At 43.5% G+C, this 288,358-nt stretch overlaps 3 protein-coding genes across 9 annotated transcripts; all 3 read left to right on the top strand.

The window, feature by feature from the left end:
- Positions 1-67,361: 67,361 nt before the first annotated feature.
- On the top strand, positions 67,362-68,155 carry LOC144503788 (regulator of G-protein signaling 9-binding protein-like). Its single transcript, XM_078228674.1, has one exon. It carries the CDS (start codon positions 67,362-67,364, stop codon positions 68,124-68,126), a length of 765 nt encoding a protein of 254 aa, XP_078084800.1. The 3' UTR covers positions 68,127-68,155.
- An 8,111-nt stretch (positions 68,156-76,266) lies between these two features.
- On the top strand, positions 76,267-166,035 carry mcur1 (mitochondrial calcium uniporter regulator 1). 5 transcript variants are annotated; one of them, XR_013500754.1, is made up of 11 exons: positions 76,281-76,592; positions 88,720-88,839; positions 92,831-92,934; positions 100,891-100,992; positions 103,601-103,642; positions 107,046-107,117; positions 117,417-117,470; positions 119,583-119,697; positions 156,524-156,691; positions 158,719-159,000; positions 164,764-166,035. XR_013500754.1 is itself a non-coding variant. In XM_078241204.1 (10 exons), the coding sequence occupies exons 1-10, from the start codon at positions 76,292-76,294 to the stop codon at positions 164,784-164,786; spliced, it is 1,098 nt and encodes a 365-aa protein (XP_078097330.1). In that variant the 5' UTR covers positions 76,281-76,291; the 3' UTR covers positions 164,787-166,035. The 5 variants fall into 5 exon arrangements, 4 of the variants coding, with proteins under 4 accessions (XP_078097340.1, XP_078097330.1, XP_078097321.1 ...); XM_078241204.1 differs by lacking the exon at positions 158,719-159,000 and having other exon boundaries at positions 156,527-156,691; XM_078241195.1 differs by lacking the exon at positions 158,719-159,000.
- A 14,379-nt stretch (positions 166,036-180,414) lies between these two features.
- On the top strand, positions 180,415-275,856 carry ranbp9 (RAN binding protein 9). Of its 3 annotated transcripts, XM_078241253.1 has the most exons (15): positions 180,840-180,926; positions 185,420-185,462; positions 193,410-193,521; positions 216,479-216,531; positions 218,301-218,468; positions 222,865-222,887; positions 233,729-233,913; positions 235,200-235,312; positions 237,888-237,996; positions 238,497-238,693; positions 245,272-245,422; positions 249,763-249,884; positions 252,783-252,934; positions 256,159-256,270; positions 273,695-275,856. In XM_078241253.1, exons 3-15 carry the CDS (start codon positions 193,451-193,453, stop codon positions 273,823-273,825), a joined length of 1,587 nt encoding a protein of 528 aa, XP_078097379.1. In that variant the 5' UTR covers positions 180,840-180,926; positions 185,420-185,462; positions 193,410-193,450; the 3' UTR covers positions 273,826-275,856. The 3 variants fall into 3 exon arrangements, with proteins under 3 accessions (XP_078097372.1, XP_078097364.1, XP_078097379.1); XM_078241246.1 differs by lacking the exon at positions 185,420-185,462 and having other exon boundaries at positions 180,415-180,926; positions 252,783-252,874; XM_078241238.1 differs by lacking the exon at positions 185,420-185,462 and having other exon boundaries at positions 180,415-180,926.
- Positions 275,857-288,358: the final 12,502 nt, after the last annotated feature.

Raw genomic sequence — 288,358 nt, 5'->3', positions numbered from 1 at the left:
CTGTTCCCATCTTATGCCCCCTAATTCTTGCCTAATCGCATCATAATTACCTCTCCCCCAATTGTAAGCCTTGCCCTGCCGTCCGGCCCTATCCCTCTCCATTGCAATAACAAAAGACACCGAACTGTGGTCACTATCTCTCTCAGGGCTGGGTAGTTGATCTTTCCAATCAGCGAATGGGAATGGTGCCTGACTCTTTTGTAATCCCTGTGCTGCATTGTGCCCTCTCTCTAACACAGGTGTGTAACAGAAAGCAAGATGCCAGAATTGCCAAAAGGCAAAGAATTTTCCACCTCACTGGTTGAATCTGCAAGATGTGCTTCAATATCTGTTTAAAAAAATAGTTTAATTTACATTGAAACCAGTTGGACGTCATGTCATATGTAATATATCACATAGTCCTTTTGTAAAACGTGCTAAATGCCAAATTGCAGGAAAAAGTTTTTAAAAATCACATATCTTTTTAACCATCCTGGAGAGTTACAGATAATTTAAACATCTAATCAAACGTAACAATCTCTTTAATAAACCCAGGGAGTTTTGCAATACAGCTACTACCAGCTGTGTTTCACTTTCACAATCGCAAACCTGCTCCTACACCTGCAATTAAATCATCTAGTCAGAAACGTACAATTTTCTGAGTATCTTTGGCTATCTACCCATGTCTCCATGGTTATAACCATTTCTATTAAAAACCTTCAACTATAGTATGGAATAACAGCAATTGGGCATCATAAAACCTACCAGAACATCAAACTTTCAAAGTATCTACCCTGCATGTCTGCGCACTGGGACATTCGCACGGTCCTGACGTCCATCAGTCTCCTATGCTGAGATGTTCCCTGTTGCAGCCATTGGAAGATCTGGTTCTTGTGGTGGAAGGCCTCTCACTTTAGGCCTGCTGTGTGTCAGTTCCTGGCCTGAGTCATGAGCCAGGTCTTGAGGGAAACAAACCTTGTCAGCAGCCTTTGACTTACCATGTTGTTTTAAGTACAAATGGCAAGAGGACTGCAGTATGCTTAGGAATGATGGGGTGGCACAGTGGTTAGTACTGCTGCCTCACAGCACCAGGGGCCTGGGTTCGATTCTAGCCTTGGGTGGCTGTCTATGTGGAGCTCACATATTCTCCCTGTGTCCGCATGGGTTTCCTCCGGGTTCCTCCCACAGTCCAAAGGTATGCATGTTAGGTGTATAGACCATGCTAAATTGCCTCTTAGTGTCCAAAGATGTGTAGGTTAGGGGGATTAACCATGGCATGAAATTACAAGGATAGGATGGAAATGGGCCTGGGTGGGATGCAGACTCAATGGGCTGAACAGCATCTTTTTCCACTATATGGATTCTATGGAGGAAGTCTGGAGAGGTGCTAGAATTTATGGAGTCCCTGAGAAGTATGTATGACCCCAAATAAAATGGAAGAAGTGGAAAGAAGAAATCATGATTGCTGCCAGCACAATGAACATTCAACTGCATGATAAGCTCCCTGTGATTAGACCTCAGCTGTGGATTGAAGGAGTGGAAAACCTTTCAGTTGATAACAATGGCTGAGTTCACATGAGGAGCTGCAATGATATTGTCTGCAATTAATCCAATCAAGTAAGTAAGTGTATTGATTTATTCTGCATTTGACATTTTATCTAAGTCTGTAGCAATGTATCTTTTCCTCCAGGGACTCTAATTCTGTGACTGCTCTGGGCCATGGGTGAATCCTCGTGGAGCTGGAAGTGTGGAATTACTGGCCTGGAATTTAAAAAACAGATCTCATCCTTGCAGATTGGGAGCTCTGCTTGTTGAAGCTGGACTGCCAAAGGAGATTCAATGCTTCCAGGCTCTTGGGTCTCTGGAGCTGTTTCTTTCTGCTGAATTTTGTCCGTGTCCATACCTTCAGTTGGGAGTTTATTTCAAGTTCCGAATCTGTTGAAGGTCTTCTTAATTAATTTCTCTGCATTCTTGTGAGGATAAAGGTTTTTGATGCAGATGCTGTAACATGAAGATTCCTGATTTAGATACTAGGAAGTAGGCTTTGTCATCTTGACTATATTAACAACACACCTTTATTAATAACTCACAACTGTGTGTGTATATGTATACATATATAAGCAATAGTGTATAAAACTGACTCCATCCTAAGTCTTTACTCATCTCTGGCCTTCGCTAGACTCAGTAAGAAGTCTCACAACATCAGGTTAAAGTCCAACAGGTTTATTTGGTAGCACAAACCACTAGCTTTCAGAGCGCTGCTCCTTCGTCAGGTGAGTGAGATTTCAGTTCACAAACAGGGCATATAAAGACACAAACTCAATTTACAAAACAATGGTTGGAATGTGACCATTCCAACCACTATTTTGTAAATTGAGTTTGTGTCTTTATATGCCCTGTTTGTGAACTGAAATCCCACTCACCTGATGAAGGAGCAGCGCTCTGAAAGCTAGTGGTTTGTGCTACCAAATAAACCTGTTGGACTTTAACCTGGTGTTGTGAGACTTCTTACTGTATTTACCCCAGTCCAACGCCGGCATTTCCACATCTTCTCTAGACTGACCTTGGTTCTAGGTCATGCACCTTCTTAAGTAACTGTGTGGCAGTACTGTTCTCAGTCCATAATAGCCCCATATACACCTGACCCTTCTATTACACAAAACCCACTGGCAGTTAAAATCTAAGCCATAAAATGAATGTGTATAACTATGCCATATCACTACAGAGAATGCTGAATCGATAGAGGCTGATTACCATAGTAAAAAATTCCAATGTTCTAGGACTAGCTCAGTCCAGAAAGTTCAGATTCTGTGATCCAATGCTTCAAGTAGGGAGTAGTGTTCATGCAGAATATATCTCAGGACACTACAGATGAACAGCGTAAGATTTTTCAGCTCTTAAAATGAATGGACAGAAAATAGTGGATCAGGAGCTTGTAACCCAGAAGTGCTCCCTGCTGGGACGGGGGCACTGGATAACAAAATCATCCCTTAATATTTTTGTATGAATATGAACTGCTTGATGGTGCTGGTTGGGGGGGTTGAGGGGTGCAGTGGTGTACTTGGGTCTCTCTGAGGAGAGTGACAAGAGAAACCACACACCAGCTCTTTTGATAAGTTTTAATAATCCAGTTTGCTTCATTTATATTGTGGAGCAGAGTTTCTTAAAAATTCAAAAAACAAATTATTTGACAAACAATAAAAAGATAACCTTTGAAGACAACAATCACCTTTATAACCCCATTTGTGCACCATGTATGGTGCTGTTTGTGAAATGCTGATAATTAAACAAAAGCTAGATTACTTCCATTTCATTAAGTTTAATATATAATTTCTCAATGTTTACTTTTTAAGCACGCAATAGTCAGGTAAACAACTGTTATAAAGTTCCACAGGAGGAACTTTGCAATTATCTGTCGACGTTGAAAAAAGGGTAGAAAACAAAGAGACCTCCCAGTGGATTAGACGAGCACTGTAAAACATTGGCAGTAGCAGGTGGTTGTGAAGTGTATACGTCTGTGAATTGTACTGTACTTGAGTTGATGAAAGTTGGGAGAACTCTTAAAAGGACCAGTGTCCCAACCAAGCATTTGTACAATAATTAATTGAGTAATACCATAAAGCAAGCGATGTGCTCATGCTACCTCATTCACCAGGCCTTTGAAATTCAACTACTTTGTTTTTGGATGTGTTCTTGCTTGTGGCAAGCTATGTGTAGTATCTATGGTATACATGTTCAGCTTCACCAATTGGCCATTGTAAAAACCATATGATCCTTTTCCACTGATCCCATCAGTTTACCACCCACGTGGTGCAGACTAAAAGTTATCCTGATGTCTCTTGCATTTTATTTTTATAGTTTATCTTAAAAATAATAAGAGCCGGAAATGTCAGATTGACCTCTCAGTGTGGGGTTATGTTCAACAGCAGCACAGGTTGAATAGTCGGTTGTGAAAACCAACCCAATTATTTGACCATTAATAATAGCTTCTGCATCCAATTCTTTTTGATCTGTTGAGAGCGGCTCAGAGGTAGAATTGGGCTGTTGCAATCTCAGAATTATGATCCAAATTCCTTATATTTGTGGCATACAAGTTAACATTTATTTTCATCACTTGAATCTAAAATCATACAAAATGACCTTTGAAGACAAATTTCCTAAGCATGGAAATGAGCTGTTGCTCAGTTGGAACCCCTTTGAAATTAATTATATAGACCTGTCATCCCTGCTCTTGGGTATTAGATCACAGGTTTTATGACAGCTGTGACTCACAAGAATGTTCTTGCTTCTTGCATACTGATTATAAACTATCATTCCTCATTACCTGCATTATAAAAGTACACAGCACTGCGTAATATGACTAATCATTAAAATTTAAATACACAGTAACTTATCTTGACAGTATTTTCTGATCAGTGAAACACAGCTGCGCTGTGAAGCAGATTTCATGGAGCGTGTACTCAAGAGACTATGCTGCTCTCATGGGCTTTGAAATGCTCTACGATGGTAACTTTTCCATCGTTGAGATGGTGTAATAGGGTAGCTCCCATTGCAGTTGACTATACTCCAAAAGAAAACTTCAGAAGTTGGGGAATTATATAAACAGTAAGAAGTCTCACAACACCAGGTTAAAGTCCAACAGGTTTATTTGGCAGCAGTAGCTTTCGGAGCCCCAAGCCCCTTCTTCAGGTGAGTGAGGACTCGTGTTCACAAACTCAATTTACAGGAGAATGGGTGGAATGCAATCCAGGCCTCACCAACTCGCCAGGTCCATGATGGACATCGAGGTAAACGGTCGCACTACAAACTGTTTATTTGACTGTGGGAGTACGGAGAGCTTTATTCACCCTAACAGTGAGTCGCTACGCCCTTTCAGTACTGCCAGTGAAGCAAACAATCTCCATGGCTTCAAAGTCCCACTCGGTGGATGTCCTCGGGTACTGCGTGGCGACCCTGACTGTACGGGGCACAGTGTACAAAAACTTCAGGCTCTTCGTGCTGCCACAACTCTGTGCTGCCGTACTCCTGGGGCCAGATTTCCTGTGCCACCTTAAGAGTGTCACCATGGAGTATAATGGGCCTTTTACCCTGCTCTCTGTTTGCAATCACCAGTTCTTAGATCGCCCACCGCGCACCACCTGCAGCCTCTCGACCCTTAAAGTTGCCCCTCCCTCACTGTTTGAAAATCTCACCCCTGACTGCAAGCCCATCGCCACCAAAAGCAGACGGTACAGTGCTGGAGACAGGGCTTTTATCAGGTCCGAAGTACAACGGCTCCTAGGGAAGGGGATCATCGAGGCCAGTACCAGCCCCTGGAGAGCCCAAGTAGTAGTTGTTAAGACTGGGGAGAAACATCGCATGGTCATTGACTACAGTCAGACCATTAACCGCTACACGCAGCTGGACGCGTACCCCCTTCCCTGCATATCTGACATGGTTAATCAGATTGCGCAATATCGGGTGTTCTCCACCATCGACTTAAAATCTGCATACCACCAGCTCCCTATCCGTCCGGAAGACCGCCAATATAGTGCCTTTGAGGCGGATGGCCGCCTCTATCACTTCCTTGGGGTCCCCTTCGGCGTCACCAACGGGGTCTCGGTTTTTCAGCGTGAGATGGACCGAATGGTAGACCAGAACGGGCTGCAGGCCACCTTCCCATACCTGGATAATGTCACCATCTGCGGCCATGATCAGCAGGACCACGACGCCAACCTCCACAAATTCCTCCACATCGCCACACTCCTAAATCTGACCTATAATAAGGAGAAGTGCGTATTCCACACACGCCGCCTCGCCATCATAGAATCATAGAAACCCTACAGTGCAGAAGGAGGCCATTCGGCCCATCGAGTCTGCACCAACCACAATCCCACCCAGGCCCTACCCCCACATATTTACCCGCTAATCCCTCTAACCTACGCATCTCAGGGGCAATTTTAACCTGGCCAATCAACCTAACCCGCACATCTTTGGACTGTGGGAGGAAACCGGAGCACCCGGAGGAAACCCACGCAGACATGAGGAGAATGTGCAAACTCCACACAGACAGTGACCCGAGCCAGGAATCGAACCCGGGACCCTGGAGCTGTGAAGCAGCAGTGCTAACCACTGTGCTACCGTGCCGCCCAGGTTGCCATCCTTGGTTGTGTTATGGAAAATGGGGTCATCGGTCCCAATCCCGAACGCATGCGTCCCCTCCTGGAACTCCCCCTCCCCACCAGCCTCAAAGCACTGATGAGATGCCTGGGCTTCTTCTCGTATTACGCCCAGTGGGTCCCCAATTATGCAGATAAAGCCCGTCCGCTCATCAAATCCACCTCTTTTCCCCTAACGGCAGAGGCCCGCCTGGCCTTCGACCGCATCAAAGCAGACATCGCGAAGGCCACGATGCACGCTGTAGATGAATCCATCCCGTTCCAGGTGGAGAGCGATACGTCTGACTTCGCCCTAGCCGCCACCCTTAACCAGGCGGGCAGACCCGTGGCCTTCTTCTCACGAATCCTCCAGGGCCCTGAAATTCGACACTCCTCTGTCAAGGAGGAGGCCCAAGCCATAGTGGAAGCTGTACGGCACTGGCGCCACTACTTAGCTGGTAAACGATTCACCCTACTCATGGACCAACGGTCTGTTGCATTCATGTTTAACAACACGTAGCGGGGCAAGATCAAAAATGATAAAATATTGAGGTGGAGAATCGAGCTTTCCACCTACAATTACGACATCTTATACCGGCCTGAGAAGCTCAATGAGCCCCCAGACGCCCTGTCCCGGGGAATATGTGCCTGCGCACAAATAGACCAATTGCAGACTCTCCACAACGACCTCTGCCACCCGGGGGTCACCAAGTTTTTTCACTTCATTAAAGCCCGTAACCTGCCCTACTCCATTGAGGAAGTCAGGTCTATAACCAGACACTGCCAGGTCTGTGCAGAGTGCAAACCGCACTTCTATCAGCCAGACAGAGCACACCTCATAAAGGCCACCCGCCCTTTCGAATGCCTAAGCGTCGACTTCAAAGGCCCCCTCCCCTCTTCTGACCGCAACATATACTTCCTCAACGTCATTGACGAATATTCACGTTTCCCTTTCGCTATTCCCTGCCCGGATAATGACCTTGGCCACGGTCGTCAGGGCCCTGCACAGCCCCTTCACCCTGTTCGGTTTCCCTAGCTATATCCATAGTGACCGGGGATCCTCCTTTATGAATGATGAGCTGCGACAGTACCTGCCAAAAGTTAGGAAATACTTCTTCACTCAAAGTGATCTGGAAGTGTGAAACTCCCTACCAAATAAAGTAATGGTCGCTAGCTCAATTGATATTTTCAAATCTGAGATCAATAGAAATTTTGGCCGGGATTTTACCATCGGGTGCGAAAATTTAGTAAAATGGGACATGAGGGGAGTAGTGTGATATGCGCCCATTTCCCCGCCAGTTCGCATTTTACCAAGACCCGAAAATCGGCATGATCGGGAACCCGCCCAAAATGGGCACAAAGTCAATTTAAATAATTCTGCATGTATTTTAATCCACTTAACGAGCTGCACGCCCCATTTTCCAGCACGTTTGCCTTTACCACCGCGTTTGCCCATCTGGAATCAGACTGGAACAGACATGCTTGATAAAAGTCCGATTCTGGCGCTCCATCAGTGAGGGTAAGTTAGAAGGTAAGTGCCTACCATCGGACGGCTCAGTGCTGTTCATAGGGGGTCCTTTCATGGCAGCCATGTTGCGTTTCGGGTCGGGAAGGCCTTGCGAGTGTGTGGGGGGGCTGGGGGGCTGTTGCTCAGCACGGTATCCAATGTCCGATTTGCAGCATGGACCTGAGTCTCAGCATTGACCACAGGTCCTAGGGATGCTGCTATGTCCCAGTGCACGCAGCTATCTTCCAGCTGAAGGATGTGCTGGAAGCTCTTTGAAATGGCAGTGCTGCAGCCTCAGAACTTTTCAAGCAGCAGTGTCTGTGCTCACTACTGCAAGAGTTCTGGGTTTATGTTACTGCGTGGAGGATTGGGGGGTGCTGTGTTGCTGGGGGATGGGGGCTGTGTTGCTGGGGGAGCTGTGTTGCTGGGGGATGGGGGGGGCTGTGTTGCTGGGGGGAGCTGTGTTGCTGGGGGATGGGGGCTGTGTTGCTGGGGGAGCTGTGTTGCTGGGGGATGGGGGGGGGCTGTGTTGCTGGGGGGAGCTGTGTTGCTGGGGGATGGGGGCTGTGTTGCTGGGGGAGCTGTGTTGCTAGGGGATGGGGGGGGCTGTGTTGCCGGGGGGAGCTGTGTTGCTAGAGGATGGGGGGGCTGTGTTGCTGGGGGATGGGGGAGCTCTGTTGCTGGGGAATGGAACACGCTGCCGGGGGAGGTAGTGGAAGCAGATATGATAGCGAGTTTTAAGGGGCGTCTGGACAAATACATAAATAGGATGGGAATAGAGGGATATAGTCCCCGGAAGGGTAGGGGGTTTTAGTTCAGTTGGGCAACATGGTTGGTGCAGGCTTGGAGGGCCGAAGGGCCTGTTCCTGTGCTATAATTTTCTCTGAATCGGGGGGCTGTGTTGATGGGGGAAGGGGTGCTGTGTTGCTGGGGGAAAGGGAGCTGTGTTGCTGGGGGATGGCGGTCTGTGTTGCTGGGGTATGGACGGGTTGTGTTGCTGGGGGATGGCGGTCTGTATTGCTGGGGTATGGACAGGTTGTGTTGCTGGGGGGCATGTGGGGGGAGTGGATGGGCGGTATGGACAGTGTGTGTTGCTGGGCTAGAGACAAGCAGTGTTCCTTAACCTCTCCATGTGTTTCTCCCCTTCTCAAATCCCCCCCTCAACCTTCAGATTGACGAGATGGCTTTTGCGATGCAACCGATTGATCTTGCTGTCCTTTTGGTGGAGCTGAAGAGGAGGAGCAGGAGGATGAATTGCGAGCAGAGGAGGCCCAGGCCTTACCACTTGCAGGAGTCGAGGGAGACGGCCGCCGGAGGTAGGAAGTGGCTGCCATTTGCCCCAGGGTGGGTGGGGGTGGGGGAGGTGTGGGTGGCGTAGGAGAAGGAGGGAGCGGAGACCACGGCAGTTCCACAGAAGAGTGTCGTTTGAACAAATGTTGGACATTGTGTGGCGCTGACGTCTCCGAAAGGAGACAGTGCAAAACTGGTGCCACTTGTTGCAGGACCCGGGGGGGGGGGGGTGTTGCAGGACCTGGGGGGGGGGGGGAGGTTGCAGGACCCGGGGGGGGGGGGGGTTGCAGGACCCGGGGGGGGAACCACTCTCAGTGGTTGTCAAATTGATGGCCGTTCTGAACTTTTATACCACTGGTTCCTTCCAGACCTCCAGCAGAGATGTATGTAGTATTTCACAATCAGCTGTCCACACCTATGTCAAGGAGGTCACAGAAATCCTACATGCCCACGCTGGACAGTATATCAAATTTGACCTGCACCAGACCCAGTAGAAAGCCCAGGCTGCAGGATACGTGGCCAGTGCAGGGATTCCTAATGTGCTGGGGGCTATAGACTACACCCACTTCGCCCTCAAGGCCCTGGTCAGGAATCCATGAAGATTCGTAAATAGAATCCCACTCCCTAGCAATTGGTTTGTGACCACAAGATGAACATCATGCACGTCTGCGCCAGACACCCTGGCAGCGTACATGACAGTTTTATTCTGAGGAGCTCAGACATACTGGAGGCCTTTGAGGAGGAGCCACTGTGCAGGGATGGCTCGTGAGTGACGTGGGGTACCCACTATGGACTTGGCTAATGACACCTGTGCAGAGGCCTGAGACTAAGGCGGAGACCTGGAATAATGAGGTCCACGTTGCCACCCGCTCTATAGTGGAGAGATGTATAGTGCTCCTGATAATGCGATTCAGGTGCCTGGACCGCTCTGGCTGGGCCCTACAATACAGTCCCCTGATTTCTTCCCACATTGTGGTGGTGTGCTGTGCCCTACACAACCTGGTGCAACAGAGAGGAGACCTTTCAGAGGAGGAGGAGGCCAACCAGCTGGGCATCGCTGGGAAGGAGGCCATCCAGCGGAGGAGCAGGAAGAGGAGGAAGACCACACAGAGCAACACCACCTAGGCGCTGGAGGGCTGGCAGCAAGAATCAGGCATGCAAGGGTGGAGAGGAAGGCCCTGGTCACCAGGTGCTTCGCTTACTAGGGGTCTGTGTTTCTGCACATGGGTTCCAAACCACGCACCCCCCCGCACCCCCCGCCCAAGTCCTACTACCTCCTGCAACATTGTGATTTGATTTGATTTGATTTATTATTGTCACATGTATTAACATACAGTGAAAAGTATTGTTTCTTGCGCGCTATACAGACAAAACATCCTGTTCACATAGTAGGAAACGAGAGAGTGCAGAACGTAGTGTTACAGTCATAGCTAGGGTGTAGAAAAAGATCAACTTAAAGGTAAGTCCATTCAAAAGTCTGACAGCAGCAGGGAAGAAGCTGTTCTTGAGTTGGTTGATATGTGACCTCAGACTTTTGTATCTTTTTCCAGAAGGAAGAAGGTGGAAGAGGGAATGTCCGGACTACGTGGGGTTATGCTGGCTGCTTTGCCGAGGCAGCAGGAAGTGTAGACAGAGTAAATGGATGAGAGGCTGGTGAGAGATGGATTGGGCTACATTCACGATCTTTTGTAGTTCCTTGCGGTCTTGGGCAGAGCAGGCACCATACCAAGCTGTGATACAACCAGAAAGAATGCTTTCTATGGTGTATCTGTAAAAGTCGGTGAGAATCGTAGCTGACATGCCAAATTTCCTTAGTCTTCTGAGAAAGTAGAGGCGTTGGTGGGCTTTCTTAACTATAGTGTCAACATGGGGGGACCAGGACAGGTTGTTGGTGATCTGGACACCTAAAAACTTGAAGCTCTCGACCCTTTCTACTTCTTCCCCATTGATGTAGACAGGGGCATGTTCTCCTTTACGCTTCCTGAAGCCGATGACAATCTCCTTCGTTTTGTTTGACATTGAGGAAGAGATTTTTGTTGCCGCACCAGTTCACCAGACCTGGACTTCAGCAAGCAGTGGATATCCCTGTTCATCCATGGTTTCCGGTTGGGGAACACACGGATTTGCTTCTTTGGCACACAGTCTTCTACACACTTACTAATGAAGTCAGTTACTGTAGTGGCGTACTCGTTCAGGCTGGTCACAGAATTTTTAAATACTGACCAGTCCACTGGCTCCAAGCAACCCCGTAGGCGATCATCCGATTCCTCAGACCAATATTGCACAACTCTCTTTGATGGATTCTCCCGCTTCAGTTTTTGCTTGTAAACTGGGAGCAGGAGCACAACCTTGTGGTCTGATTTGCCAAAGTGTGGGCAGGCGATAGAGCGGTAGGCATGTTTGATATTTGTGTAGCAGTGGTCTAGGATGTTTGGGCCTCTGGTGGAGCAGGAGACATGTTGGTGTCTCTTGAGCTTGGCCTGATTGAAGTCCCCGGCCACGATGAGCAAGGCCTTGGGATGTTTCGTCTCAAGGTTATTCGTAGTGGTGTATATTTCGTCCAGCACGATCTTCACATCTGCATGGGGTGGGATGTAAACTGCCATCAGGATAATGGAGGTGAGCTCCCACAGAAGGTAGTAGGGGCGGCATTTTAGCGTCAGGTATTCTAGGTCTGGGGAGCAGAAAGTTGCCACTGTTGCTACGTCTAGGCATCATGAGGTGTTGATTAGGAAGCAGACCCCACCTCCCCTAGCCTTGCCAGAGGCCACTGTACGGTCCATTCGATGGATTAAGAATCCCTCTGGTTGTAGGGCACCGTCCGGTGAAGCAGGAGTGAGCCACATCTCCGTGAAACAGAGTACGCATCAGTTTCTCAATTCTCTTTGGATAGTGAGTCTGGCTCTAACACCAGAGTGGTGAGTGGTGGGCCTCGGTACACTGTGTTAGCAAGTTTCTTTGGCAGGCAGGAGGGTGATGATGATGCCCTGGTGCAAACTAGTCTGACTCCTACCTGAGCTCCACATGCATGCTTGCACCCTGGGCCCACGTCTGTGTAGTTGGTAAGGGATCAGGGAACACCCATACAGGGCCAAGGGGTGAGTGGGGTGGGGGAGGGGAGGGAATCGCTCGTGGGTTATGGGGAACCAATGGCTTCATTTTCTCAGTGACATAGCATTGAGGGGCCTCCCCAACTGACATCAACATGAAGGATCCCTCCAGCGACCGTCAGGGTAACAGCATCCCTGTTCGAGGCAAATCTGGGACAAATTAATCACAGGTGAGTGGTGAAAAAACGTTTATTGTTTACAACAAAAGTGTCTAAATAATAAGTGCCAACATAAAAACGTGTGAACAGAAAACGTTAAGATACTTAAAAATCTATCTAACTAGTGCAGCCCTTCACCCGTGCCATCTTAGTGCAGCTACAACTTCCTAACCTTACGTGGCCTACCACTACGTCTCAATGACTCCCCAGAATGTACATCGAGGTGGAGGAGACTAGGTGTCTGGGACATATCCATAACACCCTCTTCATCCCGTTGCCCCTGAGATGCCCCAGTGTCAGGAAGGGGGGAGTCAGAAAGTGTAGTCACAGCCACAGTCTCCTGGCTGGAAGACCCTGGCATGGGCTCAAGTCCTTCCTCCTCCCTCAGGGTTCCTGTGGGCCCCTGAGTCACTCCTGCAGTGAGCACCAGAAGCTCCGGCGTCACGTGGCCCTGCCAGTCCTGGAGGACTGCCTGCATTCTACCCATGGTGGTCGAGCCCTCTGCGATGGCCACCTGAGTCTGGGGCCACCTATTAATGGTCGCAGCAAGTGCTCTTTGAGACTGGTCCATGCTCTGCAGCCCCTCAGCCATGATCCTCTGTGTCCCAGCACTGTCCCACTAGGTCTCACGCAAGCTCTCGAGCCTCTCAGCCATGGGCCGCAGAACCTCGAGAAGCCTGTTGAGTCCCTCAGCTGTGACCCACTGTGACTCAGCCGTGGCCCTCTGGGACTCCGCTGTGATCTGTTGTGACTCAGCCATCGCTTGGAGCCTGCCACTCATGGTGAGGATTCCCTGCCCAGGCTTTCCACCGCGGACACTACCCTTGCAGTGTTGAACCATGCAAGACAAGCAATAGCTGGTCTGATTGAAAGCTTTGGGACTCCTCCCAACAGTGTGGCCCTCAGCCCCTCCTACATTCCCTGCTCTGTTGCTGCATCTCCAGCAGCTGAGGGAGAAGTGATCTCAGAGGCCCAGCATATAGCCTGAAGCCAGCTGAGTCGTCACCTCCGGTAGGCCTCCAAGGCCTCAGATGTTCCCTCCTCCACTCGATGTACATTATCAGATGTGTCATGCTCACCAGAGAGTGATCCAGAAGCCTCACCACTAACTGGATCCACCGCTGTGAGTGTATCTGGGATAGTGAGTTGTGAGGTGGAAGCTGACGCCAAAAAGGTACCACCCTCAGAGGTCCCTTCACCTGCTTCTGCTGAGGAGTCTTCAGAGCTGTCAGTCTCAGGATGGGTGGGGGACTCAAGTCCAGATGGCCCAGGCGCGTTCGGATCTCTTCCTGCAACACAGGACACAAGATTAAATGCAAGGGAGGGAGAGGAATGTTGCTTGACATTTCTCTATTGAACATAAAACAAAAGACAAAGAAGATTACATCACAGGAACAGGCCCTTCAGCCCTCCAAGCCTGCAGCGATCATGCTGCCCATCTGAATTGTAACCCCCTACCCTTCAGGGGACCATATGCCTCTATTCCCTTCCCATTCATGTATCTGTCGAGACGTCCCTTAAAAGTTACTATCGTATCTGTGTCCACGACCTCCCGCAGCAGTGAGTTCCAGGCACTCACCACCCTCTGTGTAAATAAACATGCCTTGTACATCTCCTTTAAACCTTGCCCCTCACACCTTAAACCCATGTCCCCTAGTAATTGCCTCAAATTGAGTGGAGGATTGACTCCAGCCCGACCATGCTGCCACTGACAGCTCGGATATCCTCTTCTCTGGACAGCTCAAGTGCCCATTCCTCAAAGGGGGGAGGGCCCGGAGGTCAGGCTCACCACCCCCTGTCTTCACCATCTCGTCAATGTTATGGGAAGTCTTCTCCTGTGGGGACAGAAGGAACCATGAAAGAAATGATGGCGTGATTTCTGCAAAGTATTAGGAGGTAGCCCTCAGAGGGCAAGCGCAGTGATACTCTTGGGGGGGGGGATGAAGGAGGTGCTTGGGGGGCAGGGGCTGGAAGCATGCAGGGTGCTGGGGGTGAGGGGATCTAGGGGTGATTTGGGGGAAGATGCTAGATGGGGTTTAGCACTCACCCTTGTTGCCCAGATGAGGTGACTGACCTTTTGGCGGCACTGCTTGCCTGTTCTGGGGGTCAGTGCCATGGCACTAACCGAGGCGGCAACTGCCTCCCAGGCCGCTTTGCTGTCACCTCCCCTGGGCCTGCGTCCTGTTGGGCAGAAGAGGGTGCCCCCGCCTTGCCTCTGCAGCATCCAGCAACCTGCTGAGGTCACTCTCTGTGAACCTGGGCGCTGCCTTCTTTGACACTTTTTCCTGCACTGCCTGCCTGTCTGTCCATCCTTGGGGTTTTTATGGAGCTGCCCCTTGTTAGGGCAGATCAGCTGCAGGCCGTTTGGGAGAGTATTCCAGCAAGTTAAATGCAGTTTGCTTGTTAGCATTGAGGGGAAGACAAGTGAGCGCTTTCAGGTGTACTGATGGGGTGGGGGTGGGGGATCTGTGATAATTGGGGGTAGGGGTGAGAGCGGGAGGTGTCATAAAGTCATTGGAGTCAGGGGGAGATGGGGGCCATGTGCAGGTGGGTCCGGGGTGGGGGGGAGCGCTGCCACTCTGCCTGCGATCATAGTGGGGAGCAGGGCCAATGCCAATCTGCCTGTGATCTGTCTCGGTGGCGAGGGGAGGAGGATAAAGGGGTCAGTAATGTTGGGGGCGGGTTTCAACATCTGTGGGGGCCATGGGGAGGCATTATCCGGCCCAGGAGGGCTATGGCAGGGGAGCAGCATTATTATTGCGCACTTGCAGTTGGAGGCTCTGATCGGAGCTGCAGGGTTTCGGAAGCATTAAGCCCTGCCCCCAGGCTTCTGCAGCGAGAATTGGACTTGCTGAAAATTTTGTAGTCAGAGTGCGTATGGGAGGGCCTAAAAACAGGCCCAAATGACAGATCTGAAACTTTCCCAGTTTCAAGTCCGCCCAGCACTTAGACAAAAAATGGTAATATACCGCCCAGCACCAGGCAAGGTGTAAAAGGTTATGGAGCTGAGGCTGATGGATGAAGTTCAGGTACAGATATTGTCTACTCTTTTCATATGTCACATTGGTACAATTCATTTGGGTTGTTAACCTGCCTCCTAAAAACGAAACAAACAGGCTCTACTATTTTCTCCTGTATACATTCACTATCGATCTATTTCCATGCATAATCCATATTATAATAACTCAACAATCATTTTACTTTTATCAATTATTTTCCATGTTACCGCTTAATATGCTTCAGTTACTTTCTCTACAATTTCATCATCAGTCTTCATACTGTGTTCACTTATCTTGTCCTCAACAATCCCAAAGTCTGGTGTTTTGAACATGTTAAAGCTTTATATTTAAGATGCACTCCCCACCCCCACAAAAGGGTATACGTAGCTGGAGTACAAAGTTCCATTACTGGAATCTCTGGTCATGAGGCCAGTCTTCCAATCATCCTATTTGCTTTCAATTCAACCACAATCTCATTCCCCATTTTCAGTCAGAAATTAAATGTTTGGAGCCAGGCTGTTCCTGTTCAGAATGCAGATTTTATTTTGCAGTTGATTCTTTTCAAAATGTTATCTTCATGTAAAATTGCATAAACACTATGAACTTGTAATATTTTAGTCAAAACTGATTCCAATACTATTTCTCTTTAGACCATTTGTTCAATATTTCTAAAATGAGTTGATGACTTGACAACTGAGTGACAAAATGCTTTGGACAGTAAATTCAATCATAAAAAGCTTTTAATATATCATTTATGATGTAGTGAGACTTCAGAACTGAACAAATCAACACACGGGTTTTGTCCTATGTTAATTAAAGCTTGCTAATGTATTAGTGTGTCACAGCACCTGACAGGTAACACCTAAATAACACCTGAATAACTGTGACAGATGCCAACTTCCAGCTCAAACCATTTGCAACTTGTGTTGCAACTGATAATTTAGCAATGAACTGGAAAATTATATCTTTGCTGCCAGAAAGTCATCTAAATTCTCTGCTGACTCTCTTCAGAGTTTAGAATCTGTGGAGACCTGGGCCAAGATTTTCCATGAAAACCTGAGGCAGCCCAATCCCTATTGGAGCAGCATCTCGCCGCAGCCAGCAAATTAACTTCAGCAATCACGAATGCTGACAATTCCTGGGTTTGAATTTCACCCGCACTGTGTGCGCTCAGTGGGTGGAACCAGAAGCAGCTGTGTTTCCTGGTCCTATAGATACATAGAAAATAGAAGCAGGAGTAGGGCTGAAACTGCTCCGCCATTCATTTTGAACATGGCTGATCATCAAATTCAATATCCTGATCCCACCTTTCCCCCTTTCTCTTGATCCCTTTAGCCCCAAGAGCTATTTCTAATTTCTTCCTGAAATCACACAAAGTTTTGGCCTCAGCTACTTTTTGTGGTAGTGAATTCCACAGATTTACCCTCTCTGGGTAAACCTAAAAGGTTTACCCCTTATCCTCAAACTATGATCTCTCGTTCTGGACTACCTCACCATTGGAAACATTCTTTCTGAATCCACCCTATCTAATCCTGTTAGAATTTTATAAGTTTCTATAAGATTCTCTTTCACTCTGCGAAACTCCTATAATCCTAACTGACTTAGTCTCTCCTCATATGACAGACCTGCCATCCAGGAATCAGTCTGGTAAACTTTCGCTGTACTCCCTCTATAGCAAGAACATCCTTCCTCAGTTAAGGACACCAAAACTGCACACAATACTCTGGGTGTGGCCTCATCAATGCCCTATACAATTGCAGTAAAACATCTCTATTCTTATACTCAAATCCTCTCGCCAATCTTTAACATATCTCCTAAGTTTACTAGATACTCAGCCTCTGTCGATCCAATTATAAGGACATCATCAAGATATAATAGAACACATGGAAGCCCCTGTATCAGACTCACCATTGTCCTTTAGAATATTGCTCAGGCCGACGACACGCCAAAAGGGAGATGCATATACTGGAAGAGTGTGTTTATCATGACATTCCCTGGGAAGCATAATCTAATTTGAGTTTCTGGAATGTGTGACTCATATCCAGCTTTGTGCAAGATTGACCTCCTGCCAGCTTTACAGGTCTTCTCTTCAATTCTCAAGATTGGATATTTATCCAGTTTGGCAGCCTGATCAACTGTTAGCTTCTCATCATCGCAACTGAGGATGATCTTGTCCGGTTTCAATATGGGGACAATAGGTGCTGCCCATTCCGAGAACTGAATTGGCTGGATGATGTCCAGTTCTTCCAACCTGTTTAACTCAGTATCCACATTCTCTTGTAAGGCATATGGTACCGGTCTTGCTCTAAAGAATAAAGGAGTCACCTCTGGATCCACATAAATCTTAGCTTGAAACCCTTTGATTTCACCTAATTCATTGCAGAAAACACTCTGATATTTTCTTATTAGATCGGGCAGTCCCCCTTCCCACACTGGAAAAGTTTTGGCCCAATTTCTTTATGCCTATCGCGGCAGAGAAGTCTTGATCCTGCACTAGTCACTATTATCACTGGGAGCTGGGTAGACTGTTGTGCATATACTATTGTGGTGCCTTTTATTTCTATTGTTTCTCCTGTATAATTCTTTAACCTGGCAGGAGTGCTCTTCAAGTTCAATGGTTGGATTCCCTCTCTTAGATGTTGAAATGTATGCTCACCCATCACAGTGGCTGATGATCCTGTATCCACTTCCATATTAAGGGGCTTTCCATTTGCCCAGAGCATTACAGTAATGGTGTCTATCGTTTTAGATTAAACAGAGTGATTACCAGAATCATTGATGCTCAGCTCTTCCATACTGTATACTTGTAACATCTTGGTTGATCGATTACTCAGCGATCTTGATTTAGCTCTTCACTGCTTGATCAAATATCCTCTTTTGTGACGATAAAAACACTCAGCCTCCTTAAGCCTGGAACAGCATAGGAGCATACTGCTTGCACCATATTACTGATGAGATGTTAGTCCACATGGTGGGAGAACTATTCGTTCCCTCATCCTGCTTGTCTCCAAAGCGAGCCACGATGAAGCCACCCCTTGCTTGTCAATCCAGTCGGACTCTGTCCATTGCCCAGGGTGGTCACCCTCACCATCCTCCTTGATATCTTCCTCATCCCAGGAAATGTGTTGCTCCTCCATCTCCCCCAGGTCCAGTTGGTCTCCCCTCTTTAATGCCAAGTTGTGGAGAGCACAGCAGACCACAAAAACACGGGAGACTCTCTGGGGGTTGTATTGTGGGGCACCGCCTGACCGGTCCACAAACTGGAACCGCATCTTCAGCAGGCCAATTGCCTGTTCGACCAGCATGAGCCTCATTATAACGAGTTTCAGCAGGTGCTTGAGGCTTCCACACTGTTGTCTTCAGCCACCTCCTGAGTAGATACCTCTTGTCCCCAAGAAGCCATCCCTCCAGCCACTGTTCTCCATCGAAGACTGCTGGGATCTGAGGGTGTCCCTAAATGTGGCTGTCATGGATGCTGCCCGGGAAACAAGCACACACTTGCATGAAGTACATCGTGTGGTCACAGATGAATTGCACCTTGTGGAAGGAGTATCCTTTGTGGTTCATGAATGACGCCGCGTGAATTAGAAATTTAGAATAGCTGTGAGTTTAAGGGCCACAGGCAGATAGCATCCCCCATTCCATATAGTGCCAGACTTTGCGGGGTCTGACAGAGGTAGTCCACTATCCCCCAAGTCAGATGTAGCCTTCCACGGCATTGAATCTCTGATATTCGCAGGTACGATGACCAATGTTGGAATATCTTCAGCCAGTACTTATGAGGTGCACGACTCTCTGGTGCCGCTGCCGGTACAACAACTGGCCCAGCCTCTCCCTCCATTGCTGGGCGTTAGTCTTAGCCAGGTGCCGCAACACATCGGTGTCTCTGCTGTTGCTCAATGGCAATAATTAAGATAACCAACTCAACATGATCCTCCAGACCATGCACTGTAAAGAAGAGAACACTACAGTGAGCTATAAAGGTTAGTGACAGTCCTGACTCTCATCCCTCAATTCCTCTGGGACTACCACCCAATCGAGGCACATTCAGTAGGTGCCTCAACGCCATCCCTCTCATCCTCCACTCTGACACTATAGCCACATCTCCATGTTGGTTCCTGTCAACTCCAACAGGATTCAGCATGTGGAATCTCCAGACTCTCAGTTTAACTAAACGCCTGCATTTCCCCAGCCCCCCATGCTGCCCCAAAGAAACTTGGTGTTACATTAGCGCAGTAAGTCCAACGCCGGCATCTCCACATCATGGTTACATTAGCGGGCAGTCGAGTGGCTGTATGTGACCAGTTTGCATCCTGGCAGGGAACCTCGTCAATGAACCCTATCATGACCTCGAATGGTATATTTGATGATAGACATCAACATTAGTTAAAGAGGACGAGTGTGAAATGTTAGATACAATGAACATTATGAAAAAGGAAGTACAGGAGGAACTGACATCCTTTTAGGTGAATAAATCACCAGGGCTGGATGGATTGTATCGCAGACTGTTAAAGGAAAGGATAAATATTGGTCAGGATGCCAGAGATAACTCTTCTTCAAACTAGTGCAATGGATGTGACTTGAAAAACCATTATATAATAAATTGTTCGAAATGGAAGAACACATTACCCGCCACCATCTCAACGTAAAAAAGGTAGTGAAAAGCACTTTGGTCGCAGAAATACGGGCTCTATTAGAACTGTTAGATGTAGAATTTTAATTATCAAACCTTTTGAGGGAAGTCCTATACAACGGGCATACTGAGAAAAGTTTGCCCATTGAATGTTATGTGGATAACCATTCTCTATGAGATAATGAGTGTGACTGAGACAAGGTTAAGGATTGACCTTGCTAGAAGAAAACAAAGGTTAGAGAAAAAAAGAGAACTCCCAGATAAAATGGGTCGATGCAAATCTCTAATTATTGTACTGTTATGTAAAAAGGAATGTGTGCTTGGAGATCCTAGAACAAGGTTGTCTTGTATTATGATGGGTTATATAAAATGTGTAAAATCATATTTTCTCTTTTTTTTTTAACTGAGTGTGTTATAAAGTTAATATTTACTTAAATAAAAGGGAATCTGTTAATGGTCTGTTAATTATGTTGTTTCAATAGGGTCCATACCCAATGGCCACCATGAGGACAGAGGTGTTTTGTTGTCCCGTTTGATCTCATTTTGCTTTGACATTTTAAACATAGAAAATCTTTATGCAGTGCCAAGGGGGTAGGGCCTAATGGGGGCCAGGCCTACTGGGGGAGATCGATGGGGGTGGGGGGTCCCGCTGCCACTTTGCACTTGGCAGTGACAGAGGGAGGGAAGCCAGTGATCAGGGCTGGCCATCAGGGTGGTGGGAGGGTGGAGGCTGCAGGAGGAAGCGGGGGGACGGGGCTGCCGGCCTCTTAGTGGAAATAGGCCCCGTCCCCAGCTTTTTAATGATATTCACGCTAGTGCACTTTGCAGTGCAGAGTGTGGGAGATTCATTTTGAAAGTCCCGCTGAAAAAACCAGAGGGACTTACTCCAGTTATATGCAAATCCGACACTTAGAATGTTTTTGGGAGAATCCGACCCTCTATATGTTATGGTCGCTTATCCCCAAGGGGCCTCACATAATTAGATTGCCAATTATTCCTTTCTCATAACACAATACCCAATCTAGGATAGCCTGTTCTCTAGTTGTTTCCTCAATGTATTGGTCCAGAAAACCATCCCATATTAATTAATCATGTACAGTTTTGTGACTAATTTGATTTGTGCAATCGGTACGCAAATTTAAGTCACCCATAATTACAAATGTTCCTTTATCACATGCATCTATCTCTATGTGCTATTTAATGCCATCTCCAACATCACCACTATAGTTTGAGGGTACATAAATAATCACCACTAACGTTTTGTGCGTGTTGGTGCTTCTCAGCTCTACCCATACATTGTTGGAGCTAATATCCTTCCTCACTATTGCATTAATTTCCAGCAATGCAACCCCACCATCTTTTCTCTTTTGTCTGCCTTTCCTAAATGCTGAATACCCCTGGAAGTTCAGTTCCCATCCCTGGTCACCCTGTAGCCATGTTTCCGTAATCCTGACTATATCATACCCGTTTGCATCTATTTGCATGATTAATTCATCCACTTTATTACGAATGCTCCAAGCATTAAAGCACAAAGCCTTCAGATTTGACTTTTTAACATTCCTTATTCTCACTGTGGCCATTTGATTCTGGCCCTTGATTTCTCTGTCTATCACTTTTCTTATTCTCCTTTCTGTTTTTTGTTCTTATTCTTGTTCCACCACCGCCCCCCCCCCACCCCACTCCCCTTTCTCTGTGCATAGGTTCCTATCCTGTTGTCATTTTAGTTTAAACCCTCCCCAACCACTCTAGCAAATACTCCCTTCATTTTGTCCCTTATTTTGATAATTTAGTTCATTTGGTTAACAAGAGTATAAATAGGGGATAGCTCGTACACTGGGAGTGTGGGAGGAGAGACTGAGCAAAGTCAAGAAACTCTCTTGATAAAGAAAAGCTGGTTTTTGCTTCACCAGCTAACTTGGAAGAATTTTGTGGTGGTGTTCAAGCATGCAATCTTGAAGTGATTGACATGAACATGCTGTACGAAGAACTTAACATTGTGGAGAGCATTATATCCTTCCCTGAGATGAAATGTTGCCAGACCAATGGAGAGAGGTACCTGAAAATTTTCAGCAAAAACCAGGTAAAAACAAAATTAAGAACATGATAAAAACCATATATTCCCTACACTATACATACACAGCATGTTTTCTCCATGATGATCATCCCTTGGAGAATCAAGAGGAACAAGCTGGGAGTGAACATATTGAAAGTAGAACTCTAGCTCTACATCAGTTTCTCAGAAGAATGCAAATACATGTAGGGCAGAATTTTACAAGACTTTTTCTAAGTGTCCAGCTAGCGTGAAAAAGGGAAAGTTCCTGATCCATTTATCAGGTGAGTTTTCACGCCGAATCATATGCACTCAGTCTTTGAAATAGTGGGCTAGACTGTTTCTAGCCACTCGAGACAGTGGGTGGGGCTTAATTCGCCAGACAGCCAGCAGCTCAGATCGGAGCCACACACTGTGCATGTGCAGAAAAAGCACAGAAAAAGCAGCTCTCCTCACAGAACACCCCATTCCCAGGCCAGATACAGGCTCCCTCTCCCTGTCACAGACATTGGGAACCACCCCCAATGTTACTGACCCTCTTACCACCCTCCCAGCACCCCCCAAATCCCCTTGCGCATGGCCCCTCATCACCCCCCCTGGCCCCGATGGCTGACTGACATGACCCTCTCTCTCTCCCCTGCTCCCGATCATCACAGAGATGCAAATCCACCCCCCACCCCTCCCGCATCAGCATACCTGCAAGTGCTGTCTTGGCTTCCCCTCCATGGCAACAAGGCAAACTCCAGTAAACTCGTTGGAATGCTCTAATGGGCGTATGACTCACCCAAACTACCTCCAGCTGATCTGCCCTAACAAGGGAGAGCTCCATAAAAACCCCAAGGATAGACAGACAGGCAGGCAGCGCAAGAAGAAATGGCCTCAGGAAGACAACTCCCTGTGTTTCTGATGCTGATCTGACCAGGTTGTTGGAGGTGGTGGAGGCAAGGTGGGACACCCTCTTCCCCCCAGCAGGACACTGTCCCGGGGAAAGGATGGAAACGCAGCCTGAGAGGCGGTGACAGCATGCGTTAGTGCCAGAACCAGGAAGCAGTGCCGCAAAAAACTGAATAATCTAATCCAGACAGCAAGGATGAGTGTTCAACCTCACCTTTCATCTTCTCCCTAAATGACCTCAGATCCCCCACCCCCAGCACCCTGGATGCTTCCAGTCCCTGACCCCCAAGCACCTCCCTCCTTTCCCCCAAGTGTATCACAACCCTTGCCTTCTAAGGGCCACCCCCGATACCCTGCAGGACTCGTGCCATCAGATTTTACATGGCTCCTTCTGTTTCCACAGGGGAAGAATGCCCATAATCGTCAGGAGAGGGCGAAGACAGGGGTGGTGTGCCTGAGAACCGGGTTCTCACCCCCTTTGGGGAGCAGGCACTGGAGCTTGCAGGAATGGAGGGGATACAGACCATTAGTAACAGCATGGTCGGGCTGGAGCATAGAAGTGAGCACCTCCACTTGTTCGAGATATCTCCAATAAGTTGCATACAGCCCAGATTCCACTCCTTCCTTGCATTTAACCTTGTGTCCTGTCATAGAGGTCATAAAGGTTTACAGCATGGAAACAGGTTCTTCGGCCCAACTTGTCCAACTTTCTTTTTTAAAACCCCTAAGCTAATTCCAATTGCCCGCATTTGGCCCATATCCCTCTATACCCATTGTACCCATGTAACTATCAAAATGCTTTTTAAAAGACAAAATTGTACCCGCCTCTACTACTACCTCTGGCAGCTTGTTCCAGACACTCATCACCCTCTGTGTGAAAAAATTGCCCCTCTGGACACTTTTGTATCTCTCCCCTCTCACCTTAAACCTATGCCCTCTAGTTTTAGACTCCCCTACCTTTGGGAAAAGATATTGACTATCCAGCTGATCTGTGACCCTCATTATTTTATAGACCACTATAAGATCACCCCTCAGCCTCCTACGCTCCAGAGAAAAAAGTCCCAGTCAATCCAGCCTCTCCTTATAACTGAATCCATCAAGTCCCGGTAGCATCCTAGTAAATCTTTTCTGCACTCTTTCTAGTTTAATAATATCTTTTCTATAATAAGGTGACCAGAATTGCACACAGTATTCCAAGTATGGCCTTACTAATGTCTTGTACAACTTCAACAAGACATTCCAACTCCTGTATTCAATGTTCTGACCAATGAAACCAAGCATGCCGAATGCCTTCTTCACCACTCTGTCCACCTGTGACTCCACTTTCAAGGAGCTATGAACATGTACCCCTAGGTCTCTTCGTTCTGTAACTCTCCCCATCGCCCTACCATTAACTGAGTAAGTCCTTCCCTGGTTCAATCTACCAAAATGCATCACCTCACATTTGTCTAAATTAAACTCCATCTGCCATTCGTCAGCCCACTGGCCCAATTGATCAAGATCCCGTTGCAATTGGGGATAACTTTCTTCACTGTCCACTATGCCACCAATCTTAGTGTCATCTGCAAACTTACTAACCGTGCCTCCTATATTCTCATCCAAATCATTAATATAAATGACAAATAACAGTGGGCCCAGCACTGATCCCTGAGGCACAGTGCTGGTCACAGGCCTCCAGTTTGAAAAACAACCCTCTACAACCACCCTCTGGCTTCTGTCATCAAGCCAATTTTGTATCCATTTAGATACCTCACCCGAGATCCCGTGAGATTTAACCTTATGCAACAACCTACCATGCGGTACCTTGTCAAAGGCCTTGCTAAAATCCATGTAGACAACATCAACTGCACTACTCTCATCTACCTTCTTGGTTACCCCTTCAAAAAACTCAATCAAATTTGTGAGACATGATTTTCCACTCACAAAGCCATGCTGACTGTCCCTAATCAGTCCTTGCATCTCTAAATGCCTGTAGATCCTGTCTCTCAAAATACCTTCCAACAATTTACACACCACAGATGTGAGGCTCACTGGCCTGTAGTTCCCAGGCTTTTCCCTGCAGCCCTTTTTAAACAAAGGCACAACATTTGCCACTCTCCAATCTTCAGGCACCTCACCCGTGACTATCGATGATTCAAATATCTCAGCTGGGGAACCGCAATTTCCTCCCTAGCCTCCCACAATGTCCTGGGATACACTTCATCAGGTCCCAGGGATTATCTACTTTAATGCGCTTTAAGACTTAAGACGTGCCTGGGCCATCTGCATCACGGTCTCTATTGCTGCTCCCACCCATCCTACCTGTACAAAACTCTGGTGCGGCCGCATTTGGAGTATTGCGTACAGTTCTGGTCGCCGTATTATAGGAAAGATGTGGAAGTGTTGGAAAGGGTGCAGAGGAGATTTACCAGGATGTTGCCTGGTATGGTGGGAAAATTGTATGAGGAAAGGCTGAGGGGCTTGAGGTTGTTTTCGTTAGAGAGAAGAAGGTTAAGAGGTGACTTAATAGAGGCATACAAGATGATCAGAGGATTAGATAGGGTGGATAGTGAGAGCCTTTTTCCTCGGATGGTGTTGGCTAGCACGAGGGGACATAGCTTTAAATTGAGGGGTGAGAGATATAGGACAGATGTTAGAGGTCGGTTCTTTACTCAGAGAGTAGTAAGGGCGTGGAATGCCCTGCCTGCAGCAGTGGTGGACTCGTCAACGTTGAGAGCGTTCAAGTGGTTATTGGATAAACATATGGATGATATTGGAATAGTGTAGATTAGAGGGGCTTTAGATTGGTACCACTGGTCGGCGCAACATCGAGGGCCGATGGGCCTGTACTGCGCTGTAATGTTCTATGTTCTATGTTCTACCCGTGACAGCTCGGAAGACTTCTCGAGGGAAGCCAATGAGGGGACCTCTGAGGCCGGCATCAATTTTGCGTCAGCTTCCACCTCGCAATTCACCATCCCAGCGACTCTCATATCAGTGGGTCAAGTTAGTGGTGAGTCATCTGGATCACTCTCTGGTGTGCACGACACATCTGCTGATGCACATCAGGTGGAGGAGGGAACAGCCGAGGCCTCTGGCACGCGGGGGCCTGCCAGAGGTGCGGACTCAGCTGGCTCCAGGCTATGTGCTGGATCTCTGCGATCCCTTTTTTCTCAGCTGCTGGAGATGCAGCAACAGAGCCAGGGAATGCAGGAGGGGCTGACAGCAACACTGAACCGAATGTGAGGTTGTTGGGAAGAGACCCAAAGCTTTCACCCGCGCGGACCAGCTATTGTCTGTCTTGCATGGTTACCCAAACAAACTTTGCAAAGGTTAAAAATGCATTAAAATTATTAATAGGCTTTGTAAATGGTACCAATTTTTTATCCCCATAAGCAGTCACTTACATTTAAATAGCAACAAATTTTTAAAATTACCTATCATAGCTGATGGTAATCCTTTGTGAGCTGTTTGCCTGTGAATTCTGTCCTTCGCTGCCAAGCTTCACAATATGGGCTACACAATTTAAATAAAGCCAACTCCACAAATGTAATCAGTAAGTGGTAATAATATATGACACAATCAAAATGTCTCCAACCTGACCTTGAAATTATGCAAAACAGAAATCTACCTCCATTTTTATCTCCACTTTTATTTATGATTAGACTGGTGATTGGGATCTTGTTGAATCCTTTTAGGTTGAAAAAGTGACTTGTTTCAAACATCTCCATTTGAAAATAAATGGATTTTAGAGGATTTATCTGGGCTTCTTATTTTTAATGATGCTTCCCTTGTGATGTTAGGCAATGTCTGCACTGCTGCCAGATCACGTGCATATGGGTAGTCCTCTATTTTGAGTTCCAAAGTTAATATTTTTCTTCATAGTCAGTAAATTAGATGGAATTGAATTGGATGGATAATAACTTTGTACTTCATGGTGCATCGAAAGGTTGCCTAGTAACAGGTACTCTGCATGATTCTTGAATGTTATTTCATTTCTAAGAAGCAATGTACATTGGACATTTGCCTTCTGCAGAATCTAAACTGTATCATTTTCATTTTAACACTGTCCCTCCCAAGCTTGGAACTTACCCATTTGTCCACGTGTAGTTAAATCAATTAATTAGAATTTACCACAAGCAAAATATTGAAGATGCTGAAAATCTGAAATAAAAACAAATTGCTGGAAACTCTCATCTAGGGCAACATCTGTGGACAGTAAAGCAAAGGCAATATTTCAAGTTTCAATCTATTCATCATATGCAATGGGCAGAATCGCCATGGCAGAAAATAATCAGGTACCAGGACCATTTTCAGGTCCTGACCCTGCTGGTGCCTACCATCTGCATGTCGCAATCTTTTGACAGGCACACAATTAATAGGCTGCCTCCACATTCGCCATCCAAATAAGAATGGCAGAAGGGGCCAGGTCTCAGAAGACTGAATGAGAGGGGCCACTGCGGTGGACACCGCAGAGGCCAGAAGGTCAGTACAAGGGCACCTCAAAATTCAAACATTCCCAGATGGCTGCAAAATATTTTGAAAATAAGGAAGCCTAGGTATGTTAGGGCATTAGTGTGGAGGGAAACTCCTGCACATGAACGATTGTAGATATAACTGTGGACATTTCAATCTTGCACCCCCTACATGACCCTCCCACCAAACCTCCCACGCTTGTATGACCAGCCCCCCTTGTACAGCTCCCCCTTGCATGAGCATCCCCGCTACAGAGCTCCCCGCTTGCAGAACTCACCCTCGCATGAACTTTACAGCAATTTTCCCCTTTGCACAGCTTTCTCTCTTGCAGCGCTCTCCCCCTTGCACAGCCCCGCCCTCGCATATCCCCCCATCATTGTGCATAGTTGTCCCCGTCCTAGCCCCACTCCACTCAGGTCCCACCCCCACTTTGGCACACTTATGGTGACCAGCCAGGCATTGCCAAGGTGCAAACTGGGCACTGGCAAGGTGCCAACTGGACACTGCTAAGCCCCTTAGAGTCCTGGGATGCGTAGGTTAGAGGGATTAGTGGGTAAAATATGTGGGGGTAGGGCCTGGGTGGGATTGTGGTCGGTGCAGACTCGATGGGCCGAATGGCCTCCTTCTGCACTGTAGGGTTTCTATGATAATGGGCACTGCCCGGCCATGCCCCAACCACCCAAGGCCTTCAACGGCCTCCGATTCCCCTGGCATGCAATAGCGCCTGGTCTCCACTATAGTGATTCTCACCAGCGAGGGGGGAAGCATATGGGAGAACGGAAGCAGCTGAACCTTGTAAATGGATGTTAATACAGGTAATCCTATGTTAATAAGCTTCGCACACTTACTAGGCACGAAGCCATTCATAGAATCATAGAATCCCTACTTTACAGAAGGTGGTCATTTGACCCATCAAGCCTGCACTAACAAGAATCCCACCCAGGCCCTATCCTCATAACCTAAGGTATTTACCCTGCTAACCTCCCTGACACTAAGGGTCAATTTAGCATGGCCAATTCACTTAACCTGCAATTCTTTGGACTGTGGGAGGAAATCAGAGCAACTGGAGGAAGCCCATGCAGACGAGGGGAGAACATGCAAACTCCACACAGTTACCCGAGGCTAGAATTGAACCTGGGTCCCTGGCGCTGTGAGGCAGCAGTGTAAAATGGCTGCCGGCGTGCAGTTTCCCTCACTTTCATATCATTTGGCAGACTTTCATATTGATGGGACCATTGCCCATGAGCCTACTCAATCTACAGAGTCATCTGAAGTCTCAGAATTGCCATGAATTATAGCCCAATTAAATGGTCGAAACTCAGCATGCTTTGCCTACTCGGTCACTTGATCCAGTCTAAGGTCATCTTTGGTTTGCAGAAAGTTGGAGAGTTTTTCATCCCAAGCATCCAAGACTACGCAATTATGGATTCAGTGTCCTGAATCCATAAGAACTAGCCAGATGATATGAATTAGTTAGGAATAATTCAATCAATTCTCCAGGTCATTGCAAGCGCTAGTTAAAATATGCTCTTTCAATTACTAGATTTTGCTTTGGGCTAAAATAGATGTCAAAGGCTTCAATAATGGAATCAGAATCTGCGACGGATTCCTGCATACCCTGCTTTAGGAGAACATTGTCAGCTACTGGGCCTACTGCATAAAGAAAGGAGCCTAACTGGGGCTTTGGTTCTTTTTGGTGAAGACCTGATGCTGCTCAAACCAGAGAAAATGATGTTTCCATATCTCCCACTGCTGGCCTCTCTGCAGACCCGCGAGGCAATCAAACAGGTGGAGCAGGGGAGGGACTGCGCATTAGGTATAGTCATCATCACTTCTCCCCAATGTGTCTCCTTTTACTGCTAAAATTTCTTGAGCTACTTTCAAAGGTTTCTTCACTCTGGTTTCTTTGGTGTGTTTTATATATTGGTGTCTCCAACACTGCCAACATGTTGAGATTGGGTCCTTCTCTCTTGGACTCTAGACAAGGGACTTGATTTTTAGACAAGAGACATACTCTGGTATCTGAGTAACACTTGTTTATAAGTACTACTACTTCTAAATAGGTTACAGAGTATGCATGCTGCTCCTGGGCAAGAATCCAATCTCGCTCTCTCTCGCTCTCTGAGAGTCTAACACATGACTGACTGGTGTCAGTGGTACATCATCATCTACATCAAATATCAGCATATCCCATCTGATGGCCCTTTATATTGTACACTGGATAGGTGGAAGAATGGGGAGCAACAAAGACAACTGAATGGATGGTTTCAATTTGAGGGACAAAGGCGTGCATAAGTTCCTCACATTTCTTGTTGGAGGAAAACATTAGGGAATAGGGTTGACAGTGGTGGACATGATAGCAAGTGTAGTAAGGGCAGATTTTTTACACAGAGAGTAGTGGGTGCCTGGAGCTTATTGCCGGGGGAGGTAGTGGAAGCGGATACGGTAATGACTTTTAAGGGGTGTCTTGACAAGTACATGAATAGGGTGGGAATAGAGGGATATGGTCCCCAGAAGGGTAGGAGGTTTTAGTTAAGTCGGGCAGCATGGCCGGTGCAGGCTTGGAGGGCCGAAGGGCCTGTTCCTGTGCTGTAATTTTCTTTGTTCTTTGTCCTTTGTTCTTCTTTGATGCTTTAGTGAATCACTGCAGCTGAGTAGTTCCAGCAATTGTCTGCCCACCAATATTAGTTGTTCATTCAGCTGATATTCAGATAGAAAATCATGCTCTACACTCATGGTCTACAAGTGGCATTCTTGGCTGGCTATGCCGTGTCATCGAATCACCCCTAAATTGTAATTGAATAATGTTCTACATCTGCAACATTTTCTGATGTGGACTTACGGTTTCATCAACTGATCTCCAGATAATGGCCCATAACTTCTGATAAGAAGCAGGAAGCCATGAGCCGCCAAAAATAGTTGAATTTCTTGAGTACTTACCTACGTTGAAAAATCACGATCCAACTCCCAATGGGAGCAGCCTTCGGCCTTCAGCGAGACAATCACTGCAGGTCCCAGCACAGGAGGACAATATCCATGCCCCCTTATGGCGGGGCAGATTTGGAATGCCCATTAAGGTCTCGCTTTGAAAAACAGTTTTGTATTTAAGACAGGGAGAACAGAAGGATACCCTGCCATTATAAAGGTATGTTGAATTTTTTTTCGTTTTTTTGTTATTTCTTTTTAAGCAACTAATTCTATTGTTATTGGCTCATTTAAGTGTATTTTTTTATTTTATTTTTATGATTGAAATTGAATATTTAACATGCATAAATGAACATATGTTTGCTTAATTGTTTTAAATCTGTGAAACTACTATTTAAATCTGTGTTATATTATTATATAACTTAACTTATATAACTTTAACTAATACTTAAAAGTGTTCGGATGTTTTCATTTTGAATATGGAAACTGAAAACGTAATTGGGAAGAAGAGAGGTCAGAACTTCTCATACCATGATTTGGATATCTTCTTGCATGAGGTTGAGCAAAGGAGAGTTCATATTTTCGGTCATGGAAAATCTAAACCATATTCTTCTGCCTTGTTTACTTCATTTATAATTAATCATATTTCATTGAATCTCTACAGTGCAGAAGGAGGCCATCCAGCCCATTGAGTCTGCACCGACACCAGTCCCACCCAGGCCCTTTACCCGCTTAGTTACCCTGCTAATCCCTCTAACCTGTCACATCCCAGGACACTAAGGATTAATTTAGCATGTCCAATCAACCTAACCCACACATCTTTGGACAGTGGGAGGAAACCGGAGCACTCAGTGGAAACCTATGCAGATACAGGGAGAATGTGCAAACTCCACACAGACAGTGACCCAAGCGGGGAATCAAACCCGGGTCCCCGGAGCTGTGAGGCAGCAGTGCTAGCCACCGTGCCGCCCATTTAAATGTTGTGTTTTGATGTTTCAATGAAGCATTTGTATAATTTTGTAAAGTTTAATGGAAAACATTTATTAACAAAAATAATGGTATACCGTGTTAAAATTTAACTAAACATTTAACTTTAGCAGCTGCAGTATGTCATTTTGTTTAATTGCCTCATCTTTTCCAAAGTTCTTGCAATAAAATATATTTTTTCTCTTTAGCACAATGATCAATAAAATATGTTTTTACTTTAATACAATCGTTCTGTTGTCTTTCATGAACAAGGAGTTATGGGAAGGAGGGATTTAAAGAGGGGAAAGGAGGGGAAGGGAGGAGAAATGAGGGTAAAAGAGGGGAGTAGAGGGGAAGGAAGGGGAAAGGAGGAAAGGGAAGGGGAGGTTTCAGTGATTTTAAGCAGCAAAGCTAAAAGTGTGAGGTTCAAACGGTGGTGTAACATGACTCGAGATTTTCAATCTGCAATGGATTTTCAATGCCTATCAGGCAGATAGTTCACATCAGTTTACAGGAAGCTTACATACATCAACTAAGGTATTAAACTTTCCTAAAGCATTTGAAGTAATTACTGAGGCTTGTAAGGATCAACATTACATTTAAACAACAGAGCTTCAAATACATTGCAAAATCTTTAGCTGAAACTTATCACAAAACCTACTCTATCCATTATAGTTCCTGACAGCCACATGACAAACCAAAGTTTAAAAAAATAAAAACATCTTTCTTTCACTTTATGTGTTTTTTAAACATTATAAACACTACTACAAAAGATTAGCTCACCTAAACAAATTGTTTTAGATATGTCTCCTGCCTCTGCTTGCTGATTCTGGAGGAGAAAAGAAAAGTGTAAATAGATGTAAATATTTACTCAACATTGGGGCAAGCAGGTCAAGTTAGCGCTATCTTGTTCATTTGCATTCAGCGCAGCGCTTGCGGAAAAAGATGGGATCAGGGGTTTGTACACGGTGCGCTTTCAGGTGGGGTGGAAGGTGGGTGTGGGTGGGCTGACAAAGACAAGGAGGTATTGTGGAAGAAGGAGGGATTTGGAGGAAAGGCAAATGCGGGGGTGGGGGATAATGTGGAAGGAGGGTTGTGCAAGGGGTATGAAGAACTGTGGGAGGACGGGCTCTGGGGCTCTTTCTTGGGATGTATGCTCACTTGTTGATGTTGCGACAGTTGACAGGGTCCAGGTCAATTACACAGGACCTGGAGCCGTTGCCCAGGAAGCAAGAGCAAACCAGATCTCTAACTTCACACTTTTAAAGATATCAGCAAAACTCAATAGGCTCACATCAAATTTTGAAAAGCTAGAGTGGAATACAGGAATACAGCCTTGGAGAGTGAAGGCTATAGTGAAGGGGAACGGCTGCATCAATTCCACCATCTTATATGTGAGGAGGACTCATGGGTTAACAATTAATGCCATCCATCAGCAGCCTCACAGATTCCATTCATTCACCATGAGCAACCGAAAGCTCATAGTTACACTAAATCAAAGAGTTCAGAGCCACCTTGGTTCAATGATAAAATTCACAAGATCTCAGCTCCCACAGGGATCCAGATTTTATATCTGTGGAATGGAATACTGCTCACCTCTATATGTGTGCTAGAGTCCCAGGGGTAAGGTAACATGAGGAACAATGCAATCTAGGATGCCAAAGCTTAGCTGCCCAATTTCTCCAATAGCTCTTTCATTCACATCTTTCTTTTATGCACCCTTTAACCATTCTGATCTTCAAAGAAGAGGCAAACGTGAAAATGGATCACGTAAGATCCAGTGGTCCAAGGTGCTTTTCTACCAATCTTCATTTGATGTAGGAGTGGAAGAAGGGAAAGGCATCAGCATGTGCAGCTCCAGCAGGAGGTACTGCCTGGGGCACATGACCAGGGTAAGCATTAGCATAAACAGGAGGCTGAGGAGCAGAGACCAAGACAGTAGAGACAACTCACAACACAGAGGGTTTATCATCCATGAGCCCCCTTTCTACAGGAGTACGAGGCATTGACGAGAAAGGCTGCGAATGTCAAAAGATCTGGTCCACCATTTATGCCACATGGGATTGGAGGCTTCCCCCTGCCAGTGGCCCTGAAGGGGATAGCTGCATTCAATTTTCTTTGCCTCTGGGCCTTTCTTTGCCTCTGGGGGCGGCACGGTGGCACAGTGGTTAGCACTGCTGCTTCACAGCTCCAGGGACCTGGGTTCGATTCCCGGCTTGGGTCACTGTCTGTGTGGAGTTTGCACATTCTCCTCGTGTCTGCGTGGGTTTCCTCCGGTGCTCCAGTTTCCTCCCACAGTCCAAAGATGTGCGGGTTAGGTTGATTGGCCATGCTAAAATTGCCCCTTAGTGTCCTGAGATGCGTAGATTAGAGGGATTAGCGGCTAAAATATTTAGGGATATGGGGGTAGGGCCTGGGTGGGATTGTGGTCGGTGCAGACTCGATGGGCCGAATGGCCTCTTTCTGTACTGTAGGGTTTCTATGATTTCTATGATTTCTAGGACCTGTGAGGCATTTCTCAGTATGCAACACCTCCCTGCATGGATAGGTGACCAATGCCCTTCACAAGATGTTCTATCATTAAATAAACTTTTCTCTGGACGAGGATAGTCAGGCTGAGAGATTCATGGGCTTCTCAGCTATCTCAGGGTCCTAAGAGTGAAGGGAGTAATAGATTGCTTCCATGTGGCTATATGGGCTTCCTCTTAGCAGCCCTTGATGTTCATCAACCGCAAGGGCCTCCATTACGTCAATGTGCAGTTAAAAGCAAATCCTGCATATTTGTGCTTGGTTCTCTGGGAGTTGTCATGACTCCTACATCCTCAGTCTCTTCCAAGTGCCCGGGATCTTCGAGGGGCCAGCACATCTGCAGGTATGGTTGCTAGAATATACAGGCAACCCACTTAAACACTGGCTCTTGATTCTGGTGCGCAGCCCTCAGACTCCAGCCGAGCAAAGGTACAATGCTGCTCATGCCACCATACACTCTCTTGTAGAGCAGATCATTGGACTTCTGAAGATGCAATTCAGGTACCTGGAACACTCAGGTGACTCTCTGCAATATGTACATGTCTGTCGCATGATTGAAGTTTGCTGTGCCCTTCACAATCTGGCTACAGGCCAGTTAGTCTAACTTCAGTTACTAGAAAAGAGGATGTTTCCACTCACAAAGGAGTGTAGGACCCGTGGGCATAGTCGCAGAATAAGCGGGTACTCATTTAAGTTAGATTTGAGGAAGAATTTCTTCTCTCAAAGAGTGGTGAATCCTTGGAATTGTTTACCCCAGGAGGCTGTGGAGGCCGAGTTCTTGAACATTTTCAAAGTTGAAATTGATAGGTTTTTAATCGGTAGGGGAATTAAGGAGATAATGCAGGAAAGTGAATTTAGTGAGTGTTAGATCAGCCATGATCTTATTAAATGGCAGATCAGATGTGAAGGGCTGAATGGTCTACTCCTGTTCCTATTTCTTATGGTCTTATGATCTTCTGGTGACCAGTGGGAGGAGGTGCCCTCCTCAGAAGATGAAGATGAGCAGGTACAGAAAGCCCGGCAGGGTTGTTGAGTAACAACATGAACGCTCTGATGCCATGGATCGCGGGAGACGTGGGATGCATGGCCAGGATACCCTCAGGGCTGAATGGTTCTAAGAGGAGTAAAACCAACTCTGATCATCAAGGGGCATCTCCCTATGCCTCCAAACCATTTCATGACTTCTGAGGGAATAGCCAAAACATCACTGAGAGGATGGGTCTAGCATTCACACTTGGGTCTTCAGAGGTCACAACTCACTAGGATCAGATCTTAGCTGTGGTCAGCGCTGTCCTGCTAATGTGCTCACTCTGTCAATTTAAAGTCCAGCAAGGAAGAATAGCGATGTGAGTTGACACTAGACTCTTCCTACACCATATAAGGAGGCAAACACTGCCACAAATGACATGTGGGCCATCATAGGGCTCTCATCCTAAGGTGCATGTCATGATTTAGGACACAATCAGTTAGGAAACCCAGATACGCAGAGAGTCACATATCTGATGAGCTCTCAGCCGTTGCTATCCCTTAAGGACTAAGGGTTGAGTACTCCCCCATCATACACTGCTAATAATGAATTACACACATCACCCTGACAACTCACAAGGGGCCAGTATCAAGTCACACAAATGTTAATCTTAAAAGATTCATTTAGATTTCACTCAGTGTGAAAAAGGTTGAACCTCAGAATAAGAGGATTGCAAAGTGCTTTCGGCTGACCATTACATTCACATACCCATGGAATGGTTTTCAAAAAGTGCAATTTATTCACAGTGACAGAGCATCCATGACCCTGAGGTGACATCAAAAAATGTTATCATTCCTAATAGTTGCACTATGCTTTGGTGCAGCCCTGACATCCGCAGGCAGGGAGGAGGCAGCCTGCTTACTGCTATGTCCTGAGACTTGTGATGACCATGGTGGACATCCTCTGATGGCCCAAGCCCTGAAGGCCCCGGCCTCATAAGTGACGCTTGTTCAGGGGCAGAAGCACCCTTGGTGGCTTGAGCTGCTGAAGTTAGTGTGGGCACAAGCAGAGGGGACTCTGGGTGGCAGCACACTCTTGGGGTGTCCTGGACTCAGGGTCCCTGGGGAGTCCAACTCATGTGCATCCTCCCTATGGGTGCCAGAGTGCCCTGGCATGACTCCTGCAGAAGGTGGGGCACCTGTAGCAGATCAAGGTGTCTCATCCCCATGTTGGTTCCCACCAAAAGGTGTAACCATGGAGTGCATGGCTGAGCACAAATCTGGAAGGACCTGCTGGATCAAGATTCCATATTGGTTGCCAACCTTCCCATGTTGGAGCCACATTAGACAGAACATGGATGGGCTCCTCCATCGTGTGCTCTAGTCTGCTGAGAGACTCTCGAAGCTCTACTCAATGTTCTGCTGATTCTCTTTGCATCTCAACCGGTGAGCTGACAACTGCTTTCAGAGGCTCATCAGCTGACTGGGACTGAGTAGGTGGATGGTCTCCGGCAGCACTCAGAGTGCCGGAGACCTGGGCTGTCCCTGCCTCCGACTGTTGCAAGGATGTGTCTGTGAGGTGTCTTCCAGAAAGTAACCGAGTCTAACCTTGAACTATGTGTGACCGGGGTGTGTGTGTATCTGGGCTGTTGGAGGGTGCAAGCGAGCGCTGTAGCAGTTTTTCCTGTTGCCTCATCCTCAAATGTGTTCCAGGGGCTCAGAGAACTGCTGGGTCTGTTGGCTGGCCATAGTGCACTGGTATCTACAAAATACAAAAGGACAGTTTTGGTGTGAATTGCAGGATTCGGTGAAGTGATGGAGTTGAGATCATACTAGGTTGTTGGGACAGGTCAAGCTCTGCATCGCCACAAGAGAAATCTCTATTCTGACCAGTGAGCTCTGCTGTAGTCTCCTCGAATTTGATGAGGGCGATGACTAGTTTGTTGCATGTTGTGTGCAAGTTTGGCCTGTTTGGAGACAAAAGAAAGATGTGCTCAGAGGGGAAGGAGTAGAGGTTGGGTGAAATGCATGTGTGGTGCACACTACCCAGAAGGGACAGAGAATGCAATGTGAGCAACAAGACAGATGGGATGGTGGTATTCTGAAAGTTTTGTTGAGAGAATAAGTGTTAATATGTGTCCGCCGTGACTAGACTTGTGAGATCAATGAAGAGAGTACAAGATGCCATGCTGAGAGTTTGACAGTTGAGGGAGCCAAGAAAGGTCTTATCTTTGTGGAGCGTATGAGATCATTCATTCACTTCATGCACTGTCTGGTGCTTTGTGAGCGAGTGACAGCTGTGCTGACCTCTGGAGCAATGGCCTGCAAAGGGGAGAGGTGCAGTTTGTGTGCTTTCTCCAGTCATCCAGGGGTAGAATACATGCCTGTGGGCCCAGGCTCCTCGAATAAGGGCCTCAAGGGCCTTGGTGGTGATAGCTAGCACTGCCGTCTTCTTGAGGCTATTTGCCTTTTGCTTCTGGATACTGGACGTCCTACACAGTCTGGTGGAGATGGGTGGGCTGGAGAGAGTGATATGAGTTTGCTGGACTGATGTTTAGATATGCCGGCAGGACCTTCAAAACTGCCAGCTGATGACGGGAGAATGAATCAGCTGCCGGCTCACCAAGTGACTTGGAGGGGAATGCACCTGTGCATAATCAATGAGCTTCCAAGCACAGAATCTGGCACAGGATCTTGTCATTCTGGCCAGGGGAAAAGGCATCACCATAGCTGCCCACCACTACAATTAGTCTCAAAAATTGAGACTTCGGTCCCACATTTCACAATTTTCCAGTCTTTGGCTATCTGCTTTCTCCAGGACCTTTGTTTCAGCCCGTATAACATGACACTGCAAATCACAGTTTTATCTCTTGAGATTTCTACTCATTCCTATGTTGAGCAATTCTTTGGGCACAATCTTCCCAAAAAGATTCTAAGTCCGCGGTCTTATCGGCTTGTCAAGCTGGTCGAATCAGCGAGGCAAGCCGGTAAGATCGGGCAAGAAGCCAAAAGTTAAGATCGCGCCTGGTTTTTCACCTCTCATAAGCTCTGATTTACTGGCAAAATCGGCTTTGCTACACAGAAAGGGCGCATTGTCATTAGTGAGTCCTGGATGCTATTGTTTAGGCTCACTTGAACTTGTCTCCTCAATGGCCGTAGATCTTCACCGGCGAGGATCACGTATGGTCCCCCAGGGGTGGTTGAGGCCAGGTAGTACCCATTGGGCAATGCCAGCCTGGCAGTGCCTACCAGGCAGCCTGGCATTGTCCACTGGGCACCCTGGCTATGCCAGGGGGTGGAGCCTGAGGGGGCGAGGCCTGACAGGGCGGGTCATGAGGAGCGGGAGGCAGGAGAGCTCTGTAGGGATGGGGGAATTCTGCAGGAAGGTTGAACAGTGGGGGCGGCAATCAGAGTTGGGGGGTGGTGTTCAGGGTGGCGATTGGTGAGGTGGAGGGGCGATGCCCGAGGTGTCGATCAAGGGAGCAGGGGTAAAAATGCAGTGGTGGCGATTGACAGGAGGGGCAGGTCGGGGGGGTGGGCAGATTGGCACAGGGATCAATCTGTGATGGGTCCCGATGTCTGTTGCGGGGTTTGGGGGGGGGGGGGGGGAGTGGGGGATGACAGGAGATTTCCTAGTTTTGTGAGAGATCGGGGCACCTGTACAATGGCTCCCCTAGAGCTCAGCAGCCAGCTTCACCGACAAGATTGAGCTTCATCCCTCGCCCTACTGGCGAGAATTGCATCCTGGCACTTTGTTTTGACTAAGTGCTATAAGATTGCTTCTTTAAGCTCGTCCAAAAAACAAGTCTGAAACTATCCCGTTTTCTCACTCATTCAGCACTAAGAACTTTTTTTACATCAAATTCTGCCCTAAGTGTCATGGAAGTCTCAAAACCAGAGTTTCACTCAATTTATTTCAGCAACGTATCCCACGCAGTCTTCCCACACTCTCAATTTTGTTGGCAGTTGGGAGGTTTGCTCCGGTGGGGGGCAGAGCCTAAGTTCGCTGGGGAAGCCAGTTGCAGAGCGCTTGGGCACCATTGCGCAGGCATCCCGATCTTCCAATGCACTGGGAGATTCCCTGCCATCCCCCCCCACCCCAACAGACATTGCCCCCTGCCTCCATTATCTAAGCCTGCCATAACAACATGAGTCACCAGCACAGGGCATCGGTAGACTCCCGATGAGTCCCCCTTCTCAACACACTTAGTGGCCTACCCCCCTGCATGCCCCCCCTTTGCCAATCACTCCCGTCCACCTCCCCTTTGCCGATCAGCCGCCTCTGCATGCTCCTCCTTTTGCCCTAATCACCCCACTTTGCCAATCACACCTCTGCACACCCCCCTCTTTTGCCGATCAGCTGCCTCTGCATGTCCCTCCTTTTGCCGATTATCCCACTTTGCCAATCACCCCAGTCTACCAATCATGCCCCCTTGCGTAAACCTGTTGCATGCCCCCCCTTTTGCTAGTCTCCTTTGTTTGCCGATTACCCCACTTTGCCAATCACCTCCTGTCTACCAATCATCCCCCCCTTGCATAAATCTCCTGCCTGCCCCTCCCTTTGCTAGTCTCCCCTGTTTGGCAGTCACCCCCCTTTGCATGATCTCCCCCGTCTGCCGATCACCCCTACTTTGCACACCCACCCCATGCGAGCTCTCCCCATGGCCCCACCCCCACTCAGGCCCCAACCCTTGGCACTGCGTGGAACAGTTATGGTGCCTGGTGGGCACTGCCAGGGTGCCAGGTTTTCCAGGGTGCCTCATGGGCACTGCCAGGCTGGCAATGCCCAATGGGCACAGCCCAGCCATGCCTCCAACCATTCTGGGGCTTCAATGGCCTCTAATCCCCCCGGCATGGCCATGGCACCTGGTCCCCGTTGGTCGGATCATTAGTGATTCTCGTTGGCGAGACCTCTCACCGTCAAGGGGGGGAAGATTCCGGGAGGCCAGAAACAGCCGTGTCAGCCCCATTAATGTCATGCAATGTGTGACACTAATTTGCAAATTGGCTTCAAAACCAATCCCATCGGCAAAACAGAGCCGGAAAGATGGCATTTGGCGCCAAACCGGTTCACAGTTTCAGCCTCGCACGCAATCTTCCCCCGGCCCGCTGCACCAGTCGATCAGCGCAGCCAGTAAGATTGCATCCTTTATGTTCAGAGATATGGCTTCAGAAAAACTAGGACTTGGAATTAGAGAGTGCAGGCTATACCATATTTATAAATGATGAAGAGGTGATTATGGGAGCTGGAGCAGCCTTACTTATTAGGGATAATAAAATGAGAAAAAAAACCAATACAGATAAATGCAAGGTGGTACATTTTGATCGGAAGAACAGGAAGGTTGCTTATTACTTGGAAAGTGTAAGTCTAGATGAGACAGAGGAACAGAGGAATCTCGGAGTACAAATACAGCAGTCACTAAATGTTGCCCCATAGGTTAGTAATGCCATAAAAAAGCAATCCAAGCACTAGTTTATATTTGTAGTGGGATAGAACTGAAAAGTAGAGGAGTTAGGCTAAACCTGTATTGAACCTTGTTTAGACCACACTTAGCATACTGCATGCAATTCTGATTGCCACATTATAAAGAGGATGTAGGGACACTGGAAAGGCTGCAGAGGTCTACAAGTTACTAGAAATTTGTAGACGTATATATCAGGAAAGGATTGAGATGATAGATCTTGTTTCTCTTGAAAAAAACAGGCTGAGGGGTGACCTAATAGAGGTTTTTTAAATTATGAAAGATTTTAATGGAATGGGTACAGAGAGAATGTTTCTTCTTGTAGGGAAGAGCATAACCAGAGGTCATCAATGTAACATTGTCACCAAGAAATCTAGTAGAGAATTCAGAAGAAACTTCTTTATTCAGAGTAATTAGAATGTAGGACTAGCAACGCGAAGGAGTGGTGGAATTAAACAGTTCTGACGAAGGGTCATCCAGACTCAAAGGGTGGAATTTTACGAGATTTTTATTCGAAGTGTCGGGCAGGCGTGAAACTGGGAGAGTTCCAGATCTGTTTTTTGGGCATGGTTTCAAGTCCAATCTTATGCACTCTGCCTTAAAAAATTTGGATGAGTCTGTTTCTCGCTGCAGAAGGCTGTGAACGGGGCTTAATGTGCCCGATAGCATGTAGAGGGAGATATTGTGCATGTGCAGACCTCTGATGCTGCACATGCGCATTAACAGTAGCAGGGGTCTGACAAAGAGAGATGTCAGGCCCCTGCTACTGCAGGCAGCCTCAAGTAACCCCCCCACCTCCACTATCACAGGGGCCTGCAGCCCAAGATAATTTGACCAAATCAGCTGCATTTTCCCTGAAACTGGGATTGACTGATCACAGACCCCCATCGATCGTGGCCCTACTGCCCTCCCCCACCAATCGCATGCAGAGTGGCAGCGGGCGCCCATCCCCACAGACTCCGTCCCCCACTGGCTCCACCCCCTGGCACTGCCCATTGGGCATTCTCCAGGTGCCAGGCTCGCATTACCAAGGTATCAGGGTGGCACTGCCAGTCTGGCACTGCCCAAGCAGCACACCCATCTTGCTCTCGGCCTCCGCGGGAGGGCCTCATTGGCCTCCGGTTCCACCGGTGAGGCCAACACGACTGTTCCCCGTTCATGGGGAGCAGATGTTTTCCTTGCTGGAGGGAGCCTCTCCCAGCAAGGCCATAAAGGCAAGTGAGCCCGGACGACTGAGCGCCAGGTTCGCTAAACAGATGCAAAACACTATTTAAATAAATTTCAATAAATTAACCAGCCTCTCGCCCATTACTGGCGAGAGGCTGACCGTGCTGGAAATCCGGGTGTTGTAAAATTGCGCCAGTCACGAAAACTGGCACCATTCGCGCTAGCCACTTTACGCCTGATTTTATGGCATTTTCCCACTACAAAATGGGTGTAAAGCAGTGGTAAAGTCCCCCCCAAAACGTTGGCTCCATTCTCTCTCCACAGATGTTGTCAGACCTGCTGAGATTTTCCAGCATTTTTCTGTTTTTATTTCAGATTCCAGCAACAGCAGTATTTTGCTTTTATTCAAGTAAATAGTATAGATGCAGTTAAGGCAAAGTTAATCAAGCTTATGAAGCAGAAGGCAAAAGCGGGTGTTGATAATAGATTTAAAAATGGGGAAAGATGGTGAAAGCTCAAGTAGTATAAACATCACATGGAGCGATGGGGCCAAATGTCCAATTTCTGTGCCATTTATGTTCTATATACACATTAGTCAGGAACCTTTTCCAGAAATCAAACTACAGTACATGAGACAAATAGCAAATTCATGAAACTATTTCAGTTTGACAATAATGTGTACATTCTGAGTCAATCCCAGTTTCAGGGAAAATGCAGCTGATTTGGTCAAATTACTTCCCACATATCCTACTTGCATGTGGTTCTTAGTAATTACCTAAGTACATACTTACAAGGCACCAGCCCGCAATCCAACGTCCTCCACGCCTTAATCTGTCAGATACTATTTAGAGTAATCATGCTGGAATTGCATTTGACACAGGCTTCTGCTGATTTTCTCCACCAATCCACTCATTACTAATGGTTTAAGATGCCCGTCAAGGATTATAATAATAACCTGCTGACCTTAATCAGGCTTATCCCGTATCATGTACTGTTCCCAAATTGACGACCTGACACTTATTTAGATACTTTCAGATTCATTATCTAAATCTTCATTGCCATATTGTTTTGCAGTTGCTTCTATTACCAGGCTATCTCTCAAGTGTTAATCTCAAAATATGTTATACATACAACTATGTGCCCCTTTATTGCTGGGCATAGCATGAATGCATGTATCACAAATGTATCAAGTGCTATTTTCTTTGAGTGTAGATCAGTCTGCAAGAGTGTTCGATTATCTGTTAATTGTATATTATGATAAGAAGTCTCACAACACCAGGTTAAAGTCCAACAGGTTTATTTGGAATCACGAGCACGCCGGCATCTTCACATCATGTATATTATGATGTAATGCATGCCATTCAGAACACAATACTTCGAAAGGCTAGTCATTGCACAAATCAATTCCAGCCTCCCAGACTGCCTGGATCCACTACAGTTCATCTATCGCCGCAACAGGCCCACAGCAGATACCATCTCCCTGGCCCTACACCCCCTCGAACACATGGATAACAAAGACATCTATGTCAAACTCCTATTTATTGACTACAGCTCAGGCTTCAACACTATTATTCCTACAAAATTCATCTCCAAACTCTGTGGCCTAGGGCTCAGCTCCTCTCTCTGTGACTGGATCCTAGACTTCCTGACCCACACACTGCAATCAGTAAGGATAGACAACAACATTTCCTCCACGATCATCCTCAACACCAGTGCTCCACAAGGCTGTGCCCCTAGCCCCTTACTATACTCCTTATATGCATATGACTGTGTGGCCAAATTCCCCTCCAACTCGATTTTCAAGTTTGCTGATGACACCACCGTAGTGTGTCGGATCTCAAACAATGATGAGACGGACCACAGGAAAAAGAAAGAGAATCTGGTGAACTGGTGTGATGACAATAACCTCTCCCTCAATGTCAGCAAAACGAAGAAGGTCATCGCCTTCAGGAAACGTAGTGGAGGACATGCCCCTGTCTACATCAACAGGGATGAAGTGAAGTTAAGAAAGCCCACCAACGCCTCTACTACCTCAAGAGGCTAAGGAAATTTGGCATGTCGGCTATGATTCTCACCAACCTTTACAGATGCACCATAGAAAGTACCCTTTCTGGTTGTATCACAGCTTGATATGGCTCCTGCTCTGTCCAAGACTGAAAGAAACTACAAAGGGTCGTGAATGAAGCCCAATCCATCACACAAACCAAGCACCCATCCATTAACTCTGTCTACACTTCCCGTTGCCTCAGAAAAGCAGCCAGCATAATCAAGGACCCCACGCACGCACCCCAGACATATTCTCTTCCACCTTCTTCTGTCGGGAAAAAGATACAAAAGTCTGAGTCACGTACCAACCGACTCAAGAACAACTTCTTCCCTGTTGCCATCAGACTTTTGAATGGACCTACCTCATATTAAATTGATCTTTCTCTACACCCTAGCTATGACTATAACACTATATTCTGCACCCTCTCCTTTCCTTCTCTATTTATGGTATGCTCTGTCTGTATAGCACGCAAGAAACAATGCTTTTTACTGTATACTAATAAATGTGACAATAATAATCAAATCAAACCTTTAAGTTGATTTGGAAAATAACACAGATATTCTAGTTACTCTATTGTAACTCCATATCCCTACATTCTCAATGTGTTTACTCCTTGCTGGGACGCTGGTTCCACAGATGCAAACTATTCTTCAATGTCTCACTCAAGGGGCCATTATCCATTTGAGAATCTTGGCAGTGAGTTCTTGCAGGGTAGTTGACCATGAATCCATCACAGATGAGCACATTCTTGGTCTCATCTGACACCCTCACAAAACCTAGCTGTTTTTTTTCCCCTTTGCATTCTCAAGGGACACTGAAGCAGTGCAACATAAACACTGGCATGGACTATTTGGGCTGAATGGTCTGCTTCTGTGATGTATATTTAAGGTAAATCTACATACAGCATAGTTTATGCTAATGAATTTAATGAATTAACGGTGTTCAAACAAGTGATCTAAATTGTGTGGAGGTGGGACGTTGTTGGTGGCAGCTTCTAATCTATATGGCTCTGCTATTCACTAAATAAAGATTCTGGCCCATAGATGGGAGCATGTCAGGGATCTAATTACCGACCATTCATGTCCCATTGCCTCTAAATCAATTCCTGCATGCAAAAACTTCAGTATTGAATTTGCAATTTGCCAAAGCACTGAATTGAAATAAATTACCCGGAAAGCTGGAGGCTGGATTTACATAGAGGTCAGGTCTACGCTGACCTCTGATTATTCGTGTGCTAGGGTTTCGGCAATGCCCCTTCAAACAAAACATCAATTTCAGGAGGAAGAAGAATTTGTAATTATTTAGTATCTGTTCACAACTTCACAGGATCAAGAGTAGGCAATTCAGCCCTTCAAGCCTGTTCCACCACTTAATTAAATATGACTGACGTATATCGCAGCTCCAGCTGTCCACCTAAATTCATAATCCCAAATTTTACCGAACAAAAATCTATGAGGCAAAAGGTGAATAAGAGAGATATAGTGATGCACGATTAACCCACGCCTAATTATTGTGATGCAAGGTGCAAGCAGTACACAAACTTTGTACTGCCTGAAAATTTAAATAATAGCAGTGTGCTGCCAAGCATAAAATATGCTGCTGTGAGGCTGTACCCCTCAGCAGGTGGTTCTGCAAGGCTCGCACCACTTAAATTTAGCCTGCATTATTTAAAGCCAGTCCATATCTCTTAAAGGGGAGGTGCATTCTGTCTGCAGCTGGTGCTGGAAGCAGCTGGAGAAGAGTTTCTGAGTAGAGAATTATGCAACTGGTACAACAGGGCAAAGAGCATGCTCCAAGGTTGTCTGGTGAAGCAATGGAGGCCTCAGTGCATGAGGTAGACAGAAGAGATGTCATCTGTTCCCAAGGAGCCAGAAAACCTTTGAGGAGGCAGTGGGTGTAAATATCCATTGCTGTCAATGCAAACAGTGTAGTCCCATAAGCCTGGATGCAGTGTAGGAAGATGTTTAATGACCTCAACAAATGGCCTAGGTTATTGAATGCATCTTCACATGCTATATCCTTGCAAATGAACCACTGGTCTCACCCTCAGCAAGCACACTGCTACATTTACCACTTAAATTACCTACCAATAATCTCCATCAAGCACGACTCATACCTAATATTCATAAACTAACCCGCCCACACATACTTAACACTGGTGAAAGCCTCATAACCACATATCTCGGCTTGCGCACATGCCAGCTATTCAACAATGTCAGGCAAATCACGCAAACACATTTCACCAGTCACTGACATTCTTCCTTCTCTCTTGCAGAATAAGGTGGCACAAAGTTGCAGGCAGGTTGCACCTAACTGGCAGGGGATTGGCACAGTGGCAGGGCTAATGATCAAGAAAAGGAGGGTACGTTTCTGCCCAATCTACCTTCCCACATCCCATTTGCTCCTCATCAATGTCTTCTTATACACAAGCTGCGGATGGTGTCACTTGCATCTCTTTCGTTGTCTTCCTTCAATAATGCAAATGCACTCCCACCTTTCATCTTTAAAATACCCAAGAACTGCCACCTGGTCACACAGTGCAGTGGGTGCCGGAAATGCAAAGGAACAGGAAACTGATGATAAAAGACACTGGCAAGTACCAGGTCACTGAAGGTAACAGTGATGAGATATGCACATGGTTAGTCATCGGGCAAGACTGTTCAGCAGTCAGAGCAGGGCAAAAGGGTAGCACAAGTGCCTGTTTGCCAGAGAGTGAAGTCACACACCTGAATTTTTCCAGAGACACAGATGAGGACTTCTATGAGGTGGCGTACAGAGAAAGGCTGATGGGAATGAACAATACAATGTTTGGTGTTTTGTGCATTAGCAGGTCTGTCATTGACAAGGAGCATGGAGGAATCTGACACCAACTTGGAGCCCATTCTTTCTAACACAGAATTGGTAGCCAACTCCATGTGGAACTAACCCTCTGATGGCTAATGTTCAGCTTCCATTGCAGCAAAATCCACCCAATGTTTGAGTGATTTAGTGGATGTTTAGACAGTTGCCATCAAGGATGTGGATACCAGTGCTCATTGTGGCTAGCAAAGTCTCACAGCAGATTACTACAATTGCTGAGGCACACCTACCTTCCCCAACGCCGTCCCACGAAGTGGCAGGAGCCCCTTAAAGCACTAATCTACTGTCCTCTCTCAGGGAAACAGCATTTGTCCCTTCAGCACTGCCACTCCACTAGTGCACTTGCTGTTACCTGCCAATCAGCCAGGCCAGCCTGCTGCCACCCATGCTGAGGTAGGTGGTGCAGTTCAAAATTAGGCCTTTTGGGGCCAAAGATACTCGAAGGCACCATGCAAGACCATCTCCCCAGCTGAAAGTCAGCAGTACTATGCCAGGCAAAGGCAACTGAGCTGCTTACTGTGATGGCAAGGTTTGTGCTTTCATGATGGCTAGTTTATGCAAGACAGAACAGACCAAGCTGAATTGGGACACATGCTCCAGTGAGTACTGCAAGGGATCTTCCAGGGTGGTCCAAACTGCTTGAACACCCCCATTACCTGTTCTATGATCATAGAATGGTTATAGTACAGATGGAGATCATTCAACTCATTGTGTCCAAGAGTAACTCTGCTAGTCCCATTTCCCTTCCCTTACACTGCAGCCCTTTTTGAAAGCCTTAATTGAATCTGCCTCCATCACACTATCAAGCAGTACATGCCAGATCCCATTCACTTGCTGTAGAAACATTCTTCTTCATGTCACAATTGCTTCTTTTGCTAATCATGTTAAATCTGTCTCCCATGGTTCTTGATCCCATCAATGGGAACTCTTTCTCTCCACCTACGTTGTCCAGACCCATCATGATTTTGAACATCTCTATCAAATCTCTTCTCAACCTTCTCTTTTCTGAGAACAATACCTGCTTCTCCAATCGATCCACGTAACTAAAGTTTCTCATCCCTGGAACCATTCTCATAAACATTTTTTGCATCCTCTCTAAAGCTTTCACACCCATCCAAAAGAGCAGAATTGGCACAATACCCCAGTTGAGGCCAAACCTGTATTTTACAAATGTTCATCATAACTTTCTAGATTTTGTATTCTATGTCTGTATTTTTAAAGAACATAATCCCATATGTTTACCAATGCTCAATTTGGGTTCTGCCAAGGCTGCTCAGCTCCAGAGCTCATTACAGCTTCGGTCCAAACATAAGTAAAAGAGCTGAACTCCAGGGTTGAGGGGAGAATGACTAATCCTGGCATCAAGACAACATTTGACCAGGTTTGGCATCAAGGAACCCTCAGCAAAATTGAAGTCATTGGGAATCAGGGGAAATTCTTCCACTGGTTGGAATCATATATAGCACAACGAAAGATAATTGTGGTTGTTGGAAGCCAATCATCTCAATGCCCAGAACATTGCTGCAGGAATTGCTCAGGGTAGTGTTCCAGGTCCAACCATCTTCAGCTGCTTCATCAATGACCTTCCCTCCAATATATCAGAAGTAGTGATGTTCGCTGACGATTGCAATGTTCAGTACCATTCACAAATTCTCAGAAACTGAAGCAGTTGTGCCCATATGCAACAAATCTTGGACAATATTCAGGCTTGGCTGATAAATGGTAATAAACATGCTCACAAGTGTCATGCAATCGCCATCTCCAACAAGAGAGAATCTCACAATCTCACCTTGGCATTCAATGGCATGCATAATATGGCCACCATTTTGGAACCAAAATGGCACCAGTAGTGTCAAAACTATGTGCTCTGCACAGTCAAATTTTGTGATCTGTAAATCTCAGATTTTACATTTTCAATTGGAATCAGAATCTCTGGATGTCCCAAGGTACTTTACAGCCGATTAAGTAATTTTAAACTGCACGTTAGCACTATAAAGCAGGAAAATATAGCTCCCAAGTTTTGCAGAGCAAGATTCCAACAATTGGCAAGGTGATAATAACCAGAAAATCTGTTTAGTGATGTTGATTTAGGAGTTAAATCTTGGTCAGGAGCCAGGTAGAATGCCTCTCAGTTGAACAATGAGTAGATAAGCAAAAATTGAACTGAAATTGTAAAATGTCAACATATATTTCAGTACATTTACTGTACAATGCAATGTACAGTAATTGATTTGAATGTTTTCCATAAGGTAATGTTTATTAATACATCACATAATGTAGTGCAGAAAAGGTATGCCATTATTAATTTCTAATTCGGAAGTTTTAAGATCAAAATGCAAGTGCCTTTCTTTGGATTCCCTACATTTCTTTTCATGCTTTTATCTGACAGTTCACAAATCCTCTTCATTTCTTATTCATATTTAATTTGTATTTCCTAATGTAATACCCCACTTCCAACATCGCAGCTTCCATACAGTCAGCTAGAAGGACATTAAATTCTCCATCGCTCTAAGTCAATCAAAAGATGTTTTTAGTGACTAGGATAGATCTCACACAAGTTCCCTTCCAGTGGATTATTGCGGACTTGGATTTGAATTGCAGGCTTTACTGACATTCACATTAAATTATCCACCGGATAAATAATCAGCATTCCTCATTCTTGACTGGATCACGAGATGAAGCAGTTCATGTTGACAATGAAATTACCTCCGGTTGCTATGGAGATTACCATGATTGAATGGCCCTCCAGGCTGCAGGAAAACAAGGAAGTTTGAAAATGACATGAAATAAAAGGATCATTGAACATCCACAGAATTTTGTATGGGATTTTTAATTGAAAAGTTAAAACAATAATTATTATGCAAGGGTATCTTCATGACAATAATGTAGAGGCCCAGGATAAAATTGGTATCATACTTCTGTTTCCACCTAAATTATATTACCACAGATCCTTGTATTTTCTCAGCTTTGGATGAGTGAGGTTTAAAATTTGGTCCTCGTTTCAATTCAAGATATTTTTCTATTCCTATATCATAACCCACTACTCATGCAACCACCCCAAAGTTCACCCTCATTACTTCTCTTAAAGAGAAGGTTGAGAACTATCTAGAACTAACTAGGTGTTAAGGGACACAAGTTCCAACTCATCGATACCAACATCCATCCAAAACCCTCCACCTCCTCCCGTCCCCTGGATCCCATCACTCCTAACCCCAGCCCTTGCCGCTTATTCACCATCCCCACTGATCTTCCCCTCTCTGAGGCTGAGCATGCTGTACTCAGCAAAGGACTCGGCTTCATACCCTTATGTGCTCACCTAAACAAATTTTGGGCTCGACATGATGTGGAACTCTTCTTTGGCCGAGTTCGTCTCCAAGCTCACTTCTTCGGGTAGGAGTCCTCCCCCGGTTCAACAGAACCTTTTACCCACCTCCAGCATTCCCCCCTCCACCTGGACCCCTCCCTCTGGCCTCTTACCTGCTCTTGATCTTTTCATTGAGAATTATCGGCATGACATCGGCTGTCTCAATTTCTCCACTCCTCTTATACATTCTAACTTGTCTCCTTCGCACTTCGCTCTCTTGTCCCTTGTCATCAAACCCGCTGACAAGGTTGGTGCTGTTATTGTCTGGCGTACGGACCTCTACCTTGCAGAGGCTGAGCGCCAACTCTCAGACACCTGCGATCCATCCGCAAGCAGGACCCAGATCTTCCTGTCACTTGCCACTTCAACACACCACCCTGCTCTCCTGTCCACATGTCCATCCTTGGCCTTTTGCAATGTTCTAGTGAACTCCAACGCAAACTGGAGGAACCGCACCTCATCTTCCGACTGGGCACTTTACAGCCTTCTGGACTGAACATTGAGTTCAACAACTTCAGAGCATGAAATTTCCCCTCCATCTTCACCCCATTTCCATTTATTTTATTTCATTTTATGGGGTTATGAGGAAAGGTTGAGGGAGCTAGGGCTGTTCTCTCTGGAGTGGAAGAGGTTGAGGGGAGACTTAATAGAGGTTTATAAAATGATGAAGGGGATAGATAGAGTGAACGTTCAATGACTATTTCCTTGGGTGGATGGAGCTATTACAAGGGGGCATAACTATAGGGTTCATGGTGGGAGATATAGGAAGGATGTCCGAGGTAGGTTCTTTACTCAGAGAGTGGTTGGGGTGCGGAATGGACTGCCTGCAGTGATAGTGGAGTCAGACACTTTAGGAACATTTAAGCGGTTATCGGATAGGCACATGGAGCACACCAGGATGATAGGGAGTAGGATAGCTTGATCTTGGTTTCAGATAAAGCTCGGCACAACATCGTGGGCCGAAGGGCCTGTTCTGTGTTGTACTGTTCTATGTCTATGTTCTATTTTGTTTCAGCTCATCCATTTTATTATCCTTCTCTTTAAAAAAATACTTTTTATTTTTCAACACTTAAACATATTTGCAACAGTACCCACTCACGCAACACAGACACAGTCACAAACACAAACAGGTGATTGCAAAAGAGCATACACTGAGGTTTTTAAAAACTCAAAAAGTCCCTGCTATATTTGAGTATTGAGTCTTTTGAGATGGAAGCTTGAAATGTTGCAGGTTGATGGTTCAATGCAGAAATTCAGGTTGAGTGTTTCTGGCAACGAATTCAGAGTGGTTTATTCCTTACAACAGCAGGTTTCTGGCTTTGGTCCAGTTGAGGTGCTGTTGAGCTCCTGTACCGGAGATCTGGCTTGCTTCCCCTCTTCTCATTAGTAGATTCTAGGTAGAGTTCTTCCTTTGCTGGGCTGGTCTCCCTCGTTCCACTTGCCAAAGCATACCAGCGGATGAATTCCATTATAAATAAATGGATATCACTGCCTTTCAGAGAATAAAAGGCAATATGCACTTCAGTGCCCTTGTCAGGATAAAAGACAACATCACAAAATCAGGATTATAATCACAAGGGGAGTAGATCAGGATTAATGATGAACTGCAGGATATTATAGCTATCCACAGAGATTGAAAGGGCCAAAGCCTTGATGAAATTGTTGAGCAACATCAAGGAGCCATCCATAGTTTCACCGAGGCCTCTTAACCTCCGTTGTGTCGTCACCCAGAAGCCCTGGCAGAGAGGCCTAGGCCCTAGTAGGTGGTGAGCTCCCTAACGCATCCAGTCCTTCTCCACAAACACTGAAGTCATAACAATGTAAGACCAGCGATTTGGGTATATAACTGACTCCAGATCTCAAAGACTGGGAACAGTACGCCTCTTCGAACTTGAAACACCCAGCTTTCAAATTGAGATTACAAAAGCATGGCAGCAGTTCTCAAATTCAGCTGGGAATTTATCCTCAACTCTCCTCAGGAGATCGGGCAGACAGACATTCCTTCTCCAGCCCCATCTCTGCGAATATACCAGGATGTCCGACATTCCACATAACAGGATTTCCAAAGACTAAAGGTGAGCCTCCGCCGAGGAACCTGCCTTCTCTGACAGGATTCTTTCCTCCATTTCATCCATTATCTTTCAGATATCTTGCAGTTCATCCATGTGAACACCAATGATTTGTGCCAGAGAGCCAAGACCGTCATCCACACCTTTACTCACAATGGCACCCATCATTTCAATGGCTAGAACATCGCCAGAGTATGAGCCCATTCACCAGCTAAACTGCCACTGCAAACAAGGCCCAACCCCGGCTTTCTCCAGTCACCTTGATCAAACAAGGAATTTCTTGACTTTCCTTGGCTCCTCATCACCCAAACTTAACCAGGATCTTCCAGGAACATAGCACGGAGATCCCAGATATCGCAAGCCCTTCACGTTTTTTGAGGAAGCCATCTTTGTCTGTTAGACCATTAAGTAAACAGAGCTTAGGGGAAGATCTCCCTAGGGACATGACCATTTTACTGGCCATGTTTTATTGCACTACATGCACTTGGATATAAACAGCTGCACAATTATCATACATAATATGTTACAATGCAAGCTCTGTTTAAGGGAGGGTGTTTCTCACAACCAACATTATAACATACAGTATGTTGCTCTTTTGTTATGCAGAGCTGGAAAATGCATTAGTAACCCCAAGCAAAACAGAACCTCACAGCACTCTGCATCTCTCGCACCAAGGTGAATTTGAGGACAAGCACCAGGTGAGCCACAACACACTGATCAAGAAAAGCAATTACTGCTGCAAAAGCATGAAGCAGTTCGTTGATGGTTACATGGCAGCAATAAATAATGCCTTTACTTCAAAAATCCAGAAGTTCTGTTATATGTTAGTAAACGTAGTATTTCCTGTCATCTATATGGTATCTCAGCAGATATTTCCCATGCTAGCCTGAGCAGGAGTCATTAAGATTGGGATAGAGCTGACTTTAATGGTACCATCCCTAGAATAAGGCAGCACGGTGGCACAGTGGTTAGCACTGCTGCCCCACAGCGCCAGGGGCCTGGGTTCAATTCTGGTCTTGGGTGACTCTCTGGGCCCGATTTTACCAAACGGGCGCGAAATCACGGTGAAGTCGAGCGTCAGGCCTTTAACGCGATCTGCACCCGAATTTGAGCAGATCGCGGCTTTACCGACACCCGATTCGGGCGCAGGTCCAGTCCGCGTCCGAATCGGGCGGCCCGACGATTTAAATGCATTAGCATGCATTTAAATCGACTTAATGAACCATGCGCCAAACTCTACCGCCAAATCCCACTTCACCGTCTTCTGGTCCGTTCCGGATCCGCGCTGTAAGCGACCTGCAGAATAAAAATCCGAAGCGGATTTCTATTCTGCAGGGGAACCTCCGAAGCCCATCCTCCTCGACCATCCTTCGCAGACCCCCCCCGCTAACCACCCCGGCAGCCCCCCCCCCACGGATCAGACCCCCCTGGGAGGCAGGCACCCCCGGCAGACACCCACCCCGGGATCGGACCCCCCTGGGAGGCAGGCCCTCCCTGGCAGACCCCCTCCCCCCAGGATCAGATCCCCCTGGGAGGCAGGCCCCCCTCGGCAGAGCACACCCCCAACCTACTTCGATCGCTGGTCTCCCTCCACCACCCTTCTGACCTGCAGTTCTTCGAGAGCCTGCAGCACCTTCCTGGCCTTCTGCTGGCGTCCGCCGGAGGAGGGGGGTGGGCTCAGATGGATCTCTGGTTGGGGGGGAGGATGGGGGAGAGGATGGACTTGGGAGAATCTTGCAAACTGAAAATAACGTAGCATCTTCTTTGTGCTGCCAAATTATCTATGGGAAAGGTAATTAAACTACAGTGTCCTAGTGAGCAATTAGTGATCTGTATAATACATTTGTGATCTGTAACTGGATTGTTGATGTCCCTCTAGCCATGAGCCAGGTGCTCAAATGTTCAGAGTCATGTGGTAAACTTGGAAGAATTGTCCCCGTGGTGGAACTTGGTTGGAAATAAGATTCAAGGAGATTACTAAATCTGAGAAATCAACCATAGTGAAAAGAAGTTTGTATTGGCAACTCTTCTCTCACATTCCATGGCAGATGTGCCCCAATTTATGAATGTGATTTGCATGAGCAACATTGGGTGCAGCTACTCTGCCTCTGGAGCAGCCTTGGATCCTTTCTTTCATCTTGTTTTCATCTGGACATTGCACAGAATTAGAGGAATTCCCTTTGGAAGGTAATGTCAAAATTATAATCGCAGGAACTAAAAACCTGACAGTCAAAAATTTGGGAAAATATTTCAAAATATGTATGGGGGGATATATCTTCATTGATGAAGATGAACATCTCGCCAAGGCCATCCCCCACCCCAGTATCTTCTTACCTTCAAACAACCGCACAACCTCAAACAGACCATTGTCCACAGCAAACTACCCAGTCTTCAGGAGAACAGTGACCACGACACCACACAACCCTGCCACAGCAACCTCTGCAAGACATGCCGGATCATCGACACGGATGCCATCATCTCACGTGAGAACACCATCCAGCAGGTACACGGTACATACACTTGCAACTCGGCCAACGTTGTCTACCTGATACACTGCAGGAAAGGATGTCCCGAGGCATGGTACATTGGGGAGACCATGCAGACGTTACGACAACAGATGAATGAACACCGCTCGACAATCACCAGGCAAGAGTGTTCTCTTCCTGTTGGGCAACACTTCAGCGGTCACGGGCATTCGGCCTCTGATCTTCAGGTAAGCGTTCTCCAAGGCGGCCTTCATGACACATGACAGCGCAGAATCGCTGAGCAGAGACTGATAGCCATGTTCCGCACACATGAGGACGGCCTCAACCAGGATCTTGGGTTCATGTCACATCTGTAACCCCACGACTTGCCTGGGCTTGCAAAATCTCACTAACTGTCCTGGCTGGAGACAATACACATCTCTTTAACCTGTGCTTAACCCTCTCTCCACTCACATTGTCTGTACCTTTAAGACTTGATTACCTGTAAAGACTCGCATTCCAACCATTATTTTGTAAATTGAGTTTGTGTCTTTATATGCCCTGTTTGTGAACTGAAATCCCACTCACCTGATGAAGAAGCAGCGCTTCGAAAGCTAGTGGCTTTTGCTACCAAATAAACCTGTTGGACTTTAACCTGGTGTTGTGAGACTTCTTACTGTGTTCCTCCCACACTCCAAAGATGTGCAGGTTAGGTGGATTGGCCATGCTAAATTGCCCTTTAGTATCAGGGGGATTGGAAGGGTAAATATATGGGTTACAGGGATAGGGCCTGGGTGGGATTATTGTCAGTGCAGACTCGATGGGCCAAATGGCCTCCTTCTGCACTGTAGGGATTCTATGATTCTAAAAGAGATCACCTTACAGATTATTGCACAGCTCTACAGATGTCTCGAAGCTCAACATGCTCTTGTTTTGTCATTGTCTAGTAGCAGTTTCTGAAGATATAGTTGATGGTATAATGATAGTTTATGAAAAGCCTGGTTCAGTTGCCATCTGATCCCTCTGGCATCCATTTTTTTATTTTTTATGTACTCTTGCAAGATAGTGGGACATTGAAGGTAATCTCACTACCTTGTAATAAATATTGCAATATATAAATGGAGAGAAGGCAGGAGAATGGGGATGAGAATCATATCAGCCATGATTGAATGGCGGAGCAGACTCGATGAGCTGAATGGCCTAATTCTGCTTCTATATCTTATGGTCTAATATCAATTAAAACACAATAATAGTGTGCCCATGGTTTCAAACAGCAATATTCCTTCTGGTCTTTACAGCCCAGTTCAATAGACATCAGCACTGTACAGGGACATGGATGAAAGATAGGGCTGTTAATTACGTTATCACTTAAATAAAATTTTATTACTAATGAAATACTGACACATTCTGTTCAGGAGAGTGAGAGAAGGACAATCAAGCCAAAAATTTTATTCACAGTACATCAGACAGGGAGCCAATGAATTCTGTAACTTGTGACTTTCCACCACCCACTTGTTCAGTTCCCACTGACAAAATTCAGTTGCTGGAAGGAATTGTTTACCCTTATATTTCCAAGGACTGTACTGATCAAAGCAAATCAAAACTGATCACAATGATGTGAGTAACAGAAAGCAACAATAATGTTATTCATTCAATTCAGCAGCATTGTTATTATATTCTGAACAATATCTTTCACAGCAAGTAGATTTTGCCCTCTCAATTGAGATAACAAATGATTTCAAAGGGCTTCACGATGTTAATGTTTGTTGAAATGCAAGACATTTTGGGGTACATTGTATAGAATATATGGCTTTTGGCATTTTTCTACATTACTTAAGAAAAATCAATATTACAACATCACCTGACTAAAGCAATGGCAGCCTGAAGCTGAACACTTTTTTTAGTTGCTCTTTGCTTTTTTTGTATCATGACTTTCAAATATATGTTTCTCTGATTTTTTTTAGCTAAAAGCTTCTTTGGAGCTGTAAATTGTAAAATCTGTTTCCAAATCTGATTGTATAGATATATTTAAAATGATACCTTACATTGTACATATTTTTATAATTGTAAAATTAATAAATTAGAGAGCCGTAAGTGCCCCTCTGAATTATCTCCAGCACAAATGAATGCTAATAATGCTGAGAAAAGTTGGCTGCACAATCACTCTCAGTTCAATTGCTGAAATCCCCAACTACAAAGCAAAGGCTGTTTTTTTGTAAGCAGTGCACAGACTAATGATTATAATTTTAAAAAAACTAATGGTAGCATCTTCCAATCTGCCATTGTCTGGGCTGAGAACGTTCAAATCATTAAACTAACAAATTAGCATTTGAATGTTAATGACTGTTGTTTTAATGTTAATGGTCCCCTGTTGCAATAGTTTAATATTCAGTATGAATGTTATTGTGTAGATAATACAAGAAACAGGCTATAAGCTGAGCATAGTCTTATAGACAAAGATGTTTAGAATGGCTTCTTTGAAAAAAATCAAGTGCACTACAACTATTCCAATGGTGTGAAGCAGCTTGCTCTGGAATCAGAGTAAGAAGTTTCACAACACCAGGTTAAAGTCCAACAGGTTTATTTGGTAGCAAATAAACCTGTTGGACTTTAACCTGGTGTTGTTAAACTTCTTACTGGGTTTACCCCAGTCCAACGCCGGCATCTCCACATCTGGAATTAGAGCCAGGCCCAGCACTAGAGAAAAAAAACAGTGACAGTTGCTGGGGGAGATTCTCTCTTTGTGCTTCACTTTAGAGTCAATTCATGTCTCAGCAATTGGCTCTGGTGCAAAACTGGAATTCTATTGATGGTGTTGTTGTTAAACTTCTTACTCTGATTCCAGATGCAAGCTGCTTCACACCATTGGAATAGTTGTAGTGCACTTGATTTTTTCAAAGAAGCCATTCTAAACATCTTTGTCTATAAGACCATGCTCAGCTTATAGCCTGTTTCTTGTATTATCTACACAATAACATTCCACTGACACTATGTGACATGAAACATCACGGGTAGCCCAGGTCATCACCACAGGACTCCTCAGAGCAGTGTCCTAGTCCTAACCATTTTTAGTTGCTTCACCAATGAACTTCCTTCCATCATAAAGTTAGAAGTGCAGTTGTTTGCATATGATTGCATGGTGCTCAGTTTCATTTGTGATTTCTAACACCATCCAGGACGAAGCATGGTGCAACAATAATCTACCTTCTACCCCTCCCCTCAACACAACTTTCTCCTCGTGCCTTTCTCTTTTCAGACTCCCAAGAATGCATCCAACTAGGTATGGAGGAAAAGCAAGAAGACAGTAAAGATGAACACGCATCACCATCATATGATTTCACACTTACAGGCACCAGGTCAGATGCTGACACTGCATGCAATTTACATAATAGAGTTCAGTTCTGGGTGTGGTGAAATACCAGTCTTCAGCAAAGGTTGGGAGCAAGGGCAATAGATGCTAGCTTGTTGGAGGATAAGGACACACACAAGCCCTGCTACAGAGGACTCTGATAATCACTTTGATGGGACAACATAGGTTGTTGGTTGATTATCACGTACAATGAAATGTTTGATGCATTGGGAAAATTGGCAGAAAGTCTGAAATCAATGTTAAGCAACATGGAAAACAGGATTTTCCCTTCCATGGACTAAGTGTGGTGATGGGCAGGAAAAGTGGCTTTTTCTCTCCCAGATGTAATGGTGCATTTCAGTGCCCAATTGTACACTTCCCATCTCAATAAATATGCATCAGCTGAAAATATGCTATTTAGCAGCAGGCAGCCTGTGATTCACCTGCCCTGCCATGACCTCAGCGCATCCTCTCTCTGGGCGCCATATTTAAACCACATCCACACGTAGATCTTTCAATGTCTGCAGCCCAGAAGTGTTTCATGTGAGAGACGCCTCCAAACAGCAGGAAGAGTGCAACCCTCAAGTTTAGTGACACCTCTCTGGGTCACCTTCTGGAAGCTGCTGGAGCCCGCCGTGATCTTCTCTACCCTGGGGGTGGCCGGCGGAGGTCCAACATGGTCACCAAAGCGGCTTGTGAAGAGGTAAGTGCCACCTCAGCCCACATGACAAGAGTGATACAGTGTCACAGATGGATGAATGATCTCATCTGCACAGCCAGAGTAAGTCAATCTTCTCATCCCTCTCAGCTCACGCTCACGCTATCACAGGCCCCTCACATATTTGCAGGATTACGGTCCACAGGGACGTCACATACTACCAGCACTACTCACTCTCCCAAACACACCCTGACATCTCCATCTGGGCTCTCAAACTGTACAGTTCGTGCCCTCACCCGATATATGGCCCTACTCAGCACCCAACAAAGCAGGCATCCTTATAATCTGCCTGAGCGTGCTTCCTGCTTACACTCTCTCCATCTGTCTTCATGCAGGCCAATCTTTCCCACAATAAGAGGGAGAGAACCAAACCGGTGGCAGGCTGCCAGAGACCAGGGTCCACAACCATATGAGGAACATGGGGTATACCCAAAATGAGGACCATGTTTCAGCTGATCCTCTAGACAGTGAGACTGGGAGTGCAATGTTATGTCTTGAGTCTGTTGTCAAGCACTAACTTTCTCTACTCTCTTACATGGGCACCACAATCAAGCGCCCCAGGGACACTGGGTGCTAGCCCTTCAGCTCCGGCCCTGAAGACACCTTGAATGAGGATCCACTTGTGAAAGATCCATCACAGCGCTCACCCACAGCTATCACCAGCACAGAGATAGAATCCCTACAGTGGTGAAGGAGGCCAGTTGGCCCATCGAGCCTGTACCGACAACAATCCCACCCTATCCCTGTAACCCCACATATATACCCTGCTAATCCCCCAAAACTAGGGTAATTTAGCATGGCCAATCAACCTACCCTGCACATCTTTGGACTGTGGGCAGAAACCGGAGCACCGGAGGAAACCCACACAGACATAGGGAGAATGTGCAAATTCCACATAGACGGTGACCCAAGCTGGGAATCAAACCCGGGTTCATGGTGCTGTGAGACAGCGGAGCTAACCATGCCGCCCCAAGAGATACCATGGTGGCAGCTAGATCTTAAGCAGGCTCAATTTCACAATCTGATGAGCACATTACAGATTCTTGTCCATAGCAGGCGGAAGCAGGGACATCTAAGGTCGTTGATCTTAAGAGAGGTCAAGATTCTGCTGAGGTGATGAGCCTGTGGACTTGATCTTAACGCAGATGTTGGAGCAGCAGCAACTGACATGGAGGTATCAGACAGGGTTGTTAGCTGCATTCCACAGATTGCAACGTACAATGATGAAGTCAATCTACGCTCAGTCTAAGGTTATGGTACTGGCATGTCTGCGCATCAAGGTCAACACTGGTAGGATGGTGGCTGCTATGGAGACCTTGCTGCAGACATAATGTCTGTGCTGCTTCAGGAGCTGCACTCCATCGATATAGGCATAGGTGGCATCCACCAGTAGCTACACAAGAAAGGTCCAGGGGTCTAGATCTCACTACAGGTGCCTTTTCTCCTTAAGGAGTCAGCCAGGGGCCCTTGGAGAACCGTAGGGACAAGACGTAGCACTGGACACCCTGGGACTATCCACTCAGATGACTCTGGGAGTGTCCAGCCAATCCCAATTCCTTCTGCCTGTGACCCCATCACCTCCAGCACCAGAGGCCGAAGAGGGTGCAGCTACCCCACAGCAGGGTTGGTACGGTAGTACAGTGGTTAGCACTGCTGCTTCACAGTGCCAGGGACCTGGGTTCGATTCCCGGTTTATGTGGAGTTTGCACGTTCTCCCCGTTTCTGCGTGGGTTTCCTCTGGATGCTCCGGCTTCCTTCCACATTCTGAAAGACGTACAGTTAGGTGCATTGACCTGAACACGCGCTGGACTGTGGCGGCTAAGGGAATTTCACAGTAACTTCATTGCAGTGTTAATGTAAGCCTTACTTGCGACTAATAAATAAACTTTAAGAGGAGATCCAAAGCAGGCCAGGGCCCTCTAAGACTTCACCCTCCAGAGGACGCCTACCCAACATGGTATAATAATTAGCAGTTTGCCTCCACTTCCACTGTGGATGTCGCGGATGCATCAAGACATAGCAGTAGGGTTAGGAAGATCAAGAAATATAAGGAACACAATGGTGGCATGGGCGTTTATGTATATACTTGCCACCAATGTAAATAGAATTGCACCCATTTCACATCTCCTCTTGTGTTTACCTCCTCTGTATGCTGAGTTGTGTTGTACTTGATCATATGTCACACTATGTTCGCTCCCCCAATTAACTGCAGATTTTGCATAATGTGCCTCTGGTTGATGCTGTGCATTGCCATCTCATCAAGGGTGTGTCTCCGTTCAATACAAACATCAGTGATGCCCCTCAAGGTTAAGTGTTCTTAGGTGCAAAGTATCTTGTCGATATGCATTGTAGGTTCAAGTGATATTCTTTCTAAGCTGTGTCAGGTAGAGGCTCATGTAGTCCCTTGACTCACCTGCATAAGACCATAAGACATAGGGGCAGAATTAGACCACTCGGCCCATCGAGTCTGCTCCGCCATTCAATCATGTCTGATTTTTTTCTCATCCCCATTCTCTTGCCTTTTCCCCATAACCCCTGATCCCCTTATTAATCAAGAACCTATCTATCTCTGTCTTAAAGACACTCAATGACCTGGCCTCCACAGCCTTCTGCGGCAAACAGTTCCACAGATTCACCACTCTCTGGCTGAAGAAATTCCTCATCTCTGTTTTAAAGGATCATCCCTTTAGTCTGAGGTTGTGCCCTCTGGTTCTAGTTTTTTCTACTAGTGGAAACATCCTCTCTATGTCCACTCTATCCAGGCCTTGTAAGTATCCTGTAAGTTTCAGTAAGATCCCCCTCATTCTTTTAAACTCCATCAAGAACAGACCCAGAGTCCTCAACTGTTACTCATACGACAAGCTTTTCATTCCAGGGATCATTCCTGTGAACCTCCTCCAGACCCTTTCTAAGGTCAGCACATCCTTCCTTAGATATGGGGCCCAAAACTGCTCACAATACTCCAAATGGGGTCTGACCAGAGCCTTATACAGCCTCAGAAGTACATCCCTGCTCTTGTATTCTAGCCCTCTCGACATGAATGCTAACATTGCATTTGCCTTCCTAACTGCCGACTGAACCTGCACGTTAACCTTAAGGGAATCTTGAACAAGGACTCCCCAGTCCCTTTGTGCTTCTGATTTCCTAAGCATTTTCCCATTTAGAAAATAGTCTATGCCTCCATTCCTCCTTCCAAAGTGCATAACCTCACACTTTTCCACATTGTATTCCATCTGCCACTTCTTTGCCCACTCTCCTAGCCTGTCCAAGTCCTTCTGCAGCCCCCCTGCTTCCTCAATATTCATGATATGTTAATGTATTCAAATTGCATTCCGAACATGGCACAGCGGGAAAAGCACACTGCCATTGAGGGCAGGAGCGGATGATGGCAACCTGCTTTTATGCCGATGAGAAACAGACTTTTTCACTCCCGCCATATGCCCCCCCACCCACCATTACATTCCTCACGGGTAGGACTGGAAAATCCCAGCTGGAATGTCGAGCACCAACTTGGCACAGTACTTTGTACAGGGCTTGTAGCCCACTGTTTCCAGTATAAAAGTGGTGAGCAACTCCATCAGCACAATTATGGACCCAACCATGAGGGAATGTCTGACGGATGATGGCTCAGCTTGCATTACAATGCAAGAAGCTTACACTAATGTGTGAATGCTACGGTGGAAGCTAATGCTGAATTCATGCAAAGCCAGCTTGCTGCCATCATGGCTGTGGATTACTATGTTCAAAGGGACTTAACAAGATATCGCAGCACCCAGAAATCTGTCCTCCACACAATTACTTGGATTGCTGAGGCATCATCCCGGGAGCTGGCATTGTCTCCTTGGAACAAAACCCATTGTTCACTTGCCTTCAGAACAACATTTTTCCTCCCATTCCTGTCACTCTGCCAGTACCTTTGCTGCCTGCTAACTAGTCCAGATTGGTGCCAGCTGAATGGTGCAGTCCACATCCACCCAACATTGGTCCAAGGCAATCTGCAGTCTCCCCCAGTGAAAGTCAGCAATATTCCACCAGTCATACTGCAGTCAGTATAGTATTGGTTTAGCACATGAAAGACTGGCATTAAGAAAATTCACATGGGTGTTTTATTGACTTTTGTATACAAAAGGAAATGATTTGATTTCTCAGTTTGATTAGGAATATTTAATTTATGTGGCTTTTATTTTTGCCTTGTGACCAAAATAGTGAGTGATGGAAAGTAAGGCTCGAGACTGCTTATGAATGGGGAATTGGGCGTGGTGGCTGGTATCGCACTCAAATGAGTACCTCACAAACATCAGGAAAGAACTGGACTTTCTAGGGTGTCGTTTCACTTTCTCGTCCTCTACATCTTTCTTCAACTTCTTGTTCTTAAGTTCTCTTCCTCCTCATGCTCCTGCACCTCAGCTGCTCACTGGTGACAGGACTATCCATTCAAAATGGTGAGGTTGTGCAGCATGCAGCGGACCACAATGAATCTCGAAACCTGCTCTGCCATGTACTGTAGAGCATCCCAGAGCAGTCCAGGTAGCAGGAACAGTGTTTCAGTATGCCAACTGTCTGCTCCATCACATTTCCTGTAGTAGCATGGCTTTTCCAAATGGGTACTGCCCACATATGCATGGATTACACACCGGAATCATCAATGGTATGATTAGCAGAAAGCCACTGATGCCCCTTTGATTTGCCATGGTCAAAATCAAGCAGTTAGCACAAGGGACTGTCACAGAATGAAAGCATCATGACTGTGTCAGGAAACCAGGTTTTGACCTCTATGAATCTCTGAAGAGCTTCAGTGAATGCCCTTATACAAATGTGGAGGGAAAACTGGGAGATGTTGCAAACATTGTCTGCTCCAGTCTAGAAATCTGGCACATATAAGTTCATCGCCATGTTCATCTTCATAGCCACTGCCAGTGTAATCCTTGCCCTAATCTGAGGTTGCAGTTGTGGCTGCAGGAGGTGGAAGTTTTTAGAGAAGATGTCCTTACTTAAGTGCAGAGGCTCAAATATTTGTCCTTGGTGGGGTTCAGGTAGGAGAATGCTCCCTAAAGACCCTGGGTTACATGGCATCTGGATGAGGGAACTTCTCTCTCTAATATTCCTCCCTCTTCCAACAGCAAACCCTGGATTATGTGGCCTCTGTTCATTCTCCACACTGCATTCCAAGGCAATAGCTACTAGTGAATCCATATCTGTGAGCATCTGGTTTCTTCAGAATCCATGAAGTCAGCAAAAGCTCCTTGAGCATTTGTCATATCACTCCCTACAGACGTTGGCAACAATAACAATAGGAAGCACCAAACAGTTGCAGAATTGAAGCAACAGCCAGAAGAAATCAACCAGAAACTAACCTGTAAGTAGCTGATGATCTGTTTAAATAGCACTGATGGAGGAGGATCCTTTCTGGGCTGAATGCAAGGTCAGTTGCACAAGATTAAGCTCAAATATAGCAGCACTGACATCAAATCAGCATTGAATGCTAGCTGATGTCATGGTCTGCCTGCTGTGAAAACTTCTGTAAGAGTTTTAACAACACCAGGTTAAAGTCCAACAGGTTTATTTGGTAGCAAATACCATTAGCTTTCGGAGCGCTGCTCCTTCGTCAGATGGAGTGGAAATGTGCTCTCAAACAGGGCACAGAGACACAAAAATCAAGTTACAGAATACTGATTAGAATGCAAATCCCTACAACCAGTCAGATCTTAAAGATACAGACAATGTGGGTGGAGGGAGCATTAAGCACAGGTTAAAGAAATGTGTATTGTCTCCAGGCAGGACAGCCTGCAAGTCCAGGAGGCAAGCTGTGGGGGTTACTGATAATGTGACATAAATCCAACATCCCGGTTTAGGCCGTCCTCATGTGTGCGGAACTTGGCTATCAGTTTCTGCTCAGCGACTCTGCGCTGTCGTGTGTCATGAAGGCCGCCTTGCAGAATGCTTACCTGAAGATCAGTGGCTGAATGCCCGTGACTGCTGAAGTGCACCCCCACAGGAACAGAACAGTCTTGCCTGGTGACTTGCCTGAAAACTTCTGGCAGCCGTTTACTGCGCACACTATAATGCCAGCACCAATTTGGCCTCTGGTGCACCTCAAAAATGTGAATGTCCTCCACGGACAGCATTTTGACCACCAAACTGCACCAGTAGCTCCCAAATAACTGATGCTAACAATCTGAGTTTGGTCCCATGTGTTTCTCGTTAAGGATTAGTCAATCCGATTGGTTGAAGAGACATGTTGTTTGCCCTTTTCACACAGCTCTTAGATGTCCTCTCGAGGGCACTGTGCTAAAATTAATTTCTAATAACTACAGGTTGCCATGCAAAAGGTCACTAAAAATGCCTGGGTAACCATAATTGTAATGATCAATGAGCACCAGTCATTTGCTACTGACCACAATATCTATATCAAAATTGTCTTTGGTCACCTGCACAAAATCCACTCCCTAGCTATCAACTCAAATCACTTCCCTGGCCACTGTCTGAGGCTAAACCAAATTTGTGCAACCTCTGCACCCTATTTGATCCTGAGTTGAGCTTTCAACTCTATGTTCACTCCCTTACCAGAATCACCTACCTCTACCTCCATATTTACTGTCTGCTCTTCCCTCAGTGCATCAGTTGTTGAAACTCTCATCCATATGTCCCTTGCACCTGCTGTAACTTCAGTTGATCCAAAATTCTGCTGCCCATATCCTAACTTGCATTAAGTTCCATTCATCCATCACCCTATGCTCACTACCTACACTTTTGACTTACACTGGCGTCTAGTTGAGAAAAGACTCAAATTTAAAATTCTTATTTTTGTGTTCAAGAGACTCAATGTCTCATCCCTCCTTATCTGTGGAACTATCCTCCAGCCCTACAACCCCCAAGATCTATGCATTCCTCCAATTTTGGCCTCTTCCGCTCCCTGATTTCCATCTGCCCACCACTAATAGTCGTGCCTTCTACTGCCTAGCTCTGATTTTAATAATACACCTGTAAATTGTCTTGAAATGTTTTACAATATTAAGGGTGCTACATAAATGCAAGCTGTTATATTAGAAACAACCAAGATAATCGCAGGAATTCTCCCGCCCGCGCACCACGGGAATTGGAGCAGGTGAGGGGCGAACAATGGGAAGGTCTGTTGACCTCGGGTGTGATTTTCCGGTCTCGGGTCGAGCAAGGCCGTAAAATCATGCCCAATAAATGTAACAATGTGTAGCACATGAGAGGCAGACATAAATTTCCTGCAGTTGTTTGCCATAGTAGTTTGAAATGATTCTATATCTTGCCTAATTGACTTCGACAGAGGTTCTAATTCTGTCTTCCATGTGCTTGTGCCAATTCAGATCTAATCAAGCAAAATGAGAGAATGATTCACTGCTTCCTAATTAATACACCAAGAGTAGTTTTACAGTGCACTTATGCTGTTTTAACTGCTTTGACACCTGTGCCATTTATGGAATGGTACACTTAGCAGGGTGAACTTGTGAATATGTGTTCTCAGTGCAGTGCTTGCCCATCAGGAGCACAAACTGGGAATTGCAGTTTGCGCACTCACTGATTTTCCATTCATTAAATTTAATGAATGGAAATCATGGAGGGTGAACACCCCAATTCCCGATATAGTCTCCCAATGGACAAGGTTCCATGCTCCTGTACTGTCTACTTACATTACATTCCAACTGGGGAAAGCAGTTCCCACTTCATTTATACTTAAATATACATGCAAAACTCCAGCCTCGATCAGCAACACACTTTTTTAATATTAGGGATGAGTTTACCAACCCACTTACACTTTCCTTTGAGTAGCCACTTTAACATTTATAGCAGAGTACCAGACTGCTCTGAACACAGCTCAACACTGAGATAAAAGCCAAATATAATTTGTATTATATTAGCAATTTTACTTAGGGTTCATATTTCCTTTTCACAAATTGTGTCACGATTTTTGCCAAACATTTGTGTCATCAGCTTAACATTGTAAATTACTATGTCAACATATTTAGTTTAACAATATCAACTGCCCTGATGTAGTTCCATGGCCTGAACATAGGATGGTTTCAATAGGCAAATTAATCTCTCTCCCAAGTATATTGTCATCCTGTACATCAAATAACTTACATTCATTAACTGACCATGAGCAACCACACATAAATTTACTAGTATGGATTAAATATATATCTAAGTGATGATGTTTCCAGTAAAATTAGTGCAAATTTCACCATTATTCATATTGGATGATCTAGCACAAATGATGGTCCCCATCTGAGGTGTAATTTAATGCTTGTAGAAAGCAGTCTCCTGTCCCTATTGAGTGTCAATAAGGAGAAAAGTTTAAACAATAATTAATAATGTTAACTTTGCATATAAAGCTAAAGTTGCCATAGTCCCAGATGACCATAGGCTGGTGGTGATTTGAGGAGTCTAACAACACCAGGTTAAAGTCCAACGGGTTTATTTGGTAGCAAACGCCACTAGCTTTGGGAGCGCTGCTCCTTCGTCAGGTGAGTGGGAGATCTGCTCACAAACAGCAAACAGGGCAGGGCAAACAGTCGAACGCCGGCATCTCCACATGGTGATTTGAGGAGCAAGGTTGAGAAGGGAGATCTTCGTGAATACCCTCAGCAAGTATTGGAATTGAAGCCACGCTGTTGGCGTCACTCTGCATCAAGGACCAGCTGTCCAGCCAACTGAGCTTTCCATTCCAAATGTATTGAAATTGGAAGGTGATTTTTGGTTACATCGCGAAGATTTGTTCTGGGATATACGCTTGAGAGAACTCTGAAATTCTAAGTCCTTGAGGCAGTTGATAGCACAGCCTGCAGAGGGACAAGGCTTTACACACAAGCCACATGGACATATCCATGTGCAGCAAGGTTTGAACTCCATTCGTGCTTTCTGCGTCACCAGATACGCCGTAATCTCAGAGCTGGATTTGCAAAGTGAATAACACACACTCCAGCACACGCTTTAGAGGCGAGCAGCGTTTACTGGAGCTGCCAGAGCCGACAGCTTTCGATTTGATGGAAGACTCGGGGTGGAAAATAAGAGATGTGTGCAGCTGGAAAGAAATATGATCTGCAGTGAGAACTTTTTTCCGGATTTCTAAATTGTAACTCGGAGTCCGCACCCACTGCAAGCTGAAAGTGAGAATCTCTCTTGTAAACAGGGCTGAGATCAAAGGCTGCACTCAGAAGATCGATGTTTCTTTATTTGCAAGTACCTTTAACATTTCGGAGCAGTGAAGTTGGTGATAGAAGAGAGAGAGACCTATGCCGATCCAAAGCAGCAAGGTGGCAGATGAAGGGACTGTAAATTCGGCAAAGGCGAGGGATGACTGCAGAGCTCTGGTAGATTCTCTGAACAAGGTGACGGGATGCTACAAGCACCTGGCCATCGGTGTAGGGGGCTCCTCGGACTGCACCAACCTGAGGGATGAGCTCAGGAAAACTCGAGAGAAAACCCAGGACTTGGCGATGGTCATCAGGAACAAACTAACAGCGGTGCTTCGGGATAAGAACCTGAGCAAGGAGGAGCGAGCCGAGATGGAGCGCCTGTGGGTCATCTTCTCCTCTAACCTGGAGACCTTTCAGATGGACATGTACAAAGTGTTCGAGCTGGGCCAGGGTTTCCCTCTCTCGGGAACCGAGAAACCCTTGATCCAGACCGGGATGTCTGGAGGGACCTCGGAGGTGGCAGCCCGGGCTCTGAGCGTCCAGAACATAGTCCATGACAGCACCCTGAATGTGGAGAACCTGGAGCTGGATGAGCTGGAGGAGCAGATTGAAAAAGTGGACAGGATGATGGAGAACATGGAGATGAAGGTCAATGTCCTCAGGTGGACGGTGGAAGCCAAGGGAGACGCGTATCATTCCGTGATCAGCAACGACGCCTCTTCAGTGGCCCTATTGTCCGCCGAGGAGGAGATGCGGAGCAACCAATGTTGTGACCGCGAGAAGTGTCTTATGTCAGTGCTGTTTTGCACGGTGGCTCTGATTGCCGTCGTCTTATCGGTCTGTGTTGTGAACTTTGCATGATCGCTCGACCCCCACCGATCCGTGGAACTCAGGAGGCTGCGGGTCGGTCCCACTGAATTTGCAATTCATTGTATACACAGGAAGGAGAAACCAAGGTTCCAACTGTTAGATGCTCAGCCGTGAGTTGGTAAACACGGCTAAGTTTTTTTGTAAAAGTTTTCTTAATATGTATGCCAAAAAAAAAACTGTGAGCTGTGTAGGGCTATAAAAGCTGTGATTGGTTCTTCCCTTGTATAACGTTTGCTGCGATGTCTTATATTTCACTGACAGCTGAGCTCAATTAAAATGATAAAGGTAAAAATAACAATATTAAATGTTGCTTTTCTGGGTTTCACCAGGAGCAATGGAAAATAAAGTTTAAAAATAGAAAACAGTTTGGGAAAGGTGGATTTTAAAAAATGTTGATCAAGTGGTCTCATATGAAGAAAATAATAATCAAAATGAGTTTAAATGCTGAAGAAATGTTTGACATATGTCACTAAAATGGTATGACAGATTCATTTGGTTTGTGATGGTTTTTTGAGGACAAGCAGCTGTTGATAATTCATTCTTTTTGCAATATTATGAATTTAAAGTAAGCAACTTAAATAGCACAGCAAAGTGGAAATTTACACAGCCGACTTAGTAAATTTGGATTGAAAGCAAGGGTTTTAATTTTTAAAAAATCCATGAAATAGAATATGACTAAAATGATTCCACATGGAGCTTCCTTTGTAACTTTTCTACCATAAGTATTAAATCCTAAACTTTACCAGTTATATAGAAATAAAATGTTTTATAAAAAATGCAGCAAGTTGTCATGATCAGAAGTGTATGGCCTGAATGAGTGTGGAATCAGATTCAGTAAAAACTTTGAAAAGGCAATTGGATATATTATAGAAAAGCAAAAATTTGCAGGACACTGAGGGAAGAGTGGAAGATTGGAACTAATCAGATAGCTGTTTTGAAGAGATGGAACAGGCATGATTGCCCTCCTGTGCTGTAAGATTCTATGCTGAAGAGACAGATTTTTCAGACTATTTAACACCCCTATTAACTTAATGAGTAAAGACACCGTGTGGCATGATACCGCTGCAGAAACGATCCAGAAAGTAGCTTATATAATCAGCACTCAGCAGTGACAGTAAAGCATTTGGGAATCCAGGTGCCAAAATCAATGAACAGAAAATTGTGGATCGTGAACTGAGCAGTGTAAAATTGTCAGTGTATGGTCCTGTCACAAGAAACTGTGCACTAGGATCACAAAATATGTTCTTAAGTTGTGTTCCTGATCTCTGCTGCTGTGGAGGGCTCTGTGACTCTGGCAAGGAAATAGAAAATAAAATCCTGCTTCTGATCAATATAGAGCAATCCCTGCTGGAATTATAATTGTAGGAAGATCTAGTGACAAAAGGATCAACGTTACCTGTGATCTTCTTATGGTTGAATAGCCTACCAAAACTCTCTATCAGTGGTTACACATGAAAGATAGGTCACTTGAGCAAGGCAGCAGTTTGCTGTTGGTGGATGTTAGACTGGATTAAAGCATTAGTAAACACCTATAGAAGAAAAAGGCTTCCCTAAACCAAAGTGAAACTAAATTTAGAACCCAATCCTTAAGACTCTTCCTCTTTTTAAATTTGGGGATTGCCTATCAAGTTAAAATACCCCATTTACATGTCAATACGCACACAAATTGCTTTGCAGTAGCTGCAGCCAATAATGTCCAATCATTCAAATCCACCACTTCTTCGAGTAAGAATGAAACATTTTCTGTATGCTATAGAATATGATATTGTATACAAGTAGCATCAAAATTATAAAATATATTATAAATTAAAAATTATGGAAGCAGTATTATTTATTTTAGTTGAGACAATTCCTGATATTGAAAATGTGTTTTCTTTGACCAAAAATCAAAACTACTGACTGCAGAAGATTAAACAAGGGCATGGATTTTGTTATTAAACAAGAATTCCACTGCAAATGGTAATTTATTGTATGAAGTGTTCAGGATGTTTTGATGTGATAAGACAAAAAGTGAAAGTCAATCATTCCATGATTGCCAAGTTGTAATAAATAGTGACTTTAAATAAGTAGTGACAAGAAAAAGTGGAATGAAGCAAAAGGTTCTAACCAAGGAGCATTTAGCAGTGTGGTAAATGTGAAATGCACCTTTTTAAAAAAAAATAGTAAACATAGTAACAGCTACTGAAAAAGTGGCTTGAAAACATTGTTCATAATACTATCGTAAGATGTAAGCAGAAGTTGTAAAACAGTTGATTTACATAAATAAAGCCCTGTGTCCATATTCCTCAGATGTTTTCAAACTACATAAATTATTCTCATTGACACTGCCCTTCATTTTGCATCTCTACCCAGTTTCATTAAACTCACTCGTAACCTGTAGAAATGTTGAAAACAAAGACCAAGATGGTGATTTAAAGCCAACAAGGGCGTAATATTCATGGATCAAAATCCACACGCTGTTTGCTCTTGTTTTCAGTTCCTTCACAAGGCTTTCATGCAAGCTGAATTTTGTGCTATGGATTTGTAAACTTTGTTCACAAGAACTTAAAGAAAAGGTCAGATGTTGCAAACAGCAGAATTTCCACCTGGTATAAAAAGTCGAGGAGGATTAACCTTACCAGCAACAAGCTTTTCACTAAGAAGTAACTAGAATTTTTTTTTCAGAGAACTATTAAAAGAATCCTACTTATTGCATTTACATTTTATGGTAGTAAATTGCCTTTGCTCACAATGGGAAAATTAGTATGTTTTTTTTTAACATACATGATGGCAATTGGTTTCTGACAGAAATTCTAAAAACTAACTTAATTGTACCACTGTCCAGAGCCTACATTGTGACAGTTCAAAATTGTACGGGCAATGTTGACATAGCAACTTGCAATGGTAAATGCTGGTAAAAAGGAGTGATCAGAAAATTGTGTCAACAGGAAGTCAGAATGGTAGATCATGATTAGCATAGTTTTTGGAGTTAGTGGGCTTGTAATATAAAACCACTTGCCTAAGGTAAAGAGAGTAAAGTCCAGAAAGAGAACTGGAAGGAGACCATTCAGCCGCTTGAACTGCTCCGTCATTCGATACAATCATGGCTGATCAGTTTGTGTTTCAAATTTCACATTCCCACTCCGATGACCTTTGATTCCCTTGCGTAATAAGAATCTATCTACCTCTGCCTTAAAAATATTCAATGATGCGACTTCTACCACGTTCTGAAGCAGAGTTTGAAGTGTACAATCCTCAGAGAGAAAAAAATTCTCCTCATCTCTGTCCTAAAAGGGTGATCCCTAATTTTAAAATAGTGCCCCGAGAGAAAACGTCCTTTCCATGTCCATCTTGTTGAGACTATTGAGGATCTTATATACTTGAATCAAGTCATCCCTCATTCTTCTAAACTCCAGTCTCTCCAACCTTTCCTCATATGGCAACCTATTCATTCCAGATATCAATCTAGAAAATCTAGAAAGCAAGAATCAGAGATGAACCACATGGCTATGAAGAACTGGTGGAAATTTGAAGCAAATTATATTTGCCAGAGGTCAGATATGGAGAATTAGAATAAAAAGTGTTCCATATATTTTGCAAAATGACAGACAGGCAAAACTCGGACTTATGCAGCAGCCTTTTCACTGGAGAAAGTGAATGGAACAAAGAGAAATTGTTCAAAAACAGAACAAGATAAACAAAATATAGGAGGGTGGTAATGAACATGAATTGGTTGGGCCACTCACTGTACAAGAAGCAGACAAGCCAGAGAACATTCAGGAGTTGGAGGGTGGCAAAGAAATAATGGATGTCCTGGGTAAAAATGAGTTAAAATGGGCCAAAGAATCTGAAGTCATTAAAAATGTAGAATACATCAAAATTGTCACAGATGATGGATATGAACTAGAGAAGGGGACATAGGATAGATCTTAGATAGGAGGAAAATAGTTTTGTGGCATAGGAGCATGTTGACATAAGAGTCTAAAGTTGTGTTCATTAAATCTTTAATCAAGTTAAGAACAGTATTCTCCACTACAAGAATACACGCAGATAGCATAATCTAATACTCTATGGAAATAATATCCAAGAGCTGTTGGGGCTAAGGAATAGGTTTGATATTTGTGGTAGGCAACCAACCAGGTTTATGAATGGTAATTTAGGACATGCAACTGTACACGGAAAGATTTCAAAAAGCTATACAAAAAGCTTTCAAAAAGATATACAAAAAGCATAGCTGAATTGTTGAAATAAAAATAAAAATGCAAATGAAAGAGACAGATGTCAGGGTGTCTTAAAACCAATTAAGAATTTTGCTGGGTAGTCACTTTATAATGGAGGGAAATGGAGAAGCTATTACAGCAATAAGTGATCAGATAATTTGTTATGTTGTTGCAGGATAAATGTTAACCAAAACACCAGGAGAACCCGCTGATTCTTTTTTCAAATAGTGGCATTGAATCATTTCTGTTCATTTGTGAGAGCAGATGGGGCCTAAGTTTAATACCTTATTCCAAAATTGGCACATCCGATGGTGCAGCACTTCTCAGTGCTGCAGTGAAGTGCCAGCGGAAATAATATGCTGAAGTCTGTGGAGAGGGATTTGAATCCATGACTCAGAATAGAGTGTTAACAATGAACCCAGGGAAATAAGACAAATAACCACAACATACCAAAGGTATGTCCCTTTTAGCACAATAAGCATAGGATGTTAAAAGGTGGGTGAGTAAATTCAGCATTCAACACATTTAGCAATCATAAAAAGTATGTGGTGGGAATATTATATTTACAGAGTTGTATTCTTCAAAGATGACAAACTGGGAGTATGGGAGAGCTGCGAATTTGTAATAATTTACTTCTGTAACAGCTGATGAGCTAATGAAGAATAAAGTTATTTTTAAAATATGCTATTCTCCAGTAAAATCTTACTGGTTGTTGCTGATTTAGTTTTATTCTTTTATTATAATATATAATTAAAAATCTTAATGCCAAATAGGGATTGGAATCCTATATGTGTAAAGGGCCATCAAGGCTTGCTGCTCAGATGAGAGGGCAAAACTGCAACAGTTGAAGCTCAATGTGGGGAAGTGAAAGATGACCCACTTTAGACCCAAGAAAGATAAACCAGAAGATGTCTAAATGATGAAAAATCAGTAACTGTGGAGGAGCAATAAAAATTAGGGTCATGTAGAGAAATCATTAGACACCAGTGAGCAAGTTATGCTACAACTATATAAAGCTCTGGATAAAAGCAAATTACTGCGGATGCTCGAATCTGAAACCAAAAGAGAAAATGCTGAAAAATCTCAGCAGGTTTGGCAACATCTTTAAAGAGAGAAAAGAGCTGACATTTCGAGTCCAGATGACCTTTGTCAAAGCTTTGGTTATATAAAGCTCTGGTTAGACTTCATTCAGTTCTGGACATCCCACCTCAAGAATGATATATAGACCTTGGAGGAGGTACAGCAAATTTACCAGAATAATACATGGTATAAAGGTTTGCTATTCCTTTAAGAATAGAAAATTAAGGGGTAATCTTACCAAAAGAATTCTAAGTGCCAAATGGGCGTGAAAAGGGGAGAAATCTGTGCCTTTTGTTTGGGCGAATTAAAAATCGAATCTTATATGAGTCTATCAAGAAAATGAGGCCAAACCAGTTTTCCGCCAGCAGGGAGGGTGGGCAGGGCCTAGCTCACCCAAAAGCTGGCCGATCGTAGCAGAGTGCGTCATTGCGCATGTGCAGATTTCTGTACCCTTTGAGCACAGAAATCTGTCACTGCCTCCCCCATTATAGCTGGCCTTTAGCTATGAGGAGAGGTTGGAGAAACTTGGTTTGTTCTCACTGGAATGATGGAGGTTGAGGGGGCGACATGATAGAAGTCTACAAGATTATGAGGGGTATGGACAGAGTGGATAGTCAGAAGCTTTTTCCCAGGATGGAAGAGTCAATTACTAGGGGGCATAGGTTTAAGGTGTGAGTGGCAAGATTTAAAGGAGATGTACGAGGCAAGTTTTTTAACACAGAGGGTGGTGGGTGCCTGGAACTTTGCTGGGGGAGATAGTAGAAGTAGATACGATAGTGACTTTTAAGGGGTGTCTTGACAAATACATGGATAGGATGGAAATAGAGGGATATAGTCCCCGGAAGAGTAGGAGGTTTTAGTTCAGTCGGGCAGCATGGTTAGTGCAGACTTGCAGGGCCAAAGGGCCTGTTCCTGTGCTGTAATTTTCTTTGTTCATGGCCGATCACCTTATCCCCTCGCTACTGCGGGGCTTTACAGCCGATCACCCCCTCTCCCCAGAATGATCGCAGCCAAAATCCCGCTGTTGCAGAGTGCATCCTGGGCTCACTTGTAATATTAAATGCTATTTAAACTATTTCCTCTGGATACTTTTCCCTGGTGGAGGAATCCAGGAGGGGGAATAACCTTAAAATTATAACAAGACTATTTAGGTGATATTAGAAAGCGCTTCCTCACACAAAGAATTGGTCATGGAAATATGGAACTCTCTCCCTCTAAAAAGCAATTGAAACTAGGTTTATTGAAAATTTTAAAATTGAGATTGGCAAAAGTATTAAGGGAAATTAAAATTATTGCAGGAAAATGGAATTATGATAAACGTTCAGCCATGATATCAATGGCAGAGCAAGTTTGAGAGCCTAAATGTCATATGCTTGTTTCTACCATTCAGATCCATGAACAGTCCTTTACAGATTCCATAGGTTCTAATAACAATTGATGTTTCTAATCTCTTCTTTCAATTCATAATGCTCTTACCTCTTGTTAAAGATCCACATCACAACTGAGCATACAACCTAGGCTGACAGTTTTGTGCAGTACTCAGAGATGACAACGTCAAAATCGCCATTTTTTAGGATGAGATATTAAGATTCAGAATTGAACGTAAGAAATCCCTTGGTACACTTGAAGAAGATTGGGAAATTCAGTCTCCAGGCAAAGGTACTTTCCTCAAGCATCAGCATAAATAAGCTATGACATTTGCATAAGATAATTCATTGGTTGTGGAGCACTTTGGGATGGTTTTAGAAGGCATGATAAATAATATTTTCATCTTATTTTCAAATCCCTCCATGCCTTGACCCTCTCCAGTTCTGTAATATTTGCAGCCTTACAACAATCCATGTTCAGCAATCCTCTAATTCAGGCCTTTTGAGCATCCCCAATTTTAATTGCTTCACCATTGGTGGCTTACCTTCAGTTTCCTGGGCTAATTTGAAGTCCCTACACTTCTCTATTCCACTTTACTGGTACGTTGCACAGTGGTTGGCACAGCTGTCTCACAGCGCCAGGGATCTGGGTTCAATTCCCTGCTTGAGTCACTGTCTGTGCGGAGTCTGCATGTTCTCCCCGTGTCAGCATGGGTTTCCTCCGGGTGCTCCGGTTTCCTCCCACAGTCCAAAGATGTGCTGGTTAGGTGGATTGGCCATGCTAAATTGTCCCTCAGTGTACCCTTACAGCTGCTGGATTGTGGAGACTAGGGGATTTTCACAGTAACTTCATTGCCGTGTTAATGTAAGCCTACTTGTGACACTAACAAATAAATTTTAAAATTCCTTTAAAACACTCCTTCAAACCCACCTCCAAGGTTTTGATCATCTAATTTAAAATCTCCTCATGTGGCTCAGAGTCATACTTTGTTATATCATCAATGGTGGACCCTCAATTTGAGGATGAGTTCTACCTGCCATTTCTTCACGTGACTGAACAGATGAATTCTTGGCCAACAGATCTTTGGGCACATGGGACCAAAATGTCCCAGGACTGAAGTAGTGGGATCAAGTGCAGGATTTGCTTCCTTTTCTTTCACCCTCTGCTGTGCATCATTATTAAGATGTTGTGACTCAAAGGGAGATGCTTTCTGAGGGGCAAGTGGCTGCCATTTTGAACCATTAATGTCAAGCTGCTCCCAGTCGTTAATGTCAATGCTGCTGCGCTTCAAGGAAGCTTCTAAGTCTGTTTAAGAAGGGAGACACACTCTCGCTGTTTTGTAACGCACCATGACACATGCTATTGCGTTAAAGGTGCTATATAAATACAGAATTTCGTTGTTGTTTTGTTCCCCACCGCGCGCCTACAAATCAAATGTGCGTGATACGTCATCTGTTTGTGCCATGACGTTGTTGCGGACGCACGACGCGGTGACGTCAGTGGGAGGTGATGTCAGCGGTGGGGAGTCGTGAGCTGTGCGCGAGTCGGGGTCTTCTGGTCGGCTGGAGGAGAGTGTTTACCGCCAGGCTGCAGGCAGTCGCTCTCACCTTGGGCCTGGCTCTGTCACCATCCTGCCGACGGCTTGCTCATTCCAGGCTCTGCTTCGCTACCGCTCAAAGAGGCGATGGTGCTGCTCTTCCTGGCCTCGGTGGAGTGCGCTCGGTGGGAGAGCCGGAGCGGGGATGGATGCTGGTGCTCCGCCACAGGGTGAACTTAGAACCAGCCATTGGCCAGAGTCTGTTCAGGAGAGGTGAGCCGGTGTAAAGGGCCCTATCTGTCCGCCAATAGCTCTGTTATGTTGGCTGAATGTACAGCACACTCGGGACAGGGGATGCCCACTCCTGGATGATGACACCAAATTTCTGGGGGCTCCACTTCCACTTTCTTAGTTTGTTATATCTACAGATGAATTTGGAGACTCGGCAACAACTGTGGCATGTTCATTTTAATAGCTAGCCACATCAAATAGTGGAAAAGTGGGGAATAGTTAACAGCATCTGAAAATATATAAGACAGGTTAACGTTTTGGGTTTAGATAGATGATTGTAGTGATTGTCCCTTTAAGCAGTGGTTCCCAACCGTTTATATGTAATGGCACAACTCAATTTTTTTTGAGGCATACCTGCTATTTTCTCTGTCTTGCATAGAAATTAAAAGCAGTAGTAGGCATTCAGCCCTTCAAGCCTGCTCTGCCATTCATTTTGATCATGACTGATTGTCGAATTCAATATCCTGATTCTCCCCCCACCCTCCTTATTCCTTGATCACTTTAGCCCCTAGAGCTATACCTGATTTCAAGAAGAAATCAGACAATGTTTTGACCTCAATTACATTCGGTGGTAGTGAATTCCACACATTCACCACTCTGGGTGAAGAAATTTATCTTCAAACTATGACCCCTAGTTCTGGACTCTCCCACCATTGTCACCATTCTGTTTGAAACCACCCTGTCTAACCCTGTTAGAACTTTCCAAGTTTCTATTAGATCCCCCCTCACTCTTCTGAATTCCAGGGAATATAATCCTAACCGACTTAGTCTCTCCTCATATGACAGACCTGCCATCCCAAGAATCAGCCTGGTAAACTCCCTCTATAACAAAGACATCCTTCCTCAGATAAGGACACCAAAACGTGTCTCAATACTCCAGGTGTGGCCTCACCAATGCCCTATACAATTGCAGCAAAACATCCCTATCCCTATACTCAAATCCTCTCGCTAGAAGGCCAACATACCATTTGCCTTCTTTACTGCCTGCTGTAGCTGCGCACTTACTTTCAGCGACTGATGCATGAGGACACCAAGGTCTCGCTGAGTAGTCACTTCTTTGAACTTGTACCCATTTAAATAATCTGTCTTCCTATTATCGCTACCAAAATGGATAACCTCACATTTATTCACATAATACTGCATCTGCCATGCATATGCCCACCATGTGCTCAGCCTGTCCAAATCACACTGAAGCATCTCTGCATTCTCCTCACAGCTCACCCTCCACCCAACTTTGTATCATCTGCAAATTTGGAGATAATGCATTCAGTTCCCTCGTCAAAATTATTAATATATAATGTGAACAGTTGGGGTCCTAGCACAACTCCCTGTGGAACCCCACTAGTCACTGACTGCCAATCAGAAAAAGACCCATTTATGCCAACTCTTTGCTTGCTTTCTGCTAACCAACTTTCTATCCATCTCAAGACATTACCTGCTATCCCATGTGCTTTAACTTTACATAGTCTCTTGATGTCTTCTCTGTCATGATGGTTAGTATTTCTACCTCACAGTGCCAGGGAATGGGGTTCAATTCTGGCTTTGGGGTGACTATCTGTGTGGAGTTTGCACATTCTCCCTTTGTTGGTGTGGGTTTCCTCCCACAGTCCAAGGGTGTGCAGGTTAGCTTGATTGGCCCCTTAGTATCCCAGGATATGTAGGTTAAGGGGATTAGGGGGGGTAGATGCATGAGATTATAGGGTTAGGATCTGAGATGCTCTGTTGGAGGGTCATTGCAGACTTGATGGGCTGAATGACCTGTTTCTACACTGTAGGGATTCTTCCCTTACTCTTTTTTTAACTTCTTGCTGCTTCTCTTTTTAACCTCTCCCTATCTCTCTCGCTTCACCCAGCGTTTTTGTGCCCTTTTTGAGTTTTGCATTTTCTACAAACGCATGGGACCTTTGACTTCAGCTTCAAGTCCCATTAATCATGGGCCTGACCAACATAAAAAATCTAAATCGTGCATGTGCGGCTCTCTTCCAGCCAGCACAAGTGTGGGAAGCCCAAGATCCGTTGGGTCTTGGAGACTCCAACCACAGAGCTGAAGACGAAGGCTAGTTTTAGTTTAATTACATAAATTTTGAATTTTCTTTTTATTCATTCGTGGGACATGAGTTTTGCTGTTTGGCCAGCATTTATTGCCTATACCTAGTTGCCCTTGAGAAGGTGGTGATGAGCCACCGCCTTGAATCGCTGCAGTCCATGTGCTATGGGTTGACCCATAATGCTATTAGGGAGGGAATTCCAGGATTTTGATCCAGTGACTGTGAAGGAATGGTGATACATTTCCAAGTTAGGATGGTGAGTGGACTGGAGGGGAACTTGCAGGTGGTGGTGTTCCCATGTATTTGCTGCCCTTGTCCTTCTAGATGGAAGTGGGTTTGGAAGGTGCTGTCTCAGGATCTTTGGTGAATTGCTGCAGAGCATCTTGTAGATGGTACACACTGCTGCTACTGAGCGTCGGTGGTGGAGGGAGTGGATATTTGTAGATGTGGTGCCAATCAAGCGGACTGCTTTGTTCTGAATGGTTTCGAGTGTTGTTGGAGCTGCACCCATCCAGGCAAGTGTGGAGTATTCCATCACACTCCTGACTTGTGCCTTGTAGATGGTGGATAGGCTTCGGGGAGTCAGGAGGTGAGTTACTTGCCGCAGTATTCCTAGCCTCTGACCTGCTCTTGTAGCTACTCTGTTTATGTGACGAGTCCAGTTGAGTTTCTGGTCAATGGTAACCCCATTGGGGGATTCAGTGATGGTAACACCATTGAATGTCAAGGGGAGGTGTTTCGAGTGTCTCTTATTGGTGATGGTCATTGCCTGACATTTGTGTGGTGCGAATGTTACTTACCACTTGTCAGCCCAAGCCAGGATATTGTCCAGATATGATCCATAGAACCCTTACAGTGCAGAAGAAGGCCATTCGATCTTGTTGCATTTTAACATAGATTGTTTCTAAGGAGTCGCAAATGGTGCTGAACGTTGTGCAATCATCAGTGAATATCACCACTTCTGACCTGATGACAGAGAGAAGGCACAGTAAGAAGTCTCACAACACCAGGTTGATCTCATCTGATCAGGCCCACTCACCTAATGAAGGAGCAACGCTCCGAAACCAAATAAACCTGTTGGACTTTAGCCTTGTGTTGTGAGATTTCTTACTGTGCCCACCCCAGTCCCACGCCAGAATCTCCACATCACAGAGGGAAGGTCGTTGAAGCAGCTGAAGATGGTTGGGCTGAGGACACTACCCTGAGGGACTCCTGCAGAGATGTTCTTTAGCTGAGATGACTGACCCTCCATGACCACAACTATGTTTCTATGTACCAGGTATGACCCCAACCAGTAGAGAGTTTGCCCCTAATATCCATTGATTCCAGTTTTGCTAGGGCTCCTTGATGTCGCACTCAGTCGAATGCGGCTTTGATGTCAAGTGCTGTCACTCTCACCTCACCTCTGGAATTCAGCTCTTTTGTCCATGTTCGAACCAAGACTGTAATGAGCCGAATGACCCTGTTTCCATGACACACTTGGGGGCTCTTCACGGCGCACTGAATAGAACCACTACCTTTAATGATCAATGTGCAGAGTAACATAACCTGGGAAACCAATTGGGGAGCAGAGTGGGGGATTACTCTGAATTGAGGTTCCAGTTCCAGAATCTTCTCGGAGCTGACTGGCAGCCATGAAGCTGCTAACCTCTATTATAGTTGGATATCAATAAATGTTTATAGTTATTTACCTAACTGATGAACTGAAATGATTACATTGGTGAAGATTGTGAATATAAAGTTCAGGTTGAGAAACAGTAGATAGTTTGCAAATATGTCCTGTTTCAGGCGGATAGATCCTTTTGATTCCCCTGTGGAGGATTGGACACAAATTGAGCGCTTGGGCTACTTGGGCCAACAGAATTGATGAGGAGGGGAAGAGAAAGACAATCTTTGAGTGCATGTGCGACCCAGACCTACATGTAGCTTCACATCCCCAAGCGTGCCCGACTCCAAATCATTCACCTGAGAGAATTGAATTGGCGAAAACACACTGACACCCGAAGCCATCGGTCATATTGCAGCTATTTAAGTTTAACTCACCTGGGAGAGCCTCTGGGGAAACTGTTGCAACTTATATGACCAAATTAAGACAGATCTCCGAGCACTGCGACTTCAGAGCCACTCGCAACGACTGACTGCGGGACTGTTTAGTCTGCAGTGTAAATAATGAGCCCATCCAATGGAAGATACTTGCAGAGATAAATTTTAAGGTGTTGGAGATAGCGCTGGCAATGGAGAGCAGTGAGAAGGGTGCACTGGAGCTTTAGAATGCACAAAATGGTATGGCCCACCAGTTAGGGAGGGAAGTTACAATCAGCAGTGGCGCTAAAAGTGAAGATGTAATTTTAAATGGGAAGCAAATGCAGCCATGAATGGAGTGAGAAAATGTAAAAGGGCCAATCAATCACCGATGTGGGGGTAATCACTACCCTGAAGTCTGCAGATATAAAGAGGCTGAATGTTATTTTTGCCACAGGAAAGATCACTTAAGACGCCAATGTAAAAATACGTCTAGTCTATCTAGTAACACATCACAGTGTATTGAAGTGTCCAGTACCAAGGATTTAAACGTTCACTCGTTGTTCAACGTGAAAGTGAGCAAGGTAGCCTCCCATCTCTGTGATGCTTCTGGTAAATTATAGGCCCTTATAGATAGAAGTTGATACAGGAGCCTCTGCCCCAGTGATAGGAGAACAAGTAGGAGTCCAGCCATTGTGTTTAAGGGGTACCAAAAGAAATCTAACAACTTGCACAAGCGAAGCCATCAAGACGTCGTCCCAATATGCTATCGGCAACAGTCCACTCACTCCCAGTAATAATAGTGTCAGGCCAAGGGCCAAATCTTTTGGGCCATGATTGGTTCAAGATAATCAACTTAAACTGGAAAATATTTTTTGTGACGAGTTAGGTAAAGTAAAGCACCTTCAGGTGAAGGTCAATGTAGATCCAGAAGCAACCCCTCATTTATTTTTTAAGAGCAAGATCAGTACCAAATGCCTTGCGAGGAATGTTGGACACAGAATTGAAGCGATTGGAAGAACTGGGTATTATCCCAGCCAGTTCAGTTCACAGAGTGAGCAGCACCCATAGTCCACATGATAAAGCCTGACAACACCGCATCTGTGGGGATTACAAATTGACAACTATTCACGTTATCAAGTTAGGTAAGTATCCAATCCCAAAGGTTGAAGATCTGTATGAATCATCATCGAAATCATCATCGAAACCCTACAGTGCAGAAAGAGGCCATTTGGCCCATTGAGTCTGCACCGACCACAATCCCACCCAGGCCCTACCCCCCATATCCCTACACATTTACCCGCTAATCCCTCTAACCTACGCATCTCAGGACACTAAGGGGCAATTTTAGCACAGCCAATCAACCTAACCCGCACATCTTTCGACGGTGGGAGGAAACCGGAGCACCCGGAGGAAACCCACGCAGACACTGGGAGAACGTGCAAACTCCACACACACACAGTGACCCAAGCTGGGAATCGAACCCAGGTCCCTGGAGCTGTGAAGCAGCAGTCTGTGCTACCATGCCGCCCCACTGTGCTACCGTGCCGCCCTGTATGCAAAGTTGGCCAGAGGTCAAACCTATACAAACTGGATATGAGTCACACCTATCAGCAACTTTAATTAGATGATGCTTCTCGATATGTCATGATAAACACACGAGTTGACTCAGTCTAAGTGACTGCCTTTTGGTGTGTTGTCAGCATGTGTTATTTTGCAGAGAACAATGGAAGATCTATTGCAAGGACTACCATGAGTTGTACTATACCTGGATGATGTTTTGATAACTAGATTGACAGAAGCTGAGCACCTAGCTAACTTAGTGGAGGTACTAAAGAAATTTAATGGTTGGAATTCACCTCAAGAAAAAGAAATGTACTTTTCAAGCCATTAAGGTAGCCTGTCTGGTGTATCACGGAGATGCACAAGGATTATACCCCCTGAAAGACAAGGTGAGAGCAATAAACGAGGCACCGGTCCCAAAAACATATCTGAGCTCAAATTGTTCTGAGGAATGGTTGATTATTATGGGCGGTTTCTACCAAATTTGTTGAGAGGATTGGCCCCCTTGCATATGCTGCTAAAGAAGCACCAGTGTTAGTTTTGGAAGATACCCCAGAGAAGCTTTTAAAAGTGGAGCAGATATTATATTCATCTAATTCATTGGTGCATTGCAATCTGTCTAACAAATCAGTGTTAACCTCTGATCCTCTCCATCTGACGTCAGTGAGGTGTTGTTCAAAGAGATGGATGATGGATTGGAAAGGCCAATAGAGTATGTCTTGAGAATCCTCTCGGGAGCTAAAAAAGGCTACTCGCAAATCAAGAAGGACCACCAATAGTTTTTGGTGTCACAAAATTCCACCAGTACTTGTATGGTAAGCACTTTACCATTGTTTTTGATCACAAACCACTTTTGAGTCTTTTTAAAGAAGACAAAGTTATTTGTCAATTATATTGGCAAAAATTCAGCATTGGGCATTAATCCTCTACGCCTATGGATATACTTTCAAGCACTGGCCTGGAACACACACAATGAATGTGGATGCATTTATCAAAGCGTCCTTGCAGTGCAGGAGGAGGCCATTCAGCCTTTCGCATCTGCATCGACTTTCCGACAGAGCATCGTACCCAGGTCCTATCCCAGTATTTATTCCACTAATCCCCCTAGCCTGCGCATCTTGGAAAGCTAAGGGACAATTTATCATGGCCAGTCCAACTAACCTGTACATCTTTAGACATTTAGTTGCCTAGCTTTGCAAGAGACTGTTGCACTTCCTCCAATATCGCATGAAATTGTCATTGATGGTGAACTTCTTGGATATGTCGTTAGTCTGGGCCAGTCAGGATCCACTGTTGTCCAAAGTCAGACACAGGATACTAATGGGTTGTGCTAATGAGCCAGTTTCCGAAGAGATGAAACATATTTCATATGAAAACATGAGTTGAGTTGTCATGGTGGCATCATACTTCGGGGAGCAAGAGTAATTGTCCCTGCACCAGGAAGAGAGTTGCTCCTAGTTGAATTATACAGTGCCCATCCGGGTATGTCTAAGATGAAGATGCTCACCAGTAGTTATGTCCGGTGGCCCGGTATTGATGCTGATATTGAGAACCTAGTCAAGCACAGTGAACCCTGCTAATTGCAACAAAGGTTGCCTGCTGCAGCCCCACTGCACCCTTGAGTGTGGTCTGGCCAGCCATAGATGTGTCCATATTGATTATGTTGGGCCATTCGTGGGCACATTGTTTTTGCTCCTTGTCGATGCATGTTCAAAGTGGATGGAAATGTTTGAGGTGAAGTCTCTGACATCGCACGCTGCAGTTGAGAAATTGTACCGATGTTTTTCCACCCACGCAATACCTGAAGTCATGGTGTCTGTTAATAGGACAGCCTTCATGAGCGCTGAATTCCAGAACTTTACCACCCTCAATGGTATCAAGCACATTTGGACTGCACCTTACCACCCAGCGTTCAACGGACTAGTTGAATGAGCATCCAAACTGGCCTAATGAAGCAGTCAGGAAGTCCCTGGAGACCACAATCTCTCAATTCCTTCTGGGCTATAGGACAACTCCACATGCAACAATTGAAGTCCCGCCAGCAGAGTTGTTAATGAATCGTCGTCTCAGAATGAGACTGAGCCTCATGTTTCCAAATTTGTGTGGGGGGAGGGGACAAACCATGATTTATGTAAGTCAATGCAGTCATTTTCAGTGGATGATGTAGCACATGTGAGGAATTTTGGAAGTGGATCAAATTGGGTCCCTGGGATCATTGTATCCAAAACTGGACCCCTTCGTAGAAAGTGGATGTAGATGGAAGGATCGTCCAGAAAAGCATAGACCATTTGAGAGAGCAAGAATTGCCAGTGCTGTCATCAGGAGCAATATTGCCATCTGGAAATGCTGTCAACTATCCAAGCACTGAAGTACCTGGTCGTCCTGTGGCAGGCAAGACTGATGTCTCCATGGAAACAGAACTGAGCTGCCTGTGTTTGGAAAGATACCTGTCATTGTGGTTTTGGCTGACAGCAATCCTGTGGAAGCGCCCCAGACAGAAGAGTCACATCACTCCACAATGATTTAAAAACCCCCAAAAGACTACATTTATAACTAATTGAATTAATGTACTAAATGTTTAATTATCTTGGACTGTGTAAATTGATTATTGACCTTTGTATAAAATGACTTGGAGGGAGAGGGATGTGGTGATTGTCCCTTTTAAGGATCTATCTGCAGAGCAAGGGTCGTATGACCCAGGGAAATTATCGGGGAGCTGGGTGGGGGCTCATCATGATCAGCTTGGGCTCCTGGTCCAGAACCTTCTTGGGAGCTGACTGGCAGCCACAAGGCTGCAAGCCTCTATTATATGTAAATAAACATTTGCAGTTACTTACCTAACTGGTGAACAAGAATTACTATGAAAGGTAAAGACTTTTAGTAGTGTGAAATGCTGGATAATCTGGATTGTCATCTATTCAACTTCAGATTTGGTGAAGGGCAAACAAAAACTGTCAGTGTAAAATGCAGCAATAGCATATTTCAATGTTTTTCAAGAGTTGGGCATTTACTGGATGTTTAAGTACTGCCAAGGGATTTTTTTTTTGAATACAGCTTAAGCTACTACATAGCATTGTCGTAAGAAACTAATGGTAAAATTGTCAAAGTTTGCCTTGATCACAACAAGTTAGAACCATAGAACCATAGAAAATTACAGCTCAGAAACAGGCCTTTTGGCCCTTGTCTGTGCCGAACCATTTTTTGCCTAGTCCCACTGACCTGCACTTGGACCATATCCCTCCACACCCCTCTCATCCATGAACCCGTCCAAGTTTTTCTTAAATGTTAAAAGCATTTACCACTTTATCCGGCAGCTCATTCCACACTCCCACTACTCTCTGCGTGAAGAAGCCCCCCCTAATATTCCCTTTAAACTTTTCTCCTTTCACCCTTAACCCATGCCCTCTGGTTTTTTTTCTCCCCTAACCTCAGCGGAAAAAGCCTGCTTGCATTCACTCTATCTATAACCATCAAAATCTTATACACCTCTATCAAATCTCCCCTCAATCTTCTACGCTCCAGGGAATAAAGTCCCAACCTATTCAATCTCTATGACAAAATAAATGTTTTTTCCATGTGAAGGTCTTTTAGATAGCATTGAGTGATATCCCTTGCGTTATCTCACGATGTGGTCAGAAATGAGCTTGAATGTCCCCTATCACTCCTGACAAACTACTATTCAATTTATGAATCTTTGTTCAGTAGTGCATTTCCCTGAAGCAGAGGTACATGATTTGCTTGTCTTTGTGGACAGCATGATTGCTTAGTACAGAGCCTTTGGATCACATATGAAGATTATGTTTTCCCATTAATTTGTAAATTTACTGAACCACAGACCGTTGCAGGAAATCTTGTAAAGTCTGATTTTTAACCTAGAGAAGTTCTACTAGAAGATGCAGTTTCATCTCATTGTATCAGAGACAAACACGGTATCAATCTCATACCCATATTTAACCTTCTCTTGCTGGTTGAAATCTCTGCGGATTTCAGATAGAAATGTCTTTTTAAAGGAATGAATTTGTAATAGAATTTCTGAGCACAGGAATTTACTAAGTAATTCAAGTGAAATGTATAATCGCAAAATACTGGACATCTGAAATACAAAGGGAAAATGCCAGATAAACTCAGCAGGTCTGGCAGCATATGTGGAGAGAGGTCTGTACAGGGTTGTTTAGACCTGAAACAACTCTTTCTCTCCATAAATGCTGCCAAACCTTTTTTTATATTCATTCTTGGGACATGGGCTTCGCTGGCTGGCCAGCATTTGTTGCCCTTGGAGGGCAGTTGAGAGTCAACCACATTGCTGTGGCTCTGGAGTCACATGTAGGCCAGACCAGGTAAGGACAGCAGATTCCCTTCCCTAAAGGACATTAGTGAATCAGATGGGTTTTCTGACAATCGACAATGGTTTCATGGTCATAAGTAGATTCTTAATTCCAGATTTTTTTTTTGATTTGAATTCCATATCCACCATGGTGGGATTCAAAGCCACGTCCCCAGAACCTGAGCTGAGTTTCTGGATTAATAATCCAGTGGTAATACCACTGGGCCGTCGCCTCCCCTGCTGAGTTTTTATGCAGCATTTTCTGTTTTTACTTCAAGTGCAATGAAGTTGTGTGAGGCAGTTGTCTACAAGCGCCAGTGAATGCACACTGGGCAACGTGTGTTTCTTTGAGGTGAAATTTGGCTTCCCGCTTCACAAGGCGGACAAACATTAGAACTGTGCGTGCAGTAAACGCAGTCTCCCTGGCCACAGGCCCAATAAATTCACAAGAACAAACCATGAATAATGCAAATAGGATTGAGTTGACTGGGCTTTGTGGGTTGGATTTCTGGCCAAAGGCTATTTGACAAATATGTTCTGATCTGTCTGCTTAATGTCAAGTATTGTGCCCATCAACAAATCATCCTTTCAATAAAAAACAAGTTAGTTAATAACACTTTTGTGATATAATTTCCTATATCTCAACTAACGTAGGCCTGTTCCTGAAAAAGAAGCTCAAAGCTTCTCAATATTTGTAAGAAGCCAGTTTAGCTGTTCAGTGGTAATAAAATGATCATTCAGCACCTACGACTGGATCTGCAATGGATGTCTTAAAGTTTTGTGACAAGAGCACCATGGTAATCAATCTTCAACTTGAGATTTGGTTTTAGCTGAGCTTGGCCAGCATGGTGGCACAATGGTTAGCACTGCTGCCTCACAGCTCCAGGGACCTGTGTTCGACTCCTAGTTGGGTCACTGTCTATGTGGAGTTTGCACATTCTCCCTGTGTCTACGTAGGTTTCCTCCGGGTGCTTCGGTTACCTCCCACAGTCCAAAGATGTGCGGGTTAGGTTGATTGGTTATGCTAACTTGCCCCTTAGTGTCCCAGGATGCGTAGGTTAGAGGGATTAGTGGGGTAAATATGTGGAGTTACAGAGATAGGGCCTGGGTGGGATTGTCAGTACAGACTCGATGGGCCGAATAGCCACGTTCTGTGCTGTAGGGTTTCTATGATTTCTATGAAATGCTACCTGAAATAGATCTACTGATGACATAAGCATTAAGTAGTGTACATATTGAGAAAAATGGCAAATTTTGAAATAAAAATGTTGATGGATAATCTTGAACTTGAATTGATTGTAAACCATGAAAGAGAGAAGTGGGGAATCTTAAGGAGGGAATTCCAGAGTATGGTGCCTAGGCAGCTGACAGCATGACCATAAATGGTAGAGTGCTGAAAATGTAGCCCACCCTCAATGCTACGATGAAGTGTCACCGTAGATATTCCTGAAATGTGACTTTGCACTGATTGAATGCTGCCAATTTTAACCAAACTGATACTTAATGCTTAAGAGGGCAAATATGGGTGAGGGGGTACATTAATAAATTTAGTGCAAACATAGTAAAAACATTTTTTATGTTGTCCTCTCTCCCATTGCATGGCTGCATTATTTGTTGCATTTTGAAGAGGTCCATAGAAAAACAACGGGGACAAACTGGGGCCATGATACGAGTAAAAAGCACACCAAGAAGGCAGAATATTCAGCTTCTAACATGATTCCCTGAATCAACTTGAGATTGTCTGAAATTGCAAAGCTTTTGTGGCACTACCTGAAGTGCTGTCTGTTAGTGATGTTGACTAGTGTTAGACAAGGTCTTGTGTGCTTCTGAACAAGTAAAGAAAATAGATTTTTCATTTTTATAACAGTCAAACATGTTTGCCAGAGTAAGATATACAAAAGTACTTTTAACCCCTCGTGGCAAATGTTAGCTGTTGCCACCTGCTGTTGAGTATCACTTTATGATCCAGTTTAATGAACAGAATAATCAACTTGAGGGCAAAGATTTGGTGAAAATATTTGGTTTCACTGTGGTGACAGGTTTGAATCAAATAACATTTTCGAGGGTTACCCTTATTTCCTGTCCTCTACTTGCCTACTTCAGAAAGTCAATGGCAGCTTTTCTCCTCCTAAAGTTATCAATTCTCTTTTAGATATATGTGCGTCTGCAGCATTTTTGCAGTATAGCTCTAAGAAAGTGGATCTACCGCCATTGGAAGGTCGGAAGTTCTATTTCGATACTCATGCAGTGGTGCAACAACTGGAAAAATATGGTAAATATAACTTTGTGCATATTTTCTGATGGAAAGGTTGCCTTGATTTTATTTTCTATTTTACTAAAACATGGGTTTGCTCCAGGTGCTCTGGTTTCCTCCCACAAGCCCAAAAGACGTGCTGGTTAGGTACATTGGCCATGCTAAATTCTCCCTCAGTGTACCCGAGCAAACACCGGAGTGTGGCGACTGGGGGATTTTTACAATAACTTCAATGCAGTGTTAATGTAAGCCTACTTGTGACCAATAAATAAACTTTACTATTGCGTTTCTTAAATCAGTTGGTATTCTGGAGGAATGAAATGATCTGAGTAATCTAGATTCATTGCAAAGGTAGAAAACAAGCAAACTCTTAAACTCTAGGTACTCAGGAATAATTAGCAATCCTGGAATTTGAATTGATGAACATTTGGAGGGATGAAAGATCTGCTATTCCACTTAAAAATTGAGTTTTCAACCTAATATGAATAAATCGGGGCTTAAACTGAGAGATGTTTGAATGTAGTGCTGTGCCAGAGTTAATGGTCTGGATTTTTAAGGAGCTGTCAGCTATCAGTTTTAATCACCATTGATCCTATGAAACTGACAGTGGGAGGATTCCTGGGAACCCTCCCTGCTCCACGGCATAGTTCTCGGTGGCAGGAGGCTGCCTGTCATTGCCCAGTGGCGGGATCTTGTGGTACTGCCACTGCCAATAGGATTAAAACTGGAACACAACTCCTGTACCTAGTTCCTCTATCAATAAATACCTTTTGTTCCTAACAAAGCCTGAAATCTCTTGATTTATGCCCAAGTGCCACAGCATAACAGGTCCCCAGAGGATTACCTGGGCCTCTGGATTACTAATCCAGTTACACTACCACTGTGCCACTGTCTCCCCCTTATGGTAATTTTGGACTTTGTATTAACACCAACCCCAATAAGAACTTGTGATATTCTGCCATTTCAATATTTAAGTGGCTTTGTGTAGCAAAGGTCAAGTTATCCCTGGTGCAAGAAAGTCATATTTTTGCATCACTAACATTATCCATATTTGAATGTTTGTAATAACCAAAGATACATAATTGATCATTAAGATTTTCCTTGTGCCTCTGAGGTGATGTATAATATCTATACACATTTAGCATAGAGAAATTAGAACAACACAGATGCTAGTGTTGTATTTCATGAAATGTAAATGATTGTAAAGCGGTGCAGGACAATTGAATCTCTCATTTTCCAATAATGCATGTGTACAATTGTAAATGGTCATTTACAATTCATGTACTTCCAACTAAAAAGGAGAACCACTTGCTGGTGATTCTTGTACGTGTCCATATTGATAACTATTTAGAATCCAAACAATAACAGTGGAGATAACAGTCAAAATGCATTTCCAAAGTTGTTGTAGGATCTAATTGTGTGGAAAATAATTTTCAGTAGCATCCCGTTGATCGTGATTGTGCTTTAAAAGTAATTAATTTGACTTTCTCCCTTTGAGGGTTTAATGACATCTGCCATGAATATCCTAGCAACCACAAGTTATTATGGGGTAGGTTTCTCTAATGTGCCTAAGTCTCCATTATTCATTGTTTGCTTTTTTTACCTCTTTGGTAACATCTAATAGCTTGTTTCTGGAAGTACAATTGTTGATTTGAATACATTGGTCATGTTTTTTTTCATGTTGGCTGGTCTTGCGGATAGCGAAGAGCATTGTCGGGCAATACAGCAGGATATAGATAGGCTGGAAAATTGGGCGGAGAAGTCGCTTCGGATAAATGCGAAGTGATGCATTTTGGAAGAAATAATGTAGGGAGGAGTTATACAATAAATGGCAGAGTCATCAGGAGTATAGAAACACAGAGGGACCTAGGTGTGCAAGTCCACAAATCCTTGAAGGTGGCAACACAGGTGGAGAAGGTGGTGAAGAAGGCATATGGTATGCTTGCCTTTATAGGACGGGGTATAGAGTATAAAAGCTGGAGTCTGATGATGCAGCTGTATAGAACGCTGGTTAGGCCACATTTGGAGTACTGCGTCCAGTTCTGGTCGCCGCACTACCAGAAGGACGTGGAGGCGTTAGAGTGAGTGCAGAGAAGGTTTACCAGGATGTTGCCTGGTATGGAGGGTCTTAGCTATGAGGAGAGATTGGGTAGACTGGGGTTGTTCTCCTTGGAAAGACGGAGAATGAGGGGAGATCTAATAGACGTGTACAAGATTATGAAGGGTATAGATAGGGTGAACAGTGGGAAGCTTTTTCCCAGGTCGGAGGTGACGGTCACGAGGGGTCACGGGCTCAAGGTGAGAGGGGCGACGTATAACTCCGATACCAGAGGGACGTTTTTTACACAGAGGGTGGTGGGGGCCTGGAATGCGCTGCCAAGTAGGGTGGTGGAGGCAGGCACGCTGACATCGTTTAAGACTTACCTGGATAGTCACATGAGCAGCCTGGGAATGGAGGGATACAAACGATTGGTCTAGTTGGACCAAGGAGCGGCACAGGCTTGGAGGGCCGAAGGGCCTGTTTCCTGTGCTGTACTGTTCTTTTGTTCTTTGTTTTTGTTGATCAGCCTCCTTCATTTTCCAACCATACTGGGGATTTTTTTGAATGATTAAAATCCTACCACTAGTTCTAGTAGTTGAAGCTTGTTTTACTTTTTAAACGTTATTGTATTAGTGAAATTACAAAAATACATTAAAGTGGACTAAATACAGTAATCGGTTAAATAGCACTTTCTTGTTAACTGTGCAAGGTTGCATGCATTGGAGTCAGTTTTGGGATCGGGGGGTTGGGGGGGGGGGGGGGGGGTATGGAATAGTGTGGTGGAGCCACATAAAGGGAAGCAATGGCGGTTGGAAACAAAGTGTAACAAAAATGAAAGCAAGTCACCTACAAGCATGAAAAGGGTTGTGAAGAGTGAGTTAATGATGGAATACTTCACCCGTAGAGCTTTTCAACTATAAATAGTGCTGGTGCCGAGCAATGTCATCATTTAATTCCAGAGTTGACTTCCAGGTAGAAACAGAGAGAGACTCGGCAGATTTGCCATTGGTCTTTTGTCACTTCATGAAGTCCTACTCCTAAATTTGATTTTAAAGCTGTAGATAGTTCAACTGGCTAAATGAAAGTGAGGTTTATAATCAGTTGAGCAGAAACTGGGAAGGATAGTTGCCATTTAAATGTCACTGCAACACAAGATGTAGCATTAGCTGATAAAAATGATCTGGTTGAAATAAGAGAACAGAAAAAAGTATTTCTGGATATTAGCTATCATGTGAGAATCATAGAATCCTTACAGTGCAGAAGGAGGCCATTCGGCTCATCGAGTCTGCACTGACAACAATCCCACCTCAGGCCCTATCACCACAACCCCACACATTTACCCTGCTAATCCCTCTAACCTACACATCCCAGGATACTAAGGGGCAATTTAGTATGACCAATTAATCTAACCCGCACATCTTTGGACTGTGGAAGAAACCCACGCAGACATGGGGAGAATGTACCAACTCCACGCAGACAGTGACCCAAGCTGGGAATCGAACCCGCGTTCCTGGTGCTGTGAAGCAGTAGTGCTAACCACTGTGCCACCCAAGTTTCAGCACAAAGCAGGTTGTGGTAGCTACACTGCTGAGAGTTACAAACTCCAGTATGGAAGTTACATACAAGGACATGGCAAAATTCAACAACTAGGACAACCCTAGTGATACAAGAAGCAAAATATGGCAGTTGATGGAAATAAAGGAAAAACAGAAAATGCTGGAGAACTTTGGATAGAAACTAGTATTTGCCCGTATCTAATTTGAGGATTGATTTGGTGGATGTAATGAGTGGGATTATTTTGTGGAGACATATTTAAAATAGGGGTTCAATGGTAAATGTTATATTTCTGGTAGATTCTGTTATTTTACAGTCTACCAACATTTTCACTAATCTTGTTAAATTTCACACTAATACTTTGACTCTGTCAGGCTTTCCTGGTAACATGTTTTACTGCTGTTTTTCTTGCAGGTTTCAGCACAAAGCAATCAGAGGTTGTGGTAGCTGCACTGCTAAGAGTTACAAACTCCAGTATGGAAGTTACATACAAGGACATGGCAACCAAAATTCAACAAGTAAGACAACCCTAGTGATACAAAAAGCAAAATATCGCAGCTAATAGAAATAAAGCAAAAACAGAAAATGCTGGAGAGACTCGGCTGGTCAGTCAACATCTGAAGAGAAAACACATTTCAAGTGCAAACTGCCTCATATTTTGCTGATGGATGCTACCTGACCTGTGCCTCCAGTGTTTTTGTTTTTGTTTCTGCCCCAGTGGTATGGTATATTCTTGTTTGATGTTTGAAATGTGATGATGCATTTTGCAAGCAACAAGGGATACACAACATTTTACAGGCTTGTAATTTGATCAATGATCTTAAAGGACCTCAGATTAAAATTTGATACTGAAATTACATTCTTTCTTTAACATGGTTGTGTTTTTTTTTTTTGCTGAGCCTTGTCCCTGCCTTTTTCATCTACAAAATGTGAAAAAATCCAAAGTAAAAAGTCATGGACATTCCATGTCAGAATATTCTTGAAGAAATGCTTCATTAAAACCTTTTTCAGGCAATCATTAATGCTACAAATTGAGTTGGCCCTTTTATAGTCTTTCTTTGAAGAAGTTCAGATGTGACAAACTGACAGTGAAGTTAGTGCAGGCCAGACTGACTTGGCTATCCTGCCAACATGATTAATTTTCTTCAGTGATTTTCAAATTTATTGAGAGCATAAATGTTATTCGTTGCTGAGAATTTTCATTTGGACTTCAATGTTCCCATGGAAACAGCCAGAGTAAATAACCATTGGGATTAGATTATAGAAGGACACATCCCAACCTTGCTGCTGTTAGCAAAGCTATAAATCTCAACTCCTTCTGGTTTTAAATGTTTATCCCATTCCATTTTTCATAGAATCATAGAATCCCTACAGTGCAGAAGGAGGCCATTCAGCCCATCGAGTCTCCACTGACCACAATCCCACCCAGGCCCTATACCCATAACCCCATGCATTTACCTTAGCTCGTCGCCCTGAGAGGGGGAATTTAGCATGGCAAATCCACCTAACCCGCACATCTTTGGACTGTGGGAGGAAACCGGAGCATCCAGAGGAAACCCACGCAAACACGAGAAGAATTTGATTTATTTTGATTTATTGTCACATGTATTAACATAGTGAAAAGAATTGTTTCTTGCGTGCTATACAGACAAAGCATACCGTTCATTGAGAAGGAAATGAGTTTGTGCAGAATGTAGTGTTACAGTCATAGCTAGGGTGTAGGAAAAGATTAACTTAATGCAAGGTAAGTCTACTCACAAGTCTGACAGCAGCCGGGAAGAAGCTGTTCTTGAGTTGGTTGGTACGTGACATCAGACTTTTGTATCTTTTTCCTGACGGAAGAAGGTGGAAGAGAGAATGTCTGGAGTGCGTGGGGGCCTTAATTATGCTGGCTGCTTTGCCAAGGCAGCGGGAAGTGTAGACAGAGTCAGTGGATGAGAGACTGATTTGCGTGATGGATTGGACTACATTCACGACCTTTTGTAGTTCCTTGCGGTCTTGGGCAGAGCAGGAGCCATACCAAACCATGAAACAACCAGAAATAATGTTTATGGTGCATCTGTAAACGTTGGAGAGAGTTGTAGCTGACATTCCAAATTTCCTTAGTCTTCTGAGAAAGTAGAGGCGTTGATGGGCTTTCTTAACTATAGTGTTGGCATGGGGGGACCAGGACAGGTTGTTGGTGACCTGGACACTTAAAAATTTGAAGCTCTCGACCCTTTCTACTTCATCCCTGTTGATGTAGACAGGATGTGGAGATGCCGGCGTTGGACTGGGGTAAACACAGTAAGAAGTTTAACAACACCAGGTTAAAGTCCAACAGGTTTATTTGGTAGCAAAAGCCACACAAGCTTTCGAGGCTCTAAGCCCCTTCTTCAGGTGAGTGGGAATTCTGTTCACAAACAGAACTTATAAAGACACAGACTCAATTTACATGAATAATAGTTGGAATGCGAATACTTACAACTAATCCAGTCTTTAAGAAACAAAACAATGGGAGTGGAGAGAGCATCAAGACAGGCTAAAAAGATGTGTATTGTCTCCAGACAAGACAGCCAGTGAAACTCTGCAGGTCCACGCAACTGTGGAAGTTACAAATAGTGTGACATAAACCCAATATCCCGGTTGAGGCCGTCCTTGTGTGTGCGGAACTTGGCTATCAGTTTCTGCTCAGCGACTCTGCGCTGTCATGTGTCGCGAAGGCCGCCTTGGAGAACGCTTACCCGAATATCAGAGGCCGAATGCCCGTGACCGCTGAAGTGCTCCCCAACAGGAAGAGAACAGTCTTGCCTGGTGATTGTCGAGCGGTGTTCATTCATCCGTTGTCGCAGCGTCTGCATAGTTTCCCCAATGTACCATGCCTTGGGACATCCTTTCTTGCAGCGTATCAGGTAGACAACGTTGGCCGAGTTGCAAGAGTATGTACCGTGTACCTGGTGGATGGTGTTCTCACGTGAGATGATGGCATCTGTGTCGACGATCCGGCACGTCTTGCAGAGGTTGCTGTGGCAGGGTTGTGTGGTGTCTTGGTCACTGTTCTCCTGAAGGCTGGGTAGTTTGCTGCGGACAATGGTCTGTTTGAGGTTGTGCGGTTGCTCAGTGCTCAGCGCCAACAACTGCCAGTTTCCAGATGCAATTTTACATCTCATCCGCTTCATCCTGGACCACAATATCTTCACCTTCAACAACCAGTTCTTCATCCAGACACACGGAACAGCCATGGGGACAAAATTTGCACCTCAATGTGCCAACATCTTCATGCACAGGTTCGAACAAGACTTCTTCACCGCACGGGACCTTCAACCGATGCTATACACTAGATACATCGATGACATTTTCTTCCTTTGGACTCATGGTGAACAATCACTGAAACAACTCTATGATGACATCAACAAGTTCCATCCCACCATCAGGCTCACCATAGACTACTCTCCGGAATCGGTTGCATTCTTGGACACGCGCATCTCCATTAAGGATGGTCACCTCAGCACCTCACTGTACCGCAAGCCCACGGATAACCTCACGATGCTCCACTTCTCCAGCTTCCACCCTAAACACGTTAAAGAAGCCATCCCCTACGGACAAGCCCTCCGTATACACAGGATCTGCTCGGATGAGGAGGATCGCAACAGACACCTCCAGACGCTGAAAGATGCCCTCATAAGAACAGGATATGGCGCTAGACTCATTGATCAACAGTTCCAACGCGCCACAGCGAAAAACCGCACCGACCTCCTCAGAAGACAAACACGGGACTCAGTGGACAGAGTACCCTTCGTTGTCCAGTACTTCCCCGGAGCGGAGAAGCTACGGCATCTCCTCCGGAGCCTTCAACATGTCATTGATGAAGACGAACATCTCGCCAAGGCCATCCCCACACCCCCACTTCTTGCCTTCAAACAACCGCACAACCTCAAACAGACCATTGTCCGCAGCAAACTACCCAGCCTTCAGGAGAACAGTGACCAAGACACCACAGCAACCTCTGCAAGACGTGCCGGATCATCGACACAGATGCCATCATCTCACGTGAGAACACCATCCACCAGGTACACGGTACATACTCTTGCAACTCGGCCAACGTTGTCTACCTGATGCGCTGCAAGAAAGGATGTCCCGAGGCATGGTACATTGGGGAAACTATGCAGACGCTGCGACAACGGATGAATGAACACCGCTCGACAATCACCAGGCAAGACTGTTCTCTTCCTGTTGGGGAGCACTTCAGCGGTCACGGGCATTCGGCCTCTGATATTCGGGTAAGCGTTCTCCAAGGCGGCCTTCGCGACACACGACAGCGCAGAGTCGCTGAGCAGAAACTGATAGCCAAGTTCCGCACACACAAGGACGGCCTCAACCGGGATATTGGGTTTATGTCACACTATTTGTAACTTCCACAGTTGCGTGGACCTGCAGAGTTTCACTGGCTGTCTTGTCTGGAGACAATACACATCTTTTTAGCCTGTCTTGATGCTCTCTCCACTCCCATTGTTTTGTTTCTTAAAGACTGGATTAGTTGTAAGTATTCGCATTCCAACCATTATTCATGTAAATTGAGTCTGTGTCTTTATAAGTTCTGTTTGTGAACAGAATTCCCACTCACCTGAAGAAGGGGCTTAGAGCCTCGAAAGCTTGTGTGGCTTTTGCTACCAAATAAACCTGTTGGACTTTAACCTGGTGTTGTTAAACTTCTTACGATGTAGACAGGGGCATGTTCTCCTTTACGCTTCCTGAAGTCGATGACAATCTCCTTCGTTTTGTTGACATTGAGGCAGAGATTATTGTTGCCGCACCAGAACGTGCAAACTCCACAGAGACGGTGACCCAAGCTGGGAATCGAACCCGGGTCCGTGGTGCTGTAAAACAGCAGTGCTAACCACTGTGCCACCATGCCACCACTTCATTTTTAAATTATTTAGTTTCTGCTTCAATAGTCACTTGTTAGAACACCCTATCCTTTAGTACAACTGTATGAAAAATGACCCTCTTCATTTTATTATACATAATCTTTGTGTTAATGTTTTGCTAACCAGTGGAAACGATCTTTTACTTTTTAACCTTCTTAATACCTTTAACAATTTGGAAAATCTCTAGTAGATTCCCCTCTTTCCTTAACTGTGTTCCAGTTGGAGAGAAAGAAAGAGCTATTTTCAAGCCTTCGTTAATGAAACTTCTGCACCATTCTATTGAATCTCTTCATGCCGAATAATTCTTTCTATAATCGCTTTCTCAGAGCTACCTGCAATACTTGGTTATGGCCTGGCCAGTATCTTTTACGTTCACAGTCTTGATACCTAAAACTCAAAATGGTATTTGCTTTTTTAAAAGTCTTTTTATTTTTATAGTCTCGATGCCTGTGACAGCTCCTCTACCTTTATTTACAGTGTATGCCCTTTAACTGCCTAGATAAGATTATCCCAACTCTTACTAAACTGCTGTGTGGTTCAAGACTAAACACTGATGCTCAGAATATTCCACAATTATAACACTACAAAGGTACTATGGATAACTTAATTCATTGTAATAGTAGCTGTCAAATGTGAAACAAAACTGTCAGAACACCATGTCACATCATTAAAACATGTAAGCATTTTACCTACACATCTTTTGACCTTTCTTACTCCGCCCCATTATCTAGGTTGGCTTTTTATTTTTGATATTTACTCTTGTATGTTTCGCTTTTCTTTATAAATACCTGGAAATAAGAAATTAATGTTCTTATCTAGTAGTTGCATCTGTGTTGAGTGCCTTCCCTTGCCTTGTGCCTGAATTGATGTGTGCACTCAATCATATTGATTGCTGAACATAGTTCAGCAAACTACATTCAACCTGCCAACAAATAATGCCAGTACTAGCTGCTTTCTGGATTGTGTCTGCATTTTCTCCTGCCCTTCCAAAGTATTTTCTCTTCTTTGCTGCCTTTTTTCTTATTGCATCTCTTCCAAGACATGTCAGTTATGAAACCTGATAACTGCTGTTGGGAATTGTACAAAAGGTAGACATTATGTAGTGGGATATGTGTTTTTCTTTCCCCTTTCACATCTCTCTGTGGACAAATGCCCTTTTCTACTCCATAGCCTTCTGTAATAGCATAGTTATAATCTGACACAAAATGTGAAGGCTCGCAGATGTTACCTGAATAACTAACCATATTACCCCAACAAAACAAAATGAAAAACAGATTGTTCCTTTTCTTCTGTATTTTTTCCCATGTTCCCATACCAATGAACACTTAAGCATTGAAATATTTCCAAGGAGCTGTAAAGTTAAATCTGAGTCTTTTATAGTTTACAGCTTAATTTGCACTTCTGTGTTTCATATTTTGTCTGCTTTTAGTCATTTACAGAGTGTAACCACTTGCATGCTACATCAATAACTCAGATGCATAGTATTCAGCTGCAATTAAAGAAAACTGAACATGCAGAAAGTTTAGCAGAGGATTTCCAAAATTTTCAAATTTGATTTACTATTGTCACATGTATTAGTATACAGTGAAAATTATTGTTTCTTGCATGCTATACAGACAAAGCATACTATTCATAGAGAATGAAAGGAGAGGGTGCAGAATGGATTGGAAATAAATAGGGTTGGGAAGCATTTTCTGATCAGGGCCAGTGTGATCTCCTGGACTCGTTTCGATCGCCACAGGGGGTCGGAGAGGAATTTCCCAGATTTTTTTTTTTCCCCATATTGGCCCTGGGGTTTTCACTCTGGGTTTTCGCCTCTCCCTGGAGATCACATGGTCTGGAATGGGGGGGTGGGGGTGAGTTAATAGCTTGTGATGAACAAAGCATCGTAGCTGTGAGGGACAGCTCGGTGGATAGGATATTAGGATGTAAATAGGCTGGAAAATTGGGCGGGGATCCTGGATTCAGGATTCAATCCTGGACCGGTGAGCGGCGCGGGCTTGGAGGGCCGAAGGGCCTGTTCCTGTGCTGTATTGTTCTTTGTTCTTTGTAGTGTTACAGTGATTGTGTAGAGAAAGATCAACCTAGTGCAAGGTAGGCCCATTCAAAAGTCTGATGGCAGCAGGGAAGAAGCTGTTCTTGAGTCAGTTGGTACATGACCTCAGACTTTTGTATCTTTTTCCCGACGAAAGACAGTACATCCGGGATGCGTGGGGTCCTTAATTATGCTGGCTGCTTTTCCGAGGCAGCAGTAAGTGTAGACCGTTTCAATGGATGGGAGGGTGGTTTGCGTAATGGACTGGGCTTTATTCATGACCCTTTGTAGTTTCTTGCGGTCTTAGGCAGAGCAGGAGCCATACCAAGCTGTGATACAACCAAAAAGTATGCTTTCTATGATTAAAATGGATTAACTTGCAATCTTATAAAATATTACAGAATATAATTAGCTCCAAGTCTATGAATTCCAGACTAGTGCTCCTTAAAGGCATTAGTTCTTCAATGCACGTGCCTGACAGGGGAATCAGCCCTCAGTTTTTATTTGTGTATCAGATTTCACTTAGTTAAACTGTAGAGAGGAAAATAATTTGAATTGTAATAGTGATATTTCTTAGCTCTGGGAGTTTTTCATAGAATGATAGAATCCCTACAGCGCAGAAGGGGACCATGTTGGCAATCGAGCCACAACAGTCCTACCCAGGCCCTATCCCTGCTGGTCCCCATGACACTAAAGGGGCAATTTAGCACGGCCAATTAACTAACCAGCACATCTTTGGATTGTGGGAGGAAACTGAAGATCCCGAAGGAAACCCACGCAGACATGGGGAGAATGTGCAGACTCCGCACAGACAGTGACCCCAGACCGAAATTGAACCTGGGTCCCTGGCACTGAGGCAACAGTGCTAACCACTGTGCCACCATGCCATCTGAAATACTGACAACTATCAGTAATACTGACTATATCTGTAAAACTGAATATATGGATACCAGATTTCATAAGCTCTGGTCGTGTCATTTCACTTTAAAACCACAAATCGAGTCTGTTTTTGGATTCTGAACAGAAACTGAAATGGTATCTGGAAGCTGAAGCATTCGCCAAATTTTGGTATTGATATAATGGAGTAGTTTAGACAATAAGCTGTAGTCTCTGGTTGTGTTCTGGAAAGTTGAAAGCCCTCGCTCCCTCCAAAACTACGCATGAAAAATTGTGCACTGCAAACTACTTGTATTGAAAGTTTATTTTTAATAATTGCCTGTTAGTGGAATCTGAGTGGTTTTAATAAACAAGGTATTTTTACACTTTCATTTCAAGTTAATTCTAATTGTGTTCACTTCAGAATTCATAGTGACTTTTTAAAGTTTTATCAAAATCCCTTTGGTTACCATTCAGAGGATTAAGTGCAGCTATCTTTTTCTTAGATCCTTACTGAAGTTTAACCCCCCTGTTTCTATTTTGATGTCTGCTTATGGTACTAAATAATTTTTAACCTAGTCATGAGTCCCACTTGCACCTGCTTTTGGTTTTGATTGTCTCGTAATAAAATGTTGTACAATGTATTTCTAATGCAGGAGATAATGCTTCAGCATATTATGTCACGCATAACTGCTGTGAAAAAGGACATGATCATATTGGAGAAGAGTGAGTTTTCAGCAATACGAGCAGCGAATGAAGTGAGTTGTCAGTTTTAAGCTGGATGTTAAATCAATAAGTCACCCAACTTCCACATCCTTGTCCCCATATTAGTTTGAAATTCTTTTATTAGTGTTACAAGTCGGCTTACATTAACACTGCAATAAAGTTGCTTTGAAAATCCCCTAGTCGCCACACTCTGGCTCCTGTTCGGGTATACTGAGGGAGAATTTAGCATGGCCTATGCATCTAACCAGCACGTCTTTCAGACTGGGAGGAAACCGGAACACCCGAAGGATACCCACGCAGATACGGGGAGAATGTGCAAACTCCACATAGTCACCCAAGGCTGGAATTGAACCCAGGTCCCTGCCATTGAGGCACCAGTGCTAGCCACTGTGCCGACCAATATTGTAAATGGTTTTCATCTTAATAGCCAATTTGGTAAATGGTTTCCTTTTGAGGGGTGTTTTCCTTCATTGCCTCTCTCTTCAAATACCAGCCATTGACCCCACCATCCATTGCAATTTATTGTGTCATATCTAACCTCCCTTTCCTTTCATGTACTTGATCATGTTGTCACCTCCCAAAACTGTTCCCAACTTTGCTGGAACTCCATGCTTGAATTCCTCCAATCAAATTTCAGCCCCTGCGGTAGTACCAAAACAGCTTTTCCAAAGTCACAAGTGACATCCCAAGCGACTGTAACAAAGGTAAACTTTCCTTTATCGCCCTTTTTTGAGCTGTTCGTAGCCTTAGACATGATTAACCACACCATCCTCCACTATTGCCCAGCTCTGAGACTGCTTTCACCTGATTCCATTCTTATCTAGCTAACCAGAGAATCACTTGCAACAGCTTTTCTTCCTGCACAGTTCCCCCTGGCTTCCCCCATGGATTTATCCTTGGTCCCCTCCTGTTTCTCATCTACATATTGCCCCTAGGTGACATCATTCAAATCAGTAGTTTTCACATGTATTCCTGACACCTCACTATTGCTAAATTATCAGACTACATGTTGAATATCCAACATAGGAGGAGCAGAAATTTCCTCCTAATTAAACATTCAGAAGACTGACACCATTGTTTTTGGTCGCTGCTCCAAATTCCATTCCCTGGGTACTGGCTCCATCCCTCTCTCTGGCATTGGTCTGAGATTAAGCCAGATGGTCTACATCCTTGGTCTCGCATTTGATGCCATGATGATCTTTTGATGTCATTCATGCCGTCACTAAGACTGCCTATTTCCACCTTTGTCTCAGCTTATCTGCTGCTGAAACCCTCATTCATGCCTTCATTAATTCTAGATTGGACTACTAGACCTGGATGGTCTCTTACATTCTCCCTCTATAAATGTGAGGTCATCCAAAATGCTGCTGCCCGTACGTAACTCACAGCAAGTCCTTTTTCCCTTTCATCCGTGCTCGCTGACCAATGTTAGTTCCTGTCACGCAATGCCTTGACTTTAGAAATCACTTGTTTTCAAATCCTTCCATGGCCTTGCCCTCCTTATCTCAGCCATTTCCACCAGGCCTGTAATGCTACAAGGTATTTCAGCTCATCTAATTCTGGCCTCCTTGCACTTCTCTGATTTTAATTGCTCCGCCTTCGGTGGCTGTACCTTCAGTTGCCTAGGTCCCAAGCTCTGGAATACCTTCCTTGCGCCTCTCTGCCTCTCTACCTTGACTCCTCCTCGGAGATGCTTCTGAAAAGCAAACTCTTTGGCCAAGCTTTTGTTAACTGATCTAATATCTCCTTATTTGGTGCAGTGTCCAATACTTTATTCTTTTTCTGTGAAGGACCTTGGAACTTTGCATTACCTTAAAGTTGCTATCTAAATATAATTTTTGTTGGTGCAGTAAAAATCCAATGTTGTTGTTCTCAAAAACCATGCAGCAATCCATCAGCAGTTTGCCACCTAATCAAGAAATCCTGTTTGCATCAAGCTCATTTATAAGGGTGGTGGGGAAAAGAAATGGAAGAAGGTGGGATGTATATTTAAATGAATTTTTAACTTTTATTCAAAAGAGAATTATTCCAAGGTAACTTCTAAATTAGCTTGTTATTAAGTGAACAATTGTTGCTGTAAAATTAATACTGCTTTGAATGCTATTCTGTGTTAACTGGTCTCCGCTAAAATGAAAATAAGGGCACTACAATTAATCCTCAGTGCTTTTAGGACTGGAAGAGAAAACCATTTGGGTAGTTTTGTGATTATCTCTGTGGTTAAATAGCCTGCAACCGTACATTAATTTGGTCACTTAACTTTTGCAGAGAAGATCACCTCTTGGATATGAGGTACTAGTGCTGTATGGTTTCCATGAACTATATTCTCAAAGAGTCAACGCGTTCAACCAAGAGTGGGGCAGGATTCATTTTTAATTCTGAACGGGGATGCCAGTTTGAGGATTATTTGTTCATAGTTCAAATTTGTAGAATTGAAATATTAACTGACTTGGTTAAGAATGTAGCAGTACATGTTTTTTATGTTGCAAATGCATGCCAGTGGATCTGAACTTTGACGCTGTATGAACTAGAGATATACAGTTTATAGAGCTAAATGAGGATGCTTCTAAATGCATCTAAATGCATAAAGATTGGGCCTTTCTGCGTATTTTGAGAAGACTGATTTGCAATTTTCTTTTTCAGAAATTGAAAATTGAATTGCAACAACTTAAAAAGCAGCTAATAGTAAGTCCCTTTTCTAAGTTTATTGCAAAGTTATTGATGACTGGATAAATTCAAAGCTATAAAAATGTTGGCCTCATAAATTTTAGTTGTAATGGTTTTTAAATATATTTCCGACACAAAACTGCATTCAGAGTATGTATTGGAAAACAATGATTTGAGCATTTCTGAAACAAAGATGAAAAAGTGCTATGCCATTCTCTCTGTCTCGTTCACGCTTTCCCTCACTTGCTGTCCATCTGTCTCACTAATGGTCAACCTGACTATAATTGCCTAGGCAGGATGGGACAAACACTCATTAGGGATGTTCCAACTGCATTTGGATACTCAAGAACTAGGATGCTTACGAAGCCACAGATATGTATCCCTTTCTAATTTCTTTCTTGATGGATTTGTGAGTATTGGGTTGGATTTTGTGACCGAGTGTATGTGCAGATCATCGGAGAAATTATGAAGTTGCAGTCTGTTAGGATTCAGGCACAAGCTGTGGTTCCCCCCACAACCAACAATCATGAAGTCAGAATTTCAACATTCCTGCTCCCACATCACTCTTTGAAACCACTTGAGTTGTACCTCATTCAGTCAGGTGTAACTGGGTATTTAATGGCAACATAATACCGTTTGTTAACAACAGAACTGATTTGGCAAAATAATTTTATAATCGGAGAGCTGTTGAATAATCTTGAGCAGAGTTTTTTGTTGTGTTTATAAAAAAAAAAATCAGAAGATTTTAGTTTCTAGTTTCAACCTATGTGTGTGTTTCAATCTTTAATTCAGTCTGAAAAATTTTTAGACATGACTTTATTCTACTTTTTATTACCTGTTTGTGTTGTCTGTGAAAATCTTTTAATGTGATTGGTTTCTTGGGCAACCTGATGATATCATTCCAGCTTTACATTGCAAATGTCCAGTAAAGAACACACCAATCCGTTGCAGCACCTCTGCTGGTTGTAAAATCTGCCTGATCCTTCATTTATTTTCCCGTTATGGTATTGATTTGCATGATGCCCACTGCACAGAATTTTCAAATAGTATAGATAGCATCTTGTATGAATCAAAAAGTTTAATTTTTATATTGAAAAGGTTCATTCTAAATTTAATTTTAGCATTGAACTGATTTTGATGTCTGAATAACTTTTCTGCACTATATCCAAGCATGGGGGGCAAATAAATTACAGCGCAAGGACCACTTGCAGCCTGCAACTTTGGTAATCATGGCTATGAAAACCAGATGTTTTCTCTTTATACTTTCTTATCTTTTTAAAATTTCATGCCCCTTGCAGTTTGCAATACATTTTACTGTATTGTTAAGCACATCTGCAATCAGAATGTTTGTATTGATAACTTTGTTCAAACGAATGAGAGCAGGAATTCAACTATTAGTCACAAGGCTTACATTAACACTGCAATGAAGTTGCTGTGAAATTCCCCTAGTCGTCACAGTCCGGCGCCTGTTCGGGTCAATACACCTAACCAGAATGTGGGAGGAAACCCACGCAGACACGGGGAGAATGTGAAAACTCCACACAGACAGTGATCCAAGCCGGGAATCAAACCCAGGTCCCTGGCACTGTGAAGCAGCAGTGTTAATCACTGTACTACTGTGCTGCCCCACTTATGTATCCAGCTTTCATATTATATGGTTAGGGACCCCACAAAGAACAAATGCTCAAAATATTTTTCATGATTGCGTGACATTTGTTACATCTTGATAACTATCAAGCAAATTGAGCTTGTGAACAAGAAAACAAAATGATGCAATCTGTTTTCTTGGCTGTTTTTCATCTGGAATAGAAAAGCAAAAGCTCACTGGTATGTAAGACTACTGATGGGGACAGCTCACTATTGCACTCAGCAGTGCTGGCTCACATGGGTCCCAGAGAAGCCAATAGAAAGAATTTTGTGTGCGTGCAAAAATACCCGTAACACTATCTTGAGTCATATATTTCTTCCCTTGCTTATTGTAGTTTATCATCCTGATCACTTTAAGCTTATTGCTGTAATCTGCTTTGATACTGCTGTTAAATCTTGTGTATGGAACATAGTGTGATTACTTGGTGAGCATTGTATGCTGGTATGATTTATGGAAATTACATAACAGGCTGCATCATTAAGTGCAGGTGTTAGCTTGTATGTCTAATGATGTTTCCAAACACATAACTGGTTCCCACAGTTTGTCCTGTAAAGAGTTTTAACTGTTCAAAAACGAGGGTTCTCAGATAGGGTTTAGTGTACTCTTGGGCATGCTCAAGAGTATTTCTGGAGCTCTATAAGGTAATTAGATTTCTTTATTTGTTTTTGGTATATTATTTCTGTAATTGTCTTCTGCAGCGATACCTTAAGGAACATAGGGATAGGAGTAGGTCATTCCGCTCTCAAGTCTCGTCTGTTGTCATTCCATTCGATCGTGGTTGATATGTACTGAAACTCCACCTATCAGATTGATTTATTTTGGATAACTAATACTCTTCTGGAAGTTGGTACACAGGGACCCAAGTCTGCAACAATATTTTGGTGTGGGTGCTACGATCCCAATTGGTGTTGTAATTGGGCAGAAGGATCCAAGAATGAAGCCGTAGCTGAAAAGATTGTAATGGCTATTTTAATTTTTTTTTGGTTTATCAAGCGTGGAGGTATCACAGAACCACTGATTAGGTTTTAACAACTCAAGGAAAATATTTATTTTACATTAAAACAATGGATACAGTACTCTTACACCTTTCACTTAACACTTACACTCCACTTGCACACAGATTTAAGGTTACTATAGGCACGGTAGCACAGTGGTTAGCACTGCTGCTTCACAGCTCCAGGGACCTGGATTCGATTCCCGGCTTGGGTCACTGTCTGTGTGAAGTTTGCACATTCTCCTCGTGTCTGCGTGGGTTTCCTCCCGGGTGCTCCGGTTTCCTCCCACAGTCCAAAGATGTGCGGGTTAGGTTGATTGGTCATGCTAAATTTGCCCCTTAGTGTCCTGAGATGCGTAGGTTAGAGGGTTTAGTGGGTAAAATATGTAGGGATGTGGGGGTAGGGCCTGGGTGGGATTGTGGTCGGTGCAGACTCGATGGGCCAAATGGCCTCTTTCTGTACTGTAGGGTTTCTATGATTCTATAAATTACAATCGTCTCATCAGCACCCAAAATCAATATTTACGGATTTCTCCTCACAATTCTCAATTCATAATGATGATTGTCATATGAGGGTCTAAACTCCACTCCCAGAAATAGGCTTTGAAATTTTCTCTCGTAACAAAACATTTACTTAACAATCAACATTCCAAAATCCAGTTTGCATTTTCCAGCAAACACGGTTGAATTAATCTGATATTATAGCTGTTTGTTTCAGACTTCAAAAATTTCAACCCATTTCTGATTGTAGAATAATTTTATTGAAATGCCTCTTTTAGGATGAAGTTGTCAAAGTTTCATCAAACAACAAATTGGACATGAATTTGGAAAAAAGTAGAGTTCAAGAAATGGTAAGAATTTTTGGGAGTTGAATGCACTTTTTCTTTGTGATGTTTCTCTTCTTTTGAAGGTTTTTAAAGTGGAATGGCATACGCATAGGATTGGTACCTATTTATAACTATTCAGAAATTCAATACAAATTGGTCACATTTGCAGATAATACTCATCTCAGCGGGTCAGTTTATTCAAGGGAGGCAGCTAATTCTGAGGATGCAGCTCGAGAAATACCTATTTTGTTCAAAATGTGTTGTCAGTTGCTGGAACAATGAGCACCGAAATTTAATACAAGTGTAAGGTATTGTATACAGCAAATCCTGGTCACCAAGGAGCAAAGCAATATTCAAGAATTGTGCTGTTCCAGAGAGGAGTCTAAAGGCTTATCCTTTCTGCTGGGTATGAGAAACTTGAGTTTTCCAATTTTGGAAGGAGGAGAGAAGAGGCATATAGAATGGTAGACAATATGTAAAAGGTGGATCTGGAAAGTAACATAAACCAATTGAGTGGGACATGTGGATGCTGGTTGAATCTAAAAAGCAAATTTAGGACCAATACAGGAAGTTCTTAAATATATTGATCAATACTGGCCTAGATCTTCCCGTCAGCAGTGGAACAGGAATGCATTTTGCTGACTTACCATGACTATCCACTTACCTTTTTAGGGTTGAGCCTTTGGATGTTCTGGTCAGTGTTCCAGCTTGGATCCAATGATAAGCAAATTGGGGAAGGCTATTGCACTGATTTTCATTATGAACTAAAAATGTACCCCTTAATGTCTGCCTTCAGTTCTTTGACTTGCAGAATTTTCAAATGTCTGTCACCCATGACACTACCCCTATAGCTCTGACAATGCTCACTCACCCCCTTCACACAATGCTGCCCATCACCATTTCTGCTGCCTCCCCCTTCCTAAGCAATGTTTGCCTCCCAACTCCCCTGACAATGCTCACTCTTTCTCTTCACCCCACCCGCCCCAAAAGCATCCTGTTAATGTTCACGTCCTCCCCTTCACACAGCTGAGTACCTGGAGGAAACCCAGGCAGACATGGGAGAATGTGAAAACTCCACACAAGATAGTGACCCAAGCTGGAATTGAACCTGGGTCCCAGGCACTGAGGAACTAGCAGTGTAAATAAGAGGGGTTATGGGGATAGGTGGGATTGTTGTCGTTGCAGGCTTGATGGGCCGAATGGCCTCCATCTGCACTCTAGGGATTCTATAATTCTATTAATATTTCCCCTCGCCAACTGCTGCCTCATCCAAAAATATTTGCCTCCAAACTTTTCTGACAATGCCCACCTGCCTGCACAACCGCCCAACTCTCTTTTTTTGATTTGATTTATTATTGTCACATGTATTAACATACAGTGAAAAGTATTGTTTCTTGCGCACTATACAGACAAAGCATACCGTTCATAGAGAAGGAAAGGGGAGTGTGCAGAATGTAGTGTTACAGTTATAGCTAGAGAAAGATCAACTGAATGCAAGGTAAGTCCATTCAAAAGTCTGACAGCAGCTGGGAAGAAGCCGTTCTTGAGTCAGTTGGTACGTGACCTCAGACTTTTGTATCTTTTTCCCGACGGAAGAAGGTGGAAGAGAGAATGTCCGGGGTGCATGGGGTCCTTAATTATGCTGGTTGTTTTGCCGAGGCAACGGGAAGTGTCGACAGAGTCAATGGATGGGAGGCTGGTTTGCGTGATGGATTGGGCTACATTCACGACCTTGCGGTCTTGGGCAGAGCAGGAGCCATACCAAGCTGCGATACAACCAGAAAGAATGCTTTCTATGGTGCATCTGTAAAAGTTGGTGAGAGTCGTAGCTGTCGGACAATGTTCACCATCTCTTTAGTCCCCTCAACCCAACATGATAACTCTTCTGCTCTCAGTTGGACAGGAGCCAGGGATTCCACAAAGTGAGTCAGGAGAGTTGGGGAGAATATTTTCAGGTGGGGGGGTGATTAGTGTTGTTGGGTTTGGAGTGGGCTATCTGGGGGCTGCTGTGTGTTGGAGTGTTTTGACACTCCAGCCGATTTGATTAGAGCTTGTGCTCCTGAGCAGACTACATTTCCTAGGAAGTGAGTGTAAGGCAGACAGTGCAAGTCTGTGTGGCTACAGCCATTTAATTCCACTATCATATCGAATGAAGGAGCAGTCCAGGCAGTGTAAAACCAGCTATCAGAAATTAAAACATCCTACATACGGACTGTGCAAGTGTAAATGTCAGGACTTTCTCACGGCCCTGATGCACGTCAGCGGATTGCATTGAGTCATTCATTGCTCCCGATGTCGGAGGATTCGAGCCATGGAATTGACACTAGCTGAAAATTCCATAATAGTTCAACAACTCTATCCAGTGACAGGACATTAGAGGCCATAATATTGTTCACTTTCCGAGCCAGCGCTGAGTTATATTATTGAATGTGACCTCAGAAAAATTGACCTAACATCATCTCCGCTCTCCATTTCTTGCGTTTAAACTGCAGATAGCAATAATGCATTTCGTTATTGAGATTCACAGTTTCTGACTTGACTTCGTCTATTACCCTTAGAAGTCAATATCCATTGTTTCTCACTGTTGTAACCAGACCTGACAGAATCATGCGATCTTGCCATTGGGATCACGTATACTGGTGTGAATCTCCTAATGAGCACAAATCTAGGATAAACATGTTTCCCTCTAATTCCTATATACTTTCTCAAGCTTGCAAACATGTGACCCTCTTTTTAAAAAAAATTTTCTAATATACCTGTCTTGCATTAGTTAGTTACTCTCTGATATTACTTGTATATGTTATATTAATTTCCTTTGTGTTTAAAGTTGAATGAGAACATTTGTTTGCATGTGATTTTGATTCGTGTCATCTATGGATGCCTTGGGAGTAAACCCGGGAATGGATATTTTCCCCCTAACTTGGCACAGTGTTTTACCATATGGGACCGAGTGAATACTTTCCATCTCTAAGCAGAAGTGGGAAACATTTGCTTTTTGTAACTGTTAGTCAAAGACCTAATTGGTTGTGGTGCTAAAACTTGCTGTTGCTAGGTCTTTCTTCGCTGGAGGCAGGGGAAAGTGAGATGTATTTTCTCTTGGTTTAAACCAGGAACAAGTTGAAGCTGGTCTAACCTCCTTTCTCTTCCCTTCTCTCTCTCCCAACCCCCCGCCACTACCCTTGTTTTAATTTTACTGTTTATCTGAATGTACAATGGGGGTATTTAAATAGTCAACCCAGACATTTCAAGCTCACTTTTAAGAAGTGCCCTCCTTGTTATGCCAATTTCCTTAATTTTATGGGTGGATATAATCTCTCCATAATTTTGAAAAGAAACAATGGTCTAGTAAAATGTCTCAATCATGTGACAGTTTCCTTGTTTGAATCTTTATTAACCTTACTAATGTTAATAGTTTGTGTGGCCAGAATTTGCCAACGGATGAATGGCATTGCTGTTTGGAAGAATGATATGTTAACAATGCTTTTTTCTTCAGCTTTAATTAGTATTTTTTTAAACCCAGCTAGCTTATCTGTTTAATGGACAATTTTTAAAAATTACTGTTACAGGATGTGGGCTTCACTGGCTGGGCCAGCATTTATTACTAATTGCCCTTGAGAAGGTTGTGATGAGCCACCTTGTTGAACCGCCCGCAGCCCATGTGGTGTAGATATACTCTCGGCGCTGTTAGGAAGAGAGTTCCAGAATTTTGACCCAGTGAACGTGAAAGAACAATGATGATCAAAGACAGGATGGTGTGTGGCCTGCAGGGGGACTTGCAGGTGGTGCTGTTCTAATGCACCTACTGGACTTGTCCTTCTAGGTGGTAAAGGTCGTGAGTTCGGAAGGTGCTGTCAAAGGATCGTTGGTGAATTGCTGTCATGCACCTTTCAAATTACAAATTGCTACCACTGTATGTTGGTGGTTTCTGTGATGTGGAGATTCCGGTGTTGGACTGGGGTAGGCACAGTAAGAAGTCTCTCAACACCAGGTTAAAATCCAACAACCAAAGTCCAACCAAATAAACCTGTTGGACTTTAACCTGGTGTTGTGAGACTTCTTACTGTTGGTGGTTTAGATATTGAATGTTTAAGGTGGTGAACGGGGTTCTAATTAATAGGGCTTCTTTGTACTGAATGATGTGCAGCCTCTTGAGTGTTATTGGAGCTGCACTCACTCAGGCACGCATTCGACCACATTCCTGATATCTGCCTTGTGAATGGTGAACATATTCCGGAGAGTTAGGAGGCGAGTCACTCCCTGCAGAATTCCCAATCTCTCACCTGTGCTTGTAGCCACAGTCCTTATATGCTTGGTCTAGTACAGTTTCTGGCCAGTGATAACCCTCAGGATGTTCATAGTGGGGATTCAACTACTGTAATGCCCATTGGATTTCATGCAGAGATGGTTAGTTTCTCTCTTGTTGATGGTCATTGTCTGTCATTTTTGTGGCATGAGTGTTACTTTGCTGAATGTTCTCCAGGTCTTGCTGCATATGGACATGGATTGCTTCAGTATCTGACGAGTCATGAAAGGTGCTGAGCATTGGGCAATAATCTTCAATCACTTTATGATGGATTGAAGATTATTGATTAAGCAGGTGAAGATGGTTGGGCCTAGGTCACTACCCTGAGGACGTTCTGAGACTAAGATAATTGACCTTCAATAACCACAACTCTTTGCATCACTCTGCTGATGATCGAGTTGACTTGGGGCGGCAGTAGGCAGAGTTGGATTAGTCCTGCTTTTTGTGGACAGACCTAGGGCAGTTTTCCACATTGCTGGATAGATGTCAATGTTGTAGCTGTACTGGAATAGTTTGGCTCGGAGTGCAACTTGTTCTGGAGCACAAATCTTCAGTACTATTGCGGGAATGTTGCCAAAACCCGCAGCCTTTTCAGTCTCCAGTGCCTTCAGCTGTTTAGTGATATCACATGGAGTGAATCGAATTGACTTTCTTAATTCTGGGACCTCAGGAGAAGGCCAAAACGGACCATCCACTCAGCACTTCAGGCTGAAGATTATTGCAAATACTTCAGCCTTGTTCTTACTTGTCTCTTCCATCATTGAGGCTGGGGTATGTGACCCACAGTGTCTCATGGTTGCCCTGTCTTGAGTAGCTAGATTGGTTTAAAATCTATCCCACTATATATGGTGGTAGTACCACACAATGCGGTGGAGGGTATCCTCAATGTGAAGACTTGACTTTGACCATACCTACTGATATTGTCATCAGATGCATCTGCAGCTGGCAGGTTGGTGAGGATGCGATCAAGTAGGTGTTTCCTTATTGGTTCCCTCGCCACCTGCCACAGACTTAGTCTAGCAGGTTTGTCCTTCAGTTATTCAACCAGCTCAGGCAGTAGTGGTGCTGCTGAGCCACTTGGTGAATATTGCAATCCCCCACCCGGACTGCATTCTGTGCCCTTGACACCGTCAAGGTGTCATTGCTTCCTGCAATGGTGTTCAAGATGGAGGAATACTGATTCATGAACTACGGGGTGTGGCAATGGGTGGTAATAGCAAGAGGTTTCCTTATCCATGCTTGACCTGATGCCACAAGACTTCATGGAGCATGGGGTCTGGAGTCAATGTTGAGGACTCCTAGGGCATTTCCTTGCTGACTCTTTGCTATCCAACCACCAGGAATGGTGATGTTGATGTCTAGGACTTTGTTATGAAAGGGGCAATCTCGGGCTGTTGCTTGATAGAATCCTTACAGTGCAGCAGGAGGCCATTCAGCCCATCGAGCCTACACCAACAACAATCCCGCCCAGGTCCTATCTCCGTAACTTCACGTATTTAACCTGATAATCCCCTGACACTTGAGTATCAACTTAGCATGGCCATTCAACCTAACCTGCACATCTTTGGACAACTGACTGGCTTGCTAGGCCATTTCAGTGAACCGTGTTACTGTGGGTTTGGAGCTACATGTAGTCCAGACCAGGTAAGAATGGCAGATTTCCTTCCCTAAAGGGCATTAATAAACCAGGTAGGTTTTTATGACCATCAGCAATGGTTTCATGGTCACCATTACTGAGTATAGTTTTTATTTCTCGATTTGATTTATTATTGTCATATGTTTTGGGATACAGTGAAAAGTATTGTTTCTTGTGCGCTATACAGACAAAACATACCATTCATTGAGTACATAAGGGAGAAGGAGAGGGTGCAGAATATAATGTTAGTCATATCTAGGGTGTAGAGAAAGATCGGCTTAGTAGATGGTAGGTCCATTCAAAAGTTTGATGGCAACAGGGAAGAAGTTGTTCTCGAGTCATTAGGTAAGTGATCTCAGACTTTTGTATCTTCTTCCCAACGGAAGAAGGTGGAAGAGTGTGTGTCAGGAGCATGTGGGGTCCTTGATTATGCTGACTTCTTTTCCAAGGCAGCAGGAAGTGTAGACAGAGTCACTGAATGGGAGGCTGATTTGTGTGAAGGACTGGGCTACATTCTCAACCCTTTGTAGTTTCCGGAGGTCTTCAACGGAGCAGTAGCCATACCAAGCTGTGCTACAAGCAGAAAGGATGCTTTCAAACTTGAAAATGAAGTTGGAGCAGAATTTGGCCACACAGTCGTAAGGCATAACTATAGGGTTCGTGGTGGGAGATATAGGAAGGATATCAGAGGTAGGTTCTTTACGCAGAGAGTGGTTGGGGTGTGGAATGGACTGCCTGCAGTGATAGTGGAGTCAGACACTTTAGGAACATTTAAGCGGTTATTGGATAGGCACATGGAGCGCACCAGGATGATAGGGAGTGGGATAGCTTGATCTTGGTTTCAGATAAAGCTCGGCACAACATCGTGGGCCGAAGGGCCTGTTCTGTGCTGTACTGTTCTATGTTTTAAGTGTATAAGGAGTATAGTAAGGGACTGAAGACACAGCCTTGCGGGGCACCGGTGTTGAGGATAATCATGGAGGAGGTGTTGTTGCCTATCCTTACTTAATTGCAGTCTATGGGTTAGGAAGTCTCTGATCCAGTCGCAGAGGGAGAAGCCGAGCCATAGATCACGGAGTTGGAGATCAGTTTCGTAGGAATAATGGTGTTAAAGGCTGAGCCGTAATCAAATAAATAGGAGTCTGACATAAGTGTCCTTGTTGTTCAGGTGTTCCAGGGTTGAGTGTAGGGCCAGGGAGATGGCGTCTACTGTGGACCTGTTGTGGTGATAGGTGAACTGTAGTGGATCCAGGCAGTTTGGGAGACCGGAGTTGATGCAAGCTATGACTAACCTTTCGAAGCGCTTAATAATGATGGATGTCAGAGCCACCAGGTGGTAGTCATTAAGGTTTGGTACAGGAATGATGGTTGATTTATTAACTGATGAGCAGAATGGCCTCCTTATACACTGTAGGGGTTCTATGAATTTAATTTACACCAGCTGCCATGGTGGGAATTTAACCAGTGTCCCCAGAGCATTAGCCTGGGCCTCTGGATTGCTAGTCCAGTAATAGACATCGGTACATAAAGAGTAATATATTGGTTACCGTGTTTATGCCGATAGTGGTGCCTTTTATACTGTTTGGAGATATACACGGCCATGAAGCGAATCATAGAATTCTTGAATAAAGAAGTGGAATGCACTCTTCCACCAGTTTATACCCTATCAACACTTTGTTTTATAATACCCAGAATTTTAGATGCAAAAAGGTCTAGTAAGGGACATCCTTATCTAGTCCCTCTCTGCATCCAGTGATGTTGAGATTTCACCATTAGGAACTATGATAAATGCACTATTTATGTGGAGCAGAGTCATACAGACTAGGAAAGTTTTAAGTTCCAGTGATCCATGCTAGAAAGTATAATTGCCACAGCATTTGCCTAGTTTTAGGGGGGGTCATAATGCACATGGTGCCCAGCATAACTTTGATGCAAGTTATATTTAAGACATGAGTAACAGTGCGTTGGGGCAGATGAGTTAGTTATTATTGGAAGACTTATCCCAAATCTGCTTGAGTGAAGGAAACAGACCATCAGTTATCATTATCCCTTATGGACTTTACTCTGTTCATCTTTTGCAGCAGGTTTGAGGGAAGAGGGCTTCTGAAGCCTGACACTCTAGCAAGGAGCTGTTGATTTTGAGGATAAAAATGACTTCCTTTTCCAACTCATCTGCCCTATCACCACCATCTTGGCTCAAACAACACCGATTTGGTTGCAGCTTTGTGGTGATTAGGTGAAAAATAGAAATGACTGTTGTTTATGTTTTTTGGGTTTGGTAGTATAGGGATTAGTAAAGTAATATCTATTTTTGTACACCAGAATATACACGGTTTTAAAAATTCATTTTATGGGATGTGGGCGTCACTGGCTAGGCCAGCATTTATTGCCCAGTGTTGTTAGGGAGCGAATCCAGTATTGAAGGAACGTGATATGTTTCCAAGTCAGTGAATTGGAGGGGGATCTCCAATCTCTTTGATTTTGATTTGATTTATTATTGTCACGTATTAGCATACAGTGAAAAGTATTTTTCTTGTGCACTATACAGACAGCATACTGTTCATAGAGAAGGAAATGAGAGTGCAGAAAGTAGTTTTACAGTTACAGTGTTACGGCACGGTAGCACAGTGGTTAGCACTGCTGCTTCACAGCTCCAGGGTCCCGGGTTCGATTCCCGGCTCGGGTCACTGTCTGTGTGGAGTTTGCACATTCTCCTCGTGTCTGCGTGGGTTTCCTCCGGGTGCTCCGGTTTCCTCCCACAGTCCAAAGATGTGCCGGTTAGGTTGATTGGCCAGGTTTAAAATTGCCCCTTAGACTCCTGGGATTCGTAGGTTAGAGGGATTAGCGGGTAAATATGTGGGGGTAGGGCCTGGGTGGGATTGTGGTCGGTGCAGACTCGATGGGCCGAATGGCCTCCTTCTGCACTGTAGGGTTTCTATTTCTATTTTCTATTTCATAGCTAGGGTGTAGAGAAAGATCCAAAATGGCAGTGGTTGTAGATTTGGAAGGTGCTAAGGAACCTGGGTGAGTTACAAAGAACAATACAGCACAGGAACAGGCCCTTCGGCCCTCCAAGCCTGCGCCGCTCATGTGCCCAACTAGATCATTCGTTTGTATCCCTCTATTCCCAGTCTGTTCATGTGGCTATCTAGATAAGTCTTAAACGATCCCAGCGTGTCCGCCTCAATCACCTTGCTTGGCAGTTCCTGCAGTGCATTACACACAGCTGCCACTGTTCGTCGGTGGTGCAGGAATTGAATGTTTGTGAAAGGGTAGCAATCAAGCAAGCTGTTTTGTCCTGGATGGTGGTGAGTTTCTTGACTGTTTTTGGAGCTGCACTCACCCAGGCAAGTGGAGAGTATTCCATTACACTCTTGATTTGTAAGTGATGGAAAGGCTTTGGGAGTCAGATGAGTTACTCACCTCAGGATTCCTAGCCTTTGACCAGCTCTGTTACCACAGTACTTATTTGGCTAGTCCAGTTCAGTTTCTGCTCAATGGTAACCCCAGGCTGTTCATGATGGAGGAATCACGGTTGCTAATGCCATTGAATGTCAAGGGGCGATGATTAGATCCTCTCTTGTTGGAGGTGGTCATGACCCAGCACTTGTGTAGCACAAATGTTTCTTGTCAGCCCAAGCCTGGATATTGCCCAGGTCTTGCTGCATTTGGACATGAACTGCTTCAGTATCTGAGAAGTTGTGAATGGTGCTGAACATTGTGCCGGCGTCTGCAAACATCCCCACTTCTGATCTTGTGATGAAAGGGGGTCATTGATGAAGCAGCTAAGGATGGTTGGGCCTAAAACACAACACTGAGGAACTTCTACAAAACTTCTAATCAGGTGAAATCTGTTGTATTGACTTTATGCTACTGTTGAATCTTTGTTTTAATACACCTGACTTGTTTATAGTCTTGTATTGTCTGGTGGTGTTAATTCCTTTTCCGTGCAAAAGTGGGCTTGGGCTATTTTAATATGATAATCTCAGTAACCAGCTTTTCTGTTGTATACTGTGCATATATGTTTAATAATGAGAGTTAGGAGTGAAAGAATATTTACAAGAATAGTCTTTCAGAGTTAAGAATGAGGAAGCATTTGATGATGCACTACAATTGCAACTATGTATACCAAGTATAGAACAAGCTGGAATGCATAGCAAAATAATTTCAGCCTTCGATTTCTTAAGAACATTGTGCCTTCGCATTTGCTGTTCTAGTGTTAGCGAGAATCTTGTTTTAAAGGTTATTGTTTAGTACAGAATTTATTTGCAAAAAAATTCAGTTTAGCATAGAACATTTGAACATCCGTACTAAATGTCACACCAAGCTGCCTATTTGAACTTTGTAATCTACTTTTGGTGTTACTTTCTGTCTGTCTCTACAGTTAACAGAGCACGAAAAGAGAGTGTTGGAAACCAGAGCAGATATTGTAGAGTTGGTAAGACTTGTCTTTTGAAATTTAATTATGTAATTCACTTTGTTCCTCACATGGCCATGTTAATGTTAGAGGACTTCAAAATACTTTGGGATTTAAAATACTAATAAAGGCAATTAGAACAGAGTGGATTACCTTAGGATAAGAATCTCAGACTGCCTTATATATATTTTACAGAGGTACTGTCTGCATAGAAACACACAGAACCACAGTTACAGAATTTAAACATGTATTTTTGAAAGTGTATTATTGAACAGGCATGCACCTTAGTTAATGGCACAGGGTTCTAAGGCATCATGGGAAATAGGCCAGTCAAGTGAACCACATTCCTTATAACAATACACCCATAGAAGCATAGCTCTTATCAGCATGGGTACCAGACAGCTCGGTGAATGAGAGATTCATTGAGCAAAGACAAGCTGGTGGTTCCAGACAGCTAAATGAATAGGCCAGATAAGAGTCCAGAACAGGAGGCCATGGGAATGTCAAGCAGAAACTGCTAGAGCTTATCGTTCTCGTACTGTCAGAGGATATCTGTAATTGGCCGAGGTATATGACATTTACTCATGATTGGCTCATGATGAGCCAGAAGGCGGGTAAAATCTCTTTTGGAAGTTGTATAATTGTATTGCCACTGATGTAACTTTAGAGAAGGGTTAGATTGCCCAGCCTTTTGTCAATAAAGCAACGTCTTTTACCAGGATGCTGTAGCCGCGAGTCTTTGTATTAGCTAAAGTTAACCTCAATACTTAGCCTCTGAAAAAACCCCTACAAAATTGGCGCTGCTAAGCAGGGCGACTCACCAAATCTGACAGCAAGACACGTCTCTTAAGAGTGGGTGAGTATGTTTTTACCACCCAATAGTTAGAGGAGTTATGTGTCAGGTTGCCAGAACGTTTTTAGTTTAACTTTAGCTAATACAAAGTCTCGTCATCACTCTTTTTTTTTTGGCAAACATTCAGAATCCAGGACTAATTCTTTTCTCAGAATCTAATTCTAGAATTATCTTTTCATTGTTAATCGTATCAGGAATATATCGTTGAACCTAACAAGTTTTGATCCAAGGTTAATCCAAAACAAGATTTATCATAATTTCAAATATCCCAACCCTTAATTAACCCTACCAAATTAAGACTATCACATTTTCACACTTATCTTACATCTCTCCATCCTATGCTTAAAATTTGCACATTTGATTGTTTCCCACAGATCTGCCTTTATAAACTAATGCTGGTGTGAGTTTCGAAGTGATTGCTGCAGCTCATAAATTTTAAACAAGTCACTTTCCACTTCCAGCTTCTTAAACTGACAGAGCTAGGAATCTTTGTCAAATTCCTATATTTTCTTGAGGACAATCGTGGCCATCAATTATACTCAAGATTAAAGAATTTCAAAATCTTATCTTATTTCAGTTACACTTTAATCCAATCCAATCTCCATTTGATTTTAAACTCTTATCAAACCCACTATTGTAAAATCTTAATTAGGAGAAAAGTAACATTAAAACCTTAAAGCAAACAGCATAACAAAAATATCCACACAAGTACTGTATTGAACACAAATTATCTTTTGAAATTTAATTACATAATTCACTTTGTTCCTTACCATAGCCATGATTTTTTCCTTGGATTGAAGGTTAGAATGAAAAGAAAGACCTGTATTTACAGAGCACTTTTCATGACAACAGATGTCTCCAAGCCAAATGAAGCACTTTTGAAGTGTGGTAATGAAGGAAACATGATCATGGCCAGATAATCAGTTTTTGTGATGCTGATTAAAGAGAAAATATTGGTCAGGATACCAGGGATAGCTCTCCTGCTGTTCATTTACACTAATCTGAGAGAGCACTAGCATTTGATTCAAAAGACAGCCTCTTTGATAGTGTAGCACTCCCTCAGTTAAGCTGCAGTGTAGGCCTTGATTTTTGTGCTCAAGTGCCGAAAGGGGTCATGAACCAAGGACATTGCACCTTAGAAGCTGACACTGTTGAATAGTTGAGCTCCTGCCTTTCTCCATGGTAGTTTCAGACATTATCTATTTGTAGGAGTGCTTTGTTTTTTTTATAAACTGCTTAATGTCACTTAAGTTTTGACGTGGCTCCTACCTAATTTCCAGCATTCGCAGCAAAACCAAGCTGTGACTCAAATAAACCGAAAGATAGACACTGAAGTAGCGGGGCTCAAAACTCTGTTGGAATCCCACAAACTTGATACCATTAAATATTTAGCAGGTAAGAAGATTGTTTATGAGATTGGTAATGATTGCTGTATATGCTGTAAATTGTTATATAAGTCACCTATGCATTTGCTGAAGGTAGGAGTGTGAGATCAGGTATATAATAGACAATATTTATGACATCTAACATTCAAATTAAGTAAAATAGAAATCAAGAATGAATGAAAGAAAGGTACGTTATAATAGTTGCTGCTCAATTGTGATCAAGCAATAATAAATGGGCTAAGGATTATTTTTTAGATATACTTGTTAATTTGAGTTGTATATAATCTCTTGAGCATGTTACTTTTTAATTTCAGTATAGCTCAAACTTTCAAATATCTTTTGAATCTATGTTTTTCTCTTAGAGTTGCTTAAAAGTATTTTGCATTGAATCTTGCTTGGTTGAAATCACAGTAGTGTAGGACGTGCATGTCTGCTGGTTCTCTTCGATTATCTTGCCAAAACTGACTCCCTCTTCCCAATCAGGATCAGAATGTCAGATTTTCATGGGTCAATGACTCATAGATCACAGTAAGAAGCAGGTTTTATCAATGCAAATCTGAGGACCTAGATGTGAAGGATGCTCCCCTGTGATTGGAATTAATTGATTGCAGTGTAAATACAGCAATTTCATTTTCATGAAAATGTTTTTGAGCTGGTGAAATAATGTACATTTGACAACCTTGCCATTGATCTTTATTCTTGATGCATGTTTCCTTGTAGGTTCAATTTTCACATGTCTTACCATAGTACTTGGATTTTATCGCCTCTGGGTATGAAATTTAATCCCTCACTGGACCTTAATATTCATCCTCAAGGTGTCAGGAAAATGATCCATTGTGATTATATATAATATCCAGGACATAATCATTCGAAAAGCTTGGATGCCTTAAAGAATCAAGACTTTTGCATATTAATTCACTGAAAAATGTGTGTTAATCTATTGAACTTTTAAAAATGTAGTACATCATGTATGCATTTTGTTACCAAATTTGGTGCTGACAAATTATGTATGATAAATTGTAAATTGAGAGAATTGCACCTGTAAATTTTGTACTAATTTAACAATTTAAAGCTATTCTGCATTTATTTTTTTACCACGAACCTGTATTACTTGTCTCAAAATAGTTTTTTATTCTAGTTCTTTTGGCCAACCAAAAATTAAGTTATCAGTGTTCATTATAAAGTTCATTATAAAGGTCAGATTGCTGTTTGTGATAGTAACAGCTTAGACTTACAGGGTACATGCAAAAAAAAGCTTCTGGAAGCTCGTCAGTAATTGTTGTTTCACACTGAAGGGACAAGTTTGGGATATTTTCACATGTACAGAAACCAAAGCAAAAATTGATGTCAAATTTTTATGTTTGCATTGTTTCCGATTCATTTGGTAGAGATCATGGCAGTTCAGGAACTATTTGTTGACAAACTGTCATTGGTTAGTGCTGGAATTAATCTCATGAATATCAAAAGCATTTAAGGAATGATTTAATGCTTCCCAGTGGTGTCAGGCGAGTTATGTGAAGGATGTATCAACTTCAATCAGTGTAATATCACATATCAGTGCCCATAATTTCATAAAATCTAGTTTTGCAGTGTTTCGTAATAAGAGTAAAAATAATGTAGATAATGTATACAGGAAAAAGAAAAGCCAAATGAATTACATTCAATCAAGCTTTAAGGTGTTTTTCAATTTATCCTGCAAAGCATTTCTCTATTTCCAGATTTGCAGAAGTACTTGTTTCTATTATTTGGCCTGATCAATCTTTCTGATTGTTAATTGTCTTTTAAGTAAGAATTTGGATAGATATATAATTTAATTTTTCTTCACTAATTTATCAGAAAAATTTCTTGCCTTTTTAAAAATTAAACCTATAAATAGTGTTAAGACCAATTGGAAATGTAAAAGCATTTCTGTTCCTCTTACCTTGCAAAATATTGGGACAACAAAATAACCATCAGTATTTGAACCTGATGTTTTGGCTGATATCGGAGTTAGTTGATGTAGCCTGGGTAGAATAAAATGCTGCAATTTGATTTCTGCCACTGTGTAGAGAGAGAGAATATGACAAGATTTTCAACCTAGTTGTTTTCCAGTGATTCCTGCTAGACTGTGCATAATTGGGACTGGTTTGGTGTGGCAGTAGTGTCTTGCATGATGACCAGCCAGTTAACACTTGTCACCTACATTCTTAGATACAGAAAAGTTACTTGGATGAGATACAAGAAAGTATCTGATGCTTGTGGAATTTTTCCTGTGGGAATAGATTTATTCAGGCAAAGCAAGCATAAATATACTAAAAAATTGAATTTTCTATTAACATTGCATCTTAGAGGAAGTTTAAACTTTGAAATGGCGGAACTTAAATGCGATGCCAATAGTTGCATTTTCTCCCATCGAAATTTAAAGTTATTTTTTGCATATTTTTTTTAAGGCTAAAAGAGAAACCAATTTGTGCTCTAAATATTCCCTCTATTTAATGTTGAAATCTTGCAGTTCTGCCTTGGTCTCGCATTGACATTTGTAATGTTTATGTGAACAGTAATGAATTTTAAAAATGAAATAAATTTTAACAGGATATGGTAATGTTGTCTTTTGTATCTATACTTGGTATGATAATTCACTCTTTTTGAGTGAAACTGGGTAGTTAATTGAAGGAGTGGCCAATTAATTGTCAGCTACAAAGCTAACTGTAACCTACCAGCCCTGTAATTTCCTATGTACAAATGCAAAACACTAATCAAACTTACTTTAATAATGTGCTGAATAAATAGATTGTAGCTGTGACCACTTCAACAATATTTGGCTTTTGACCAAAGAAAAAGGCCTACTATTTGTTCAAACTGTTATGTAGCTGTGTATGATTTGACATTATACAAATTTGAGTTGTTGTATATAATGCTTTAACATAACTTTCAGAACTCAGCACCTCTGGAAATTTTCCCTCCACAGCCTCCAACCTCATCCTCCAACCCAATGCAGTCCACTGCTACCTCCTTGCCAAAATCCAGAAATAGGACAGCCCTGATAGATTCAATGTATCAGCCTGTTCCTGCCCTACAGAACTAATTTCTTCCTATCTTGAATCCATGCTGTCTCCCATTGTCTGGTCTCTTCCCACCTAATTTGTGATTCCTCTGATGCCCTATGTCTTATCAACAATTTCCAGTTCTCTGGCCCTAAGCGCCTCCTTTTCATTATGGACATCCAATCCCTCTACACCACCAAACCCAACCAGGGAGGTCTGAGGGCTCTCTGCCTCTTCCTTGAGCAGAGACCCGAATAATCCCCATCAGCCATCACTTTCCTCCTGGTTGAACTTGTTCTGTCACTCAATAATTTCTTCTTTAACTTGTCTCACTTCTTGCAAATAAAAGATGTGGCCATGAGTACCCACCCGGGCTCCAGTTATGTCTGTCTTTTTATCAGTTACATGGAGCACTTCTTATTCCAGTGCTATTAAAACCTGCTGCCACAACTCTTTTTATTCCATTATATTGATGATTGTATCAGTGTTGCTTCATGCTGTCACCTGGACCTGGAAAAAAATTCATTTTTTTTTCCAATTTCCTGCCCTTTCTCACCTTCACATGGTTCATCTCCAATACTTCCATTCTCTTCATTGACCTCTCTGTCTCCATTTCCAGTGATAGCCTGACCACCAGTATTCATTACAAGCCCACGGACTCCCACGGCTACCTCAACTACAACTCCTTGCCCTGCTTCCTGCAAGGACTCCATTCCTATTCTCCCAGAATCTCCACCTCCATCACATCTGTTCCAATGATGCCACCTTTGAAAATTCTGCTTCTGACGTGTGTTTTTCCTTAACTGAAGTTACCCCCTACTATGTTTGACAGGGCACTCAATTGGGTTCAATCCATTTCCAGCACCTCTGTCTTCACCCCTTCCCTCCCAAAACTGTGACAGGGTCCCTCTTGTCCTCACTTTCCAGCCCACAAGCCTCCACATTCAAAGAATCATCTTCTGCCAACTCCAGCATGATGCCACCAAGAATCTTCCTGTCGTCCCCTGTCAGCATTTCACAGGAAAAGCTCCCTGTGTGACACACTGGTCCACTCGTCCATCACATCCAACTCCCCATCCCTTTTCCATGACACCTTTCCTTGCAATCACTGGTGCAACACCTGCTGCTTTATCTCCTCCCTCCTCTCCATTCATGACCCCAAACACTCCTTTAAGGTTAAGCAGCATTTCACTTGTATCTCCTTGCATTGCAGTCTCCTCAACATTGGGGAGACTAAACACAGACTGGGTGACCGCTTTGCAGAACACCTTCGCTCAATCCACAAGCAAAACCCAACCTTCCTGCTGTTTGCCATTTTAACTCAGCACCTTGTTCTCATGTCCATCCTTGGTCTGTTGCAGTGCTCCAATGAAACCCAGCGCAAACTCGAGGAACAAAGAACAATACAGCACAGGAACAGGCCCTTCGGCCCTCCAAGCCCGCGCCGCTCCCTGGTCCAAACTTGACCATTCTTTTGTATCCCTCCATTCCCACTCCGTTCATGTGGCTATCTAGATAAGTCTTAAATGTTCCCAGTGTGTCCGCCTCCACCACCTTGCCCGGCAGCACATTCCAGGCCCCCACCACCCTGTGTGTAAAATACATCCTTCTGATATCCGTGTTAAACCTCCCCCCTCTCACCTTGAACCTATGATCCCTCGTGAACGTCACCACCGATCTGGGAAAAAGCTTCCCACCGTTCACCCTATCTATGCCTTTCATAATTTTATACACCTCTTTTAGGTCACCCCTCATCCTCCGTCTTTCCAGTGAGAACGACCCCAGTTTACCCAATCTCTCCTCATAACTAAGTCCTCATAACTAAGGAGCAGCATCTCATTTTCCAATTAGGCAGGTCAGAGCCTGCGGGACTCAACATTGAGTTCAACTTCAGACTGTGACCTTGCTCCACTACCTTTAAACTCCCTTTTTTTATACCCCACGCATTTTTTGTCTCAATGCAAAAACATTCCTTCCCCCTCCCCCACCCCCACAGCTGGTCATCTATCTCTTGCTTTTAAATTTGATACACTTTTGTTGCAATCTCTTGTACCTACAATATAGTTTCTAACAGATTTTGCCTGTCAGTTCTGATGAAGAGCCAAATTGACTCAAAACTTTAACTCTGTTGTTTCTACTTACAGATGCTGCCAGGCCGACTGAATTTTTCCAGCATACTCAGTTTGTTTTTAACTTTCAAATTTGTTTTATTTGATAGGGATGTAGATGGAAGAGAAACAAATTAGCTTAGTCGAAGTCAAATGTTTAGCTTGTAAAATACCATTTGCAAGAGGCAGTTGTAGGCTGCTCTGCTGTTTAATATTTATGCCTTGCAATGATTCATATAGGAACCTTCACGATCTTCCTACAGAGGCCAAGGAACATAGGAGCAGTGGCCCTTTAAGCCTGCTCCACCATTTGATAAGATCTTGGCTGATCTGATTGTGGTCTCAACTCCACTTTTCTGTCTGCCTCCTATATCCCTCAACTCCCTTATCTGTCAAAAATCAATTCACTTGAGCCTTGAATAAATTCAATGACCCAGTCTCCACTGCTTTCAGGGAAGAGAATTCCACAGGCTAATGTCCCTCTGAAAGAAAAGAAAATCTCATCTCCATCTTGAGAGGAGACCCCTTATTTTGATTTGATTTATTATTGTCACATGTATTAACCTACGGTGAAAAGTATTATTTCTTGTGCGTTATACAGACAAAACATATCGTTCATAGAGAAGGGAACGAGAGAGTGCAGAATATGGTATTACAGTCATAGCTAGGGTGTTAATGCAAATTAAGTCCATTCAAAATCTGACAGCAGCAGGGAAGAAGCTGTTCTTCAGTCGGTTGGTAAGTGACTTTTGTATCTTTTTCCCGAAGGAAGAAGGTGAAAGAGAGTTGAAACTGCTCCCTACAAGAGGAGAAGCATCTTCTCAGTATCCATCCTATTAAGTCCCCTCAGAATGTTTTAATCCGATCATCTCTCATTTGTCTAAATGCAATCGATACAATGCCAACCTTTCCTCAGATGATAGCCCCTTCCTCCCAAGAATACGTGAAATGAACATTCTCTGAACTGCTTCTAACACATTTGTATCTTTTTCAAATAAGGAGACCACAACTTTACACAGTATTCCAGGTGTGGTCTCACCAAGGCCTTGCACAGCTGCAGAAAGACTTCCCTAATTTATGCTCCATTCCCCTCGTTATAACAGCCAACATTCCACTTACTTTACTTGCTGTGTCCGCATACTAACTTTGTGATTTATGTACCAGGTCATCCGGATCTCTCTGGACTACAGAATTCTAAAATCTCTCTCTTTAAATAGTATATAGTTATTCTTCCTGCAAATGTGGACACGTTCACATTCTATCACATTATACTCCACCATATTTTTGCCTATACCAAAGGTATATCTGATGTAACAAATCTTCTTGTAGCGTTTATTTTGTTTAATTTATGTATTTTCCATTATATGTCATATTTCTAGTAAGTATTGAATGAAGGAACAACAATGGTAGTTGAAAGAAATTTCTGCCCCTCCATGAGCCTTTAACTTCATTAAGTTTTTGCCCTATACCCTGATCTTTGGCCCACCTAATGCTGAAACCCTGATCCATACTTTATAATCAGACAAGTAAGAATGTCCAGTAAAGACCTCTTGTCCAGCCCTCGTTCTATTACTTTTGGGGATCTTCCAAAGATCAAGCCTTGAGCCCCCCTCTTCCTATTTATAGAATCTACAGTGCAGAAGGAGGCCATTTGGCCCATCGAGCCTGCACCAACAACAATGCCACCCAGGTCCTATCTCCATAACCCCATATATTTACCCTCCGAACTCCACCTATGTTCATTCCCTCATTCTGTCCGCTTCTACCCATTGGACACTCAGCTCCATCTCTCCACTATTTTCTCAATTACTTTACTGCATGTGTTGCCTGACCACTTTCCTGGTTTTCAATCTCTAATGAGCTGCAGTTTCCTCCACTTGTTTATTTGGAAGACCGAATCTGATGACATCGATTTCTGTCACAAACTCAACCCCAATCCAACAACTTCATCTCCTATGCTAGCCACTGTTGAGCCTGAACCTATTTGCCATCTCTGTGTCTTGTGAGACTTCATTTGTGGAATGAGTGTCAAACCAATATAATCTTTATCCCAAAGATTCCTTACTTTATCTTCATTAAGTTTTTGCCCTATACCCTGATCTTTGGCCCACCTGATGCTGAAACCCTGATCCAGACTCCAGTATTCCAAGGTTCTTTAGGCAGCCTCCACCCTCCAGAGACTTAATTTCAGCCAAAATGTTGCTGACTGTTTCTTGTACCACATCAAGATTTGGTCACCCAACCTTCCTCTATTAGATATTGGCTTCTGGTCCCCAGTACCTCATTTAAGTATTTTCATAACAACAACTATGGAATATACCAGATGATTACCACTGTTTCAAAGAACTCAAAAGTGCAAAAACAAAGAGACCGGTGTCTGTGATCTATCTGATATTTTGCTGTGAAACTTCAAAAATGGTTTTTACATCTCCACGTTAATCCTTTCTAAACAGAGTCTGATCTGTTAGTATCCAAATGAGAACCAGAACCCTGTAGGCTAAATGTTGTGCAGGGGCATGTACGATTAGATTGTGATGGACAATAAATGTGTTTGAGAGGGATTACAAATTGTCTTGGCATTATTCACAGTGGGCCATATGTATGCTGTTAGAGGCCAGATATGTACATAGTGAAAGAGTTTGGAAAAGACCTGCTCAGTGACTGGTTCCCAAGAGATTTTCTTGCCAACTGACATAGATCTGTTTATGCAAATATTTTTGAGATTTAAAACAAAGTCACATTTGAGCCATTCATAAAACACTATGAAATAAAAGCTTTTTCCTCCTACTGTCCTAAACTCTAGCTGTGTTTTCCTCACTAAAATGATAGGCTCTTGAAAAAACTTTCCTGTCAAAACTTAACCTCCAAAAAATGTTAAAAGTTCATGTGTCAGTTTGTTTTGTGGGCATTTGGAAAAATTGCTGAAACTTCTAATGTTTCCATGCTGTGCAAAACGGTTTACCTGTTGAAAATCAAACTGCATGCTACAGAGATGATCACATGCTGGCACTTGTATGCACTCAAACGTTTGTTAGCAGATTATAGTTCCATTTCTTTAGTTATAGACTGGGGAGAGTACCAACTCAGACTCCTTGGTCTTTCAGAGAGGTTTAGGCCCCCTAGTAAAAACATTGATAAGGATACATGAAGGATGCACCTAATAATGAGATGTCAACCTGGTAAAACTACAACACAGGACTACTTGCGTACCAAACAGCATAAATCTGATATTATGGATTCCAGAATGTTGAAGGAGATTGCTACAATTATGGATATATTGGTGATCATCTTCCAAAATTCTCTCTGGAACGGCTCCTGAAGATTGGAAGGTAGAAAATGTCACCCCACTATTTAAGGAGAGAGAAAACAGGGAACTAGAGACCTGTTAGCTTACATCAGTGGTAGGGAAAATGCAGGAATCTATTCTAAAGGATAATTTGACACTTGAGCAATCATGATAGGGGCAGCACGGTAGCACAATGGTTAGCACTGCTGCTTCACAGCTCCAGGGATCTGGGTTCGATTCCCGGCTTGGGTCACTGTGTGGAGTTTGCACATTCTCCTAGTGTCTGCGTGGGTTTCCTCCGGGTGCTCCGGTTTCCTCCCACAGTCCAAAGATGTGCGGGTTAGGTTGATTGGCCAGGTTAAAAATTGCCCCTTAGAGTCCTGAGATGTGTAGGTTAGAGGGATTAACGGGTAAATATGTGAGGGTAGGGCCTGGGTGGGATTGTGGTCGGTGCAGACTCGATGGGCCGAATGGCCTCCTGCACTGTAGGGTTTCTAAAAAAAAAAAATCTGATTGGGCAATGTCAGCATGGATTTACAAATGGGAAATCATGTTTGGTGAACTCATTGGAGATTTTTGAAGATGTTGCAAACAAAATTGATAGTGTTGATAGCATCATGTATTTGGACTTTCAGAAGGCTTTTGATAAAAGTCCCCCACGAGGATTGTTGGAAAAATAAAAGTACGAGATTGGAGGCAACATACAGTCATGGCCTGCATTGAGGATTGGCTAACAGGCAAAAAACAGTAGAAATAAATGGGTCATTCTTGCATAGAGTGTAGCTAATGGGGTACCAAAAGAATCTGTACTTAGCTGTTCGCAATATATATCAATGATTTGGATGTGGGGATCAAATGTAATATTTCTAAGTTTTCAGATAAGCTAGGCAGGAATGTGTGTTGTGAGAATGATGTAAAGCTGCTACAGGAGAATTTGGACAGACTTAGTGGGCAAAAACATGGCAGATGGAAAAATGAGGTAATCCATTTTGGTAGCAGGAACAGATGTGCAGAGTATTTCCTAAATGGTAAGAAATTAGAAAGTGTACAAATTAGAGAGATCATAGAATCCTACAGTGCAGAAGGATGCCATTTGGCCCATCGAGTCTGCACCGACCACAATCCCACCCAGGCTCTATTCCCCGTAACCCCACTTATTTACCCTGCTAACCCCCTAACAATGGGCAATTTAGAATAGCCAATGCACTAACCAGCATGTCTTTCGGATTGTGGCAGGAAACCTGAGCACCTGGAGGAAACCCACGCAGACAGGGAGAATGTGCAAACTGCACACAGACAATGACTCAGGGCGGGAATCGAACCCAGGTCCCTGACGCTGTGAGACAGCAGTGCTAACCACTCTGCCACCATGCTACCCTAAGATGTACAGAGGGAGTTGGGGTGTCCATGTCCATAAGTCACTGAAGGCTAGCATGCAGGTGCAGCAATCTATTAGGATGGCTAATGGAATGTTAGTCTTTATCATAAGAGAATTTGAGTACAGGAGTAGTGAGATTTTGCTTCAATTTAATAGGAGCTTGGTTAGATCGCACCTGGTGTACTGTGCAGTTTTGGTCCCCACATCTCAGAAAGTTAACAATTCAGGGGAAGTATGTCCCTGTAAAAATGAAGGATAAAGATGGCAAGATTCGGGAACCCTGGATGACAAGAGAGATTGTGAGCTTAGTGAACAAAGAAAGAACAAAGATCGGCCCTCCAAGCCTGCGCCAATCATGATGTCTGCCTAAACTAAAACCGCACGCATTTAAGGAGTCCGTATCCTTCCATTCCCATCCTATTCATGTATTTGTCGAGTTGCCCCTTAGATGCTGCTATTGTACCGGCTCTCACCACCTCCCCGGGCAGCGCGTTCCAGAAATTCTTCATCCTCTGTTTAAAAAAACCTTTCCTCGCACATCTCCTTTCCCCCATGCGCCTTAAACCTATGTCCCCTAGTATTTGACTTTTCTACCCTAGGAGAGAGCATCTGACTATCCATTCTATCGATGCCACTAATAATCTTGTAAACCTCTATCAGGTCACCCCTCAATCTCTGTCGTTCCAGTGAAAACAAATCGAGTTTATCCAACCTCTTCTCATAGCTAATACCTCCAGACCAGGCAACATCCTTGTAAACCTCTTCTGTACCCTCTCCAAAGCATCCACATCCTTCTGGTAGTGTGGCGACCAGAATTCTACACAATATTCTAAATGAGGCCTAACTAAGGTTCTGTACAGCTGCAGCATGACCTACCAATTTTTATACTCAATGCCCTGACCGATGAAGGCTTGGAGGGCCGAAGGGCCTGTTCCTGTGCTGTTTTGTTCTTTGTTCTTTGCATGCCGTACGCCTTCTTGACTACCTTATCCACTTGCGTTACCACTTTGTGATCGGTGGACATGTACAGCCAGATCTCTCTGCCTGTCAATACTCCTAAGGGTTCGACCGTTTACTGTATAATTCCTACATGCATTGGACTTTCCAAAATGCATTACCTCACACTTGTCCGGATTAAACTCCATCTGCCATTTGCCTGCCCAAGTCTCCACCGGTCTATATCTTGCTATATCCCCTGACAATCCTCTTCACTATCCGCAATTCCACCAATTTTTGTCATCTGCGAACTTACTAATCAGACCAGCTACATTTTCTTCCAAATCATTTATATATACTACGAACAACAAAGGTCCCAGAACTGATCCCTGTGGAACACCATAGTCATGATGTGGAGATGCCGGCGTTGGACTGGGGTAAACACAGTAAGAAGTTTAACAACACCAGGTTAAAGTATTCGCAGTCCAACCATTATTCATGTAAATTGAGTTTGTGTCTTTATATGCTCTGTTTGTGAACAGAATTCCCACTCACCTGAAGAAGGGGCTTGCAGCTCCGAAAGCTTGTGTGGCTTTTGCTACCAAATAAACCTGTTGGACTTTAACCTGGTGTTGTTAAACTTCTTACTGTGAACACCATAGTCACAGCCTTCCATTCAGAAAAGCACTCTACTGCTATCCTCTGTCTTCTATGGCCCAGCCAATTCTGTATCCACCAGCTCTCCTCTGATCCTGTGTGACTTCACCTTTCATACCAGTCTACCATGAGGTACCTTGTCAAAGGCTTTATTGAAGTCCATGTATACAACATCCACTGCCTTTCCCTCATTTATCATCTTCATCACTTCCCCGATACACTTGATCAAGTTGGTGAGGCACGATCTCCCCTTCATGAAACCATGCTGTTTATCATTAATAAGTCAATTTGTTTCCAAATGTAAGAAAATCCTGTCCATAAAGAATCTTTTCCAATAATTTCCCTACCACTGACGTAAAGCTCACCGACCTATAATTTCCTGGATTATCCCTGCTGCCAAAGAACAAAGAACAGTACAGCACAGGAAACAGGCCCTTCGGCCCTCCAAGCCTGTGCCGCTCCTTGGTCCAACTAGACCAATCGTTTGTATCCCTCCATTCCCAGGCTGCTCATGTGACTATCCAGGTAAGTCTTAAACGATGTCAGCGTGCCTGCCTCCACCACCCTACTTGGCAGCGCATTCCAGGCCCCCACCACCCTCTGTGTAAAAAACGTCCCTCTGATGTCTGAGTTATACTTCGCCCCTCTCAGCTTGAGCCCGTGACCCCTCGTGATCGTCACCTCCGACCTGGGAAAAAGCTTCCCACTGTTCACCCTATCTATACCCTTCATAATCTTGTACACGTCTATTAGATCTCCCCTCATTCTCCGTCTTTCCAGGGAGAACAACCCCAGTTTACCCAATCTCTCCTCATAGCTAAGACCCTCCATACCAGGCAACATCCTGGTAAACCTTCTCTGCACTCTCTCTAACGCCTCCACGTCCTTCTGGTAGTGCGGCGACCAGAACTGGACGCAGTACTCCAAATGTGGCCTAACCAGCGTTCTATACAGCTGCATCATCAGACTCCAGCTTTTATACTCTATACCCCGTCCTATAAAGGCAAGCATACCATATGCCTTCTTCACCACCTTCTCCACCTGTGTTGCCACCTTCAAGGATTTGTGGACTTGCACACCTAGGTCCCTCTGTGTTTCTAAACTCCTGATGACTCTGCCATTTATTGTATAACTCCTCCCTACATTATTTCTTCCAAAATGCGTCACTTCGCATTTATCCGGATTAAACTCCATCTGCCACCTCTCCGCCCAATTTTCCAGCCTATCTATATCCTGCTGTATTGCCCGACAATGCTCTTCGCTATCCGCAAGTCCAGCCATCTTCGTGACATCTGCAAACTTGCTGATAGCACCAGTTACACCTTCTTCCAAATCATTTATATATATCACAAATAACAGAGGTCCCAGTACAGAGCCCTGCGGAACATCACTGGTCACAGACCTCCAGCCGGAAAAAGACCCTTCGACCACTACCCTCTGTCTCCTATGGCCAAGCCAGTTCTCCACCCATCTAGCTACTTCTCCTTGTATCCCATGAGCCTTAACCTTCTTAACCAACCTGCCATGTGGGACTTTGTCAAATGCCTTACTGAAATCCATATAGACGACATCCACGGCCCTTCCTTCATCAACCGTTTTTGTCACTTCCTCAAAAAACTCCACCAAATTTGTAAGGCACGACCTCCCTCTTACAAAACCATGCTGTCTGTCACTAATGAGATTGTTCCGTTCTAAATGCACATACATCCTGTCTCTAAGAATCCTCTCCAACAACTTCCCTACCACGGACGCCCTTCTTAAATCCAACCTGGCCAATCAGCACACCATCAGCAGACTCTGGATCATCTGTAGCATGATAGAAGGGGTCGTTAATAGTGTTATCGAGCAGCACTTGCTTAGCAATAACCTATTCACTGATACTTAGCCTGGGTTCCACCAGCGTCACTCAGTTTCTGACCTCATTACAACCTTGGTCCAAAATGGACCAAAGAGCTGAACTCCAGAGATGAGAGTGACTGCCTTTAACATGAAGCAACATTGAATCTCTCCACTGGTTGGAGTCATACCCAGCACAAAGGAAGATGGTTGTCATTGTTGGAGGTCAGACATCTGAGCTCCCAGACCTCAGGTCAGTCTCTCCGCCCAAACATCTTCAGCTGCTTCATCAATGACCTTCCTTTCATCATGAGATCAGAAGTGGGGATGATTGCTGATTGCACAATGTTCAGCACCATGTATGACTCCTCATCCTGAAGCAGTCCATGTCCAAATACAGCAAGACCTGGACAATGTCCAGGATTGGGCTGACAAATTCCAAGTAACATTTGTGCCACATGTGTGCAGGCAATAACCATTTCCAACTAGAGAGAATCTAAGTTTGTGACAGAATCTAAGTCCTTGACAGTCAATGGCATTACCATTGCTGAATCCACCAACATCCTGAGGGTTACCATGGACTAGAAGCTTAACTAAATACTGTGGCTGCAAACGCAGGCCAGAGGCTAGGAGTCCTGCAACTTAACTCCTGACTCCCCAAACCCTGTCCACAGTCTACAAGTCAGGTGTGTGATGAAATACTCACCCCTTGCTGTTTGTAATATATATAAATGATTTGGAGGAAAATGTAACTGGTTTGATTAGTAAGCTTGCGGACGACACAAAGGTTGGTGGATTTGTGGATAGCGATGAGGACCATCGGAGGATACAGCAGGATATAGATCAGTTGGAGACTTGGGCGGAGAGATGGCAGATGGAGTTTAATCCGGACAAATGTGAGGTAATGCATTTTGGAAGGTCTAATACAAATAGGAAATATACAGTAAATGGCAGAACCCTTAGGAGTATTGGTAGGCAAAGGGATCTGGGTGTACAGGTACACAGGTCACTGGGGCGGCACGGTAGCACAGTGGTTAGCACTGCTGTTTCACAGCTCCAGGGACCTGAGTTCGATTCCCGGCTTGGGTCACTGTCTGTGTGGAGTTTGCACATTCTCCTCGTGTCTGCGTGGGTTTCCTCCGGGTGCTCCGGTTTCCTCCCACAGTCCAAAGATGTGCGGGTTAGGTTGATTGGCCATGCTAAAATTGCCCCTTAGTGTCCTGAGATGTGTAGATTAGAGGGATTAGTGGGTAAAATATGTAGGGATATGGGGGTAGGGCCTGGGTGGAATTGTGGTCGGTGCAGACTCGATGGGCCGAATGGCCTCTTTCTGTACTGTAGGGTTTCTATGATTGATTTCTATGAAAGTGGCAATGCAGGTGGAGACAGTAGTCAAAAAGGCATACGGCATGCTTGCCTTCATCGGCCGGGGCATTGAGTTTAAAAATTGGCAAGTCATGTTGCAGCTTTATAGAACCTTAGTTAGGCCGCACTTGGAACATAGTGTTCAATTCTGGTCGCCACGCTACCAAAAGGATGTGGAGGCTTTGGAGAGGGTACAGAAAAGATTTACCAGGATATTGCCTCGTATGGAGCGCATTAGCTATGAGGAGTGGTTGGAGAAACTTGGTTTGGTCTCACCGGAACAACGGAGGTTGAGGGGCGATCTGATAGAAGTCTACAAGATTATGAGAGGCATGGACAGAGTGGATAGTCAGAAGCTTTTTCCCAGGGTGGAAGAGTCAATTACTAGGGGGGCACAGGTTTAAGGTGCGAGGGGCACGGTTTAAACTAAATGTACGAGGCAGATTTTTTACACAGTAGTGGGTGCCTGGAACTCATTGCCGGGGGAGGTAGTGGAAGCGGATACGTTAGTGACTTTTAAGGGGCGTCTTGACAAATACATGAATAGGATGGGAATAGAGGAATATGGTCCCCGGAAGGGTAGGGGGTTTTAGTTCAGTCGGGCAGCATGGTCGGTGCAGGCTTGGAGGGCCGAAGGGCCTGTTCCTGTGCTGTAATTTTCTTTGTTCTTTGTTCTTGCCTGGATGAGTGGAGCTCCAACAACACTCAAGAAGCTTGACACCATCCAGGACAAAGCAACCTGCTTGATTGGGACCCTATCCACAAACATTCACTCCCTCCACCACCGATGCACAGTGACAGCAGTGTATGTACCATCTACAAGTGCACTGCAACAACTCTCCAAGGCTCCTTAGACAGCACCTTACAAACCCACAACCACTACCATCTAGAAGGGCAAGGGCAGCAGATTCACAGGAATAACACTACCTGGAAGCTTCCCTCCAAATCACTCACCATCCTGACTTGGAAATACATCACCATTCCTTCACCATTGCTGGGTGAAAATCCTGGAACTCCCTCACTAACAGCACTGTGGGTGTATCTACATGATGTGGAGATGCTGGCGTTGGACTGGGGTGAACACGGTAAGAAGAGATTCTACAAGCCCAGGAGGCAAGCTGTGGGGGTTACTGATAATGTGACATAAATCCAACATCCCGGTTTAGGCCGTCCTCATGTGTGCGGAACTTGGCTATCAGTTTCTGCTCAGCGACTCTGCGCTGTCGTGTGTCGTGAAGGCCGCCTTGGAGAACGCTTACCTGAAGATCCAAGGCTGAATGCCCGTGACTGCTGAAGTGCTCCCATACAGGAAGAGAACAGTCTTGCCTGGTGATTGCCAAGCGGTGTTCATTCATCCGTTGTCGTAGTGTCTGCATGGTTTCCCCAATGTACCATGCCTCGGGACATCCTTTCCTGCAGCGTATCAGGTAGACAATGTTGGCCGAGTTGCAAGAGTAGGTACCGTGTACCTGGTAGATGGTGTTCTCATGTGAGATGATGGCATCCGTGTCGATGATCCGGCACGTCTTGCAGAGGTTGCTGTGGCAGGGTTGTGTGGTGTCGTGGTCACTGTTCGTCTGAAGGCTGGGTAGTTTGCTGCGGACAATGGTCTGTTTGAGGTTGCGTGGTTGTTTGAAGGCAAGAAGTGGGGGTGTGGGGATGGCCTTGGCGAGATGTTCGTCTTCATCAATGACATGTTGAAGGCTCCGGAGGAGATGCCGTAGCTTCTCCGCTCCGGGGAAGTACTGGACGACGAAGGGTACTCTGTCCACCGTGTCCCGTGTTTGTCTTCTGAGGAGATCGGTGCGGTTTTTCGCTGTGGCACGTCGGAACTGTTGATCGATGAGTCGAGTGCCATATCCTGTTCTTATGAGGGCATCTTTCAGCGTCCGGAGGTGTCTGTTGCGATCCTCCTCATCTGTGCAGATCCTGTGTATTTGGAGGGCTTGTCCGTAGGGGATGGCTTCTTTTACGTGTTTAGGGTGGAAGCTGGAGAAGTGGAGCATCGTGAGGTTATCCGTGGGCTTGCGGTACAGTGAGGTGCTGAGGTGACTGTCCTTAATGGAGATGCGTGTGTCCAAGAATGCAACCGATTCCGGAGAGTAGTCCATGGTGAGTCTGATGGTGGGATGGAACTTGTTGATGTCATCATATAGTTGTTTCAGTGATTGCTCACCATGACTCCAAAGGAAGAAAATATCATCGATGTATCATCTCACTAGCTGTTCTGTCTGGAGACAATACACATTTCTTTAACCTATGTTTAATGTTCCCTCCACCCACATTGTCTGTACCTTTAAGATCTGGCTGGCTGTAGGATTTGCATTCTAATCAGTATTCTGCAACTTGATTTTGTCTGTTTGCACTGTTTGAGAGCACATTTCCACTCTATCTGACGAAGGAGCAGTGCTCCGAAAGCTTATGGTATTTGCTACCAAATAAACCTGTTGGACTTTAACCTGGTGTTGTGAGACTCCTTACGGTGTATCTACATCACATGGACTGCAGCAGATCAAGAAGGCAGCTCACCACCACCTTCTCAAGGGCAATAAATGCCGGTCTAGCCAGTGACACAACATCCCCTAAATGAATTTTTAAAATTGAGTTGATTGTATAATCTGTATTTTTTCATGTCTTACATTGCAAACTTTATTTTTACAATTGTCAATTCAATAACTAAAATAAGCAACGGTGAAACATTTTTGAACATGTTTTTGAATGATTTTGATTGCTTCACCTTATATTTTCTGCTCATCCATTGTTACTTTTTATACTTGTAGTTCTACAATTTTAATTAATCTTTGCTATCTATGTCTATTATTTGCCGTTAAATATGAAAACAGATTAATTTGAGTTGATGCAAAAGTGCTGCAGTATCAGGGAATGGATGTAGTTATACTGTTTTTAATGTTGTTGAATTTTTCTATGCAATGCTCATAGTGAGTTGGAGAGTATTTTTTTAGAACCAAACAATTACTATGCCTTGCAATGCTTGTACATGGATCCCAAATTTGTAGCAGCAATATATTAATAGTTGCTTGGAAATACAGAACATTGTATATTGCTGAAAAAAGAGACGCGCTGTCGAAGATTTTCATCTTGCCTAATGAGTGAAAAACAGAAAACTTTGGCAGCATGTTCTGTTTTTCAACAAAATATTAACTACGTATAATCCTGCTAGTTTTGTGAGGGATCAAATTCAATGACTAAGCAATGACTTGCCCTGGGGTGTGATAATGCTAAAATCTTGGGATTTGTGTTGGGGATTATAATGACATGCGATTATAATGACATGTCCTGGATGAACAGAGCTTTCTCCAGTTAAACAATAGGAAGATTGAAGCCATTGTCTTTGGTCCCTATTCCAACTTTATTCCCTAGCGACTGATTCTATCCACCCAGCATGTCTGAAACTAAGTACTCTTAAAGAAAGAATATTCAATTAATTCAACATGACATCATGAATGCAAACTATCATTATTAAGACAATTAACTTGAGATAGAAGGATCATTTCCAATGAAACACAGAAAATTAAAATAAATAATTATGAAGAATTTTGATATGACTAGGGAAAGACTACAGCACATTAGCTGAGAAGTCAGTGATGAAGGGTCATCAAATTAAAATTGTCATTGAGGATAAAAGGATTTAAAGAAATTTCCACTGAGGGTTGTTTAGCCATCCGTGGTGGTTGAGGCGGGGTCTATTGCTGCTTTTAAATGAAAAGCCTATAAATATTTGAAGCAGAGCAAATTGCATCTATTGCAAGGGAGTAGTGTAGTGGGATTGGTTATGATTGCACCAGGTGGGATGTCATGGATACTATCTGCTGAATGGCCTTCTGTACTGTAAACCATTCATTTCATTTGGGGGTGATGTAGGAGAAGAGGTTAATTTTAACTGATATGCTAATGAGACAATACACATCACAGGAAGTGATGCAATGATCTCGTTCTTGTACAACCTTCTGAAAAGATGTAGACACAGTGAGAGATGTTTAATTAATGTTTCCTCACCTCAGCAGACCATGTGTTTGCACAATGGGATCAAGAATATTATATGGTGATAGCAAGTGAAAGAACAAATACAGAAAGTCTCTGCCATTACCAGTAAGTTTTGAGCAGTTTGCAGGCCTAAACTTAGCAGAAGCACAGGGGTGGCACAGTGGTTAGCACTGCTGCCTCACAGCGCCAGAGACCTGGGTTTGATTCTTGACTTGGGTCGCTGTCTGTGTGGAGTTTGCACATTCTCCACGTGTCTGCGTGGGTTTCCTCCAGGTGCTCCGGTTTCCTCCCACAGTCAAAGACATGCGCGTTAGTTGGATTGGCCATTCTAAATTGCCCCTTAATGTCAGGGTGACTAACAAGATAAATGCATGGGATTATGGGGACAGGGCCTGGGTGGGATTGTGGTCGGTGCAAACTCAATGGGCCAAATAGCCTCCTTTTGCACTGTAGGATTCTATGATTCTATGAGAAGAGTGGTTGAACTGGCACCAAAGATTTATCAGGTAAGCTGTTGCATTGGACCTTGTGGTGAAGCCAAGGGATGAGCAAGTCAGAATGCTATTATAGCTGTGCAGATGATATCCTAGTCAGGCAAGAGATCGATGAAGATAAAACAACATACGATGAAGTAATAAAAGCGTAGGATGCGTACTTCAATCTGCAATAGAATATCATTGTCAAGCAGCCTAAATTTATCAAGTATACGCAATGATAAAGGGAAAGTATTGATACATTTATCAACAATCTGTACAGACTTGCAGAGAACTGTGAAATGGCAGATGACTAATCAGGGACAAAATTGTTGTCAGAGTGCTGGACTTGTTTGACGACTTGTAGTCAGTGGATGATTTATCTCAACAAAAGCAATTCAACTGAGCAGGCAAGCTGAGGTCAGGAAGCAAAATCGATTGGTGATTCAGGGTGACGGGGAGAACTGTATCCTAAAAATGACTAACTCAGTGGAGTATGTTAAATTTAGAAGCAGAAAGGCGGCTGTAAAAAAGCAGAGAAGGCTGAAAGAGCTGCCATTAACCACCCCAGTAACAGTTACCAGTGTGACAGGAAAAACAAAGGTGTGAAAACTGTCCCTCCAAGGAGACCAAATGCTATTTTTGCGGAAAGAAGGGTCATTTTCAAGCTTGGTGCCACAGCAAGCAGCCTGTACAGAATAAGCAAAAAGACAAACCTTCAAAAGGTGGCAAGGTTCATGAAGTAGAAGGTGTCAATGATATGGAGATGGCTTTCTGCCACTGGAGTGCTGATATGCTAATTGAGAGAAAAAATATATGCTTTATGTTGACCACAGGAGTAGCAGTTTGGCTTCTTTCTGATGTTGAACCGTGATTGGAGGAAAGCTCTCTTCAACCATCATGTAAAAAACCTACATGAGCCAGGAGGTATTGAACTCAAGGTCATTGGACAACTGAATGCAACCCTCTAATGTAGAGAGAGAAAAATCACTGAAACATTATATGTGATACAGAACTGTTCACACTTAAGCAGGAAAGAATTTCTGACATCTGATTTGTAGAGTAGAGTAACTGGAAAGTGAGATCAGCCTGAAAACGCCAGAGCCGAATTTCCACAGCTGTTCATAGGCTAGAACATTCGAAGACAGCATGCCACATCACTTTCCATCCTGATATGAAGCCAGTGTGTCTGGTTACACCCAGAAAGATTCTTCATCCACTCATGCCAAAGATAAAGAAGAAAATTGACTCATTTTGAAGCAAAGGAGTTATTCCATCTGCTACAGAACCAACAAACTTGTGTTTGAGGCTGGTTCCAGTACCTGAACCCAACGAATCTGTTAGAATTTGTGCAGATTTTTACCCAGCTGAACAGGGCAGTTGAATGTGAAGCTCATCCTATGGACAACAGTTTTGGGAAATAATTCATCTTCACGGAGCTGGATGCAAATAGTGGCATTAGCCCCTTGATGAAGAGTCTAAGTTGCTTAAACGTTCATTATACTGTTTGGGAGATCTTGTTTAAACAAGTTACCATTTGGCATCACATCATTGCCAGAAATCTTCCAGAGGACAATGTCACATATCCTGGATGGACTGGGTGAAGTCATATATCACATGGATAATGTCCTGATTCATTGATCACTCAGATAGAACATAACACCAGACTAAGAGCAGTGCTGCAATGCCTACAGGAAGTAAGACTTACACTCGAGAACAAATGGGAATTCTTGCAGCCAACTGTCAAGTTTCTTGGACATATTATAGAATCATCCGGTTTCAGAGTTGATCCACAGACACAAGAGTAACCAAGAAGTTTTCAGCTCGTCAGAACATGGCTGAGCTCCAGAGATTTATAGATGTGGTAAGCCAAGTTGTAAAGTTCTTGCCCAATCTAGCTGTTGTCAATGAGCCACTATGTAAGTGTTACGACAAGATAGTACATGGTGCTGGGAGGAAGCACAACAGAAAAAATAAAAGAGATGCAATATCACATGATATTTTAGCTTTCTTTGACCCAGAGCTACCCACTATCATTGCTGTAGATATTACTTCTTTAGGATTGGAAGCTGTGATACGGATGGATGGAAAATGTAGACCGGTTTACTATGCATCCCGTTCAATGACAGGGACTGAACAGAGATATACAGAGATAGAGAAAGAAGCATTAGCTGTGAAAAATTTGCAGATTGTGTTCTTGGTCTCTATTTCAACATAGAGACGGACCTCAAACTTTTAGTGACACTCTTAAATTCTAATGAGTTAACAAAAATGTCTCCACGAGTACAACAATTCGGACTGAGGTTGATGAGGTTTGATGCAAAGACAGGATATGTCCTGAGGATACAACAGATGCTTTGTCCCATATCCCAGTGACAAGCCCAAACAAGGCAATATAGCCTTTGTTGAAGAGGTGGAAACCATTGCATAAACCATATCTCCAACAACAACAACTCAGTGACTAATTAAAATCAGAGATGCGTAGAAATTTGAAGAATGTGCTCAAGTCAGAGTATTGCATCAAAGGATGGCCAGTTTACACAATCTCATTCTCACAGTACTATGAACAGAGAGCACCTCAGTGTAATTGATCATTTACTCATCTATGATGAGAGACTGCGCATTCCGAAAGTTCTGAGACTTGATATACTGAAATAATTGCACCAAGGACATTGAGGCATCTCAAAATGCCAGAGCAATGCATTCTGTTTGGTAACTAGATCTTTCAAAATTGTTGGGAGATATTGGCGGGGATTTTACAACTTTGCTCGGGCGAGGCTTATAAAATCCCATCCGAGGCCAAAGGAGAATTCCATTCTGCGAGCCTTGCCCGCCCCGATTCCGGGGTGGACGAGGTGGTAAAATTCCGGCCATTATGTCAAATTGTACAACTTGTGTGATTCATCTTCAGGAGACGAGAAACATTGATGTCATCTTCCTTTACATCTTGGGCTGGACTTCTTTGAACACAGAGGTAAGATGTTCTTGATCATGGTAGAGCACTACTCAAGATGGATAGAGATCAAGCAGCCTCAGGGTCTGTTAAGTCTGAAACTACCAGGGTGTGTAGCTCCAAAGAAGTCACACCAAAGGCAAGCCACAGGAACAATCGGGTTTATTGAAGCACTGTACTCCTTGCAATCCAGCCCTCAAGTGGCTGTAGGGGCGGTTTCCCGAGCAGGTCATCCCACACTCCAGGTCACCCTTCCTGTCCTCTTAACGTGGCTACACCCTGCACACATAACAGGGTCAAACTTCTGAAGCTGTGATTACATTGAAGAAAATGTTTGCAACACATCAAATCCCAGATCTTATAATCTCAGACAATGGACCACCGTTCCCCAATGAATACTTTAAAGCGTTCACAACTTTATATAGATTTGTCCTACTGCCAGTTCACCAAGATACCCACAAGCCAATGGTGAAAATATTACTAAAGAAAAATGACAGCATCCAAATGTACAAAGAACAAAGAACAGTACAGCACAGGAAACAGGCCCTTCGGCCCTCCAAGCCTGTGCCGCTCCTTGGTCCAACTAGACCAATCGTTTGTATCCCTCCATTCCCAGGCTGCTCATGTGACTATCCAGGTAAGTCTTAAACGATGTCAGCGTGCCTGCCTGCACCACCCTACTTGGCAGCGCATTCCAGGCCCCCACCACCCTCTGTGTAAAAAACGTCCCTCTGATGTCTGAGTTATACTTCGCCCCTCTCAGCTTGAGCCCGTGACCCCTCGTGATCGTCACCTCCGACCTGGGAAAAAGCTTCCCACTGTTCACCCTATCGATACCCTTCATAATCTTGTATACCTCTATTAGATCTCCCCTCATTCTCCGTCTTTCCAAGGAGAACAACCCCAGTCCACCCAATCTCTCCTCATAGCTAAGACCCTCCATACCAGGCAACATCCTGTTAAACCTTCTCTGCACTCTCTCCAATGCCTCCACGTCCTTCTGGTAGTGCGGTGACCAGAACTGGACACAGTACTCCAAATGTGGCCTAACCAGCGTTCTATACAGCTGCATCATCAGACTCCAGCTTTTATACTTTATACCCCGTCCTATAAAGGCAAGCATACCATATGCCTTCTTCACCACCTTCTCCACCTGTGTTGCCACCTTCAAGGATTTGTGGACTTGCACACCTAGGTCCCTCTTGTGTTTCTATACTCCTGATGACTCTGCCATTTATTGTATAACTCCTCCCTACATTATTTCTTCCAAAATGCATCACTTCGCATTTATCCGGATTAAACTCCATCTGCCACCTCTCCGCCCAATTTTCCAGCCTATCTATATCCTGCTGTATTGCCCGACAATGCTCTTCGCTATCCGCAATTCCAGCCATCTTCGTGTCATCCGCAAACTTGCTGATTACACCAGTTACACCTTCTTCCAAATCATTTATATTTATCACAAATAGCAGAGGTCCCAGTACAGAGCCCTGCGGAACACCACTGGTCACAGACCTCCAGCCGGAAAAAGACCCTTCGACCACTACCCTCTGTCTCCTATGGCCAAGCCAGTTCGCCACCCATCTAGCCACTTCTCCTTGTATCCCATGAGCCTTAACCTTCTTAACCAACCTGCCATGTGGGACTTTGTCAAATGGCTTACTGAAATCCATTTGGACGACATCCACGGCCCTTCCTTCATCAACCGTTTTTGTCACTTGCTCAAAAGACTCCACCAAATTTGTAAGGCACGACCTCCCTCTTACAAAACCATGCTGTCTGTCACTAATGAGATTGTTTCGTTCTAAATGCACATACATCCTGTCTCTAAGAATCCTCTCCAACAACTTCCCTACCACGGACGTCAAGCTCACCGGCCTATAATTTCCCGGGTTATCCCTGCTACCCTTCTTAAACAACGGGACCACATTCGCTATCCTCCAATCCTCAGGTACTTCTGAGCGATCATTCAACACCACTCCAAAACAGTTTAGCGCTATGTGAACTCTTCACTGTAAAAAGAGACTGCAATTCCCCACTCCCCCACAGACACTGATGCCATAAGTACAAGTGGGTGACTTGGAAAAAGTGAGAGAGAATGAGAACAAATATCATTCCAACCAGGGGCGGCACGGTAGCATAGTGGTTAGCACTGCTGATTCACAGCTCCAGGGACCTGAGTTCGATTCCTGGTTTGGGTCACTGTCTGTGTGGAGTTTGCACATTCTCCCCGTGTCTGCGTGGGTTTCCTCCAGGTGCTCCGGTTTCCTCCCACAGTCCAAACATGTGCGGGTTAGGTTGATTGGCCATGCTAAATTGCCCCTTAGTGTCCTGAAGTTAGAGTGATTAGCGGGTAAATGTGTAGGGATATGGGAGTAGGGCCTGGGTGGGATTGTGGTCGGTGCAGACTTGATGGGCCAAATGGCCTGTTTCTGTACTGTAGGGTTTCTATGATTTCTACGAGGAACTATGACAAATGTCACCAAGCATGCAATCTATCAGACCTTCAACCAGGAGAGCCCATTTGGATCCAGGACCAAGCTCGCTTTGAACAAGTGATTGTCCAGACACTACATCCATATTCCTCCTCCATTCAAACCTAAATGGTACGGCGAGAGAGAACAAACCTGCACTGGTTGCCACACAGAAGAAACCTCCTATGCAGTCAAAGCACTCACTTACCCGACTGAACAGACCAGAGGTGCTATGTTCAATGAGAGATTGAAATGACAACCTGATTGGTGATTTGTAGAGTCATCTACAAATTCTCCATCTGCCCAGCAGAGCCTAAGAGATCATGCGCAAGACTCAAATCCCCAATCTCCTCCAAAGGAGCACCGGATCCATTTGGATATATTGGTGAAACCGCCACACCATTTTTCCCTCGAAACAATAAATTGAAGTCAGAAGCTTGGGGGAGACATTGTACAATGGGGAGAATTGGGGGGGGGGAGGGGTGTGTAGTATAAGGGGTTACTTCTAACTGCAATATGCTAATAAAACAGTCTACGTAATCACAGGAAGTGATGCAATATTCCATGACTTTGCTCTCGTACAATATCACGGAAAATTGAAGCCACTCTAAGATATGTTCCATTAAAGTTAATGCTTTCCTTACACCAGCAGATTAAATATTCTGTGTTAGCACACCAAGAGCAAGAATATTATGACTCTTAGAGCTAACTGATGGCTCAGTTGGTACAGGACCTAAATGTGGCAGATGGGTTTCAATGTAGCAAAGTTTCCTTTTCAGGCCTAAGAAAGATAAATCAAAGCGATTTCTAAATAGTGAGAAGCTGTGAACTATAGAGAAACAGAGACATTTATGTATCATTCAGAAATCACTAAAAGCTTGTTGATGGGTACAAAAATATAATTTAAAAGGCTTGTGGGATGTAGGTTTTATCTGAAGGTGCCTGAAATAGAGAGGTTGAAGTTATGTTATGGTTAAATAAAGCTCTGATTGGATGCCACTTAAAGTACTGCGTTCAGTTCTCAAAATCATACCTCAGGAAGGATATGTTGGCCTTGAAGGCGGTGCAGCACAGATTTACCACAATGATAACAGGGCTAAAAGTTTTTGATATAATTAATGGCATTGATAGGGTAAATAGAAACAACTACTTCTGGTTGGGCATGTCTAGAACAAAGGATCATACTCTTCAAATTAGAGCTAGGCCATTCAGGGGTGACCTTCAGTTGAAGGTTTTAAGACAGATTGATAGATTTTTGTTGGCAGAGGCATTAAGGGTTATTGAACCAAGGCAGGTAAAGGAGGTTATGGTACATCTTCCTGAAATCAAGAAAATGGTATTTTCAAGGTTAATTAATTTTAATCCAAATTGTTGCTCTTTTGACATTGATTCAAAGATGCATTGCTCAAAAGCCCTGCATTTTATATGCTTCGATTTGGGGCCTTATTACACAAGAGGAAGAGGCTTTGTAATCTCGACGCTGCTCCCTGTAGATGAACATTACCAAAAGATTGTGGAACAGTTATTAAATTGCAAATGCTTGTTTCTTATTGATCTGTGCCTGACAGATCATATTCCTTGAGGATTATGTAGTGGAAGGTTTGCACAGAGATTTGACAATTTGGATGCACTGCAAGTGACTTAATATATTGGAATGTTTTTCACTATTATTGAAGATTATTCCACTTCCATTGTGCAACCGTGCCAAAACTTTAAGCAATCCTGAACTAATTCTGGCACAGTGATAAAACAGGCGATGTAACTGATTTCCAAACTAAGTTGGACTTTAAAACATGCATCAATCTCTTAAACATAGCCACACACTCAATTATATTATTCATGTCTTTTTGCTGTAACTGGCTCCTCAGTTGCTGAGAGACCTTTTTCAAATGCTCAGGCATTGACACTTTGGAGTTGTAAAAAGAATAGGAATGTTATGTATTGTGCTCAGTATGGTGAATATCTGTTACCAGCTCATTTTGGGGCACAGGGGATATTTGTAGCTTTGAAGAATCAATTTTCTACAATTTTTTTTTACAATTCTATTTTCTATGAAACTCTAAATGTTAACATTCTTTAAAACGATCAGTGACTTTTTGGGGGTGAGCTGCTAAGCATTTAATCACGTTAAGCAGAGCACGTCACATCTCCCTAAGTCTGCTATTCAGTGCTTTTATTGTTTATTTCAATGAATATGAGATGCACTTAATAATGTTTATAATTTTCTGGTCTAATGAACAATTAACCTGTATTTTCTCTTTGCAAATGCTGATTGATCTGCTGTGTGTTTCCAGTGTTTTCATTTTTCATCTAAAATTTCATGCATTTGCAGTTTTTTTTCGTACTGTTTCCTTTGCTGCCACTTCTTTTCTAGGAATGCCAGCCTTGAAGTTCTGCTCTTGTCATTATGATTTTTGTTTGGAACCTTATCTTATTCACCATCATTGTAATCCTTTCATCCTTTACATTACATAACAATATTTGCTGATTATGAATTTTAGATTTAGTTTTTATTTATTCATGTTAAAGAATTCTATCTCTGTCCTCAACATTTCATGGCAACTCTTACTTAAGAATTCTGGGAGCCGAGGTTACTTTTTTGCCAAAAACCTGAATATAACCATGTCCTTTTATTTCTATTCAGTAGATATTTATTTTGAAATGAAGAAACTGACTGTGGTGAACCATCGTTGGTTCACCACTGGGGTTGTTATTGTATTACTGTTGGGCTAGGGTGTTGTTGTTGTTATGGGGGTTGTACTATGTTGTTGGGTTAGGGTGTTTACCTGTTCTAAGTGCTGTCTTGGCACACTCCAGTGGGGTCCCGCCTCCGGTGGCAGGGTATAAGACCCCCTGCTCCGGCAGGACCCCTTCAGTCTGAACGGTTGTATTAGTGTTAGCAGTTTCGTTGTTATCTGATTAAAGCCTTCAGTTATAAAGCCTTGTTTCCGGGTGCTCATTGGGGTGCATCAATTTAATCAGATAACTTAGAACATGGAACAGATTCTAAAACCGGATCGTCTGACACTGGACCCACGTGCGGTCGGTGCAGCTAACACGTTCGAACATTGGTGGAAGTGCTTCGAGGACTACCTGGCAGCCTCGGTAGCTATCACTACGGACAGTGATAGACTCCAAGTCCTCCACGCTAGGGTAAGCGACACGATTTACCTAGCCATTCGTGCAGCTTCCACTTACCAGGGTGCCGTCGAGCTCCTAAAGAATAGGTACATTACGCCACCCAACGAGATTCACGCTCGTTATCTCCTCGCTACACGACGTCGGCAGTCGGGCGAGACCATAGAAGACTACGCCAATGAACTCCTGCAGCTTGCCAGGGCTTGTGACTGTAAGGACGTCTCCGCCGAGCAGTACATGCACGACCTCGCCCGAGACGCGTTCGTAGCAGGGGTAGGGTCCTCATACATCAGATTAAAATTATTAGAAAAGGGGAAACTCAATTTGACCCAGGCAATGGGGATGGCCGTGAGGTTGGAGGCGGCGTCGAAGAGCTTGGCGCTGTACCCCGAGGACCACGTGCAGTCAACGTGGTTGGAACAAGCTCTGCTCCCTCCTCGCCCCGCGAACCCGCGCTCCCAGATCGATTCGACGACGGCGGCAGCTCCAGGTGGCCAGCGATGCTATTTTTGCGGTGGGGCCAAGCATCCACGGCAGCAGTGCCCGGCAAGAACGGCAATCTGCAGCCAGTGCGGTAAAAAAGGCCACTACGGCAAAGTCTGCAGGTCCAAACCTAAAAACGGCAGTGCAGCTTGTAACCCTCCAGAACGGAGACCATCTCTTTCGGCGCTGCAGTACCCACGAGGTCCGACCACGTGCGATCTCAGGACGGCGCCATCGTGGCAAACAGAGGAGCAGGAAGACCACCAGGAGTCGCTGCGCTTGGAGCCCTCGGCCACATGCGATTCATGGGGGCGGCCATCATGGTCCACGACGACTAGGAGCGACCAGCAGGGGTCCTCAGCATCCACATCGGCAGCATGCAGTGACGCCCAGGGGCCAACGGTGGCGTCGATCTCTCTGGATCAGACCAGGCATTTCAGACTGGAACATTCTATGATGGAGGTAAAGGTTAGTGGCAGAACTGTGAATTGTCTGTTTGACAGCGGAAGCACCGAAAGTTTCATACACCCTGAAACTGCTAAAAGGTGTGGACTCCGGGTTCTCCCTGCCAAACAGACAATTTCCATGGCATCACAGTCCCGGTCTGTACCGATCCAAGGACAATGTATGGTAACTCTTGAGGTACAGGGCACAATTTACGAGCAATACAGGCTCCTTGTGTTACCTCACCTTTGCGCGCCAATTCTCCTCGGACTAAACTTTATGGCCCACATGAGGAGTGTGATCCTACAGTACGGTGGGCCACTCCCTTCACTGGCAGTAGGGAATCAGCCGCAGCCTCCAAATTGCCCAAAGCGCCCCGCATGCAATCTATCCACCCTGAAAATCACTACACCATCCCTCTTTAAGAATCTGGTACCTGGCTGCAAGCCCATCGCTACTAAAAGTAGGCGTTACAGCGCTGAGGACCGGATCTTTATTAGATCTGAGGTTCAGCGGCTCCTCAAGGAAGGGATCATACAGGCCAGTGCTAGTCCGTGGAGAGCGCAGGTCGTGGTAGTCAAAAGCGGGAACAAACCTCGGATGGTCATCGACTATAGTCAGACCATTAATCGTTATACGCAGCTGGATGCGTATCCTCTCCCGCGCATTTCTGATATGGTCAATCAGATTGCGCAGTACCGAGTGTTTTCTACCATAGACCTTAAGTCCGCCTACCATCAACTCCCCATCCGTCCAGAGGACCGACAATATACGGCTTTTGAGGCGGATGGTCGTCTATACCAATTCCTCAGGGTTCCATTTGGTGTCACCAATGGGGTCTCGGTCTTCCAGCGTGCTATGGACCGAATGGTGGACCAGAACGGGTTGCGGGCTACCTTCCCGTACCTGGATAACGTCACCATCTGCGGCCATGACCAGCAGGACCATGACACGAATCTCCAACACTTTCTGCGCACTGCATCTCACCTGAATCTGACCTATAACAGGGAGAAGTGTGTATTCCGTACGCGCAGGTTAGCTATCCTTGGATACGTGGTGGAAAACGGGGTCATCGGCCCTGATCCAGACCGTATGCGCCCCCTTACTGAACTTCCCTTGCCCGCTAGCACGAAAGCACTGAGGAGATGCCTCGGCTTCTTTTCGTACTATGCACAGTGGGTCCCCAACTATGCGGACAAAGCTCGTCCGCTCATTAAGTCCACGACCTTCCCACTTACGCCGGAGGCCCAATTGGCCTTCAAGGTTTTGAAAAGCGACATTGCGAAAGCCACGATGCACGCGGTGGATGAATCCATCCCCTTCCAGGTGGAGAGTGATGCATCTGATTTCGCCCTAGCCGCCACACTAAACCAGGCAGGCAGGCCCGTCGCGTTTTTTTCCCGCACCCTTCAAGGCCCCGAAATTCGGCACTCGGCGGTGGAAAAGGAGGCTCAGGCCATTGTGGAGGCAGTCAGACACTGGCGCCATTACCTGGCAGGTAAGCGGTTCACCCTGATCACGGATCAACGATCCGTGGCGTTTATGTTTAGTAACACGCAGAGGGGCAAGATCAAGAACGATAAGATCTTGCGGTGGAGAATTGAGCTCTCCACCTATAATTACGATATTATGTATCGTCCAGGGAAACTCAATGAGCCCTCGGATGCCCTCTCGCGCGGAACATGCGCCATCATGCAGGAGGACCGCTTGAAGGCTCTCCACAATGATCTATGTCATCCTGGAGTCACCAGACTCTACCACTTTATAAAAGCCCGCAACCTACCCTACTCGGTGGAGGAGGTCAGGTCAGTTACGAGAAGTTGTAGGACTTGCGCAGAATGCAAACCACACTTTTATCGACCAGACCGGGCACATTTGGTCAAGGCCACTCGCCCTTTTGAGAGGCTGAGTGTAGATTTTAAGGGCCCCCTTCCCTCAACGGATCGGAATGTCTATTTCCTTAACATAATAGACGAATTTTCCCGGTTTCCGTTTGTTTTCCCCTGTGCGGACACGTCGACTGCCACCGTCATCAAGGCATTCAGTGAGCTTTTTACCCTGTTCGGGTACCCCTGCTATATTCATAGCGACAGGGGCTCGTCGTTCATGAGCAACGACTTGAGGCAATTCCTGCTCTCATTCGGGATTGCCTCTAGTAGAACCACGAGCTACAACCCTAGGGGTAACGGACAGGTGGAAAGGGAGAATGCTACAGTCTGGAAGGCTGTCCTACTGGCACTAAAATCCAAGGGCCTTCCAGTCTCCCGGTGGCAGGAGGTCCTTCCAAATGCGCTCCATTCTATCCGCTCCCTCCTGTGTACGGCAACCAATGCTACTCCCCACGAGAGGATGTTCTCATTCCCTCGGAAGTCGTCCTCGGGGACCTCATTGCCAGCCTGGTTGACGTACCCAGGACCCGTCCTTCTGCGGCGCCATGTGAGGGCTCGCAAGTCCGACCCCTTGGTCGAACCGGTCCAACTCCTCCACGCCAACCCTCAGTATGCCTATGTGGCATATCCTGACGGGCGAGAGGACACTGTCTCCATCAGAGACCTGGCGCCCGCAGGGGACGTAGCAACTCCTGTCGCTCCTATTCCCCCAGTCACAGATCCACTACTCCTCATTACTTCCCCAGACGTGGCGCGGTCAGCACCGGGACCAGTGCATAACACTTTTACCCCCATGTACAGCTTGCCTGAGACTCGGAGATCGGCGCCACCATCATCACCACCACCAGCACCACCAATCGTTCCAGGATCCCCTGCACCATCGCCTCATCAGGGCCGGCCGGCCCGGGAGTCTTTGAGGGGACAGCCAGATGTTGCTTTGAGAGAGCCACCGCAAGCACCTGCTCCGGTTTCGCAACCGGTGTTGAGACGATCGCAGCGTCGGTGTGGTCCTCCAGACCGTCTGGACTTGTGAATCCTGTTATTTATTATTATTTTTTGTCATTATCTGTTCTCATTCACCCCGCCACCTTTGGTTCCTAAAGGAGGGGTGAATGTGGTGAACCATCGTTGGTTCACCACTGGGGTTGTTATTGTATTACTGTTGGGCTAGGGTGTTGTTGTTGTTATGGGGGTTGTACTATGTTGTTGGGTTAGGGTGTTTACCTGTTCTAAGTGCTGTCTTGGCACACTCCAGTGGGGTCCCGCCTCCGGTGGCAGGGTATAAGACCCCCTGCTCCGGCAGGACCCCTTCAGTCTGAACGGTTGTATTAGTGTTAGCAGTTTCGTTGTTATCTGATTAAAGCCTTCAGTTATAAAGCCTTGTTTCCGGGTGCTCATTGGGGTGCATCACTGACAGACTGTGTCAAAGCTACACACAGAGCTACAGCATAGAACTATGTGATTTAATAAACTAGGGATTGCAATAGAGCTAAGCTAAATGTGTCTTGCAAATGTTCATTGATGCCAATACAGACTATTTAAGTTCAGTTCCCAAATCCAGTCTGCTAAATGTACAGACTTGCATATGTATTACAAATTGGTATACTTTGCCCTTTTGGGTACCAAATACTTGTTAATGCTTTTTGTCACAGAATCACAGAATTGGCACAGTGCAGAAGGAGGCCATTTGGCCCTTCGTGTCTGCACCCGCTCTCTGAATGAGAAACCAGTCTAGTTCCATTCATCCACCTTCTCCCATAATCCTGCTCATTCTTTTTTCCAAATAACAGACTGATCCTTCTGTAATTGAAACCTTACTTGAGTATAAAAATGCGATTTTCTTGAAAATATTGTCAACAGCACCATTCCTACATGTCCCTCAGATTCTAACCACTAATTTCCATTTCTCGCACCCAAAGCTAAAGATCAAACCTGCAAGAATAAATACTATAGCAGATGAAGAACAAAAGAAAGATTGCATTTTAGCAGATATAAAAAAAAGGAAGATTGCATTTTTATAATGCCTCTCAGGTTGGAAAATTAGGCCCAACATGCATTTGAAATTGCAATGGTTAGTTTACATTACATTTTGGCTAAAATTAATTTGCATAATCAACTTACAATATTAATTAAGCAGCCTGATAAAATGTAATGATTTTTTCGTTCCATCAAAATGTATTAATTCATATAACCTGGTGCAGTTTTATTATACCTATTTTCAGCTGTATTCTTACCAAAAAGTATAATCTTAATAAAGGTGAACTGTCCTCTACCAATGAGCAATCTATTTTAAAATCAATGGAAATTACTTCTATAAACCTGTACTGAACTATTCAATACTTTCATAGGTGTACATCAGTCGGTTTCTTGGAAAATTATTATTTCTTGATCTGAAAAAAAAATTGAAAACATGTCTACTACTACCTGTGCACCTAAGAAAATGACTGTAATTTGAAGAGTTTTCTGGAACCTCTCCAAACACCGGAATCTTGCAATTTTGATCTGAGGGTACAGCCAGTTTTGTGGGTGGGATCTGATTCAGGCGAATTGAATCTTGAATCTTGTATAAAATACAGCAGAAAACATGAACAGAAGTAGTTTTACAATTATATATGAAATCTCTGGATCTTTTGTGCTCATTCAGTGATGCCACTCAAATTGTACTAATATAACTAGCTGAAATATCAACAACTTACACTGGTAGAGTGCACTTGGGCTGGAGAAGATTGCAAAGAAAAGAGCAAAGCATGGAAGGATTTGAAAACAAGAATAAGAATTTCTAAATGGCAGTGTTGGGCGATGTAACAACTTGAGAGGGGTGCAAATAAACTTAACTTTTATTGAAAACACATATTATGATGCTTACAGGCTTATTGCCAAGTTTCTACCAGAAGCCACTCCCCCCGGCACTGTCCCACAATTGATTGTCAAGAGAGAGGGACAACCAACCCAATTAATACATTCCCCCCACCTTAAGTTCTTTATACATTTACTACAACAACATTTCTGAAAACTAACAAAATATTTGTAAAGTCTCCTGTCTTTAACTTTTCTTGTAAACAAAGAACGGAACATTCTCTCTTTTACAAACTAAGTATCTGAGGTGCTTTGCGGGAACAGTCAGAGTGACGCAGCTCGACTAAGGAAGTTTCTGGGACAGGAACAATGGGGTGTTGAACTGCACAAAAAGATGCATCTCTGGAACTGGGTAGTTCTGCATTCAACAGCTCATTTGATGTGTCAGGAATACAGCTGTCCTGCAATCACACATTTCAGAGGTTGATGGTGAAACATCAATCACAGGTTGACCTTGCATTCATTGGGATGTGTCTCTCTGACTTGAACCTGTATCCACATGTCTGCGCACTACTTTGTTCCCAACTTGAACTCGAAATGACAATGGACCAAGCAGCTTTAATTTGCGCTGATGAGTAACAGGAATATGATGCCTGGAAATGGTCTCACACGGTCAAAATGCAGTCTGACCAAAGGACAGCCAAGCCATTCCCATGGGTGAAGAGAAAAACAGGTAGCTTCTGGTGCTGATGGCAAATGGAACAGTGCTTAACCATGTTCTTGATGTCACTGTCTAACCTGGTCACCAGATAAAGACATGCCAACATCTTTATCATGTGGACTGTGGAGCTCTGCTAAGAATGCTTCTTTGCACTGGACAGGGACCACAACTCTGGAACCCCATAGCAAGATACCATCCTGAAAACTCAGTTCAGTGCTTCAGGAATAAAAGAGATGCAGATTATCAAAACAGCTATCTGATCAGCCTTGCAAAACAAAGTCTAACTTTTGACAGTACTGGGTCTCTGCTTGTCCAATTCTTGATCTCTTTAATGAATACAAATAATGAATCCAAGAAATTTAACAGCAACACCAATTCTTGTTGAAAAGGCTGCTTTAAGAGCTCATCACATGATTTGGTGGTGACACAAAGGGTGATTACAGAGGCTGCTGTTTTACTTTCAGTTTCTACTCTATGCAGTGCAGGGAACATCTCTTTTAATAAACGTGTTGTACATTCAAATCTACATTCATTTGAATCTGTGTGCAAACCACATTTTATTTTTGTAAAAACCAACAACCTTTAATATAGAACATTACAAAAACAAAATTGGCGATGAGCTGGGATTTTATTTCACTGAGAACATAGACAGAAGATTCTAAGTAGAAGAAAAAAATTATAGGTCCTCACACTTCAAATATTAGAAGGTTGGGGAGAAGCAACAACATGATTAAAGATCGAAGTGCCAGGAAGATCAAGTAAGAAAAAAGCTCTTTGTGCGGTTATAAATGAGAGGGAATTTGTGGTGTCCAAAATGAGGCTATATAAAGAATATTGCTTACTGAACATGCTTTGACTTTAAAGACAGCAGGAGAAATCACAGTGCCAATGGAATTGGTTGCTGAAGAGGTTTCACAATTTGGTGCAGGAATGAAGATCTACAGTTGAGAACCGCTCAGAAGAAGTCAAAACAGCAACAAGCACATTGTAGATGTGCCAAAAAGAGTGATTCAGCAGTGAATACTGGCGCAAGGGTAATCAATGTAAGAATTGTGGCAAAATGGATCACATTGCAAAAGCTTGTTGAGCTAGGCCAGTTTCCCCTGAGAAGAATATTCAGAAGAAAAATCTGAATTCCAGAAGAAGGACAGGTTGCATTCTAAAAGAAGAATTTACAATGTAGAAGAAAAGAATTATGACTGAAGAAGAGAATGTCCAGAAATATGATGAAGAGCTCCAACTGAACATCTTATCCATATAGGGTGAACCACATAGATTCTCCTGATTGCGAAGTTAAGTGGACAACACATTAGGATGAAGGTTGATATTGGTGCTGCTGTATCTTTAATTCCTGAGACTAGATACCAACAAAAACTGTAGCATCTCCCTTTAAAACCAGCTGATATGATTTTGCAGACATACATGGAAGAGATTGTGCCATTAAAAGGTTACATCATGGTCAACAGCGGAGTTGCCTCTCTGTGAGGTCTGTGGTAATTTTCCAGCTTTATTTGGGAGATCATGGTTGGAGAAGATAAAGCATAACTGGAATGCTGTCAACAGATTGGTTGATGCCAAAACAGACCTACAGCACATTCTAGATAAATGCAGAGTGTATTTGAAGGGACATTTGGCTCAATGAAGGGAGCTTAAGTGAAACTCATGATGAAGCCTAATAGCCAAAATGTTTCAAAGCAAGAGAGGTGCCATATGCAATTTGTCTCCTGGTCAAAGAAGAATTAGTGCGAATTGTTAACACTGGTGAGTTAGAGCCAGTTACAATGAATGATTTGGCTACCCCCTGTCATATGTTACATGAAACCAGATGGTTCAGTTTTTATTTGTGGTTATTTTAAAACAACCATAAATCTTGTGCTGCGTGCTGATCAATATCTGCTACCTTTAACTGAAGATTTGTTTGCTGGGGTATCAGGTGGGCAGAAATTCAACAAGCATATTTACAGATGCATGTAGCCGCTGAATCGCAACTATTGCTTACCATTGTTACTCATAAAGGTCTTTTTCATTATAAAAGATTGCCTTTTGGAATAACATCCACACCAGCCCTATTCCAAAGATCGATGGATCTGATTTTAAGTGATCTCTCTGGTGTACAATGTTACCAGGATGATATTCTAAATACAGGGTCCAGTGAACAAGAGCACTTGGATAATTTAGAAGCAGCAATGGAACATCTTCAAGCACATGGTCTGTGCATCAAGAAAGAAAGGTGTGACTTTTTCCAAACATCAGTCCAGTATTTGGGTAACATTATTGAAAGTAGAGCCCTACATTAAGCACCTAAAAAGATGGACACTATTTTAGAAGCACCACATCTGGCTAATGTGATGCAATCGAGGTCCTTTCTAGGATTAGTAAATTGTTATGGCAAATTAGTTCCTAACTTAGCTAGTTTATTGAAGCCATTGCTTAATTTCCTATGTGTGAAATAAACATAGAAACATAGAAACCCTACAGTACAGAAAGAGGCCATTCGGCCCATTGAGTCTGCACCGACCACAATCCCACCCAGGCCCTACCCCCATATCCCTGCATATTTTACCCACTAATCCCGCTAACCTACACATCTCAGGACACTAAGGGCAATTTTTAGCATAGCCAATCAACCTAACCCGCACATCTTTGGACTGTGGAAGGAAACCGGAGCATCCAGAGGAAACCCACGCAGACACGAGGAGAATGTGCAAACTCCACACAGAGATGTGTCTCCACACAGACATCTGCACATTCTTATAATATAAAGTAATGTCAGTCAGAGTGTTATGCTAATGCTGATGATTATCACACTTCACTTTAACTATTGAGCAGATGGCACCAACTAGTTTTGCTAATTTTTTTATTTTTCACCAGTAGATCATTTACCTGTGACAGCTTCTCAAGTTCAGAGACATACCAGAAATGATACCATGAAGAGGAAGATGACGGATATAATACTGAAAGGAACATTAGCTGGAATACATCATGCATGTCCTGATTTGAAACCATATGTATCAAGAAAGCTTGAATTGGCTGTCCAAGGTGGGTGTCTATTGTGGTGAATACGACTGATTATTCCTCCTAGTCTGTGTGGAAGAGCTCTTGAACAACTACATGAAGGACACCCTGGTGTAGTCTGGATGAAGGAATTAGCATGTAGTTATTTTGGTGGCTGGGTCTGGATACTCAGATCGAAGAAAAGGGGGGACAGTATCAATCCTGTGCACGATTAAGAAATACACCACCATCATCTCCATTACACTCTTGGGAGTGGTCTAAAATGGCAATGATCACATTAGTCATATTTAACGCACACTCAAAGTGGCTAGAAAATATCATCATGAGATCTCTTACAACTGAACAAACCATCGACAAACTTGATGAAATTTTTGCAAGATCTGGTAAACTGGTCAATCATGAGGGGCATAGTTTTAGGCTAAGGGGCAGAGTGTTCATAGGGGATTTGAGAAATATTTTTTTTCACTCAGAGGGTGGTGGAAATCTGGAATGCACCTGGAAATCTGGAAACTTCACAACCTTTAAAAAATATTTGGATGAGCACTTGAACCTACATTACTACTCTTAAAGAGAAGTTTGAGAACTACGCTTAATTTTTTATTACCTCCACAAACTTCAGAGATAGTAGCGCATTAACAACAATCTCAAGTTGTTGAATGAGACATAGGGCAAAATAATGCTCATTTAAACAAGGAGATCGAGTGTTGTTGCGTAATTAGGCCACGAGTGAGAAATGGGTTTCGGCCATAGTTTTAGCAAAAACAGGTCCAATTTCTTACACAGTTCAAACCAAAGATGAACCAGTTTGGTAGCACCATGCTGACCGATTGTTGTCATCTCAAAATGATTTCTCAGAATCATCTCCAGAAGTACCAACTTCTCTCGTCCCTGGTATTGTGAATACTACCATGGGAGTTAAAGTTGAGTTGCCCGAATATTTTGGCTTAGCTACTATACCATGAGAATGATGCAGAATTAGTTCCAAGAGACAAAGTGTCTACTGAAGTTCCAAATCATACTTCTCGGGTCAAGGACAGCTAAATTCCAGAACATCGTAAACAACCAAAGAGGATGTCCTCCTGATCGCCTTAGTTATTGACGGTGTAGAATGATTAATGGACAGTACTGTGTCTAGCGTATAATTAATCCTATGTGTAACATCATAGTAATTTGTTGTCATGACCACAGAAGTGAAGGGAGAGGAATGTTATATATTTAAGAGGGTTGCAGGTTGCTTTAAGAGCTGATTACTTGATTTGATGCTGATGTCATTTGGGTGTTTGCAGGGGCTGCTGTTTTACTTTAAGTTTGTGTTCTGTGCAGTGCAAAGAACATCTCTTTGAATAAACCTGTTCTATGTTTGTTTGAATCTAGGTGTGAAAACCATATATTTTCTTAGTTACAATTGTGGAACGTGTATTTTGGCAGGATTGCTCTTTAATGGAAGATGACTGAATGTATCTGCAGTGGCTATAAGCAAGCCAGGGTAGTACATGAATGTGTCACTTATCAGCTGATAACATTAGGGCCCAGTGCTGGATTTTTGCTGAAACTGTAAGTGGGGGAATAGCTTTGTCTTTGCTGAACCAGTCCATCAGCAGCTTATGGTCAGACACAATTGTGAAAGGTTGCCCATGCAGGTACTGCTGACACTTGTTGTCACCAAAGAAAACTGATAGCACTTCTTTCTCCAGCCATTTTCAGCCTGGGAGTGTGTTCTTGAAATGTAGCTGATGGGCCTTTTTGACCCATCCTCCATTTGATGCGACAGTATGGTTTCTATGTTATAGAGAGAAGAGTCACAAGTCAGCCGAGCTCTTTAGCTGGGTCATAATGTACCACTGAGCATGATGGCTGAAGCAATTTCTTCACTACTACAAATACCTTTTCTTGCTGTGAACCCCATGGCCAGTGGTGGTTCTTCCTTAGAAACAGTTGAAGTGGTGCAAGCACAGTGCACAGATTAAGTAAGAAACAGCTGTATAACTTAAGCTCTGTCACATTACAGGGTGATGGTGCATTTTTAATGGGTTGAACCTTGTCTTCAACAGGATACAACTGCATAGCATCCACTTTGTGGCCCAGGTAGACTACCTTAGGTGCCTGGAATGTGCATTTCTCTCACTTCAAATGCACACCTGCTTCCATAAATCTTTTCAGCACATCCTCAAGGTTAGCTAAGTGTTCATCAGCAGCCGGCCCAGTGATGAGGAAATCACCTAAGTACACGGCCACACATGGAAATCCTGCAGGAGACTCTCCATAGTTCAGTGAAAAATGGCACATGCAGATGAAACTCCAAAAGACAATCAGGTGTACTGGTAGAGACCTCTGTGAGTATTGACTGCTACATATTCTCTTCTTGTGCTGCCCAATTTCAACTGCTGATAGGCACCCTTCATATTTCTCTTGGTGAACGACTTGCCTAATGCTAACTTGGCGTACAAGTCATCAATTTGGGAAAGTGGTATTTATCTAACTTTGCTGCTTTGTTGACTGTCAATTTGTTGTATGGTTTAGCCTCACTTGACAACTGGGATGATGGGTGCAGCCCACTCAGTACTAGACAGGCTGAATCGTTTCTGAGTTTTCTAACCTACACAACTCTGCTTCCACTTTTCTCTTAGTTAGACACTGACCTGACCTTGAAGAAGTGTGGTTTTGCCTGGGGCTTGATGTGTATTTTGGCTGGCAGGCCCTCTAATTTTTCCAATTCCTTTTGAAAAACAGTGTCATATTTTTTCAAGAGCTCCAGAATTCCATCGGACTTCAAATAGAATGTTTCTGACCAGTCAAGATTCCCTCTACATCAATAGCAAATGCACTTCTTGTCAGCTGATGCATTGTAAGTAGGTTTCCTGACATGTCATTTGATATACAAGGAGTCGTACTGAAAATCTGTTGTGCCACTCTGCTCAGTGACAGACTTCTGCCTAACATTCTATTGTTTATGTGCTGGAAATCCTGAGAATCTTCTTGGTGCTCTCCATAGTGAGAGAAAGTGTAGAGTGCAGTTAAAATCAATTCAGCAAGCAAATAGCGCTGTATTGTGTTATCATTCACCCTGCATACAAGTCTGTCCCACAGCATATAATTCAAGGCATTCCCAAACTCTCAATACTTAGTGAACTGTTTCAGGTTCACCTTAAAGATAGCAATGGATTCTCCTGAAGCATGAACTCTCATGTTGAACTTGAAGCACTGCATAATTACAGACGGTTTGGGCTGAAAATGGGACTTTACAAGCTCCACTAACTCATTGTACAGCTTAGTATCGGGTACATTCGGGGCAGCCAGGTTTCTGATAAGATTATACATGTTGCTTCCACACACACTCAGCTGGATAGCTCTATGTTTACCTTCATCAATAATTTCATTCACAATGAAATAGCAACCGAGTCTCTCGACATACTAACTCCAATCCTCAGCATCAGCGTCTTACGATCCTCCTGAACAACAACATAGATCAGTAAGTCATTTTTCTTTTTGCTTTTGAAGGTGCTGGCTGTTTTCTTTTTCTTGCATTTACCACTTTAACTGCGGTTACTACTTTAAGACAGTGACATTTTTAAAAATGTTGACAGCTTGCCAATTCTTCTGAGTTTCCTGCACTTTTCTAGTTTTGGGGATCATGGGCCTTTTTTCCAAAAACTTTTTAAAATGCCACAACACTTGTCTAGGTGAGTCTTAGTGTTTTTTTGTTTTCAACTTTGCAGGACCTTGTTGTTTTTGAATTTTGTGGTACTCACAGCAACCAGGGCGAGGTATGCAGCATAAGAACAAAGAACATTACAGCAGAGAAACAGGCCCTTCGGCCTACCAAGCCTGCGCTGACACATGACGTCTTTCTAAACTAAAGACCTTTTGCCCTAACGTGGTCCATATCCCTCTATTCCCTGCCTATTCATGTATATAAGGAGTCTAACAATACCAGGTTAAAGTCCAACAGGTTTATTTGGTAACAAACGCCACTAGCTTTCGGAGCACTGCTCCTTCGTCAGTTGAGTGGGAGTTCGTGTATGTGTCAAGATGCCTCTTAAGCATTGCTAAATGCAGCTTCTACCACCTCCTCTGGCAGTGCATTCCAGTTACTTACCATCCTCTGTGTAAAAAACATGCCTCTCACATCGCCTTTAAACTTTCCCCCTTTTACATTACACCTATATCCCCGAGTAATTGGCATTTCTAACCTGAGAAAAAGACTCCGACAATCCATTCTATTCATGCCACTCAATTTTGTAAATTTCTATCTGGTCTTAGCCTCCAACATTCAAGTGAAAACAAATCAGGTTTGTCCAATCTCTCCTCATAGCTAAAACCCTCCAAACCAGGCAACATCCTGGTAAAACTTTTCTGTACCCTTTCCAAAGCCTCCACATCCTTCTGGTGGTGTGGTATGCATGACTGTACACAGTATTCTAAATGTGGCCTAACTAAAGTTCTATACAGCTGCAACGACTTGCTGATTTTTATACTCTATGCCCCGACTGCTGAAGGCAAAGTATGCCATACACCTTCTTGACCACCTTATCCACTTATGTTGCACTTTCCGGCAAGGTCCCTCTGTGTGTTAATGCTTCTAAGGGTTCTGCCATATACTGCATATTTCCCTCCTGCATTAGACCTTCCAAAATGCATCACCTCTCATTTGTCTGGATTAAATTCCAATTTCACTGCCCAGGTCTCCAGCATATCTATATCCTGCTGTATCCTCTGGCAATCCTCCTTTCTCTCCAGTCCAACGCCGGCATCTCCACATCAATCCTCCTCGCTATCAGGAGTTCCCCAGTCCTTGTATCATCCGCAAACTTACTAATCAGACCACTTGCATTCTCCTCTAAATCATTTATACATATTAAAAACAACAGGGGCCCCAGCACCGATCCCTGAAGAACACCACTGGTCACAGATCTCCAGTCAGAAAAACACTCTTCCACTGTTGGACTTTGTCTTCTATGAGAAAACCAGTTCCCTCTTACCAGCTCACTATGGATCCCATGTGACTTCACCTTCTGTCTCAGCTTGCCATGAGGAACCTTGTCAAAGGCCTTGCTAAAGTCCGTGTAGACAACGTCCACCACCCTGCCCTCATCAATCATCTTTGTCACTTCCTCAAAAAACTCAAATCAAGTTTCTGAGACATGACCTCCCCCACACAAAGCCACGCTGCCTATCGCGAATAAGTCAATTGTTTCTGAATGTGGATAAATTGTGTCCCTAAGAATCTTCTCCAATAATTTTCCTCCCCGGGATGTAAAACTCACTGTTCTGTAATTTCCTGGATTATCCCTGTTGCCCTTCTTAAACAAAGAAACAACATTGGCTATTCTCCACTCTTCTGGGACCTCTCCTGTGACTAAAGAGTAGAAAGATGTTGTACAATAAGTTGGATCCTATCCTCATTGCCAGTGTAATGACTTGAGGAAGGAGCAGGTTTGGTGCAGATAGACTCAACTTTTATTGAGAACACATATTGTGATGCTTACACGCTTGTTGCCATCTTTCTACCCGAAGCTGCTCTCCTGGCACCACCCCACGGTTGATTGACAGACAACCAATCAAATTCCAATAGGGGGCCAAAAGCCAATGTGGGTCAACATGTAGGGATTTGATGCAGAAGGTAGCAGAATTTTGGAGAAGCTGAAGGTTACAGCAGGTCAAGCTGTGAAGCTGGCCAGGAGAGCATTGGAAAAGTCAAGTCTTGAGGTAATAAAGACATGGATGAACTGAGGCAAGATGTTACTTTAGTGGATGGAGGCAGCCTTGGTGATGGAACAGATATAAATGTCAGAAGCTCTTCTCCATGTCATGTAGTAAATCAAGGTTGCAAATTGTCTGGTTCGGCCTCAGACAATGGCCAGAGAGAGAGATGGAGTTGGTGGGCTAGGGAACAGAATTTGTGGTGGGGACTGAAGAGGATGGCACAGAAAAACAATCAGGGTGGCACAGTGGTTAGCACTGCTGCCTCACAGCGCCAGGAACCCAGGTTCAATTCCGGCCTCAGGTCACTGTCTGTGTGGAGTTTGCACTTTCTCCCCGTGTCTGTGTGGGTTTCCTCTGGGTGCCCCGGTTTCCTCCAACAGTCCAAAGATGTGCAGGTTAGGTTGATTGGCCATGCTAAATTTACCTAGTGTCAGGGGATTAGCAGGGTAAATGTGTGGGGTTACAGGAATAAGAGGGCCTGAGTGGGATTGTGGTTGTTACAGACTTGATGGGCCAAATGGCCTCCTTCTGTAGAGTAGAGATTCTATTGGCTTTTAAAAAAAATCTGTGATACAGAATTCTTCATGGATTTCTGTATTTAACCATTTCAACAGAATGAATCTATTGGGCAATGTCCATTAATTCTCCATACATTATTCATTTTGGGATCAGTTTAGCTCAGTTGGCTGAACAGCTGGTCAGTGAAGCAGGGTGATGCCAACAGATTATTTATAAAGGCCTGCCTTCTCAACCATGCCCCTCACCTGAGGCGAGGTGATCCTCAGGTTAAAATCCCCACCAGTCAACTCTCCCTCTCAAAGCCTATGGGTCATCTGTGACTATGGTGACTTTACTTTTATTTTTTATTTCAGTTTTATTTGGCGCTTTGATAGTCCATTGGCTTGTGGGGTTATATTAGATGATTGTGTGACCTGTTTCTAATAATATATTCTAATCAATGTGCATATCAATCATAGAATCCATACAGTGCATAAGGAGCCCATTCGGCTCATCAAGTCTGCACCAACTCTCCGACAGAGCTCATCCCTGCCCTATCCCCACAACGCCATGTATTTACGTTGCCAATCCCCCTAATTTACACATCTTTGGCATGCTAAATTTCCCCTTGGTGTCCAATCCATCTAACCTGCACATGTTGGGACTGTGGGAGGAAGCCAGAGCACTCGGAGGAAACCCACACAGACACGGGGAGAACGTGCAAACTGCACACAGACAGTCACTCAAAGCCAGAATTGAACATGGGTCCCTGGTGCTGTGAGGCTGTGCTAACCATTGTGCCACCCATGCAAAATAGTTTTAGTTTTTAACAGCCTGGCAAGAAAATGGTCATTTCAATTATCAGCTGTGCCTGAGAAAAACCTTGTTGTACTATTCACTGTGTCAGCACAGTGACTTCAATTACAGATATTCTGATTTCAGTTACAGAGCTTGTGCGGGATCTGGGCACGTGGGGGGTGAAGATGGGTTGAAACTGAGGTTAAGCCTCTTCAGATAATTTTAGAAATTAGTCAACACCATTTTGGAGGATCACTCCAGACTTCTCTGTCACCTGTCTTTGGCCTCCAAGTTCAGCTTGCAGTTCTGGGCTTGGCCCTCAGACTAGGTATTTTGGCACTCCCCAGTTTTCAGCTCAGGCCCCTTCTTGCCAAGTCAGCCAAATGTTGAGTTTGACCCCCGTTTCCTCGAGCTGGCCAAACAGAGCTTTGCCACCTTTGAACTCCAAAAAGTTTTCTTTCTTCACTGCAAGTGCCCATTGTACTTGGAGCATAAACATTTCAAATAGTTGATTTAATGTAACTATGAGAGATGGAATTATCTATTGCCTTATGTTTTTGATTAATTTCAAAGGATTTAGATATTTCTTTGGGAAGTCTGTTCCAGTGCTCCAACCAGAAGAGGAGTTCTATGTTCAAACATTGTACCCACCAACAGTTCCAAACTTTATGTATGGAGAGGATGTGAAATGAGACTTATTATTTTATCCATTAGGGAGAAAAATGAAGGTTATGATTCATTAATTTGTTTTATTTAATAAAACAATCTAAAGTTTGCAAACTTATTTTTTTTCCCCCCAAGAGGAGAAACATGTGATACATTCTAGCAGTCATACATTATTCACAAAGGTATTGGGCAGGCTCCACATTCTGGGGATTGCAAGGAAGATGCTGAACCCGAGAAAATATCTAGGATGAAAATCGAAAACATGATCACATGCTTCCTTCTATACACCTCCAATATATCCCTAATGCTCTACTAATTAGCCCTACAAAAAATCTACCCTCCAACTTCCTTAGACTTTACTAATTTATAATTTCTTCTCCTCAAGCTTGTTGCCTACACAAAAGTTTAACACCTCCATCGATCTGTTTCAGAATTGCCATGCTTCTACTTTTAACAATGGAAAGGTGTCTAAATTAATGGCTGAAGCTGCCAGAACATCATCAGTCGAGAGCCCATCAGCAGATTCACATGTGGACATTGCCAAACACAGATGACCTTCAATTGAAGATTGAAAAAAAGACCTGGCAGATAACCACTGCACAAATAACTAATCAGTGTCCAAACATGGCGACAGCAGATCAGAGGGAGAATGGAGCAATGATATATGTTAAAGCACAATGAAAAGACCTGTACTTATTTCCTAGAGAGTATAATCATGTAGTTGTATCACTGAAAGAATTCATGATGCGCAAAGGTGAAACTGAAATACTGAGAATTATTTAAAATGTTTAACTTCGTTCACAAGCAGGCAAAAGGACCCACTGTGAATTGCCGCCATGGAAACCGTTAACATTTTTAAACATTCTTTGGGAACACTCAAGTCCTTTTAATATTAGTTTTACCAAAGTATCCCTGTAATTTTGAGTACAAATAATTAACTGTAAACTTAGCCATCCATTATTCTTTTTAAATGTTGATTTCATTTCTAAATAAAACAAGGATAATAAAAACAAAGTACAGTTGCCAATTCAGTGAAACATGATTGCAGCTTTTCAGACAGACTAGTCTCACAAAGTGGCCACCAATGGGGCAAGTCCCATGAGCGACCATAATGCAAAATTGCAGTGTAAAATTCACTTTTTATTTCACAAACCATATTGTTACCATAACTGCTTCTGCTATGTTAATTATCATGTTGTATAAGCCCACTAAGAATTTGGAATTGGCATGAAGTGGGGAGAACATAGATCATAGAATCCTACAGTGCAGAAGGAGACCATTCGGCGTTTGGGTAAGCGTTCTCCAAGGCGGCCTTCGCGACACACGACAGCGCAGAGTCGCTGAGCAGAAACTGATAGCCAAGTTCCGCACACACGAGGACGGCCTCAACCGGGATATTGGGTTCATGTCACACTATTTGTAACTCCCACAGTTGCGTGGACCTGCAGAGTTTCACTGGCTGTCTTGTCTGGAGACAATACACATCTTTTTAGCCTGTCTTGATGCTCTCTCCACTCACATTGTTTTGTTTCTTAAAGACTTGATTAGTTGTAAGTATTCGCATTCCAACCATTATTCATGTAAATTGAGTCTGTGTCTTTATAAGCTCTGTTTGTGAACAGAATTCCCACTCACCTGAAGAAGGGGCTTAGAGCTCCGAAAGCTTGTGTGGCTTTTGCTACCAAATAAACCTGTTGGACTTTAACCTGGTGTTGTTAAACTTCTTACTGTGTTTACCCCAGTCCAACGCCGGCATCTCCACACCTATGTAGCCAAGCATCACAGCAGGCAGTAAAGGTACACAAAGAAACTGTCTTGAAAGACCCTTTGATGAATCAATAAGTAGTCATGGATAAACATGAGGCGGTAATGAAGATATTGAATACTACTTAAGCAAAAGCTGTGTTGGAACTATCATTGGTGACAAGACAATATACTGAAGTACAGTGCGTGTTGGCAAGAAGTCAACAAGAAAACAAACATTTGAGAGAACTTTTAATTGTCATTCAAAATCAAATGCAGAAGGAGTACATCACTCTTCTGCAGCATGAAGAAATGAAGACTGTCTTAAGCACAGAATGGGGGACTGGTGGAAGAAAACCGGAGACTCTATTAAATCACAAGAAAAATCAAGACAAAGTGATTGAGTATTGCAAAGAAAGGAAAACCTGGTCAAGGATGCTACAAGAATTCCTCAGATCGAAGCTTATTCCTCTGGAAAATTATGAAGAGAAGTAAAACAAAAGTCCTAACTTTTCAAACGCAAAAAATGAAGCCATGAGTAGCATAATTACAGAACTGAAACAAGGCTTCACTGGAGACAAACTAACAGTGAAACCACAATTAAGAACAAGGATAAAGCACTGCTGCAGACGGAGAAAAAAAAGACAAATAAGATTGGAAAATGTAAATCCAACCCTGAAAATCAAGGAACTGTAAGAAAATGCACTGGATACCTCTAATGTACTGAGATCAATTGAGTTATTGAAAAATGACATGGCTGAAATTACAATCAAGAACCAGGAAGGTCAAGAAAAAATTTTTTAAAGTTGGAAGAGAAAGTAGAAGACTCTGGGAAACAATTAGCAAAAGTAAAATTAAAGAATGTGAGCTGCATGGATAGCACACAGGAATTAGGCTCGACTCAGGCAAAATTGTTCAGTGTATAAAACCAATTTTCACATATGAAAGATAAGTTTGCTAATGAAAAATTTGGACTGGATGAACTTCAAGTATCGGAAGTATCTAGTACACATCATGAAGAGCAATGAAATTCTTGAACTTCGATCCAACCTGACAAACGTGAACGATGAAGTGCACAGTATGGAAGTACAAATCCAGACTTTAAAAACTAATAACTCTGAAACAATGACAACTGAACTCACCAGGGTAGTTGCTGAGCTGAATGAAAAGATTCGTAAGCTTGAAAAATAATTGGAAAATAAGAAAGTAAACAAATATTAGGCAGAGATTGTGTGACAAGTAGAAGTTAAGGTTCCATTTTTGAAACATCAATGTTGAACAAGAACATGACAGACCCCCACAGAAAGAAAATCTGATTCCATGCTAGGAATGAATGGAACGGGACAAACCCACAGTGTCCAAACAAAGCAGACTAGTTGGCAAAAGAAAAATGCAACCTAACTTAAAGGAATGTAGAAAGTGAATCAAATGGAGATAACCAAGTACTGGAAACACACAGTACTACAATTTTAATCCTTAACTAATAAAGCAAACCAAAGCAACTGAGACTATCATTCCTCCAAAGGTGACAGAACAAAATCTGGATGAATCGTAATGCCTCCAGATCATCTGAATTTATAAAGTCAGGAATTTATAAAGTCATGGGTAGCAAAGAAGATTGTATTAGCAATATTATCAAAAACTTGGGGAAGGTGTAGTATAAGAGTGTTTGACAAAGCAAGGCTAAATGTGGGATTGGAGAACCGTACCATCCACGCACGATATGATGTAGAGAGTCACATGATGGTAGATTTCATGTGGCAAAGTCTGGAAAGAGCCAGCCTGGAGACAACATGCAGGGCAGTAACAGTTAATGGGTTACCAACAAACAGTTTATGTTCAATGATACTGATCTCGAATTTGAGTTTTTTGAAGGGGTAACCAAGAAGATAGATAAGGGCAGTGCACTCGACATTGTCTACATGGACTTTAGCAAGCCCTTTGACAAGGTATCGCATGGTAGATTGTTGCATGAGGTTAATCTCACAGGCTCCAGGGTGAGGTAGCCAATTGCATACAAAATTGGCTTGATAACAGAAGATAAGTGAGTGGTTGTAGAGGGTTGTTTTTCAGACTGGAGACCTGTGACCAACAATGTGCCTTAGAGATCGGTGCTGGGTCCACTGTTATTTGTCATTTATATTAATGATTTGGATGAGAATTTAGGAGGCATCGTTAGTAAGTTTGCAGATGGCACCAAGATTGGTGGCATCGTGGACATTGAAGAATGTTATCTACGATTGCAATGGGATCTTGATCAATTGGGCCAGTGGGCTGATGAATGGCAGGTGGAGTTTAATTTAGATAAATGCGAGGTGATGCATTTTGGTAGATCAAATCAAGGCAGGACTTACTCAGTTAGTGATAGGGCGTTGAGGAGAATTATAGAACAAAGAGATCTAGGGGTACAGGTTCATAGCTCCTTAAAACTGGAGTCACAGGTGGACAGACATTCAGCATGCTTGGTTTCATTGGCCAGAACATTGAATATAGGAATTGGGACATCTTGTTGAAGTTGTATAAGACATTGGTAAGGCCACACTTGGAATACTGTTCCAGTTCTGGTCACCCTATTATAGAAAGGATATTATTAAACTAGAAAGAATGCGCACAGTGAGAAGTCTCACAACACCAGGTTAAAGTGTAACAAGTTTATTTGGAATTAAGAGCTTTCGGAGCGCTGCTCCTTCATCAGATGAGTCAACATCTTTTCCCAAAGGTAGGGAAGTCTAAACTAGAGGGTGTAGATTTAAGATGAGAGGGGATAGATACAAAAGGGTCCAGAGGGGCAATTTTTTCACACACAGGGTGGTGAGTGTCTGGAATGAGCTGCTAGAGGTAGTAGTAGAGGTGGGTACAATTTTGTCTTAAAAAAAGCATTTAGACAGTTAAATGGGTATAGAGGGATATGGGCCAAATGCGGGCAATTGGGACTAGCTTAGTTGTAAAAAAAGGTCAGCAGGGACAAATTGAGCCGAAGGGCCTGTTTCCATGCTGTAAAACTCTATGACTCTATGATACAAGCCTCCAGATCTCTTGGTGAATCACCAAACAACCTTACAATACCAACAACGATCTTTTAATGATGCCACAGTGTCCAACTGCTTATGGCTAAAATAATTTATGTAAACCAGGAGCATGCTTCAAAAATTCACCAAGGCGCACAAACTCTGCCATAGTATAGAACTGAAGCATGTGCACAAATTGCAATATCAGATGTTGATTTTCATAGGGCAGGGGGATGAAAATAGCCAGGAAACTACACATGGATCAGAAAAGTAGGGGATTTATCCTATGTCGTGGCTGCTATTTATTCCTCAAACAACATTACAAAACAGATTAACTTTTTAAAAAAATTTATTTATTAGTCACAAGTAAGGCTTACATTAATACTACAATGAAGTTACTGTGAAATTCCCCTAGTCGCCACACTCAGACGCCTGTTCAGGTCAATGCACTTAACCAGCACATCTTTCAGACTGTGGGAGGAAACCGGAGTACCCGGAGGAAACCGGGGACACGGGGAGAACATGCAAACTCCACACAGACAATGACCCAAGCTGAGAATCGAACCCGGGTGCCTGGTGCTGTGACGCAGCAGTGCTAACCTCTGTGCCACCATGCCGCCCTACTCATTATCACGTTGCTGCATGTCGATTAGTTGCCCATTCTCTGTTATGAGAGTGACTACACTTCAAAAGTAGCTCTGACGAAGGGTCATCTAGGTTCGAAAGGTTGGCTCTATTCTCTCCCCACAGTTGCTGTCAGATTTTCCAGCATTTTCTGTTTTGGTTTCAGATTCCAGAATCCACAGTATTTTGCTTTTATTTTCAAAAGTACTTAACTGGCTTTAAAGTGCTCTAGGACATACAACCGCATGCAAAGCATATACATGCAAGTCTTTCTTTCACCCGTGCACAAACACCAAATGCAGGGACCATCATTCCAAGTGGTGTGAATCAATGCATAGTCCTTCAGGTCCAGGGAAAGCTGATCTCGATCAATGCATACCTACCTTCAGCAACGCTGCTGTCCCAAACTGTATCCTGTTGCAACTTTACCCCAATTCCTAATACAACTCTGACCCAAGCATGACCTTTGAACTTTTTATCACTTGTTATTATCACTTGGCCTGCTACAGTGTTCCAGTGAAACTCAATGCAAACTCAAGGAACACCTTTGGACATGGGACTCTACAGCCTTTGGACTCAACATTGAATTAAACAATTTTAAATCAAAACCTCTGCCTCGTCCATTTTGTTTTGCTGGTTTGTTTTTTCTAGTTTCTTTTTTAATTCCTTCACTTTAAATTCTGATGGTTGTTCTGAAGGCGCTGTTACTAAGTTTGTAGATGATACAAAGATATGTAAAAGGACAGGTAGTATTGAGGAAGTGGGGGGGGGAGGGTGCTGCAGAAGGTCTTGGACAGGTTAGGAGAGTGGGCAAAGAAATGGCAAATGGAATACAATTTGGAAAAGTGTGAGGTTATGCACTTTTGAAGGAGAAATGGAGGCATAAACTATTTTCTAAATGGGGAAATGCTTAGGAAATCAGAAACACAAAGGGACTTAGGGGTCCTTGTTCAAGATTCTCTTAAGGTTAACGTGCAGGTTCAGTCGGCAGTTAGGAAGGCAAATGCAATGTCCCTGGAATGAAGAGCTTGTCGTATGAGGAACGGTTGAGGACTCTGGGTCTGTACTTATTGGCGTTTAGAAGGATGAGGGGGGATCTTATTGAAACTTATAGGATACTGCAAGGCTTGGATAGAGTGGACATGGAGAAGATGTTTCCACTAGTAGGAAAAACTAGAACCAGAGGGCACAACCGCAGACTAAAGGGATGATCCTTTAAAACAGAGATGAAGAGGTATTTCTTCAGCCAGAGAGTGGTGAATCTGTGGAACTCTTTGCTGCAGAAGGCTGTGGAGGCCAGATCATTGAGTGTCTTTAAGACAGAGATAGATAGGTTCTTGATTAATAAGGAGATCAGGGGTTATGGGGAAAAGGCAGGAGAATGGGGATGAGAAAAATATCAGCCATGTTTGAATGGCGGAGCAGACACGATGGATCGAGTGGCCTAATTCTGCTTCTATGTCTTATGGTCTTATGATTATACTGCCATTTACATTTATAGAGTCATAGAGGTTTACAGCATGGAAACAGGCCCTTTGGCCCAACTTGTTCATGCCGCCCTTATTTTTTTTTAAACCCCTAAACTAATCCCAATTGCCCACATTTGGCCCATATCCCTCTATACCCATCGTACCCATGTAACTATCTAAATGCTTTTTATAAAATAAAATTGTACCCGCCTCTACTACTACCTCTGGCAGCTTGTTCCAGACACTCACCATGAAATTGTTTGGATTTAATCTCAGTTTGTTTGGGTTTAATCTCAGTTGTTTGGGTTTAATCTCAGTTTGTTTGGATTTAATCTCAGTTGTTTGGGTTTAATCTCAGTTGTTTGGATTTAATCTCAGGTTGTTTGGGTTTAATCTCCGTCGTTTGGATTTAATCTCAGTTGTTTGGGTTTCATCTCAGTTGTTTGGGTTTCATCTCAGTTGTTTGGATTTAATCTCAGTTTGTTTGGGTTTAATCTCAGTTGTTTGGATTTAATCTCAGTTGTTTGGGTTTCATCTCAGTTGTTTGGGTTTCATCTCAGTTGTTTGGGTTTAATATCAGTTGTTTGGATTTAATCTCAGTTGTTTGGATTTAATCTCAGTTGTTTGGATTTAATCTCAGTTTGTTTGGGTTTCACCTCAGTTGTTTGGATTTAATCTCAGTTTGTTTGGGTTTCATCTCAGTTGTTTGGGTTTAATCTCAGTTGTTTGGGCTTAATCTCAGTTGTTTGGGCTTAATCTCAGTTGTTTGGATTTAATCTCAGTTGTTTGGGTTTAATCTCAGTTTGTTTGGATTTAATCTCAGTTGTTTGGGTTTAATCTCAGTTGTTTGGATTTAATATCAGTTTGTTTGGATTTAATCTCAGTTGTTTGGATTTAATCTCAGTTGTTTGGGTTTAATCTCAGTTGTTTGGATTTAATCTCAGTTGTTTGGATTTAATCTCAGTTGTTTGGGTTTAATCTCAGTTTAGAGTCTCCCACCCTCCCCCCTCCTCTAACCTAAAAAAAGGACTCGGAGTGAGAGCAGGTAAGCTTTTTTTTCTCTCTTTTGTTTCTCAGTAAGGGACGTTAGCAGGGATGTCAGTGCAGGCAGTGCAATGTTCCTCCTGTGGGATGTTTGAGGTGAGGGACACCAGTAGTGTTCCAGCTGAATACACCTGCAGGAAGTGCATCCAATTCCAGCTCCTTGAAGACCATGTTAGGGATCTGGAGCTGGAGCTGGATGAACTTTGGATCATTCGGGAGGCAGAGGTGGTCATAGACAGAAGCCTCAGGGATATAGTTACTCCGAAGAATGAAGATAGATGGGTGACGGTGAGAGGGGCTGGGAGGAAGCAGTCAGTGCAGGGATCCCCTGTGGTTGTTCCCCTCAGCAACAAGTATACCGCTTTGGATACTGTTGAGGGGGACGACCTACCAGTGGTAAGCTACGGTGACCGGATCTCCAGCGCTGGGTCCGTCCCTGTGGCTCAGAAGGGAAGGGGGGAGAGCAGGAGAGCAATAGTTATTGGGGACTTGACAGTTAGAGGGATAGATAGGAGTTTCTGTGGCAGCGAAAGAGACTCACGGATGGTATGTTGCCTCCCGGATGCCCAGGGTCCGTGACGTCTCGGACTGTGTTTTTAGGATCCTTAAGGGGGAGGGGGAACAGTCACAAGTCGTGGTACACATCGGTACCAACAACATAGGTAAGAGCAGGGACAGGGATTTAAAACAGGAATTTAGGGAGCTAGGGTGGAAGCTGAGAGCCAAGACAAACCATGTTGTCATCTCTGGTTTGTTGCCGGTGCCACGTGATAGCGAGTTGAGGAACAGGGAGAGAGTGCAGATAAACACGTGGCTGCAGGGATGGTGTAGGAGAGAGGGTTTCAGTTACATGGATAATTGGAGCACAATTGGACCTCTACAAACAGGATGGTTTGCACCTGAACCAGAGGGGCACCAATATCCTGGGAGGGAAATTTGCTACGGCTCTTCGGGGGGGTTTAAACTAATTTGTCAGGGGGGTAGGAAAACGAGCTATAGTCCAGAAGCCAGTGTTGAGTGTAGTGAGGTACTGAGGAGGGTATCAAGGTCGCAGGAGTGTACCGGCAGACAGGAAGGTGGGTTGAAGTGTGTCTACTTCAATGCAAGGAGCATCCAGAATAAGGTAGGTGAACATGGAGCGTGGATTGGTACTTGGGACTATGATGTTGTGGCAATTACAGAGACATGGGTAGAACAAGGACAAGAATGGTTGTTGGAAGTTCCGGGGTATAGATGTTTCAGTAAGAGTAGGGAAGGTGGTAAAAGAGGTGGAGGAGTAGCATTGTTAATCAAGGATAGTTTAACGGCTGCAGAAAGGCAGTTCGAGGGGGATCTGCCTACTGAGGTAATATGGGCTGAAGTTAGAAATAGGAAAGGAGCGGTCACGTTGTTGGGGGTTTTCTATAGGCCCCCAAATAGTAATAGAGATGTGGAGGAGGAAATTGCAAAGCAGATTATGGATAGGTGTGGAGGTCACAGGGTAGTTGTCATGGGTGACTTTAACTTTCCAAATATTGATTGGAACCTTTATAGGTCGAATAGTTCGAATGGGGCAGTTTTTGTACAGTGTGTGCAGGAGGGTTTCCTGACACAATATGTGGATGGGCCGACAAGAGGTGGGGCCACATTGGAGTTGGTACTGGGTAATGAACCGGGCCAAGTGTTAGATTTGGTTGTGGGAGAGCACTTTGGAGATAGTGACCACAATTCGGTGTCTTTCATTATTGCAATGGAGTGGGATAGGGCCATACGGCAGGGCAAGGTTTATAATTGGGGGAGGGGTAATTATGATGCGATTAGGCAAGAATTAGGGAGCATAAGATGGGAACAGAAACTGTCAGGGAAAGGCACAAATGAAAAGTGGAGCTTGTTCAAGGAACAAATACTGCGTGTCCTTGATAGAGATGTCCCTGTCAGGCAGGGAGGAAATGGCCGAGTGAGGGAACCATGGTTCACAAAAGAGGTTGAATGTCTTGTCAAGAGGAAAAAGGAAGCGTATGTAAGGATGAGAAAACAAGGTTCAGTTGGGTCGTTTGAAGGTTACTAGGTAGCAAGGAATGAGCTAAAAAAAGGGCTTAGGAGAGCTAGGAGGGGGCATGAGAAGTCCTTGGCAGGTCGGATCAAGGAAAACCCCAAGGCTTTGTACTCTTATGTGAGAAATTAAAGAATGACCAGGGTGAGGTTAGGGCCGGTCAAGGACAGTAGTGGGAACTTGTGCATGGAGTCAGAAGAGATAGGAGAGGCGATGAATGAATACTTTTCTTCAGTGTTCACCAAGGAGAGGGACCATGTTTTTGAGGATGAGAGTGGGATACAGGCTGATAGGCTAGAGGAGCTAGATGTTCTGATGGAAGGTGTATTAGCAATTTTGAAAAACCTGAGGGTCGATAAGTCCCCTGGGCCAGATGGGATATATCCTAGGATTCTTTGGGAGGCAAGGGATGAGATTGCAGAGCCTTTGATCTTTGGGTCCTCACTTTCCACAGGGATTGTGCCAGAGGACTGGAGAGTGGCGAATGTTGTTCCTCTGTTTAAGAAAGGAAATAGGAATGACCCTGGTAATTATAGGCCGGTTAGTCTTACTTCGATAGTCGGTAAGTTAATGGAAAAGGTCCTGAGGGATAGGATTTATGACCATTTGGAAAGATGCAGCTTAATCCGTGATAGTCAGCACGGATTCGTGAAGGGTAAGTCTTGCCTCACAGATTTGATTGAATTCTTTGAGGAGGTAACTAAGTGTTTAGATGAAGGTAGAGCAGTTGATGTCGTATACATGGATTTTAGTAAGGCATTTGATAAGGTTCCTCATGGTAGGCTCATGAAGAAAGTAAGGAGGTGTGGGATAGAGGGAAATTTGGCCGATTGGATAAGTAACTGGCTATCTCATAGAAGTGGAGATGCTGGCGTTGGTTTGGGGTAAACACAGTAAGAGTTTTAACAACACCAGGTTAAAGTCCACCAAATAAACCTGTTGGACTTTAACCTGGTGTTGTTAAAACTCTTACTGTATCTCACAGAAGACAGAGGGTGGTGGTGGATGGAAAATTTTCAGACTGGAGACCAGTTACCAGCGGTGTACCACAGGGATCAGTGCTGGGTCCTCTGCTATTTGTGATTTTTATCAATGACTTGGAGGAGGGGACTGAAGGGTGGGTCAGTAAATTTGCTGATGACACCAAGATTGATGGAGTAGTGGATGAGGTGGAGGGCTGTTGTAGGCTGCAAAGAGACATTGATAAGATGCAGAGCTGGGCCGAAAAATGGCAGATGGAGTTTAACACTGATAAGTGCGAGGTGATTTATTTTGGTAGGACAAATTTGAATGCGAATTACAGGGTCAACGGCAGGGTTCTGAGGAATGTGGAGGAACAGAGAGATCTTGGGGTTCATACCCACAATCTCTGAAGGTTGCCACTCAAGTGGATAGAGCCGTGAAGGCCTATGGAGTGTTAGCGTTTATTAATAGGGGGTTTGAGTTTAAGAGCCGTTGGGTTATGCTGCAACTGTACAGGACCTTGGTGAGACCACATTTGGAATATTGTGTGCAGTTCTGGTCACCTCACTATAAGAAGGATGTGGAAGCATTGGAGAGAGTGCAGAGGAGGTTTACCAGGATGCTGCCTGGTTTGGAGGGTAGGTCTTATGAAGAAAGGTTGAGGGAGCTACGGCTTTTCTCTTTAGAGCGGAGGAGGATGAGAGGCGACTTAATAGAGGTTTATAAGATGATGAGGGGGATAGATAGAGCGGACGTTCAGAGACTATTTCCTCGGGTGAATATAGCTGTTACTCGGGGGCATAACTATAAGGTTCATGGTGGCAGATATAGGAGGGATGTCCGAGGTAGGTTCTTTACTGAGAGAGTGGTTGGGGTCTGGAATGGACTGCCTGCTGTGATAGTGGAGTCGGACACTTTAGGAACTTTCAAGCGGTTATTAGATAGGCACATGGAGCACACCAGAATGATAGGGAGTGGGACAGCTTGATCTTCGTTTCGGACAAAGCTCGGCACAACATCGAGGGCCGAAGGGCCTGTACTGTGCTGTACTGTTCTATGTTCTATGTTCACCACCCTCTGTGTGAAAAAATTGCCCATCTGGACACTTTTGTATCTCTCCCCTCTCACCTTAAACCTATGCCCCCTAGTTTTAGACTCCCTTACCTTTGGGAAAAGATATTGACTATCTACCTTGTCTATGCCGCTCATTATTTTATAGACCTCTATGAGGTCACCCCTCAGCCTCCTACGCTCCAGAGAAAAAAGTCCCAGCCTATTCAGCCTCTCCTTATAACTCAGTCTATCAAGTCCCGGTTTGCATCCTAGTAAATCTTTTCTGCACTCTTTCTAGTTTAATAATGTATTTTCTATAATAGGGTGACCAGAATTGCACACAGTATTCCAAGTGTGGCCTTACCAATGTCTTGTACAACTTCAACAAGACGTCCCAACTCCTGTATTCAATGTTCTGACCGATGAAACAAAGTATGCCAAATGCCTTCTTCACCACCTTGTCCACCTGTGACTCCACTTTCAAGGAGCTATGAACATGCACCCCCAGATCTCTTTGTTCTGTAACTCTCCCCAACGCCCTACCATTAACTGAGTAAGTCCTGCCCTGGGTCAATCTACCAAAATGCATCACCTTGCATTTGTCTAAATTAAACTCCATCTGCCATTCGTCAGCCATTTCATCTGGATGTTTTTTTATTTCTTTATCCATTGTTGTGAAACCTTTTATTTAATCTCCCCTTCTCTGCTGGTATCACAGAATTTCCTTTTTGTTCTTCCTCTTTCATTGCTCAGTGCCTATTCATTTCTGTCTTCCCTTAATTTGGATTAGGGGTCATTTTTCACCTGAAATTAACCTATGTTTCTCTCCACAGATGTTGTCTGATCTACTGAGTATTCACTGTCAGCTCCTCCCCCTCTCCAGCCATCCACAGCCCCACTCCCTGACCCTGAATGTATTGCCGCAGCACCTCCCCTCACCACACACTAATCCCCTATCGATTGCACCTAACCCCTGCCCACTCCCTGACTCCCTATCAATTGCCCCTAACCCCTCTCCACTCCCTGACTCCCTATCTATTGCACCCAGCCCCGCCCGCTCCCTGACCACCCCCCCATCAATTGCCCTTACCCCTCCCCACTCCCTATCTATTGCCCCCAGACCACTCTCTGACCCCCTATCGCCTTGAGCCCACTCGGACCATCATCTCACTCTCTGATCCCATTTCTTGCCCATAGCCCTTCCCCACTCCCTGATCCCCTATCTATTGACCCCAGACAACTCTCTGACCCCTATCTATTGCACCCAGCCCCACCCAATCCCTGACCACCTATTAATTCCTCCTAACCCCTTCCCACTCCGACCCCCCTATTGCCCCCAGTCCCTTGCCCACTCGCTGACCGCGTCTATTGCCCCACCCCACTCCCACACCCCCTATCAATTGCCCCAGCCCCTGCCCACTCTGACCCCCTATTTACCGCCACCTACCCCTGCCATACCCTGACCGCCTATTTTGCCCCCTGCCCACTCCATCTATTGCCCCCATCCTTGCTCATTCACTGACCACCTATCTATTTCCCCCTGCTCCTGCACATTCCCTGACCCTCTGTCTATTGCATCCTGCCCTCACCTCCATCTACTGCCCCATCCACTCACTGATTGCTGATCTATTGCCCCAACCCACTCCCTGACCATTCCTTGATGCCCTATCTATTGAGCCCAGTCCCTGACCACTGATCTATTGCCCCCAGTCCTGCCCACTCCTTGACCCCCTACCTATTGCCCCCAGCCCACTCTCTGACATATCTATTTATTGCCTGCCACCGCCCACTCCCTGACCTTCTATTGCCTCTTGCCCAATCCCTGACCCCTACTTATTGCCCCCAGACCTTGCCCACTCCCTGACCCCCCATCCATTGCCCTCCATCTCCTATATATTCCCTGACCCCCTATCTAATGCCCCCAGCCCCTGCCCACATTCTGACCTCCATCTACTTTCCCCAGCTCCTGCCCACTCCCTGGCCCCTATCTATTGCCCCTTGCCCACTCCAAGCTCCTTTCTATTGCCCCATCCCCTGCCCACTCCCTGACCCCCTATCTATTGCCCCCTGCTGCCCACTCCCTGATCCCCTATCTATTGCCCCCGGCCCACTCTCTGACCCCTATCTATTTATTGCCTGCCCCCTGTCCACTCCCTGATCCTCTATTGCCCCTGCCCTGACCCTCTATTGCCCCCTGCCCACTCCCTGACCCCCAAGCTATGCCCCCAGCCCCTGCCCACACTCTGACCCCATCTATTGTCCCCAGCTCCTACCCACTCCCTGACCCCTATCTATTGCCTCCTGTTCATTCCAAGCCCCTATCTATTGCCCCCAGTCTTTGCCCATTCCCTGACCCCCTATCTATTACCCCCCCGCCCAGTCCTTGACACCCTATCTATTACCCTCAACCCACTCCCTGACCCCCTATTACCCCCAGCCGCTGCCCACTCCCTGGCCCCCTATCTATTACCCCCAGCCGCTGCCCACTCCCTGACCCCCTAACTATTACCCCAGCCCACTCCCTGACCCCTATCTATTGCCCCAGCAGTCCACTCCCTGACCCCCTATCTATTATCCCTAGCCCCTGCCCACTCCCTGAACCCCTATCTATTGCCCCCTCCCTGATCACCTGTCTATTGCCCCAGTCATCCACTCCCAGACCCTCTATCTATTGCCCCCAGACCCTGCCCATTCCCTGACCCCCTATCTATTGCCCCAGCTCCTGCCCACTCCCTGACCCCCTATCTATTGCCCCCAGCCGCTGCCCACACTGACCCCTCTATCTATTGCTAGTCCTTGCCCACTCCCTGACCCCCTATCTATTGTCCCCAGACCCTGCCCACTCCCTGACCCCCTGTCTATTGCACCAGCTCCTGGCCACTCCCTGACCCTCTATCTATTACCCCCAGCCCCTGCCCACTCCCTAACCCCCTATCTATTACCCCCTGCCCACTCCCTATTACCCCAAGCCCCTGCCCACTCCCTAACCCCCTATCTATTACCCCCAGCCCCTGCCCACTCCCTGAACCCCTATCTATTACCCCCAGCCCCTGCCCACTCCCTAACTCCCTATCTATTACCCCCTGCCCACTCCCTATTACCCCAAGCCCCTGCCCACTCCCTAACCCCCTATCTATTACCCCCAGCCCCTGCCCACTCCCTAACCCCCTATCTATTACCCCCAGCCCCTGCCCACTCCCTGAACCCCTATCTATTACCCCCAGCCCCTGCCCACTCCCTAACCCCCTATCTATTGCCCCAGTCATCCACTCCTGGACCCCCTATCTATTACCCCCAGCCCACTCCCTGACCCCTATCTATTGCCCCAGCTGTCCACTCCCTGACCCCCTATTACCCCAGTCATCCACTCCCGGACCACCTATCTATTTCCCCCAGCCCCCGCCCACTCCCTGACCCCCGATCTACTAACCCCAGCCCACTCCCTGACCCCCTATCTATTACCCCCAGCCCACTCCCTAACCCCTATCTATTGCCCCAGCTGTCCACTCCCTGACCCCCTATCTATTACCCCCAGCCTCTGCCCACTCCCTGACCCCCTATCTATTACCCCCCGCCTCTGCTCACTCCCTGACCCCCTATCTTTTACCCCCCGCCTCTGCCCACTCCCTGACCCCCTATCTATTGCCCCCTCCCTGATCCCCTATTGCCCCAGTTATCCACTCCCGGACCCCCTATCTATTGCCCCCAGACCCTGCCCATTCCCTGACCCCTTATCTATTGCCCCCAGACCCTGCCCATTCCCTGACCCCCTATCTATTGCCCCCAGACCCTGCCCATTCCCTGACCCCTTATCTATTGCCCCCAGACCCTGCCCATTCCCTGACCCCCTATCTATTGCCCCCAGACCCTGCCCATTCCCTGACCCCTTATCTATTGCCCCCAGACCCTGCCTACTTGCTGACCCCTTATCTATTGCCCCCAGACCCTGCCCATTCCCTGACCCCTTATCTATTGCCCCCAGACCCTGCCTACTCGCTGACCTCTATCCATTGCCCCCAGACCCTGCCCATTCCCTGACCCCTTATCTATTGCCCCCAGACCCTGCCTACTCGCTGACCTCTATCCATTGCCCCCACCCCTGCCCGCTCCCTGACACCCTATCTATTGCCCCTGGCTCCGCCCCCCGGCCGCGTTGGCAGCCAATGAGGAGTGGGAGGGTAGCGGCGGCCTGTCAGTGAGGGAGAGAGGCGGTGGAGAGGTTCGGATGCAGCAGCAGCAGCCGGGCTGGGCTGGGGAGGGAGGCAGGCAGGCAGGCAGGCCGGCTCTGAGTGAGTGAGCCCGCGGGTACATAAGGTGCGGTCCGGTGGAGGGGGGGCCGGCCGCCTCATCCGGGACTCGGGGCCCAATTCGGAGCGGCTTAAGTCAGTCAGGCCCGGCCCGTTTAACGCATCTACCCAGAGCCCAGGCTCCGGGCTCGGCCTTTCCCATCCCGCACAGCTCCGCACCCATGGCTGGATTGTCGGCGGCGCCCGGAGAGTCGGCCCTCAACCTCCAGGAGAAGGAGCTGAGCGAGCGCTTCAAGCGCCTCTACCCGGCTGTCAATGAGCAGGAGACACCGCTGCCGAGGTGCTGGAGCCCAAAGGACAAGTACAGCTACATCGGCCTGTCTCAGAACAACCTGCGGGTCCATTACAAAGGTGAGCGGATGGGGCCTGGCACCCAGGGGCGGCCTGACACTGTTACTGAGCCCAGTTAGAGGGCGAAGCGGGGGGGGGGGATGGCAACCTGAGCTGATGGACACCGGCTGCCAGGCAGGCTCCTGGCCCTGCATAGCAACAGGTAGAAAGACAGCCGAACCGCAGCAATATCTACATAGGAGCCAGGCCTCTCACACAACTGTCCGCAGTAAGGCGAGTGCCAGAACTCACTGCAGCCACCGAGCTAGGTACAGGCCGAGACTTGTACACAACAGCTCACTCCTCCAGACTTCCGTACACAATAAGGAAATGGGTGTGGGGGTGGCAGAGAAACGGGCCCTGGACACCATGACCGTAAATAATAGGTGCCATAACCTGCTCAGGTTATTTGTCGAACACTATCAACAGAATTGAGTACAGTTCAAATACTTCAAACCTAGGTGGGGTGTTCAAGAGGCAATTCGTAGGAAAAAATGACCTGAACCTAAACGTGTCTTCCACTAACATTAAAATTCACTGCATAAAGGTAGGAAACAAGTTAGTTGCACAAAAGATCATTGTGAGAGGTATGAAAATGACCCTAACTACTAAATGATTGGGGAATATGCCATTTATATATTCTCAATAGTTATTCAAATTGGCAAACTTTTAAAGCAAACACATGATGGTGAATCAAGCCTGTGGCAAATGAATGATTCTGCAAATGTCAGTGACGTGTAAGAAGATATATGAACAATTGACAGCCTTAGTTTTTTTTTTAAAAAGTAAACCAAATGAAGGCTTTTAAACTCCAGTCAGAGACATGGAAGTGAGAGTAGATCAACATTTGACAGTTAATTTGGAATCGGGTGCTGTAATGAGTTACAGTACAACCGTTCTCATCTTTGAGGCAGAGGGTGAGGTCAAGAGAAGAATGATCTGGCTATCAATTCAGTCTGAATAGAATGAATGACTGATCTGTTTGTATCCCGAGTAAGATGGGTTTGGGCAAGTGGACTGAGCTCTTAGTGATCTTCAGTAAACAACCTCACTGAATTCTATAATCTTACAGTGAAAACTCATAAGGAATTGGTAGGTTGAACATTGAGGAGAAGAAAAAGGGCAGAGCTATATTATTTATAAATATTAGGTTAATTGGCCATGCTAAATTGCCCTTTTGTGCCAGAGGTCTAGCGGGGGTAAATACATGCGGTTAAGGGGATAGGGCCTGGGTGGGACTGAATCATAGAATCATACAGTACAGAAGGAGGCCATTCAGTCCATCAAGTCTGCAGTGACCACAATCCCACCCAGGCCCTCTTCCCATAACTCCGTGCATTTACCCTAGCTAATCCCCCTGACACTTAGGGACAGTTTAGCATATCCGATCCACCAACCCCGCACATTTTTGGACTGTGGGAGGAAACCAGAGCACCCGGAGGAAGCCCACGCAGACATGGAGAGAACGTGCAAACTCCACACAGACAGTGACCCAAGCTGGGAATCAAACCCGGGTCCCTGGCGTTGTGAGGCAGTGTGCCACCGTGCCGCCCCTGTTGTTGCTGCAGGTTCGATGGGCCAAATGGCCCCCTTATGCACTGTAAGGATTCTATAATTAGTTTCATAGCTGTGTATATGTCTCCAAACAATATAAAAGGCACCAATATCGGCATAAACATGGTAACCAATGTATTACTCTTTATGTACAATTCTTTTCTGTTTTGACAACTTTGGACTTGCATTGATCTGAATGTCCTAGCAGTCATGCATATAAAAGGGATTAACTGACTTGGAATCAAGAATCATAGAGCTATGGTTTTGGATAATTTTTGTTCATTGTTTTTAAAATGGCCCCATTTAAATGTAAACCTGAAACTGACAGCAGCTCTCAAATTTTCTTAAGTGTACTAAAAATCTAATCATAGTTAACTTTTTTGACCAAGATTCATGATGTATTTTGTGTGTGAATCCTGGGTGACTTTATATGGTACCTCATTTGTTAACAATTTGACTTTGTCAATTTTATTTCATTGTATAGTATGAATTTAGGCAAGGATGAAAAATTTAATGGAGTTGTTTTCATACCAAATCAAAACAGAAAATGATTTGGATCCACTGCCTGATTTTTTTTTTTGGTGGACATGTATTATTTACATTTTGTCTGCCATCTTATCAAATCAATCTTAATGTTGCGATTTGCTTCATATATTCTACCAAAACATCAGCTGGTATTGAGATTTATTTTACAAATATCTCTTTTAGTTCGCCGCCGCCCCCCCCCTCCTCCCGGACTCGGATGTCAGCGTAATATTATCTGTGCTTTTCATTTGAGGTATCGGTACTCAATGATGTCACTTGAACGCAAAATGTTCCATTCTGCATAATGACACCAAAGCACAACTGCAGTTGTTTATCAAGTAAATTATTTAGTGAATAGAGTATTGTATCTATTGTGTCTCAGAGACCAGTCCACGGTAATCCTTTTTTAAAAAAGGTCTTAACATTGTCCCATCTTGATGTTGTAGGAATCTTATGATCCTATTGAGATTCATTGCTAGGTAATGACAAGTGTTTGTGCATTGCTATAACAGAACTTAATTAAATTTCTTGTAATGAAATTCTAAAGATAAATTGGATTTTGCTCAACCCATCACTCTGGTATTGCAGTCTAGGTGAATCTACTCATCTACAAATAGTACCATGAGATCTTTAACTTCTACCTTAACCATTGGAACAAGATAGAATCTTGGTTTCATTCAAAATGCAGGACCTCTTTTAAGGCACGTACTGAAGTGTCCTGGGATGAGGTTTAAATTCTTAATTTGTTGACTTGGTTATGAGGTTCATCAACCGAAACCAAGTTGATTTTGTTGTTACAACATACTAATCAAAGCATCAATTTGGGTAAAACATTATCAAGTAAGGCTTGTTTTCTGTAAATCTGGCAAAAAACTGCAGATGCTGATCTGTTTCCAGCATTTTCTGTTTCGGGTCAGGTAGCATAATAGAGCTCAGATGAGTTGAGGTTTCAGGCATTGGATGAGTGAAGTTTTTAGGTGTGTGCCCTTTCTCTGCACAAGGGGTGTGTACCTGAAATGTTAACTTGCTTGATGCTGCCTGAACTACTGAATGTTTCTAGCAATTGTCTTTTAATCCTATAGCTGGAGGAATGTATATTCATTGAAGGTGTTATTGGTTGAGGCAGGAATGATATCCAGGCTAACAGTTCTTCCTTAATTAACCACCAAAACAGATTATCCAATTATTCATTCACTTGCTATTTCTGGAACACCATTTCTCACCTTTTGCCAGTTTATGTAGCTACCCTTGACTCCTACTTGATTTTGTTTTGGAGTCAGCTCGCTATATCCATCTACTACCTAGCTCTTCACACGCTCTGACCTAAGTCATGAGGTTACTCTTGCAGCACTTTATCAAAGATCTTTTGAAAATCCGAATATATTCCATCTACTGTATTATCCTTGTCGACTCTTGCTGTTACTACTTCAAAGAATTCAATAAGGTTGGTCAGGTATCTCCTTCCCATTTGAAATCTGTGCTGACTATTTTTATATTTTCAGCTTGTAGATGTTTTTCAGTTAAACCTTTTGAGTAAAGATTCCCTGATCTTTCCTACCGCTGACATTCAGCCAACTGATCTATATATAGCTCCTTGAATATGATGTCTCACCTTCCATGAAATATCATAACATTAGCTAACCAAATTCCTTGGGCATAATTCCCCTTTGTAATTAATTTTTATACATGTATGTAATAATGCCTCCCCAGTTTCTTCCTTAACTTCTTTAAACATGAATAAATGCAATCCAATTGACCACGGGTTTTTTCTTGCTAAGTTTGATTAGTTTATTAATTATCTCCTCGCCATCCCCTTGCATCATTTTCTATTCTAAATGTCTTTATTGCTTTTTGTTTGTTCTTTTCTGACATCCGCATTTAATCACCCTGGTAAATAATGAGGCAAAGTCACTATTTAGTCTTTCTATCATTTTGCTGAGATTTCCCCCTGTGGTTTTACTCTGAATTTTGTTTTGTTAATGTATCTGAGAATCCTATTTTTCTACCTCTTGACAGTATAATTTTGTATGTCCACTTTGTTTTCTGAATTTTTTTAATGTACTTTTTCCGAATCTATCAGTTCACTTTTGGAATCCTCTGTTGTTTACATACTTAGTGTATATCTTTTTCTTAACCCATAGCTTTTTATTCATCCATAGTGTTTCATTATTGAATTTTTTAAAAACAACACATATTTCTCCTGAACTCTCAATTTTTCTAAATATTTCCCACTGCTATTTAATCCCCTTGTCATTTATTTCTGGTTTACCTTCATCAGATCCATTTTCATCCCTCTATCAGTTTATTTTCCTCGTGTATTACTGTGGTCTTTGTCTTTCTTGATCATTATTTTAAACTTATGTTTTGATCGCTATTGCCTAGATATTCCCCCACACTTAATTCTCTTATCTGCTCTGGTTCATTTCCATTACTAGATCTAGCAGTGAATCCTGTCTGGTTGGGCCTCTTGCACATTAGGTAAGAAAGGAGTCCTGAAAAAAGTGTTTTTGTGTTTGGGGTGTGTGTTCTTTTTTACTTGTAGCATTGTCTGGAACCACTGGTTTCAAGTTATTGATAGAGGAATAATCTGTGTAATTTTATTTATATATTACAGTTTATTGTTGAGTCACTACTAATATTTTAAAATTTCATGATAAATATATGGCATCAGGGTTTACCATATGTTTAGCATCTTGAGAAATTTTAATATCACCATATTGGTATTATGCTTTGGGCTCCTGGCAGCAGCATTGTGAGATAGCACGCTGCAACCCTTGGAATTGCATCAAACAAGTGATGCATTTCATTTAATGGCACAGAGAAGTTAGATATGAGGTGAGAAGGAAATAGACAAATTATTTGCACCATGCATGAAAAACTATACAATGAGAATGCATCTTTTTGCACCACCATGTATGGAAAGTTTAATTAGGTATGCTGCAATAAAAAATCTTCTCCCCCATGCTGTATTGCATCTCTATAGTTGTGTTGATGTGATATATAATCACAGGATCATTAGATCATTTAGCATTGCTTTGTGCTGATATTAATAGAGAATCAAGTTGATTTGTCTCAGTAGACTAACCAGGTAGGGGGCGGCACAGTGAGCTGTCTCACAGCGCCAGGGACCCGGATTCGATTCTCGGCTTGGGTCACTGTCTGTGTGGAGTCTGCACGTTATCCCCATGATTGTGTGGGTTTTCTCCGGGTACTCCAGTTTCCTCTCTCAGTCCAAAAGATGTGCCAGTTAGGTGCATTCGCTATGCTAAATTCTCCCTCAGTGTACCCGAACAGGCGTTGGAGTGTGGCAACAAGGGGATATTCACAGTGACTTCATGTAAACCTACTTGTGACACTAATAATTAAACTTGATGCGTGAAACATTTGAAAGCAAAATACTGCAGATACTGGAATCTGAAGTAAAAATGGAAAATGCTGTCAGTACTCAGCGGGTCAGGCAACATCTGTGGAGAAAGGAACAGGCTTAACATTTCAGGTTGGGGACCTTACAATCAACTGTTAGATTATAGTTTTGTTTTTATATGATCCAGTACATGCTATATAAGAGCATAAAAAAGGCACAAGAGTAGGCCATTTGGCTCATCACACTTGCTCTGAAAAATGAACAACCCTCATGGAAGAAATTTCTCTTCATCTGTCTTAAATGGGTGACCCTTATTTTTTTGAACTGTGCCCCCTAGTTCTGGGTTCCCCCATGAAGGGAATATCAGTATTTTCCATTATATTTCATTTTATAGTTGATATTTTTTGTATTATTTTGAATGTATTTTAACCGTTTTGTTAGGATTTTATTGGTATTTTATAGTTTGATTTTGTTGTATATGAAAAGGTAAAATCAGCTGTACAAACCTCCACCATGTAGATCATTTTGTTTCATCCCAAATTGGATAGTTTGTTTTATTTTATTAAAATTAACGTTTCCTCTGTACATTAAATAGCATATTATTTTAGAGGAAGTTTTTAGGGCCTTTAGTCTTTAAGTATTAAACTTTGTCTACGTTATGTTGAGTACACTTTAACAAAAAACAGGACTATCGCAGGGGATGGTAATGGTGGAGGGCAATGGCAAGACTAGATAGGGCTGAGAACAAAATGTAAGTAGCACTACTCTAAGAACTGAATGTATGGTTCTTGGCATTATAACCTTTTTTACGTATCAATTGCTAATTCTCCACTTTAGCAACCATGAATTTTCCCCCACTCTGTGACTCTGCAAGCTAAGACATTTCCAAAGAATGGGAATGTGGTAAGAGGTAAAACCATGGGGTGCTAGAATCTGTACTAGGCGTGGTTATGTGCTAAGTTTACTTCTAAAGATGTTTCTGATTCCAATTCTGGTACATCCACTGCTTTTGTTATCTAGGTGACCCAAGGCTCTTTACCCCTTACCTCTGCAACTTCTGTAGGCCCAGAATCTCTCGCTGTCCCTTTTCATTGTGCAGTTGTTTTGGGCTCCTCTCCCTCAGTGGACTATGCAAGTGTCCCTTTCTAAACTTGTCCTAATTTTCTAACTAAAAGTGGTACTGTTATGTTTTGATATGAATTCAAATCAGCCATTTGGGAATGAGAAGTAGGATCTTGTTAGATTGCTGCAGAAATTTTCCAATCATGTATTGCTGGAGGAAAGCAAGATTTTCGGGCCTTAAACCTGCCTTATTTCCTGCCAATAGGCCTACTGTCTAACATATGGCATGTTAGACAGTCAGTGCTAAACGCGAGAGCATCACAGAATGCACACTATGCAGAAAGAGACCATTTGCATTTGCCCCCCCCCCCCCCCCCCCCCCCCTCACTTTTCCCCATAATCCTGCAATTTTTTTTCTCTTCACATAATTATCCAATTCCCTTTGGAAAACCGTGCTTGAATTTGCCTCCTTCACACCCTCGAGCAGAGCATTCCAGACCTTAATCATGCATTTTCTCTGATTCTTTCGCTACTCACTTAAGATTGATGTCCTCTAGTTCTTCCCTTCCACCAATGGGAACAGTTTCTCTCTGCCCAGGTCCCTCATGATTTTGAACACCTCTATCAAATGTGTTCTAACCTGCTCTAAGGAGAACAGTCTCAGCCTTGCCAATCTGTCTGTGTAACTGGAGTCTCATCTCTAGAACCATTCTTAAATCTTTTCTGCTTCCTCTCCAGTACCTTCACATCCTTTCTGAAATGTGATGTCTGGAATTGGACGCTACTCCAGTTGAGGCCGAACCAGAATTTTATTAAAGTTCAGCAAACCCTTGATTTGTATTCTCTGCTTCTAATGATAAAGTCCACAATTCCTTGTACCTTTTGGAAGTTCATGTGTACCTCCTCAATACTCTGTCTGTTAACTCAACACAATTTCTGCATTTGTTCAAGCAACTAGTAATTTTGTCCTGGTTATCATTTCTCAAAGCCAAGGTTTAACTGACCTGTAGTTGCTGGGCTTATGCTTGTGCACTTTTTTAATCCAGGGTGTAACAATTGCAATGTTTTAATCAATTTTTCAGCCTGACCTGCCACCTTCACGATTTGTGCACAACTTCCTCTGGATCTCAGCTTCTGCATCACCTTTTGAATTGTATTTTTCATTATATTTTGCCTTTTCTTGTTCTTCCTATCTAAATATATCACTTCAGACTTCATTGAATTTCATCTGCTACATGTCTGCCCATTCCACCAGCCTCTCTGAATTCTCTTGAAGTCTATCTTCTTCACAGTTCATGACCTTAGAGATCACCATGTCTTGCTTTCCTCCAAAAAAAGTAGTTCACTACTACTTTGTTTGCTGTCACTGAGCCAAATTTGTATCCTAGCTATCACTGTCCCTTTTATTTGATAGACTTCAGCTTTGCTGATACTGTTATGCAAGCACTTTGTTAAACACTGTTATATGACACTTTATTAAACACCTTTTGGAAGTCCATGTGTACCTCTTCAACATTCTGTTAACTCAACACAATTTCTGCAATTGTTCAATTGACTAGTAATTTTGTCCTGGTTAGGATTTCTAAAAGCCAAGGCTTAACTGACCTGTAGTTGCTGGGCTTATCCTTATGCACTTTTTTAATCTATGGTATAACATTTGCAATGTTTTAAACATTTCCTTCATGAGTGAAAAGACCTGTTAAGCTGTAAAAAAAAAATTATTAACTGCAATTGCACTGAGAATCTTATTTGGTTATTTCCCTCCCTTTTACAAATCTTGAATTACTTATTTTGCAGATAATAAATTGAACTATAAAAGTACAAATGCACATTTGCTGAACGTTTTGAAGTTCCAAATAAGAATATTGGATTATGAAGTGTGCGAATGTTTGCACAATTCAGTAGATTATGAAGCTTCCTTAGGAAGGTTCACTCCTCTTCAAAGTTGGAGTGAACCCACTAAATTTGCAGGGGGGAATTTTCCCGTCCTGTCTGCCACGGGAATCATAGTGGGTGGGGGCGGACTATGGAAAGGTCTATTGACCTTGGGCAGGATTTTCTGGTTTTGGGGCAAGCTCACCTGGAAAATCCCGTGCACAGAATGGACAAAAGATTGGCAAATGAAGCTCAACACACAAATGTGGTACATTTTGGTAAGAAGAACAGAGAGGTCACTTGGAAGGAGCAAGTGTAGGTGGGATGGAGGAACAAAGAGTACAAATATACCAATCACTAAAAGTTGTCACAGGTTAGTAGGGCAGTGAAAGCAAACCAAGCACTGGGCTTTATTTGTTATGGGATACCCTTGAAAAGTAGGGAGATTTTGCTAAACTTGTACTGAATCTTGGTTAGATGGGTACTGCATGGAGATCTGGTTGCCACGTTATAAAAATGATATAGAGACACTGGAGTGGTTCTAGAAAAGGATGATGCCAGAAATGTGTGGATATACATACAAGGGAAGGATTGACAGACATGATTTGTTTTGTCTTGGAAAAAAGAAGACTGAGGGGAGACCTAATTGAAGTTTTTAAAATTAAGAACAATTTTGATAGAGTGGATACAGAGGACTGTATTTTCTGGCCCTCCTTGCCAGCAGGATCTTCTGGTCCCACCAATGGTGACTCCCGCGACAGGCTCCACAGCAGCAGCGTTTGCAAATCACAGAAAATGCCATAGGCATTGGTGGGACCAGAAGATCCTGCCAGTGGGCAATGGCAAACTGCCTCCACTGCTGGAAAACACACCATAGGGGGACTGGACAACCTGCCCAGAGAGAGTGTTTCCTCTTGTGAGTAAGAGCATAACTAGAGGCTACCAATATCTGATAGTCACCAGACATCCAATAAAGAATTCGGGAGAAACTTCTTTACCCATAGAGTGGTGCGAATGCAAAACTTGCAACCATAGAGTGATTCAAGTGAATTGTATTGGTCCATTTAAGGTAAAACTAGGCAAGCATCGGAGGGGTCAGAGAATTGATGGTTAAGGAGAAATTTAAATAAGAAAAGTTGGGAGGAGATTCAAGTGGTGCATAGACCACTGCTATTGATTAGTTGGGCCAAATGGTCAGTTTTTATGCAGTATATCTTTTGTGGGTTTGCATTTCAAGATTAGTGTTGATGGCTTTGCAGTTAACCTGCAGCCCAAATGCACTCTTGGAGATTGCAACATATAAATAGAAATTGGGTGATGTGTTAAACCACATGTTTAGGTTGGCATAAATGGGTGTCAAGCAGCTGAGTATGGGATATGTTAAATGCCACAGCATTCCAGCAATCTGCTGAAGACGTGTCCTCCAGAATTAGCTGCATCTCCAGCCAAGCTATCTTGTACAGCTACAATACTGGCATCTACCTGACAATAATCCTGTCCACAAAAGCAGGAGAAATCCAATCTGGTCAATTACCGCCCTATGAGAATTCAGTCAATCATCAACAAAGTCATGGAAAGAATAATTAACAGTGTTAAGAAGTACCAACTCACCAATTACCTGCTTGCCAGTGCTCAGTTGGGTTCCACCAGGACCTTTCAGCTTCAGATATCATTATGGCCTAGGTGCAGACATGGACATAAAAGCTGGCTCTAGAGATCAGGTGAGAGTGTCTGCCATTGACATCAATGTCCAGTTAATATTTTTCATCAACTATCACCACAGAACAGATTGGCAGGTTATTTAATTTCCAGTTTGTGGTTTCTTGCTGTATTCAAGTTGGATTGTTGTAGTTGCCTACCTAATAATGATTGTTCTTCAAAAGTACTTCATTGGCTGAGAAGCAGTTTGAGATGTCCTGAAGAGTACTATGTAAAGCCAAATTGTTCTTTCATGTACATATTTGCAACTTTTCATTCAAGAAATGAAGCATCATTTTCCATCTCTTTGAACATACACTGCAATTTGTGACAGTTATGACAGATTTAAAACTAATTGTAAGTGATCGCCGGAACTTTACCACCTCGCCCGCTACAGAATCGGAGAGGGCAAGGGTCTAACAATGTAAATCTCCACTGACCTTGGGTGGGAATTTCCGGTCTTGCTTGAGCAAGGCTGTAAAATCCAGCCCAATGTCTTTCTCCCCGTGTTGCGTGGAGAATAAAATGCAAGTAAGAGTAAATACAATATGCATTCTGGAAACTGAAGACACCCTGCACCACAGAAGAAAGAAAGAACTAGCAATTTTATAATAGCTTATATATTGTCCCATGATGTCCAAAACAACAACTTGCCTTTATAATGAAAACAGAAAATGATGGCAAATCTCAGCAGGTAAGGCAGTATCTGTGGAGAGAGAACCAGAGTTAAGTTCATAGTCGTACGGACACGACAGTAACTCCGTTTCTCTCTCCACAGATGTTGCCATACCTGCCGAGTTTTTCTAGCATTTTCTGTTATTTCAGGTTAGCAGCATCCGCGGTATTTTTTAAATTTGTCTTTATATACCTTCTTGACAACATCGCGAGTTGGTTTAAAATGTCAGCAAATGCATCAACTTATTTATGCACAGCAAGATCGCAAAATATGCAATTCAGTAAATGCCCAAATGATCTTTTTTTATGCTTAAGGGAGGGACATGGGCCTGGGCACCTAAAACAACTCTCTGTTCTTCAAACCTTTTTATGTATGTTTAATGGCAATTCCAACATGCGACAATCTTTTAGTACTGCACTACAATATTATGCAACCTTCTAATTCCAAGATGTGATCTTCCTGAATGTACCAATATGACAAAATGTATTCGTCATACAGAATTATACTATGTGCATGATATTAAGAAGCATTCGCTGCCACTGAGAATTTTCTACTACACAAAATATGATGTTCTTCAGCTAGTTAGAGCATATTATTGATGTTATCTTGATGATTGATTCACAATATTGCTCTCATATGTCTCTAAAAGATTTACTGTCTACGACTTTCACTGGTAGTAAATAAAAATAGCCAGAGTACACAGTTAATCATCCAAATTGAAAATCTTTTCAATTTTAACGTTGGTCCATATTTTTAAATGAATAAAATCTTCTATCATAGAATCATGAGTCATACAGCGCAGGAAAGGCCTTCAGCCCATCGAATCTGCACCAGCAGAGGACTTGTTCATTGGGCACTATGATATATTTGAAAGGACTTGTACAGGTGTATAATGATTGATCTGTATAGTGACTCAATGGTACAAACCTAATCATTTGTTTATAAATTCTGAATGTTTAGGTTTTTAAACTAACTAACTATGCTAAGAAATAGTATCTGCAGTAATAGTAACTAGAGATGATCTTTTCATGTATTTTTAAAAATTTCATTCTGCATTTAAGTCAATCTTAATACTTTTCCTCACTTGGAGTTGATCGTAATTTCACATGTAGGATCTTCAGTCCGTGTGACCATCCTTCATGGGCTTTGTTATAGCTCAACAAAGAAAGTGACTTTGATTTGGAATAGTTATTTTATTCCTGTCAGTAATGAGCATTTATTTTTTAAGCTTTGTTTAAATATTTGAGTAGCAATAATAAATCTGCAGTTTACACTTGTGTCCTGCCAAGATAACATCTGAATTTCTTTTTAAAAACCTGTAATTGAAATTATAAATCACTGGTTATAATTGATGATGCGTAGTAAACTTCTGTTGTTGTCTGGTAAAGTCCCTTGCTGATGCTACTTCGCTCCAGCATATCTATTTATCGTTTAATTTTCTCCATGTGGAAAATCCTACAGTTGCCCTGGTTTTAACTGCTGATTTCTAACTTCAAAATTGGATTAAGTTGTTTTTGTAAGTGTCTTTTTTGGGGTTTCAATTTGAGTTCATTTTTCAGTAATTTGGGTGAGAGAAATGAAGCATTAAATAAAGGACAAATACCTATAACATGTTATCCCATTGAAGCATGTGCCATCTAGATTTCTATTAGTTAACTTGATGTCAACGAATGCTCGAACATTTTTTACACTAATAGCATTTTAATGATCTGTTACCAGCTCAATTTTCCCCTAAATTTTGTACCTTCAGGTCATGGTAAAACACCAAAAGATGCAGCTTCAGTCCGTGCAATGTATCCTATACCTGCTGCTTGTGGGATTTATTACTTTGAGGTGAAGATCGTCAGTAAAGGACGAGATGGGTAAGAGTGAATTAATTTCTGTGCTTTGTTTTATTATATTACAGAAATTTGGCATGTAATATTTGTTTGAGCTGTTTTTAAAAATGCAGTGATCCAGTAGGGTAAATGCTAAGATTGGATTTTTGGGGACAGATGAGTACACGTTCCTCATGCATGAATGCTTGTCAGTCAATTAACCTTTGGCAAGAAACCAGTAGCTGCCAGTTCACAGCAGAACTTGCATTTTTATAGCACCCTGGTGCCTCCTATTGAGATCTATGGTATTAGTTCTCCAGGTCAATCACTTGTTATGTAAGTAGATGTACCAGCCATGTATGCACAGTGAGATCCTACAAACAGTGAATAAAAAGGCTAACTGATATGTTTTTGATGATAAAAGGGGAATGTTAGGTAAACACAAAGGGAGTGCTCCTTGTACCTTTTTGAGAAGTGCTGTGTGATCTTTAAACGCCATTAACTAGGTGCATCCTGGATTTAACATCTCATCCCAACAAATGATAAATCTGATCAGTGCATTATTAAGGTATTCATGAAGTTTATTCCTGAAAAAGCTGGGGTTTTTTTGCCCTTTCTTGAGAGTCACTTAGATCTACACTTCCATGCTCGCAATTGCCTACCCTTTGGCCTTTAATCCCAATGATTCTGTCAATCTCTGAAATACTTCCTCGTCTATTCTTGATGCCCTTGTCCCCAGCGAAACCTTTGCACTTTTCTATTCCAATCTTTTACCCTTATATGATTCTAATTTTCCCCCACCCCAGCCCACTGGGTGCCGACCTGAGTATATCTGGTGACAAGCTGGTTTATCTGGTTTACATCAAACACGTTCAGGCCTCCCTCCTTTCTGCTAAAACTGCCTATTATTCATGATCGGCCAGAAGAGCAAAGGTTATTTCAGTTTCTTTTCGCTACCAGATACAATCTCCTTAAAGTCTTGCATTGCTCACCAAGCCTTCAAACAACTAGGTCCAGATACTAGCTTGAAGCTGGAAAGGTGCAGGTGAAATTGGAAACACTTCAAGAATCCAACAGAGCTGAGGCAGTAATGGGCCTCATTAATGTTTTGTAGGTTTGTCTCATGCCTCCAATTGGCTACATGGACAACTGGGCCAACCATTGATAGGGAACACAAGCGAGGAATGCTCCAGCCAAACTGGGCTACGTATGATTTTGGGGGGGGGGGGGGAGAAGAATTTGAGGCTTTGTTGAAGTGCTTGGTGAGGGTACACTCCTGTTCCTCCTGGCCCACAACTTCTGCTGAGAGAACCTCTTACCTTGGAGGTGCGAGCTGAAGGTTCACCATTTTACTGATGAGTAAACTCCAGACTGGTTAGCTTAACATTTGTCATGGGGAAATTGCTATTATTATCAATGGGGTTATAACAGAATACTTGGAAAATCATAATGTGAAGTGGCAGAGTCAGCATGGTTTTGTGAAAAGGAAATTGTGTTAAATTAATTGATTAACTATTTAACTAAACTGTGACCGTAACTTGTTAGAATTTAGCATTCAGTTTGAGAGTGAGAAACTTGAGTCAAAAGCAACTCTGCTAAGCTTAAGCTGGGTAATTACAAAGGAATGAGGACAGATTTGACTGGAGCGGACTGGGAAAGAAGTTCAGCATTAAAGACAGTTGATCAGCAATGGAATACATTTGTGAAAATAATTCTTGACTCGCAACAAAGAAGTGAGGAAAAAGGATTCCAGGAAAGGAATAAATCAACCATGGTTAACCAAGAAAGTTAAGGATAGTATTAAACTGAAAGATTAGTGGTAAGACAGAGATTGGTAATGTTTTAAAAACCAACAAAAGATGACCAAAAAAAGAGGGAGTAGATAAACTATTAAGATAAACTAGCAAGTAATACACAAATGGACAGTAAGAGCTTATTTAAATATATAAAAAGGAAGAGAGAGGCCAAGGTGAACATAAGCCCCTTTAGAGAATGAGACTGGGGAAGTAATAATGAGGAACTAGGAAATGACAGAAGAGTTAAATAATTACTTTGCATCAGTCTTCATGGCGGCAGACACTAATAACATTCCAAAAATACTAAATCAAGGGACAAAAGCAGGGGAGGAAATAAATGCAAAACTATCACCAGAGAAAAAGTACTGGGGGAACAAATGGGGCTAAAGGCTGATAAGTCCCCGTACCTGATGGGTTGCATCCCAGGATATTAAAGGAAGTAGCTACAGAGACACTGGATGCACTGGTAGTAATCTTACAAGTATCCATAAATTCTGGAAAAGCCCCAGAGGATTGGAAAGCTGCCAATGTAACAATATTACATTATTATTCAAATAAGAGAGACAAAAAAAGAGTTAACCATGAGCATTCAAATGGTTATTGGATAAACATATGGATGATATTGGAATAGTGTAGATTAGAACATAGAACATAGAACAGTACAGCACAGAACAGGCCCTTCGGCCCACGATGTTGTGCCGAGCTTTATCTGAAACCAAGATCAAGCTATCCCACTCCCTATCATCCTGGTGTGCTCCATGTGCCTATCCAATAACCGCTTAAATGTTCCTAAAGTGTCTGACTCCACTATCACTGCAGGCAGCCCATTCCACACCCCAACCACTCTCTGCGTAAAGAACCTACCTCTGATATCCTTCCTGTATCTCCCACCACGAACCCTATAGTTATGCCCCCTTGTAATAGCTCCATCCACCCGAGGAAATAGTCTTTGAACGTTCACTCTATCTATCCCCTTCATCATTTTATAAACCTCTATTAAGTCTCCCCTCAGCCTCCTCCGCTCCAGAGAGAACAGCCCTAGCTCCCGCAACCTTTCCTCATAAGACCTACCCTCCAAACCAGGCAGCATCCTGGTAAATCTCCTCTGCACTCTTTCCAGTGCTTCCACATCCTTCCTATAGTGAGGTGACCAGAACTGCACACAATACTCCAAATGTGGTCTCACCAAAGTCCTGTACAGTTGCAGCATAACCCCACGGCTCTTAAACTCCAACCCCCTGTTAATAAAAGCTAACACACTATAGGCCTTCTTCACAGCTCTATCCACTTGAGTGGCAACCTTTAGAGATCTGTGGATATGAACCCCAAGATCTCTCTGTTCCTCCACAGTCTTCAGAACCCTACCTTTGACCCTGTAATCCACATTTAAATTAGTCCTACCAAAATGAATCACCTCACATTTATCAGGGTTAAACTCCATTTGCCATTTTTAGGCCAGCTTTGCATCCTATCTATGTCTCTTTGAGGGGCTTTAGATTGGTTCCACTGGTCGGCGCAACATCGAGGGCCGAAAGGCCTGTACTGCGCTGTAATGTTCTATGTTCTATAGGCCAGTTAGCTTAACATCTGACATTGGGAAAATGTTAAGAGTCCATTATAAAGGATGTAATAGCAGAAATACATAATATAATCAAGCAGAGTCAGCATGGCTTATAGATGGGGAAATCGTGCCTGACAAATTTTTTAGAATTCTTTGAGGTGATAACGAGAAGGCTCAGGGAACCAGTAAATATACTTGGACTTCCAAAAAGTGTTCGATGAGGTACCACACAAAAGACTAGTTAATTATATTGGTATATTACGGATAGAGCATTGACTATCCTATAAAAGTCATGATGTGGAGATGCCGGCGTTGGACTGGGGTAAACACAGTCAGAAGTCTCACATGTGGAGATGCTGGCGTGAGACTTCTTACTATCCTATAGAAGACAGAGAATTGGGATAACGGGGCAATTTTCAGGATAACAACCTGTAACTAATGGAGTGCCTTGGGGATCAGTGTTGGGGCCATACTTACAACATATAGCAATGACTTGAACAAGGGCAGGGAATGTACTGTTGCCAAGTTTGCAAATGATACAAAAATAGATGGGAAGGCAAGTGGTGAGGATGAGACAAAGGGCCCTATTTTACCATTTTGATTCTAAGTACTGGGCGGACTTGAAACTGGGAGTGTTTTAGATCTGACTTTTCGACCCGTTCTGAGGTGTCCCCATCCACACTCTGCCTGCAAAAATATCAGCGATTCTAAATCGCACTGCACAAGTGTGTGGGCGGTGCTTAATGTGCTGAAAACCCTGCAGCTCCGATCGGCGCCTCCAACTGCGTAGGCGCAGAAAAAAAAATTATAGAATGCGGCTTCCCTGCAATATCCCTGCCGGGTCAGATAATGCCTCCCTTGGCCCCTACAGATGTTGCCCCCACTCCCCCCTCACTGATCTGAGGCAGAGTGGCAGCGGACACCTGCCTCTTCTCCACCACCGCCCCCCCCCAGGCAGAGTGGCAATGGACCACCCTTCCCCCTCCCTCACTGATGTCAGGAAGAGTGGCAGTGGAACAACACCCCCTCCCCCCGCCCCAACCACTGATCACAGGCAGAGCGGCAGCGTACTCCACCCCCACTGATCTCTGGCAGAGTGGCAGCAGACCACCCCACCCCCTCCCTCCCAATTGACTTCAGGCAGTGGCAGCGGGCCCCTCCCCCAACGATCTCCGGCACAGTGTCAGTGGACCCCCTTCTCTTTTCCCCCCTACTGATCACAGGCAGAGAGGCAGCGGACTCCCCTCCCCCCTACTGAACTCTGGCAGAGTGGCAGCAGAACCCCCCACCCCACCCACCTGATCTCTGGCAGGGTGGCAGCAGAACCCCCTTCTCTCCCCTACTGATGTCAGGCAGAGAAGCAGCGGGCTCCCCTTCTCTCCACCCCTCCCCCATCTCCCCCACTGATCCCAGACAGTGTGGCAACGGACCCCTTTCCCTCGTACTGATCACAGGCAGAGTGGCAGCGGACCCCTCCACCCCCAGTGATCACAGGCAGAGTGGCAGTGGACCCCTCAACCCCCAGTGATCACAGGCAGAGTGGCAGCGCACCCCTCAACCCCCAGTGATCACAGGCAGAGTGGCAGCGCACTCCTCAACCCCCAGTGATCACAGGCAGAGTGGCAGCGCACCCCTCAACCACCAGTGATCACAAGCAGAGTGGCAGCGCACCCCTCAACCCCCAGTGATCACAGGCAGAGTGGCAGCGCACCCCTCAACCACCAGTGATCACAGGCAGAGTGGCAGCGCACCCCTCAACCCCCAGTGATCACAGGCAGAGTGGCAGTGGACCCCTCAACCCCCAGTGATCACAGGCAGAGTGGCAGCGCACCCCCCCCCCCCCCCCCCCATCACCACTGATGACAGGCAGGGTGGCAACGGACCCCCCCCCTCCAATCGCTGATTGTGGATGGGCGAACGCGGTGGTAAACGGGGAAGTGCCAGTAAAGTTAGGCGTGCAACCCGTTAAGTCAATTTAAATGCATTAAACTGACCGTTGGTCCCGATCGTGGCCACTTTCGGGCCTTGGTAAATGGGGAACTAGCGTGGAGGTGGGCGCGGATCACGCTACTTGCCTCACGCCCAACTTTACCAAGTTTTCACGCCCGAAAATGGGCGCAACGTGATGGTAAAATTGGGCCCAAAGTGTCTACAGAGGGCTATAGACAGGTTAAGTAAGTGGGCAAAAATTTGGCGGGTGGACCATAATGTAGGAAAACATGATTTTATACACTTCGGTAGGAAGAATAAAGGAGCTGAATATTACTTAAATGGAGAAAGATTGCAAAGAGATTTGGAAGTCCTTGTGCATAAATCACAAAAACCTAGCATGCAAGTTCAGGTAATAGGAAAGGCAAGTGGAATGTTGGCCTTTATTTCAAAGGGAATGGAGTATAAAATAGGGAAGTTTTGCTAAAACTATACAAGCACCAGTTAGACCACATCTGGGATACTGTGAACAGTTTTAGTCCCTTTATCTATAGAAAGATATACTGACATATACTGAGAAGGTTCACTTTGATCCCAAGTATGGGGGGATATTCTTTTGAGGAGAGGTTGTATAGGTTGGCCCGGTACTCATTGAAGTTTAGAAGAATGAGAGGCGTCCTTATTGAGATAGATAGGATTCTCAGGGAGATTGACTAGGTAAATACTGATAGGTGGTTTCCCCTTGTGGGAGAGTCGAAGACCAAGAGTAAGGGTTGCCCATTTAAGACCGAGATGAGGAGGAATTTCTTTTCTCAGGTGGTAGTGAATCTGTGGAATTCTCTCCCACAGAGGGCTGTTGAGGCTGGGTCAATCAGTATGGTCAAGGCTGAGGTAGACAGGTTTTTAAGTGGTAAGGGAATCAAGGATCATGGAGATAAGACAGGAAAGTGGACTTGAGGATGATCCTATCAGATCAGTCATGATCTCATTGACTCAGGCGCTCCAACTTCTGAAGAGGTAGGTTCAGAGCATCCAACGGCTCTCTAACTCAGATCGGTGGTGGGGGGGAGAAGGGAGGGAGGCAGGCTAGGTCATTCTCTGGTTGGGGGGGGAGGGGGGTGGAGGTGGGTCAGCTGTATCTCTGGTGGGGGGGGGAGGAGGGAGGGCCGATCATTTTCTGGTGGAGGAGGGAGGCCCGATCGTTCTCTGGTGGGGGGTCCGCTACCACTTTGCGGGCGATTGGTGGGGGGGAAAGGGGGCAGGGGGTTGTGATCGGTCTGGGTAGCGGGGGGTGGATAAGGGGGACAGTTATGTTGTGGGGATGGGGCGATATCTGTGGGGGCCATCGCTCCCGCTTTTTGCTCCCAGGCCACTTTATCACTTTTTGCGGCCCGGGAGCAATTTAAGAGCGGCATGTTTTTCAATTTTTTTTTCACTGTGCATGCGCAGTTCAAAGCTCCGGTCAGAGCTGCAGCGTTTCAGGCATTGAATCGCCCATGGCACGATTCAGACTTGCGATTCTTTTTCAGGCTGAGTGCATATGGGGCGCCTGAGAACAGGGTTTCCAAGTCGGATCTGAATTGCGCCCAGATTCAGCACTTAGAATCCAAATGGTAAAATCGGGTCCAGTGGAAAGGCTTTGGGAAGTCAGGAGGTGAGTTACTCACCAAGAATTCACATCCTCTGAACTACTCTTGTAGCTACAGTATCTAAAAGGCTGATCCAGTTTTGTTTCTGGTCAATACCAACCCCTAGGATGTTGATAGTGGGAGATTCAGCAATAGAAATGCTATTGAATATTATGAGGAGATGTTCGGATTCTCTCTTTTTGAAGGTGCCTGCACTTGTGTGGTGCAGATGTTACTTGCCACTTATCAGCCCAGGCCTGAATGTTATCCAAGTCTTGCTGCATATGGGGATTGACTGCTTCAGTATTTGAGGAGCTATAAGGGGAGGCGATGGCGTAGTCTATTATCGCTATACTATTATAGAATCATAGAAACCCTACAGTGCAGAAGGAGGCCATTCGGCCCATCGAGTCTGCACCGACCACAATCCCACCCAGGCCCTACCCCCACATATTTTTACCCACTAATCCCTCTAACCTACGCATCTCAGGACTCTAAGGGGCAATTTTTAACCTGGCCAATCAACCTAACCCGCACATCTTTGGACTGCGGATAGTTGGGAACCTGTCTCGGGGGCAGGGAATTCATATGGTGTTCGTGGAAGTGGAAATGACTAGGGTTGGGAAGCATTTTCCGATCAGGGCCATTGTGATCCCCTGGACTCGTTTCGATCGCCTCAGGGGGTCGGAGAGGAATTTCCCAGATTTTTTTTCCCCATATTGGCCCTGGGGTTTTCACTCTGGGTTTTCGCCTCTCCCTGGAGATCACATGGTCTGGAATGGGGGGGTGGGGGTGAGTTAATAGGTTGTGATGAACAAAGCATCGTAGCTGTGAGGGACAGCTCGGTGGATAGGATATTGGTATGTAGATAGGCTGGAAAATTGGGCGGGGATCCTGGATTCAGGATTCAATCCTGGACCGGGGAGCGGCGCGGGCTTGGAGGGCCGAAGGGCCTGTTCCTGTGCTGTATTGTTCTTTGCTCTTGTTGACTGTGGGAGGAAACCGGAGCACCCGGAGGAAACCCACGCAGACACGAGGAGAATGTGCAAACTCCACACAGACAGTGACCCGAGCCGGGAATCGAACCTGGGACCCTGGAGCTGTGAAGCAGCAGTGCTAACCACTGTGCTACCGTGCCGCCCAGTAGCGGCACGGTAGCACAGTGGTTAATCCAGGAACTCACCTAATGTTCTAGGAGCGGCACGGTAGCACAGTGGTTAGCACTGCTGCTTCACAGCTCCAGGGTCCCGGGTTCGATTCCCGGCTCGGGTCGCTGTCTGTGTGGAGTTTGCACATTCTCCTCGTGTCTGCGTGGGTTTCCTCCGGGTGCTCCGGTTTCCTCCCACAGTCCAAAGATGTGCAGGTTAGGTTGATTGGCCAGGTTAAAAATTGCCCCTTAGAGTCCTGGGATGCGTAGGTTAGAGGGATTAGCGGGTAAATATGTGGGGGTAGGGCCTGGGTGGGATTGTGGTCGGTGCAGACTCGATGGGCCGAATGGCCTCCTTCTGCACTGTAGGGTTTCTATGATTTCTAGGAACCTGGGTTCAAATCCTGCCCCAGCAGATGGTGGAATTTGAATTCAATAAAAAGTATCTGAAATTAAGAATCTACTGATGACCATGTAACCATTGTCGGAAAAACCCATCTGGCTCACTAATGTCCTTTAGGGAAGGAAAGCTGCCGTCTTACCTGGTCTGGCCTAAATGTGACTCCAGAGCCACAACACTACTGCCCTCAGGCAACTAGGAATGAGCCTAGTGTCCCACAAATGACTAAATTGCAAATGGTGCTGAGCATTGTATAAATATTGCCACTTCTGACTTTATGATGGAAGAAAGGTCATTGTTGGAGCAGCTGAAGATGATTCAACCTAATACACTGCCTGTAAGAGCTCCTGCAGTGATGTCCGGATTGTGATGATTGACCAACCACAACAATTTTTTTTTGTTCTAGGTATGACTCCAACCAGTGGAGAATTTTCCCCTAATTCCCATTGACTCCAGTTTTGCTTGGGTCTTTGATGCCACATTCACCTCCTAACTCTCCAAAGCCTATCCGCCATCTGCAAGCCACAAGCCAGGAGTGTGATGAAATACTCTCCACTGCCTTGCTGATACCCTTTCCTTGCATCTGGAAATCTTTTGTCACTTTTTGGACGAATGCGATGTGGAGGCCAGGAGCTGTGTGGTTCTGGCGGAACCCAAACTTAGCATCAATGAGCAGACTAAATGCCACTTGTTAATACTGTTGATGGCTCCTTCCATCACTTTGCTGATGATCTGGAGTAATTGGCCAGGTTGGATTTGTCCTGCTTTCTGTGGGCAGGACATACCTGGACAGTTTTGCACATTGCTGGATGGATGTCAGTGTTGTAGCTGTACTGGAACAACTTGGCTGTGTGCATCACTAGTTGTGGAGCATGTCTTCAATACTATTGCTGGAATGTTGTCGGGGCCTGTAACCTTTGTAGTACACAGTAAGAGTTTTAACAACACCAGGTTAAAGTCCAACAGGTTTATTTGGTAGCAAATACCATTAGCTTTCGGAGCGCTGCTCCTTCGTCAGATGGAGTGGAAATGTGCTCTCAAACAGGGCACAGAGACACAAAAATCAAGTTACAGAATACTGATTAGAATGCAAATCCCTACAGCCAGCCAGATCTTAAAGATACAGACAATGTGGGTGGAGGGAGCATTAAGCACAGGTTAAAGAGATGTGTATTGTCTCCAGACAGGACAGCCTGCAAGTCCAGGAGGCAAGCTGTGAGGGTTACTGATAATGTGACATAAATCCAACATCCCGGTTTAGGCCGTCCTCATGTGTGCGGAACTTGGCAATCAGTTTCTGCTCAGCGACTCTGCGCTGTCGTGTGTCGTGAATGCTGCCTTGGAGAACGCTTACCTGAAGATCAGAGGCTGAATGCCCGTGACTGCTGAAGTGCTCCCCCACAGGAAGAGAACAGTCTTGCCTGGTGATTGTCGAGCGGTATTCATTCATCCGTTGTCGTAGCGTCTGCATGGTTTCCCCAATGTACCATGCCTCGGGACATCCTTTCCTGCAGCGTATCAGGTAGACAACGTTGGCCGAGTTGCAAGAGTAGGTACTGTGTACCTGGTAGATGATCTCACGTGAGATGATGGCATCCGTGTTGATGATCCGGCACATCTTGCAGAGGTTGCTGTGGCAGGGTTGTGTGGTGTCGTGGTCACTGTTCTCCTGAAGGCTGAGTAGTTTGCTGCGGACAATGGTCTGTTTGAGGTTGTGTGGTTGTTTGGAGGCAAGAAGTGGGGGTGTGGGGATGGCCTTGGCGAGATGTTCGTCTTCATCAATGACATGTTGAAGGCTCCGGAGGAGATGCCGTAGCTTCTCCGCTCTGGGGAAGTACTGGACGACGAAGGGTACTCTGTCCACCGTGTCCCGTGTTTGTCTTCTGAGGAGGTCGGTGCGGTTTTTCGCTGTGGCGTGTCGGAACTGTTGATTGATGAGTCGAGCGCCATATCCTGTTCTTATGAGGGTATCTTTCAGCGTCTGAAGGTGTCTGTTGCGATCCTCCTCATCCGAGCAGATCCTGTGTATTCGGAGGGCTTGTCCGTAGGGGATGGCTTCTTTTACGTGTTTAGGGTGGAAGCTGGAGAAGTGGAGCATCGTGAGGTTATCCATGGGCTTGTGGTACAGTGAAGTGCTGAGGTGACCGTCCTTAATGGAGACGCGTGTGTCCAAGAATGCAACCAATTCCGGAGAGTAGTCCATGGTGAGTCTGATGGTGGGATGGAACTTGTTGATGTCATCATATAGTTGTTTCAGTGATTGCTCACCATGACTCCAAAGGAAGAAAATATCATCGATGTATCGAGTGTATAGCATCGGTTGAAGGTCCTGTGCGGTGAAGAAGTCTTGTTCGAACCTGTGCATGAAGATGTTGGCATATTGAGGTGCGAATTTTGTCCCCATGGCTGTCCCGTGTGTCTGGATGAAGAACTGGTTGTTGAAGGTGAAGACATTGTGGTCCAGGATAAAGCGGATGAGTTGTAAAATTGCAGCTGGAAACTGGCAGTTGACGGCGTTGAGTACTGAGGCCGTTGCAGCAATGCCATCATCATGGGGGATGCTGGTGTAGAGTGCCGAGACATCCATTGTGACGAGGAGTGCTCCTTGTTCAACTGCTCCAAGTGCGTTGAGTTGAAACTCAGCCTTTAGGAGAACAGTGACCACGACACCACACAACCCTGCCACAGCAACCTCTGCAAGATGTGCCGGATCATCGACACGGATGCCATCGTCTCACGTGAGAACATAATCTACCAGGTACACGGTACCTACTCTTGCAACTCGGCCAACGTTGTCTACTTGATACGCTGCAGGAAAGGATGTCCCGAGGCATGGTACATTGGGGAAACCATGCAGACGCTACGACAACGGATGAATGAACACCGCTCGACAATCACCAGGCAAGACTGTTCTCTTCCTGTGGGGGAGCACTTCAGTAGTCACGGGCATTCAGCCTCTGATCTTCAGGTAAGCGTTCTCCAAGGCGGCCTTCACGACACACGACAGCGCAGAGTCGCTGAGCAGTAACTGATTGCCAAGTTCCGCACACATGAGGACGGCCTAAACCGGGATGTTGGATTTATGTCATATTATCAGTAACCCCCACAGCTTGCCTCCTGGACTTGCAGGCTGTCCTGTCTGGAGACAATACACATCTCTTTAACCTGTGCTTAATGCTCCCTCCACCCACATTGTCTGTATCTTTAAGATCTGGCTGGCTGTAGGGATTTGCATTCTAATCAGTATTCTGTAACTTGATTTTTGTGTCTCTGTGCCCTGTTTGAGAGCACATTTCCACTCCATCTGACGAAGGAGCAGCGCTCCGAAAGCTAATGGTATTTGCTACCAAATAAACCTGTTGGACTTTAACCTGGTGTTGTTAAAACTCTTACTGTGTTCACCCCAGTCCAACGCCGGCATCTCCACATCATGACCTTCGTAGTATCCTCGCATGGAACAAATTTAATTGGGTAAAGACTGGCATCTCTGATGTTGGGGACCTCAAAAAGAGACTGAGACGGATCATCCACTTAGCACTTCAGGCTGAAGATTATTGCAAATGCTTCAGCCTTATCTTCTGTGCTGGGCTCCCCCATTGTTGAGAATAGGGATATTTGTGTAGCTGCTGCCACCTGTTAGTTGTTTAATTGTTTACCACCGTTTGTTGTGGGAACTCGTTGTTCTGTCTGTCACATGCTGCTGTCGCTGTTTGGCACGCAAGTAGTCCTGTTTGGTAGCTTCACCAGGATGTCACCTCATTTTTAGGTATGCCTGGTGCTGCTGCTGGCATGCCCTCCTGCATTCTTTATTGAACCAGGGTTGATCCCCAGTTTGATAGTAATGGTACAGTGGGAGATATGTCGGGTCATGAGGTTACAGATAGGGGTTGTATATAGTGCTGCTGCTGATGCCCAGTTTTGATTTACTAGATCTGTACAACATTTATTCCATTTAACAAGGTGGTAATGCCACATAGCACAATGGAGGATATCCTCAATGTGAAGATGGGACTTCGCCTTCACAAAGGATGTGTGGTGGTCACTTCTATTGATACTGTCATGGATGGAGGCATCTCCAAGACCTGGTCAAGTAGGTTTTCCCCTCTTATTGGTTCCCTTACGACCTGCCACAGCCCCAGACTAGTTGCAATGTCCTTTAGGATTTGGTCAGGTCAGTCCACAACGGTGCTACCGAGCTACTCTTGGTGATGGACATTGAAGGCCTTCACCCAGAGTACATCTTTCCCCTTGCCACCCTGTCAGTGCCTCGTCCAAATGGTGTTCAAGGGAGGAGCACTGATTCATCAGCTATAGAAATCATAGAAACCCTACAGTGCAGAAGGAGGCCATTCGGCCCATCGAGTCTGCACCGACCACAATTCCACCCCACATATGGGGTAATGAGCAGGATATTTCCTTGCCTTTGTTTGACCTGATGTTATGTGACTTAATGTGGTCCAGATTCAATGTTGAGAACTCCCAGGACAGCTTCCTCTTGACTGTATACCACTGCTCCCACCTATAGTGGGTTTGTGTTGTTGTTGGGAGAAAACGTGCCTGGTGATGGTGGTATCTGGGACATTGTCTGTAGGGTATGATGAGTCCGTGAATATGACTGTCATGCCATTATTTGATCAGTCTGTGGGACAGCTCTCCCAATTCTGATATAAATTAGTAAGGAGAACTGCAGGGTTGAGAGGCTGGGTTTGATGTTGCCATTTCCGATGCCTGCTGATATGTCTGATTTTATTCATTTTTATTGACTTTAGTGTTTTGATACAATTGAGTGACTTGCTGGGAAATGTCAGAGGGCATTTAAGAAAGGAAAGTGAGGCTTAGACCACAACCAGATCAGCCAAAATCTTGCTGAATAGCAGAGTAGCTCAAAGGGCCGAATGGTTTATTCCTGTTCTTTTTAATTTTTTAAAACAGTTTTCCAGAAGGTACATAAAACACACTGTGTGGAAAAAAATTCACACGCTTTCAACATTTTTCATAAACAGCTACGACAAATAGTCACACAGTTCCAGAAACAAATGACAAAAAATCTTGACAATTTTGTAATTCAAGACGAACTATTCCTGCTCGGTATCAATCCAAGAATTCATCTCCGACTGCCTAAAGAAGATCTAGGCAAGATGATAAAATTTTGCTTATACAGAATACAACAAAAATTTGCACCATTTTATAGACCATAGCTATGGCTAACACAACATTTATACTAATAGAGCTATTGTAAAAAGTGGGAAACTGTAAAGTGTTCCTTGATGCAGCCACTCCTCCTCAGACGACGACTGACCAATAGGGTATGCCATGAACAGGATATCAGGCCAAACTGGAACTGAGGGATGGCCTAGTCTCTTAATCTCAAAGCCCATGAAGCTGAATGTCCTCAGGAGCGAGGCTGGATCCTTTCTGTTCTTGTAGAAGCAGACAAATACATATTCACCTTCATCTTCTCCTCAGCAAATTAACCCTTCTTTGCTTCCTTCTACCAAAATGCTATTAGGAATTTCTGTAAAGAGACTCTTATTGGATAAAACTGAATCCCTGTTGTACTGAAAATAGATAATATGTTGCTTTCCACTTACCATTAGCTCTTGCATTACAGTTATCTTCTCATCTGTATGCAAGAGTGTGATCCTTCCATTCCCTCATCCACCCAGGATCTCCACTGATGGGTGAGGGGCATCAGGAGCCCCACAGGCTCTGGACTGAGGTGCCCGCAGTACTGTTGCTAAGAAGGAATAATACACTCCTGGGTATTTATCATGGTGGAAGCTGGGCTCTTGTTTTCTACTTTTCCGAAGTAGTGGCTGTTGAGTATCAGTTCGACGGAGCTTCTCCCTATCAGGCAGCAGACTGAGCCCCCTTGCTGTGCCAGTTTCGGCTGCTGCCCCTGCAGCCACTCCACACCCTCCATCTTCCAGAACTTTCAACCTAAGTCATATGTTCCTCTGATCCCTGTGAAACTGATGCAGCACCTGTAAGTTTTAATTGGCTCCCAGTTGGACTGTTGAACCCTAATTGAAATGTTAATTAATTATCCTTGGACACCTTGATAACTGCAACAAAAGCAGGTTGGGGTCACAGTGCAGGTTTTCCTTTTAAACGCCCCTTTCATCACAGGGTGGAAATTAAGCCTTCATCTTTACACTCTAAGTCCCTGCTTAACTTTCTCATTTTAATACCCCTCTTTTACTGCACTATTGGATGTCTCTCATAATATATTCTTGTATTGCTCAGCATCCATTCATTATTGATTGTGCCTCTGTAAAAAGCCTTGGGAGATTTCTCTACACTTAAGGTATTACATAAATGTTTTTTTTTTGGTAGCCTTTTTTAAATGCTAAAATCTGAAGCAGGGCTTGTACACACAGCCTATTGCTACCACAGTAAGAGTGCTACCAAATAAGTCAAACTAAAGGCAGTATCTCAGGTGCAATATAGCTCTGCAGATCCCAGTGGTGAATGTCTTTAGCCTGTTGGGTTGGAGGATACTGGCATTGCAGCTGACCTGGACAACGAAGTGCACTTTTCTAGCAGTAGTCACGAGGTAATGAACAACAGCAAGAAATTAAACTAACTTGCCTTTCCATGTCAAGGGCACCAAAGTCAAATGAGCTATATCAACTACTGCATGATGCTAAATCAGCACAAATTGGGATTAAACCTGTAGCTCAGAACAGTAATGTGTGAAAGTTGTGATAAGTAAGAAAAGACGAGTGGCACAGCCAGTAGTTAATTAGATAGCAATAATGGGCTCTACTTCTGTTGTGGGAAAGTAAAGAGGTAGGAACATTGAGATATTTATCTTGCAACCTCTTCCTTCCATGTTGATCAACTGATCTTTTGGCTCATACTCTGAGTTTGAGTTTAGAAAGTTAAACAGTGTTCTAATTGCAGAATTTAAAATGATAAATTCAGTGGGGTTCCTCTAGTAGGAAATATAGAACTGGAGGACATCATAAAGTTAAAACTAGGCTATTTAGGAGTGAAATCAGGAAGCATATTTTCATACAAAGGTTATCAGGTTTCATACAAATCTGGAACTTGCTCCCTCAAAATACTAGAATGTGGATCCCAGGTTAGTTGAAAATGACATGACTGAGATTGATGAGTTTTGTAAGGTACAGTATTCAGGGGTATGGATTAAAGGCAGGAAAAGAAGTTGAGGTGCAGATCAGCCATGATCTAATTGAATAGGTTCAAGGGGCTATATTTTTTTAATATTGTTGTGAAGTTGGGTAATGTGATTGTAGATTGGTGTTTGTAAAATGCTAGGGAGAAAGCATTGCATGGTCCCTTTTAAAAGGTGGTGCTTTTTCTGTGCTCAGAATTTTAAAAAATGCAAGTACGTATAGAGTGCCCAAACTGAAACATTTGTATCGAAAGGCAGTGTTACCAAGACAACAGGCTTTTGAATTTTTTGAATTTAGCCAATCAATTTGAATCAGGCACTTAGATACCAAGAACCTATTAAATTTAAATCTGATGGTTTTAACAACCTAGGACCACTCCTATTGTGGGAAATATGTCATCACAGGTATAAAAGAAGGGGAGCAGTGGGACAAACAGAGAGAGCAACTGCCAGAGATAACAGCTCTCAAAGAGAGAGAATTGCTGGCTCTCAAAGCTTCATCTATATCTTAGAGAAAGCACCATCAAGAAAGCAAAGGTACCAAAGAAGAAAGAAGTTCCAGACTGAAGAATCAACAGAGAAAGCCCAGAATATTCCAGAAGACACAAAACCTGGTTGTAATTTAGAGAGTGACTAAATTCTGTTTTTGTTAATGAGTGGGAATTGTATTTATTGGAACAGCATACCATTAGAATCGTGTTTTATAGGGGCATAGTCAATGGTTAGAAGGGATTTATTCGGTTTGTTAATAGTTGAGTTAATTTGTTCACTGTTAGATAAATTGTTACGTGTTGATTTTAGAGTCAGTGTCAGTGATTTATTTTGTATTTAACCACTAGAAGTTGTTGAAGTGCAGGTTGCACCACACGCACACACTTTTTACAGATTATAAGGTGAGCTAATCCTCTTTGGGGTTTCGGTGTTAGTTCTCAGAGGGGGAGATCAACCTCCGCTTTATAACAGATTGCCACTCTCTCGGGCAATATTTCAGAGTGCAGATATTTTCATCTCTTACTATTAGAAACAGACCAGCTCCCGTTTCTATGTTCCTCAGTATAGTTTAGATTTGGCCAATTATGACTTTGTGCTGGTCCACTCTGGTTTGAATGCAAAAATTATAATTCAACTGCTACTGTTTTTGACCAACTTATTTTTGTTTTCAATAAGATTCTTCAAAAGCATCTATGTTTATTCCTGATAAAGATAGACTGCTGATTTCAACACTGCAGTTTTTGAATGTCACCTTCTTAATCTTCTCTGCTCTTTGGAAGCAGCTTGACCAATATCTCCATATGTCTGAAGTACCTATTTCCTGACACCATTCTAGAAAATCTCTCCCACACCCTCTCCAAGGCTTTAACATCCTTCAGCTTAGATTCATAGAATCCCTACAGTACAGAAAAAGGCCATTCAGCTCATCGAGTCTGTACCCTGACTAATCCCCCTGACACGAGGGTCAATTATAGCATGGCCAATCAACCTAACCCGCACATCTTTGGACTGTGGGAAGAAACCAGAGCACCCGGAGGAAACCCATGCAGACACGGGGAGAAAGTACAAACTTCACACAGTGACCAAGACTGGAATTGAATCTGGGTCCCTGGCGCTGTGAGGCAGCAGTGCTAACCATTGTGCCACACTGCTGCCCTCTGTGCACACTCTGTTTTTGGAACATAATGCTTCAGTTGAGACCTAATCAGTGTTTTATAAAGTTTTAGGATTTTTCTTGCTGTTGTATTTCATGCACCTTAATCAAGCAAGGATCCCATATCTTTTAAGTCTTCTCAACTTTGTTCTTCAAAGTTTGTATACATGCTCCCAAATATCTTTGTTCTTTAGACTTTATAATAATTCCCTGCACACCCAAGTCCAGTCATTAACATGTACCAAAATGAGCAGTAGTCCTAATAACAATGCCTGTGGAGCACCAATATGTATACTACGCCCCTGATTAAAATAGGGAGGGGGAAACCTTCAGCCGCTATAGGCAGGTCAGCCTTGCATCAGATGTGGGGAAAGTGGTGGGGGAAAACTGTAGAGACAATAGTCCTGGACAAAATTAATCTCCATTTAAAAAAGTACAGGTTTTCCAATCTGAAAAACATTTGCCATTCTTTTTGCTCTCTATTCCTTAGCCAACTTCGTACCGAGGTTGATAGTATCGCTGTGATGAAATGTGAAGGGATGGAAAGAAGAGAATAAGATATCAATCATGCCATACTGATTTGGGAGAGAACTAGAAAGCCATGCACATAGCTTTGCTGGAAGATCAGAGTTTAGAGATGTATTATGAACTTTGAAGATATGACTCATTGATAGAGTTTCTTTGTTTTGCTAAACTAGTATTTGCTAACATGGTAACTTGGTCTGTAGCTTCTAATGTCAGTCTAAAATTAAATAATTAAAATTAAAAACTATCTTCAAGACTGCAAGTTCTGCCAGGCCCTTGTAAGTGGGCCGGTTTAGTAGTTGCAAACTGATCCACATGTTTTGTGTACAAGGGTAATGAGAAATACCCCACACCTCAGTGACCTCTCCTTTTTGTCACTTCTTTCGCCCATCCTCTGCTCCCCTACTTTTGCGCAACACATGAATTCTTTCTGGTGTTAAAGGGACTTTCAAAGTTTTTGTTACTATATCTAACTCTCAGTCTTTTACTTAACAAGTAGCAATTGCATTTCCATTTTAAAGGCATCCATTGATTCCAAATTAACAACAACTTCTTGGAGTCAGTTCAGTACATCCACTATACTGTTGAGATTGGAAACACATTTTTCTAATCTCTAACCTTGCAGATTTTGTATTTGTGTTCTTCTGCCCTGGGTTTAATAGCACTTGCATAATTTTCCCAATTCAATACTGACCTATTTTAAAATTATATTTCGATTGCTTAAGCTTACCTCCTAGACTTATTTCTCTCAAAGCCTAGCATTCTTCCGATCACTCATCTGAACAATTTTTCAAATCCCTTAACTGTGCTCTCATCATGCCCTGCCATCTTCACTAACTTATGTACATATACACCCAGGTCCCTCTGTTTCTGCACCTCCTTTGAGTTTCTTGCTTTATTTTGTATTGTCCTTCCATATTCTTCCTGCCAAAATGCATCACCTCATACTTCATCTGTCATTTGTCTGCCCAATCCGCCAACATGCCTGTGTGCTTTTGAAGTTCAAGACTATCTCCCCCACAGCTGACTGTTTCCAATCTTCATATTATCTGCAAATTATGAAATCATGGCCTGAACACCATAATCTAGGTCATTAAAATGAATAAGGAAAAGCAAAGGCCCACACTGACCCCTGGGGAACTCCATTACAAACCTTCCACCAATCTGAAAAAACAACTATTTTCACTACTCTGTTTCCTGTCATTCACCAATTTCATATCCAAGTGCCTAGATTCCCTTTTATTCCATGAGCTCGAATTTTGCTCTTGAGTCTGTTGTGTGGCACTGTCTTTTAAAATTCCATGTATACCACATCAACAGATTAATCATATCAATCTTCACCCAAACTATATTTTCCAGACGTTTTCCTATCACTGAAGTCAAACTGAATTATCTATAGTTGCTGGCTTTATCCTTGCAACCCTTTTTGAACAAGGGCGTAACATTCACAATTCCCCAGTCCCCTGGTGCCATACCTGTGTCTGAGGAAGACTGAAGGATTATCACTAGTGCCTTTGGGATTTTCACTTTCAATTCCCTCAATACTCTTGGATGTATCTCATTCAGTACCTTATCAATTTTAAGTAAAGACAGTCTTTCTAACACCACCTCCTTCTCAATTGTAAAATCATCTAGTGTATCGGTTACCTCCTCTGCCACCACATCTTTCTTTTTAAAGACCGATGCAAAGTACCTGTTAATACCTCTGCTATTTCTCCTGGCTCCACGTTCAAGTTTCAGCCCTACTCTTTCTTCTGCTACCCTTTTATTATTTATATCCTTATAGAAGGCCTTGGGTTTCCTTTTTATGTTAGTTGCCAGTCTCTCCTCTTCTTCTCTCCTTGCTTTTATGATTTTTCACTTTTTCACTTCACCTCTGGCCCTTTTATATTCAACCTGATTTTCCTGGATTTTTTAACTTGACATCTGTTGTACGCATGCTTCTTCCTTTTCATCGTCACCTCTACCTCTCTCGTCATCTAGGGCACTCAGGATTTATTTCTCCTACCTTTCTCCTTTTAAGGGAATATACCTTGACATTGTCTGCAATACTTCTTCTTTGAAGGTGGCCCATTGTTAAGCCACGGTCTTGTCTGCCAATATATGATTCCAACTTGCTCACCTCAGATGCATTCTCATCCCATCGAAGTTGGCTTTCCTCAGTTAATTATCCATGCTCTGGATTGTTCCTCGTCCTTTTCCATTGCCAACCTAAATACTGCCCCTAAATGATATTTGATCTACCTGGGCCAACTTATTCCATATTCCCCAGAACCAGGTCCAACAGTGCCAGTCCTCTTATTGGACTGGATGCATACTACTGCAGAAAGTTCTCTTGAACTGTCCCTTTGCAATCTATACCAGCCTGTTTCTCTTGGATACTCTGGTGGTTACCCATTCCTTCTCCACCTATGAACTTTGCTACGGTGTGACTCTAAATGTGTTATCCACGTAATCCTCATCTTTGTTGATCCACCACAATGATTCCAGTCGCCACTCGAGTTCTGCAACTCAAAGCTCAAATTTCTGCAGCTGGTGACACTTCCTGTAGCTGTAGTCATTAAGGTACTTTGTGCCAAATGACTTTCCACATCCCACAGAATGCACATGGCCAAGCTGCGCTGACATACCTTAAACTTCATACCGGTCAATGGTCTCCTTTGCACCTAGTCCAGAAAGAGTTATTCTTACCATCTTGTGTCTCCTGTGTTGTTACTTTTAGATTTAATCTGTAAATTTCTGGATCTCTCCCTGCTGCTTTATAGGCTCTCTCTCTCTCTCTCTCTGGTCTCTGCACTGCTTTATGGACTCTTTCTCTCTCTCTCAGACCTTCCATTGCTTTATGGGCTCGCTCACTTGCTCTCTCTCTCGCTCTGTGTTTTATGGGTGCTCTCTCTCGAAAGTCCTGCTGCTTTACGGGTGCGCTCTCTCTGAACATCCACTGCTTAATGAGTTCTCCAAGCTGCCTTAGTTTTATTGGATCTCTCTTGCTCCAAGCACCCATTGCTTTATGAGTTGTCTCTCTGAAATCCATGCTGTTTTATGAGCTCACTGTCTCTCACCAAACCCCAATTGTTTTTGGGCTCTCTGTCTCTGAACGCCTGCTGCTTTATGGGTTTTCTTTCTCCAAACTCCTGCTATTGCTCTCTCTCTGAACTCCCATTGTTTTATGGACTCTGTGTCTCTGAACTGAGTGCTGCTTTATGGGCTCACTCTCTCTGAACACCGGCTGCCCTATGGGCTATCTCTGAACAACTGCTTTAGGGGCTGTCGCTCTCTCAACTCTGAACACACCCACCTTTACAATAAATTTGATGACTCCTTCAGATGATGTGATATTTGGTTTCAGTTTCTGGTCTGCAAATCTTCTCCTGATATCTGGTTGCAGAGTCAAGATGACCGTTTTCCTGAAGCTGCAGCACCCTATCCTTGATACAAAGATATGTAGAGGGGCAGGTGGTATTGAGGAAGTAGGGGGCTGCAGAAGGACTTGGACAGGTTAGGAGAGTGGGCAAAGAAGTGGCAGATGGAATACAGTGTGGAAGAGTGTGAGGTTATGCACTTTGGAAGGAGAAATGGAGGCATAAACTATTTTCTAAATGGGGAAATGCTTAGGAAATCAGAAACACAAAGGGACTTGGGGATCATTGTTCAAGATTCTCTTAAGGTTAACATGCAGATTCAGTTAGGAAGGCAAATGCAATGTTAGCATTCATGTCGAGAGGGCTAGAATACAAGAGCAGGGATATACTTCTAAGGCTGTATAAGGCTCTGGTCAGACCCCATTTGGAGTATTGTGAGCAGTTTTGGGCCCCATATCTAAGGAAGGATATGCTGGCCTTGGAAAGGGTCCAGAGGGGGTTCACAAAAATGATCCCTGGAATGAAGAGCTTGTCGTATGAATAACAGTCGAGGACTCTGCGTCTGTACTTATTGGAGTTTAGAAGGATGAGGGGGGGGATCTTATTGAAACTTACAGGATACTGTGAGGCCTGGATAGAGTGGATGTGGAGAGGGTGTTTTCACTAGTAGGAAAAACTGGAACCAGGGGGCCCAATCTCAGGCTAAAGGGACGATCCTTTAAAACAGAGATGAGGAGGAATTTCTTCAACCAGAGAGTGGTGAATCTGTGCCGCATAAGGCTGTGGAGGCCAGGTCATTGAGTGTCTTTAAGACAGAGATAGATACATTCTTGATTAATAAGGGGATCAGGGGTTATGGGGAAAAGGGCAGGAGAATGGGGATGAGAAAAAAAAATCAGCCATGATTGAATGGCGGAGCAGACTCAATGGGCTGAGTGACCTAATTCTGTTCCTGTGTCTTATGGTCATCGACAGTGGCATGAACCTTCAATTCTCATTTGAAAACTTACAATTGCATTGTGTAGAACCACTTCTATTAGAAGCAGTTGTGTAGGTCTTTGCTTTCAGTGATGTGGAATATGTTCTGGGTGGACTTTGGGGCACCAGTGTGAATAGTTGAACTGCAGTAATACACAAATTTAGTTGGCAGATTGCAAGATTTTCCTAGTGTCTAAGGAAAGCGCATGGCCAGGAATGTGACAGGAGCTAGCTAGAAAATATAGTGACCAACTGCTTTCTTGCTACTGGAGGCATCAGTGCCATGACAACATGCCTCTTGGGGTATCACTCTACAGCTGGATGCACTAATACTGCCACAGGTGTTGCCAAAATTGACTGTCAACAGGAGCAGTATATATGGTAAGTTACGCTTATAAGTATTGGAGTGCCTAAAGGTCGTGAATGTAGCCCAATCCATCACGCAAACCAGCTTCCCATCCATTGACTCTGTCTACACTTCCCACTGCCTCGGCAAGCAGCGAGCATAATTAAGGACCCCACGCACCCCGGACATTCTCGCTTCCACCTTCTTCCTGCGGGAAAAAGATACAAAAGTCTGGGGTCACGTACCAACCGACTCGAGAACAGCTTCTTCCCTGCTGCTGTCAGACTTTTGAATGGACTTGCCTTGCGTTAAGTTGATCTTTCTCTACACCATAGCTATGACTGTAACACTACATTCTGCACTCTCTCGTTTCCTTCTCTATAAACAGTATGTTTTGTCTGTATAGCGCGCAAGAAACAATACTTTTCACTGTATGCTAATACATGTGACAATAAATCAAATCTTTCTGTGTTAAAAATGTTTTGCAGAAAAGTAACATGTAAACTTGATTGATTGAAGAAAGTTAAGAATGATGTTGTTACAGGTACATGGGCATTGGACTTTCTGCTCAAGGTGTCAACATGAACAGACTTCCAGGTAGGTGCTTCATTTAGACTGTGATCCTTCAAGAAACAATGTATAAGCACTTGTAATCCTGGAAAACTAACATATATACAGCTCATCAGTAGGCATCTGAAAAGAGCAGAGGCAGAACCTGAAGGGTGCTCCTGATGTCCCTCTGACTTGTTGCTTCGTCTGCTCTTTACTGATCTTACTCTGACCTTTCCCAACTTTTGATCTCGGGGACTGCACCAGCCAAACTCAGTGTAGACTTCAGGAACATTAACCTTAATTTTAAAACCCCGCAACAACAAAGAGAAGAGCAGGGTTCAAAATGTCACGATCAGGTAACCTAACCCCCTCTTGATCTCATTAAAATTTGAAGTGCAGGAATCAGGCCAGGCCAGGACTGAACCTCCAACAAAAAGCAGTTAGCATGAAAGTAGTGATACGTTGACATCACTGACGGTGCAATTTGAATTTAATAGTATTTTTCAGAAGAGAGATACTTTTTATTTGAAATTATTAAAAATCTCAGAAATTCTACCCTTTTGGATGTGGGTAAATTTCAACAGCTTCTATTGCACTTTCCTGCCTGGAGCATGCGATTGTTACTGTGCCACAATAAACATCATATGTGGAAGTCATACCTTCCCCAAAGATTGTATATTATTTATCCTCTGTAGTTATGAAGGTAATATTTTTTCATTTCAATACGGTATTCCCTCTATCAAATAGAGTATTGGGGTAATTTCAGAGCATGAAACAAAGTCTATTCATGAGCACTCCTTAATTTTGCTATTAATGAAATGTTAGTGAAACCATGGTTCACTTGTTTATAGCCAATGGATGAAACTGTTCACAATGTCTTATTGCGTTGATTCTCTTGCAACACAAAATGTATCTGAGCAATCTACAAGAGAATGTTACAAGACATCCTGTTTCAAAGTGCTAATTATTTTTCAAGATACTAATTGACCTGATGTGTTTCCAGCATCGAAACTGCTGCAGATCTGAAGCAAAGGACGTTATTTTTTCATCTTTAGTGATGCAGCAGCATGTTTTACAGGGTTTTCTTTCTTGATAAGAACCTCTATCAGTCCATCTCTATTTCCTCCTTCAAGATCGTCTTTAAACCTACCTCAGTTTCCTTTTGGCTTCAGTTCCAGTACTATCTAATGACACTTCTATGAAGTGCTTTGGGATATTTTTTAGGCTAATGGCACTAAACGAATGCAAGTTATTGTGAACGTGGAAACTATAGTCAGGTGCATTTGTTTTGACCAAGACCCATTCTTCTTTTCTCCAACACCCTGCCTAGTCAGCTTGTGTTGATACCTACTTCCTGTCGACATTTTCTATTTATAGACATGGCATATAAGAATTTATAATAGAAGCTATGTAATTATCATACTGTAATTAAGCCCTCCTTCCACATGAAAACTACATTTGGTTTCATCTCCCCATGTATGATTCCAGGGAGATTGACTAATATATTTTATGGAAAGTTTTAAAACAAAGCATAATATTTTTTGCATCTTGAACTCTGAATTATATTGATGACTGCCCACTTGGGGTGGAATGGGAAGGTGTGGGGAAAGGGAATTATTTTCTTCAAGAATTGATGAGAAAAACTGCTTTTCAAATAAATTGAACATTATTAGTTCTGTGGGTCTGATAACCAAGCTATTCACCAATTGCTTTAAAATCAGTAGTTTGAAATCTGTTTGAAACTGTCTTTTTCCAGAGTGTATGGTACATATTCATGTCAACATTGTTTCTTAATGTGGAACTTTCTGTTTTAGGCTGGGATAAACATTCATATGGTTACCATGGGGATGATGGTCATTCATTCTGTTCCTCTGGTACTGGACAGCCCTATGGACCAACATTTACAACTGGGGATGTAATTGGATGCTGCGTAAATCTGATCAATAATACCTGTTTCTACACAAAGAATGGTCACAGTTTAGGTATGAGTTTACAAGGATGAATCCAGTTTATGTGAAATATTAAAGGCGTGCATGATGAAGTCATTGAAATTTAAGTCCTTTTTTCATTTTTACACTTTAATGCAGTTCAGGAATTTCTTGGAGATAAGAGCTTCATTTATACTTGGAAAGAGCATTTTGACCATAATGCTAAGGAATGTTTAAAACTGAAATAATTTACAGTGTTGTATTTGTGCAACGGAAGGACCTTTTGCTTTACTTACTCCCCCACCCTGTCTTCTCTTGATAGCTAGCTGCCAATCCCTGGGGGAAATTGATATCTTTCTAAATTTTTGCTAATTAGTGATGTTGGTCAAAGCAGTGTAAATATGTCTTTGATTCTGCATTAGCGTTTCATCCCTGTTCTTTAGAGTGTTTTAAGTAACTTTCTGCAAATGAGGAATACTATGGAAATGGGCAGCCCCGACCTCTGATTGCTGACCCCACCACCACCCCCTCCCCCTCCGATGCAGAGTTCCCCCCACCCTTCCCCGCGTGGCTCTGCACCCATCTGGCTCCTCCCCGTGGGGCCCTGCTCTCTCAGGCCCCACCCCCTTGGCACTGCCAGGTGTCCAGTGGGCAGTGCTGGGGTGCCAGGCTGGCACTGCCAAGGGACACTGCCCTGCCCTGCCCCCCCCCCTCCACACACACGGGGGGGCCTCAATGGCCTCTTGTCCCACCGACGAGGCCATCAGGTCAGGTCACTATGAGTGGGAACCATCTTGTGATTCTTGCTGATGAGAACCTCCACTAGTGAGGTTAGAAAGCTAAGCGAGTCAGGACCATTAAGTCCCAGGCTTACTAATCATATTTAAATCAGCTTATAAATATTTAAATTGCCCGGGCACGAGGCTGATTACATCATCAAAAATGGCCCGGGAGGATCGTGAAGGGCCTGACGCCCTTCATAGCTGATCTGATCATACAATCCCTACAGTGCAGAAGGAGACAATTCAATGCATCGAGCATTTTTATCCTCCCATTCAAATTTTATCCCTTTGCAAGTTGAAGAAAATAAATTGTACAAAGGCAGAAACAAAAATGAAGAATATGGATTGAACACTGCTGTTAGTCCCAGGTTTTGAGTTGATTAACTTAATTTTATTTGGGAAAGGGGTGGATTTTGCAATGACGGTATGTTTTCACTCCTTTGTATATGCTCATATCACTGCTCCTGACTAATGTGGTCTGAAATCTATGTTTATCCATTTTTGCTTTTCAAATTCTTAGTTCCTAATCTTTTGTTTGTTGATAGTGTTATAATAAGTCAAATATAATGTCTGGTGGTCAGACATGTTGCATGGTCAGCATTTCCTCACTAAAATTTAAAAAGAAAATTGACTTTCAATCTAATTTTAAAAATTATTTGATTGGATAACATCTCTCATGGGAGACTACCAAGGCTCTTTACCAGGCTCTTGTTACTTGTCTGACTCTGACAAGAAACTTTGATCATGTTGGCCTTGTTTACTGCAAAATGAGGGCTTGATGCTTTGATCACAGGGACAAGGGAGGAAGACTTTCTTGTGCACAAGATCTGGCCCGCCTAGGCAAGTCCCATGTACTGCTATTCCCATAAAGGGAGAAGTTTCTGGTTTGTTGAAGGTCCTGATAATTATTGAAAGATTATCGAGGTGCTGCTAAGAAACTTTAACCAAAGGAGAGATGCCAGCATCTATTCTTTACCACTTTCTAAAGTACGCCTAACCTGCCTAGAATCTTCCATCTTTCAGCTTCCTCACCTAAATCAGAGGGTTAAATATGTTACAATTTGCAGATCTTTTCCTCATTCATGTTGCAATGTTATGCCAAGGAGTTGAATGCCATTGGGTTTTTTATTTGATTTTGGCAGTTTTCCTCTAATTTCGGACCAGCATGATAGCTTGGATCACCTTCCAGCTGAATTTTGTGTGTTTGGACTGCTTTTATGTCATTTTGTTTTTTAAAACCTCCACCCCTCCTGCCCCTTCCCAAAAAAAGTAGCCTGCGAATGTTTGGCCTTCAAGGAACCAGGTCAAAGTACTTATTTGAACGTTTGTTCTTGAAATTTAATTTATTCTTAAGCTTCAATTCTGATTCTGTGAGCTCAGGGAGTGGAAATCCTTCTCTTTTCATTTTTTAAATCATTTGCCAAAATAACTTATTGATTGAGAGAGCTTTCTTTAGCTGGGCCAAATAGGTTTTAAGAGAGAGGTGCTCAAATTTTTTTTTCCCCCCATTTCTCTGATATTGTAATATCATGCAAGGAATTAATTTGGTTAATGCAGATTTTATCCATTGGTGGTATAGTGTGTGTAGCACATTGTTGCAGAGGACATTCTTGCAGAGTTGACGCAACCTATCCTTGGTGCCCAGTCATTTTAAGGAGAGTATTCAAAGGAGCCCTTTATTTTTGTCATGCATTTAATAGAACCATAGAACCATAGAAAATTACAGCTTCGAAACAGGCCTTTTGGCCCTTCTTGTCTGTGCCGAACCATTTTTTGCCTAGTCCCACTGACCTGCACTTGGACCATATCCCTCCACACCCCTCTCATCCATGAACCCGTCCAAGTTTTTCTTAAATGTTAAAAGTGACCCCGCATTTACCACTTTATCCGGCAGCTCATTCCACACTCCCACCACTCTCTGCGTGAAGAAGCCCCCCCTAATATTCCCTTTAAACTTTTCTCCTTTCACCCTTAACCCATGCCCTCTGGTTTTTTTCTCCCCTAGCCTCAGCGGAAAAAGCCTGCTTGCATTCACTCTATCTATACCCATCAAAATCTTATACACCTCTATCAAACCTCCCCTCAATCTTCTACGCTCCAGGGAATAAAGTCCCAACCTATTCAATCTCTCTCTGTAACTCAGCTTCTCAAGTCCCGGCAACATCCTTGTGAACCTTCTCTGCACTCTTTCAACCTTATTTACATCCTTCCTGTAACTAGGTGACCAAAACTGTACACAATACTCCAAATTCGGCCTCACCAATGCCTTATATAACCTTACCATAACACTCCAACTTTTATACTCGATACTCCGATTTATAAAGGCCAATGTACCAAAGGCACTCTTTACGACCCTATCCACCTGTGACGTCACTTTTGGGGAATTCTGTACCTGTATTCCCAGATCCCTCTGTTCAACTGCACTCTTCAGAGTCCTACCATTTACCCTGTACGTTCTTCTTTGGTTTGTCCTTCCAAAGTGCAATATCTCACACTTGTCTGCGTTAAATTCCATTTGCCATTTTTCAGCCCATTTTTCTAGTTGGTCCAAATCCCTCTGCAAGCTTTGAAAACCTTCCTCACTGTCCACTACACCTCCAATCTTTGTATCATCAGCAAACTTGCTGATCCAATTTACCACATTATCATCCAGATCATTGATATAGATGACAAACAACAATGGACCCAACACCGATCCCTGCGGCACACCACTAGTCACAGGCCTCCACTCAGAGAAGCAATCTAGTGTAATTTTTTTATTCTTTAGATCACTGGTGATGTAATATCACCTACCCTTGACTCTTACTTCCTGGCTGTCTTGAACATCCAGAAAACAGAATCAACTTCACCATTTTTGCTTGGGGATATAGTTGTAGGAAAGCATAAGATTTGATAGGTGTGAGATCAGTGGTAATTGTTTTTCTTTGTAATTGGGTGGGAGTAACAAAATCCATTACCTGAAACAGATGCTTTTAATTGAGCACTTATTGAAGTATATACCTACATTTAAAAATGATTACTGTATGTATGTAAATACATGTTTATACACACACACTATGAATGCATTCACTTTAATTGCATGGTGTTTTTGGGAAGTGTACATTGATGTATATGGGAGCTGGCCTAATCTGGCAATCCCTTTTTTTTTTCTGATATTCATTCTAAGGCGAGTCCACATTAGATGTCACCATTATGTCAAATTGGAGAAAAAGCTGGTAGCCTTGTTGGAATCTTTAACGAGACAGTGAATTTTACATCTGTTATAAAATGTGTAGAACATCAGTAAATCTGCTTCAGTATTGGTTTTGAGCTATTTTACCTTTTTAAAGTATTGTAACAGATCACTGTTAATATTGTTAGATGGATGTGTGTAAACTTGTTGATTGTCTTTAAACCGAGAATCATCTGAGATGACACCAGAGCTGACAGTTGAAAATAACAGCTCCAACAAATTGCAAATCCAATTAAATTGACACAATAAGTTGTGTGTGAGGACTGAGTAAAAGTTATAGGAATCCTGCAGTGCCAGTACTGGTTTACTAGTTTTAATTTCCCCATGATAGTTGTAGTCATTGAGCAATGAGAATTTCATACTCGTATAGAAAACTAGCAAGACACAAGAGGTCTGTTGTTACTTATATGCTGATATTTTCCTCTTTTAACCACAGGTATTGCTTTCACAGATCTACCGGTAAGTCAATTCTTTTTACAATATTTTTCCTAAGCTCGCTCTTGTGTATATAAAAACAAAACACTGCAGATTCTGGAAATATGAAATGAAAACAAAATGCTAGAAATACATAGAATGTCAGGCAACATCCAAGGTCAGCGACCTGAAATGTTAACTCTGCTTCTCTCCATGGATGATGCTTGACTTGAGTACTTCCAGTATTTTCTGTTTTTGTGTTTTTCTAAACAAAGTTTAAGCATGGGTGACTGAATTATTTTATAACCTTGTCAGATTCCTGTTACAGCTGAATCTTAATTTAAGCACTAAATCTCCACATTGTCTTGTTTTATGTTGCTTCATTTAAATTTTGGGTAGTCTGAATTACATTTGGGGCAGAAAAATAACTTCATTGTTGTCATGGTGTGACATGTGTATTGGAACCTTTTTACTTAATTCTTGATTATCATTCTGATGGGAATGGTACATAGAAGAGTCGCATTTATGGCTCTCACAGTGAAATCATTAGGTTCTGTCCTATCCTCTAGTATCGCGTTCACTCCAGAATTAATTAATGATTTGGAGCAGCAGCTTCAATCAAGATCTCTGGTTGTTCTTCAGGGTTGGGATTCTTCTGGCAACCAGTGGGTGACTATTGTGATTAATAGACTTGACAACTTGAAGGCTTTCCTTGGAGGATAAATGTGGAGGAGGAAAGAAAAAAGCACAAATTGTGGCTTAATGAGTACTAGTTGCATATTTCTGAGAGCTGGATTATCTGGAATCTCCGTTTAACATTTATCATTAATATCTGAGTTTTTAGGATTCTTTCATTTCCTGAATGGACAGTTACTAAATATTTTAGGAACCTTTGGGTCTATGTTCCCTCCTGTTTCCCACAGTCTTTTCTCAGCTGCACTGGTACCATCAGAAGGTAATGGAACTACTATTCAACCAAAACAGCACACACATCACTTGCTCATTACTTCACTCAGGGTCGTTTTACCCTTCCAGTTGATGTCCACCATACATATTGTAAAACCATCTATCTTCCTTTTCTTTTTCCTGGGTGGTCCATCACACTCCTGATTTGTGCCTTCTAAATGGTGGACAGAGTTTGGTGAGTCAAGAGGTGAGTTACTTATGCAGAATTTCCAGCCCCTGACCTCTTTAGTTATAGTATTTTTATGGCTGGTCCAATTAAGTTTCTGGTCAATGGTAACACCCAGGATGTTGACAATGGGGGATTCAGTGATGGTAATGCCACTAAATGTCAAGAGCAGTTGGTTGGGCTCTCTCTTGTTGGAGATGGTCATTGCTTGGCACCTGTGTGGCATGAATGTTACTTATTGCAGGCTAAGCCTGAACGTTGTCCAGGTCTTGCTGCAAATGGACATTCAGCATCTGAGGAGTCATGAATGGTGCAAAACATTGTGCAGTTGTCAATGAGCATCACCATTTTTGAGCTTATGATGGAGGGAAAATCATTTTTGAGCTGAAAATGGTTGGACCTTGGACACTACCCTGAGGAACCCCTGCAGTGATGTCCTGGAACTGAGATGATTGAACTCCAACAATCACAACTATCTTCTTTAATGCTAGATAAAACTCCAATCGGAGTTTTATCGATTCCCATTGACTTCAGTTTTGTTTGGGCTCCTTGATGCCACACACAGTCACATGCTACCTTGATGTCAAAAACTGTCATTCTCACTCTGGAGTTCAACTCTTTTATCCATGCTTGGACCAAGGCAATAATGAGGTGAAGAGCTGAGGCCCCTGGTGGAACCCAAATTGTGCGTCAGCAAGCACATTATTGCTATGTATGTGCCATTTAATAGCACTGTCAACATCTCCTTCCATCACTTTGCTGATGATTTAGAGTAGACTCATGGGGCAGTAATCGGCTGGGTTGGATTTTTCCTGCCTTTTGTGGATAGTAATATTGCACGTTGCTGGGTAGATGTCAGTATTGTGGCTGTACTGGAACAATTTGGCCAGAGGTGTGACTAGTTCTGGGGCACAAGTCTTCAATGCTGTTGCCAGAATATTATCAGGGCCCATAGCCTTTGCAGTATCCAGTGCTATCAGCCATTTCTTGATAACACTTGGAGTGAATCAAATTGGCTGAAGCCTGGCATGAGAAGCTGAGCACCTCGGGAGGAGGCCAATTCAAGTTGGAGATATGCATGGCTCATGTCCAACTTTGAAAATGTTTAGCCCCCAGTTAACCTGGCATACAGGTCTTCAATCCAGGGCATGAGGTATCCGTCAAGCTGTTAGAAACCCTATTGATTGGAAGCCAATAGTCTCCACAAAGTCAGATCGACTTATCTGGCTTAAGGACAGGAACAACGGGTGCGGCACACTCTGTAAACAGTTTGATTCTTGTGATGCCCAGCTTTTCCATGTGTTCTGGTTCTGAATCTACCTTTTCCAGTAGGGAGTATGGAACTGATATTGCTGTAAAATACTTGGGTGTAGCATGGGGGTCAACGTAAATCTTAGCTTTGGCTCCCCTTATTTTCCCAAGTCCTTCTTGGAAGATTTCAGTGTACTTATTGATGACTTCATACAGTCCCCCTGAGCCTAGCCGAAAGATCTCTAGCCAGTTCAGCATTGGATCCAATCTCTCCACATAAGGCTAGGTCCTTGTCCTCACACAGTGATGAGTGGAAGTCAAGTCAACTGCTGCCTGTAAGTCACTAGGGTTGCTGTGGTGCCCTTTATCTGTAATAGTTCCCCTGTGTAGGTGGCCATCCTGGCTTTTGTGCTTTCTAGGTTCAGGAGCTGAATACCAGCCTGGAGGTGATTATAAATTTGCTCCCCAATATTGGAGACCGTAGCCCCCATATCCACATCATTTTTAATGGGTGGCCATTTACTAACAGCTTCACCATTGTAGGAGCAACCGTTGTCATGGGAAACGCGATTTAATTGCAATGTCGGCGGTCAAGGATCTTTCTGCAAGTTATGGTCTGGTACTGGCCTTGGCCTTTCTCAAAATTGCCCGCATTTTGACTTTCCTTATATATTAGCTTTGATTATGATGATCTGCTGCACTTGCAAAGGTAAAATACTTGGGCGTATTGGGCGCATCTACAACTTTCTAGAATAAGCTTCCTAGGTGTTTGAAGGCTGTCCCTGTCTTCCCTTGCCTGGTGATGCGACTCGGGCTCCACTGTTAACAGGGCTACTGGGTTATTTTACTGATACCATTGTTCTCAGTTGAGGGATGGACATTACATGAGACCCCCCTGCCCAATCAGAGGACACTGCTATCTGACAGTCCCTTTAGTTCCTAATCTCCTTTCTCTGCATTCTCCAACAATAGAGCTATCTCAATGGCCTTCTTTAGATCCAAAATGGGTTCTGCCAATTTTTTTTGGATCGCCGCCTTGTTAGTTCCAGACCAGTTTGTCTCGCAACCTGTTGTTCAGGGGTGGCTCAAAGTCACAGTGCTCTGCCAGTTTTCGCAACCTGATCAGAAATTCGGTGACAGTTTCCCCAGGAGTTTGCCCTACCATGTTAAAGTGGTGTCGCTGGAGTATTATGGAGGGTTTCGGGTCATAATAGCTTTTAGCCAAGTCATTAAAGATTTTGGGGTCGGGCATCCGGGTAGGTCAGGCTTTTTATTACACTGAAAATTGGGACCCTGCATGCCGTCAACAGGATCACTTTCTGCTTTGTCCCTCTCCATACTGTTGGCCTGAAAAAAAGTTTCCCAAAAAGAGGCATGTTTCTTCCCGGAGGAGTACTTGCCTCAATAGTAAAGATGGTGAAAAGGGGAGAAAAAACTTGTTTTACTTCTCGTCAATGTAATAATCTTATTAAGACCAGTCTTCCATCACCAATCACCCTTTTATTTAGTGATACCTGAATGCCTTTCAACGACTACAGAGTGCAGATCAGTCTATTGACTGCCAGCCTGAGTGGAGACAGCTGGTTTTGAACTCCCCTTCTGTTCCTTCCCTATTGGGCAAGCCTGCATTCGCTTAATAGGGGAGCTCATATTCAGCAAGGCCCACAGGGAGATTTATTGATGATGATCCCTGTGGCCATCATGTCACTTCCTAATTATTTGCTGTACCTGCATTCTAGCCTTCTGTGATTCATACACCAGGGCACCAAGATCCCGCAATCTCTCACCATTTAGATTTTCTTCATTATTCTTCCTCTCAAAATGGAACATTTCAAGTTTTCCCACATTATACGCCATTTGCCAGATCTTTACCCACTCACTTAACCTATCAATGTTCCAAGGTGTGGTTATGCATAAATCACTGAAGACTAACATAAAGGTGTAGCAAGCTATTAGGAATGCAAATGAGATGTTGGCCTTTATCACAAGAGGATTTGAGTACAGGAGTAGTGAGGTCTTGCTTCAATTGTACATCTGGAGTAGTGTGTGCAGTTTTGCTCCCCTCAACTCAGGATATTATTGCTATAAAGGGGGTGTAACAAAGGGTCACCAGACTTGTTCCAGGGATGGCGGGACTGTCTTATGAAGAAAAATTGGGCAAACTGGGCCTGTATTCTCTAGAGTTTTGAAGAATTAGAGATGATTTCATTGAAACCTACAAAATACTTAAAGGAATATACAGGGTTAGATGTAAGTAAGATGTTTCCCTTGCTTGGGGAGTCTAGAACCAGGGAACACGATTTCAAAATAAGAGGGACCGCCACTTAGGACTGAGATTAGGCGAAATTTCTTTACACAGATGGTTGTGAATCTTTGGAATTCTCTACTCCAGGTGGCTGGGCATGCTCAATCATTGAGTGTGTTTGAGGTGGAGGTCGATAGATTTCAGCCTAATAATAATGTAAGAGGTTAGGTCAATAGTGTGTGCAAAAGGCATTCAAATGTCCGATCAGCCAAGATCATATTGAATGGCAGAGCAGATTCGATGGACTGAATGGCCTACTCCAGTTCCTATGTCTCTTTGTAGCCTCCTTTATGTCCTGTTCACAATTTATTTTCTTATCTTTGTGGCATTAGCAAATTTCAGAACCCTGTGTTAGGTCCCTTCATCCTTGCAATTTAAATAAATTATAAAACGTTGAGCCCCCAGCACACCACTCACTACATCCGGTCAGTCATTAAAAGACCCATTTATGTCAACTGTTCCCTGTTCGGTAGCCAATCTTCTATCCATGACAATATGTTACCCCCTGCTTTTATTGTTTCACAACCATTGATGTGGCACCTTATCAAATGTCTTCTGGAAATCTAAGTACAGTACATCCACTCTTGCCTTGCCTCTACTCTTTGATACCATATCTTCCCAAATTTGATCCCCTGCCCCCACTATTTAATTTCAAATCCTCTCTACTTCCCTAATTATGCAGCCCAGCACAATTCAGGTGTAGACCGTTCTAACGTTTCAGATTCCACTTTCCCCAATGCTGGTGCCACTGTGCCACGAACCTGAATGCACTTCCACTACACCAGTCTATGAGCCACACATGCATTTCTCTGATATTAATAATCCCATGCCAATTTGCACATGGCTCAGGTAATCTAGAAAGTATTATCTTTGAGGTTCTGCTTCTTAATTTGATACTTGGGTCTTCATACTGATTATGCAGAATCTCCTTCCTCATCCTGCCCATGTCATTGGTACCTACATGAACCACTATCACTGGATCCTCCACCGTCATCCAAACAAGAAAAAAGAACCTCAGACCTGTTGGACAGTTGCACAGGCTGATACTCCTGCACCCCTGCCCTTCCTCTGCTGTAGTCACACTCTTCTGTCCCTGACCACCTTCCAAACCAGAAGACCCGAACCTAATGGGTGTGACCACTTCCTGATGCAAAGCATCCATGTAACTTTCACACTCCCTGATGTGTCGCAGTGTCCACAGCTCAGCCTCCAGCTCAATAACTTTGAGCCGAAGCTCCTCAAGCTGCAGACACTTGCTGCAGGTGTACCTGCCCTGGATCACAATTGTATCCAGAGGTTCCCACATTCTGCAGCCATGACACATCGCATGTCCTGCCATACTTATGTGCTTTCATTCATGACTTAATTCATTTGATTATTTATTTTCTTTCAAATATTTATTAATCTTATCACAACTTCCTGTACTCTTTTAAACCATAAGAATATTATAGGCCTTGTCCACTTACCAAATACTCATCAAACGGTTCACTCCTTCCCCTGTAGTAGAGCAAGAACCAAATGCTACAGGGTGAAAATATTAGAAAAGACAAATGAGTATCTCCTCACCGAACTCCTTAAGATCACCAAACTCTCTCTCTCTTTTTAGGTTGCACTCTACTGCTGATTGGACTGAGAATGTCTAAATTTATATGTTCTGAATAAAGGGACTAGATGAGCTCAAGTACAGCAAAGACCAGTTCAAGCCGGTGTCCTTATTTAACTATTTCAGTTACTCCCTGCTTGGGCTTCTGAATGTGACTTAGAATTTAAATAGCACTTGCAGTTAAATGTTAAATACAGACAATATTGAGTTTCTAGAAAGATGATAAAGTTTCTCTACACTCACCAAACTCTCACTCCATTGAGGTTGCACTCCAGTGATACCTCTCAGAAACTTGAGGAATGAAGCCCAGGAATACAATAAATGTCATTTGACCATCAGATATGTCATCAAACAAACCATTGGAATGCTGAAGATGCACTTCAGGTGCTTGGGGTGGATCAGCACCAAGGCTTTGACCTGTAGAAGGAACAAAGGTGCAGATCACAAAGTCTCTTTGGAGAATTCTGAGGAGGAGGTGGTGATGAGGGCAATGCACATGAGTGGCGCACATTGCTGCATGGGATATCGTGATTATCGTCAAATCCACCTAGCTTCAGTTGGTCCACTCATCTCGCCAGCTCATGAAAACCACTTCAGACTTTCCCCATCCTTTCCCGCTACCTTCCACTAACATACGATTGTTCTTTTAAAAACCAAGCTCCTTTTCACACTCCTCTTTAGCTGCTGTTAATTCAGGTTTTCCAATTCATCTTCAAACAACTGAAAAGGCCACTAGCAATCGGAACCAAGGATTGGCAACATGGAAAAGTGGTGTAAAGCAATAATAATTCAAATTAAGGCACTTAATATCACAATGTCAAAGACATCCGTGCACTACCCTTGTGCAACTACAAGGCTGGGATTCTCCCAAAAAAGTTAAGTATTTCCTACCCGTTTTTTAGGTGTACTTAACAGAGAGAAGCTCCGACTCTCTGAGCATTGCAGAGTGCCTCAGCAAGATTCACTCTGGTAAGTAGGGGGGGTGGGGCCTTATCCCGCCCAAGAGGCCGGCAGCATAGTGCTGCGCATGTCAGAGCACACAGAGCAGGTGCACACTCTACCATCAAAACAAGAGGCAGGAATGCCGGATTCTGAATAGGGCACTAGACAAGAAGTGAAAGCTCTTTGAGGGAAGTTCTCATTTCCTTGTCTCCTTTCATTGTTATCCCTTTCATGGACCAGCAGTATTTCATTGCTGCTACTGTGCTGAAGGACACTTTATTGCAGATCAGAGGGGTGCTGCCTTGTCAAGGTTGGGTTATTATTCCACCTTTTTACTGGAATCAAGAGTCTGCAAACCCTTGTTCATGACCTGAATTGCCTCATGATACTCCATGCAATTAGCCATTTTATCCATAGAAGAAACATCAACCTGATGGCCTGCCATACCATCCCACTCATTCTTGAGGGCACACTTCTAGAATCTGTTTGCAATTTTGCACATTGTGCTTGAAATGCCTGTACATTGCACAACCTCTGCAGCTGCTTAATGATTATCCTCTTCATCGGTGGTTCCTGTGATTCTTCATCTGTGTCCTGTTAAACAGACCTTCGAGAGGCCTGCGCCCACCGAGGAGTTCTCACTATTGCTGTCCCAGCAGCCGCCATCAGCTGATCCTGACTTGAGGTGTGAGTCATCTGTTGAAACCCCAGCTAATTCTTACTGGCCCCACCAAAGTGTCAGTATCTGAGCTGGTGCAGTCCCAAGGATTAAGCTCTTCTGAGGAGTCATCTGCCATGCTTGACAGCTTGTCTGTTTTTAAAAGTCCAACCTTGTGTGTAATCCATTTGAAATCTTTCACTAAATTTATCTTCTGGTCTCAATAACCAGACTTGCTTTGAATGAACATGCTAGAATTAAACAGAAACTACAACGGATATCAGAAAAGTGGTTCTGATGAACGGTTATTGATCTGAAACATTAATTCTCTTTCTCTCTGACCCACTGAGTATTTCCAGCATTTTCAGTTCTTATTTCAGATTTCTCGCATCTGCAATGTTTTGCTTTTGTAATATTCTGGGTTCGCTTCAACACTTATTTCTATAAAGGTGTTTCTTGCATTAGAGAACTTGGATCTTTTAATGTAAACATTTTAAGAGAGATGGAAGCCCCTTGCAGCAGTGCTACAGATTATTCATATAACAAGAATGGGGGAATTAGTTTGTGATTGTAGTACTTAACTACCACATGTAATGGAGGGGATGTGGGAGACTGATGGGGAGGATCACTGAAAATTACTGTTGAAGGAATCTCCTCTTGCATTTTTGCCCCATTTAACAATCCTATCTGAATATGAATAAATACTTGTAAACTGGGCTAGCAGTCTCTGGCATATAATAGGTTAAGAGGTGACCTAATTAGGTATGTGGTATTTTGAAAGGAATTGATTGGGTAGTCCAGAGAAAAAAAAATTCCACTGATAGGGCAGTCTAGGATAAGGGTGTATAACCTTAAAGCCAGGACAAGTCCATTCAAGGAAGAAGTTAAGAAACAATTCTGCAAACACAAAATCTATGCATCAGAGAGTTCCACATTTCTACCAGCTTGTGCATGAGGAAGGTCACCAAAGGATATGGAGCCAAGGCAGATGGCTGGAGTTAATATATAGATCAGTCATGATCCCATTGATTGGGCAGAACTGTATTGAAGGGCTGGATGGCCTACTGCTGTTTCTGTATTATTGTTTCCTTTTCCTTGAATTCAGCAAATGTCATTTTTCCAGTAATCACATATCCTGGACTCAAAGACACATTCTGCAAGTCTTTTGTATATGTACTATAGGGCCAGTTTACAATTTGGAGGTTACGTTGGGACCTTGATTATTAGGTATAGATTTTATGGATGAGTGAAACACTAACACATTGGAGTGGAGGATATTGTGTGTGTTCACCAAGTTAATGCCAACACTTTTTTTTGGCTAGAGCTCCAGTGCACAATGTTCTGCAAAATGGGGGACAAATTTGTAAAATCTATCCCTTTATTTTTGTAGGAAAAACAAAAGTGTTATGACTAGTGACTTCAGCTATATGGAAGGGTTGGGAAGGAGAATGTTTGGTCACATGAATGGCAGAGGAAGGCAAAAGCATCACTTCAAGTGGCTATGTTATCTCAGCCATAGGCAGCACAGTGGTTAGCACTGTTGCCTCACAGTGCTAGGGACCAGGTTCGATTCCGGCCTCGGTGACTGTGTGAAGTTTGCACGTTCTCCCAGTGTTTGTATAGTTTTCCTCTGGGTGCTGTAGCTTCCTCCCACAGTCCAAATGTTATGGAGGTTAGGTGGATTGGCCATGGTAAATTGCCTCTTAGTGTCCAAAGATGTGTGAGTTAAGGGAAAAAATACATGGGGTTGTGGGAATAGGGACTGGGTAAGATGCTCCGTCAGAGAGTCAGTGCAGACTTGATGGGCCAAATGGCCGCCTCCTGCACTGTAGGGATTCTATGATCTCATAAGCACTAAGTGGATGTTGGAGTATACGGATGCCTCATTGTGTTCTGTATAGAGATGTCCCATTTTGGGTGGAGTGGGTGTGCTAATTGTCTTTTCTTTCTGCTTCTTCCACTGGGACTGGGACTGCGACTGCTGTGTGCCTCATACCACTTCAGGATCAGCAAAACTAGCAGGGTGCAGTGATGCTTTCTGGAGCCTGGATATGGAGCTATGTGTCTGCTTGCCAGATCTCTGCTGTAACTGCCAAGCTACAGTACCAATGTTTTCCCCATGGATCTTGAGGGGACATATGGTGGAATTTACTGCCCTGCCTGCCATGGAATCGGAGCAGGCGAGGGGCAGACAATGGAAATGTCCGTTGACCTCGAGCTGGAATTTCTGAACTCACTCGAGCGAGGCCGTAAAATCCTGCCCATAATGTCACTGGATTAATAATCCAGAGGCCCAGACTAATACCTTGGGGGACATGGGTCCATGGTCGCTGGTGGAATTTACATTCACATTAAAAAATCTGGAATTGAAAGCCAGTTTGAGTAATGCTGACCATGAAATTATCATCCTTGTCATAAAGATCCTTTTAGGTTCTTTAAGGAAGGAAATCTGGTGTCCTTACCCGGTCTGGCCTACAGCAATGTGATTGATCATTGACTGCCCTATGAAATGGCCTAGTAAGCCACTCCATTCAAAGGCTTAAGGATGAACAACGAATGCTGGTCATGCCAGCGACACCCACATCTCAAAAGTAATAAAGAACAACTTTTTTTGTTACTTCTGCAAAGCTTTATTGATTGAAGTGACCCCCCCCCCCCCCAAACTATTTAGATTTTTACACAGACCAGTTTATTCTATAGTCCTGTTCAATGTTTGTGAATTTAAAATTGTGATATATTATCCTTAAATTGTGTAAAATACAGGTATGGGTGGAGTAGGAGGAGGAAATATAGCTTTGCATATCATGCTGCTTCTCAGGAGGAAGTAGAAGTTTGCAAGTTTAATTCACAATGAATCTTTGCAGTAATAACATATTTTAAAGTAATTTTCAGCTGCAAAACTGCCCATATATCTGACCATTGTCGACTAGGAAAATACTGGACTGTTTGAAGAATCTAAAACTTGCAAAGTGATTATTTTTTTTCTCTTGTTCAGCCAAATTTATACCCCACAGTTGGACTGCAGACACCAGGGGAGGTGATAGATGCTAATTTTGGACAGCATCCATTTGTTTTTGATATAGAGGACTACATGCGAGAATGGAGATCTAAAATTCAGACCCAGATTGAAAGATTCCCTGTAGGAGATCGAGAAGGGGAATGGCAGACAATGATTCAAAAGTAGGTGACACATTGTCTGTTATCTACAGTAGCATTTTTCATTTACAAATATTTAAAACAGTTTCCTTTCCTGTGATTTAATTCTGATTTAGATTTAAAAGATAGATGAATTTCTTCTTGCATCTAATAATTACGACTTGTATTTCTCAATGTTAAATGCTACAAAGTACATGCTCATATTTCAATTTTTTTTATTAACAATAAATCTGGTCATAGTGACTGAAAAAATATTCAGCTGAATGCTGCACTTTTAAACCTTGCCCTATTTGAATGCATCCAGTAAGAGATATTAACTGACCTGGTCATGGACATAGAAGTAAAATATAGTCCTACATCTCTCAAACAATAACAAAATTATATTTCTGGGCAGGCATTTAATTTGGAATTGTGAGAAACCCTCCTCCTCTCCTATCCAAAGGAATCTTTCTTTTTCCCTTTGCTTTCTCTTTTTTTTTCCCCTTCCCCAGGTTTACAAAGCTGCAAAAAGTTGTTTTGATTTCAGCTAAGAATAGCTCAATGCTTTGCTGTTGCATTGGCTCAGAGATTGGCGTGTAAGTTTAATTAAAGGATGGTTTTAGTTGCCTATTAATTCTCCAGTTCAGTTTACATGTCTTCCTTATTGCTTAAAGCAATAAATTTCTCTTCCGATGTTCTACATGCTTCCTTTCTCCATTTCTCCCATATGAGCAGCCTTTTTCCCCATTTGTCGTATCACTCTTGCAGTCCTCTTGTCTGTATCCTGTGCATGTGGCCTTTCTCTCATGTACATGTCTAAAGCCACTGCTTCCCTTTTAACTACATATTTTTGTTGTCTGAGTTGATAACATTTTATGATTTAACTGAGTCCTCTTGGTAACAAAATCGCAGTAACAGAAGAAGGAACTAGTGAAGACTTCGTTTTTGGTGTAAATAACCCATCATAAGTTTTAATACATTTTAAGTGCTGACTTTTTGATGTTTATTGTGTGAATTTTTGCAATCTATTATCTTGTTCTGTGCAATGAGAGTTTTTGTGCATTTATTTGTGGGCTGTTCCTGCAAATATATTTACAAACGTCATAACTCTGCAAAACATGTAACCTGAATGTTGAAATCAATGGGGAAAACGTGGTGTGTGCACACTCGCAAGACAGTTTCCATTGAGTTTGGTAAGTGTTTCCTGTTATTGCACATGTACAGCCTGGTGTAATCATCTTTATACTAGAATTTTTAGAAGCTGCACTGTATTGTGAAATACTGCTGACCTTGGACTGTTTTGTAACATTTTTTTAAAATTCAATTTCCAGAATGGTTTCATCTTACTTAGTGCATCACGGTTATTGTGCCACAGCTGAAGCCTTTGCCAGGTCTACAGGACAGGCTTTCCAGGAGGAACTAGCATCCATTAAGAATAGACAAAGTGAGTCTAAATTGAACAATAGTTTGATTCTGCTTGGTGACTTGTTTGAAGATGTGCTGTTTAAAATTATGTTCCCTTCTGAATTTACTCAGCTTTTTCATTCCCAACAATGCCCAAATAATGATGGTGGGTTTGTAAAAATAAAATTTACAGAGAATGCTGAGCTTTGTGGCTGGTGAGCATGTGAGAGATGTTAGTATTCAGAGTAATCTCAAACAGTTAAGCAGATATTCTAAGAAATGATTAATGATTTTTACCTAGATAGGTGCATGTTGGAAATACTCATGTAGAAAGGAGGATTGAGTTCTGTTTACTGCTTATTCACTGAAAATATCCAGTTAATTTGTAATTGCTATCTATTATTGTGATGCAATTAAAGATTTTGGGCCCGATTTTCCAACCTCTCCACATGGCCAGCAGGAATCCCAATGCCCTGGTGACTGGGGTGTAGGCCAAAATTGGGATTCCTGACAGGCATGAGGCTCTTGGGATTCATCTCGTTGTCCCCGATCAGGTTCCTGCCCAGAGTGGGCAGCAACCCGATAATTATACAAACCCGCTAATTTGAATGTCATTAGCAGGTTTGACAGGCCATTCACCACCCTCCTGCCATTCACCTGGCCCACCAGCGGGAACGGCACCGGGTGGGCTTTACACGTGCTACCCACAAGCATGGTCATGATATGCTAGACCCTGAGGGTTCAGGAGAGCACTAGCAACCCCTCAGAAAAGTGGGACATCCTCCCCCTACCCCACCACCACTCAAATCACGGGTGACACACCAAACAGGCATCAGGGTGACCTGACCTGACCTCCCCTCAGCCCCCTTTCCCCTCAGACCATCGCCTCAGCCTCTCTTCAGGCCATCCGCCTTGACTGTACCAACAGTGCACTCCATGCTGGCACTCACGAGGCCGGTGCCTTGGGCCTCAAGGAAGCTAGAGAAGGTAGGTCCAGTGGCCATTTGTGCCTTTGCTGCTGCTTCCTCTATAGTTTGACAGCAGCAGAGGGGCAAATGGCCAATCGGCTAACTTTCTTGAGGCCCCTTGGGGGGTCAGGGGGTCAGTGTCAAGATGCTAGGGGACAGTGCACTGTGGCACTGCCAAGGCATGTGGCCTGAAAGATGGCTGAGTAGGGGTTCTGAGGGGCAGGGGGCCTGAGTGGGTTGTCTAAAGGGAAAAGGAGGTCTGAGTGTGGGCTCTGAAGGGGAAGGAGCCCTGGAGGGGGGGTCAAATCCGATCACTCTCCAACCTCCGTGATGTTGGGGGGCGCAGGGGAGTTGACCCATTATTTGTAAATGGGGGGCGGGTTGGATGCCCCTTTCTGGTGATGGGTTGGTGGTGCCCTCTGGACAGTGGAGGGGTGGGCACTATTTAATTTTTTGGGGGGGAAGGGGTACTGTCTCCAAGATTGGGCCGCCCTTTAAAAATTGTGGCCTGGCCTTGGAACAGCAGGTCTGGCCAGTGGGTTGCTCAAAATGAGCTTATTAGCATCTTTCAGGTGGATAAATCCCACGTGACAGGTGCTGCCAACGCCAGCGGGAAACACACTTTTGTTTTCCTGCCAACGTGGGCATTTAGCCCCAAAATGGGAGAATTCTGCCCTTTATGTTGAAGCAAGTTATCTTAATGCATTTGGGTTGTCGTATGTTGCCTCAATGAAACATTTGATGCTTTGGTAAGATTTGGAGGCGGCACAGTGGTTAGCACTGCTGCCTCACCGCACGAGGGACCCGGGTTTATTTCTAGCCTTGGGTGACTCTGTGGAGTTTGCACGTTTTCTCATGGGTTTCCTCCGGGTGCTTCGGTTTCCCCCCTCAGTCCAAAGATGTGCAGGTTAGGTGGATTGATCATGCAAAATTTTCCATTAGTGTCCAAAGATGTGTAGGTTAGGGATTAGCCATAGTAAATGCACAGGGTTATGGGGATAGGATGGGGGTGTGGGCCTGGGTAGGATGCTCTTTCAGAGAGTTGATGGGCTGAATGGCCTCTTTCTGTACTGTAGGAATTCTATAATGTTATTCTGAAGGTATTTTGTGTAAGCCTGAAGGTACAATGCTGGTAATAACCATGCATTATGGAGTTAGCTTAGAAATATATATTCAAAATTCAGTTGGTTAGTGTTAGTGAAATGAGTAATGTTAGTGTTAGTGAAATGAATGATAGACTACCTCAGTTGTAGGTTAGTGTTTGAAGTATTTCTAATTTAATTTCTAAAATGTGAACTTGCAGACTATTAATGGTGGTTTCACATGATCTTAACCTTGTGACGTCTGTCTGTGTGTGTGTCTGTGTGTGTGTCTGTGTGTACACCCAACCATGTAAACGTGATAATCAGAGGCTAACAATGTATTCACTCCACTTTGGTTTTGCACTCCATTATTAGAAATATTAAGTTATACAGGTATAATAAAGGTTAGGGTTGATGCAGACCTGATTCTCCAGCAATATTCCATTCAAGTTTAATATGGCATTAACTTGCTTTAGTTAAGAATTTTATAGAATTGCACATTATCTATTAGGTATGCCACTTGCAGTGAAGATGGCCACAATTAATTTATATTTTACTTTTTTAGGAATTCAGAAACTGGTACTAGCAGGACGAATGGGAGAAGCTATTGAAACAACACAGCAACTATATCCAGGTCTACTTGAAAGAAAATCCAACCTCCTTTTTATGTTAAAGTAAGTAGCTTTCCTAGCAATTTTTTTTAATGCTAATGAAATATTCATACTGCTGAAATAGTGGTCATCACTTGTGGCATTTCTTCATGAATCCAGGATTTGGGTTAAAGAAAAGCTTGACTTTTCATAGTTATGTATGTTAAAGCTAGGCATTTAAAGACATTATATGTTCCATTTCATCGCTAAAAACAGAATCTTCCAGGTGCCAAGTTGATTTTGACTTTGTCAGTGCTATTGTTTTAAGCACTATGGTAAGCTATATATTGGAGCTTTCTATGATTAAATGCAACATATTGCAGAATGGAAGTGGACCTATTCATATGTTTATTTAGCAGGGTTAGGATTACCATGATCTACCTTGTTACTGACTTCTTGAGCAACTGGCTGCTAAAACAGAATTACAAGATAATGGACAATGATTATAGGGATAAGTTATTTTAATTTAAATATTACTGTACATTAATGGAGTTTGATAAACATGTCTTTTGTATTCACCCTAGAGTCCGCCAGTTTATAGAAATGGTAAATGGGACAGATAGTGAAGTGCGGTGTTTAGGAGGTCGAAGTCCAAAGTCTCAAGACAGCTACCCGGGCAGTCCTAGAACCTTCAACAGTCCTAGCATGAGTCCCAACCATGGGAGCAATATACACATTCTAGCAGCATGCAAAGGGAATGGTGCACACAGTCACTTTACAGGTAAATAGTTTGGATAGAATAACCAGGCAATGTTAACGTTTTTCTGTGCCATTCACTATTACAAGAACAAATTGTACAATGTTTTCTCGATAACAACTAATGTGTAGACCAGGTTTGTTTTTGCTCAAGTCAGCTTTTATGCCAAATATGAAAGCAATGTGAGATTAAGATGGCAATTTCATTATGTTTTTTTTCTCTGTCTACAACGGTTGCATGAATGGAATTGATTTAAGCAAGAAAGTTGGTGGATTTCATGCCCAGGAGGAATGTATTGCTTGTTTGACAGATTTTCTTTTTAGTGTGATGCACCTAAAATGCTGTTGAGTTTCTTATGGCTTAGAGTTCATTTTTGTTTAAATTTCCCTGCCATTTACTTGTATCCATTTTGTATCTCATTTTCAAACACAGAACAGCAATGTTCTGTTACCTCTCGGAGTGTTTTTGCTGAGCTGACTCCAAAGATCAAAACAGAAAGATCTCCTCAAAGAAGCAATGACACCGGGCATATAAGTGAGAAAATGCCCCTTTTTAATAGCCATATTATGATAAAAGGAATTGGTCATGCCCTGTTTAATGTACTGATCAACGAACTCAATGCAAACTTTGCCACTTTCTTCTAATTCCTTTGTCCTAATCTTGTCTTCTCCTCCCATGACTCTGAATGAACATTATGCACTTTGAGGAGTTCAAAATGTTAGATATTTTTGAGATAGCGCTTTGTTTTATATTTACAATTTTACACCCAGTTTCTGACACACCCAAGTCAGCCAAGTGTGAGAAAGTTCAAGCCATAGAAGAGCATGCCCTACTTGAGCTGCAATCCTATAACCTTTCAGTGAAATTGCCAATAGGTATTCCTAACCATTGCCCAGTAGAGCTGGACTGAGACTGTCCAAACCCTTTTCATACAACATCCCTGTGGTCTGCGGACAACAATCTTATGACTGTACATAGGACATGAAGTGTCAAAACACACATAATTGCCCCAACTTGCCTGATGATTATATTTCTCCAAACTTTCTCCAAACTTCTCCAATTTTTGGAGTCCATCTTCCATTGATCCTTTTCTCTCTCAAACAGTAAAATCTCTGATAAAAATATTTTAATTTTCAATGGAAACTGATATAATGATTCTCGTCTATACATGATAACTCTCGATACGTTAGTTAAAAAATGCTATTGAAATGTGAAACTGGGACCTGGAAAATGTTGGTTGAGAGCACAAAGTTTACTTCACATACTGCACTGTATTCCATATATTGTGGGCAACACAAAGTGCAGTGAATTCAGACTGCCTGCTAAACACAATGCTGTAAGAGTTTAGTGACTCCAGTCAGTGCTGGTGAGTCATTGGTCTCTGTGCAGTTGAGTCATTAGGCCCAGTTATATATAAACACTAAATTGATTAGACTGATGCCTCCAAACCCCAGTCAGTTCAGAGATCCTGGCACTATCCAGACAATCTCACTGAAGCAATTAGACAATCTTAACTGATGTAACCTCAGTGCTCAGTCAAGGTTAATCCAACTAGAATGCTAGTATCAAGGTCAGTGTTTTTCAGGATATTTTCAGGAGGGTGGGATAGTGCCTGGTGATTAAATCTTTTTCTCCAAACAGCTGGTAGGTCCAGGGAGAAATACAAATGATGGTGTGTCAATGTGTAGACTAAATGGCTTATCCTTTCATGGACCTAAAGATCTCTGCATATATATCTTCTGTTTGCCATAATCCCATGTAGTGCAAAAGATATATTAATTCCCTGCAAATGACATTGTAATTCTTTGACATCTTGGCAAGATTCCGAAGCTTGGCAGAAAGGATTTCTTACCTCAGTTTGGAGGAGGTCAAATATATCATCCAAATAAAGTTAATAGAAAGAAAACCCCAGTATCTTCTGACACAATCCTGCAGTTCATTGAAATACTGAGGGAATGCTATGTTGTTAAAGATGCTGTCTTTCAAATAATATGTTAAAATGAGACCCAGGCACTTTGCACTGGTGAAAGTAAAAGATCCCATTGCACTATTCAAAGAAGAGCAGAAAGTTCTCCCAGTATCCTGGCTAATATTCCCCTGGCCAACACTACCATGAATAGATTGTGTGGTCATTCAGTTATTCTGTTGTTTTGACGTATTTCCAAACTAATTCACTGTTTGTAAAGCAGTCTGAAGTGTCCTATCTTGTGTATGAAAACAAGTTTTTCTTTCCTGCAGGGCACACGCAAATAGTGCTTCTAAAATGGTTTTCAGTACACTGCTCAATCTGTGTACCAAATATAGTAAATCTTGCTTAGTGTAATGGTTGTGTTTTTGAAAAGTTCAGCTTTGTTAAGTGAATGAGGTTTACCCATTACAACCAATGTAAAAATCATAGTTGAATTCTGTCAGAACTTTCTCATCAGAAAAAACATTAAAACATTTTATCCTGAATGTTGAAATAGTATACATTCCTAAATTCCCATATTTATAAATGAAATGACTTTTAAAGTAAAATAAATTTTAAAAATATAAAAGAAATATGCCAACTCTTTCTCTCTCGCATTCTTGTTCTCCAAACCTATTGCTTGTTGCTTCCTTCTGCCAAATCCTTGCAACCCACTGGCCAGCCCTGCTGTTCCAAGGCCAGGCCACAATTTTTAAAAGGCGGCCCAATCTTGGAGACAGTACCCCTTCCCCCTCCACTGTCCAGAGGGCACCACCAACCCATCACCAGAAAGGGGCATCCAACCCGCCCCCCATTTACAAATAATGGGTCAACTTCCCTGCGCCCCCCAACATCACGGAGGTGAGCGGGAGAGAGCACACCAAAATGACACCAATCAGGTCATGTGATGCTATATCAGTCCAGTGCGAAACAATGCTAAAACGGAAATCCTGACACTAAGTGAGCATACCGCTCCCATTATATCCATAATGTTAAAAGTAGAACAATTTAAAATGGGGCATGGTGGAGTGGGAATTTGCTGTAGTCTAAGCATCTCCAACATTCAGCTTACTGAATTTTTGTAAACTATTTTGAAATTATATGTGTGCCCCTTGATTGGTCCCAATCCCAAGATTAAAGATTTGCAATTATATTGCACTTTTCACAGCCCAGGAGCATCCCAAAGCACCTTACAGCCAGTGAAGACATATTTTTAATTTTGCCACAGCAAAGCCTTGCAAATAATTGATCTGCTTTTAGTTGTTTTGTGAGAAGTTAATATTGGTCACAACACCAGGGAGACCTTCCCTGCTCTAAAGAAATGGGTACCATCAAATCTTTAATGTTCATCTGTGAGGACAGATGGGACCTTAGTCTAATGCTCCATCTGAAAAAACAACAGTACACCCCTCCATAGTATACTGGTATGTTAGCCTAGATTTTGTGCTCAATAATCTGTGACTGTAATCTGGCATGGGAATTGAACCTACAGCCTTTGTATCAGAAACTAAATATCACTGAACCACAGCTGGCATCCTAGTTCTCAATTAAAAGTGCAGTAATATACCTATGACTAATGCACAAGTTTAACAAAAGTTTCACTTTTGCTATTGCTCAGACTTCCAGAATAATAAACAATAAATCAATTAAATTGATTAATTGTTTTGTGAGTGGGCATAGTTGTAGCACATGGAATAAAAGGGACAATATCAACGCGGGTACAAAATTGGCTGAATAGTAGGAAGCAGAAAGTAATGGTCAATGGATATTTTCTGGGCTGGAGGAAGATTTGTAGTGCTGTTCTCCAGGGAACTTTGAGATCCTCACTTTTCCTGATATATTAATGATCTAGATCTTGGTGTGCAGAGGACAATTTCAAAGTTTGTGGATGACACAAAATTTGGAAGGAGCAGAGGAACCTAGGTGTTTATGTGCATAGATCGTTGGAAGTGGCAGGACAGGTGGAGGGAGCAGTTAATAAAGCATACAGTGTTCTGGGCTTTATTAATAGGGGCATAAAATACAAGAGCAAGGAAGTTATGCTGAACACTATATACAATACTCTAGTTAGACCTCAGCTGGACTACTGTGTACAGTTCTGGGCACCACACTATAGGAAGGATGTGAACAAAAGAGATTTACAAGAATGGTTCCAGGGATGAGAAATTTCAGTTTTAAAGATAAATTGGAAAAGGTTGGGACTGTTCTCCTTGGAGAGAAGGTGAAGTGGGGATTTGATGGAGATGTTCAAAATCATGAGGGGGTGGACAGATTGATAAGGATCAAGAATGAGTGGGCATAGATTTAAAGTTATTTTGCAAAAGAAGCAAATGTGATGTGAAAACCTACATTTTCATACAGCGAGTGGTTTGGGTCAAGAATGCGCTACCTGGAAATGTGATGGATGCAGGTTCAATTGAAGCATTCAAGAGGACATTAGATAATTGTTTCTATTCAATTATCTAGAACATAGAACAGAACAGAACAGGCCCTTTGGCCCACGATGTTATGCCGAGCTTTATCTAAAACCAAGATCAAGCTATCCCACTCCCTATCATCCTGGTGTGCTCCATGTGCCAATCCAATAACCGCTTAAATGTTCCTAAAGTGTCTGACTCCACTATCACTGCAGGCAGTCCATTCCACACCCCAACCACTCTCTGCGTAAAGAACCTACCTCTGATATCCTTCCTATATCTCCCACCATGAACCCTATAGTTATGCCCCCTTGTAATAGCTCCATCCACCCGAGGAAATAGTCTTTGAACGTTCACTCTATCTATCCCCTTCATCATTTTATAAACCTCTATTAAGTCTCCCCTCAGCCTCCTCCGCTCCAGAGAGAACAGCCCTAGCTCCCTCAACCTTTCCTCATAAGACCTACCCTCCAAACCAGGCAGCATCCTGGGAAATCTCCTCTGCACTCTTTCCAGCGCTTCCACATCCTTCTTATAGTGAGGTGACCAGAACTGCACACAATATTCCAAATGTGGTCTCACCAAGGTCCTGTACAGTTGCAGCATAACCCCACGACTCTTAAACTCCAACCCCCTGTTAATAAAAGCTAACACACTATAGGCCTTCTTCACAGCTCTATCCACTTGAATGGCAACCAACAGAGATCTGTGGATATGGACCCCAAGATCTCTCTGTTCCTCCACAGTCTTCAGAACCCTACCTTTGACCCTGTAATCCACATTTAAATTTGTCCTACCATCTATTCAAATAATGTTCAGGGGAATGGTACAAAGTCATGATATTGAGCTGGTGTAGACATAATGGGCCAAATGGCGGCCTCCTTCGCTGTAGCAATTCTGTGAAAATGCAAGTCCTTATTGTAGATCAGCTATAATTGGAATTCTCATTTTAAAAGAAAATGCCTCCCTTGTTTTATGCATATCAGTGAAGAAATTTATTTCCAATATGTGATACTTGCATAATCCTAAAGTGTGTGTCTTTCACAAAGCAATTCAGATAACCTTGATGGTTTTCTAGATTAGAGCTCAAGACAAACCGGTCTTAATACTAGAACTTCAGAGGCTTTCTTTCCTCTTTGTTCTTGGTGCTATTTACAACCATAGTTCTTGCTTGACGCACTTGTTTTAAGTTGGAATTTGTGCTGCAAGTGGCAATTCCAGTTTTATTGTGGCACAAGGAATCCCCTCTTGCAAAAATGATATAACTGGGGCAACAGTAAGAAGATCATGTTAAAAAAACACAAATCCCTTGAGAGAGTAAATCAGTTATTGTTAGCTTGTGATTTCACTTCAATAGCTGATTTGTCAACCCAAGGGATTGTAAGTGTTTGGATTTATGTATGTTGCATATACCTGGTTATGCCAGTGACTACTGCCTCTATGAAAGTTTCAATGTTATCCCATCTGTTCCACAGCTGCCTCCCGGACATCTCTTAGTTAAGTTACATTTGATAACATGTATAAGGTTATCACATGAAGCAAGCTTCACATATTTTACTTAATATTACGGTCTCAGTATAACCTTAGTGCATGAGCAACACCTTTGACCAATTTGTTTTCCTGTTGGTTAGTGTTACAGCACCTGAGTGTGCAGGGGATGTGGCATGAACTGTTATCTGCTGTTACGTACCTGCTCCTGTCCTTTATTGTTTGGGCATTTATTCTAATTGCCTGCATTTGGCCCATATCCCTCTATACCCATCTTACCCATGTAACTGCCTAACTGCTTTTTAAAAATCAGAATTGTACCCGCTTCTACTACTACATCTGGCAGCTCATTCCAGACATTCACCACCCTCTGTGTGGGGAAAAAATTGCCCCTCTGGACCCATGTTAGATACTTTGTGAATTCTATTTCTGCCAATTTGATTTTCCCAATCTACATGAGGATTAAAGCCACCCATGATTAGAGTACTGCCTTTGTTACATGTCCTTATTACTATCTCCTGATTTATTCTCCATCCTACAGTATAACTACTGTTAGGGGGCCTAAAGACTACTCCCATCAGTTTCTTCTTTCCCTAGTTGTTTTTTACCTCCTTCCATATGGATTCTACATCTTCCAATCCAAGATCATTTCTTGCAATTGTACTTATTCTATTGCGTATTAACAAAGCTACCCCACCACCCTTTCTCTCTGCCTGTCCTTACAAAAAGTCTGTTTCATTTTTTAACAGGTTATGAAAATAATTGTAGCAATGGTATAATATCAAATAAAGGTCATCAATCCAGCAGTCACAAGCACCCAGCCTCGTGTTTAAATACATCAGAACTAAACAATTTAAATGCTGCAAGATCTCAGCAATCAAACAGCTGTAGCAGAGACAAGTAAGTGTTTTAGTTTAAATACCCTGTCTTCAAGCTTTTTGTGTGTATTTACTGAGCTGGAATTATGAATCCAACATAGTTACTTTTCATACCCTTTCATACCCTCCAGCCCCTGCCAACTGTTTTATTTCTGGTCAAGTTTACATTTTCTAGTATAATTAAACATCCTCAAGGACTAGCTACAGAAATGAAAATGAATGTTAAAACCTGTCAGCTCATGGAACTAATCTGAATGATAAAATGTAAAATAAAGGTGATAATTAGACTCGAGAATCCTCTTTTGTAACGTGCCTGGCAGTTGGTTTCGTAGCTGTGCTGCCAGACACCAAAGAATTATTGGTTATAGCTGGTGCATGACTCAACCCCCAGTGTGAAGAAGGAACTTTGTCTCCACAGAGACTGAGGACATGTGGCACTAATACAGTGCAAAATAGAATAGACATGGAACAGATCTTGCAGCTCAAAACTGGGCATCCATGAGGCTTTGTGGGACATCAGCAGAATTGTATTCAACCACAATCTGCAATTTCTTGGTCTGGCATATTTCTCACTATCACTATCATTAAGCTAGGGAACAAGAGTTGATGGGCCAAATGGCCTCCTTCTGCACTGTAGGGATTCTATGAGACCCCGATTCAATGAAGAGTAAAGGTGAGAAGCTAGGAGTAGTACAGGGCAAAGCTGAAAATGAGGTGCCAACTGATGAATATAGGATTACAAGCATGTTGAACACAGGAAGCAGCATGCTACAGACAGAGCTAAGTGATCCCAGAACCAATGGATCAGATCAAAGCTCTGCAGTCTTTAATGTTGGTAGTGGTGGAGGAGACTCCACAAACATTCCCATCCTCAATGATGTGGAGCCCAGCAAGTCAGTACAAAATACAAATCAGAAGCATTTGCAGCCATCTTCAGCCACAAGTGGCAAGTAGTTGACCCATCTTGAGGACACCAAGATCATAGAGGTCAGCTGATTCAATTCACTCTGTGATGTCAAGGCCAGAATTTTGTGCTGACCATGATCGCGCGTGTTAGATACAGTCATGAATTGGAATGCAAAGACATTGGGAGGGTGTCTTGACGTCGTCATATTGTTGCCTCACAATATTGTTGGCACACAAGTTGGCACTGCACTCGCCAACAGTTAAAAGTCCAATTAAGCCCATTTAAAGAGCAATTGAAGCAACTTTAAGTGGCCCGTGTGTTTTTATGTTTGCAGCATAGGCTAATTGGCCAGGTGGTCTTCACATTTTTTCTACGTTCAGGATAGGCTAAAAGACCCAGTAGATGTTGGTAGCGTGAGAAGTTAGTTTTGCTACGAGTTGTTTGGAATTGGTGTAGAGATCAATCCTGAAATTCTTTTGGTGTTTTGGAGAACACTCTGATTTTGAAGCATTTGCAGAGGCCCTTTTAAGTACAGAAACTTGTGCAACCGTCTGGACAAATTGCTCCGGCATACTTGACATCCAAGCACGGAAGCTGAGGAGAGACAATCGCAATTAAGCCTCCCCAAGGGCAATAATTGAGAGGACCATAGGCCTACTCAGTGCGGTTTAGTTTCCTTGACCGCTCAGGATGCTCACTGCAATTTTCTCTTGACTGTGTCACCTCTATTGTTGTCTGCTGTGCACGGCACAATCTTATTCTTTCAGGGGTGGGGGGGGGATCCATTTTGAAAATGAAGGCAGCGAAGCTACTGCAGAGGCCACGGAGGATGATTCAAGTGCTGAGTCTGAAGAGGAGCCAACAGAGCCTTGGTGTGAGGAGCAATATCCCGTTTTAAGGGAGGGATACCAGCAGGTGCCTGTGGAAACCTCATCTGGGTGGGAGAGTCCAGCACCATGACTCCTCCGTCATCGCAGTTTCCTCAAATGCAATGGTGACTGGAAGGGGAACTCTCTAATTCATTTACGGGAGTGGGTGTCACTGGCAAAGCTGGCATCAGGCTTTGTTGCTGTTGAAGGTGGTGGTGAGCTACCTTTTTGAACCCCTGCTATCCCTGAGATGTAGATGCACCTACAGTGTTGGGGAGGGAGTTCAGTCCTTTGACCCAGTGACAGTGTAAACAGTTATATATTAAGTCAGAATCGTGAATGACTTGGAAGGGAAACTCCAGGTGGTGATGTTCCAAAGCATCAGTTGCCATCATCAAGATCACCCTGCGAGGAGCCCCCAGATGCGAGTTGAAGGTTGTCCGCCAACGTGAGGTTGGTTTGGACCCTGTTGATCCCCATTGCTGGATGGACAGCTACAGAGTCACCACGCGCCTCACCCACCTCTTTCTCTCCGGCTGAGGTCACTGCCAGTGTGTGTAGGCCCACAGGTCTGAACACAGCCCCAGAAAACCCTGATTGAGCTCCTGGAGCTGCTACGAGAGTCACTACTCTCTCTATGGAGGAGGCTGTATGTTCTGAGCTCTAGGTCAATGCAGTGCTCATGTTCCGCATGGAATCCTCCAACACTGTGACACCATTGCGCTCAGACCCTCAGAGATCTCCACACGCATCCCGCTGGACATCCAGCATCTGCTGCCTGGTGGGCAACTCCAGAGGATTATCATCTGCCTCAGGTTCAGCATCATCCTGATCTGCAGCAATCCTCTCTGACTACCGGTGATCTTGGGACTCTGCTTGTACTAGCTTCTCAGGCAAGAATGATTTGCCTTCACCACTGTGTGTTATCACCTTCTCCAATACGCATATGTCCACTGACGTGCCTGTAGCTGTGCTGGTGCTAGCAAATGGCAGTTACTTGCTAACCAATACTACGTTGGGTTCAGCCGGGTGCACTCAGCTCCACACCTCATTTATAGTCTTGGTCTAAACATGGACAAAGAGCTGAATTTAAGAGGTAAAGTGACAATAACTGCCCTTGACATCTAGGCAGCATTAGACTCAACATGACATTGAGGAGCCCTTGCAAAATGGGTGGTAATCGGGTAGAGGGAAACCTCTCCACTGGTTGAAGTCATACCTAGCACAAATGAAGATCGTTGTGATTGTTCAAGGCCAATTGTTTCAGTCCCAGGTCATCACTGTAGGAGTTCCTGAAGGGAGTGTCCCAGCCCAACCATTGCCAGCTGCTTCATCAATAACCTTCCCTCCAACATAAGGTTAGAAATGGAGATGTTCACTGGCAAACCGTGTTCAGCACCACTTGTAATTTCTCAGATACTGAAACATTTCATGCCTGCATGTGGCAAGACTTGGGCAACATTAGGGCTTAGGCTAATAAATGGCAAGTAACATTCATGCCACACATGCTCGGCAATGACCATCCCCAGCAAAAGAGAATTTAACTCTATCCCCTTGGTGTTCAGTGATATTGCCATTGCTGAATCAACATCCTGGGGTTAGCAGATACTTAACTGGATCAGCCAGTGACAAAAGCAGATTAGAGGCTGGAAAATCTGTGGCGACTAACTCACCTCCTGGCTTCCCGAAGCCTACTGCCACTTACAAGGCGCACGTCAAGAGTGTGATGGAATGCCTCACTGAGAGCAGCTCCAACAACACTCCAGCTTGACATCTCGCAAGACAAAACAACCTGCTGGATTGGCACCCCGAACGCTACTGTAAATATTGATTCCTTCCACCACTGATTCAGTGACAGCAGTATATACCATCTAAAAGATGCACTACAGCAGCTGCTCAAGACACTTTCTGAACCCGTGATTTCTAACACTTAAAAGGACAAAGACAGTAGATTCATGGGAGCACCGCCACCTCCAGGTCACACACCATCCTGACATATTGCCTCCACTGTTGCTGTTCCAAAATCTTTGCTCTCTCCCTACTCTGCATTGGCTGCAGCAACTCAAGAATACAGCTTGCCACCAGCTTAAGGGCAAACAGGGGTGGTAATAAATGCTGGCTTTGCCCCAGCAGCTCACTTCCCAAAAGCATTTTTTAAAAAGGCAAAAGATTTTTTTTGCCTTATTGCGGAATGAGGAACATAATTTGTTTAAAAAAGGGCTTACACTAGATTGTGTTGCTAGCTAGCAAAATCTGCCATGAAGCCACTTTGCTTATTGATATGTTCCCAATGTCAGGTTGAATGTCTGAAGTAGGGAATCCTGAAATAATTAACTGTTCTTTGGCTCATTTGCAGGAAGCATCGATGTGTGTTTGAGAAGAATTGTTAATTATAAATAGTGAGCAAGATACAGAATGAAGTTTAAACTATTTATATAAGGGGTGGGTGTCGGGAGGAAATAGCCAACTTACAAAATTCTGTCATTGTTTTGCCGTTTAAAATTACTTCAGTCTTGATTGAGAGCAGAATGCAATTTTCACTATAAATCTTATAATGCTGTCATTCTTATTTATCTTATTCTGTAGCACTGATATAGATATGGAGACCGAGCACTACACCAATGGGGTGGCAGACTCTTCAACTAATGGCCTCCTTAATGGCAGTTCAAAGCATGACCATGATATGGATGAAAATGATACTGATATGGGTATGAATATTTAACAAATGAAAAAAGGCCGCCTATTGATTTTGAGTGTAGACACTTTGTCAGAACTCAATTCTGAACAAAGGTCTACCTTAAATATGTTACTTTTTCCCCTCTTGTTACAGATTGATTTGTGCATTTACTGTCTCATTTTGAATTTTCCCTTTGCCTTTCTGTGACACTGATGAATTGTCTGTGCAGCAAAATGCACTGCTGACTGAACATTCTATTAAGTATGGGAGTGACCATAAATCACTTTTTCATCAAAATAGAGGGTGTCCAATACAATACTGTTACTTTTCACTCCAAGGTCAAACGCAAGCCAGTTACAAAAACAAAACTTGATTCACTTCACCTTCTAAGGTCTCTTTCCTTTTCTGTCTTCCTTCAAGTCCCCCACTACTTTGCACTGCAACGAGGACTCCCAAAAGATTTGCCAGTCTTATGATTGTTGAATATCGATGTAAAATGTGGGGGCGTTTCACAACATAAACCACAAGCAACCAGATTGAGGAGGCTTAACTTTAGTCCACTTACTACTTTTACAACCAGCTCTCAAAGGATATTTGCATCCCAATTTGTGTAGGTTGAATTTGAATAAGGCCCCAAAGTGCCTTTTGTTTCAACCCATTGTTATATTCAGTCACAATATCCCAATCATTTTGCTGAAGTATAGGGAAATCCCGTAAATTTGGGAATCCAGGGGTTTTGCAAAAGCTGTCTTTATTTTCAAAATGGTCACATACACACAGTAATCTGGAGGTCCTGGGGGCAACTCCAGAAGCTCCCCCCCCCCAACTGGGATTGTGCATCATTCTGGAGTTCTGCTAGGAGGATGTATTTAGTTAATTTCCTGTTTAGTGGGGTTCCTGGGTCATTGCAATTTCCAAGATCCTCTTCAATTAAGGGAAGGATTGTCCAAGAATCTGGCTGTCTGCAAGGGACAAGGTGGCTGCTGTAGGATCACAATGCCTGGAAGGTCCCAACCATATCATGGAATAGAACCATAGAATGGTAATGGCACAGAAGGCCATTCAGCCTGGTCATGTCTCTGCTGGCAATCCGCAAGAGCAACTCGCCTACTGCCTCTCCCCATTTTTCCCCATAGCACAGCAAATTTTTGTTTTTCTGTTAATGATACAATTTGTGATCCAGTTCATTTTTGAATGCTGTGATTGAACCTGCCTGCATCCCACAGTCAGGCAATGCATTCCAGATGCTAACCAACTGTTGCATAAAATAGATTTTCCTTGTGTTGCCATTGCTTCTTTTGCTAATTGCCTTAAATCTGTGCCCTCTGTTTCTTGACCCTCCCACCAAGGGGAACAGTTTCTCATTTCCAGTCCCCTCGTGATTTTGAATACCAAATCTCCTCTAACTTTCTCTTTTCCAAGGAGAGCATCCCTAGCTTCTCTAATCTAGCTACATAACTGAAGTAACAGATCCCTGGAGCCATTCTCATGAATCTCTTCTGCTGAAAAGGGTTTTATGAAAAATAAGAGGGATGGTGGTGTGGAAATGAATGTTCTGTTAACTCCTTTTCCCTTCAATGTGCTGTGGCTGCTAATGTTTGAAATGCTGGCTGGTGAGTAGGAGGCTGTTAGCTCATCAGTACCTGATGTGCTGCTGGAGTAGCTGTCAACAAGACATTCGTGCATATAGTTTTGGATCAAGTTGATATCAGACCACATTACATCAGATCACATGACTTCCACAAATGTTATTGGATTTACTTTTATAAAACAATTGGCTCCCCTGTCGTTGGGAATCTTTAATTGGTACACTTAGCAACTGTTGTGTGATGGTTCCGAGAACCCAAGAATAGGCAACATGGAGAAAAGAGAAAACCATTCTCGCCACTTGTTCTTCAAGCCCACTCCCCAGACCTCCTTCAATCACCCTGTGCCACCAACTCTTGAATGCCCACCCCCATGATTTCAGGACACCCAAGGTTTTTTATACGTAATATTACACTAAAGCTGTTTTAACATCTGCTAAAGCCCTGCACTTAATGTGTGTCCAGTGTTCTAAGTTATAGATGAATCTGGTCCATTGAAGGGTGTACGTAGTTTGTAATTTGCGAGTGTCTGGGGTTTCAAAATGCTGTTTGTATCTATTACAATCTGAGTTATTTGGGACTGTTGAAGGGTCAGTTGTTTGGGGGTGTACTGTTTATATTTTTATTCATTTGTAATAATCAAAATCTCCTGTGATGAATTACTGTCCCTTTAACTTTCTGCTTGGATGAAAACAAGCCATGTGGTCTATTAATATTTCATAGTAGATTAATTTTTTAAAACGACATTTAATTTTTTTTCTACACAACGTTTTCTGGCAATCTAGTTTAATAGTTTGAAATGCTAATTCTCTTGTGGAGATGGAAGTCAAGTAAAAGGAGAATTAACAGTGTAATCTATAAATGTGACTTGACTATGCAACATCTTATACACATGATGGATTTTTTTTAGGGAAGAGATCTGGAACCTATATTAGTAAATGGGAATCAGCCATGATCTAATTGTAAGGCTGAACATGCTCGAGTGGCTGAATGGCCTACTCCTGTTCCTGCATTCAACTGAATTCAATGACAAGCTAAGTCTTGACCAATATTTTGTAGATTGTATTGAAAGGAAGTCTGAAATTTACTTGGGTTAAGGTTCAAGGCCACCTACATTTTGAACTTGGCATTTATTTACCTATATTCTTTTACTAAATAAGGCTTCAGTCCAGCTTGAGTTTACTCAGTTGAGCTTTCCAACCAAATGATTCTGATGTGTTCAATCTATTTTAGAGCCTCCTCATTAAGATGCACTGATTGCTTTTTAATTTTATTCAGGTCTGACTGCTATCTTATTTTAATGTAAGAAATCAGTTTGATGTTTTTTCATGGATTCTTGACAGAAATAGACTTGACTCAGTCACGACGCCAACTTTGTGGTGGCAGCCAGGCAGCGATCGAACGCATGATTCATTTTGGGCGCGAACTGCAAACCGTGAGTGAGCAGCTGAGAAGAGAATGTGGCAAAAACACAGCCAATAAAAAAATGTTACAGGTACCAAAGTAATACAGATTTGGCTTGGTATGGAACTTGTAATGTTGCTGAAAATGATAAATTAAGAGCTAATCAATTTTTGAAAAACAAATCTCAGGAAAGGCAAAGCAACATGTCAGTTTGGCCCTATTAGTAACCTTTGTCTCCTCAGACTCCAAAGGTTCTGTGTATGAGCCACATTGAGGATTTTTAAGCACGTAACCTAGGCAGGCTCTCCCTCCCTCTCTCTGATATAGGAAACACATATTAAAACTTGCAGACAACATAAAATTAGGGAGTCTGATTATTTTGAGGACAGTGGTTTATTATACTGGATAGATAGATGTCAGAAAATTTAATGTGGGTTGATATGTTTTGGTAAAAGGAAAGATGACATCTTTTAAACTTTTATTATCTTAAGTGCATAAGAATACAGAAAAGTAGGGGTTTTAGATATGTAGACTTTTAAAAGTGGGAAGATGACCTGATAACTTTTTAAATGTATATAGGATTCTAGGTTTTTATAGCTGAGGGAATAGAATATAAAGACAGAGGCAGCAGCAACTGAATTGCTCCAAATGCTGTTAAGTTTCTGTCCAGTTGTGTCCTACTTGAGGAACAAAGTGAATCTATACCGAGACTGCTTACCTTGACAAAGATTGTTCGGGTTTAAAGACTTTTGTCATGAGAACAAACAGTCATTTTCATTAAAACAATGGTTAGCAGTTGATCTAACCGAGATGTTCAAAATTATGGAATGTTGCTGAGGCAAATTGAGAACAGCTATTTCAATGGTCAGTGAGTTATTAACTAGATGGTATAACTTTAATTTGTAACTATTAAAAGAGCCACAACATGATGAAAAATACTTGTTAAGATGTGGACTGGTTCAACCAGAAACTGGTGGATGCAGAACCATAGTGGTTTAAGAGTAATTTTGGATGAATGTTTGTAAAAGGAAATATTTGAAAGGAAGGGACCAAATTATTAGCCCTTTCAGAGAATTCACAGAGCTGGAATGAACTAATTGGTCTCCTACTTTGCATAGATGTCAACAATAACTTGAATTGGAATTATTTGCCAATCTTCTCCCTCCCTTCTTTTCAGTTTGCATGATTTATTTTGCTTCAGAAAGCAAACCCATAAACTGATTGTCAGTTCTAATGTTTTTTTCCCAGCAATTAATGAGAAACAATATTAATTACACAATTAAACATTAAGCTGTATTACTCCATCTTATAAAATAATAAACTTTGATCTATTCCAATCTGAGAAACATCATGGTCTTCATAGAGTCATTTAATTAAGCTGCAGTTACTGTTTACTTTCCTGTTAATGTGTTTTTTGGTTTGAGACCACTCTTACAGGGCTACTGTCTGATTTACTTGCTTGGGGTCAGTTTCTTTACTCGTTGTATCTGCACTATTTGGCTAGAAGAATCAGAACTACCACAGCTTTAGCCATATGCTGTCTACATTTTTCCCTTTACAGACCAATTCAAATCACTTATTTGGTAGACTTGCTTCACAGAATCTTTTCAGTGTTGCTCCAGCATACTCTTAACATCTCTCAATCATGCTCATTATTGTAAACTAAAAGGGACTTCAGTGTCTTAATGTCCAATTATGTGCGTAGATAGCTACATGGCAATTCCAGTTTAGAGGCACTGCTCTGTTTCACCTTCAGCAGCTCAGTATTGTTGCATTCCATCAGAATCAAGAGCAACATGTTGTACAGCTGCTTGGAGATGAGACCACAAATGAAGTTGAGGAATGCTACAATGAAACTCGTATCTGCACTTGACATGCTGAATCATAGAAGCCCTACAGTGCAGAAGGAGGCCATTTGGCTCATCAGGTCTGCACCGACTCAGCATCTTACTCAGGCCCACACACCACCCTCCCCAGCCCAGTGCTCTATCCACATAACCCCTAATCTACACAATTTGGGACACTTAGGGACAGTTTAGCATGGCCAATCCACCTAATCAGCACATCTTTGGACTGTGGGAGGAAACCTGAGCACCCAAAGGAAACCCACGCAGAAACGGGGAGAATGTGCAAATTCCACACAGACAGTGACGCAAGGCCAGAATTAACCCTGGTGCTGTGAGGCAGCAGTGCTAACCACTGTGCCAACGTGCCTGAAGTCTGCTAATATCTTCATTTCCGTGCAACTTTATTTTTAATGAGAAATGAATATTTGAGACAGAAAAACAGACATAAAAGATTTCTGAACTTTGATGGCAAAGTCATTTAGTTTCACCATTGTACCTTTGGCCATTTTTAATATACTTTAGTTCCATTCTAATACTTGACCCAGGTCCTCAGATGTAGATGAGTGGTTTATATGATTGAGACTGCTCTTTTTTCGGGTGCACTGAATCCTTCAATGGAACTGCAGCAAACAAGCTGCTTACCCTGAGCTTGGAATCTTCACACCTTTAATCTGCTGACATACTTCCATCTGTGAAGGCATTTGAGGGAGCTGAATAAGGAACTTTCTGATGCTGCTTGCTGTCCTGAGGAGAGGCAGAACCTTCAGTGCTGTCTCCAGCTCCTTTTCCAGGCCTGGGATTAGATATTATCTGCAAGAGAACAGATCTTGGGGATTTACACATTAGTAATTCCATGTGAAAGAATCTACTGATTACCCTGATGACTGTCCCATAATGGTGCTTTTAGCTATCATGCAATTCTATAGATTTTGCTAACATCTCACTGAAATAAATTAGTCTTTCCACGTTCGGTGAAGGATTGAAACTGTGTCCTGCCTTCTGATATTCAAATGAGTTCACCCCACAATTTCTGAAAGGTCAGCTTCTGATGCAGTTGGAAGTCCTAGTTTGTGTCAGCTGCAGGTTATGTGGTTTGGAATTAAAGGTCCAGTGTCTCTAAGTCACTGTGCCATTCGGTGCTTTACATGTGCTTTCTTTAACAAACTGAATCATGCATTTGTCAACTTGGCTTCCACATTATTCATGGTGTCAGATCCAGTAATTCAGAATGAAAGACATTCTTATTATAACTCTTAAAGTTATGATTACCATGGCATTATATACAAGATCAACAGTGGCAGTGTCTTTTTGCTGGTGCATCACTCCAATGTGATTTGATTTTTGTCAGATTTAGAAGCTATAATTTAGTAAATCTTTGGATAATTGGACAACTTTCTCCTAAATGCCTTTCTGTATTGAATTAGTTTTTATCCACTGCTTACATTTTTAATATATTTTCACCATTCAGGATGCGTTTAGTCTGCTAGCCTATTCCGATCCATGGAACAGTCCAGTCGGATATCAACTTGATATAGTGCAAAGAGAACCTGTGTGCTCTGCATTGAATAGTGCTATATTAGGTGAGTACAAGTAGTATATTTACAAGTTACTTTAAACAGGTGTTCATTAATGCACTACTTGGGAGTATGGTGGAGGCAGGTTCAATCGAGGCATTCAACAGGACATTGAATGTGCAGGGTTATGGGGGAAAGGCAAGAGAATGGCACAAAGTCATGATGCTCATTTGGAGAGCAGTGCAGACATGATGGGCCAAATTGTCTTCTCCCACGGCGTAACAATTCTGTGATTATGACTATTGTATTTTTAAAATGTAAGTGTTAACTCTTCCTGTTGCCCATAAAGCATGATTTAATGGGAGAACACTGTTTAATTCATCAAGCTCTGGCCTACAGACAATGATTGAGTAAACTGAAGGTAGGCAATACCTCATTATCTGAATACTGTGATCCTCAAAAGTTGATGAATAAAATATCAACCAAAGATCTCAATACTCAATGATAACCTAACGCCTAACACAGCAACATTTGATCATCTCCAAAGGCTCCAATTCTTTTGCCTCCCTCCATCACTCTTACCCCACTCCATAGCCCCCAACTCACTAGCTGGTTCAGTCCACATAGACCAGGTAAGTTTTATATGGGAACATCACTTGGGTTGATTGCAACCTCTATCTCAATTCATCATGCTCTCTTAGTTCACTGCCCTCTTACCTTCCCTAAATCTCTCCCTTGATGTGAACATCCTATTTATCCTATATTCATGGCCATCCATTGACCTTGCCATCTCTAGTGGTCTTGCAACTCCTATCAGCTGTTGACTTGTTTCCCCTTCAAATTTGATTTCTAACTTTAAGATGATAAAATGTGTTGACAAAGTAGACCTAGAGTGGCTGCTTCCTTTTGTGGGGCAATCTAGAACAAGAGGTCACAGTTTTAGGATATGGGGTAGCAAATTTAAAACACAGATCAGGAGAAAATACTTCTCTCAAAGATTCGTGAATCTGTGGAATTCACTACCCCAGAGTGCGGTGGATGCTAGGACATTGGGTAAGTTTGAGGAGATAGAACAAAGAACAATACAGCACAGGAACAGGCCCTTCGGCCCTCCAAGCCTGCACCGCTCATGTGCCCACTCGACCATTCTTTTGTATCCCTCTATTCCCAGTCTGTTCATGTGGCTATCTAGATAAGTCTTAAACGATCCCAGTGTGTCCGCCTCAATCACCTTGCTTGGCAGTGCATTCCAGGCCCCCACCACCCTCTGTGTAAAATACCCCTGACATCTGTGTTGAACCTTGCCCCCCTCACCTTGAGCCCGTGACCCCTTGTGTTCGTCACCTCCGACCTGGGAAAAAGCTTCCCACTGTTCACCCTATCTATGCCCTTCATAATTTTATACGCCTCTATTAGGTCGCCCCTCATCCTTCGTCCTTCCAGGGAGAACAACCCCAGTTTACCCAATCTCTCCTCATAGCTAAGACCCTCCATACCAGGCAACATCCTGGTAAACCTTCTCTGTACTCTCTCCAAAGCCTCCACATCCTTCTGGTAGTGTGGCGACCAGAACTGGACGCAGTATTCCAAATGTGGCCTAACATCGTTCTGTACAGCTGCAACATCATGTGCCAACTTTTATATTCTATGCCCCGTCCAGTAAAGGCAAGCATGCCATATGCCTTCTTCACTACCCTCTCCACCTGTGCTGCCACCTTTAAGGATCTGTGGACTTGTACACCCAGGTCCCTTTATACTCTGTGTCTATACTCCTGATGGTCCTGCCATTTATTGTATAGCTCCCCCTTACATTAGATCTACCGAAATGCATCACTTCGCATTTATCTGGATTAAATTCCATCTGCCATTTCTCCGCCCAATGTTCCAGCCTATCTATATCCTGCTGTATTCTCTGACAATGTTCATCACTATCTGCAACTCCAGCAATCTTCGTGTCGTCTGCAAACTTGCTGATCACACCAGTTACATCTTCCTCCAAATCATTTATATATATCACAAACAGCAGAGGTCCCAGTACAGAGCCCTGCAGAACGCCACTAGTCACAGACCTCCAACCAGAAAAAGATCCCTCCACTGCTACCCTCTGTCTTCTATGGCTAATCATGATGTGGAGATGCCGGCGTTGGACTGGGGTAAACACAGTAAGAAGTTTAACAACACCAGGTTAAAGTCCAACAGGTTTATTTGGTAGCAAAAGCCACACAAGCTTTCGGAGCCTTAAGCCCCTAAGGCTCCGAAAGCTTGTGTGGCTTTTGCTACCAAATAAACCTGTTGGACTTTAACTTGGTGTTGTTAAACTTCTTTCTATGGCTAAGCCAGTTCTCCACCCATCTAGCTAGCTCACCTTTTATCCCGTGAGATTTAACCTTTCGCACCAGCCTGCCATGAGGGACCTTGTCAAGTGCTTTACTAAAATCCATATAGACGACATCCACGGCCCTTCCCTCGTCAATCGTTTTTGTCACCTCCTCAAAAGACTCAACCAAATTTGTGAGGCATGACCTCCCTCGTACAAAACCATGCTGTCTATCGCTAATGAGATTATTCAGTTCTAAATGCGCATATATCCTATCTCTAAGAATCTTCTCCAACAACTTCCCTACCACAGACGTCAAGCTCACCGGCCTATAATTACCCGGGTTATCCTTGCTACCCTTCTTAAATAACGGGACCACATTTGCTATCCTCCAATCCTCTGGGACCTCACCTGTGTCGAGTGAAGAGACAAAGATTTCTGTTAGAGGCCCAGCAATTGCATCTCTCGCCTCCCTGAGGAGTCTAGGATAGATGCCATCCAGCCCTGGGGATTTGTCTGTCTTAATGTTTCCTAAAAAACCTAACACTTCCTCCCTTGTAATTGAGATTTTTTCTAACGGGTCAACACATCTCTCTGAGACAATACCAGTCAACATGTCCCTCTCCTTTGTGAATACTGATGCAAATTATTCGTTTAGGATCTCACCTACTTATAAGAACATAAGAAATAGGAGCAGGAGCAGGCCATCTAGCCCCTCGAGCCTGCCCCGCCATTCAATAAGATCATGGCTGATCTGATATGGTTTAGTTCCACTTACCCGCCCGCTCACCATAACCCTTATTGATCAGAAATCTATCTACCTGTGACTTAAACATATTTAACGAGGTAGCCTCCACTGCTTCAATGGGCAGAGAATTCCAGAGATTCACTACCCTCTGAGAGAAGAGGTTCCTCCTCAACTCTGTCCTAAACTGACTCCCCCTTATTTTGAGGCTGTGTCCTCTAGTTCTTGTTTCCTTTCTAAGTGGAAAGAATCTCTCTGCCTCTACCCTGTCTAGCCCCTTCATTATCTTATATGTCTCTATAAGATCTCCCCTCAACTTTCTAAACTCCAACGAGTACAGGCCCAATCTACTCAATCTTTCCTCATAAGCTAACCCCCTCATCTCCGGTGTCAACCTGGTGAACCTTCTCTGTACTCCCTCCAAGGCCAGTACATCCTTCCGCAAATAAGGGGACCAAAATTGCACACAGTACTCTAGTTGCGTCCTCACCAGTACCTTGTACAATTGCAGCAAGACCTCCCTGCTTTTATACTCCATCCCCTTCGATAAAGGCCAACATTCCATTTGCCGCCTTGATCACCTGCAAACTGAGTTTTTGCGATTCACGCACAAGGACTCCCAGGTCCCTCTGCACAGTAGCATGTTGTAATTTTTCACCATTTAAATAATAGTCCATTTTACTATTATTCATTCCAAAGTGGATAACCTCACATTTGCTAACGTTATATTCCATCTGCCAGATCCTTGCCCACTCACTAGCCTATCCAAATTTCTCTGCAGACTTTCTGCATCCTCCACGCAATTCGCTTTCCCACTCATCTTTGTATCATCCGCAAACTTTGTTACCCTACACTCGGTCCCCTCCTCCAGTTCGTCTATGTATATGGTAAACAGTTGAGGCCCCAGCACCGATCCCTGCGGCATGCCACTAGTCACCAACTGCCAACCAGAAAAGCACCCATTTATTCCAACTCTCTGCTTCCTGTTAGATAGCCAATCCTCAATCCACGCCAACACTTTACCCCCAACTCCGTGTACCCTAATCTTCTGCAGCAAGCTTTTGTGAGGCACCTTATCGAACGCCTTCTGGAAATCCAAAAACACCACATCCACCGGTTCCCCTCTGTCAACTGCACTCGTTACATCTTCATAAAAATCCAGTAAATTCGTCAAACACTACTTTCCCATCATGAATCCATGCTGTGTCTGCTTGATCGAATCATTTTTTCCACGTGTCCTGCTATTTCTTCTTTAATGATGGATTCCAGCAATTTCCCAACCACGGACGTTAAGCTAACCGGCCTGTAGTTACCCACCTTTTGTCGATCTCCTTTTTTAAACAGTGGTGTCACATTAGCTGTTTTCCAATCAGCCGGCTCTTCCCCAGAGTCCAACGCATCCACTATTACTTCTGCCATTTCTTTCAGTACTCTGGGATGCATTCCATCCGGGCCCGGGGACTTGCCTATCTTTAGTCCCATTAGCCTACCAAGCACTACCTCTTTAGTAATAGTAATCGTTTTAAGGACCTCACCCCCTACAGTCCCACGACCATCAATTTTCAGTAAGCTATTTGTGTCCTCTACCGTGAAGACCGACACAAAAAACTTGTATAAGGCCACGGCCATTTCCTCGTTTTCCATTATTCAATCCCCCTTCTCGTCTTCTAAGGGACCAACATTTACTTTAGCTACTCTTTTCCTTTTTTATATATTTGTAAAAACTTTACTATCAGTTTTTATATTTTGTGCTAGTTTAGTTTCATAATCTATCTTTCCTTTCTTTATCACTTTCTTAGTAGTTCTTTGTTGTTTTTTTAAAGCTTTCCCAATCTTCTAATTCCCCACTAGTTTTGGCCACTCTGTACACTCTGTCCTTTGGTTCTAAGCATAATTCCCCTCCTTTGTTCCCTGAGAGGTCTCCGATTCTTTCCCTAACAACCCTCTTGTTCCTAACGTATGTATAAAATGCCTTGGGATTCTCCTTAATCCTGTCTGCCAAGGACATTTCGTGACCCCTTTTTGCCCTTCTAAGTCCCTGTTTGAGTTCTTTTCTACTTTCTCTGTATTCCTCCAGTGCTCCATCTGTTTTTAGCTGCCTGGACCTCATGTATGCCTCTTTTTTCTTTTTGATTAGACCCAGAATTTCACTGGTTATCCAGGGCTCTCGAATCCTACCTTTCCTATCCTTCCTCTTTACAGGCACATGCCTGTCCTGCAGTCCTATCAACTGCTCCTTAAAAGACTCCCACAATTTACCCTTGAACAGCCTCACCCAATCAACAGCCACCAAATCCTGCCTAATCCGGCTGTAGTTAGCCTTCCCCCAATTCAGTACCTTACCCATAGGACAACACTCATCTTTTTCCATTACTATCCTAAAGTTTACAGAATTGTGGTCACTATTTGCCACATGTTCCCCTACTGCAACTTTGATGACCTGACCGGGTTCATTCCTCAGTACTAGGTCCAGTATAGCCCCCTCTCTAGTTGGACTGTCAACATATTATTCCGAAGAACTTTCATGTATGCATTTTATAAATTCTTCCCCATCCAGGCCCCCAGCCCTAAGCGATTTCCAGTCTATGTGAGGGAAATTAAAGTCTCCCACTACCAACAACCCTATTTTTCTGCACCTGTCCAGAATCTCCTTACATATCCGTTCTTCAACTTCCCGCGGGCTGTTGGGAGGCCTGTAGTATAGCCCCAGCATAGTGACTGCGCCCTTCCTGTTTCTGAGCTCCACCCACAGTGACTCGTTACCTGACCCTTCCAGATTGTCCACCCTCTGTACCGCTGTAATATGCTCCCTAACCAGCATTGCTACTCCCCCACCTCTCCTCGCCCCTCCTCTGTCTCGCCTAGAACACTTGTACCCCGGAATATTCAGCTGCCAGTCCTGTCCTTTTAACCAAGTCTCCGTCACTGCAACCACATCCAAGTTCTGCGCAAGCATTAAGGCTCTAAGCCGTCTGTCTAGACAGATTTTTAATTAGTAATGGGTTGAAGGGTTATGGAGAATGGGCAGCAAAGTGGAGTTGAGACCAAGACAAGATCAGCCATAATCGTATTGAATAGCGGAGCAGGCTCAAGGGCTGAATTGCTTCCTCCAGCTCCTAGTTCTTATGATAGAGTCATAGAGGTTTACAGCATGGAAACAGGCCCTTCGGCCCAACTTGTCCATGACGCCCTTTTTTTTAAACCCTAAACTAATCCCAATTGCCTGCATTTGGCCCATATCCCTCTATACCCATCGTACCCATGTAACTATCTAAATGCTTTTTAAGAACATAAGAACATAAGAAATAGGAGCTTTTTAATTTTTAAAAGATAAAATTGTACCCGCCTCTACTACTACCTCTGGCAGCTTGTTCCAGACACTCACCACTTTCTGTGTGAAAAAATTGCCTCTCTGGACACTTTTGTATCTCTCCCCTCTCACCTTAAACCTATGCCCTCTAGTTTTAGACTCCCCTACCTTTGGGAAAAGATATTGACTATCTACCTTGTCTATGCCCCTCATTATTTTATAGACCTCTATGAGGTCACCCCTCAGCCTCCTATGCTACAGAGAAAAAAGCCCCAGTCTGTTCAGCCTCTCCTTATAACTCAATCCATCAAGTCCTGGTAGCATCCTAGTAAATCTTTTCTGCACTCTTTTTCTAGTTTAATAATATCCTTTCTATAATAGGGTGACCAGAATTGCACACAGTATTCCAAGTGTGGCCTTACCAATGCCTTGTACAACTTCAACAAGACGTCCCAACTCCTGTATTCAATGTTCTGACCGATGAAACCAAGCATGCCGAATGCCTTCTGCACCACTCTGTCCACCCGTGACTCCACTTTCAAGGAGCTATGAACATGCACCCCCAGATCTCTTTGTTCTGTAACTCTCCCCAACGCCCTACCATTAACTGAGTAAGTCCTGCCCTGGTTCAATCTACCAAAATGCATTACCTCGCATTTGTCTAAATTAAATTCCATCTGCCTTTCGTCAGCCCACTGGCCCAATTGATCAAGATCCCGCTGCAATTGGAGATAACCTTCCTCACTGTCCACCATGTCACCAATCTTGGTGTCATCTGCAAAATTACTAACCATGTCCCCTATATTCTCATCCAAATCATTAATATAAATGACAAATAACAGTGGGCCCAGCACCGATCCATGAGGCACACCGCTGGTCATAGGCCTCCGGTTTGAAAAACAACTCTCTACAACCACTTGTATCCATTTAGATACCTCACCCTGGATCCCATGAGATTTAACTTTATGCAACAACCTACCATGCGGTATCTTGTCAAAGGCCTTGCTAAAGTCCATGTAGACAACATCAACTGCACTGCCCTCATCTATCTACTTGGTTACCCTTTCAAAAAACTCAATTAAATTTGTGAGACATGATTTTCCACTCATAAAGCCATGCTGACTGTCCCTAATCAGTCCTTGCATTTCTAAATGCCTGTAGATCCTGTCTCTCAAAATACCTTCCAACAATTTACCCACCACAGATGTGAGGCTAACTGGCCTGTAGTTCCTAGGCTTTTCCCTGCAGCCCTTTTTAAACAAAGGCACAACATTTGCCACTCTCCAATCTTCAGGCACCTCACCCGTGACTATCGATGATTCAAATATCTCGGCTAGGGGACCCGCAATTTCCTCCCTAGCCTCCCACAACGTCCTGGGATATACCTCATCAGGTCCTGCAGATTTATCTACCTTGATGTGCTTTAAGACTTCCAGCACCTCCTTCACTGTAATATGTCCTCAAGTCATCAATATTTAATTCCCCAAGTTCCCTAACATCCATGCTTTTCTCAACAGTAAATACTGATGAGAAATATTCATTTAGGATCTCACCCATCTCTTGTGGATCCGCACATAGATGACCTTGTTGATCCTTAAGAAGCCCTACTCTCTGCCTTGTTACTCTTTTGCCCTTTATGTATTTGTAGAAGCTCTTTGGATTCCCCTTTGTCTTATCTGCCAAAACAATTTCGTGTCCCCTTTTTGCCCTCCTGATTTCTCTCTTAACTCCTACACCCCCTATACTCTTCAAGGGATTCACTTGATCCCAGCTGCCTGTGCATGTCATGTGCCTCTTTCTTCTTCTTGACCAGGGCCTCAATATCCTGAGTCATCCATCTACTTCTGCCAGCCTTGCCCTTCACTCTCAGAGGAATGTGCTTACCCTGAACCCTGGTTAACACACTTTTGAAAGCGTGCCACTTACCAGATGTCCCTTTTCCTTCCCACAGACTCCCCCAATTAACTTTCGAAAGTTCCTGCCTGATACCATCAAAATTGGCCTTGCCCCAATTTAGAATTTTAACTTTTGGGACAGACCTAACTTTCTCCATAGCTATCTTAAAACTAATGGAATTATGGTCACTGGTCCCAAAGTGATCCCTCACTAACACCTCTGTCACCTGCCCTTCCTTATTTCCCAAGAGGAGGTCAAGTTTTGCCCCCTCTCTAGTCGGGCCATCCACATACTGAATGAGAAATTCCTCCTGAACACACTCAACAAATTCTTACATCTAACATGAGTACATGCCAGTGTAATGACATGATTGTTTGAGTTCATCATTCATGGTTAAGATCAGCTTTGCTCAACTGTAATCTCACCTCCACCTAATGTCCGAGTGCCCAAAAAACAATTACTCTCTCTCACCCTGGCCACTTCCCATTGTATGACCTATATCTCCATTCCCTCAAGGGAATTAATTACCTTAACAGACATAAAAGATCTGGCAAACAGGTCGAGCCATTCACCTCCAAATCTGGTTGGACCACACAAAGCACTATCTGGTTCTTATCCACTGCTCACTTCCAGAATCATCCTAAAATGCAAAATTAACCACCTGGCTTTTACTGAAAACCATATTCTTAAACTCCTCTCCCCAGCTCCTCCACCCTCGCCTTCAGGAACCAATGAGGAGCCCATGGATTTCATTGTCACTAAGATCAAGACTATCCAATCAGCTTTCTCTGCCACATCCTTCCCATACACCAATCCACAAGACCTAACTTCCTCTTTTGCAGATAAAAGCAAAATACTGCGGCTGCTGGAATCTGAAACAAAAACTGAAAATGTTGGAAAATCTTAGCAGGTCTGACATCATCTGCGGGGAGAGAAGAGAATGACCCATCCAGACTCAAAACATTGACTCTATTCTATCTCTCTGACAGGTGCTGTCAGAACTGCTGAGATTTTCCAGCATTTTCTGTTTTTGTTTCCTCTTTTGCAGCCCTGAACTCATGCCTTTGTCTTTCTTGTCTATTTCTTCTCATAACCTGCACTGAGCTCACTTTGTCTGTGAGATTCATCATCTGCTCCCTCAACCTCTAAACTGCTGACCACCCAACTTACTCTCCTGGAGACCATGTTAGCCACTGTAAATGGTTTGGCCTCTTCAGCTGCAGTCCTTCTCTCTCAAATCTGCCACTAATCGCCCCTCCCTCTAAAGCATACTTTTTACCCACCAACCTTGAAAACTTACATACACAAATTCCCCCTTCTCTTCATAGTCCTAGATCGTATTGTTGCCTCCCAAATCTGATCCCATCTTTGTCAAGGCTCCATGTTGGAATTCCTCCAGTGCAGTTTCTACCCCTGCCACAGTGTTGAAACAGCTCCTATCAAATTCACAAATGACATCCTTTGTGACTGTAACATCCTTCTTGACCTATCTGCATCCTTTGACAGGCTAATAGCACCACCCTTCTTCAACGTCTCTCGACTGCCGTCCAACTGGGTGGGATTGCTCTCACGTGGTTCCATTCTTAACTCTAATCATGAAGAGTAACATGCTACGGTTTCTCATTGTTACATCATTACCCGTGACCTCCATGGCCCCACTAATGCTCATTTAAATGTCCTCATGTTTTCATCTGTATACTGACAACACCCAGTCGTACCTCACCACCCCACCTCTCTTAAACCCCCTCCTGCTGTTAATTTATCAGGCTATTTATCTGACATCTAGTACTAGATGAATAGAAATGTCTTCCAATTAACAATTGGGAAGACTGAAGCAATTGTCTTCTGTTCCTGAGCTACCAACTCTATTCCTCTCCCTGGCAACTGAATCTAAACTAAGATTGTTCACAACCTTGGTGTCATATTTGACCCAAGATGAAAGTCCAACCACATATACAAAGAACAAAGAAAATCACAGCACAGGAAGAGGCCCTTCGGCCCTCCAAGCCTGCACCGATCATGTTGCCCAACTTAACTAAAACCCCCTACTCTTCCGGGGACCATATCCCTCTATTCCCATCCTATTCATGTATTGTCAAGACGCCCCTTAAAAGTCACTACTGTATCCGCTTCCACTACCTCCCCCGGCAATGAGTTCCAGGCACCCACCACCCTCTGTGTTTATAAAAAAAAAAATCTGCCTCGTACATCTCTTTTAAACCTTGCCCCTCGCACCTTAAACCTGTGCCCCCTAGTAATTGACTCTTCCATCCTGAGAAAAAGCTTCTGACTATCCACTCTGTCCATGCCTCTCTTAATCTTGTAGACTTCTATCAGGTCGTCCCTCAACCTCCGTCGTTCCAGTGAGAACAAACCAAGTTTCTCCAACCTCTCCTCATAGCTAATGCCCTCCATACCAGGCAACATCCTGTAAATCTTTTCTGTACCCTCTTCAAAGCCTCCACATCCTTCTGGTAGTGTGGCGACCAGAATCGAACACTATTCCAAGTGCGGCCTAACTAAGGTTCTATAAAGCTGCAACATTACTTGCCAATTTTTTAACTCAGTGCCTCGGCTGTTGAAGGCAAGCATGCCTTATGCCTTCTTGACTATCTTCTCCACTTGCATTGCCACTTTCAGTGACCTGTGTACCTGTACACCCAGATCCCTTTGCCTATCAATACTCCTAAGGGTTCTGCCATTTACTGTATATTTCCTATTTGTATTAGACCTTTCAAAATGCATTACCTCACAATTTGTCCGGATTAAACTCTATCTGCCATCTCTCCGCCCATGTCTCCAACTGATCTATATCTAGCTGTATCGGTCCTCATCGCTATCCACAAATCCACCAACCTTTGTGTCGTCCGCAAACTTACTAATCAAACCAGTTACATTTTCCTCCAAATCATTTATATATCTGCACATTACTAACACCATCTACTTCCATCTCCTAACATTATTCCACTCTGCCTCTGTCTCAGCTCACCTGCTGCCGAAACCCCCATTTGTGTCTTTATCTCTAGGATCAACTAATGCAATGCGCTCCTGGTCACCCTCCCACATTCGATTCTCTGTAAACTTGAACATCGAAAACTTTGCTGCTTTACTCTCACCAAATCCCATTCACCTACCACCCCTTGCTTACTGGACTACTTTGGGATCCCAGTCAAACAATGTTTGATTTGAAAATTCTTCTTCTTGCTTTCAAATCCCTCCCTAAGTTCCGGGTACTATTTGAACTTAAATTCGAATTGTGTTCTTTTGAGACTTTAACCATATAGGCTGCATGAGACAGTTTAGTGAAAGTAACTCAGGAGATTTTTAAGTTGTAACTTAATACTTGTCAAAAACAGGGCAGAAGTTGACCAGCATACTACTGTGTTTGCTTCCTGGTTCGGCCTTGGGAGTAGGTTGACACTTGTTCTCTGTTACTTTCCGAAAACCTTTTCTTCCATGTGGACAGCAGTCTCTTGCTATGCGACATGCTCAGTGAAAGCTGTTGCTTATTAACTCTCCAAGCCACACCCCACAGTGTGATCAATGGTATTGCACTGTGGCCTAAATGAGGCGAGACTATTTCCTAATTGGCTTATGAGGTGCGTGATCAGTCTGAGATTGGCCTAGGTTTGGAATGGATAAGGTGCCTCACGAAAGGTTGCTGCATAAGATAAAGGTATAGGGAGTTGGGGGTAAAGTGTTAGCGTGGATTGAGGATTGGCTATCTAACAGAAAGCAGAGAGTCGGAATAAATGGGTGCTTTTCCGGTTGGCAATCAGTGACTAGTGGCGAGCCGCAGGGAACGGTGCTGGGGCCTCAACTATTTACCATATACATAGACGATCTGGAGGAGGGGACCGAGCGTAGGGTAACAAAGTTTGCGGATGACACAAAGATGAGTGGGAAAGCAAATTGTGTGGAGGACACAGTCTGCAGAGAGATTTGGATAGGCTAGTGAGCGGGCAAGGATCTGGCAGATGGAGTATAATGTTGGTAAGTGTGAGGTTATCCACTTCGGAAGGAATAATAGTAAAATGGACTATTATTTAAACGGTGAAAAATTACAACATGCTACTGTGCAGAGGGACCTGGGAGTCCTTGTGCATGAATCACAAAAACTCAGTTTGCAGGTGCAGCAGGTAATCAAGAAGGCAAATGGAATGTTGGCCTTTATCGCGAGAGGGATGGAGTATAAAAGCAGGGAGGTCATGCTGCAACTGTACAGGGTACTGGTGAGGCTGCACCTAGAGTACTGTGTACAATTTTGGTCCCCTTATTTAAGAAAGGATATATTAGCTTTGGAGGGGGTACAGAGAAGGTTCACCAGGTTGATTCCGGAGATGAGGGGGTTAGCTTATGAGGAGAGATTGAGTAGACTGGGCCTGTACTCATTGGAGTTTAGAAGGTTGAGGGGAGATCTTATAGAGACATATAAGATAATGAAGGGGCTAGACAGGGTAGAAGCAGCGAGGTTATTTCCACTTACAATGGAAACAAGAACTAGGGGGCATAGCCTCAAAATACGGGGGAGTCAATTTAGAACAGAGTTGAGGAGGAACTTCTTCTCCCAGAGGGTAGTGAATCTTTGGAATTCTCTGCCCAATGAAGCAGTAGAGGCTACCTCGTTAAATGTGTTTAAGTCACAGATAGGTAGATTTTTAACCATTAAGGGAATTAAGGATTATGGGGAGCGGGCGGTTAAGTGGAACTGAACCCACTATCAGATCAGCCATGATCTTATTGAATGGCGGAGCAGGCTTGAGGGGCTAGATGGCCTACTCCTGCTCCTATTTCTTATGTTCTTATGTTTCTCAAGGGTGGTGGTCATCTATCAGTGGTTAGCACTGCTGCTTCACAGCTCCAGGGCCAGGGTTCGATTCCCGGCTCGGGTCACGGTCTGTGCGGAGTTTGCACCTTCTCCCCATGTCTGCGTGGGCTTCCTCCGGGTGCTCCGGTTTCCTCCCACAGTCCAAAAATGTGCGGGTTAGGTTGATTGGCCAAGCTAAATTGCCCCTTAGTGTCTCAGGATGCGTAGGTTAGAGGGATTAGTGGGTAAATATGTAGGGATACTGGGATAGGGCCTGGGTGGGATTGCTGTCGGTGCAGACTCGATGGGCCGAATGGCCTCTTTCTGCACTGTAGGGTTTCTATGGTTCTATGGTTACTTCCAGTTCTATGGTTCTATGGTGTCATATCCCATTGTTCCCTGACTGGCCCTCTCAAATGTCAATTATTTGCGGAACAACCTCTCTCATTAAAGTTTGTTTCTATTACTTTACTAGTTAAGATAAAAGAATGTTTTGATATCTTCCTTGCCCAGTTGTTCAGGATGGGGAAAGTATGATGTCATGCCCTCATGATTGATATCTTGAGTTCATTGTTTCAGACTTTGTTTAATTGGTATTAAATCAGACCATTATCAGCGACACTGTTTTGTACAGGTCAGTTGAAAGTTGATACTCCTTTCTGTGGTTACTTTGAATTGGTTACTTTACTTTTAAAACAAAGGGTAAAGTGGTAAAGTTGCTTGTAACAGAAAATTACAAATTGGGTCATGCGTATATATAGAATACAAGTGAGAATGGTTTTGATGTCTGATTTTATTTGAGATAAGACTTATTGTGACATCTGAGGACGTGGATTAATCGATCCAGATGTCTAATTGATCGATAGGTAACAGTAAGCCCTGTAGAACTTCATTTAAACTGATCTTAATGTATTTTTCTTGAGGTAACTGCTTTACCAAAGCATGTTTTTGCTGTATCTGTTGGTGCTTGGTATAAATCAATTAAAAAGACAGAATAGTTTTGTAAAACTTACAAATGTACAGAAATTTACATTGTATATAAAATCAATGCTTGAAATTGATGTGCTAAAAATAACAAAACACATTCACCTAACGGATATTAAGATTTAAAAGAACTAGGATGTCAGAAGCAAATTACAGAATTTAAATCCAAACTTACAAAACTAAAGATGGTTAAATACAGTGGAAGTAAGTGACCTTTCTAAACATCACAAGTTAAACTGCACTAATTTAAAGCACAAGGCTGAATGTCTGAGCACTTGCACAATAGGTCTTTGAATACAGCTGATAATAATTGTTAGGGAGGTGGACAGTTCCACATCAGTTGAAACTGTGACGTCTTGCATCACAGGCTTTAGGGCCGTATGGTTTTTTTCTCCCTTGTCAAGTTTGAGTATGATGCTATGACTAAGTCATGTGATGAGCCAGTGTTGCAGAATTCAGCACAAAATCATATCGGGTTGACATACATTAATTATTTGACTAAAGTCCATGACTAAACTACAAACTAGTTGTAAATAATTATCTAAATTAAACTTCCCTACACCCTTCCCCATCTCTGTGATCTCCAACAAAGAACAATACAGAACAGGAAACAGGCACTTCGGCCCTCCAAGCCTGTGCCGCTCATTGGTCCAACTAGACCATTCGTTTGTATCCCTCCATTCCCAGACTGCTCATGTGACTATCCAGGTAAGTCTTAAACGATGCCAGCGTGTCTGCCTCCACCACCCTACTTGGCAGTGCATTCCAGGCCCCCACCACTCTGTGTAAAGAACGTCCCTCTGATATCTGAGTTACACCTCGCCCCTCTCACCTTGAGCCCGTGACCCCTCGTGATCGTCACCTCCGACCTGGGAAAAAGCTTCCCACTGTTCACCCTATCTATACCCTTCATAATTTTGTACACCTCTATTAGGTCTCCCCTCATTCTCCGTCTTTCCAGGGAGAACAAGCCCAGTTTACCCAATCTCTCCTCATAGCTAAGACCCTCCATACCAAGCAACATCTTGGTAAACCTTCTCTGCACTCTCTCTAAAGCCTCCACGTCCTTCTGGTAGTGCGGCGACCAGAACTGGATGCAGTACTCCAAATGTGGCCTAACCAGCGTTCTATACAGCTGCAACATCAGACTCCAGCTTTTATACTCTATACCCCGTCCTATAAAGGCAAGCATACCATATGCCTTCTTCACCACCTTCTCCACCTGAGCTGCCACTTTCAAGGATTTGTGGACTTGCACACCTAGGTCCCTCTGTGTTTCTATACTCTTGATGGCTCTGCCATTTATTGTATAACTCCCCCCTACGTTAGTTCTTCCAAAATGCATCACTTCGCATTTATCTGGATTAAATTCCATCTGCCATTTCTCCGCCCAATTTTCCAGCCTATCTATATCCTGCTGTATTGTCCGACAATGTTCATCGCTATCCGCAAGTCCAGCCATCTTAGTGTCATCCGCAAACTTGCTGATAGCACCAGTTACACCTTCTTCCAAATCATTTATATATATCACAAATAGCAGAGGTCCCAGTACAGAACCCTGCGGAACACCACTGGTCACAGACCTCCAGCCGGAAAAAGACCCTTTGACTGCTACCCTCTGTCTCCTGTGGCCAAGTCAGTTTTCTACCCATCTAGCCACCTCTCCTTGTATCCCATGAGCCTTAACCTTCTTAACCAACCTGCCATGAGGGACTTTGTCAAATGCCTTACTGAAATCCACATAGACGACATCCACGGCCCTTTCTTCGTCAACCGTTTTTGTCACTTCCTCAAAAAACTCCTCCAAATTTGTACGGCACGACCTCCCTCTTACAAAACCATGCTGTCTGTCACTAATGAGATTGTTCCGTTCTAAATGCGCATACATCCTGTCTCTAAGAATCCTCTCCAACAACGTCCCTACCACGGACGTCAAGCTCACTGGCCTATAATTACCCGGGTTATCCCTGCTACCCTTCTTAAATAACGGTACCGCATTCGCTCCTACAATCCTCCACTCACTTGGTGAAGGGGCAGCGCTCCAAAAGCTCATGCTGCCAAATAAACTGTTGACTTTAACCTGGTGTTGTGAGACTTCTTACTGTGCCTACCCCAGTTCAACACCGGCATATTCACATCATGGCCCCTCACTTTAAAAAATCCAGCTATTAGTGACATGTATAGAAAGCTATAAAAGACTAATCTGACCGTGCAGTTACTGAAAGTCCTCTGCTTATAAGCATCTAAATGCAATGGTCAATTGCAAAGAGGGGATATCCTCCTCCTAGCAGCCTGAAAATTTCCATAAAGGATCAACAGGTACCATAGTGCAACCGAGCTGAAATGCTGTGACTGGAGCCCCACAAATCTGTCAAATTGACCTGAACCCATTGAAAGCAATCTATCCTAATGAATCATGCCAAATACCCAGTTTGAGTGTGCTGTCCTGCATTCTCTTATAATATACAGTAATAACTGCAGTAACGCCGATCATCTTAATGACATTTTTTGTAAGGAGGATGATTCGACCAAATGAATCTTTTTATTCCTTCCATGAACACATTGCATGAGAGCAATCCTTCCCTTTTATTATTTAATCCATCGTATTTACAAACATTTAACGTGTTACTTTCCAGGGAAAAATCAATCAGCTTTTCATATTTGTGTTTTAATTGTCAATTTGGCTTATTTGGAAACATCCTTGCCTTGAAACCAGAAGATGCAAGATTGGGCGGGATGATGGCACCGTGGTTAGCACTGCTGCCTCACAGTGTCACACAGCGCCAGGGACCCATGTTCAATTCCGGCCTTGGGTCACTGTCTGTGAGGAGTTTGCACATTCTCCCTGTCTCTGCGTGGGTTTCCTCCGGGTGCTTCAGTTTTCTCCCACAGTCCAAAGATGTGCGGGTTGGGTTGATTGGCCATACTAAATTGACTCTTGGGTGTCAGGGATTAGCAGGGTAAAAATGTGGGGTCATGGGTGTAGGGCCAGGGTGGAATTGTTGTCGGTGCAGGCTCAATGAGCAGAATGGCCTCTTTCTGCACTCTAGGGATGCTATGATTCTATGAAATTCATACCCTGTTGGTCTTGAACCATAACGTTAATTGTCAGTCTTTGGAAGGGATATTGTGTAAAACAGGAACAGGAAATTCTGGCTAATGTTATGTTTTGACAAAAGGACATTAACTGGTTATTTATCTCAATTGCTGTTTGTGGGATGTTGGCTTTGTGATGGATCATAGTGTTTGTGGGTGTTATTCTTTTGAATGTTTATTTCACTGTTTTTGTCAGGAGGATCATTTGTCTAAATGAATCTTTTATATGGCTGTTTATTTCACTGAGTGTTGTATAATCCCCAAATTGACGCAATTGTTCATTCGCTGTATTGAAGTTGCAGCCAAATTTACTTATTTTGTCTTTCCTATTTCAGAGTCTCACAATCTGCCAAAGCAACCCCCGCTTGCGCTCGCCATTGGACAGGCTTCAAAGTGTTTGGAGTTGATGGCCCGATTGGGAATCGGTTCTTGTGCGTTTGCCACAGTGGAAGAATATTTGCACTAGCTATGCATTTGTACAGCTCATCCCAGAGCTACCTTAACATTAGTGACCATATCCAGCACCAGGTCTGCTCAAGGGAAACTGACTTTTAATTTTGAATGATCTTTTGGGGACAGATCATAAATGTCATTCTACTTCTGCTTCCTAGTTTACAGCATGGTCCAGCTGTTTTCTAACTTATATGCACAGTTCATTGACATGTTTTGCATTATTTTTTATAGCAATGTCTGGAGGAGTTGTAACAGTGTAGTATGTATATCTGTTTCAGTGGAACATAACTGTGCTTCCTTAATAATTCCTCAAACATGTCAAAAGGTTTTCATCTGAAGTGGGCTGATTGAGGCTCCAGCTAAAATAAATGGTCCATTATATGGGACAGTGTCATTCATTCTTAAATATTTGGAAGAGAAAAAACTAATTGGCTAAAAACAATTTAAAAATGCTTTAATCAAAATTAAAGTGAGAATGTGTGAATAAAAGTATTTAGTTACAGATTAAAACCAAAAAACTAGGTTTTTTGTACTTTATTAAAATGTATCTTTTGTGATAAACCAAAATTTAAAATTGCTGTTGTGTGAGTGGATCTCCAATGGTGAGCATGTCTAATACAAAATGGATAAAAATGTTTTCCATCCCTCTGATGTACATCAAAAAGTTAAATGCTTGAGTAATTTGGTAGATCTTTTAAGTATAGATGGATGGAGAGTGAATTTTTTTTCCCTCCTAAGAGTATTGTAAATCTTCATTACTCAGGAGCTGAATGGGCAGTCACAACACTTGTGAACGATTGCAGCGTGTTGGTCTCAGTGTTTTTTTTTATCTCGCCAGATTGTCTATGTGCACATGCTCTCCATCTTCATCTGTTCCCCTGCCCGCTCTCCAAACATTGTTTAAATGCAGAGAAATACATTCTACACCCATCATTTTAACCATTGTAAAATAACAGTGTTAAGTACTTGTCAACACATTGTGTGGTAATGACATTATTTATATTAAACCAAATACTTAGTCAAAATCTGCAATGTCTTAATTTAAACTTTGTACACTCTGCATTTTTAAGCAGTGCTTGAGTGAGTACTATACTGCAATAAACAAATGTATGAATCGTAATTAATCAGCTATTAAAGATTTAAATCTATTGAAATGGGTAGTGTTTATTTACTAGTCCCAACAGCATTGTCTACATACTGAAAATGGAAACTATTTTAAAAATTGTGCACCATAATGAGCCAATATTGTCTTATCCTGCAGCAGGCTCCAGAAAGCTTCAGCCTGAACAAAACTCGTGAATATTTGATGCCTGACTCGTACCCTCATGACAACATTGTCACTTTTACCTTGTGAGGCTAGGTACTGACATGATCTGGCTTGGCAACCATCTCACATGTCACTGCTTATTGTAACCAATAGTCTTTGAAGCAAATATTTTAAATACAGTATTTTAAGCATACCCTCTTTTTCCGGCCATGTCTTACAAGTATCATAGGCCAGGCTGATTTGTAACCCAGTGTATGTTGTGAAACTGGAATTTTTGAAAGATGTTTGCTTTTATTTCCAAGAATCCAAGAAAAATCAATTGAAGTTGCTTTTTGTGGTGATAATCAGAACTGTTTATTTTCAGTGGCTTTACTTACAACCATAGTGAATTTCAGTTGTAATGTTGTGTGATAGTTATTGCCCAGCCAACTCCACCAAAAAAAATGATTATCTGGTCATTTATCAATGCTGATTATGGACCTTGCTTTGTGCAAATTGGCTGCATTTCCTTACAACAGTGACTGCACTTCAAAATATTTATTTAGCCGTGAAGTGCTTTGGGATATCCTGAGATCGTGAAAAATACCACATAGAAACAAGTTCATTTATAATGTGCATATTAATTCATGATATTGTATTGAAGACTTTCTATGACTCTTTATTCCTGACTACTCTGCTGTAAAATATTGTGGTAATTAACATTGTAAATTTCTTCAAGGAAAATTTGCAACTGAACAATATCTGCAGTAATAAATTATTACATAAATATTTTACTGGATATAAAATTGTGTGGTTCCCAAAATGAATTTCTAGGTTTGGTTTCGGGAAGGGGATATGATGATCAAAATAAATAAATGTTTAAGCCAGTTCGGGGCTGGGCATGTGGCTTAATGAAATGCACTAGGTTGTACCTAGCAAATCTGACTTTTTTAGTATTTTCTTTCCTGAAAAGTAATAATTTGTACCTTCTGAGCAGATGTTGCAGACTGGCAAGTAATTTGATTTCTTATTAAGAGCGGCATGGTAGCACAGTGGTTAGCACCGCTGCTTCACAGCTCCAGGGACCTGGGTTTGATTCCCGGCTCGGGTTACTGTCTGTGTGGAGTTTGCACATTCTCCTCGTGTCTACGTGGGTTTCCTCCGGGTGCTCCGGTTTCCTCCCACAGTCCAAAGATGTGCGGGTTAGGTTGATTGGCCATGCTAAAATTGCCCTTAGTGTCCTGAGATGCGTAGGTTAGAGGGATTAGTGGGTAAATGTGTAGGGATATGGGGGTAGGGCCTGGGTGGGATTGTGGTCGGTGCAGACTCGATAGGCCGAACGGCCTCTTTCTGTACTGTAGGGTTTCTATTCTATTCTATTCTTAACTTTCCAGCAATGACATACATCTTACAAAGATACTGGGACATGGGATATTTAAAATTGGTTTTAGCCCATGGCTACTGTGGTGGAGAGGCGTTAAAGCTGAAAGACACAGGAGTGTAGAGCCTGTCCAATTCTTCATTTTCCCTGTTTTGAGATGTTTGCTGGGTGCTTGGCAAATCCATGTAGCTGACATTGAAAACTCAGCTGGATGAGCAAATCAAACCTGCCTCCCTCAGTATGGTATTTCATTATTCGCCACAATTTCAATACTTTTAGTATTGGTATTGTGTAAATTGAGATCTACTGCAAACTAATGTAATTGAGAATTGTCAATGCCATTGGTTATCTATTGGAGCAGTGACATTTCTTTCTGTCTCTGCTTTTTGTGGTGGTTGTATGTCGTTATGCATTCTGCACACTTTTCAATTTTTTCCATAGAATCCCTGCAGTGTAGAAGGCGGCCATTCGGCCCCCGAGTGCACCAACTCTCTGACAGAGTATCTTCTCCAGGCCCATACCTTGCCGTATCCCTGTAACCCCATGCACTTATCATGGTTAATCCACCTAACCTCCACGTCTTTGGACTGGGGGGAAATTGGAGCACCCACGCAGACACTGGGCAAACATGCAAACTCCACACTGTTGTCCAAGGCTGGGATTCAACCGGGTCCCTGGTGCTGTTCTGTAGCAGTGCTAACCTCATTGAACAAAGAACAATACAGCGCAGGAACAGGCCCTTCGGCCCTCCAAACTAGACCATTCTTTTGTATCCCTCCATTCCCACTCCGTTCATGTGGCTATCTCGATAAGTCTTAAACGTTCCCAGTGTGTCCGCCTCCACCACCTTGCCCGGCAGCGCATTCCAGGCCCCCATCACCCTCTGTGTAAAATACGTCCTTCTGATATCCGTGTTAAACCTCCCCCCCCCACCCCCTCACCTTGAAACTATGACCCCTCGTGAACGTCACCACCGACCTGGGAAAAAGCTTCCCACCGTTCACCCTATCTATGCCTTTCATAATTTTATACACCTCAGTTCTCCACCCATCTAGCCACCTCCCCCTTTATCCCATGAGATCCAACCTTTTGCACCAACCTACCATGAGGGACTTTGTCAAACGCTTTACTAAAGTCCATATATACAACATCCACGGCCCTTCCCTCGTCTACCATTCTAGTCACTTCTTCAAAAAACTCTACCAGGTTAGTGAGGCATGACCTCCCTCTCTCAAAACCATGCTGACGATCGTGAATGAGTTTATTCCTTTCTAAATGCGCATACATCCTGTCTCTCAGAATCCTCTCCAACAACTTCCCTACCACGGACGTCAAGCTCACCGGCCTATAATTTCCCGGGTTATCCTTCCTACCCTTCTTAAATAACGGGACCACATTAGCTATTCTCCAATCCTCTGGGACCTCACCTGTGTCCAGTGACGAGACAAAGATTTGTGTCAGAGGCCCAGCGATTTCATCTCTCGTCTCCCTGAGCAGCCTTGAATAGATTCCATCAGGCCCTGGGGATTTGTCAGTCATTATATTCCCTAAAAAACCTAACACTTCCTCCCTTGTAATGGAGATTTTCGCTAATGGGTCAACACTCCCCTCCGAGACACTCCCAGTCAACACATCCCTCTCCTTTGTGAATACCGATGCAAAGTATTCATTTAGGATCTCCCCTACTTCTTTGGGCTCTAAGCATAATTCCCCACTTTTGTCCGTGAGAGGTCTGATTTTTTTTCCCTGACAACCCTTTTGTTCCTAACGTATGAATAAAATGCCTTGGGATTCTCCTTAATCCTGTCTGCCAAGGACATTTCGTGACCCCTTTTTGCCCTTCTAATTCCTCGTTTGAGTTCTTTCCTACTTCCTTTGTATTCCTCCAGAGCTCCCTCTGTTTTTAGCTGCCTGGACCTCATGTACGCCTCTTTTCTTTTTGACCAATCCCTCAATTTCCCTGGTTATCCACGGTTCTCGAATCCTACCCTTCCTGTCCTTTTTTACAGGCACATGCCTATCCTATTGCCGTGATTGCTGGTGGAAATGGATATTTTCTAAAGGTTGGACTTCAAAGATTGTAATGTTGGTTCAGATGTACATTTTAATAGCATGTTAAAGAACCACAACAACAGTGCTTCACCACTTTGGTTCACACCAAGTATGAAGCAGAACCTGAGTGAAAATTAGAATCATAGAATTCCTACAATGCAGAATGAGGCCATTCGGCTCATTCGAGCTTGCACCGACAACAATCCCACCCAGGCGCTACCCCTTAACCCCACATACTTACCCTGCTAGTCTCCCTGATACTAGGGCAATTTAGCATAGCCAATCTGCTTAAACTGCACATCTTTGGATTGTGGAAGGAAACCGGAGCACCTGGAGGAAACCCACACAGACACAGGGAGAATGTGCAGACACCACAGACAGTGACCCCCAGGCCAGAATTGAACCTGGGTCCCTGGTGCTGTGAGGTGCACTGCTAACCACTGTGCCACCTGGAGGAAAAATGGATACTGGCACAAAAAACAACTAAAACCCTTTTACAGGCTCTGTTGGCTTCAGTAATCAGGCTTCTGAGCTCATTGGATTTGTGACGACAGGACAAGAGCATATAATTGTAGACTGACATTTCGCTGCAGTGCTAAGGCACAAGATGTTAAAGCAAGGATCCATTTGACTTCCATCACTTTGAATTGTCCAGGTAGATAGTTTTAGTTCAATCATTTAAAACGGGACTATAAGAACTAGGAATAGGAGTAGGCCATCTGGCCCCTCGAGCCTGCTCCACCATTCAATAAGATCATAACTGATCTTTTTGTAGAATTGGCTCCACTTACCTGCCTGCTCACCATAATCCTTAATTCCTTTACTGTTCAAAAATCTATCTATCTTTGCCTTAAAAACGTTCAACAAGGTGGCCTCAACTGCTTCACTGGGCAGGGAATTCATGACCCTTTTGGTGAAGAAGTTCCTCCTCAACTCAGTTCTAAATCTGCTTGCCCTTATTGTAAGGCTATGCCCCCACCAGTGGAAACAACCTCCCTGCTTCTATATTTTCCCGTCATAATCTTATATGTTTCTATAAGATCCCCCCCTCATTCTTCTGAATTCCAATGAGTATAGCCCCAGTCTACTCAGTCTCTCTTCATAAGCCAATCCTCTCAACTCTGGAATCAACCTAGTGAATCGGCTCTGCACCCCCTCCAGTACCAGTATATCCTTTCTCAAGTAAGGAGACCAAAACTGTACACGGTACTCCAGGTGTGGCCTCACCAGCACCTTCTACAGCTGCAACATACGTCCCTGTTTTTAAATTCCATCCCCTCTGGCAATGAAGGACAGAATTCCATTTAATTACCTGCTGCACCTGCAAACCAACTTTTTGTGATTCATGCACAAAGACACCCAGGTCCCTCTGCACAGCAGCATGCTGCAATTTTTTACCATTTAAATAGTCCACTGTGCTGTTATTCCTACCACAATGTGAGTGGTGTGGAGGATATTAAGAGGCTTCAAGGTGATTTAGGCAAGTTGTGAGTAATCTAATCAGCACATCTTTCACATTTACCAACATTGTACACCATCTGCCAGACCCTTGCCCACTCAAACTATCTATATTCCTCTGCATACTTTCTGGACTTGAGAGAGAAACAGATTGAAATGGTGTACAAGATGGGTTTAGACCAGTATGTTGAGGAAGCAACTAGGGAATATGCTCTCTTAGATTTTGTATTATGCAATGAGAAGCTGTTATCTTTTTGTACAGGGTGCTTTAGAAAGACAGTGACCATAACATGATGGAATTCTTCATTAGCATGGAAAGTGAAGAAGTCTGATCTGAAACTAGGGTCCTAAATCTAAACAAAGGAAACTACTAAGGTATGAGGCATGAGTTGGCTAAGATAGATCGGGGATATTTGTTAAAAAGCAGAATGGTGGATAGGCAATGGCTAATATTTAAGGAACAAATGTATGCATTGCAACAGTTGTATATTCCTTCCTGGTGAAAAAAACACAAAAGTAGCCTAACAATGGCTCACAAAAGAAATTGAGAATGGTTTTAGATCTAAAGAAGTGTTTAACAAAAGGTGAAGAAAGTGAAGAAAGCACATGGTATGCTTCATTGGGCATCGAGTATAAAAGTTGGCAAATTATGTTACAGTTTTATAAAACGTTGGTTAGACTGCATTTGGAATATTGTGTTCAATTCTGGTCACCACACTACCAAAAGGACGTGGAGGCTTTGGAGAGAGTGCAGAAAAGGTTTACCAGGGTGTTGCCTGGTATGAGTATTAGCTATGAGAAGAGATTGATTAAACTGGGATTGTTCTCCCTGGAAAGACGAAGGCTGAGGGGCGACCTGATAGAAGTTTATAAAATTATGAGAGGTATAGATAGGGTGAACAGTTGGAAGCTTTTTCCCAGGGCAGAAATGACAATTACAAGGGGGCACAAGTTCAAGCTTAGAGGGGAAAGGTTCAGTGGAGATGTGGGGGGAAGATTTTGCACACACGGTGGTGGGGGCCTGGAATGCACTGCCAAGTGAGGTGGTTGAGGCAGTTAACCACATTTAAGACTTACCTTGATAGGCATATGAACAAACAGGGAATAGAGGGATATAAGTGGTTGGTTTAGATAGGTAAACATGAGGGCCAAAGGGCCTGTGCTGTACTATTCTTTGTAGCAAGCCTGAGGATTGGGAGAAGCTTAGTACTCAGCAACAGTGGACAAAGAGATTGATCAAGAGAGGAAAAATAGAATGAGAGTAAACTTACAAGTAACATAAAAGCAGACTTCTATAACTATGTAAAAAGAAAAAGGTTGGTGAAGACAAAGGTAGGTTCCTTACTATTCAAAGCAGGAGAGTTTATAATAGAGAACAAAGGAAATTGCAGATCAGTTAATTACTTTAGTTCTGCCTTCACAGAGGAAGACACAAATAACTTCCCAGCAATCCTAAGGAATCAAGGATCTAGTAAGAAGGAAGAAATTAGTATTACTAGAAAAATAGTGCTGAAGAAATGAAAGGGGCTGAAAGCTGATGAATCTCTAGTGCCTGATAATCCACATCCCAGAATATTAAATGAGATGGCCATGGGATGTGTTGGTTGTTATCTTTCAAAATTCTGTTAGCCAACAGTAAACCGTAGGAATAAATGGGTCTTTGTTTGAATTGGCAGATGGTGACTAGAGGTGTCCCGCAGGGATCAGTGTTTGGGCCTCAGCTATTCACAATACACATCAATGATTTGGATGATGGAATCAAAAGTAATATTTCCAATTTTGCTGACAACACAAAACTTGGTGGGAATGTATCCATACAATCCTGAAGGTGGCCATTCAGTCTATTGAGTCTGCACCAACTCTCTGAAAAAGCATTTTAGCCAGGCCCACCCCTCCTGCCCTAACCCCATAAATCTGTGCATTTATCAAGGCCAATCCACCCATCCTGCACATCTTTGGACAGTGGGAGGAAACCAGAGCACCCAGAGGAAACCCACACAGACACGGGGAGAATGTGTAAATTTCACACAAGGTCAGAATCAAACCTGGGTCCCTGACACTGTGAGGCAACTGTGCTAATAACTCTGCCATCTTGCCACCTTAAATATTCAACCACAATATGAGTGGTGTGGAGGATGTTAAAAGGCTTCAAGGTGATTTGGACAAGTTGTGAGTAACCTAACTAGCCCGTCTTTCGGAATGTGGGAGGAAACTGGAGCACCCGGAGGAAACCCACGCAGACGTGGGGAGAACGTGCAGTCTCTGCACAGACAGCGACCCAAGCCAGGAATCAGAACCCAGATCCCTGGCACTGTGGTAGTAGTGCTAACCACTGTGCCACCAATAAGGTCTGTTTCATTATAAATATTGCCCTTTGGAATAACATCTGCAACAGTCCTATTCCAAACATCAGTGGATCAGATTTTAAGTGGTCTCTGGTGTACAATGTTAGCTGGATTATATTTTAATAATCTCCACATCATTATATTTTAATTACAGGGTCCTGTGAACAAGAGCACTTGAATAATTTAGAAGCAACATTGGAATGTCTTCAAGCCCATGGTCTGCATATCAAAAAGAGCATGACTTCTCCCATATATCAGTCCAGTACTTGGGTTACATTAGACATTAACGCACCTAAAAAGATGGAAGCTATTTTAGAAGCACTACATCCAACAAATGTGATGCATTTAAGGTCCTTTCTAGGATTAGTAAATTATGGCAAAGTTGTTCCTTAGTAAATTATGCAATGGTTTTAATAATGTAGTGATGTGTAAAATAGTCATGGGATTGGACAACAGAATGTGAGAAGCATACAAGGATGGCAAAGATGCTTTGCAGATGTCTGAAGTACTGGTTCATTTTAATCCGAAGCTACCATTACTGCTTGCTTGTAACGCTTCACTTTATGGAGTAGGGGCAGTCATTGCACATATTATGCCTTTGGGAGAAGAATGATCAAGCTTTTGCTTCGTGAACTCTTGACTTGGACTGAATCCAACTATGCTCAACTGGAAAAAGAACTATTGGGCATAATTTTTGGCATAAGGGTTCATCATTATTTATATGGTCACCATTTCATGTTATTGACTGATCATTGACTCTTAACTCTATTTGGGCAATATAAAGGCATGCCACATTAGCTTCTAGTTGATTGTAAAGATTGGGCAGCATGGTGGCACAATGGTTAGCACTGCTGCCTCATAGAGCCAGGGACTCGGGTTCGATTTCCAGCTTGGTTCACTGAGTCACTTGGGTACCAGCAACCTTAGGCACACTTAGTCGCCCTTTAACACAAACAAAGCTGCATCCAATGCAAGGTCTTTAATTACTTGTGCGCAAGGAGAACTCCCCCTCCCTCCATCAAAATGGCTGGAGTGGTTCTGACGTTACAGAGAAACAACTCAGCAGTTATAGTCAATTACAGCAAATCAGTAACAAGAGACTTTTCATCTTTCATTATATGTATTTGACAATTAAAACCTTGGTTTTCACCGTTTCTCATTCGATGAAAAATTGACTCCTGCTAATCATTCATTTGCGTGGCATATCCCCATATCTCGCCTTTGGTATTTGTTATGGAAAAAATCTGGTCTTGTTCACCCTCCAGTGAAGGTCAAAAAGCAGAATGGTTTGAGGTCTAGGCAAGGAAAAGATTAATCCAAAGCAGACAGGCTTCCCTTGAAGGTCTGCAACTAATAACATTCTCGCAAGCTGTTACAGAGAAGGCATGATTTTTTTTCTAATCTGAGCATTTTAACTTCCACAACTGTGTATGAAGTTTGCATTCTCCCCATGTCTGTGTGGGTTTTCTTCGGGTGCTCTGGTTTCCTCCCACAGTCCAAAGGTGAACAGGTTAGGTGGATTGGCTATGCTAAATTGTCCCTTAGTGTCAGAGGGACAAGCTAGGGCAAGTGCATGGGGTTATGGGGATAGGGCCCGGGTGGGATTGTGGTTGGTGCAGACGCAATGGGCCACTGTAGGACTCTATGGTCACTGCACACTGATGATATTTTATAGCTTAGGAATCAGTGTCACACTAATGCCTTTGCATTATCACACACAAGTGCATTAATGCATTATCACACTTACCGTTACCTATTGAGTAGATGCCACCTATTAGTTTTGTTAATATTCTTTTCCAGGGCCGGGTCTGGATGCTCAGATTGAAGAAAAAGTAGGAATGTCAAGCCTGCACATGAATACAAAATAAACTATCATTGTCTCCTTTACACCCTTGGGAGTGGTCTAAAATGCCATGGCAACAATTGCACAGCGTTTGCTGAGTCCATTTGATGGTTACGTGTTAATTATAATTGATGTACACACAAAGTGACCAGAAGTTATGAGATCTACTACAACTAAACAAATTATTAAAAACGTGATTAAATTTTGTGCAAGATTTGGTAAATCAGAACAGATTGTTAGCGATAAAGATTCACAGTTTACATCACAGGAGTTAGAGGATTATCGCAAAGTAAATGGTATTCAGCACATAAGATCCCCATATATTATCATCCATCAACTAATGGATTAGCTGAAAGATTCATACAATCCTGGAAGCATTCTTTAAAAGCTTCCAGGGAACAAGGTTTATCACACCATGTAAATAGCTTTTTGTCATCTTATAGAACCGACTATCCAAAGTTCACCTGCATTACTTCTTTTAAAGAGAAAGTGGAGAACTATGTTTGTTATTACCTCCAGAAACATCAGACAGTAGAGCATCAACAACAATCGCAAGTTGCTAGATGAGAAGTGAGAGCCAAACAATGTTCATTTCAACAAGGAAATTAAGTGTTAGCTCGTAATTATGCCACGAGTGAGAAATTGGTACCAGCCATAGTTTTATCAAAAACAGGTCCAATTTCTTTCATGGTTCAAACCAATGATGAATTGGTTTGGCAACACCATGCTAAATGATGTCATCTCAAAATGAGTTCTCAGAATCATCTCCAGAAGTACCAACTTCTTTAATACCCAGTGTTGCGAATACTCCTACTGAAGACTTAGTTAGAACATAAGAACATAAGAAATAGGAGCAGGAGTAGGCCATCGAGCCCCTCGAGCCTGCCCCGCCATTCAATAAGATCATGGCTGATCTGACGTGGATCAGTACCACTTACCCGCCTGATCCCCATAACCCTTAATTCCCTTACCGATCAGGAATCCATCCATCCGTGCTTTAAACATATTCAGCGAGGTAGCCTCCACCACCTCAGTGGGCAGAGAATTCCAGAGATTCACCACCCTCTGGGAGAAGAAGTTCCTCCTCAACTCTGTCTTAAACCGACCCCCCTTTATTTTGAGGCTGTGTCCTCGAGTTTTAACTTCCTTACGAAGTGGAAAGAATCTCTCCGCCTCCACCCTATCCAGCCCCCGCATTATCTTATAAGTCTCCATAAGATCCCCCCTCATCCTTCTAAACTCCAACGAGTACAAACCCAATCTCCTCAGCCTCTCCTCATAATCCAAACCCCTCATCTCCGGTATCAACCTGGTGAACCTTCTCTGCACTCCCTCCAATGCCAATATATCCTTCCTCATATAAGGGGACCAATACTGCACACAGTATTCCAGCTGCGGCCTCACCAATGCCCTGTACAGGTGCATCAAGACATCCCTGCTTTTATATTCTATCCCCCTCGCGATATAGGCCAACATCCCATTTGCCATCTTGATCACCTGTTGTACCTGCAGACTGGGCTTTTGCGTCTCATGCACAAGGACCCCCAGGTCCCTTTGCACGGTAGCATGTTTTAATTTGTTTCCATTGAGATAGTAATCCCATTTGTTATTATTTCCTCCAAAGTGTATAACCTCGCATTTCTCAACGTTATACTCCATTTGCCATATCCTCGCCCACTCACTCAGCCTGTCCAAATCTCTCTGCAGATCTTCTCCGTCCTCCACACGATTCACTTTTCCACTTATCTTTGTGTCGTCTGCAAACTTCGTTACCCTACACTCCGTCCCCCTACACTCCGTCCCCTCCTCCAGATCATCTATATAAATGGTAAATAGTTGCGGCCTGAGTACCGATCCCTGCGGCACGCCACTAGTTACCTTCCTCCAACCAGAAAAACACCCATTTATTCCGACTCTTTGCTTCCTGTCGGATAGCCAGTCCCCAATCCACTTTAACACACTACCCCCAACTCCGTGTGCCCTAATCTTCTTCAGCAGCCTTTTATGGGGCACTTATCAAACGCCTTTTGGAAATCCAAAAACACCGCATCCACCGGTTTTCCTCCATCAACCGCCCTAGTCACATCTTCATAAAAATCCAACATGTTCGTCAAGCACGACTTTCCCCTCATGAATCCATGCTGCGTCTGATTGATCGAACCATTTCTATCCAGATGCCCTGCTATCTCCTCTTTAATAATGGATTCCAGCATTTTCCCTACTACAGACGTTAAGCTGACCGGCCTATAGTTACCCGCTTTTTGTCTCCTTCCTTTTTTAAACAGCGGCGTAACATTAGCCGTTTTCCAATCAACCGGCACTACCCCAGAATGCAACGAGTTTTGATAAATAATCACTAACGCAGCCACTATTACCTCTGACATTTCTTTCAATACCCTGGGGTGCATTCCATCCGGACCCGGGGACTTGTCCACTTTCAGTCCCATTAGTCTACCCAGCACTGCCTCTCTGGTAACATTAATTGTATTAAGTATTTCTCCTGCTGCCAACCCTCTACCGTTAATATTTGGCAAACTATTTGTGTCCTCCACCGTGAAGACCGACACAAAAAACTTATTTAAAGACTCAGCCATATCCTCATTTCCCACTATTAACTCCCCCCTCTCGTCCTCCAAGGGTCCAACATTCACTCTAGCCACTCGATTCCTTTTTATATATTTATAAAAACTTTTACTATCATTTTTTATATTAATTGCTAGCCTAGCTTGATAGTCTATCCTTCCTTTCTTTATCGCTTTCTTAGTCTCTCTTTGTTGTTTCTTAAATTTTTCCCAATCACTTGTTTCTCCACTATTTTTGGCCACTCTGTACGCAGCTGTTTTTATTTTAATACTTTCCTTTATTTCCTTCGTTATCCACGGCTGGTTCTCCCTTTTCTTACAATCCTTGTTTTTTGCTGGAATATATTTTTGCTGAGAACTGAAAAGGATCTCCTTAAAAATCCTCCACTGTTCCTCAGCTATCCTACCTGCCAGCCTGCTCTCCCAGTCTACCTTAGCCAATTCATAAGAACATAAGAAATAGGAGCAGGAGTAGGCCATCTAGCCCCTCGAGCCTGCCCCGCCATTCAATAAGATCATGGCTGATCTGACGTGGATCAGTACCACTTACCTGCCTGATCCCCATAACCCTTAATTCCCTTACCGCTCAGGAATCCATCCATCCGCGCTTTAAACATATTCAGCGAGGTAGCCTCCACCACCTCAGTGGGCAGAGAATTCCAGAGATTCACCACCCTCTGGGAGAAGAAGTTCCTCCTCAACTCTGTCTTAAACCGACCCCCCTTTATTTTGAGGCTGTGTCCTCTAGTTTTAACTTCCTTACTAAGTGGAAAGAATCTCTCCGCCTCCACCCTATCCAGCCCCCGCATTATCTTATAAGTCTCCATAAGATCCCCCCTCATCCTTCTAAACTCCAACGAGTACAAACCCAATCTCCTCAGCCTCTCCTCATAATCCAAACCCCTCATCTCCGGTATCAACCTGGTGAACCTTCTCTGCACTCCCTCCAATGCCAATATATCCTTCCTCATATAAGGGGACCAATACTGCACACAGTATTCCAGCTGCGGCCTCACCAATGCCCTGTACAGGTGCATCAAGACATCCCTGCTTTTATATTCTATCCCCCTCGCAATATAGGCCAACATCCCTGATCCTATCATATTTCCCTCTGTTCAAACAGAGGACACTAGTTTGGGACCAAACTTTCTCCTCTTCCATCTGAATCAGAAATTCGACCATATTGTGGTCACTAGACCCAAGAGGGTCCTTCACAATAAGATCCTTAATTCTACCTACCTCGTTACACAATACCAGATCCAAAATAGCTCGTTCCCTCGTCGGTTCTGTAACATGCTGTTCAAGGAAACTATCCCGACAGCATTCTAAGAACTCTTCCTCCATTCCACCCTTACCGACTTGAGTCTGCCAGTCAATGTGCATGTTGAAGTCCCCCATGATTATTGCCGTTCCGTTTTTACACGCATCCCTTATCTGCTTGTTTATAGCCCTCCCTACCTTAACATTATTATTTGGGGGCCTATATACACCTACTAGTGTCTTTCTCCCTCTACTATTCTTCATCTCTACCCATAATGATTCCACGTTTTGTTCCTCACAGCCTATGTCATCCCTCAGTACTACCCTGATATTATCTCTTATTAATAGCGCGACCCCACCACCTTTTCCTTCCTGTCTA

This window comes from Mustelus asterias, chromosome 2 (genome assembly GCF_964213995.1).
Source record: "Mustelus asterias chromosome 2, sMusAst1.hap1.1, whole genome shotgun sequence".
NCBI lineage: Eukaryota > Metazoa > Chordata > Chondrichthyes > Carcharhiniformes > Triakidae > Mustelus > Mustelus asterias.
Note: the sequence above shows the minus strand (reverse complement) of the source record. Positions and strands in the feature narration are given on the sequence as shown.

Excerpts from the sequence above, each read along its gene's own strand:
- LOC144503788 (XM_078228674.1), top strand. The coding sequence starts at position 67,362 with ATGCCGATCCAAAGCAGCAAGGTGGCAGATGAAGGGACTGTAAATTCG.
- mcur1 (XM_078241195.1), top strand. The coding sequence starts at position 76,292 with ATGTCAGCGGTGGGGAGTCGTGAGCTGTGCGCGAGTCGGGGTCTTCTG. Across the intron at positions 76,593-88,719 it reads CCAGAGTCTGTTCAGGAGAG|ATATATGTGCGTCTGCAGCA; the intron begins GTGAGCCGGTGT and ends ATTCTCTTTTAG. Across the intron at positions 117,471-119,582 it reads GAGCAGATATTGTAGAGTTG|CATTCGCAGCAAAACCAAGC; the intron begins GTAAGACTTGTC and ends CCTAATTTCCAG.
- ranbp9 (XM_078241238.1), top strand. The coding sequence starts at position 180,737 with ATGGCTGGATTGTCGGCGGCGCCCGGAGAGTCGGCCCTCAACCTCCAG. Across the intron at positions 238,694-245,271 it reads TGCACACAGTCACTTTACAG|GTTATGAAAATAATTGTAGC; the intron begins GTAAATAGTTTG and ends ATTTTTTAACAG. Across the intron at positions 249,885-252,782 it reads TGAAAATGATACTGATATGG|AAATAGACTTGACTCAGTCA; the intron begins GTATGAATATTT and ends GATTCTTGACAG.